Source organism: Peromyscus leucopus, chromosome X, assembly GCF_004664715.2.
Source record: "Peromyscus leucopus breed LL Stock chromosome X, UCI_PerLeu_2.1, whole genome shotgun sequence".
NCBI classification, from domain to species: Eukaryota; Metazoa; Chordata; class Mammalia; order Rodentia; family Cricetidae; genus Peromyscus; species Peromyscus leucopus.
In genome coordinates this window covers 36,385,971-36,674,328 of record NC_051083.1, presented here as the reverse complement: position 1 = coordinate 36,674,328, position 288,358 = coordinate 36,385,971, and the positions used below count along the sequence as shown (strand labels likewise).

Below are 288,358 nucleotides of genomic sequence, written 5' to 3'. Positions count from 1 at the left end.
GATATCTACAGAATATTCTATCCTAACACAAAAGAATATACCTTCTTCTCAGCACCCCATGGAACCTTCTCAAAAATTGACCACATGCTTGGACACAAAACAAATCTCAACAGATACAAAAAAATTGGAATAACCTCCTGTATCTTATCAGACCACCATGCCTTAAAGTTAGACCTCAACAACAACAAAAATTATAGAAAACCCACAAACTCATGGAAACTGAATAATGCCCACCTGAAACATCAATGGGTCAAGGAAGAAATAAAGAAAGAAATTAAAGATTTCCTAGAATTCGATGAAAATGAAAGTACAACATACCCAAACTTATGGGACACTATGAAAGCAGTGCTAAGAGGAAAATTCATAGCTCTAAATGCACACGTGAAGAAGATGGAGCAATCCCATACCAATGAATTAACAGCACAACTGAAAGCTCTAGAACAAAAAGAAACAAACTCACCCAGGAGAAATAGACGCCAGGAAATAATCAAATTGAGGGCTGAAATCAATGAAATAGAAAACAAGAGAACAATACAAAAAATCAATGAAACAAAGAGTTGGTTCTTTGAAAAAATCAACAAGATAGACAAACCCCTAGCCAAATTAACCAAAAGGCAAAGAGAGAGCACCCAAATTCACAAAATCAGAAATGAAAAGGGAGACATAACAACAGACAACGAGGAAATCCAGAGAATCATCAGATCATACTTCAAAAACCTATACTCCACAAAAATGGGAAACCAGGAAGAAATGGACAATTTTCTGGATAAATACCACATACCAAAATTAAATCAAGACCAGATAAACCATTTAAATAGACCAATAACCCCTAAAGAAATAGAAACAGTCATCAAAAGTCTCCCAACCAAAAAAAACGCCCAGGACCAGATGGTTTCAGTGTAGAATTCTACCAGACTTTCAAAGAAGAACTAATACCAATCCTCTTCAAAGTGTTCTACACAATAGAAACAGAAGGAACACTACCAAACTCTTTTTATGAGGCTACAATTACCCTGATACCCAAACCACACAAAGATGCAACAAAGAAAGAGAACTACAGACCACTCTCCCTCATGAACATTGATGTAAAAATACTCAACAAAATATTGGCAAACCGAATCCAAGAATACATCAAAACAATCATCCATCACGACCAAGTAGGATTCATCCCAGGGATGCAAGGATGGTTCAACATACGAAAATCAGTCAATGTAATACACCATATAAACAAACTGAAAGAAAAAAAACCACATGATCATCTCCTTAGATGCTGAAAAAGCCTTTGACAAAATCCAACACCCCTTCATGATAAAGGTCTTAGAAAGATCAGGAATACAAGGAACATTTCTAAACATAATAAGAGCAATTTATAGCAAGCCAACAGCAAACATCAAATTAAATGGAGAGAAACTCAAAGCGATACCACTAAATTTAGGAACAAGACAAGGCTGTCCACTCTCCCCATATTTATTCAATATAGTACTAGAAGTTATAACTAGAGCAATAAGACAACAAAAAGAGATCAAAGGGATACAAATTGGCAAGGAAGAAGTCAAACTTTCACTATTTGCAGATGATATGATAGTATACATAAGTGACCCCAAAAACTCTACCAGGGAACTCCTACAGCTGATAAACTCCTTCAGTAAAGTGGCAGGATACAAGATCAACTCAAAAAAATCAGTAGCCCTCCTATACACAAATGATAAAAGGGCTGAGAAAGAAGTCAGAGAAACATCACCCTTTACAATAGCCACAAATAATATAAAATACCTTGGGATAACACTAACTAAACAAGTGAAGGACCTTTTTGATAAGAACTTCAAATCTCTAAAGAAAGAAATTGAAGAAGATATCAGAAAATGGAAGGATCTCCCATGCTCATGGATAGGTAGGATTAACATAGTAAAAATTGCAATCTTACCAAAAGCAATCTACAGATTCAATGCAATCCCCATCAAAATCCCAACACAATTCTTCACAGACTTGGAAAGAAAAATACTCAAGTTTATATGGAAAAACAAAAGACCCAGGATAGCTAAAACAATCCTATACGATAAAGCAACCCTTGGAGGCATCACCATCCCTGACCTCAAACTCTACTATAGAGCTATAGTAATAAAAACAGCATGGTACTGGTATAAAAACCGACATATGGACCAATGGAATCGAATTGAAGACCCTGACATTAATCCATGCACATATGAACACCTGGTTTTTGACAAAGGAGCCAAAACTATACAATGGAAAAAAGAAAGTATCTTCAACAAATGGTGCTGGCATAACTGGATGTCAATATGTAAAAGATTACAAATAGATCCATATCTGTCACCATGCACAAAACTCAAGTCCAAGTGGATCAAAGACCTAAACATAAATCCAGTTACACTAAACTTAATAGAAAAGTAAATAGGAAGCACTCTTGAACACATTGGCACCGGAGACCATTTCCTAAATAAAACACCAACAGCACAGTCCCTGAGCACAACAATCAATAAATGGGACCTCTCGAAACTGAGAAGCTTTTGCAGGGCAAAAGACACAGTCAATAAGACAAAAAGACAGCCAACAGAATGGGAAAAGATCTTCACCATCCCCACATCTGACAGAGGATTGATCTCCACAATATATAAAAAACTCAAGAAACTAGACATCAAAGTACTGAACAGTCCAATTAAAAAATGGGCTAAAGAACTAAACAGAGAATTCACAAAACAAGAACTACAAATGGCTGAAAGACATTTAAAGAAATGCTCAACATCCTTAATCATCAGAGAAATGCTAATCAAAATGACTCTGAGATACCACCTTACACCTGTCAGAATGGCTATGATCAAAAACACCAATGACAGCCAATGTTGGAGAGGATGTGGAGCAAAGGGAACACTCCTCCACTGTTGGTGGGAATGTAAACTTGTACAACCACTGTGGAAATCAGTATGGCGTTTTCTCAGAAAATTAGGAATCGAACTACCTCAAGACCCAGCCATCCCACTCTTGGGCATATACCCAAGGAATGCTGATTCATACCATAAAGATACATGCTCAACTATGTTCATAGCAGCACTATTTGTAATAGCCAGAACCTGGAAACAACCTAGATGCCCATCAACGGAAGAATGGATGAAAAAAATGTGGTACTTATACACAATGGAGTACTACTCAGCAGAGAAAAACAATGAAAGCATGAAATTTGCAGGCAAATGGATGGAACTAGAAAAAATCATCCTGAGTGTGGTAACCCAAACCCAGAAAGATAGTCATGGTATGTACTCACTCATAGGTGGATTCTAGACATAAAATAAAGAACAATCAGACCACAACCCATAGAACCATAGAGGCTATATATATAGCATGGAGGTCCCTAGGACGACTGTGGCTTATAATAAATTTCAGTTTTACTCAATTATTGAAAAAAAATAGCCAAATGAATGGAAACACATGACCTATGAACCAAAGGTTCAGGGGCCCCCAGCTGGATCAGGCCCTCTGAATAGGTGAGACAGTTGATTGGCTTGATCAGTTTGGGAGGCAACTAGGCAGTGGGACCAGGTCCTATGCTCATTGCATGAGTTGGCTGTTTGAATCCTGGAGCTTATGCAGGGACACTTGGCTCAGTCTGGGAGGAAGGGACTGGACCTGTCTTGACTGAGTCTACCAGGTTGATCGCAGTCCTCGGGGGAGGACTTGTCCTGGAGGAGGTGGGAATGGGGGGTTGACTGGGGGTAAGGGGAGGGGGTGGGAGGGGGAGAATAAGGGAACTCATGGCTGATATGTAGAACTGAATGGTATTGTAAAATAATATATATATGTATATGTATATATATATAAATGAATCAAGAAAATACAGGTCAGCAAATAGGTACACAAAAAATGTACCATATATAATCAGGGAAATAGAAATGAAAGCAACAATAAGATACCACTACATACTCAATAGAGCAACCAAAATCTAGAACACTAACAATCCAAAGTGCTGACAAGGATGTGAAGCAACAGAAATTTTCACTCATTTTTGATGGGCCTCTAAAAATATAGAGCCAAAATTAGAAACTTGCTATATAGATAGGCAATTGTAGTTCCTGGTATTTACCCAAAGGAATTGGAAACATGGTTACAAAAACAAATGTAAACAAATTAGTGGTAGCAGCTTTAGTCACAATTGCCAAACCCTGTAAGCAACCAAAATATTCTTCAGTAGTCAGGTGGGTAAATAAACTGTCATACCTCCATACAATGGAATATTACTCAGAACCAAAAGAAATGCACTACCAAGCTAAAAAAATAGGGAGGAATTATAAATGTGCATTAATAAGTGAAGTCAGTGCAAAAAGGATACATACTATACAATTCCAACTTTGGAATACTCATAAAAGACAAAACTATGGAGGTAGTAAAAACATCAGGGGTGGTGGGAAGGTGAGGAAGGATTAGTGAGAGAAACACACACACACACACACACACATATTGGTTTTTCAAAACAGGGTTTCCTCTACGAAACAGCCCTGGATGTCCTGGAACTCTCTTTATAGACCAGGCTGGCCTCAAACTCACTGAGATCTGCTTGCCTCTGCCTCCCAAGTGCTGAATTAAAGGCCTGGGCTGGAACACCAGTTTTTTAGGATTGTAAAAAATATTTTGCATGATGCTCTAAAGATGAATATATCATATATTTATCTAAAACCATAGAATATACATCTAGAGTTGGCTCTAATATAAATTATGGATTTGCGGTCCTTAAAAAAGATTCATACAATATTAAAGAAAGATTCATTCATATAATTGATGGTTTATAAGTATGCCATGTTTTGCTGATTAAGTATGATGGTTTATAAGTATCCTGCTCTTGACATATACATATATTAATATCATATTCATATACACATAAAGTGAAATATCTGTGTAGTTCCCTGCCCTCAAAAACCTTAATAGCTTTTACATTTCTCAAATATATATCTGCATGTGTTATTGTGTATCTATACAGACTTTCTCATAAATTTCCATTTTTAACAAAACAGATGAGATACTATTTACATTATGTTATCTTCTTCAACTGCATAATATGTCCTGGATATCTTTTCATTTGTAGACATAGAGAAGCATAACATTCCAATCTATGATTGTTATTATGGCCTTTTAAACATCTAATAAAACTGTATGGTTGCTTGAATAATTTCAAGTTTTATATTTCTAACATACAAATGGTTTATCACCACATTTATTAGAAATTCAAAGTTAAAATACAATAATTACAGGATGAGTTTTATAGTTTCTAAAACAACAATTTCTGAAATGTCAGGACTCTTAATTCAACAAATTTCAAGAATGTTAAGGTCTTGCTGATGGAGAGTACCAAGAGTGAAAAACTAGAGGTTACCATTACTACCAACAGAAATGGAATAAGCTTGTTTCAGTGAAGCACCCCCAATTCATCAACAATCACGTCTTGTTCTTGCATGTCTGTGCTTTAAAATTTTCCCTAGGCAAGAAGTTAAATCACATAAAGCACATTCCTGCATTTTATTTTCTGTTAAAATTCTAGGTGTGTGGCTTCTGTTTCCACCAGTCTTTTGGGTCATGTTTTCTTTTGTTTCTCTTCTCTCCCAGGGAACCATCTGGAATTGGATTCATGACTATTCGAACTCTTACTTTTGTAAGATCAAATTCCTTGCTTTTCAAAATCTTGAAAGGTTTTGGAAACCATATACAGCTAAAGCTCTTCTTACTTTTGCTGATTAAATCCTAAGCTTAGTTTAGTCTCAAATAAATTGTAGCCATCATTATGGGTATTTTAGTCGTCAATTGCCTGACAAATCCTACCAAGATGTAGCAGTTCAAGACAAAGCTTTTCTTTCCTTACAGTTTTTTGTGGATAGAGAATTTAGGAAAGGCTGAGCACACAAGCTCCTCTGTGACCCATGTGATAGTAACACAGGGACAGGGAGAATTGAGGGTGTGGATTAGTAAGCTAAGGCCTATGCATCCAGGAGGCTCTGGGTACATCCTTAACACGAAAAACAATCAAAACCTTCAAGAGAGGAAGGCCAAAAATGAGCTTCTAAAGTACTTTCAATCACATTTGGATGCTGTGGGATGGTCTGTATGTTAAATTGCTCTGATTGGTCAATAAATAAAACACTGATTGGCCAGTGGCCAGGCAGGAAGTATAGGTGGGACTAACAGAGAGAAGAATTGAGAGAACAGGAAGGCAGAGGGAGACACTGCCAGCCACCACCATGTCAAACAGCATGTGAAGATGCCGGTAAGCCACGAGCCACATGGCAAGGTATAGATTTATGGAAATGGGTTAATTTAAGCTATAAGAACAGTTAGCAAGAAGCCTGCCATGGCCATACAGTTTAAAGCAATATAAGTCTCTGTGTTTACTTGGTTGGGTCTGAGCAGCTGTGGGACTGGCAGGTGACAGAGATTTGTCCTGACTGTGGGCAAGGCAGGAAAACTCTAGCTACATTTGGAAGCTTCAGTTTCCCATGTAGCCTATGCTTCTCTCAGTGTGGGGTATATAGGTAAATAGGTTTCTTCTCTGGCAGCTCAGAGACCTACAGGAACATTCCTAGGGACAGGATATGGAACATGCCCCTCACTTGGGCATAGAGTTCACCTCTTGATAGGAAAACTATAAAGCAGATATAATCCATTCTATCTCATAAATAGTTGCTGCCCTTTAAAGTTATGCTTAAAAATAAAATGTCTTCATCACATTTATTTGGATTGCAAGAAGGTTTTATTAATTTGTACATGTCTATACAATAAAGAGCAGGAAGGAACACAGTCTTGTGAATATACCTCAACACCCAGCACTGTGCATCCCTTCAGTGTCTCAAAATGAAATCTTAGCATGATATTCAAACATTCAAGACAGGGAAGAAATAATAACTGTGAAAGCTAAAACAGCATAACATATCAACTAACTTTAAGAAATTAACATTCTTTAAGAAATTAAGTTTAAGAAAACCTGAATAGCAATTGTCCAATTAGAGATTGAAGGTAGAAAAGGTTAATGTTTTGTTCTAATACTCAGTCAAGCTTCAAAGCTAAGACAGTCTTTTGGCTTCTGCAACAAGCTTCCAAGGCCATCGTGGCTGCTGAAATTCAGCTGTTAGATGAGAGAAGTAGCAGAGTAGAGGATCTTCCTAGAACCTTCTAAGGATTAGGCCCAGATTTAGTGTAAGGCAGTTTCAGGTATACTCATTCCATTGACCAGTAAGCCCTACTAGATACCAAGATATCTGTGAAATGTAGCCATTAGCTGGAAAGACACTATCTGATAGCACTACTACATCATGAGAGGAAATCACAAATAGTTGAACAACTAAAATGTCTACCATGGTCCTCAGTACAATTTAGATTTTACAATGTAGTACAATGTCTTCCACCCCCATCACTGAGCCAGAAACCAAAATTAATGAATGGATGAAGGAAAAAAGAAAGGAACAAAGGAACAAAAAGACAAAAAGAAAGAAGAAGAGAAAGAAGTTTAAACCTTCTTTTCAAAAAGAAATAAGCCAGGGTGTCTGATTACTACAAGCTATCCTTTCTGTTATGCCTGTCTGTGCCATGACATTTGAATCCCAAATTTCAAATCCTGAACTTAATTCTCAGTAGCTACTTAGTCATTAAATGACTAAAGTGAATTCCTCCAAGCTGCTTTAGCATGAGCCAGAATCAGCCAGAATCCTTACTGGGAAGGCCAGTAATACAAGTCTTGGGTGACATTAAAGGTAAAGTGAGGAAGGATGCTTTAAGCCTGAGACAGGCTGATGACTGCAGGGAATTTAGAAAAAGCCAAGAGTTTTCTTTGGGAGAAAGAGATTTTCCCAACTGGCCTTGTTGGAAGAGTTTAACACCAGTAATACAAGTATGGGTGAAACAGTATCTAGGATTCAAACTTCAGATTTACACATTTATTTGAATAAGTAGGATAAACAGAACATTTGTGTAATCCAGATATATTATTATGTATTACTGGGGAAAACCTCCATGCATATTTGTATTAATAGCTTTATTTCCATGTATTCTAGGAGATCCTGGGTAGTCTCCAATATATAAGTCTTGAGTTATATATCTATATTTCTCTTGGAGTTATATGCAAATATATGTACACCATTAGGTCTGGGGAGGCCAGAGATTCTGCTAAACATTGTATAAGTCAACCCTCTACAAGGAAGAATGAGCCTGTCTGAAATGGCCAGTTGAGAAACCTTGCATTAGATACACTTTCTCACTATGACAGTTGAAAAGTTATAGAATGGTAGGCCCCCTATGGGAGGAGAATTCTTGACTTTCTTTTTTACCCCAAAGGTCTCCTAAGTAACATTCAGGATTCCATAGTTTCCCAGACATCACACTAAGATAGAACCTTTCTCTCCATCCATATTCCTTATGATTCAGGGCTCTTCGAGCCTGGGAAGAAGGCAAGGGCTGGGCGCGAATGTGTCCACACCTGCCACTACCCTGTAGTACCAAGAATTCTGCTCTCATAGGGGCCCTACCACTTATAACTTCCAAATAGCCAGCTTCTCAAATCCTAGTCAAATTGTGATGTACAAGAAACCATGGCAACACTGGCCATTCTGCAGTTAAATGACTTAGGGCAGCCTTTCAGTGGTTATGGTGATGAGATCACTATAGTCACACATGGCTTTCTCTCATCCCAAATGAACTTTCTCTCCAGTCTTATAGATTCTACATCTTTATCCCCAGGAGAGGTATTTTCTGCATCCACAGTGGCCCACTGAACAATAGAAATTCCTTTCATTTAATATACCAAGGGGACATTTGTTGTCAACACCCCTGTGGTAAAGGACTTCAAATAAATTCCACAATGTCATGCTATATATAAAAAAGAAATTTATAAGGCCTGGGTATTGAGAGAAAAGAGGGCATACATGTCCCAGGGTCTCATCAGCTACATGAAGAGGCATCCCAGTACCAAGCCAGGGGAGTTTCATCTAAGAAAACATACTCTTTGCCTTTTACTCTCGGATTTAGAACAAATGTGATTATGAGTGACTATACATTTCTGGGCACCAAGATATTGTGATTCCAGTACTATAAGGGCATAAGCAGAGCCTAGGAAACAGCAGCTGGCTGTATTATAGAGCCCAATAACAACTAAGCTTAGGTACAATGCTCCCACTGGGAGAAATGGTATTGACTAGATTGAGTCAATCATCTTATTGGAAAAGGTAATAACTTGTTCAAAGTGTCTCTCATTTCTGAGAAATATATTTATTTCATACATTCTACACCCTGTTTTCTTAGTTGTACTGTTGAGAAACATATAAGTTGTTCTTTGTTTTGTTTTTGGTTTCGTTTTGTTTGATGGCTCTTTAGTTATTTTCATTATTTAGGGAATGTTATAGCCAATTTGCTTTTTAACATATTAGGTAACATGATTGGATTTATGTCTCCAAAAATGATTTTATAAAGAGGGATAAAGAACAGATGAGCAAGCATAAGCCGGATAACCAGTGAGAGCAAAAGGGAGTGCTTGTCCAGCCAGATCATTTACTAGACCATCCTGATGGAACTACCTGGGTCATTATTGTGCTATCTAGTCCCCTGCCTCTAGAACCATTGTCAAACACTAACGTGTTAGCAATGTCTCAATGCATAATTTCAGCAAGCAGTTCTAGTCTTACTGCTAGGAACTCCCTCATGTTAAGGTGTACCATTCATATCTCCTGCTTAAAGAATTTTCCTTTCTCTACACACACACACACACACACACACACACACACACACACACACACACACATCAGATAAAACCTTCAGCTAACTATACTGATGCCTGAATGGAATGTAACCATTAAGGGAACATATTTTTTTAGGAAACTAGCCATATGACAATCCAGCCCCTCAAAAATAATTTAAAGTCTAAATAATTAGAAGAGAAATTTATCATTTCAGGGAAGTAACTGTTTGGTTTTTGTTGCTAAAATACAGGCTAGAGGGAATAGAAAGGGCTAATGCTGACTTTTCATATTGTGCAGGAAATCAAGGAGGATACACTGACAAGGAAAACATTGCCTCTGTCCACATTTGCTCTCTGGCCACTACTGTGTCCATTAATTTTCTGCCCAGTCGACAGCATCCATCCTAATGTTTGTCTTGCCACTTCTATTTTTCCAAATCACTTACAGCAATCTCCTAAAAAAAGGAAAAAACAAATGCCCAGAAAGAAAACACAACCAAAGCTTCATTGATCTGGACAGACATGTGCCATCATCAACTCTGACAGCAGCCTTAGACAAGGCACAGCCCAAATGCTTCCTCTCCTATCCTAAGACCTTCAAGACACAGAGAGCAGGAGAGGGAGAGGGAAAGAGGAAGAGTAAGGGGCACAGGGAGGGAAGGAGAGGATAGTAATAAGAATGAATGAAATCATAATGCATATTGGGGAGGGTTTTTTTTCCAAATGAAAGATGCAGTAAAAAAAAAAAAATGCCGTTGTGTTTGAATACAATTGATTTCCAGTGTGTTTATAGCACAGATGAAATAAAGATGAAGAACTGTAGGTAAACAAAACTGCATATGTCATTTAGTCCTGAAGGATGCTGCACCCAAACAGTACATGGAGAGAATCAGTAATCACGTTTTCTTTCAGCCTGTGGTTAACAAATCAGATAGATACACAGGGCTCTCTAGGTATAATGGTGTGCTAAAAATAACCTCCTTGCCTCTTTATGTAACCCAGAGGCAATCTCATTCAGTTCCTAAATTTAGAGCCCTCAGCAAAGGCCAGTCTGGTGGGGAAGTGGCTGATGGTGCCAGTTAGCAGAATGACGCATAGCTCTCAGCTAATAAAAATTAAATTTATCTCTCCCTGGAATAATGTATGAAGGAATACAGGTATAGAAAGCATTTTAAGAGCCCCAAATAAGATAAAATGAGCTTCCCTATTGTAATCAGGGCAAGAAAGGATGAAAGGGGACCACTTAGACTCAAATTATCTTGTAATAGAAACAAAAATTATATTCTATTTATCTGGTAATCTTATGAGGTGGAAATCTGAAAGCATCAACAAAGCCACAGCAGGCACACTGTTCCTATGTGTCTATAAAGAATTGAAGACGGGAGTGACAATTTCTGAAACCAAAACACGATTTACTGGCTTTGAAGTTTTCCATTAAACAGACACATGCTTTCCTCCTCTGACCCACTCTGCTTCCCAGCTCCTATACCAGCTCTCACAACAAGTTTATAGACAAAATTTCATGTGCAGACACCCACTACACAATTATCCCTCCCTCATAACTCACCAGGATGACTAAACAATAAAGCTGTCTTTGTTTTTTGTCTCTAATCAAATTATTATTTGCTCTGATAATATTCCCATTCATCCAGCATACATAGTACCAAAATAATGAGCAGAATTGTTTTTCAGTAATATCTTACAATATGAATTGCTTACAATAGTGGTTGAAGTGTTACACTTTCCAGAAATTTCTTTTGAATTCTGAGAGTTTTGTGAACAGGATGAAAATTGTTTATTTGTGAATGGGAACCAGGAAAAAACCTATAGCTTACTGCAAATCCTCTGTCATCTACTTCAGGAGAATTCCCTTAAGTATTTTGAGCCCTTACCTGTAAAATGGGACTGGCAATAATAATATCAGAGCAAACAAAGTACAGCATATTTGAAGTGAAATACTATTTACTAAAGTACTTCAGAAATTATATGCTATAAATTGTTTGATATTTTAATCCCTAAAAATTAGGTGGGATATAATATTTATCAATGTAAACTCTTTTCAAGAAATCAAATATATTTAGGAAATTTTTATTAGAAAAAGGACTCTGAGTACTCCTACACTTAAAAAGTAAATAAAAACATCTATTTGCTATTTGGAAATGTTCCATTATCTTTACCACATGAACAAACCACTAGAATCACTGAGAAATCCCAGATTAGGTAAGTATGTTGTCTATTTCTAAAACCATTTCCCACCGGGCACCAATAAAATGGACAAGGACCCCAGAGAAAATTGTTTAATAATCACATATTTTTATTTTCTAAGAAAAGTCAGTCCTCATTTCAAATAGCCTGTCTTATTGTCACTAGATGCTAGTTACTCTATGGTAAATTTTAGTACATAAGGCATATTGACCAACGATGACACTGCAGATATTCAATGGCTGGCTCATTCTAACATACTCTAATTAAAAACAGCATATCCTCCCATGAGTAGGTTTTAAAAATATACATTTGAAATCACAATGCACTTCTTTTATCTGGAGTTCATCAGGGAGGTAATTTCCATCTTGCTAATTATGTTTTCTTTGGGGCAGAACACTTAATGTGAGGCCTACTCTGTTAAATTGTTCAAGTGCATAATACAATATGGCTAACTATAATCACTACAATATACAGCAGAGCTCTAGAACTTAGCTAGCATGATGGAAGCATAATACCTGCTAAGAAACAACTTCCCATTTACCTTCCCCCAGATCCCTAGTAAAGTAACTACAACTCTACTCTTTGTTTCTGTGACATGAACTATTTTAGATGCTTTATATAAACAGAATCAGGAAATGGGAGCTCATAGTCCTTAATTCATATATTTGTATGAAAACAAGTCTGGAAATACATCCACAAAGGAAGAAAACACTAATCAAATATACAACTTGAGCTTTTATTTATGCACCCATTACCAGAGCTAATTATTTATTCTAATATGAGCATTTTTATAACTAGGGCCTGCAGGTAAATATGCTAGAAAAAAGGGAATTGGATAGTAACAACTAAAACTGATACTTTCCTTGCATTATAACAAGTGTCAATCTATACTACTCTAAGGACAACACAAATATCAATATACCAAATCTTCCTAGCATCCCTCTGAGTAAAAACTGTTGTTCCCATTTTACAGATAGAAAATTGCAGCACTGAAAAGTTAAGATCAAATTTTCTAAAGCTTGTTGGTCTCTGTACAGCAGATGAGAAAAATCAAACAGGCTCTGAATCCACACTACATAGCCTGGACCCTGAATTTTCTTTTTTTCTCACAGGGAGGATATCCACAAACTGCTACTCTTAGCTTAAGCCTATATCCAGAATTGTCCCAGATACTTATTTGTTTTTTTTTCTATTAAGGATAAATATAATTTATAGAAGATCTTCCTGGATGGCCACACTAACCAATGACAGAGTGTTCAGTTACAACACAAAATGATGCTCCCCCAAGCCACTAAGACCGTCTTTGTCTGAAAATAAAACATACCAAGGGTTACTCTACTCAAGTCCCACAAAACATATCAAAGAATGTTCTACTCAAGACCCACACACCAGCTCATTTTTTCTACCTGTGGTCCCTCTCTTTTGTGGTGTTTCTGATCCCCAAGCAAATAAAGCAAGAATTTTCAGTGTGGTGAATGTGAGTCTACCACCATTCCATAGCTGATGAGGAACTCACTACCATTAAGCTTTCCTAAACTTGACAAATATTTTTTTCTTTCTCCACAGCACATAAAATTTCTAAGGAATAGCCAGTGTGACTAATGTGCTAAAAATACTAGACAGCAAAACTAATCTGGGACCCGCTTCTGTCTCATCTCTGTCACTAGCTAGGGCTTGGAAGTGATGGCTCATTTAGCATCAGAACTCCTGCATCACCATCTCTAACCTATGCTTTTTGGGGAAGAAGAATTTAAAAGCCTTTTATATCAAATTCTACACCTCTGAAAACATAACCTTGACTAAAACAAATAACCAAATAGTGGAAATAGGTACATAAGAGAAAATATGACTTTCCCTTTTGTTTCCTTCTACAATACTGCCCAAGAACAACACTCTTCCCCCAATATCTTCTTGTCCTGAAGGTAAATGGAATCCTAAAATTCAATCACAAAGTTCACTGTAATCATCTAGTTTCAGGTGGGCCTGACAATGTACTAAATAACATTTGGGAATGCTTCCTTGCAGGAGTCCATTCAGTGAGCCACGTCAGGTAGACTTGGGAACATTAAAGCTTAAAAGGAGTTTATTTGTTTTGATTTTTATTTTTGTTCTGTTTTTGAGTTTGAGAAAAAGAGAGAGACAGAAAGAAAGAGAGCAATAACATGAAGGTGGATAGGTAGGGAAGTGGGGAGGAGTTTGAGGAAGGGAAAGAATAGATCAAAACATATTGATTAAAAATATTTTTAAAGCTGGTTGGTGGCAGTGCACGCCTTTAATCCCAATACTCAGGAGGCAGAGTCAGGCAGATCTCTGTGAGTTCGAGGCCAACCAGGTCTACAGAGCGAGATCCAGGACAGGCACCAAAACTACAAAGAGAAAACCTGTCTCAAAAAATCAAAAAAAAAAAACTTAAATCAAAACAAAAACATAAAGAACAACTTCTTGTCCCCAAACAGAAAAACAAGTATTGTGGAGATCCAACCACAGAAATATCAGAAAGTGGTACTGTGGTATCTAGATTCAGAGTAAATAATATATGAGAAAGTATTTGGAAATATCACACAATGAATATGGTTAAAATATTCTGGTATATGCGTACCTGTCAAGATAATTCAACTTTGTAGAAATTAGTTCTGAAATTACAGGAAAAGTCTCTAGGCAATCAAATTAGATGGCATCATATGCACACATAATGCATAGAAAGGAGGGTCAGATCCTGACCATTCAGAATTTGTATATTCTAATTTTACCTGCTATTCCAGTACCCCTTTTCTATTCTCAAAAAGAAAAAGTTTCAATCAGCAATGAAGTGGAGTTAACTGGCAGAAGCAGGCACACTGACAGAAGTATACACACAAACTTTAAAGGGAAAACTCAAGTAGGAGTCAAAGACAGATATGATAATGGCAAACCATTTCCAGAACCAACATTCTTTGAGTACATCAGTGGAATCTGAAAACTCAGCAGAGCCCATTGCTTCTCATGATGACCCTAAATCATCCGAAACATTTTGACTACATTCAAGGTTCATAAGTGAAAGAATTTAAAAGGAAAGAAATACATTATTACAGATTCCCATCAAATAATTAAAATAAGCAAAATGTTAATCTGTCTCTAAAATGCAAAGTTTCTTTAACCAGATCAAATAATTTCCTTATAACACGTGCCCACATACTTACTGGTTCTTATCCTTAAGAGTGCTTGCAATGCCTAATCTAAAAGCTTAAAGCAATGCCGTGCAAATTAAGACATTTTTGAGAAAATACAAGAAAGGGTTTAGGAATTGCTTTCTAGGTCACAAATGAGAAAGGAATGGGAAAGACATTTACAGTTGGAACAAATTATCATTTTAGATACAAAATCCCTGAAGTGGTGATAACATTATCTAAGCTTTGAAATCCAAATCAGACGCCTTATCACATGTGAAGAGATGATATCTCCATATCTCTGAAATTTAAATCTCTGAACTGCTTTGCTTTTGATTTCTAGAGATTGTAGCATCTGCATCTAGGTTTTCAAAAGATGCTTAAAAGTCTCTGGGAAAATGTAATCACCTATAAAATCGAATTCCACCGTGTTTCAATGCAGTGGAATCCTGTGTGGGGTACCTGCTGTTTTACAAGCACCTTTAAAAGTGAGTGATGGCAGCCAGGAGATTTTGTGGGTACAGGACCTGCCTGAACAAATCTTCCTTCACACTTCAAGCTGGACATGAAGTACCAAGCAATGTGGTGCATTTTTCTGCCACCAGAACTAAGAAGTTCAAAACACACACACACACACACACACACACACACACACACACACACACACACACACACACTTTAGCTGAGCTCACAGCAAAGATGCTCCTTATTTTCGCTAGAGATGCAGAATACTGATTTAAACACTAAGAGACAGAATTGAGATTTCTTTTGCTTGCCTTTGTATAGAAATACTTTACATCCGATAGGAGATAGAAACATTACCTATATGTCTAAATGTACTTCTTCCCTCCCTTCCTTCCTTTTTCCTTTTACTTTCTTTCTTTCTTTCTTCTCAAACATCTGTATTTTCTGTACAGAGGTGGCTGTACACCCCAGTTTCCCTCACAACTATACTGAATTACAAGTTGGAATAAGGCAATGGAAATTCCCCTTACAGAAATCCCTACTGTCAAACAGCATCTCGTCCTGAGTCATTTGCTCCTCTAACTGTCTAGAAAATGGCCTCTTCCAGTGAATTAAATGGCATCTCAAGTTGCTTGAGAAATCTAATGCACCTCCTTCTACCACGCAGTCTGTTCTCTTTTCATATGTAGCATTAGGCCCATTATCCTTAATTCCACACCCACACAGGCTGCTACCTAGGCAACAGCAACCCCAGATAACATTTTGGTCAAACCAAAATTTTATCCATCTTTGTGAGTCAAATGGGTGGCTAGTATAATCAAATGTATTAAAATTGACTCTCTCAAAACAGTTATAAATGGAAATTTATAAAAATAGCTAGAACCTCAGTATTCACAAGGTAGGCTTTGTATGTGTGGGGAGGTGTTTCATCAGCTGTCAAACCATAATGAGGTCTCTATAAGCCAGTTTTGTCTACCCTCACAATTCAAGCAGCAACTGAAAGGTGCCAACAGTTCCAGGGGATTTTTCTGTTGTTTAGAAGAAATGTCAGTTTGGGGTCTCCCAGAAACAGATACTAAGTTAAGGATCTGGACATAGTTTTTTTTGGTAAGTGATCCTGGGCAGATTTCTAAGAGGAGAGGATGAAAAAAAGTGAGACAAGATGGGATTAGGGGAGGGCGATAACAATGTATTAATGAGCTATTTACTTCTATGAAAAACTGGAGTGCAATCCCACCAGATACCCTCTGAAAACAATACAAATCACATTCAAAATTGCCTGGCTGGTGGTAGGGAAAAGTCATTTATCTTCCTATTCCTTTCTTGAAGGTTGAGGGTCATTCTTACACCTTAAATGTCAGACATTTGTGGCCTGACTCACAAAGAAGTGAGAGAGAAGGAGGGAGAGATAGAGACAGAGAAAGAGAAAGCCCTGCCCCAACAGAGAAATACAAGAACCCTGCTATCATCTACTGGAACCATCTGCAGTGACCTCCAGAGCCTGCACTGCAGTACTGAAGGCAATGAGAAACATAATGAAATTCCCAACCAATTTCAACACTGATCAATAAAATTTGCAAGAGTTTTCAACATGCAGCCAAAAGGACATGGTTTGAAATGGGGTGAATGGGGAAAAAAGTACAAGTTTTATTCAGAGCCTATACTGAGTACATTGGCTTTTTTTCACAGCTCATGAAAAATATAATGTATTCTCTGAAGGTGACATTTTTACAATGACATGTATATACTCTAAGTCTTTACAGAGCACAAAAGAAGGTGCTATGTTGGGAGCAAAAAGAAGCTACTGCATCAACAAAAAAAAAAGTCAAAAGAAAGCTCAACTTACCAGACTCATATTCAAGAAAGGCAAAAGCCAAGTCCGCTTTGCCCCCTTTAAATGATCTCTGATATCTGGATGCTAAATGGTTGCCCAAAAAAAGCAACAGTCAAGAAGAGAGGCAATGTACCAAGGGTTGAAAGTGGATGAGTCTAAGGCTTGTAAGTATCTGACTCCAGCAGCAACATCTGACCTAACAGAACTGTAGACAAGCTCCTCACTCACCTTCTCTACTCTTACATGGTTGGCCTACATAGTGGAGAGATCCTGGAGAATGGGACAATGGGAATGGAAGACAGCCCTATGGTCAACCGTAGATTGTATAGGGCAGAAACACAGTCAGAGGACCCTGAGGCTGATACAAGGGAAGATAGATTGAGAAAACTATAAATGACAACCTGACTAAAACACAGAGTTCTGAGCAAGTCTGGTCTCGCTTTCAGCAAGTTTTCTAACTTCTCTGAGCCTCAGTTTCTACATCTATAAAATGGGGATGATATTAGCACCTACCTCAGAGTCTTTCCAACTTAAATGAAATGATATTTATGTTTTCAAGACCCTGCCCAGCACACTAAGCAGCAGCTTTGGAAGACTCAAGGGATTAGGCCTCACCCAGGTCTGAAGACAGACACTAGAGTGGGTGTGGAGAATGAAATGTTGAAAACCAATATCTTAGAGGGAGAGCAAGGAGGTAGAATAAGGAACCAAACACATTGTAATCTCTAGAAATTATGTTCAAGACTTTCTAATAATGATGTAAAGTGTTATATCATGATTACCTACATAAGTCTGAGCTCTATGCTAGACTCTGAACTCCTTCATGAACCCATTCCTGTTGAAACTCAACATATGTGTCAGACACTGTTCTAGGCACTAAAGTAGAGCATGTAATACACTATGCTGCCCTCATAGGGATTACATTATGGTGAAGGGAATCAGGCAGAATGATACAGACAAGGGTAATTCAAAAAAAGTGGTCAGGAAAAGCTGAGGGAAATTATTAAGCAGAAAAAAATTAAAAGAGGGTTTAAAAGAGACAGGGAAGCATGGGAAGTGCACCACAGAGGCTGAGGGTGGAAGCCACCCAGGCCTTTGAAGTTTGCCCCACGTGAGTGCCAAATATTGGGATTAAATCATTAGCAATTCACAGCATCAGCTTAATGATCAAAGGAGTTTATTTGGGGGTAAACTTACAACCATGGGAGATTTATTGTAGGGTTCGGGAAAGCTGAGCTATGTCCCACACTGAATAGCTGGGTCTAAGATCTCAGCATCCAAACCATGAGGTAACTAAGAGAAAGCTGCATATGCGCATCTCAGGTCTTAAGGGTCCCTGAGGGGCCACACTGTGGTGATATTGTGTTCCCCAAAATATCGTGTACCTTAATAAACTTATCTGGGGTCAGAGAACAGAAAAGCCACTAGTTAGGCAGTGATAGCACACACCTTTAATCCTAGCATTCCAGAGACAGAAATCCATCTGGATCTCTGTGAGTTCAAGGCCACATTGGAAAAAGCCAAGCATGGTGACACATGCCTTTAATCCCAGAAAGCCAGCCTTTAATCCCAGAGAGTGGTGGTAGAAAGCAGAAATATATATAAGGCGTGAGGACCAGAAACTAGAAGCATTTTGGCTGGTTAAGCATGTGGCTGGTTAAGCTTCAGGCTTTCCAGCAGCATTTCAGCTGAGAGCCATTGGGATGAGGACTCAGAGGCCTCCAGTCTGAGGAAACAAGACCAGCTGAGAAGTTGACCAGGTGAGGTTAGCTGTGGCTTGTTCTGTCTCTCTGATCTACCAGCATGGACCCCAATAACTCGCCTCGGGTTTGATTTTATTAATAAGAACTTTTAAGATTCCTGCTACACCACACCCCAGGGGCATGTACCTCAAGGTCATAGGCAGGTGTAACTCTTACTAGGGGCGGTGCTTCAGGGCATGGCTCAAACAGCCATCCACTATAAGAGTGTTGGGGATGATCTGAGGAGGCTTTGTTAATGGTGATATTTGAATAGAGAGCACATGAAAGTGGAAGACTACATAGCTGTCCGGAAAGGAGCATCTTTTATATCCGGATCATTGAAGAGTGACGGGAAGAATGTGAGGGCCAGTGGGACTGGAGGACCGGGAGGTAAGCAAAGAGGGAAGGCATATTAGGCAAACCCCAGGACACGACACATTCACCTGGCAAAGTTTGCAAAGGACAAATTCCAGGCTGCAACACTAAGAATCTACATCTGAGGATGGGACCCAGACAGAAGGAATGTTTAAGTTAAAGATTTCCTCAGATGATGGATAGGGAGCACAATATGAGAACCACTGACCTTGCTTTTGTAAGGCCATTTAGGAATAGTCAAAGCTTTGACTGGGAGATGAGAAGTCACAGAAGGTTTTGAACAGAGAAGGGCCATGATTTGCAGCTTCTAACGCTCTTTGACTGCTATCTGCCGAATGGGCTAGCTGAGAGAGAGGAGTGACACAGCACAGGCAGTTAGGAGGCAAAACACTGTCATTGGTTTTCTGTAGCCTCGGCACTGAGCACATTTGCAGCTATAAAATTAATATCCCAGAGACACCCCCTCTGCCTGCAACCTCCAGATCTATGAATGGGTTAGCACTGTGCTTCTTCAGAGATTTGTGCTGTAAAATGCAGGATGTCCAGTGAAATTGAAACTATAGATTGAAATCTCAGCACTCTCAGCATTGCTGGACAGACCTAAACTAAAAATGGTTTTACTCTAATTCATGTATACTTTCTTTTATTTGTTTGTATATTTTAACTGGACCCTGCCTTTGTTCTCTGTATCTGGCAGTGCTGCCTCCAAGGCTTATCCAGAGGAGGGTTTGTTCTAATTATCAGGGGCAGAAAGGAAGTACTGTTCTTCCGGATTCTCTATTGTCTTCATCCTATGTTATATTTAAGGGCCCAGTGCCTACCCAGCGTGATAAACACTGATGTGTCCTTTTCGTTGTCTCACCCACTAGAAAGGGAAGAGAAGAACAGGAATTCTCTTACCATCACTGTGTTACCCACATTACTGGAACAGCATATAGTTTGTGCCCAGCAAATATCTGTGGCAGGAAAGAAGGAAGAAAGAAAAAGAATCAATATTGCATGGAAAGAAAATGAGAAAAAAGTGATGACAAGACAGATGCTTTTTGGAGGAGGAAAAGGAGTTTAGAAAGCTCAATTCAAAGGATTTTTTTATCTACCCTCAGGGCATAGGAGTGGAGGTTATACTCGGAAAACTGTAGGAGATGGAGTTGGGAAGAAATTTCAATGAGAAGGAAGAACCTTTAAAAAGGTCAGAGCGGTAAACAGGGAATGGAAGTAAACAGTAGAGAGAAAATGGTCAACAAGCATGATTTGTAAGAAGGATCACTTGAATGAACTTGTAATTATCTCCAAGGAAGCTCAGCTTCTAGGAATGGCCGACAGTTTGGGTTAGGGGCTAGCTTTGAAAGTGCCAAAGAACCTAGGAACCCAGAAAATTTATCCCTAATTCAAGATAACCAAAGCTTCGGGTTTTATTAGAAGATAAGAGGATCATGGAGGAAAGTATTAGATTTATCCCTTAAGAACAAGCTGAAAACTGAATCTTGGTGCAGAAGGCTCTAAAGTAAAAATATTTCAGTCAGAGAAAAGATTGGGAGTTTGAGTCAATGGAAAGGGTGAAGTGATAAGAGCAGTTATTTCTCCCATCTCTGAGGCAAATCTAGAGTTTGGATCCCACCACTGCCATTTAATAACTGTGTAATTCTGTGCCTCAGTTCCCACATCTGTAAAAGAGGATAAATAACTGTATTTAGCATGTGAATTGTGTTAAGGTAACTAAATAAGTTACTGTGTGTATAGAATTACACCAGTGCATATTGGGTAGTTGCAAGGGGAACACTCCTCTACTGCTGGTGGGAATGTAAACTTGTACAGCCACTTTGGAAACCAATATGGCACTTTCTTAGAAAATTGGGAATCAACCTCCCTCAAGACTCAGCTATACCACTCTTGGGCATATACCCAAGGAATACTCAATCATACCACAAGGACACATGCTCTACTATATTCATAGCAGCATTATTTTTAATAAGCAGAACCTGAAAACAACCTAGATGCTCTTCAACTGAAGAATGGATAAATAAAATGTGGTATATATACACAGTGGAATACTACTCAGCAGAGAAAAACAATGACATCATGAGGTTTGCAGGAAAATGGATGGAACTAGAAAATATCATCCTGAGTGAGATAACCCAGACTCAGAAAGACAAACATGGTATGTACTCACTCATAAGTGGATACTAGAGGCAAAGCAAAGGATAACCAGACTGAAAGTCACAATTCCAGGGAGGCTACCTAGTAAAGAGAACCCTAAGAAAGACATAGGGATCACCCAATGACAGAGAAATAGATGAGATCTACATGAGCAAACTTGGGGTGGGGGGTAATGGAGGGCAAGGGTCGGGGGAAAGACAGCTTAGGAGAATGGGCGGTAGCAGCTGGCTCAGGAGCAGAGTGGGAGAACAGGGAGGGAGATACCATGATGAATATAGACCCCAGGGGAATAGGAAGAAGCAGAGTGCTAGAGAGGTCCCCAGAAATTCACAAAGATACCTCTACTGTAGACTACTGGCAATGGTCAAGAGAGTGCCTGGCTGACCTGCTCTGGTGATTGGATGACCGAATACCCTAACTGTCATGGTAGAACTCTCATCCAATGACTGATGGAAGCGGATGCAGAGATCCACAACCAAGCCCCAGGTGGAGCTCCAGGAGTCCAATTGGCAAGAGAGATGAGGGATTATATGAGCAAGAGATATTGAGACCATGATTGGAAAAACACAGGACAAATAGCCAAACTAGTGGAAACACATGAACTGTGAACCAATAGCTGAGGAGCCCCATAGAACTGGGCCAGGCCCTCTGGATAAGTGAGAAAGTTGATTAGCTTGAACTATTTAGGAGGCCCCCAGGCAGTGGAGCCAGGACCTGTCCTTGGTGCTTGGGCTGACTTTTTTGAACCTGGGGCCTATGCTGTGACATTTGCTCAACCTTGGTGTAGGGAGGAGGGAACTGGACCTGCCTGGGCTGAGTCTACCAGGCTGGTCTGACTCCCCAGGGGAGACATTGCCTTGAAGAAGGTGGGAATGGAGGGTGGATTGGGGGGAGGGCTGGGGGGTGGGAGGAGGGAGGACAGGGGAATCTGTGGCTGATATGTGAAATTAAGTTAATTATAAAATAAAAATATTAAATAAAAAAAGAAAATGGTTATGAGAGAGGAAGCCCAAAATAAAACAAAAAATCAAATACATCAGATAGGTTTCCCCATAAGAAACAGACAGTAACAATTCCAATGAAAAAGTAGAAGTGAAACAAACATATAGAAAACAAAAATCTTGTTAAAAACAGAACTGATTAATACCTATTTTTAGAATACCAGCAATTCTATTTTTAAAGATAAAATTTTAAATAACATTGTTCATAAAACACCAGATATCCACTATTCATGATAAGTTTTTGTTTTGTGTTTGTTTTGACACAAAGTATTCAGGCTAGCCTACAATTTCTTATAATCTTTTGCATGTATATTAGTGCATGTGTTTATATTCATGGGTATGGTTGTAGATACACATATGTCGTGGTGTACGTGTGGTGGTCAGAAAACAACCTTAGGTGCCAGCCATAACCTTCTGCTTTGTTTGAGACAGGGTCTCTTCTGCTATTCAGTGATATATACACCTGGATAGCTGGTTTGTGAGCTTTTAGAGATTCTCCTGTATCTGTCTCTCATCTTGCCTTAGGAGTACTTGGATTACAGATTTGCAGTGCTATGTCTGTCTTTACATGGATTCTGTGAATCTGAACATAGGTCCTCACACTAGCTCAGCAAGTACCTAAACCACTTCTCCATCTCCCCGGACCCTAGCATAGAACTTTCTTGTTTTGGTTTTTCAAGACAGGTTTTCTCTGTGTAGCTTTCGCTGTCCTGGAACTCACTCTGTAGACCAGGCTGGTCTCAAACTCACATGCCTGCCTCTGTCTCCTGAGTACTGGGATTAAAGGCATGTGCCACCACTGTCTTGCAGCATAGAACTCTTAATCCTCTTTTCTCAGATTCCTAAGTGCTAGAATTATAAACTTTTTCTCTCAAACCTTCTAAGGTTCTATAATTACAGATGAGCTACCAGAAAATAATGGCTTTAAGTCTTTGTATTGGCTGTGTATATCCTAGTAATTTGTTAAATATTTCTTAGATAAACATATAAAATAAGCAAATGTGGTGGTATTGTGTTCCCCAAAATATTGTGTACTCTAATAAATTTATCTGGGGTCAGAGAACAGACAGCTACTAGATACAAAGGCTAGAAAATGGTGGCACTCACACCTTTAATCCTAGCATTCCAGAGATAGAAATCCCTCTGGATCTCTGTGAGTTCAAGGCCACATTGGAAATAGCCAAGCATGGTGACACACGCCTTTAATCCCAGAAAGCAAGCCTTTTAATCCCAGGGAGTGGTGGTAGAAAGTAGAAAGATATATAAGGCGTGAGGACCAGAAACTAGAGGCATTTGGCTGTTTAAGCATTTGGCTGGTAAAGATTTTGGCTGGTTAAGCATTCAGGCTTTTGAGCAGTAATTCAGCTGAGACCCATTCCGGATGAGGACTCAGAGGCCTCAGTCTGAGGAGACAAGACCAGCTGAGGATCTGGCGAGGTGAGATAGCTGTGGGTTGTTCTGTCTCTCTGATCTACCAGCATGGACCCTAATAACTCCCTCGGGTTTGATTTTATTAATAAGAACTTTTAAGATTCCTGCTACAAGCAAATATCAAGGATACTTATAGCCTTTACAATTTATCATTTATTAAATTTAGTTTATTTTTAATGAGGTGTATATGTATGCATCTTGCTTGAGTATGCGCACAGGAGTACAGGTGCTCATAGAGGCCAAAAGTGGGCATCAGATCCCCTGGAGCTGGAGTTACAGGTATTTATGAGCCACCAGATCTGGATGCTGGGGACAGATCTAGTATGGTGGTTTAAAAGAAAATGGCCAGACAAGGGAGTGGCACTATTAGGATATGTAGCCTTGTTGGAGTAAGTGTGGTCTTGTTGGAGGAAGTATGTCACTGTAGAGGCAGGCTTTGAGGTCTCATATATGCTCAAGCCACACCCAGTGAATCAGACCACTTCCTGTTGCCTATAAGTCAAGGACTCTCAGCTACTTCTCCAGAACTACATCTGCCTGCACACCACCATGTCACACCATGATGATAATAGACTGAACCTCTGAAAATGTAAGCCACCTTAATCAAATATTTTTCCTTTATAAGAGTTGCTGTGGTCATGATGGTTCCTCACAGCAATGGAAACACTAAGACATCTAGGGTCATCTGCAAGAGCAGTACATGCTTAACTGTTATCAACCACCATAAATTCTACTCATGCAACAATAGGATAAGAATATGATCTTGTTGCTAAGAAGCAGAGAAGCAATCATAGCTTCAAGTTTTTAGGGACCCATTGAAAAGGTGCAGAGATCTGAATCTTCTACTTAACAAGTTTTCCTCCCACACCATTTGCTGAATTCTGATGCTGCACAGGACAGGAAGCTAAAAAGAAATCCTATGTATAGCAGAGGGATAAATTTGACTAGATTTCCATGGTGAGCAGTTTGCAAGTTTAGAATGGACCAGAGTAGAGGAGTTCCACAGAATATCCCAGATTCTCACCTGCAACCCTTGGAGAACCATTTTTAGAAGCATTTAAGAAAACAATATGTAGGTAGATGCTTAAGAAAACACAACCTATGACCTAACCTTAAGTGTATTTCTCCAGTTAAATTGGTAGTCATCATTCTTTACCCAACTTGAAGAGTAAAAGATGAAACCTCTGAAGAAAAATGGAATTACCTAGACTCTCTGAAACTTTTCACATACAATACCTGAAATCAAATACTACCAGACATAAAAAGCCCATTTGTGTGTGTTTCTTATTTGCTGTGTTGTTTGTTTTTGTTTGTTTAATTGCTTCTCTTTTAAAGATAGAGAGAATGATAAATGTGATAAATAAAAAGCAACAACCCATACATTCAAGAAGCTTAGTATACTCTAAGAAGACAAAAGACATAGAAAATCAAAGCTATGCACATAATAGTGAAACTTGTGAAATCAAAGACAAAAAGAAAAGCTTTAAAATCATACATTGAAAAATACATGAAGGTCATATATTAAGACTTTTAGTTAACTACTCTAAGGAAGTGAAAGAACCCAGAAGGTAATGAAATGACACTTCTAAAGTGCCAAAAGAAAAGAACTGCCAACTTCAAAGGCAATACAAAGTAAAATATTCATCAAAAATGTAGGTGAAATAAATATGTCTGCTGGCAAAAACTGAAAAAAAAATCATCACCAGCAGACCTGCCATTCAAGAAACACTAAAAATAAATTATCTTAAAAGAGGGAAATAGTTTCAGAGAGAAATGTAGAAATATGAGACAGAATTTTTTAAAAAGGGTTATCTCTAAATGAGTTCTGAAGATATTTATAAAGCAATAAAATATTTTCTTAAGTTTAATATATATATATATATATATATATATTATATAATTAGATTGCATAATAATATCCCAAAAGACAAAAAGGAAGAAAATAAGTTTAACTCTTCTATAATCCTAGCATTGTCAATAAAGTAGACAAAATAAGACATGTATTAAAATAAGCCAGGTGGTGGTGGCGGCGGCGGCGCACGCCTTTAATCACAGCACTCAGGAGGCAAAGGCAAGTGGATCTCTGTGATTTTGAGACCAGCCTGGTCTACAGAGTGAATTACAGAGCAGACAGGACTGTTCTACAGAGAAACCCTGTCCCAAAAAAGCAACAAAAATAAATAAATAGATAGATAGATAGATAGATAGATAGATAGATAGATAGATAAATGAAATATACTGTAGAACCTACAGTACAATAATCAGTGAATAAATAGTAAAAAATGTGCAACTAGATAGCTAATTGAGAGAAGAAATTCTATAATAGAAAATTTAAAATGTTGCCCAAAAGAATGTAAGAGAGGGGGGAAAGCCTACAAAAATAGGAAGATAATTAGAAATATACCATATAGTAATATAGAAAGAATATAAACTCAAATATATCAATAATGGCATCAAATGTAATTTGTCATAGTAGATTGAAAGATCAAATCCCTAATATATGTTGACAACAAAATAAATGCATATAAAGTTTGGGATTAAAATTATGTATAAAATACATAGCATGCAAACTAACAAAAAGGAAGTATTAGTATACTCAGATCAGATAAAGTATATATTAAGGTAAAACAATGTTTGATATTAAGAGAGATGTTTTACAACAATAATAGGGTTAATATACAGGAATGGTATTAAAGAAGCCAACAGCACAGCTTTAAAATATGTCAAGCAATCATTTACAGAACTAGAAGGAGAAATAGACAAAGGTATAATATTAAGAGAGTTACACTTAATTGGCCTATCGTAAAGTAGAAAATTAAACTTTTGTAAGTAATATTTTACTTGAAAATTTTCCAAGTTCATTGGTTTTCATTTACTGAATATATTGACTGCACATACTTTATCTTTTTAAGGCTGTATGTCAAGTGTTTTTCAACCAACAAATTAAATAGAACTGTAATTATCATTGCTATGATAAACAGCAAAAAATAAAGTATAATCAACTTAAATGGTGGGATGAGGTAAGAAAATAAATTAAATCATTTCTTAAAATAAGCAATTAATAGTTTCTTCCTGATGAAATAGTACATTTAGAAATATCACATGAAAATTGCAATCATAAAGCAAAACACAAAACAAGTATGTGAACATGTCTAATTATCAGACCATGCACCAAAAACAATAGAAAAACTTTAAAGATATGTAAACCAAACTAGTCAATTATAACTCAAAATAAGATTAGTAGACTTCTGCCAACAACAAATTATTAGGTAATTTTGATAGACTCTTCCTACAAGAACCACTAGGAAAAGATGCCAAAAACATTTTTCTTAGATTTCGAAATAGGGTCTCACTATGTTACCCATGCTGGCCTCAAATTCACAACAATTTGTAGATGGATTTTTCTTTGGGGTGCCAGCTCACAAAAAAATGACACAGAGACTTAGTATTAATTATGAAACCTCAGCCTACAGTTTAGGCTTGTCCCATTAGCTCTTATAACTTAAATTAACACATATCTTTTAATGAGTGTTCTTTTATGTGGCTCAGTTACTTTCACTCTGTATTACCCATACTGTTTCCTCTGCATCTTCTTGCATCTCTGTCCTTCTTCTGTCTAGCGTTGTCTATGCTTGGAAATCCTGCTTAGCTATTGACCATTCAGCTTTTTATTAAACCAATCAGAGTGACATATTTTCACAGTGCACAAAAATATTATTCCACAACATTTCCTCCTTTTGTCTAAATAAAAAGGAATGGTTTTAACTCTAGCACAGTAAAACTCTACACAATAAGAACAATTATCAGGTAAGAATTACATTCGCAATGTCCAGTTCTTTTACATTTGGCAAATTTATAGAAAATACTCCATTATCTATGCTATCTTAGTCCAAAGTTTTATACCTAACCATTTTTTGTCATAACTTGTATTATCATCCTAAACATATCTTTTTAGAACTTAAAACATCAGATTAAACAACTTAAGCTTTTAGGTATTTCAACCATATGAACTTTATATCTCTTACATAAGTTTCTTTTCTGAATTTGGTAACAAGAAAAACTGTAAAACTATAACTATCTAATCTTCAGTCTCCATCAGAGATCCAAGAAGGATAAAAGATTACTTGAGTAAACAGGAAATGCAAAAAAAGCAACTTGCAAAACTAAGAAACAACAGAGATGTCTGGCTGCCTGGACAGTCACCCCAAGGCTCCTCTGTAATGTTGAGGTATCCGTCTTTGGCCTACAGGCCTAGAATATTTGACAGACTTTTCTGTAAAGCAGGAACTTTGAAGGACTGTACTACCCTGTCTTGGCAAAGTTCAGCAGTTGCTTTCCTTTGTATTCTGCTTGTCCAGTTTGGACAGCACAGTGTCAGCAATTGAGGTAAGGTCAGTTTCTTTGACTAGTGACTAGCTTTTGCCACAAAGAAAGCAAACTCCATATGGAATTTCTTCAGTGCTCGTCATCTTTTCTGAAGTAAATTTATGCTGCTAGGAGCAGATACGTCTCACTGTCATGAAAAGCCCTATGTTAACAAAACATTTTAAATGCCACATTCTGTAGGTCTTTGAAGTATCTGAAGACCATTTATCTATCTAAAATGTAGCTGGAAGTTTTCCTGTGTCCTGCAGCCACTTGGTTCCAAATAAACACACAGAGGCTTGTATCAATTGCAAACTGTTTGGTCTGTAGCTCAGGCTTCTTGCTAGATACCTCTTTCATCTTAAATTAACCCATTTCTAGTGATCTACGTATTGCCACATGGTCATTGCATTACTTGTCTGCTGGCATATTGCTCCTTGGGCGACAGGCTGGCATCTGCCCTCACTCTGCCGTCTTCTCCCTGTATCTCTCTTGGATTTCCCACCTGGTTATATCCTGTGTTACCATATGTCAAAAAAGCTTCTTTAGTAATCAATAGTAGCAACACATATTCCCAGCATACAAAAAGACCATCCCACAGCACTAAAATATATCTTTTTAACTTTGAAAACATGCCTAATATGACTATAATATGAGTATTATAGATGACTACTAACCTGCATTTCTTAATTATATATTACAATTTTAAATGAGCTGCAGAAGCACAATACCCCAAACAAGAGTAGAAACATACATTCAGTATAACAAAAATAACTAAATTTGCATCAATATGCCAAAATCCGTACCAACGTAAAATATTTGAGACTAGTTGTTGTTCAAAAGTAGACTCAACAATCACCCTTTTATTCCCTCATTTCTATGCTAGATCTCCCCTTTTTCCTTTTAGAAAGAGATACTTGAATCTAATCTCCTTTGTTTAGCTTTCTTCCTGACCATGACAAATAACAACTTGTAACCACCCTCCTAAATGATGACAAACATCCATAACCTACCAAATAACCAAAACCATCAACCCAACCTCTTGGGAATGTGAGTTGCGTTCTCTAGACAGCTTCCTGTTGTCTGGAGGCACTGGCATCTTTAGGGGACCCTGAGAAAATTGGGATAATGGTCAAGTCCTGGGAGAGTTAGCTGTATCATTTGTTGTCCAGTCTCTGTGTAATGGGAAAGTACAAGACTTATCTGAAGTCCTGGCTGGAGTAGTCTATGGGGCTTGATCATTTGAGTCAGCAGCCTTGAAGCCATTCTGGATGCAGAACTCGGAGAAAACTGTAACACAGGCACTCTGAGAGGCTGGATTACCTGGGCCACCTGTTTTCATTGGTGTCTTGACCCCTTGCTCTGAAAACACACAGACTTTTAAGGGTAACATCCATATCTGCATTAACACAACTATGGAATGTGCAGTGTATACAAGTCAGTAAAAGATGATCTTTTTGTTCTATGTTTAAGCAGGTAAAAGGCGTCTGCCAACTTTATAAGTTTGTTTGAACTGCATAAACAAACTGTAATATAAAACTCTAATAATGCCATGAGAAAGGATGGCATGTAATAATAAGTCATGAGGGCTCTGTAGCCAATATGATTTATCTTGTCTCATCTTATCTATGAGCTGTTCCCAGGCAGAGGGATCAGATTACATATCATCTGTCCTATAGTCTTTCTTGGCTTCCTCTTCTATATTTGTAACCAAGATACTCAGGAGGTCTCTCCCAGTCAAATCTGATCTCTATTAACCTGGAAGGAATCTACAGCCTTTCATTTCCTGTGGATACAAAGCATAACCTCTTCTCTAATGTAATACAGTTTTTGATTTACATTTTAAAGTTAAGGCATTCCTAAAGTATACAGGTTGGTTTAATTTGACAGTCCCTTCCACAATCCAGTGTCTCTCAGCATCTGTTGTATATGCTAATACATTCAAAAATTCAAAATTGATAAAGCATCATGTAAGGTCTAAACTCCCTGTGTTATAATATTTTCCATCCTTACATGGCTTATTCTTTCTTCTGTTGCTTTACTTCTCTTTTTAAAGACTTCATTTTATTTTATTATTTTCACCTATTTATTTTTTATGACTGTTTATTCTTTTTCTTTTTTGTTAAGCCTACACACATTGGTAAACATGTTGTTACCTATTTAGAGGTTTTTTTTTTTACCTGAACCTGCTTTACTGTGTATCTATAACCTTTTCTGAACAAACTTAAACTGCCGTGCAGCTTAGCTCATGGCGCACTGGCAACTCAAGCTCACAGTCAATGGCCAGGAGATGCATCTCTGCATCATGGCCTTCATGAGAGACTGCAGAACTAAGAAGCTGCATTTGGCTCTGTTTTTGTGTGTTTGGAAGCTTTTTACAGCTTTTTCAGGTCTTATGTGGAAATATTTGCCCACATGCAAGATGCCATTTGTAGACAGATTTTCCTTTGAGCCACCAGCTCACAAAAAATGACACAGAGACTTATTATTCATTATGAAAATCTGGCCTATAGATTAGGCTCATCCCACGAGCTCATAACTTAAATTGGCTCATATTTTTTAATCTACATTCTTTTATATGGCTCAATTACCTTTACTCTGTATTACCCATACTCCTTCCTCTGCATCTCCTCATGTCATCACCCTTCTTCCCAGCATTCTCTGTGTCTGGAAATCCTGCCTAGCTATTGGCCATTCAGCTTTTTACTAAACCAATCAGAGTGACACATCTTCACAGTATACAAAAAAAAAAAAAATTATTCTACAACATCATTCCTTCTGTCTCAAGCTTCCAGAAGTGCTAAAATCATAGGAGGATGTCACCATGCTTTGCTTGATAAAATAATTTTTAGTCTATTTAAAGGGTTTATAATATTGACACTGGAATATTCCTATATACTATGAGAATATATGCCATTGTGATTGGTTTAATAAAGAAGCTGGCTGGTCAATAGCTGAACAGGATAAGGTTAGGTGGGAGAGTCAAACTGACAATGCTGGAAGGAAGAAGGGTGGAGTCAGAGAGTTGCAAGCAGATGCACAGAGAAGCAAGATGGCCATGCTGTACTGAGAAAAGGTACCAAACTACATGACAAAGCATAGATAAAAAATATGAGTTAATTTAAAATATAAGAGTTAGCTAGTAACAAGCCTGAGATATTGACCAAACATTTATAATTAATATTAAACTTCTGTGTGGTTACTTGGGAGTGGCCTGTGGGACAGAAACTTCCACCAATATGACAAGATAAAGATGTATTACCCAAGCAAAATTCAGGTGAAAATGAATGTCCTCAGAAATGAATCCTGTGTTTAGAATCTATATTCCAAGGAGTGACTGATGGTCCCAATGGGAGCATCTGAGAAGCTAAGTAGTAATTCATTAAACTTAGTGAAAGTAAATGAACAGATGGTGATATAGAGCATCTATGGAATGCAGGATGGGGTTAAAATAATACCAGTTAACCTTCTTCACTGTGGTGTGGATACTGTGATTAGCACGAATGAGCATATGGGCTTTTACAGGGACTGGGGGTCATCTTCTACATCTTCTAATCCATTCAACCTCTGAAACTGAACAGACATAATTCAGACTGTTAGTGACTCTACACATCTGGCAGATGCAAGGGGGGATCCCTCTACAGAGGCAAATAGCATTATCTTGGTTCTAGGATTGCTTCTACCAACATTTTCCCAAGTATGTTATCTAATATACATGCAGAAGCAGGCAAGACAGAGACAAAAGAACATGAATTAAGATGAGCAGGGATAAACAAGAGAAAGAGAATAACAAAGAAAGATACTGAAGTTAAAACAAACAATTTGAAGTAAAAATTATGCCACATTTGGAGAATTGTTGAAGCCAAGTATAAACTCTATAAAAGAGTCAAGGTTCTTCTCTATGCATCAAAAGTGTATGTGTCAAGTCCAAAATTAAGTGGATAATCCCACAGCATTGGTATGTGAAATTATCAATTCATTTATTTAATAGGAATATACTGAAATATTTTTTCTGTGTGAGCTACAGTTAAACTGGAAAGGAGATAGAAAGATAAATTGGACATTGGAACTTTGCTATCAAGGAGTATATGACTTATAGCCACATTCATCACACAAATTATTCTAGTCAAAAAATCTCTAACTGAAAATGCCTCAAGATTTTTTCTATGTTGTCTTCTAAATGGTGAAGAGAAGGAGTAAGTTGTGATGCTAAAATTATATGTTCCTAAATCAGTTCTGGAGGAGAGTTGCTAAAGATAGATGGATGAGAAAGAGACCATTATTACTATAGATGAGACTCAAGACAGTGCTATTTTCTTCCAAGAGAGGATTCTCATGCATGTGGTGAGGACAATATGTGGTCACGTTAATCTTGAATGCCAAGAGAAGAGCCACAATCATTCATACCCCAGAGTGCAATGGCTTTAGTGTAAGTATTTTGATCACCCAGTACATCAGGTCAGCCCCATTCTTCAACCCACATAAAAAGCATTAGCAACATGGCCCTAACTATATTAAAGCTGTATTGATTTGGGGGCTGTGAAAGCAATGTATTTCTTTTCAATTTCTTTAAAACAGGAAGTGGCTGGGGGACATGCTCAAATAAAATAACCTAGTTTCAATACTGAGAGGATGGTTGAATTAAAGCATAAGTTACTTAATGTACAACATAAATATCCTTCTTAGCATTTGGAGCTTGGAAATTAACAGTTTTTTCTCAGAATTATGAACTTCTCTTAGATACATTCACGAACAAAAAGACAGAAGAAAACCTGTCCTACATATCCTTGTTATTTGTCCCAAATATACTACTGGCATGTTGTTTCCAAAGGAGCAGAAGGGGCTAGGGATGTGGCTCAGAGGCATGGCACTTGCCTAGCATGCATGAAAACTTGCATTAAATTTAATGAAAAGGAATAAAAGTGCCTAGAAAGAGTGAGTCTAATCCCACAGCCTCTCACTGGGCCCGGGGTAAGTATGCATGTCTCATTCATCTACAGTTATTGGCCTATAGTCAAACACTGAAGGATTCTGCTCAGCTTTGGGAAGTCGCCACCAATGAACTAGTCCAAAGTTCTCATGGCATATCTTGTGGTCACCAAGTACCACCAAGATGTATGACACACTGAGATAACACCTATACCAGACTACAGTGAATTATGATTAGTCTACATTAGCCAACCACCAGCAATTCTAGGTAATGCAAGCTGGAGTCAAACTGTATACTAGAGTTATTTCAGAACTCCAAGACATACCTAGGTATAGGGATGTTAGTATATGCCCAGTTTAGGTTTCATCAGCCTGGGATTAAATTCTAAGGTGAAGTCCTAGGTTTATGATTCAATCCTACTCACATTCAGTAGGAACTGTGTACCATGTTATGTTGCCTGGTATTATAGTAGTGTTGATAAAGGCAGACCCTTGTCCACATAGACTGATGTTTACCTAAATTTATCTCCTAGTCTTACAACCACAGGGACCTATAGAACTTTGGGGCACATTGAGGCCTATGCCACAGTTGTCAGTAAGGCAACTGAAATTTGAGTCTGTTGTCTTGGAGTTCAGGTCTTTGCCTGGTACAGGAGTTGACCTATAACTCTGGTTGCAACCCTTGGTCTTACGCTGCAAGCTATATCTGTGGTCCCATGTGTTGAGAAACAGGTGGTGGAGAGAGCCAGGCTGCCGAAGCTGATAGTAAGCTCGGTTGCACCTCATTCTTCTAGCCACAGGAGCATACATTGTATATCAGGAGGGGTGGGAGCTCTCCAGGCTCACTTCAAGGATATGATACAGAGTGAAACCTGAGTCTACTCTACACTGCACAAGGCTCAGCCTAATTCTAGGGTCATTCAGGAGCTTTCTGAGTCTTGGCTTGTGTCTGGGGTTTCCAAGATATACTGAATGCTTGGTCTCACCACAATGGGCCTAGCACTGGGATTTGAGACCAAGCCTTGTGTTAGATTTCCTGTACTGTTCTTGGGGTGGGGATTATGTACCCCACTCTATCACTGAAGTTGGAAGTGTGGTGGTACAGGCAGTTTCTCATTTTTACCATGCCTGAGGAAATTTCAGATTCTTAGTCTAGTCATGGGCATTGGTCTAGCAGGAGGGACTTCTGGCTTTGCTCAGTTCTGGGTTTTACCTTGACAGACACAGCCCTGGATTTCTCAGGCCTGAGTTTACTCCTTTTTCCCTTCCTCAATAGGAAAATGCCTCTCTCTGCCTTGAGATGCTTTGAGATGGGGAAGGAGTGACGCAGATAATAATTTCATTCCTGCCTTCTTCTATGCCATCTTTTTGTTTTGTTTAATCAAGTGGTAACAAGGACTGAACTTGAGGTAACATCACTTAGACTTTTGGTGGGTTGTTATATGGCTATTACAGATACATTATACTACCAGACTGAAACCATAAGGCCAATGGCTCCTAAACTTCTTCAAGTAATAGTAATCTGGATTATCATGTTTGTCTCTAATCACACATAGAAAATACAGACAAAATTGAGTCACAAGAAGAAGGAGAAGGAGGAAGAGGAGAAGTAAAAGGAGAAGGAAGAGAAGGAGGAGGAGGAGAAGAGGAAGAGGAAGGAATGCTAATAGAAGGTCTGGTTGTGATTACTGAAAAAAGGAAAGAGGTTAATGGGAGTGGGAGTCAGACAAAAAAGGGCTGAGTATGATCAAAATAAATTATACATATACATAAAATATCTTCATTATGGATTTGTATAATGAATATATGTTTAAAACATTTTCAAAGTTATTCCCAGGATCATAACAAATAGTGTATTATCTCAATATGACATATATAGTTAAGAATTGGGGATCTTATAATAACTTTGCCAAGTATTCTCTCAAAATTATCTTCCTTTGATTAAAATTGCAATACTTACTCTCTTCAACATTCTTAAACTGACAGGAAATTTTGTTCTGGCTAATTTCAATGGAAAAATGTGCTATTTACCCAGTCTTTCCATTTTGATAGAACAAAATGACTAGAAATGTCAGATGCTTGTGCCTAATAAAGGTTGCCCTCCTTTAAAATATCTGAAGAAAATTTTCAGTTCAGCTTTAAAAAGACTTCTTAAAATTCAGTATTGAACTTATTAGTACAGAAGAAACTCAACTTGATTAATACTTAAGAATATTATATAAATAGTTCTATAAATAAAGAACATGCATAGCCCCAGAAAGATTCAAAAGGGTTCTAGTAAACAGATAAAACCATCACTAAGGGATAAGGAAGAAAGTGTTCAGGATGTAATTCATTCTGTCTCATCATGCTATTGGAGTACTATCCACAAATACATTTCTATATTGACCAATGGAGGTTCAAAATGACCCTGCTTGACTGGTCTTTCCCTTCCATCAAAGACGATGCATTTTGCATTTGAAAAGTATTATAAGCTTCTAAGTGGTAATTTTATCAAATGTATTCCTGTTGCTCTATTTCCATCCCTATTTGTGGCCATACAGATTTTTATGAATGAAGGGCATGAATTGGATAACTTCTGCAATATGAAAGGATTAAAAGCTCTGCAATGTCTTGTGCTAAATCCCATAAAGGCAAGATGGGGCTGCAGAGGTTATGTAGATCTATCTTGAGGCATGAAAAGAAGTATTTGCTTAATGACAGTTGTTGCAAGAATTTCTCCATCACTCAGACTTACCTATTTGAATGTTCCCACCCTATTTGAATTTCTCACACTCACATAGATCCCCAAAGGCAACAACTGAGGCTGACCTATAAAGATATGGCTGATGAAATGTTCCTGTCTCTTACACTGCCTTTAAATGATTCACTACAGTGAACACCCTCTCTTGAAGTGAAAAGACCCAAGTGTCTCATATGGATAAAATTCTAGATGCCAGGGCTAGACACATAATGGGATACAGGTTGCTCTGAATTCAGAAGCATAGTACTAGAACTCCTTAAGAGAACTCATTCATGGGTGAAGATTGAAGAATGTATACACAAGTCAGAAGGACCACTAATCTACACTATAGCTCACTCAGACAAATGAAAGCAAGGTTGCTAATCAGCGGACTTTAAAAACTAAAGATATCAGTTTACATTATCCAGACGGGTCTGATGATATACAGTCCTGAAGTGGGAAGGAGGGGAACAGGAGAATCAGAACCAAAGAGAAGGCATCATGAGAATAATTAAACCAGCTGTTGCTAGCTTTTAAGTTTGAGAAAGAATCCCATAACCAAAGAATGACAGCCACTTCTAAACACTGTAAAAAAAAAAAAAGTACAGAAACAGTTTTTTCTTAGAGTCTCTAGAAGGAACGCAGCCTTGCCTTCTTATTTTTTGTATTGCTTTTCTATTTTCTTTAAATTTAATTGCAATTCCTTAATTTTGCTCCATGATACTTCACTGCAGACTTCTAACCTTTAAACCTGTAAGAAAATTGTTTGTTATGTAAAGTTCCTAATTTGTAGTAATTTGCTTCATTAGCAAATTAATAGAATAATTGGAATGTTTTGGAGTACTTCATGATTTCTTTTATGTTGACAGTGTATTTATGCAAAGTTGGCATGTAGGACAATGTTCACATAACATCTATTCATCTTCTTCCATATCATGCCCAGACATGCCACCATGGCTAGCTAGTCTCTCATATTCCAAGACGCCCCCAGCACAGATGCCTGGGAACCATCAAGATCAAGAATTTGAATTTCTTTAAAAAAAATTCTCAGAAGATGCTGGTGCTGCTGGTTATGGGAGACCACATTTCCAGTCATCCTGGTGTAGTAGAAGAGAAAGGCATATAAACAAATAAGATACTTTGTACAAAATATACTATAATTCTTTAACTACAGAAAATATCCAGTATGACATACTACACAAAGAATGCAGCCATCAGTACAGAAGTATGAAAATAATTCAGTGGGTTAGGAAAGGATTTGAAAAAAAAGTTTAAACAGAAAGGGGGATAGATAAGTCAAGAGCTATATCTAGCAGAGGACTACATGTTGGAAAGACAAAGAGGAAACCACCTTTTTTCTAGGACACAGAAAATATACAACTCAAAGAAATGGTAATTACAGGGAAATGAAGCCAGAGAGAGACAGACACAGAGATATAGAGCACAAAGAGTCTTTCTGCTCTAAGTACATCAGTGTGACAGTGTTCCAAATGCTGGAGCTACCTGCTGATATCTATACACAGACATGTATATCCAAGGGCACAAATAGCAGCTGCATTGGACAAGCGAGGCTGGTAATGAGAGCAGAAGCAGAAAGGGTAGGAAAGAGACTCCTCCAGAGACATCATCAATGACTGCTCTATACAGCAAAAAAGAAATGACCTGGCTAGCTTATCTATGAGAGAAGCATTCAAGAATACCAATTAAACCTTTATAAGGTTGGTTAAAACTTAGGTATAGTAGTGAGGGATGACTATAGAGAAGGAAAGGGTGACTGCCACGATTTGAACTAACACATTTGATTAGCTAGTGGAACCATTCACCAGGAGTAAAGGCCCTATAAGAGAGGCCTTCTCTGGGAGAAGTGATGGTTTTCCAGAATCCTGTACAATAAAAGAACCTCTGGAGGCATCACGATCCCTGACCTCAAGCTCTACTATAAAGCTACAGTAATAAAAAAAAAAAAAAAAACAGCTTGGTACTGGCATAAAAACCAACATGTGGACGAATGGAATCGAATTTAAGACCTTGACATTAATCTGCACACCTATGAACATATAATTTTTGACAAAGAAGCCAAAACTGTACCATGGAAAAAAGAAAGCATCTTCAACAAATTGTGCTGGCATAACTGGATGTCAACATGCAGAAGATTGCAAATAGATCCATATCTGTCACCATGCACAAAACTCAAGTCCAAGTGGATCAAAGACCTCAACACAAATCCAGTTACTCTGAACCTGATAGAAGAGAAAGTAGGAAGTGGTCTTGAACACATTGGCATAGGAGATCACTTCCTAAATATAACACCAGTAGCACAGACACTGAGAGAAACAATCAATCAATGGGACCTCTTGAAACTGAGAAGCTTTTGTAGAGCAAAGGATATGGTCAACAAGGCAAAGCAACAGCCTACAGAATGGGAAAAGGTCTTCACCAATCCCACATCTGACAGAGTGCTGATATCCAGAATATATAAAGAACTCAAGAAATTATACATCAAAACGCCCAACAGTCCAATTAAGAAATGGGCTATAGAACTAAACAGAGAATTTTCAACAGAGGAAGCTCAAATGGCTGAAAGACATTTAAGGAATTGCTCAACATCCCTAATCATCAGGGAAATGCAAATCAAAAAGACTCTGAGATACCATCTTACACCTGTCAGAATGGCTAAGATCAAAAACACTGAAGACAGCTTATGCTGGAGAGGATGTGGAGCTAGGAAAACTCTCCTCCACTGCTGGTGGGAATGCAAACTTGTACAACCACTTTGGAAATCAATATGGCACTTTCTTAGAAAATTGGGAATCAATCTGCCCCAAGATCCAGCTATATGACTCTTAGGCATATACCCAAGGAATGCTCAATCATACCACAAGGGCACTTGCTCAACTATGTTCATATAAGCATTGTTTGTAATAGCCAGAACCTATAAACAACCTAGATGCCCTTCAACTGAAGAATGGGTAAATAAAATATGGTACATATACACAATGGAATACTACTCAGCAGAGAAAAACAATGACATCATGAGGTTTGCAGGCAAATGGATGGATCTAGAAAAAATCATCCTGAGTGAGGTAACCCAGACTCAGAAAGACAAACATGGTATGCACTCACTCATAGGAGGATACTAGATGTAAAGCAGGGATGGCTGGACTGCTACTCATAACTCCAGGGAGGCTACCTGGAAAATGGGACCACAAGAAAGATGCAGGGATCGCCCAATGACAGAGAGATGGGTGAGATCTACATGAACAACCTGGACGTGAGTGGGGGTAATGAAGGGCAAGGGTGGAAAATAGTAGATCTTTACAGTTATCATCTGACCATCTTCCCTTACACATAACCCAGTCACCTTAAGAAAATATTGTGAATCAAATGTCTAAATGCAAGCAAACATCATCCAATGTGATATCTTGGTGACAGACATACTGGCTTATATAGAGCTAAGGACTAATAGCTAGATCTTATGTGATTGAAAAACAACCAAGAAGGATATTAAAGAATAAATAGAAGAAATGCTTCAGGACATCAATTTAGAAAGTTGTTTCATAATGTCTTCTACATATGACATGGCTATTGTGCCCATGAACTCACTGCAGCTATGATTACTTGCACAAGACCTGCACAAGTTTGAAGCCTGTCAACATTCTACCATGAATGAAGGGGGATTTCATGAAGCCCTACCCTTCCCTGAGAAGATACTGACAGTTAGGGGTTGCTGGGAAATAGGAGTGGGGGGCATCATTTAGTTTAATGGTTTAGCCACTGGTAAAATGCCCATTTTCCAGTAAATAATGAAAATCACTCAGTCACCAAAAAAAAAAAAAAAAAAGCCATGAAGATAGCATGGGGACTTGTTAAGAAGAAGAAAGAGTCCAGTGAGAGGGAGAGGGGATGGGAGAGGGTAATGGTAGGTGGAAAATGGCAAAATATATCATATACATATAGGGAATTGTTAAATAACTTTTAAAAGCTGTTACCAATTGTTGGAGCCCATGAAAGGATGAGGTTAAAAGATTTTTGTCTTCCAAGACAGTCAATGCTCACTTGACCCTCCTTAGATCAAAAGATAAAGAACATTCACTATAGTGACTATGGCTCAATTGGCTCCTGAAAAATAGACCCATGAGTCACAAAGCATTGACTTTAATAGCTCAACTATGCACAAATGATCCCCACAAATATAGGTGGTCCAAACATAGCAATTCAGAAGAGAATATGAATTGATACTTTATAAGCTGCTAGTGATACCATGACTGTAGATAGCACCAACCACATAGGTAATGTCTGCTTAAGCTGAATCCTTTGTAATTTATTCAAGGTTGCTATGCAGCATATTGAAGGTTAAAGGTCTCGATTTCATTATTAGTGAAAAATCTGAGAAATAAATATGTAAAGATGGCAAAACCTGAAGAAAATTTGAGTATTTTAAACCCTTTTGAGGATGAAGTCTCCTCAAATGTCTAAACATTATTTATTTGTAGTTCAACAATTCATATTAGAAGAAACTTTAATCACACCGGGGGACAGTATGTGATTTTTCTGAGGAAAGTGAAAGTTTAAAAAATGGCTTTTATCAAGCAGTTAGTTATTGCTGCATACAGCATCATGCTAAAATGCAGCCTTAAAACCCTCAATGTTTATATTATTGCTGTCAGAACTCATGCAATGAGTTTTCAGTCAACTTTGGGTTGAGTGGATAGTTATTCTAATCTTAACTGAGCACTACTACCTGCCTTGTTCTTGTTAGACTATAGGTCAGTGCTGAATAGGGTGGGGAGAGCTCTCCTTGGTGTGTTGTCTCTCTTTCAGCAAGGTAGACCAAATTTGTTGTCAGGATGGCAAGATTCTCACTGATTGGTATGATATACATTTCTAGGCTGGGACAATTCTAACACATTCTGTTGGCTAAAAGCAAAGCACTCAACCAGGTCACATTCAAGAGAGTGAGAAAATAGACCTCTGCACCTTAAGAACAGGATTGTGAAAGGATGAAAAATTGAGGTCAACTTTGCAATCAGTCTGTCACATGCATAATGCAAACATTACATCTACATCAAATATTAGCGGGGGGGGGGCGCGGGGAAGGTAACACAACTGAGTAATGGTCAACTAAGTAAATGGACCATCTACTCTCTATTATACGTGATATGTACCAAGAAATTGCCTAGTTTTATCAACAGAGGAAAAAAAAATGTTTTGCACCCACACCTCATTGCAGTCAAATAGGAACTCCATTAATATCACACTTTTACCTGTCTGACCTTGAAAGATGCTTAAAATATGTTTGAGCTCTTCCTATAACAGATGAAATACATCTATCTACTATTTTGTCAAAGAAAAATATGTATTGTTTCACTCAGCATAACACTGTTGGAAGTGTTACAGGATGTGGCAAATTCTGACACTTTTCAAGGTGATTCAGAAACTAAAACTTTGCCAAGAAAAATCTAATACTTGAGACTTTTTTTCCAAGTTATCCAGTTAATGGCCAAATTATTTCTCTTCTTTTGTTTTTGTAGATACAATCCAAGCAAACTGTATTTTCCCACCTGGGACTCCAGAGCCATTTGAAAATCAGGAGTGGAGGGAGTGAGAATCGGGAAGATGGCCCAGTGGGTAAGCATTTGTTGCAGAAACTTTAAAACCTAACTCTGGACCCCAGAGCCTGTGTGGAGCCAGGCATCAACAATGCCATCTGTACTTCTAGTGCTCATCCAGCAAAGTGGGAGGCAGAGGCAGGAGAATCCTTGGAAGTTTGCAAGCCATTTGGCCTGGCATATGCAGTATGACAAGACACCCTGTTCCACAAAAAAAAAGTGGAAGGTGAGGCCCAACACCTGAGGCTATCTCCTCCGAACTCCACATATAAGCTATGGAACAAGCTCACACTGTGGCACTGAAATACATGAACACAGACGTAAGTAAATCCAAACACATGCACAATTTCAAGCACAAAAATAGTAGTAGTTAGGAAATTCTGGCATTACTGGGAGACAGAGACACAGTCTCAGTAAAGGACCTGTCCCTCTGCTGGCTCTTTCAGTTTTTCTGCCCCACATCTGAAATGATCCCCAAGCCTTAGGTGCAAGAATTTTATATTGCAGATGTAACATGGTACAAACTGAGCAGGCTGTATTTGTGTATTTAGGGATATATATGTATATAGAGACATATATGTCTGTGTATATATGCATATAACAACAATTAGTGAAAAACAAGGCCATGAGTTTGAAAAAGAGCAATGAAGGGTATATGGGAGGGTTTAGATGGAGGAAAGGGAGGAGGAAATGACGTAATCATATTACATTCCTAAAAGTAAAATTATTTAAAAAATAAATAGGAAATACATAAATTATCCACACACACCCCGCCACCAAAACATAATAGTTGACTCCAAGAAATACTCAAATTTTAACATAAGCAGGAACACTGACCAATAAGAACATAGCCTGGCCTTGGCTTTTGCTGTACTGCAGTTTGTTTGTTTCCTTTATTTTATTTTTCTTTTTAAAGAAAATTTGTATTCATTTTACATACCAACCACAGATTCCTCCTCTCTTCCCTCCTCCTGCTTCTACCCCCCAGCCTTACCCCTCCAACTCACCCCCCATTCCCTCCTCTAAAAAGGCAAGGCCTCCCATGGGGAGTCAACAGAGCCTGGTACATTCAGTTGAGGCAGGTCCAAGCCCCTTCCTATGCATCAAGGCTGTGCAAGGCGTCCCACCATAGGCACAGGACTCCAAAAAGGCCGCTCATGCACCAGGGGTTTTTAACAGAAGGGAGGTGCTTTAATGAAACCACTTAACAGGCTAGATGTGTTTCCTCTGAAGCATTAGGAGCACTGATATTGTCTGGAAGAAATCTAAGGTACCGAGTAGAAGCTAAGTAATTTCTCTGCGCACTGAGGACATGGGAGCTGGCAATACCTATGCTATTAAGACCCAGAGTTTCTAAAGGACAAGGTGTGCTTCCTGTAGGACAGATAGTGCCCCTCACTAAAGGAAGCAACATCAGTCATCTCACTTAGTTCTTGTTTGAGAGGGCCACCTGGAGGGATGAACTGCTCAGCAGAGAGCAGCTGTAGTTACTGCCACCCACCTTCTCCAGGCTCAGAAAGAAATAAAGGATTAATTGGAAGAGTGATGCATTTATCTTCATCAAGGAAACTGTACAGAGACTCAGATCAATGGGAGCAATTTTTACCAACCACAAAAGTGCTGATGAAAGAATCAATTCTTAAAATCTTCAGTCAGGTCCAGAAGTTCTAACCCAGTTTCATATAGTGCTAATCAAGTAAAAATTTTATTTACTACTCCTTTCTTCCTCTGATTCCTTGCACTTGAACTCTGAAGAGCCAATACCTCCATTTCATTAAATAATTGTGAAGAAATCAAAACCAAGTAAAACAAGAGGTTGGCCCCAACATTCTCTTTAACCACTTCCACTAGCCACACATAGTTAGGGAAGCAGAGAAAGGCATTATTCCTAAATAAATCCCATATTCTGAGCATCACACAGGATGGAACATTTTAATTAACTGTTTGGAGGACTTTCTAGTTATATCAGAATATGGAGAAAAGCTATGAGATGCCCACAGTTTTCACCTCAAGCAGAATGAAGTGTCTTAAATGGAGAAGAAAACAGCAGGAAACAAAATTGGCTTAAAATTACATAGCACTCTTCATTCTATCTAATGGACCAATACAAAGACACCTTTCATGGAGGAACAAAAATAAGACAGCAAGTAATGACATAGTAACAGGCAATAATAAAGCATAAAGAGAAACAAAGCTAGGGGTGAGATAAGGTGGTGTTTTATACACTGTAGCCAGAGACAGCAGCATTTGAACAGACATATGGAACAGCAGATCCAGTTTTAGAAGGGTTGGTGGGAAGACAGCCAAAGCAGAAAACCAGGAAGTGCAAAAGGGCTGAGTCAGGAATGAGCTTGGCAGTCCAAATATGCATACAAACATACATACATACATACATACATACATACATACATACATACATTCATCTGTGTGTGTACATATACATGCATTTATACATATATTAAAAGCATATGGCTAAAATCAAGGGGCTGGGAAGTGAATGTAGGTCATGAGTTTGGAAATTCATCAGGAATCTAATCATACATAAACAGTCACGAAAAAGAAATTGAGTTTGAAATACAATTCAGAATTTAAGGGCTAATTTCTATTCTAAAATAATTTCCTTGGTTATTACTGCATAAAGAAAGTGGGCCACCCAGAATGGAAGCTGACTCAATTGGTGAGGCACTTGCTTCCAGGTCACCTAAAGGTGCTTACAAAAGGGGTAACCATTCCAAACACAACTAATTTTGAGTCTTATGAGAAGAAGGCAGATTCTGCAAGGGTTCCTTCAGGACAGGTTCAGGAACCACCACCTTATATTATATCCTGAACATCCTATAATCACACAGAGAATTTATGTACAACCTGAGACTTACACTCTCTGTGAAATGTATATGCTTCTGTCTACTCTGCTTTAACACATTTCACCACCATTAACAGCAGTCATTACATGACTTAACAGCTCAGACTTTTCATTGGTTCTAACTTGGGCTCAATTTTATTATTTATATCAAGTCATATCCCTTTTCCTGATTCTCAACTTTTGTATTATTTACATATTCAGCTCCTTGTTTTAAAGAATTAAGCTGTGGGGACTGGAGAGATGGGTGAGTGGTAAAGAGTACTTAGTGTTCTTGCAGACATCCTGGGTTTGGTTCTCAGCTCCCATGTCAGTGTCTCACAGCCTCCTGTGATGCCAGTTCTAGAAGATCAGATACCCTATTCTGGCCTCCATGGGAACTAACACCCATGTGCATGTACTCTACATACAAATATAGCTAATAAAACCTAAAAACAAAATAAGTTTTCAAGGAATTAAACTGTGGCCCCAGTAGTCTTTAACACAATGCACCATACATACATGTAATTTGGACTTATATCCATTACAGCTTCCAATTCTTCTCTGGTATAAGGCAAGAATTAACATTATTTCTTTTTAAAAATACTAATAGTAATTCTATTTTTCAACTCATTATAGTTATAGATAGTAACTGGATGAATTCCTACCTGATATCATTGAAATACATATCTGGAGACTGTACCCCCTCCCCTGGGCTCCATATGCCGGCCTACTATTTTGGAAGAAGACTTTGGCTTTACCATAGGCCAGGCAAGATTTAGGGATTCCATCCCTGGCAGCTTTACAAGGAGGCCAGTCTGGTCCTTGAGACCCCAGCACCCCTTTCCCTGGATTCCATACTCTAACCCATAGCCCTGGCAGCTTCACTGGGGGCCAGGCTGGTCCTAGTGACCCCAGGACTCCCTTCCCTGGACTCCATACCATGCCCATATCCCTGGCAGCTTTATTGAAGGCCAGGCTGGTCCTAGGAAACCCAGATAAGACACCACCCACTGCTAGCTAACACTCCCTAAAGTCCGCCTAACAATATCAGATTGCATCCCCTCCCCTGGGCTCCATATTTTGGCCTACAACTTCAGAAGAAGACTTTAGCTTCACCAGAGGCCAGGCCAAATCTAGGGACCCAAGGCTCCCAAAACCCCAAGACTTGCAAGTCACCAGAAGAATCCTTATCTACTGGAGCCAGAAAACCAGAGGGAAACAGAAACAATGGAACAAAACACCCACCCAACATAGACAAATGCAGGAATCAATGCCTAGATCTATAATCATCACAAATCCAAGTGCAGAAAGGGCAATATGGCACCACCAGAACCCAGCTATCCTACAAGAGCAAGATCCGAGCATTCAACATAGCTGAAGCAAAAGAAAATGACCTTAAAAAATGACTTTATAAAGATGACAGAGATCCTTAAAGAGGAAATGAAAAAAAAATCCCTTAAAGAAATTGAGGAAAACACAAACAAAAAAAAGTGGAGGAAATCAATAAATCCCTTAATGAATACCAAGAAAGCCAAGAAAAAAATAAACAGGTGAAGGAAACAGTTCAAGATCTGAAAATGGAAATAGACCCCAACTTGGATTAATAGAACTAGTTGAGAGGGTGCCTGATCTGAACTGGCTTGCCCCAGTGATCAGATCGGTAAATACCCTAAATGTCATCACAGAGCTTTTCTCCAATGACTGATGGAAGCAGATGCAGAGATCCACAGCCAAACACCAGGCAGAGCTCCAGGAGTCAGCCAAAGAGAGAGAAGAGGGATTCTATGGCAAGTGCATCAGGATTATGATGGGGAAACCTGCAGAGACAACCAAACCAAACTAGAGGGAACTCATGAAAGTTGGATCAATGGCTATGGAGCCTGCATAGGACTGGACTAGGCCCTCCGCATGGTGAGACAGTTGTGTAGCTTGATCTGCTTGGAGGGCCCCCTGGCAGTAGGATCAGAATCCATCCCTGGTGCATGAACAAGCTTTTTTGAGCCCACTACCTATGATGGGACACCTCATCAAGGCTTGTGGCAGGGGGATTAAAGGCTCAATTCCTGGAATTAAAGGCATGAGTCACCATGCCTGGCTGTTTCCAGTGTGGCTTTAAACTCACAGAGAACCAGACAGATCTCTGCCTCCCAAGTGATAGGATTAAAGGTGTGAGTGCCACCATTTTCTGGCCTCTATATCTAGTGGATATAGTTCTGTTCTCTGACACCATATAAGTTTATTAGGGTGCACAATATTTTGGGGAACACAATATCACCACATTTCCCCTTTTTTGTCTAAAATTAAAAAAGCTTATAACTACTACAAGAAAATTATATCCAATAAATATATACAATATACACAGTCAAGAATTACATTAATGATGTCTAGTCCATTAACATTTGACAGATTCAGACGGAAAAACTCCATTAGTATATAACAATGTCAAGTCTATTAACATTTGACAAATTCAGATAAAAATTTTCATTACTTATCCTATTTAAAACAAGTAGTTCCTTTTTAAAAGTAGATTCAATAATCTCCCTTTTTATCTTATCTCTCTTTTTATCCATATTCTCTTTTTTCTTTTCATAATATATTCAATAATCTACCTTTAGTAATTTTTATATCTTCCACTTTTTCTTTTTAGAATAGATTCAATGATCTACTCATTTATCCTATTATTTCTTTATCTTTTTTCTCAGAGTAGATTCAATGATCTACCTCATATCTATATTCTCTTTTTCCTTTTTTTTCAAACAAAAACTCTGAATCTAATCTCCTTGTTCAGCTTTTTTTCCTGACCATTAACAATTAACAACTTGTAACCAACCATTATAAACAAGGACAATTATCCATAAGCCATTGAATGACCAAAAAAAACCCACCCCACCTTTTGGGAATATGGGTGTCATTTTCTTAAAATTACTTCCTGCTTTCTAGGGGAGAACATATCTTTAGGGAATCCTGAAAAGAAAAATTTGGGGTTAATTGTCAAGTCCTGAGAGAGTTAGCTCTATCATTTGTCCAGTCTCTACATAACGGGAATGTGTGGGGCTTGTCTCAAGTCCCTGTTTGAGTAGTTGTGAATTTGGACCATCTCAGCTAGCCATCTTGAAATTGTCCTGAATAGTTTGTAGTCCAAAGTCGATCTTTCTGTAGTGTTAATCAGCTTAATGGCTTTACCATATTCCATGTGGAATAATCTTTGTTGGGTCCCGTCATCCTTTTAAGATTTCAAAGTTACTGTTAGGCATTTTCATGGTTCCATGCAGATTTTTTTTGGTGCCTCATCTGTGGTTTGGAGCAATCACAGTCTGATAAATGTCTGTCTCTCAGAACCATGAATGTTCTTCCCTAGAAAAGAAAATCTTCACAGCAATTTCTGCCCACCGTTTGTCTTGCCAAACTTTTCTAAACTGACCTTTTGCTGATGCTTTCTTGTAACACGATGGTCCTGACAATTGTTCTTTGAACAAGCAGCACTAAACCCTTTGTCCCAGGTAGCAGCATCACCACAGTCACCAACACAATGAGAAGAAGACAGCAACTCAGAGTAACAGTGGCTGCCTCCATGGTCCCACCATCACCATTTGTGGCTGGACCCCAGCCCCTGGCCACAGCTTCTTTTTAGCAAGCTTCCCAGGCTGGCCTCAAACTTGTGATCTTCCTACCTCTCCCTCCTTCAGCAAATCCTACCAGTGTACTCTACCACAACCAGCTAAGGGTAGCTCAGGTCTGAACTGGGGCCTTTCAGGCCACAGGCAAGCAGCTTTTTCATGAAGTTGTACCACAAATATTGGGTGCCAGATGTGACATGAATCTTAAAGGGTCTTATTAATAAAAACAAACCAAGGGCCAGGTATTAGGGTGAATACTGGAAGATCAGAGAGACATAACAGGCCACAGCTAACCTTACCTTGCCAATCCCTCAGCTGGTCTTGTTTCCTCAGACTGGAAGCCTCTAAGACCTTATCCGAATGAATCCCAACTGAACTGCTGCTAAAAGCCTAAAACTTAACTAGTTCTAGTTCCTGGTCCTCACACCTTATATACCTTTCTGTTTTCTGCCATCACTTCCTGAGATTACAGGTTCACTTCCTGGGATTAAAGGCATGAGTCACCATGCCTGGATGTTTCCAGTGTGGCTTTAAACTCACAGAGATCCAGACAGATCTCTGCCTCTGGAATGCTAGGATTAAAGGCGTGTGTGCTCCCATTTTCTGGCCCCTATATCTAGTGGCTGTTCTGTTCTCTGACCCCAGATAAATTTATTAGGGTATACAATATTTTGGGGAACATAATATCACCACAGGGAAGGGGTTGGACTTGCCTACTGGATGTGCCTCCTCATGGGAGGCCTTGGCTTCCTGTGGGGGGTGGGGGTGTGGTTGGGAGGGGGAGACTGGAGGAGTGAGAGGAGGGAAGAGGGAGATTTTTTATTGGTGTGTAAAATGAATGAAAAATTTTTCTTAATAAAAAAAGAAAACATGAACTGAGGGAATTCTGGAAATGGAAAATCTGGGTGAGTGAACCAGAACTGTAGATGTAAGCATCACCGACAGAATAAAAGAGATGAAAGGGAGAATCTCAGGTGTTGAAGACTCAACAGAGGAAATAGATTCATTGGTCAAAGAAAATGTTAAACCTAAAAAATTCCTAACACAAAACATCCAGGAAATTTGAAGACCAAAGCTAAGAATAATAGGGATAGAAGGAGAAGAAGCCCAGCTCAAAGGCCTAGAAAATATATTCAACAAAATCATAGAAGAAAAATTTCCTAACCTAAAGAAGGGCATGCCTATAAAGATACAAGAAGGTTACAGAACACCAGATAGACTGGAGCAGAAAAAAGTCCCCATACCACAAAATAATCAAAATACTAAACATATAAAGAATATTAAGAGCTACAAAGGAAAAAAGTCAAGTAACATATAAAGGCAGACCTATCAGAATTACACCTGACTTCTCAATGGAGACTCTGAAAGCCAGAAAGTTCGAGAGAGATGTTTCACAGACACTAAGAGGCCATGGATGCCAGCCCAGACTACTATAACCAGAAAAACTTTAAACCACCATAGATGGAGAAAACAAGATATTCCGTGACAAAACCAGATTTAAACAATATCTAGCTATAAATCCAGCCTCACATAAGATACTAGAAGGAAAAATCCAATCCAAGGAAGTTAGCTACATCACAAAAACACAGGCAATAGATAATCCCACACGAGCAAAACCCAAAGAAGGGAAACACACACACACACACACACACACACACACACACACACACACACACACACACATACACATAAAACCAATAACAACAAATAACAGGAATTAACAATCACTGGTCATTAATATCTCTTAATATCAATGGACTCAAAAGATGTACCTTAGGCAAAGATACATCTTTACAATGTCAACAAATTTCCCACAACAGACAATGGTCTTGATAATGATATTCCATGTGCTAGTTCAAGAGGTTACGGAGGAGAAGAATTTTGGTATGTTGCCTAGAGATTGCCCTTGTCCAAAGATTCTGCCTGAGGCTAAAGTAAAGAGATTGGGATTAATTCCACTGGCAGAGGAAATCTCAAAACAGCCTAATATTAATTCTGTTGTGTGGTTATTAGTGCTAACTCTGATGAAGATTTATAATGAAAAGGAGAAAGCCAGCTGAGCAAGGAAAAATATCTGGGGTAAAAAGAGGATCAGTAAGTGGAATGGAGATAAATTCTGTGCTAAAAACAAATGAACAAATGAAATAAGGGGACTGGTGACCTCGGGGCAAGATCCCACATAGCTAAGGTTCCAACTTCCTTTTTAGGAATTAAATTAAAGAAAAGCTTAGAGCCAGGTGTGGTGAGGCACACCTTTAATCCCAGCATTGGAAAAGCAAGAGGTTGAGAATCTCTGAGTCTGAGGCTAGTCTGATCTAGAGATCCAGTTTTAGGAGAGCCAAGTTTAGGCAGTGAAGGACAGAAAGCTGATGAAGATGTAATTGAATGAGGGGGCAATGTTCAAGAACCAGTAAACAGCAGAACTTGGCAGGTTTGACCATGTGGTTCTGGCTTTAGAGTTAAGAATAGAAGAAATGGGTTATGGAATATTGCCCCTGAGATTAAGGAAAGCTGCTGAGGCCAATCCTGTGTCAAAGGTGTCCTGAATGCAGGCCTAGTGAAGTCATTGTGTGAAGCTATGAAGGCAAAGCCTGGATTGCCTTGGAGACCACAAGATGTTAGAGATGCCAGAACCATGGGACACTTGGGCAAGGAAAGCTGCTAACAGAGAGTGGATCCAGCCCAAGAGAAAGAAGTGTGTTGCAGTCAATAAAGCTGAAAAATTAGATATCTGAAGAGTGTTTTGACATCAGACATGAAGATGCAGAGTTTGGAGTTTGCCCAGCTGGTTTTTGGTCTTTCTTTAGTCCAGTATTTCCTCGCTATGCTACCTATGTTTTGGAATGGTGATGTATATGCCATTATATGCTGAAAGTATGTGATCTGCTTTTTGATTTTGATTTTATAAGGGATTACACTTAAGAGATTGTGTAAATCCCTAAAGAGACTTTGAACTTTGGACTTTTAAACATTGTTGAGACTGTGAGAGACTATGGGGACTTTTAAAGTCAGACTAGATGCATTTTTGCATTATGATATTGTTACAAGTTTATGGGGGCCAGGAAATAGAATGTGATAGTTTGAATGTAATTGGCTCCCATAATCTCATAGGGAGTGTCATAATTATGTGATGTAGCTTTGTTGGAGTGGGTATGGCCTTGTTAGAGAAGTATGTCACTATGGGGGTGAGCTTTGAAGTTTCCTATGCTCAGGATACCATCCAGTGTCTCAATCAACTTCCAATTGCCTACAAGATGTAGGACTCACAGCTACTACTTCAGCACCACATCTGCCTGTATGCTGCCATGCAATCCATGATGATAATGGACTGAAGCTCTGAAAATATAAGTGAGCCACCTCAATTAAATGCTTTCTTTATAAGAGTTGCAGTGCAAGCCAGGCGGTGGTGGCGCATGCCTTTAATCCCAGCACTCGGGAGGCAGAGGCAGGTGGATCTCTGTGAGTTCGAGGCCAGCCTGGTCTCCAAAGTGAGTTCCAGGAAAGGCGCAAAGCTACACAGAGAAACCCTGTCTCGGAAAAAAAAAAAATTGCAGTGCAGTGGTCATGGTCTCTTCACAGCAATAGAAACCCTGAGACAACCACTACCAAAAACAAAATAACAGGAATTAACAATCACTTGTGCCGGGCTTTTTCTTTTGGGCCACCAACCAGCTCCAAATCATGACACAGAGACTTAATATTAGTTATGATTGTTTACCCTTATCTTATGCTTATTTCTTGTTAGTTCTTATCACTTAACCTGTTTCTCTTCATCTACATTTTGCCTCGGGGCTATTTACCTTTTCCCTCTGTATGTCCTACTTTGTGTCTGCTGGCTGGTAGCTGCTTGGCTGGCCCCGCACATCTCCCTTTCATTCTCTCTCATCTCTCCCCCTTCTTCTCTTTTCTCGTTTTTCTCTCTTGAGCCTAGATTTCTCCTCCTACTTATTCTCTCTGCCTACCAGCCCCATCTATCCTTTCTCTGCCAGCTATTGGCCATTCAACTCTTTATTAGACCAATCAGGTACCTTAGTTAGGCAAGGTGAAACAAATGCAACAGATCTTTATATAATTAAACACACATCCTTACATTGTTAAACAAATGCAACATAAACAAATGTCACACACCTTTACACAGTTAAATATTCTACAGCATAAACAAATGCAATACATCTTTGCCCAGTTAAAATAATACTCCACAATAATCACTGGTCATTACTGTCTCTCAATATCAGTGGACTCAATTCACTAATAAAAAGACACAGGCTAAGAGAATGAATATGGAAACAGGATCCATCCTTCTTCTGCATATAAGAAACACACATCAACATCAAAGATAGTTATTACCTCAGAGTAAAGTGTTGGAAAAAGTTTTTCCAGTCAAGCAAATATAAGAAGCAAGCTGGTGTAGCTATCTTATTATATAATAAAATAGCTTTAAACCAAAATTAATCAAAAGAGGTGAAGAAGAATATTTCATACCCATCAAAGGAAAAATCCACCAAAATGATGACTCAATTCCAAACATCTACGTCTCAAATGCAAGGGTACCCACATTTATAAAAGAAACATTACTAGACCAGGCGGTGGTGGTGTACGCCTTTAATCCCAGCACTTGGGAGGCAGAAGCAGGCAGATCTTTGTGAGTTCGAGGCCAGCCTGGTCTACTATGGTGGTATTTTATTTGTACTGAAATGTGATTTTAATTGTATGTTAATAAATAAAGTTGCCCGGGGGTCAGAACTATTAGAGAAATAGCAAAAGCTGGGCATTGGTGGTGCATGCCTTTAATCCCAGCACTTGGTAGGCAGAGCTAGGTAGATCTCTGTGTCTTCAAGGATACAGCCAGCATTGGAGACACACGCCTATAATCTCAATACCATAGAAGACCTGGAGGACTGTACAACAGACAGTGACGAGGCAGTCGTGTGGTTGGTTTTACAACCAATGAAAAGGCAGAACAGAAAGTCTATATAATGACAAACAGACAGGAAGTAGCTCTCTTTCGGAGAGGTCTCTTGGCTTAAGAGGCTAACTGCAGCAAGCGGGTAAGGCTCTTAGCTCTGATCTCTTGGCTTTCTTCTTTGCATTGGTTCTGTGTTTCTTATTTAATAAGATGGTTGGTTACATCTACAGTCTACAGAGTAAAATCTAGGAAAGGCGCAAAGCTACACAGAGAAACCCTCTCTCAAAAAACCAAAAAAAAAAAAAAAAAAGAAAGAAACATTACTAATGCTTAAATCACACATCAAACCCCACACATCAATAGTGGGACACTTTAATACCCCACTATCACCAACTAACAACATGTCCAGACATAAACTAAACAGAGAAATAATGGAATCAACATACTTCATAAATCAAATGGACCTAACAGATATATATCTATAGAACATTTCAATCAGATACAAAAGAATATACCTTCTTTTCAGCACCTCATGGAACCTTCTCCAAAATTAACCATATACTCATTCACAAAGCAAGTCTCAATTGATACAAAAAATTGGAATAACTCCCTGTATCTTATCAGATCACCATGGATTAAAGATGGAGTTCAACAACAGAAACTACAGAAAGCCTACAAACTCATGGAAACTTAACAACTCTCAACTGAATTGCCACTGGATCAAGGAAGAAAGAAAGAAGTTAAAGACTTCCTAGAATTCTGTGAAAATGAAAGCACTTATGGGACACAATGGAAGTAGTGTTAAGAAAAAAAAATCATAGCATCAAATCCTTCCATAAAGATTTTGGAGAAATCTCAAACTAGTGACATAATAGCACACCTGAAAGCTCTAGAACAAAAGGAAGCAAACACACCCAAGAGAAGTAGATAGCAGGAAATATTCAAACTGAGGATTTGAAATCAATAAAATAGAATCAAAGAGAACGATACAAAGAATCAATGAAACAGAGTTGGTTCTTTGAGAACATCAATAAGATAGACATACCCTTAACCAAACTAACTAAAAGACAGAGTGAGAATACCCAAATTAATGAAATCAGCAATTAAAAGGGAGACTTTACAGCTGACAATGAGGAAATCCAGAGAATCATCAGGTCATACTTCAAAAACCTGTACTCCACAAAATTGGAAAATCTAAAAGAAATGGACAAATTTATGGATAGATACCACATACCAAAATTAAATCAAGATCAGATAAACAATTTAAGTAGATTCATATCTCCTAAGGAAATAGAAGCAGTCATTAAAGTCTCCCAACCAAAAAAAGCCCAGGGCCAGATTGCTTTAGCAAAGAATTCTACTAGAACTTCAAAGAAGAGCTAATACTAATAATCCTCAAATTATTTCACAAAATAGAAACAGAAGGAACATTGACAAATTCTTTTTATGAGGCCACAGTCACCCTGATACCCAAAACACACAAAGACTCAACAAAAAAGATAATTACAGACCAATTTTCCCCATGAACATTGATGCAAAAATATTCAATAAAATACTCACAAACTGAATCTAAGAACAATGTCAAAAATATCATTTACCACAACCAAGTAGGCTTCATCTTAGAGATGCAGAGATGGTTCAATATATGAAAATCTGTCAATGTAACCCACCATATAAATAAACTGAAAGAAAAAACATGCATAATCTCACTAAATGCTGAAAAGGCCTTTGACAAAGTGAACACCCCTTCATGATAAAAGTCTTGGAGAGATCAGGGATACAAGGAACATACCTAAATATAATAAAAGCAATAGATAGCAAACTGATATCAAATTAAATGGATAGAAACTCAAAGCAACTCCACTAAAATCAGAAACAAGTCAAGGCTTTCCACTCTCTCTGTAACTATTTACTATAATACTTGAACTTCTAGCTAGAGCAATAAAACAAATAAAAGAGATCAAGGGGATACAAATCAGAAAGAAGTCAAATGTTCACTATTGGCAGATGAAATGATAGTAAACATAAATGATCCCAAAAATTCTAGCAGGTAAGTCCTATAGCTGATAACTACCTTCAGTAATGTGGCTAGATACAAAATTAACTAAAAAAAATCAGTAGCCCTCTTATATACAAATGATAAATAGGCTGAGAAAAGGGAACAACACCTCTCACAACAGTCACAAATCATATAAAATATCTTAGGGTAACTCTAACTAAGCAAGTGAAAGAACTGTATGACAAGAACTTCAAGTCTTTGAAGAAAGAAATTGAAGAAGATATCAGAAGATGGAAAGATCTCCCATGCTCATGGATCAGTAGGATTAACATAGCAAAAATGACCATCTTACCAAAAGCAGTCTGCAGATTCAATGCAATTCCCATTAAAATCCAACACAATTCTTTACAGACCTTGAAAGAACAATATTCAACTTCATATGGAAAAACAATAAACCCAGGATAGCTAAAACAATCCTGTACAATAAAAGAACTTCCAGAGGTATCACTATTCCTGATTTAAGCTCTACTACAGAGATAGAGTAATAAAAACAGCATGGCACGGGCATGAAAACAGACAGGTCCTCAATGGAATCTAATCAAAGACCCAGAAGTAAATCCACACACCTATGCAGGCCTAATTTTTTACCAAAAAAAGGCAAAATTATACAAGGGGAAAAAAGAAAGTATCTTCAACTGTAGTTGAAGTTTTCCTGTGTCCCACCTGGCCCATGGTCAGGACAAAGCTCTCTCACACACCAGTCCTGCAGCCACTTGGACCAAAGTAAACACACAGAGGCTTATATTAATTAAGACTGTATGGCCTAATGGCTCATGCTTCTTGCTAGCTAGATGTTACATTTTAAATTAACTCATTTCTATAAATCTGTGCCACATGGCTCATGGCTTACCAGTATCTTTACATCTTGCTTCTTATGGCAGCAGCATCTGGCAGTGTCTCCTGAATCAGCCTTCCACCCTAGAATTCTCCTCTCTGTTTGTTCCACCTATATTTCCTGCCTGGCTACTGGCCAATCAGCACTTTATTTATTAATGAATCAGAGCAACACATTCACAGCATATAGAGTGATATCCACAGCATTCAACAAATGGTGCTGGAATAACCTGGATGTCAGCATGTAGAAGAATGCAAATAGGTCCATATCTATCACCCTGCACAAAACTCAAGTCCAAGTGGATCAAAGATCTCAACATAAACCCAGCTACACTGAACCTGATAGACGAGAATGCAGGAAATAGCCTTGAGTTTTTGGCACAGGAGACCATTTCCTAAATATAACACCAGTAGCACAGACAATAAGACTGATGATTAATAAATGGGACCTAATGAAACTGAAAAGTTTCTGTAAGGGAAAAGACACTGTCAATAAGACAAAACAGCAGCCTATTGAATGGTAAAAGATCTTCACCAACTCCACATCTGACAGGGGGATGATTTCCAAAATATATAAAGAACTCAAGAAACTAGACATCAAAAAAACAAATAATTCAATTTAAAAAGGGATATAGATCTAAACAGAGAATTCTTAACAGAAGAATTTCACATGGTTGAGAAACACTAAATATTCAACATCCTTAGCCATCAGAGAAATGCAATGACTCTGAGATTCTATGTTACATCTGTCAGAATGGCTAAGATCAAAAAAACACAAGTGACAACCTATGCTGGAGAGGATGTGAAACAATGGGAACACTCCTCCACTGCTGATGGGAATGCAAACTTGTACAGCCTCTTTGGAAATCAATATGGCAGTTTCTCAGAAAATTTGCAATCAATATGCCTCAAGACCCAGTTATACTACTCTTGGGCATATATCCAAAGGATGCTCAATCATACCACAAGGATACTTGTTCAACTACGTTCATAGCAGCATTATTTATAACAGCCAGAACTTGGAAACAACTTAGATTTCCCTCAACCAATGAAGAAAATATGGTACATTTATACAATGGAGGATTACTTGGCTGTTAAAATCAATGACATCATGAAATTTGCAGGCAAATGGATGGAACTAGATAAAATCATCCTTAGAGAGACAACCCAGACCCAGAAAGATAAACATGGTATATACTCCCTTATAAGTGGATATTAGCTGTAAAGTAAAGAATAACCATGCTATAATCCATAGACCAAGAGAGGTTGGGTAACAAAGAGGGATCAATGGGGGATGTTTGGATCTCTCTGGAAAGGAGAAATAGAAGAGACCTTGTGTGTGGACTGGGGGCAGATGGGGATGGCAACATGAAGGATTGATGTAAGATGAATTGCTAAATGGTCTTACTAAAAAAAAAAAAACCTGGAGCCAGATATTGGGGTGAAAACTGAGAGATCAGAGGAATAGGACAAGCCACAGCCAACCTCACCTTATCAACTCCTCAGCCTCCAGTGAGAACTACTTCCGGTATATTCACACTTATATACCTTTCTGTGCCCCGCTATCTTATTTCCTTTCTCTGCCCAGCTTCATCACTTCTTCTTTCTGCCCAGCTCTATCACTTCTTGTCTGTCTGTACAGACCTCCAGACCTCTATGATTAACTAGCACTGGGATTAAAGGTGTATGCCACCATGCCTGAGTCTGTTCCCAGTGTGGCCTTGAACTCACAGAGATCTGCATAGATCTCTTACCTCCCCAATGCTAGGATTAAGGGCATGTGCTACCACTGCCTGGCCCCTATGTTTAACATAATGGCTGGCGTTTACTCTGATCCCCAGATAAGCTTTATTGGGGTGCCCAAATAAAATATCACCACAGATCAACTTGGCAGGTAGAGGGAGTGGGAGAGTACTGAAAAAGATGACTGGAAAGGGGAGCATTTTGGGGTCAGGTAGAAATCTGATGCAAGGGAAACTCCCATGAATCTACAAGGATGACTCCAGCTAAGACTACTAGCAATAGCAGATATGTAGCCCGAACTGGCCATCTCCTATGACCACGCAAGACTTCCAATGGAGGAATTAGAACACCAACCCAGCTACATAGCCTTTGACCTACAGTCTGCCCTGCCTATGGGATATGCTGGGGTAAGGGTGTTGCCAATATTGTGGGAGTGGCCAAAAAATGACTGAGACTCATGCCTCAACAGTGAGCCCACCGATGGCACTGCCTGGAGTGCCAGGACACAGAGGCTGGATGGCCCAGGGACCTAGGATAGAACCAAACACAAATGGAAAAAAATATCAATGTAATGATCCCTAAAGATATTCTGCTATACTCACAGATTGGTGCCTACCCCAATTTTCATCAGAGAGGCTTCATTGGCAACTGATGGAAACAGATGCAGACTTATAGCCAAACATTAGGTGGGCCTTGGGGATTCCTGTGGAAGAGAGGGAGGAAGGATTGTAGGAGCCAGAGGGGTCAAGGACATCACAAGAAAACCCGCAGAAACAACTTACCTGGGCTCATAGGAGATCACAGAGATGGAATCAAAAACCAGGGGTCCTTCATAAGACTGACCTCGGCCCTCTACATATATGTGACAGTTGTGTAGCTTGTGGGACTCCTAGCAGTGAGAGCAGGGTCTGTCCCTAATACTTTGGCTGGCTTTTGGGAACCTATTCCTCATACTGGATTGCCTTACCCCTCTTTAATACAAGGTGATGTGCTTAGTCTTACCACAACTTGATATGCCATGCTGATATCCATGGGAGGCCTGTCCCCTTCTGAACAGAAACAGAGAAGGAGTGGATTGGGGTGCGCAGAGGGGAGGCCAGGGAGGGAATGAGAGGAGATGAGGGAGGGGAAACTGTGGTCGGGATATAAAGTAAACAAAAAATTAATTTAAATAAATAAATACATATCAGTATCCTATCATACACTCATCTGATCTGCTTTCTCAGATACTATGCATCTCTTAAAGCTAGTAGAATATAAGCATTTTGAGTCATCTTTATTTGAACATGTGAAATTTCCCTATAGTAGGGACATTTTTGTCCAATCCATCACTTAAGTGGTTTCATACAACATTCAATGATAGTAATTTTTTAATGAGATAGCTCAGGAGGCAAAGGCACTTCTTACCAAGTCTGATGGCCTGAGTTCAATCCCTGTGACACACATGGTTGAGGAATAGAAACAACACCTCCAAGTTTTTCTCTGACCTCTACATGCACACTATTGCATTGACATGTGCACACTTGCACATATTAAATAAATTAATAGGTCTAAAAATGGTGAAAAGGTGATGGGTAAGAATGTGAATTTGAGCCAGGCAGTAGTGATGCATGCCTTTAATCCCAGCACTCGGGAGGCAGAGCCAGGTGGATCTTTGTGAGTTCAAGGCCAGCCTGGGCTACCGAGTGAGTTCCAGGAAAGGCACAAAGCTACACAGAGAAACCCTGTCTCAGAAAAAAAGAATGTGAATTTGTCTATCTTCTTATTACATGAAACAAAGAATGTCATTGTAGTATAACAGCAATATCTCCTAAACAGTGCCAAAGGAAGATATCATGTGTTCATCAGTTTAATAACTACAGTATGATAGGAACATTTACCACCATCATCTTATCCTACCACACTCTATTTTTTCTGATAACAAGGCTTTCTCACTAGAAATGTTGCATTAACAGTAGAAACTTAAATTGCTAGGTGTGGAAAATCAATTACTTAATATCTACAAGTTATTTTGAGCTGTTTAAAATAATAAACAGACAGGTCAAGGTTAAAATGGCCATTTGTATTTTCTTCTAACTTGAGTTCCAAGTTCATAGACATGTTCTCATCTATGAGCCAAGAGTAGAATTTAATTTGGCTGAAGCTGACAATAAAGTGACAAATTAGCAATCAGTTCATTCTTTACAAACAGAAATATGTTCTAAATTTATATACTGGGAACTAGCAAATGATATCTAGATCTTAATATTTCATATTTATATTACAAACCATTCAGTGGAAGGCACAAGTCCTTGAGGATTTATTAAGTACTTATTATCCCAAGAGAATTAATTATTGCATGTGAATTTGCATAAAGTATAAGGGCTCATCTCAGTTTTATAAAAATAAGTCCCCTATCATTGAAAAGATGATTCTAAAGGTACTTCTAATCCAGTGAAACTCATAGTTTAGGCATTATTTTTCTCTTCATTAATAAAATGTCATTTGGTAACCCTTAAGTTAACTTCACATTAAATGTTCCATGTTTATATTGTTTCATCAATAAGACAAACAGAAAACTTCTTAATTCTACACTAGAAGAAAAAAAAACCCTTTATCATACAACAATAGAGCATAATCAAGTATATATTTATGACTGTATGACTGCTCCTTCATTAATATTTTATGCAAATTCCTCCATGACATTCAAATTGCCCCCTAGATACCAATAAAAACATATAAGAACAGGATCAAACTGTACTGTGAAAAGAAAAATTATAACAAAGTCTTTTCAGCCCTAAATATTTAGCTTAAGACAATGAGCAGAGTAGGACACATTTCATCCAAATATCACCAAGTAACAGTACTATAGAAAAAAAATGTTACTTAAAAGTAATAAATGAGTTGTGTTATATGATTCCAGCCATTCTCTTAAAAGGCATCAACCAACATGTAAGAGCATTTCCACAAGCCTGAAGCCTACAGAATCAATTACTCTGGGCATATCTTTCCAAGTGATTTAGCAATTCCTTTTAACATTACAAACATAAATCTATCATAGTACAAGAACTCCAATGTATTTTAGTGTTTCTGGAGCTGACTAAAAATGAAAAGGCATCCAAGGGAAATGCATTATATACTTATTATAGCTCAAAAATTTGGTTCCTAACATGTGAAATAATTCTCTACCATTTAGCTATCTGCCTTCCAGTACATTCTAGTAGATTTTAACTTCTATGATCTTATTGTACTTTGGGAAATTATAGGTAAAACACAGTTTGAAGAAAACCAGCATGTGATTATGCTTAAATTCACATTAAATTGGCATTTTTACTACTACATTCAAATAACATCCTTTAATTGGAACTAACAAAATGTATTCCCCTTTAAAAATAAATTAATATGATGTGAATTGTTTTGTAAAGCAACAGCTTTGTAGAAATGTTTCACCAGTCTTATTAAATATTTGTTATTGCTCTGTATTAATAAAAGAGAGAATTTTCTGAGAAAAATATAGTACTTTTGAAGATGGAACGATGTAAATTTATTTTTTTTTAAAAATTTTACCCCAGAAGAACACCTGTGAGTCAATGTACCACAACAGTGGAACAGTTGTTAAAACAGAACTCTGTTCAAATGAATCATTTATCCATATTACATCATAGATATTGAAAGAAATCCCTAAGTTAATGCTTAAAATTATTTTAAGGCAGATGTGTTTTATAGCTGTGTCTTCAAGAAATGCCTTTCCATCCCACAAACAATCAAAGTATAATTCATTAAAAGGTTGACTTTATAGAGTTTTCCTTTTTCATCAGCTCTTCAGTTCAAAACTATCACCATTGTTGACATGAACCTTAAGTCTCTTTTAGATGAACATGCCTTTTGCATCACTAACCTGTACAGCCAATAAAGATAGAACCCCATGTATACTCAATTCTCAACACAGGATTTCTAAAGCCTAGTCATACCTTACCTCCATGTTCTTCATATGAATAGCACTGTTCCAACAAAACCAGGTTTATATAGAATTCTTCACCCAAAGAGTTTAATGAGCAATAGACATTTGTCACAGAAATTAACTAGTAGGCCATCCCTTTCCCAAACTTTGATCTTTGTCTTACACTCCTCCCAAAGACATCCAAGAGTTCATTGCCCACCCCCCAATGGTTTATGTACATTGTAGTCATATCATCTTTCATTATGTTCTTTATAAACAGGCATCTCATTCATACTTATTGGAGTTTTAGTGTTGTTTTTCCAGCCTTTCTCAGAAATGAGCTTTGAACAATTCATTTGTCAATTCCTAAGCCACTCAACAGTCCCGAACTATGAGCACATGGCAGCCATTATAATGTCAGTAGTATAGTTAGTGGTGCGCATATGCTATATATTCATGCTCCCAGGACACAGAAGTAAAATAAGGTCACTCCAGTGTTGTGGCTTTACCCTCTAACAGAGTTTCAACTCTTCTCACCTGCCCTAACCCACAACTATAGGAAGAAGTCAGGACAGAGAACGTGAAAGTATAAAATTTACTAAGGCTTCTTTTCAGTGCTAAAAAGGGAAATCAGTCATTAACTGCAGAAAAAGACAGATGTGGAACTGCAAATAAGCTCCCTGAAAGCACAGCAGAATGTGACTTTCTAAGAGTGACTTATTTTTACACTATCACAGATACGTAAATGGCCTTAAATCTTTCACTGGAATGAGATAGCATAGTGTGTATATCTATGTATATACATATAGTATATAACACAATTTTTATATATATGTATATATATAATCTTTAAGGTTTTATAATTTCATGATACAATGAATTTCAAATCACCTCTGTCTGCAGAAAAAGGGAATTGTACTAATTATCTAAAAATTAGTGAATGTAGTAACTATACTGAACTAGACATTTGCTGTTCTTGCTTAAAGAATGATTAGGGTGTTGGAGGAAGGGAAGCCATAACCAGAATATATTGTATGAAAAAAATCCATTAGAAAGGAAAACAAAGAATAGTTTGGGGCAGTAAGATGGCTCACTGGGTAAAGACACTTATGACCAAGCCTAACAACCTGAGTTTGATCCCAGGAACCCACATGGTAGAAGGAGATAAACCGACTCCTGCAGGTTGTCATCTGATGTCCACATGTGTGCTCCCTACACACACAAAATAAAATCAAAAACTGAATTAGAAGCATTTATGTCATATCTCAAAGCCTGCCTTGCCTGCAAGTAGAAACTGACTTTCAAAAATAGTAACACATCATGTTGTTCTGGCTCCTGCTGTCTCTATACATAAGAGAATATCTCCTGAATATGCTAATTTACACTCTTGTCTGTCATCTATCATGCTTCCCAGGAAAGGAAGAAGAGATGGGGGGAAGGGAGGAAGGCAGGGAGCTGCCAACACATTGACCAATCAGAGCAAACTCTTAGATTTCCAGAGATAGGGGTGGACCTTAATAGAGTTTAAATTTTGTCTCAGAAGGAGAATAGCAAGGTAAGATGTTAGGAACTATGATAGGTGATCTTATGCCACATCTTGATGAGGCTGCCATCTAATTTTGATCATGTAGATTTTGTGATATGATATCTATAGACTGGTGAGCAAAAAGAGGTGAAAATATTGACGTGAATTTCAATAAGGAATGCTATTCTTGTTAAATAAACTCTTAATTGGCTTGAGCTTTATTTTCAGGAAAAGGTATTTCCTGAAACAAGTAGCTAAATTTATTCTCACAATTGGTTAACATAGAAACAGAAAATTATTCCCAGTCTCATTATTGTTTTACATGGTGACAAGGAATTATATTGGTTTCAATACTCAATTACCATGTTGAAGTGATCATTTTCCTTTATTCTGACTCTGGCTTACTAAATTGATTCTGGGCTATGCTAATGGTAAAACACAACATTCAGAGAACAAGATATCAGTGCTCATCAATGCCCAAGTACTGCTGTGCTAGCAAGGCCATGATGACCCCTGAAAATATTACTGCATCCAAGAAGATAAATGGGTTTTTGTGACTTCTTTTGTTCCACTTTATTATATGACCTACAAAGTATTCCACAGTTACATTCCTCAGGATCTTAAAGATATTTTTCTGAAATTGGTCTTTTAATTTTTACTTACTCTTGATTATTGTTCTCTTTTCAAGGACTTGGGTTCTGGTGGCACATGGTGACTGATTTAAATTTAATTAAACAATGCCATTTTCTGAAACCCTCCCCCACTTCTTAAAACATTTCAGTAATCAAGCACTGCTACTCTTTCTTTGGGTTTCATTAGTCCACTGGTGGCACCTCCATCTCACATGCAAAACATTCCCTATGGGTATATCTCAAGATGCCAGCAGCACACCTAATATATCTACACACTGAAACACACACATTTTACTCTCAAACCATACCTCTCAATAAGTGTTGAACGTTTGGGTCATTTGGAATTTCACTGACTTACAAAAGCTATATTTTAATTAAGAGATTAGCTATACATTATTATGGGACACTGTGTTGTTTCAGTACATATGTGCATTGATAACTCAAGTTACTTAGGTTGCTCATGACACAAAAGTTTGTAATTTCTTCATGATGATACTCTTCTATGATCTAATTATTTTGTATATTGAATTATAAGACACAGTATTTATTATTAAGTATAATCACTGTGTAATAGAATTCCAGAACATGTTCTTGCTTTCTGGCTGTGACTTTATAAGCATTAAGCAAGTGCTTCCCTTTCTCCTTCTCTCCCTGCCCTCTGGTAATCACTATTCTGTATTCTATTTCTATGAGCTTGGAATACTTTATTTTTAATTTTCATATATCATGCTTTGATCATATTCTTCCCCTTCTCCCAACTCCTTTGAGATAACCACTCACTAACTCCCCACACCACTTTATGTTCTTTCTTCTCTCAAACAAAACAAAGCAATTAAAAACCAAAAAATAAGAAAAAATGGAGTCTGTTTTGTTTCTATTTCAAATTATTTTGTAAGAATATTATACGTCGCAAGTCCTCCGAGAGACTTCGCCCCGGGTACCCGTGTATCTAATAAACCCTCTTGCTTTTGCATCTGATCGGTGGTTTCGGTGTGTTCCTTGGGTTTGGGGTCTCTCCTGAAGGAAGATCTCCGCTGGGGGTTCTTTCATTTGGTGGCCCGTACGGGGACTGAGACCCCTCCCTGGGACCACCGACCCACCGTCAGGAGCCCTACCCTAGAGGCGCACCTCCAAGCCCTCCAATTGGTGCAAAAAACGGTGTGGAAACCCCTGCCTACCGGGAGCAACTGAACCGCCCGGTGGTGCCTCATCCATTCAAGATTGGGGACTCTGTCTGGGTCCGATGCCATCAATCCAGGAACCTAGAGCCGAGGTAAAAAAAAGACCATACACCATCCTGTTAACTGCTCCCACCGCACTCAAGGTTGACGGGATAGCGGCTTGGGTCCACGCATCGCATGTAAAGGCTGCCAAGGAACCCGACGAAGCTGAGGGCACCGAGACATCTAGTTCAACGCTCTCCAAACCCACTAAAGATAAGACTCACCCGGGGGCCCCCTTAATCCCCCTCATAGTCCTCCTGACATTAGGAGGGGCATCACCAGAGAGCCTGTTTCCCTGACGCTGGCCCTGTTACTGGGAGGAATTACCATGGGCGGAATAGCTGCCGGGGTAGATACAGGGACCGCAGCCCTTATGGAGACCGGCCAATTCAGACAGCTCCAAGTAGCCATGCTCAACAGAGATGGTTTAAAGGATGGTTCCAAAGGTCACCATGGTTTACTACCCTTGTCTCCACCATTATGGGCTCCCTAATCATCCTCCTGCTCGTTTTATTGTTCGGGCCATGTATCCTCAATAGATTGGTGCAATTCATCAAGGATAGGGTTTCTGTTGTCCAGGCCTTGATCCTAACCCAGCAATATCAGAGGCTCAGACAGTCAGAGATGGAGCTGACCCCTTATTCTCCATCCTAAAATGAAAGATTCCATTTGGTACAAAAGAAAATGGGGGAATGAAAGACCCCCGCTCCATTATGAGGACATGGGGCGTTGGGCCGATGAAATGTCCCCCCCAATAACTTAGCCTAAGAAACGCCATTCTGAAGGAATCAGAAAAACAGGAGTTCACAGCCGTAGCCAGCCACCCGGCCTTGAGAGAGATAACTATGGCCAGCCATCCGGCCTTGGGAGAGAGAGATAACTGTGGTCGGCGGCCTTGGGAGAAAGACAGTTGAGTCAAATCAGGATATTTTATGGCTGGCCCCCTGGCCTTGAGGAATAAGCAGCTGGCCTGGGCAAGGCCAAATCAGCCACACACATACGACCCCAAGTTCACCCTGGCCTTCTTTGAAACAACCAATAGGGACCCTGTAACTATGCTTCTTGCTTCTGTAACCGCGCCTCTGCCCTGGAATCCCATAAAAAGTCCCCTTTGCCCTAGGAAGGCGCGCAAGTCCTCCGAGAGACTTCGCCCCGGGTACCCGTGTATCTAATAAACCCTCTTGCTTTTGCATCTGAAAAAAAAAAAAAGAATATTATACATGAGGCTTCTTATTTAGCATATATTAATTATATATGAAAATGGATTTCACTATAACATTTCACAAACACGCACATATTGTATTCACCCCAATATCCTCTCTTTATATATGGTATATGTGTTTTCACACATGTACAGGTGTAGTTACATGTTAGGCTATGTGTATGTGAATACTTGAAGCTGAGAGCAGGTACCCCTTGATTATTTTCCACTTTAGTTTATTGAGCCGGGTTTTCTCACTGAACCTGGAGCTCAGTACTCCTAGTCAGTCCAGCTAGCCAGCTTGCTCCCTCCACCGAGGGATGTTATTTCTGCCTCCTAAGTACTAGATTATAGAAAGCCACCATGCCTGCCCAGATTTAACAAGGGTTCTAGAGATCTGAACTCTGATCTTCATTCATTCATGGCAAGCACTAAATTATTATTCATTGAGGCATCTCCCAATTCTTCCATTAGTTTCTCTTGTCTCTTTCATACTACCACTACCACTGATTCCCTTCCACTTCCTGACATGCTTCCCTATTACATTCTTATCTCTCTCTCTTTCTATGGGGGGGTGGCACCCAATGTGAGCCCCCAGCTCAGGCCTAAGCTGCACGCAGCTGGAGTCTCCACATGGGCTGGAGTCTCTTTGGCTTCTCTCCTGGTGGGTTGTGGGCTTTCTCAGGATCCCCATAAAATTGCCAGCACCCCAAATCAGCAAGAAGTAGTATGAAAAGCTATGCCCAAATTCCTAAAATATTGTTTATAAATGTTTATTTTTATTTAAAGGGGGTTAATTATAAATACAATCTCTTTCTAAAGAAGAAAACAGGATATAGAGATGATAGGATAAAAGGGTAGATTATTGAATCTACCTTTAAAGAGCAACAACTTCTTTGAAATGTTTTACACTGCTATGGATTTTGGTTTATTGATACAAATTTAAAGTTAATTTTGTTATACTGTATATATATTTCTACTCTTATTTAAGGTACTATGTTTATACAACTCATTTAAATTGCAATGTATGATTAAGAAATACAGATTAATAATTAGTCTTCTATAACAGTTAAATTTAGAGTCGTGTTAGTTACATTGTTTTAGATATACCAAGTTATATTTCAGTTAGGTAGGTAATCTTCAAACACTTCAAAGACCTATAGAATATGGCAATTAAAATGTTTTAAGAATAGCAAGACAGTTGTGTAGCTTGATCTGCTTAAGGGGGCACCTGGCAATAGGATCAGAATCCATTCTTGGCACATGAGCTGGCTTTTTGGAGCCTACTACTTATGGTGGGACACCATGCATAGCCTTGAGGCAGGAGAGGGGCTTGGACCTGCCTCTACTGAATATACCAGGCTCTGCTGACTCCCTATGGGAGGCCTTACCTTCTTGTAGGAGGAAATGGGGGTGGGCTGGGGGGAGGCTGGATGCATGGGAAGAGGGGGATGTGTGATTGGTATATAAAAATGAATAAATATTTTTCTTAATAAAAAAATTTAAATGTTTTAAGAACTTAGACTTTTCTGGACAGTGAAAACATGTCTCCTCCTGGCAGCACCATTACTTCAAAGAAGATGATAGGCATTGAAGAAACTCAGTATGGAGTTTGCTTTCTTTGTGGCAAAAGTTAGCCACTGGGCAAAAAATATGCCCTTGCCTGGACTACTTGACAGGATGTTGTGTAAACTGGACATGCAGGACCCATAGGAAAATGACTACTGAATTCTGCCAAAACAAGGTGAGATGGTCCTTCAGGTTCCTGCTTCACAGAAGAGACTGCCAGATATTCTGCAGGACATGCAGACAAGTGACTGAGAAACTCTAGGCCTATTGGCTGAAGATGGATACCCCAACATTGCAGAGGAACTTTGGGTGACTGTCCAGGAAGCCAGACATCTCTGTCATTCTAGATTTTTGGAAGTTGCTTACAATGCTCTTCCTGTTTACTTAGGTAATACATCTTTCTGGGATCTTTGATGTAGTTAAAGACTAGATAGTTATAATTATGGTTTTCCTTGGTTATGATAAAAGATAAATTAGATATGAAACTTTAGACTCACAAACATAGGCTAGATGACAAAATATTTTCTTTAATTTTGCCAAATACAAACAGACTAGATATTGTGACTGTAATTCTTGCTTAATAACTGTTTGTTATATAGAATTTGACTATATTAAAGCTAAAACCTTCCTTTTTGATTAGAAAGAAAAGGAGGCATGCTGGGGGTTGTCTTACTGTATGCTGTGAATATATGTTGCTCTCATTGGCTAATAAATAAGCTGCTTTGACCTATGGCAAGGCAGCTTAGAGGCAGGAGGGAAATCCAAGAAGAAAGACAGGAAATAGAAAGGTGACTGAAAGAGATGCCAGACTGCCATCCTAGGAGCAACATGTAATGAGATGCAGGTAAAGCCACAGAACACTTGGTGATACATAGATTAATAGTTAAGGGTTAAGTTATAAGAGCTAGCTAGCAAGAAGCCTGCCATAGGCCATATAGTTTGTAATTAATATAATCCTCTGAATGATTATTTTATAAGCTGCTGAGGGACTCAGGGCCCGGTCAGGACCTCAGAGGCCAGGCAGAACTGGAGAAACCTTCCAGCTACAGGGGAGAGGGGTGGGTATATGTATCCCAACTAGCTTAATCAGGGTTGCTTACAGAAAGATGAGGGGGGCGTTACTTATAGGAACATAGGCAATTTACCAGTGGCTATACCACTAAAGAATCTGTCTCTCCTTCCCTCAGCTACCATTAACTGCCTATAGACCCTTAAGGAAGGGCGAGTGTTCCTTTCCCTCCACCACCTTAGCAACATTAACTGCCTATAAATTATCAAGGAGGGCCAGAGCCTTATGAGCCTCTCCCCCATCCATGATGAAATGTTGAAGGGCCCAGTCTTGTGAAGGACTTTTGTAGGTAATCACAGTTACTTAAAGTTCAAGAGTGCAACGGCAACGTCATGTCCAGGAGACAATGTTCCATGTCACTCCACCCCTTCCTTGATTTCTGCGTTCTTTCCATCACCACTCCCCCATGATATTCTATGAACCTTGGGAGGCTTTTTTTTTTTTTTTTTTTTTTTTTTTTTTTTTTTTTTTTTTTTTTTTTTGGTTTTTCAAGACAGGGTTTCTCTGTGTAGCTTTGCGCCTTTCCTGGAACTCACTTGGTAGCCCAGGCTGGCCTCGAACTCACAGAGATCTGCCTGTCTCTGCCTCCCAAGTGCTGGGATTAAAGGCGTGCGCCACCACCGCCCAGCCGGCTTTTTGGTTTTTGAGACATGGTTTTGTAGCATCAGGGCTGACCTCAAATCTGTAAGATCTTAAACTCCTGATCTCCCTGTCTCTACCTCCCAAGTGTTAGAATTCTAAACTGCATCATTATCATCCCTGGCTGATGAATTGTTGAAGCTAGAACCCAATGTCTAGTACAGGCTAGCAAGCATTTTACCAAATGAGCTACAACTTCATCCCAACTTTTTAATGGAAATACCTTTGTTACAGATAAATGATACAAGATCCTAGTTCAGAAATCCCACCCCGAGGAAATGCCCTCGCTAGGCACAATGAAGATCTCTGGCATTTCCTTGTTTATAGTGGAGAAATCTAACCTGAAAGCCCTTAGTAATTATTATTTGGTGAAGTTGTTGATAAAATAAGAGGCATTGACTTTACATTTATCTTCAGATTTAAGAAGCTGCCTTGCTACACTTAAAAAGCTGCCTTTACAATTAATCTTTATTTGGTGCCTTTAAACAAAACAAGACAAAAAAAATTAAATGGGTTTCCAATCAGCCACCTCCATTAAGGCACCATGACTCTATACTTCAATCCCACTGCTCTTAAAAGTTGCAAGAGCAAGCATTCAGTTGTAAAAGGGGAGATTCAGTATCTGTCTGGCTATAACAGTGATTGGATAGAAAAAGGTTTTGGATTGGAGATTTAAAGAGATGAGCCTTTTGAAATTGCTTAGATTTATGGATGTCTGTTAGAATGTGGCTGCCTCTTAAAAGAACAAAATCTAAATGAAACTGATAATGAAGAGATACATATTGCACAATGAAGGAGTATCAACATGCACAATTAATAGCAGGAAACAGGCTGAAGCATCTCTCTTTAAGCCATGTGCCATCTGGCCCAGAAGCAGTCACTCTACCAGACTGACACCAAAGGTCAGCAGGAGCGAGAGCCGTATGTCCCGCTGCCAGGCTCCTGGATTTTATTTCTCATTTAAGAGAATCTGATCTGTCATTCCTCTGGCTCCTGTGGGCTTTAAATTCACATAATCAACATATCACTGCCAGAGACTCAGTAATAGCTGAGGCAGTTTAAAGGTGAGTGGAGAATAATCATACTCCCATGCCAGATGCCTTCAGTTCTGCAAAGAAATAAAATGTCCATCTCTCACTCTGAAAGTAAGGCAAATTGGCCTGTGTGAAGGAGATCCAGCCTCTCTTCTCAAATGAGCTAGTAGCTAGATTTCACTTCCTGGGAGGGCTGGCCCTTCACAGAAGTTTAGATCAGTTGTTTTCCAAATGTGGCTCCTAGGTCTCTGGGGGTTCACAAGGCTCTTCCTAAGGGGTCTAAACATAACAACTATTTTCATGATAACACCTCTATTTTCCTGTTTCATTGTTTGGCATTTGCAGGGTGATCCAAACATGAAGGTGGATAGAAACACTGAGTCTGAGCCAAAGCAACAATAGCAAGTTATACAGATAGAAGCTACACTGAAAAAAGGGAGTGCCAGTTTTGTTTAAGAAAATTCTCGACGAAGCTCTAAAAATTGTTAATTTCATTATTTCTGAATTACCCTTAATTACACCTTCTGCTCATATTTTTTGTGACATTAGAAAACATGTTGAATTACACGTTTCACTACATGTTGAATCATAATGATCATTTTTAAGGAAAGACATCTATGCTACCACTTTAGGTGGAAGGTAGGTTGTCTGTCTTTTTCATGGACATTACTTTAATATGAAGGAATTGACAAACTATGGCCAATCAAAATTGAGTATTTGGTCAATATTTGTCAAAAATGAACTAACTAATCCAGTTACTTCAAAGAACAACAGTAGTTGTTGCCGATGTTAAAACTGAACTTTTTCAATGAAAATTGGAATTTTGATAGCATTGTATCTGCAGTCATGAGTATGACAGCTTCCAAGCACTAAAGATTTATCTAATGAGATGAGTGGTGATTAATAATGAGCTCAATTCTTTTGAAGTTGTAAAATGAAATGTGCTAACATTCGGAAGATCTCTAAAATGCAAACAACCAACATTTTCAAAATATCCAATTGCTTCATGTTAGAAAACAGGAATGACTAAATTATCCATTTTAGGCCAAAAATAGTAACACAGAATGAAAATTCTGTTTTTATATTTTATATTTTATATTTTAAAGTCCATATTGAAATTTACCTTATTAAATCTTGGTTTAGAGTTTCAAAGAATATCCATAGTTATCCAAAAGCCTATTCAAATGCCTTTCTCTTTTTTCAATAATTAATCAATATAAATTTGGGGTTTTTTCCTATAGTTTACCAAAATTAAATACTATAAAACATTGAATTCAGAAGCAGTTATGAGAGTCCAGCCATCCATCTTCTATTAAACATTAAAAAGATTAGAAAAAAAATAAAATAAAACAAGATGTCCCTGGAACTACAGGCATATAATTCCAAATATCACAGAGGTTGAGGCAGGAGGGCCACAAGTTCAAGGTATGCTGAGGTTATAAAGTAAATTCAAGGCCAGCCAGAGCAACTAAGTGAGATCCTATCTCAAAGTATCTGATGATATAGCTAAGTGGTAGAGTACTTGCCTAACATGAGTAAGACCCAAGATTCAATACTAAGTACCACAGAAACATAATAAAATAAAATAGAAGCTGGTGAAAAAGGGTCAGTGGGTCCCTGGCATCCACATGGTAGGACAGAACCGACTCCTACAGATTATCTTCTCACCTCCACACACATACCATACATGTTTGCGTGCGTGCGCGCGCACACACACACACACACACACTTGTGTATATGCTATAACTCTTGGCAACTTTGTACAAAATGTTTTATATAGTGTACTAATAGATAACAATGCTTTTTATTTTAAAATCAGTTTTTGTTTCCTGATGGACATAGTACACAAAAACAATTTCATTGGGTTTCTCCATAATATTTAAGAAGCTAAGAAGAAGGACTCCTGTGAGGAAAATATTTAAGATCTACTAATCTACCACAATAACCACAATAGTATGGTACTGGCACCAAAACAGACATGAAAATTGGGCATGGCTGTGAACAAAGCAAAAGAAATAGCTTACAATGTGAGAAAAGCTTTACCATCCTACAGGGAACTAATATTCAGAACATACAAAGAACGAAAAGAAAAGAAAAAAAGCTTTGGGCTAGAGGGATATCTGAGCAGTTAAGAGCACCTACAAATCTTTTTTTTTTTTTTGCTATTAAAATAATTGTTTGGTTAATAAAAAATTCATTTATGATATTGTTCATGTTGTTAAAAATATTAAAGTGCTTCAGTCAGACAAACCATTTGGAATTTTTTTATTTTTATTATTAAGAAATTTTACATAGCAACCACAAATCCCCCTTTCCTCCCTCCTCCTGCCTCCCAGCCTTCAACCCACCACCCCCCCTTCCCACCTCCTCCAAGGCAAGGTCTCCCGTAGGGAGTCAGCAGAGCCTGGTACATTCAGTAGAGACAGGTCCAATCCCCTCCCCCTGCCTCAAGGCAGTGCGAGGTGTCCCACCATAAGTAATGGGCTCCACAAAGCCAGCTCACACACCAGGAATAGATCCTGATCCTACTGCCAGGGGGCCCCTTAGGCAGATCAAGCTACACAACTGTCTCGCTTATGCAGAGAGCTTAGTCAGTCCCATGGGGGCTCCACAGCTGTTGGTCCACAGTTCATGAGTTCCCACTAGTTTGGCTGGCCATCACTGTATGTTTTCCCATCATGATCTCGATGTCCCTTGCTCATAGAATCCCTCCTCTCTCTCACAGATTGGATTCCTGGAGCTCAGCCTGGTGTCCAGCCATGGATCTCTGCATCTGCTTCCATCAGTTACTGGATGAAGGCTCTATGATGACAGTTAGGGTATTCATTAATCTGATTACCAGAGTAGGCCAGTTAAGGTACCCTCTCAACTATTGTTAGTAGTCTAAGGTGGGATCATCCTTGTGGATTCCTGGGAACTTCCCTAGCATCCTGTTTCTTCCTAGTCCCATGATGTCAATGAAACACTAGCAGAAATACATTAGAAGTCTCAAGGAAACTGAGATACAGTCAGGAAAGGCATTTTTGGGTCAAAGTTTGGAGGACTGGATGGATTAATAAGAACTATACATCTTTCCTAAAGGCAATTCAAAACCGTTGAGTAAAGAAATAAAAGAGAGCAACAGAGAGTAGATGTAGAGTAGATTGGTAAACTGGGACAGGAATTAAAAAGTTCTATTAAGAAGCAATTCACAATCCAAGACTGAAATTGTTCAAGTCTGACTAGAGAAAATAGAAGCCAAAAGGAATGAGCATAAGGGAGACATTGAAGAGTCACAGTTTGGTAATCAAGGCAATGGAGAAGCAGGAGAGAAGATTCCAAGTCTAAAAGGCTCACATGGTACAAATGCACAGAAATCACTTGGCCTGGGTGGGGTACATATACTTACTCTACATCCTCCTAAGTTTGGTGCTGGAAGGAAGGAGGCCTGAGTTTCCTGCCATAGAAGAATTTTGTCTCTACTGGACAAGGTAGAGCAGAATACTGGCCTTTGTGGTGGTATTGTGTTCCCCAAAATATTGTGTACTCTAATAAACTTATCTGGGCTCAGAGACAGAACAGCCACTAGATACAAAGGCTAGAAAATGGTGGCACTCACACCTTTAATCCTAGCATTCCAGAGATAGAAATCCCTCTGGATCTCTGTGAGTTCAAGGCCACATTGGAAATAGCCAAGCATGGTGACACTTTAATCCCAGAAAGCCAGCCTTTAATCCCAGGGAGTGGTGGTAGAAAACAAAAAGATATATAAGGCGTGAGGACCAGAAACTAGAACATTTTGGCTGGTTAAGCATTCAGGCTTTTGAGCAGTAATTCAGCTGAGACCCATTCTGGATGAGGACTCAGAGGCCTCCAGTCTGAGGAGACAAGACCAGCTGAAGAATTGGCAAGGTGAGATAGCTGTGGCTTGTTCTGTCTCTCTGATCTACCAGCATTGACCCCGATAACTGGCCTCGGGTTTGATTTTATTAATAAGAACTTTTAAGAATCCTGCTACAGGCCTTCCCACTGGCCAGTTCTTCAACTGTTCGCAAGATGTCTGCTCCTTCTTATCACAGTGCAGTAAGACCTGAGTTTCTTTACAAGATGGTAGCTGCTCACTACCAAGCCCACATCCAGCCTTCTCCCATCACTAAGCACTTCTGCTCCCTTCTCTCCAGGACTTTCCAGTGGCAAGATGTTTGGATGTGGCTTTTATTTTTAAGGTTGCTACCTTGCATGGTAGAACTCAACTTTCTGACCTGGTACTTCATTGTTCTCAGCCTTACTCCACACCTGCTTCCAATCTCCCCGTTGCTTTTCCAGATTTGCTTAACTCTAACTTGTCCCATTTGGAGAGAAGGAACAGATACGGCCTTTATATAGTATGACGTCCAATTCTGAAAAACGGTTAGCCATAATTAAAAGGAAAAGAAGGGTCAATGAGAGGGAGGGGCTAGGGAAATCAATCAATAGCAAAGTGTCAAGGAAGCATGTGGCTGACTAGCGTTTCCCACATAACTCCTGGGCATGGTGGTGCACTTATAATCCCAATGCTAGGGAAGCAGAGACAAATGGATACCTGGGTTTGCTGGCCACAGAGCCTAGCCGAAACTGTGAGTGCTGGGTGCCAATGAAAGACCCTGGCTCAAAAACAAAATGGACAACTCCTGAGGAACAACAGCAAAGGTTATTCTCCAGCATGCATTCATATTTGTGTGCGAGCAAGCACACATACACACACGTGGGGGAGGGATGTAGAGGGAGACAAGAAGGAGAAGTTGATAGCACTAAAGATGAAAATATTCAGCATGGAGAACAGGAGGGAGGGAGTCATGATGGTGATGAGATAATTGTCTTCAGGTACAGAAAGGACTCTGCTAGAAAGAAGTCTGGTTGTCCTATCTGTCCAAAGGCAGACCAAGGGCTTAGCTGCAGCATGGGAGATTTACATAAGATCAAAGAACTTCTTGAACAAATGTGGAAATGAGTTTCAGAGGTGTTTTGTGTAATTACCTTTTCCGGAGATGGCTAAAAATAGTGTAGCTTCTCAACAGCCGGAAGGCCAGGAGGTGTTCTGTGGACAAGCAGGAGGTAAGCTTTGCTTGTCACCCATCCCAAGTCCCCACCTTCTTCTTTTAAACATCCTTAAATCCCCATGGAAGAGCTCTTAACCCTTTTCAACAGCAAGGCTTCTTGGACAATTTCATATATATAATCAGATAATAATGCCATTGTCCCAGTGGCCACCACCACACTTATAGTAATATAATTTCAAAAGCCAAAGAAGCAATTTCTGACAAAATGTTATCCTAGGCAGAGTCAAAATTGTTTCTTTAACTGAAGGGTTGCATGGCTGCTTTTTAATTAGGATGGATTAATGCAGGGTTCCCGTCTATAGGAACCTAAATTGAAAGGAAGGAAAAGCAATGAGGTAATTTGAGGGGGGAAATAGCCTCTTTGTCCTCTCCTTTCTAAATATAACTCTGAAAAAGAAGGAAATTTGAATAAAAATTTCTCATTCATTGTATATCCTAATAATTTCTGTATCTAAAATCTCAAAGATGTCACATAGCTTTCCAGAGTGTATAGGCACATATATCACATGCATGTGTATATGTTTCTGTATGTATATAATCATACACATGCACAGATTATATATGACAGTACATATATGCACATCCCTTTTTTCAGTTACCACAATGTCATTAACAGAAGACTAGTCAGGTAAATTACCTATGTCTTCCCTCTGTCCTCTGCTTCATTTGGCAAAAGCAAGAAGCTTGCACATTAGTGCATAAGATGACCTTCATAATCCTCCACTGTAAAATGTGTCCTTAGATTTTCATTCTAAGAAGCAAGAGGAAACAACTGGAAAGTTTCAGGGTTTTTTTTTTATTTTTGTCACAGCACCATCCCTTGATTATACAATTGTAGTAAGACATTAAAGACGGAAAGATGGAAAGAAAACAATGTTTTTCATCATCAAAATGAAGATCCCTATCATCTTTTACTAGAAAAAAAATGACCATGTCCATATATCAATTCCAGAGCCATCAATTACCAACTCTTGCTAGAACAATTCTGTCTTAATGATTCTCACATGTGTCCTCACTTGTCTCTCTCAAAACTGTCAGTATATCCTATCTCCTAAGCATTACTGCAACAGCCTCCTATCTGAACCCAAAGCCTTTAGCATCATCTCTCCCCAAATGTTCTCGCACTACCATCAGCTGAGTGATGATTAAACAGAAACCAAATCATATCAACAATTAAATTCAAATTACTCAGTTGTTCGCAGATGCCTACAAGAACGAAGCAAGGTTCAGCACTGTGATACTCGATAGCTAGTTAGAAATGAGCAGATTCATAGATCACTGAAGCTTGGCCTTTCCTCCCTAATCAGTTTTGGGCCCCACCTCCTGGGTCAAGGATAACACATTAATTTAAGAAGGGGAAGTATCTCACTTGCCCCTTCTTACAACTTGAAATTCCATGTGAAAGAAGGGAAGAGGCATCCTAGTTGCTCCTGCTTAAGATTTAAAATACCACACAAAAGAGAGGAAGGTAGAGCTACTAGGGAAAGCCGGAAGCCAGGGCAATGGCTAAGCTGGTAAAAGAGCCAGCTTGACCAGTGCAATAACCTGGAGTACACATGCCAGGTAAAGTGACATTCATCTGCCATCCTAGCACTCCTGAATCAAGATGAGACGTGAGAGAATTGGCCAGAAGCTAGCCTAAGGTATGCAGAAACAAGGAAAACCCTGCTACAACAAGGTGGAAAAGGAGAACCAACTCCCAAAAGCTATCCTATGATCTCTACCTACACACACACACACACACACACACACACACACACACACACACACACACACACACCAATTTTTAAAGATTTAGTTTTATTCTATATGTATGAGTGTGTTTGCCTGGATAAACGTATGTAGATCACATGTATGTCTGGTGCCTGTAAAGGGCAAAAGGCATCACATGCCCTGACACTGAAGTTACAGATGGTTGTGAGCCACCATGTGGATGTTGGAAACCGAACCCCAGTCCTATGCAAGACTGGCAAATACTCTTAACTGCCAAGTCCCCTAGTTAACCTCATAATTTTAAAAAGATAAAGCTAGTTCCTCCTGGTAAATGTGACTGTTTTTAGAATTCATTTTCTTTTTATTATTTTCTTTTAAACCTGCTTTTTTACATGATTTTGATCAGAAGAACAGTTGTATCTTTGGCCCTGGGTACAGACATGAGACTCTAACTGAAAAGATCCTAAGATTATTATCTAACCACAGGAGGCTTTCTGGTTAAGAACAAAGCCATATTATTGTCTCCTTCCTTAAGAGTTCGTCCAAATGAGCCTGCCCAGTGCTCAAAGAAGAAAGTACCCCTCAGGAAAGCTATCTGTTGTAGAGACCTTGGAAAACCAGGACGAAGCCTAACTAAACATGTAGGCCAGCACAGGGATCTCTCTGAAAGTACCCTACCCTGGAGAGTGTTTTCCACCTTTACAATAAATGGCCCTTTGGGTCATTACCCACTCTCAGCCTTTGAGAGCATCTCACTTCATTCTTTAATAGGCCAGACTGACTTCTACACTGCACTCATCTGAAGTCATTTCACAGGAATTACAAAGACCAGGGAACTGAGAGACCAGAGTGCAACTCCAGCAACAATGCCACTTCAGGACCATTCCCGTCAGGCCTCTGCCCGAGTCTCTTCCTTATCAATAACAGCTCCTCAGCCACTCTTCAAACTCGCAGTTCAAATGCCTAGTCTAGTTATTTTGGGTTTTGTTGTTTTCTCAGCTATACTTCTGGGCTTTCTGCAAGGCCGGACTGTCTGCCCACACTGTCAGATCTCTACTTGCTTTCCCTGCTGTCTACAATGCATGCCAGAGAACTCTGCTCTAGGGATTCAAGAGGCTGAGTATTGGAGTACTTGTTTAATATAAAGTCCTGGGGTTCCATCCCAGCAGCACAAAAACAAACAAAACATTAAGGTTCCGTCTCATGCTTTACAAGAAGGCCAGGACCTCACACCAAGTCAATAAAGACCTCAAAAGAGAGGAGACATATTTTTTTTAATATTTATTTTTTTTATTTTACAATACTATTCAGTTCTACATAATAGCCACAGATTCACTTGTTCTCTCCCTTCCCACCCCCCTCCCCTTCCCCGGCAGTGGTACCAGGTCCTGGGCTTGTTGCATGAGTTAGCTGTTTGAAACCTGGGACTTATGCAGGGACGCTTTGCTCAATCTGGGAGGAGGGGACTGGGCCTGCCTGGACTGAGTCTATCAGGTTGATCCCAGTCCTCGGGGGAGACCTTGATCTGGAGGAGGTGGGAATGAGGAGACATATTTTTGAAAGAACTCAATACTCGGTATTTCCTTTTTAAATATCCAAGTAGTTATTATTTAGAACAAAAATCAGAAATTACTTAGAGTTTGTGTTTCTGTTCATTTTAAAACATTTATTGGTAAAATATACTATAGAGCAACCATTTCTTCCTGGCTTGACATGACAACCACCATCATGAAACAGAGTTGTTGTGTTAATCTATAGAACTTTATCATTCAATCACGGCACCAAAATAAACAGAAGAGTACAGTGGATGGCTAAGCCAATGGTAAAGGTAATGAGACTATTAAGATCCCCTAGTAAAAGGGGTGGGGCCCGAGACTCCAGTCATCATTCTCTCATGCCCAGCTGCCCATAGTCTTGCTATATAGGAGGTGGAACGCAGGAAATTTTTCAATGATGCTGATTTCCTTGAGTCAGATACCCTGGAGGTGGGACTTCCAGGAGGATAATTGCCTTGAAGTTTTCCATGCTCTTGTGAGTAGCCATGAGAAACTCATTGCTTCACCAATGTGTACATGAATGGAATCCTTTCTTTGGTCTATCAGTGCCCTTTTTGCTTAGGGTAAGAAGATACATTTCTTTACAGCACCCCAGGAAATGTCACGCAGTACATATTCTTATATGTCATTGGGATCATAAAGTATGTTCTGTTGTTTTGTTTGTGTTTGTGAGAAACATAGTGCTGTAAGCAGCTGTAATTTGTTCATTCTTACATATTTCTTACTTATTGCTTACTCTGATACTGCATTTGGAAACTTCCCAATTTTAGAATCTTAACAAAAGGTACTTCTAAGTTTTTGACAATCGGAGTTGTGCATTTCCTTCGGGTATATACTAGGTTGAACAATATAAATTTTCCATATTCAACCTTTTTTGTCTACTAAAATGACAACCTAATACCTTGGAATGGAGCGACTGGATCATAGGATACATATATATTCAGCTTTGGGAGATAGTGCCAAATATATTGCTGGGTTCTCTTTCTGGTCTCCTCATAAGCTCTGTCAAATGAATCCAAACAAAATACAGAGTATAGTGTTGAAGATAGATTTTATTATATAACAGCATGTGGCATTTTCAAGAGTTAAATTAGGCAGTGATCAAAGGCATCATTGTAAAGGGAAAAACACTCTCATGGGGTGAGAATAAACAATGGCCAGAGAAATCATTGTGCTGACATACATTACACTATTTTTCTCAAAGGCCTGAGAACAGACAGATTTCTCATTTAAGTGACTGACAGGTCCATTTGGATTGTGTGTGTGTGTGTGTGTGTGTGTGTGTGTGTGTGTGTGTGTGAGAGAGAGAGAGAGAGAGAGAGAGAGAAAGAGAGAGAGAATGAATGAATGAATGAATGAATGAATGAACTCTCGAAGGCCAGAAGAGGGCATCAGACACCCTGGAGCTGGAGCTGGAGTTACAGGTAGTTGTGAGCCACCCAACATGGGCAGTGGGAACCATATTTGGGTCCTCTGTAAGAACAGCAAACCTTCTTAACCACTGAGCTATTTATCCAGCCACTGGATTCATCCTTAAGGAAGGAGAAAATTGTATGTCTTTGTTTTTGACCAGAAAGTCTCCTGCTATATAGCAATTTTATAATCTTCTTTGGCAGTACAGAAAGTCATATCTCAATCCAGAACCAGAAATACAACTCAGATCTCATTGTTTTGACCAAAAATCATATCACAGAATAGATTTTCACTTTCACAATTTGTGTTACCAGGAACACAGGAGGAAGGGCTCAAAGCTGATTTTGAGGGAGGGGCCAATCCTCAATGACCTTCGAGCCTGATCATTTAAGTACTCACCTAACAAAACGGTTTACCAAGTTACTATACCAGTTGTAGTTCCACCTTTAATAGATGAGAGTTGGGTTGTCTAAGTCACTTTTTATTGCTGTCCTTCTGGAAAGGAAGGTGAGTATAACCAAATCACACGGTGGCCATCATTTGTACTTCCTTAAAGGCTAGTGAACCGAGTACATTTCACATCTTCATAATTTACATATCTTCTATAGAGAATCTTAAGTCATCTGCCCAGCTTTCTATTGGTTCACTGCCTCATTCATTTTTACTACTATTTTGATTTCACAGCTGAAGGCATTAAAATTCTTTCATTGCTTAGCTCTATAAATATTTTGATTCAGTCCTATCCCCAAAGAACACTGTGTTTGACTCTATTCAATTAAATATTACGGTACTGAAGTTTTATTTATATATCATCTCTGGATTATGAAGTAATTTTGGGGTTGTTAAATAATTGAGAACTAGAAAAATAAATTTATCATTGCACTCATAACTCCAGTTTAATATCCACAAGTGATCAATAAATATTTGTCCGTTTTACTAGAATACATGTTACATTATATTCTTCCTAAATTTGTGTGAACCCTTTTGTATTCATTTGTATGAAGCTTATTCCAGCTTTGTTAAGTGGTGTGAAGCAGAACACTCTGCTCCTGCCCCACTACATTACAAAGGAATAAGAGTAGTCACAAATGTACAAAGGCAAAGACCAGACAGAGGTAGAACTTTTCTCTGACTACAAGTGAATATAAAGTATAAGCAAGAAATGTAACTTACAAGGAAAAAACCCTTAAGATTCTTTTTGTAGCTTAATACTGTAATGGGCAAAGGACATTGATATAGAATTTACACCAGAGGGGTAAGAACTAATAAAGCTAATTAGTAAAATTAACCTGCCACATTCTTATACATGTACTAGAGGCAAATGTTAGTAAAAATGAAACCGATGATCTTTAAGGTGGTATAACTATGGTGCCTTCTGTTGTTCTTAATTGCATTTTACAGAGATGTTGCTGATTTATGCATCTGAATCCCCATGATATTTTCACTTGCCTGTAGAAAGGATCTATTATTTCTGGTTTAGTCTATTATAAGACAGGTTTCTTCATACACACAATTGTTTTTATTTTCAGTATTCTCTCTCTCTCTCTCTCTGTGTGTGTGTGTGTGTGTGTGTGTGCGTGTGTGTGTGCTGTGGTGTGTGTATGTGTATGTGTCTTGCTGGGTATGGAACCTTGGACCTTCCACATGATAGACCATTTGGTTACAACTTCAGCCCAATACACTTTTCCCGGGATGCTATTTTTAGTACATTATAGAATAGGCATGCCTCCTTTGATCAGGTAACTTAATTCTTAAATATTTATTCTAAGAAAAGAAGAAGAAAGAGGGGATCCTATACATTAAGATATTTATCTCTATATTATGGTAGTGGAAAAATGAAATCAAGAATTTCTAACAATAAAAAATTCATTGTAACCTGAGCATGGTGGCACAAGCCTTGAATACCAGAACTGGAAAGGCCAAGGCAGGCAGATCTCTGTGAGTTCAAGGCCAGCCTAGTCTACATAGTACGTTCCAGGCCAACCAAGGCTACATAGTAATACTCTGTTTCAAAAATAAAAAAATAATTAAGTATATATTTTATACAAATTCATAAGAGTATTATGTTTCCATTATAAATAGAAAATTATTATGTACATAGAGGTACAGACGAATGATAATAATTGTGTAAAATTATATTGTACTCTGGATAAATTTGTCCAACATAGTCATGCATAGATGGGCAGAATATCATTGAAAAAGTAAATATGAAAATCCTGGAAATTTTATAGTGGCAAGATTATGAAGGAAATTCTTTAACATTGTTCTTGTTCATTGAGTTATTTCCTCCCCCTCCTTGTATACAGCCAGCATCATTTCTTACGAGGATGATGACAACCACCTCACACCTAGTCTTTAGACTTCTTCCATGGTTTATCCACACTCAGTCCTCATCACAGTTAGAATCATCCTGAAAATAATGATCAACATTGTCACTTCTTGCTCAAAACTGTCCAATGGCTTTCCCATCTCATATGGAATAGAAGGAAGCATTCTTGCACTAGTCTGAAGGACTGTGAATGAGCTGCACACTCACTTCCCTCCTAACATCATCTCATGTTTCACTTTTCTGGGTCCTCTGTTCCACCCTTTGTAGACTTGCTCCAATGCAAATGACATAGGGCCATTTCTACTCCCACATCTTTATATTGAATCCTTCCTCCACTTGAAAGCTCTTCTCTGAAAGGATGTCTTTGCTCAAATAGCTTCCTATCCATTCTATTTACATTTCTAATACCCCAACCTCCATATATTCTAACTCTCTTGCCCCGTCTCCTATGATAGTTATGAATATCTATTAAATCATGTTTACTTGTTTCAGGCTCTACAAGGGTAAGGCCTTTTAACTGTTTTGTCTCTCACAATGTCCTCAGCAGCACCTAAATATTGTGAGGAACCTAGAAATGATCAATATTTATTTTTTTAGTGAAAAAATAAATTGACTCAACATATTTTCAAGGAACTTTAACATCTTAGATAGTGTTCGAAGTGCTAGAAATAACAGTAGCAAACAAGACAAACTACCCACTTCATGAAACTTACAAAACAGTGGAGGAACACAAACAATAGGAAGGAAGAGAGGGGAGGGAAGATAGGAGACAAGGGATAAAGGGCAAACAGTCAAGAGGAAGAAGAGGAAGGGAGAAGGAGAAAGGAACATTACCAGTTGTGGTTAGATCCAGGAACGTACAAACCAAGTAAAGTGACAGACTTTATACCTACAGGCCTTGGAATGAACAGAGTGACATTAAAAGAAAATTTCAGGCAAAGCAGCAAAATCTGAGGCTAAGAAGACAGAAGGCTTCATAATGTAGAGAGGCAGAAAGAGGCCCAATGGAGTTCGAAGAGAGCCAATGGAGAAGTGATGGCTGAAGAGGAGAGCCAGGCTAAAGGCTTCTAGGTCATGCAAAATTGAGTTTTATCGTAAATTGAATGAAAAGAACACTGAAGAGTTTTCAGGTAAAGACATGACAATACCATTATAACAATTTTGTTTGTGAAGTCCTGGATCAATCAAAATGAAATAGAGCCACTAGCACCATGACTCATTCGTTGTGAGCTGCCATTAAATGATGGCTATTTCCCCTTATTCTTAATAAACATACCTTCATACACATCACCAGTGCTCCAGGTTGAAGGGACTGATTTTATTATTACTATGGTTTGTGGAATAATTTTAATATGCTGAATGCCTTAAAATGTTTTTCAATCCAATGATTGCAATAAAGTAGACAAGCTGAGTGTTCATTTTTAAAGAACTATTTGTGCCTAAAAAGATTGTTGATTGATTTCCTCCCAGCAAGCTCTGTGCATTAACTCAAACTCAATCTGGACTGGAGTCTGTGTATGCACACAAATGAGAGTTGAAATGTGAATCTCTGAGAACTGAGCTTGCCCCTTGTTGATAAGTAAAAATTTCCTCCAGAGCATTCATGACAAATCTACTCTAGCATTCCTCTACATGTACTCCATGCAGCTGTGGAAGGTGGACAGATTCATACCTTTCATCTAAAGTGAATTCTCCACAGGCTATTATATGTCTTCAGGAGAATTGACAAAAAGTTCATTCATGTATTTATTAAAATAACCAAAAAAGTTAGCATCTATATATAATACAATATTCATCAATTTAAAAGAATCGTTAAACTCTAAGAGATGGTGTTGGGTAAAAGGGTAAAAGCAACCATTCAGGATAGATGTTTCCTTTAGAATCATTTTTTTCAAAAAATGTAAACTTACAGTGAAAAGATTGTGTGTGTGTGTGTGTGTGTGTGAGAGAGAGAGAGAGAGAGAGAGAGAGAGAGAGAGAGAGAGAGAGAGAGAGAGAGAGAGAGATTTTTAAAAGAAAATGTAGGCCCCACATGGACAAATAATGAAGCCCATACTAGGAGAAAACTGATAGACCTGGAAAACACCAGAAGGCCTTAGAATTTGGAAACTTTAGTTAACAGTCACTATCAGAATGCTTGATAGGGTTAAAAACAAGGTTATGGCCTAATAGCCCCTCAAATACCCTCAAGCAGCATTGCAAAGGTTTTGTTCTCAGGATAAATGACCTGGAGACAGTGTGAACGTGTGGGAGCAGGTCGGAGGTAATCATAGGCTGGATGTGGGGAAGTCTAGGAACTGCACTGATGGTGAAGGAACACAGCCCATTGAGCACGTGGCTCTGGCAGCCTTGCCCTTCTCCCCATTCCCTCTGCTGAACCATTAGATTACATTCCTGAAGCTAGCCACCAAGGTCCGTTCCCTTATCTGTCCACTTCCTCCTCCTGAAGCTGACTATCAAGGTCCAGCTATCAAACTATTAAAGTTGAGCAATCAAACGCTCCCTTTAGTTCACCTAATTAGCATGCCCAGTTAAAATTAAACACCTCATTCTAACACGGGGTTTCCCCTTGTACCTTTGTAAACTGACATTGACCAATGTGCCACATCTGTCTCCTCTCTATCCAGAAGCAGTCCTTTGTCCCCCTCCAACAAATACCTCTTTTCCCCTCTCCTTTGTTGCCTTCCCCTTCTCCCTCATCCCCTACCCCCTGTCTTTGTCTTTTAAATAAATCTCCACTGTGCTGAGAACTTGGTCTGGTGGGTCCATACTTTTCCTGTCTTTGAGGTAATACCCCAACTGGGAAATCCAGGTTGTTTGTTCAGGGAAGCAATTGGACTAAAATGAATTCAAACCCAGAACTGCTCCTTGCCAGCTAAAGGCAGATGAGCATGTGAGCATGTCACTAACCTCACCAGGTATTTCCTTACCTGTAAAATGGGGGGTGTTAATGGGTAACTAAGTTGTTGTAATTATTACATAAGATAATATAATTAAGGCACTTAGTTTAAATCCAACATGTGGTACATTCTCAATAAACAGTAGCAGGTAATATCAGTGTGGAGCACCTTCTAAATTTCTTTCTGAAGGACTCAAGGTGAAAACTACCATCAAATATAAATTCCTATAAACTGACTCCATTATTTTCTAACAATACTATAGAAGCATAACCTATAATCTTTAGTAAGTCACACTATCATATTTGTGAACATCCCCCAATGTCCAATACAATATTAGAGAATAGGCTCTGGAATCAGACAAAATTGACTGTTTTTGGCTCCTCCAATTGCTAATATAGTCTTAGCAAGTCCCAGAAGTATCCTTCATCTGTGCAGTGAGAATATTAACTATCGACATGATTGGTGTGAAGATTGGCTATAATGGAGGTCCTAGCAGAGTACCTTAGATATAACGTGAGTCAACAAACAGAAGCTACTTTCATTATGATTACTAGGTTAAAAAATCATTAACAAATGCCTATTGAAAATGTGCTCAATTTGGGAATAAGTATGCTCTGGGATGGTTTTGTTATATATCAGATGCCATGGGGATTTGATAATTGTCTCTTATCTATGTCATGATTCCATTTGCCTCCAAAACAGTTTGGACATTAACAAAATACACTTTCTAAATGATATGCTATGCTTTTCTTTTTCTCGGGATATTTGCTGATACTTTAGTCAAATTTCACTGTACATGTTATGCAATATTTTAGATAACTTTAATTATGAATTCTTTTTTCAGTGTTTCATATAGCTTAAGCCAGTGGTTCTCAACCTTCCTAATGCTATGTCCCTTTAATACAGTTCCTCATGTTTTGGTGACCCCCAACCATAAAATTATTTTCATTGCTACTTCATAACTGTAATTTTGCTACTGCTATGAATCATAATGTAAATATATGTGTTTTCTGATGGTCTTAGGAACCGCTGTGAAATGGTCATTTGACACCCTCCAAAAAGGGTCATGACGCACAGGTTGAGAACCTCTGGTGTAAGTTGTCCTTAAACTCACTATGCAGCCAAGGATAATGCTGAACTTCTGATCCCTGTCTGTATCTCCTGGGTGAGTACTGGAATTACAGGCATTCACTACCACACCCAGCTTATGCACTACTGGGGACTGAACCCAGGACTTCATGCATGCTAGCAAGCATTCTACCAATTGACCCACAGCTCGGGCCACCAAATTGAGGATTTTTACCTGACTGTTTGGTTCTTTCTCTGTGAAAACAGAATCTCAATTCAGAATTGAGTAGAAATCAACATTCTTGGCCTATACATGATCACCTTCCTTTCTAGGACACACATTCAGGGGCAGAATCACAAAACCAAAATAGGCTGAGTAGCATTTTTCATCTCATAATAGATAAATGAAAATTAATTTTGCATAAGTTTTCTTAAAATACTAGAAAATACTGTACTCTTCCAGCAATATTTTCATAGTATATTTTCCTTTCTCAATGGGATATCCTCTAAAAGCTTAGAACATAGCTGTAAATCTATGGCTTAGCCAGATTCTTATATTCAGTTACCTTCTTAATTGATCCAATTAAGAAAACAAAGTACATGTTCAAATTAGACATGTATCTAAACCATTTAGGAATGATTAAAATTATAGATCAGGCTTTCTTTCTCTGATCAGAAGTTATTGTAATGCTTCTGTGGTGCTCAGTTCCCAGTTCACTTTGGTATGTTAGTAAAACACAGCATTGTCAGATCACAGGGAGTATCTCATTTTCCTTTTCATATCTCCAATTCTAAAGGGGATTAAATTATCCAATTAAGCTGTTAATTAAAAAGACTCCTACAGAATAACCTGCAGGCTACCAATAGCATTTTCAATTTTCATTGTGCTGTATTCAAAAGCAATTTTCTAAATTCAGAAGAGTTCAAAGGTACTGCCCTAGATATCACTTCTGAAGGTACCTGATAGCAGCTGAGAGCCCAACCCACTTCCTCCTCTTTCTGGGCACATGGGTGACTATGTGATACATCCACCCCAAAGATTGGCTTCAGCCACATGACTGAGTTTTATCCAATGGAATAGAAACAGAAGTAATGTACCATTCCCCAGGACCAGAACAAATCTTCAATTTAATATTTTCCATGGCCATTTCCTTCCTATCAGCCTCTTGCTTATGAGCATGTATTGAATCATGTCTTGAATATTGTACAATCACAGTATTGAAGGAACCTGGGTTGTCAAATCACCAACTGGGGAAGAGAAGATCAATGGTCATTAATCTCCATTATATATGTGATGAAAACAAAATAAACTGAAGTTGAGCTAAGCCTTTAAGATTGTCTGTTGCTATAACTAGTGTGGCCTTAATCACTAAAGAAATCAGGTAAATTGGAAAGGCATGAAAAAATATCTTAAACCTAACTAAACTCATCAGACTCCTTCAGATTTTGATGAGGTCTACTTAGATATGTACCTGAAAATCTATGCAAATTCAGGACCTGGGTCTCTTGAAATCTAAGTTACATAAAACATGGTAAAGGAGATTCTGTGCCTCTTGCCTCGGTTTGCCCGTACAGTCATGCCCACAACCTAGAGATCATTCTGGGATAAACTATCATTTATAGTCATCTTTCCTTCCTTCAAACCATGGTCTTACATTCTCCCCACACCTCTCTCTCTCTCTCTCTCTCTCTCTCTCTCTCTCTCTCTCTCTCTCTCTCTGTCTCTCTCTCTCTCTCTGTCTCTCTCTGTCTCTCTCTCTCTCTCTCTCTCTCTCTCTCTCTCTCTCTGTCTCTTTCTCTCTCTCTGTTTCTCTGTCTCTCTCTGTCTCTCTCTGTGTGTGTGTGTGTGTGTGTGTGGTCTGTCTGTCTCTTTCTCTCTCTGTCTCTCTGTGTCTGTCTGTCTGTCTGTCTGTCTCTCTCTCTCTGTGTGTGTGTGTGTGTGTGTGTGTGTGTGTGTGTGTGTGTGTGATTTTGTGGATCAGTTCACAAATTAGAAACTTAGAAACTTAAGTGAACTCCCCAATAGGGGGCCCACCAGACTACAACCTGTCACTTATTACCCACAGAATCTGGAGCATCTCACTTCTCCATCCTATGCATGATGTCATGACACAGTAGATTGACTTAGGACCCTGTAGACCAGAACTTGACCATATACATGCTAGGAATTTATTTAAGATAATTAATAGGAGGCCGGGCAGTGGTGGCACAAACCTTTAATTCCAGCACTCGGGAGGCAGAGGCAGGCAGATCTCTGTGAGTTTGAGGCCAGCCTGGTCTACAGAGTGAGATTCAGGACAGGCACAAAAAACTACACAGAGAAACCCTGTCTCAAAAAAAAAGATAATTAATGAGAAACTCTATTTGTATTCTCGGCCAAATCCCAATAGGTTCCACTGAACTGTTTGATATACCTATAGATTTGTTTGGATTCAGGAAAAGTGGTCAACCTTTCAAATTCCTGTACCATTGTCTCAGGGTCACCAGGAAAAATTACAGTTCACTGAAAGTGGATTGGACAAAGAAGTCCCAAGTGCAGGAAGGTATGTATCTAGAGAGTCATAGCCAACTAGAAACAAAAGTACACAGAAGGTAAGTTATGCCTTCTTGTCAAAGGAATTTGCTAGCATCTTGACAGAGGGTGGACTGATAAAGTCTACCATAGGAGAGTTGAATAATTTTTACCTGTGTCCCAAACCATACCCCAGGGTACTTACATATCATCAGATGCTATTCAGCAGTACAATTATAACCATTTACAATATCCATATCCCCTGTTAAACCAGACAGCCCATTGAAGCCAGAGATTGTATATTATCCACCTGAATATAGCTGGCTCAGTGATTTCAATAGAATAGATGCTCAGTTACCATGTGCCGAATGAATGGCTACAAATTGCCTGTATTATTAAAGCACAGTGACAGCACATAGAGATTCTTTGCTTTGATAGCAATGGTCTTGTGCATTGTTACTTTTGTGTGACCAGCACTACCTCAGAGGTCTCTCTTTTCCCTCAGCAGGAATATTATTTGAAAGGAAATAAACTATATCTGCTGACTTATATCCTAGAAGGAATGTAATGACCATCTCTCATTGTCTACAGAGAAAGTCACTACATTCAAGTCCTACATTGCCAAAGCAAGAAATTTAGATAGTTGCAGTGGTTTGTATAGTTTTCTAGCAATTATCTTTTAAAGCACACCTTAATACATAAGCACATACATTATAGGTTGTAATCATTTGCAAAAAAGAGGGCAACAGAAAACCTTTCACCAATGTTTTATTGTCCTTGAAATGATGATTCTCATTGTTTTACAACGGAAAAAAATCACAACCACTAGTCTGTCTGCTAGTGACCACATAGATTTGTTCTTTAAATGCACAATCTGAAAACATCTTTTTTCAAAAAAAATAGGGTAGTGCCACTGCTGATAAGGATGTTACTCTATGAAATAATCATGTATTCTTCCATGATTTAAGATGCAACTGAGACATTATGTTCAAAATATCAAAGGTGGTGGCTACCAAATACTAAGCAATTTTAGAAATACTGGTTGAATAAACATATTAAGAAAGATAATAATCTAAGAGATGCAAGTTAATCCAAAGGTCAGAAGCCCATAGCACAAAGACTATCTGTCCAGGCTGTGAAATATTTGACAAGCAATTTTAAGCCTTCCCATTTCTCTGGCATGAGCACCATCTGTCTGGCAAGCCATAGTTCTTAGTTTCTTCTTAGCGATGCTCCAGGGCTAAATAAGAGAAAATTGATGGGCTATGCTTTAAGCTCCATTGAGGTAAGGCACTAAATAAGCTTGAGGATAATTTACGAATTCTGAGCTTGCATCTATCAGTCATGTCCCAATCCATCTCATAAACTGGGGGGGGGGGCGGTGTTGGAGGCCTGTGCCGAGCACTTGGTGAAAAGCTCAGCAAGCTTTGGGCAATGGCAGTATGGCCAAACACCACAGCTTTCAATATACAGAATCCTTGACTCACACAAGAGAATATCCCACACATAAAAAAGAAAACTTCCTTCCTTCAAATGCTCAGTTAATAGTCAACTTGCAGAACAGCTGCTCTATGACTCAGAGCAGAGTGTTGTTGCAGCCCTTGCCTGAGAGCCAATATTTCATTTCCTTTTGATTTACCATAATTATTTTTAAGCCTTTGTGGCTCCCCTCTGGTGGACATGTTTAACAAGGAGAACCAAATTCTGTCTTGTTTTCCTTAGGCCAGCTCTCCTGCTTTCTTTCCATCCCTCCAGGTATGTCTGACCTTCTTGCTACCACTTAATTGGTGTCTATTTCTTTAAGAAATCAGTCTCACAAAGAAGAACAATACTGTAATTTGGAGGGTTAAACAGAAACATTTGGAAAGCTAATTCTTGTAGAAAATGTGTGTGGCTACTAGAAGTGATTCTGTATCTCTTGATAAACTAAGATACACCAAGTTACTTAGTCCTGCCATCCAGAAATTGGGAGAGCTCCAACTAATCACTAGCCTGTTGTCCTTAATCAACAAATGTCAATACCATTTCAAAAGTATTAATTCTATAGCTTTATCAAACACTCTCTCTGACCTGCAGGAATGTGTTTCTTTGGAATTTTTAAAAAGGAAATCTAGAAGGAATGCACTATTTATATAATCATGACAAACTTCAGCTATTCTTAAGTGTCCAAGTATAGGAATAAAATGAGGATTATCAAATCAGAATGCTTACACCAGAGAAAAAGCACATATACTTCTAACACCTGAAATAATACTGCTTGTTTTTAGAAATACAAATCAAGGTCACATTAAACCATGGTTAAGAGGAGGAAAAGGCTGCTGCCCTTCAGAAGTGTATCCATTCAGAGAGGAGGAAGTCAAGGGGAAAATCACTCTCCTCGGACTAATGCAGTGTAATTGTTTTCCTCGTGATGGTGCCCTTCCATTTTTTTCCCTTCGGAAGTTCCCATGGTTACAAAAGGACGTGGCTCCCACTTACATTTTTTTGCCAAAGAATGACAAGTCACAAGGATACAAAATGACCTCCTGTGGTTCATCTGAATTTGTCATTTTGCTTTTGAAATATTTCCGTTGGCCCACTTAACCCAGCACCCCATGTACAATGAATAATGCGATGGGGGCAGGGAAATGCCTATACTAAATAAAAATAAACATAAACAAGAAAACAAAGTAGCCACTGGAATGCCATTACAATTTTATCCTACACACACTCTTAAATGTGATAACAGTTTTATCCTACATACATATACACTGTTAATTAATTAACACTAAAAATGCTGATTAAAACAATAATGCTCTAAGGATCAAAATACAGTACTGCTTTTTTTTTTTAAATAAACCCTTCGTAAGACTTAAAAAATAAATTTGTGTTCCTTAGATCGAGGCAGGATTTTTTAAATTGGATTCTTTCTAAAAGTTTCTGAAAGGGATTTTCTTTTACAGAGATGGAACATTAAGTGGGCTGAGATGGAAGAGCATTTACTCCCTCCTCAGTGTGGTGTTTATATAGTTGTACTAAAAGGAATGAAAGCCATATGTTCCTGACATGGAAACAGAACATTCTTTTCTCAATGTCTGCTCAGTTCAGAGTTAGGAGATACACCTGAGCATGCCAAAACAAAACAGGAACTGCTCCATGACTGGTATCCACCAAATAGATGGAGCTTCATAGGGACAAGACCAACATCTGGAGAGTTCATTTCCTAGAACCTTTGTTGTTATGTGGCTAGTTTTGTTGTTATTTTTTTAATACTGCTGGCAGTTAAAGATCCATCCCTTCCCCCTATTTTATAAACCCCAAATATTTTGCCTAACAGACTATGTGCCATCTTTATTGATGCTGACTTAAATGGTTAGTTACATTGGATATAAGTTCTGAGATACAATTTTCCAAAACTGAAGGGAAAAACTTTATCAGAAATTATAAAATAGAGATCCAACAAATTTCTAATTTAACTACCTTTAGAAATAAGAAATACTACATATTGATTGCACACCACAGAGCATACATCTTCATCACTGAGGGTGACAATTTTCATAGACTGATCCTTTCTATGGATACACTCTACTCAGGTCCCCTGCAAAGCTATAGATTGAAATTCTATGTACCACCTAGCTGTGGCTAACCAAAACAGATAATAAGGATGCCAGTTTAACCAAGTAGCTTTGACATTTGTTTTCATTGGTTTGGCTTTCTAATGAAATATATTTGGTTCAGTTTTTAAATTCTTTTATAAGCCCACGGACTTTGAACAGATACTGTTTAGATCCAAGCAAGTCATCTACCGAAATAATGAAAATGCATTAAAAATAAAAGTCCTCAGTGAAATAAAGGCAGAAAGCAGTGTGTGCTGAGTACATCAGAGCCACCTCTACTGGCACTCCTCAGCTCTGTCAGGACAGTAGAAACCAGCACTCCAGCTACCAGAGTCGACAGGAATTCACGCCTCTGTTCATGGTGGAATTCTTTGGACAGTTAAAAGCTTTCTGAAATTCTTCAAAGTTGCTAATGGCACCATTGACCCTGAAAATAAGAGATGACAAAAGTACATTGTCACTCAACTCATACACATCCACAGATTCTGGATAAAACAGTCCATTGCTACAAAAGGACATTTGCACACATTTAATCTGTTTACAAGGAAGACAACTAAAGCTCAGATAATTAAGAAAAGAAATTAATGTCATCGAGAATGAAAACCAACATTTCCCCAAAGCCTGGCCAGGAGTCATAGTACTCTTCCAAGTCTTCAAATTCCTACACAACTGTATCATCTCCAAGACTTCTTTTTTCTAATTTCAAAAAAATTACTTTTGGCAAGTGTTAACGATAGAATATAATTGATAGTAAGTATACTCTGTAAATTATTAGCAAAAAAAACCCCAACATTTCAGGCAACTAGTTAGTAAAATGAAATTAATTTCTAAATCTTGTATAGCTGGCACAAAGGGCAAAAATCATAAATATAGAAAGCACTATTCTTTTTTCAGATGTGTCTGTTACTACTATTCAGGGATCAAGGAAAGGTATCTCAAGCACTCGAAAAACTACTGTATCGTTTAGTACCACAACACTACCTGTGTTTGAACTTGATATGAATGAAATGTCCACTGCATACAACTTTGTTTTTGGCTCTTTCTCTCTCAGTACAATATTATAAAAGCCATCCCTCTTGGTGCATTTCCAATTAGTTTTTAACAATGCATTCAATGTACCAAAATACTTTCTCTAAATTCTTACTAATTTGGAGATTCACATCTACCTACTATCTGGTTAAGAATCAACCAATAGAATCTGTTACAGATGAGTCATTCTGCCCTGGGTTTTAGCTCCAGAATCTGGTACATGCACAAGTTCCTGACTGAAATGGAGACTGCAGAATCCTACGCAACACTTTGATTGTAACTATCTTTTGGAAGCGGTATTTTCATTGTGTGATTTTTCTCTATACTCAGAATCTATACTTACTGCAGATATCAGTAAGAAGTCAGGCAAAAACCTCCCCCTCATCAATTTCTTATTCAACTGAACATTTAAAGGATTTACTAAAATTTAACTCAGCATTCTATTTTTTCCCTAATGACTTTGTTAGCTCTGGGCATTTGAATGAATGCAATAGCCTGTATCCAGCAAATCCCCATAATATCTTGAGTTTCGTTGGAGTGTATAAGTAGGGATGCATATATCATGGTGTGATTCACCTTAGGCAAGTGTTAAAGATAGAATACAGCTGATAATAAGTAAGTATACTCTATAAATTATTAGCAAAACTCCAACATTTCAGGCAACTAGTTAGTAAGATGAAATTAGTTTCTAAAACTTATCTGTTGAGTAATTAATCTACTGTGTGGTTTCATCTGCTGCATTTTTCAGTGGGAGCACATTTTAGTCCATTAGAAATTGTCAGCCTTCATGACAGTTCAGCCCAGTGGGGGAGAATTTCCAGCACAGTGATTAGATTTTTATGCTAGTGGGTAATTTATAGTCAATTTTGAAGCATTTCTAAAGCAAGGTTTTAGGAATAAAATTTTAAAATATAGAGGATATCCTAGATGACTTTCTTATGATATGCTAATGGTTCATTTAAATATTAAACATAAAGATATCCAGGTATAATATGTTCTAAGCAAAGAATAACTATAAATTACCATGACTTCTTAGATTTCTCTGTATAATTAACTGTCCTCTACTTCAGGAAATTTCTCTCAAGCTACAGAACCTAGTCCAGGATAAGTAATATCAACCTTAATTTTGTTTTTACTTAATATTTTATACATTCTGAAATTACAGTTGTTAATCTTTTTCCCTTCGTGTATAAGCAATTGTTTCAAAGGGTGATACAAGATGAAAACCAAACTGCAATGTCTCTGACTCTAGATATGAATTATAATTGCTGAAGATTAATATATTTGCTAAAGACTAATATATATATATATATATATCATATATTATATATATATATATTCCTTTGTGTTGCGAAAGGGGCATATTTGTTTCTGTTTGTAAATTTACAGTGTAGGGGGAAAACAAGAGCTATCACATAGAATACTTTTAAAGAGAAAACAGACCAGAGTAAATCATAATTCTAGAAGCTTATAAGCAGAATTGTTCATCAGATCATATCCTCTTCTAAGATCATAAAATCCATTTTGAATTTACTTTTTGCCCAGACCTCCCTGCTAAAATAGATGGTTAGGCAAATCCAATATTCCTGTTAATGAGCAGTGATCTGATATACTAAGGGCATCTATGGATTATTGTCTTCCAAAAGCATAAAATATGTATGAATATTTCACTGCATGTATGTGTACCATGTGCATGCTTGGAGGCCTTGGAGACTGGAAAAAGAACTCAGATCCCCTGGTATTTGAGTTCCTGGTTGTTATGAGCCATCATGTAGGTGCTAGAAACTGAACTTGAACCTGAATCTTCTACAAGAGTAGCAATGCTCTTAGCCACCAAATCAATTCTCTGGCCCTGCACAATTCTAATTCTATATCTGAAACTTAATATTAAAACTGATTTGGATTGCAATTACTTTTGAAGCCTCACCATGATTAAACCTCATTATGAAACCTCACTTGATGTAACACTAAGCAGAAATGTAGTTGAAAAGACACTAAGAAGATAGGCTTACTACTAATGAAACAAGAGATGCTTAGTTCCTGTTTGGTTAGATTCTGTTGTCTACAAAATGGAGATTATATATTTCATTGTGTAGACTTTTGCTCATATCTCCCATCTGGCAGCACACTGGTATGGTTGGGGGCACAGAATGTGGAGATGCATAGTTAAAACCTGCTGTCACCCATTTACTCGTTTACCGAAATTGTGGAGGACTGTGAGCACCAATCTGGACTTGTTCTCTGGCAGCTTCTGGTCTGTACGAATTGCACCTCACCTAAAAATAAAGACACCCTTGTAAATATGCTTCTACTCCAATTATGTATTTCCTATTTTATTAACTTATCCAACTTGAACTAAAGAATAATTTTGGAATTGGATAGCAAGCAGTTTTAGTGGATCAGATAAAACTTTGAGCAACAGTAACATCTATTATTCAAACCCCGAACAAAAGGTTTTATCAGTGTGAATTACATAATGTCAGTAAATTAGGAAGGTTTCTAGGCAAATTACTTAAATTAAGAGAATCACGTGTACCCAGGAAGTGACCAATGTATTCAGCTTATTAATTTAATTTTTTAAATAACCTTTATTAAATTTAATCATATACATTTCAATGAATAAACTAAGTGAACCATACCAGGGTTTAGCATAATCATGAGGTATACTGAATATAGATGCATCCTGGTCTGGGCTCTGGAGAATACTTGTCTCTATATCCTTTGAAGTTAGACAGGACTATCTGACTTGTTCTGACTAGTAAATATTAGAAGTTATATATTCCATTTCCTAATAAAAATTTAAGAAAACTTATTATCAATTTTAATAGTCTTAGGACCAATTTAAGTTGTTACATTAAGAGTCTATTGGAGTTGAATAGAGGCTTCAATCTGTAATGTGTCTGGTATAAGCATGAAGACCTGCATTCAGATTCATAAAACCTATGTAAAAACCTGGGCATGATGGCATGTGCCTGTAACCACAGATCTGAGAGTGTGGAATGAGGGCGGTGGTAGAGAAAGGTGGAATTCAGTGGCCAAACAACATAGCCAAATTGATGTACTTTGGGTTCAGTGAAAGACCATGTATCAAAAAATAAAGGTGAAAAGCAATCAAAGAAATACACTCAACATCAACTTCTGACTTCCATACACACATGCATACCTACACACTAGTAAGTACACACCACACACACACACACACACACACACACACACACACACACACACATACACACACACTCACACAGCAAATAAAAAGGTCAATGCAGATTTCCTCTTATTTCTTTTATACTGTTTGGTTCCATGAAAGCACATGTCAAGATGAAATACTCCAAAACCCAATTCCTTGAGTAAAAACTATGGGCAGAGCCCCAATGATGACACACACTAGACATGGAGCAAGAACAAGAAATATGCTTTCACTATGTTGTTTCTTTCTGAGGTATAACCTACTTAATACTGGTTTAAATACATCTTGAAACATGATATAATCTTGAACTATGAATACTTCTAGGATAGATGAATATATAGGAAAGCATTTGGATGGAAAGGGGAATTTAAAAATGATTAAGGGATGGGAAAGACATTCAGCTTGATTGAGCATCAATGAGTGACCAGGGGAGAGAAAGGCTTATGTCAGATTTCTGAAGTACTGATTGGCAGGCCTAAGTGTTACAACTATGTTTAAACATTGTCCTTGAACAGAAAAATAAAACAATATTTTTGAAGGATTTATCTGGCAGAATAAATATATAGGAAAAGGAAGAATATAGGAAAAGGAAGAAATTAGAGATTAGTTAGAAAAAGGCTGTTAACATCTACTAAATAAGTAGAAATGGACATTGGAAGAACCAGAAGTATAAAAATGCATGAAAAAAGCATGAGAAACAAATTAGCAAGTGATAGCAACTACAGGCACAGAGAGGGCAGGAAAGCTAATGGCCTACTGCTATTTTGATAATGACAAATCATCTCTCCCTATATTTATGAATGTGTTTTTAAAGATGTTCTTGGAATGAAATTCCTTAATTTCCTCAGAAGCTAGCCCGTGTGAGCTTACTTTTCACATTCGATTTTACCTCATCTCTTAGGTTATTTTTTCTTATATACTTTGCTTACATTATTATATAGTATTGACTATGTTTCATAATCATTTATGAGATTCCTGAAAACACATTATGGTTGTTACTGTTCTCTAGTGCCTTTCCAGGATAGAAAATAACATGTTCCACATAAAAAGACTTCCTTCAATATACAAAAGAGTGAAAATCTCTTCATTCTGTAAGAAGAGGGGCTTGAAGAGAAATTTCTCAATGGTGATTTAAAAAAAAATAGGATTACTCTTTTAGCCCCAAATTTCTTCAGTTTGACAAAAATATTGTATTTGAAGACATCAGAAACATTTTAATCACAGCATCTCTCTCCATTAGCTTATTTCATTTACAAACTGTTATTATGGACTATACTATAAGTAGTAAGAACAGATGGACCCTTGTATTTAGTCCTCTAGATCAGAGCTGAGCAAAATTCTTCTGGAAAAAACAGATAATAAGTGCTTGAACATTTGAAAACCATAAGGTCCCTGTTTCAACTATTCAACTCGGCCATTTTACACAAAGTAACCTCAGACAATGTGTAAGTGACAGAGTGTAGCCTTTTTCCAATCAAAACATAATTTATTATCTATAAATAAAAACAAACCATGGGCCTTTATTTGGTCCTGTTTGTCCATTCTAACAAGGAAACACTATTTTGAGGGTGTGTTTTTTGGTACTATTTCTGTAGCAGACCCAGTACTGACACAAGATTAAGTGGTGGCTTTGGTCAAAGTCATACCAGTGAACTTTTCTTCCAAACCTTTGATTGAGGGCATATATTTTCATCTTTTTGCCCTTTCCTCAGTTTACTCACATGAGCATAACTCAAGAAGAAGAGCTGGTTGTTGGTGAATGTGATGCCTGGTAGGAGAGGCTCTTCAACTCCCTGTCTTCTGTCATTTATCCATTTCCTGTAAGCCTAGTGATGGAAGCAGAACAGGTGAAAATCATCAATGACAATTCTTCTCTCTTCATACTCAACACAAAAGCATGAAATACATATCCCTGTCATGTGTAAAATGCACTGTGTTGGGTTTCCTTTATGAAAACAAACACCTGGAAATGCAACCCAGTGCCATTTTGCCTACTAGTGAAACAGGTGCATCTGATAAAGCACTTTATACCTCACGGTGCTACCCAAGCATGGTGGTACCTGTCTGTCATCCCAGCATTTGGGAGGCTGTGGCAGGAACATTGCCATGAGTTTGAGGTCAGCCTGGACTACAGAGTGAGACTATGTCTGGGAAAACAAAAGCAAAACAACAAATGGGAACCTTATACTCTATGCATAACAAAGCTACTGGGCCACAGTGATCAGATACTAAGTAACTCTTTAAAAGGTGTTCTTTCCATTCCAAGGAGAGACAAACAAATTTAACACCATATACAACTGCTTTAGTAATTAACTGGAGTGGGATTAACATATTACTCTTAAAATTTTATCAACAAGAAAACATATCATCATTTTATAGTATCATTTAGTAAAATAAAACTTGTTTTAAGTAGAATATAGAAAAGATAACACTTTAGAACCATAACCTGGTCTTTAAAAGAAATGTATTCAGTTTTATGCAAATCTGTCCATGTTATCATTATGTTTATTTCCTAACTACACACTGAGAGATGGTATAAACACTCTTATGGACTTTCACTGGCCCAATGTGTGAGAATGAGTAGCCTCCAGAATAAGTTAGAAGTGTGAGGCTTAATAATAAAATGATAAGGAAGAAGAGAGAGAAAGCTTTACTTCAAGAAAATTCACATGAACTTAGCCCCAAGGAGAGTCCTGTGGCATCCGTTAATATGATTCTGAGTGTATTATCGGTAAACTAAATTTTAAATATACAATTCTTAATAACCATTATTATTTAGGATGACTCAATACTACAAAAGAAAAAGAAAATGCAACTCTAGTTATCTATTAGAGTATAGCAGAGTCCATGTAGAAACACAAATGTATTTTAGAGAATCCAAAATGTCATATTCCTCAACACCATGTTGGTACTATACACTGAAGTGCACCCATGCATGCTTCCACAATGCAGTTTTTAAAGCCCAGTAAAGGTAATGGTGAGTACCCTAAAAGCTTCTCGTAGACCTCCATTATCAGCAATATTTTCTCCCAGGGTCCTCTTCCCTTTCACCTAAGAGAAAGAAAAATAGAAAGTGTTCCACAGTCAACTAGAATTCAGCAAAAGGCGTGTATATATTATAAGATGCAAACATGTCATGTTTTAAGGAGAAAATTACATTTCCAGAAGTAGACGTGATGTGCTGTGAGACGGTAAACGAGCCCCAGCAAGGGGCTCCTGAATGGAGACATTCCTATCTCACGACTCTCTGCATCACTTTCTCACCCACCTCTTTATTCTCATCAATCAAGCCAGCGCCAAGAAAATGTTAACATTATTCTCAGTGGCTCTAGTTTAATAGAAAAAATAGAAATGTCAATATCCAGGTGAATTTCTCTGACTAACTCACATAATTTGAGACTTTTTCTCACTGTCCCTATGACTCTAAAAATTTGCCATCCACACAGGAACAAAATTTCAGCACCAACCATTATCATTTTACCTTCAGCTATTTCTATGAAACATTAAAATGAAAGTTGTTCTCTTGGGGGAACAAAAAATCAAGTAGAAAGGGTACAGACTACAAGGTCAAGGTTTGAAATATGTATGACACCCAGCCAAGCATGGGGAGACATTCTTCTCAACTGTTTCTTAAAACCATAAATGAGCTAGGATAGAAAGTCTAAGTTTATACATCCCACAAGCCAAAGACAACACAGTCTGTTTCCTTTCTTGCTACAAGGACAGTTCAGTATTTACTATCTAGCTTAAGGGTTCACCAACCCCTGTATAGTAGGCAGAATATTGGCTTCTTAAAGACATCTACATCAAAATCCCCAGACATTTAGGAATAAGTTACCCTACAATGACAAAACTGACTTTTAAGATGTGATTAAGTCAAGGATATTGAAAGAGAGAGAGAGGCTGACTTACTGCCTTATCCTGGTTTGTCCAGATAAGCTCAATGTAATTATAAAAGGAAAAGGAAGACAAGAGAGTGCCAGAGTAGTACACTGGACATTGTTGGCTTTGAAGGAGGAAGGGGTCATGAGCCAAGAAATGTAAGACAGCCTCAAAAACTTTGAAAATGCAGAAGACAGACTCTTCCCCAGTACCTTCTACAAAGAAGACATCTATGCTGACGTTTTCTTTTAGGCCACTGAGATTTGTGTCACACTTCTGATCTATAGAATCTTATGAGAATAAATCTGTATTGTTTTAAGCAACTAAGTTCATAGCAATTTGCTCCATCAGCAACAGGATATTAATATACAACTCACAAGCCGTGGATCCTACCAATGACTTCCTTTTTAAGTTAGCTCAACTACTGATGTATCAGGTGATGCTAACAAATAAAAATACATCTTAAGGAAACAAGATTCAGTGTTATCACCAAGAACCCCCAACATCCATTGCTTTAGTCTCCCAAAGTTACCATTCTGACTGTCTACATTCTTTTTCTACATTCCAATGAGGTAAGGACCATTGTCAATACCTTTGTTTAACAAAGAAGAATCTGAATCTCAAAGCAGTTCATGGATTTAGGGGTTTTTTGTTGTTGTTGTTGTTGTTGCTTTTTTAGTTCTTTTAGTTTAGAATTTAGTTTTTTTAGTTTTTAGTTTTTTTTAGTTTTAGTTTTTTATATTTTGAACTAAAATATAATACATCATAAGCCTTTCCTCCTTCTAGCCCTTCCCCCCCACACACACACACCCCTTTTGCTTTCCTTCAAATTCATGGACTCTGTTTCTCTAATTGCTATTATAACCTGCTCAGATCATACAAAGTTACTTGTATAAATAAAAATTTCAGGACCATCCAGTAGTTCCCCTTCTCTACCAAGACTCTGCAGCCATTTCATCCAGTGACTGACTAATGTGCTAGGAGAGCTGCCCAACCCCTTGCCCCTGAGCTGAATAACTTCTGGGATGCTATTTATTCTCCAGAACCCTATTTAGTATCAAGAGTAAAGCTCAGCTTCCCTCAGAGCCAATGGCAGGTTTCTCATAAAATGACTTTCTCAATGACTCACTCACCTAAGGAAACCCTTCTTGGGTTTTGCTTATAATGATGTTGTTCTAAGACAGAATAATTAAGAAAAAATGCTCACATTCGTCAGGTATTCAAGCCCAAGTAGATCTCTTTTTCTGGAGCTTTCGTTGTACGGCACATGCCTCAATTTTTCTTATGTATGTTTATATATACTCATGCTTGAATACCTCTTCTTATTTTTTTTCTCTAAACTTTACATCTAAATTATAGCTTCTGGAGTAGCCCATCCCTTTTAACTCCTCACACTCTGAGCCATCTCAATAGAGCACATGAGACCAGGTCTGACCTCTCCAGGCACACTAGATGCTAACATTCTGCATCTGTGGTGACCCAACTAAGTTCTTCCCTTGTCACTGCAAAGAACGATTCAGGCACAGAGGGACTGACTCTTACAAATAAAATTTGGAAAATAAAGCCTGACCACTTATGTCCACAAAAGAAACGCGTGCGCGTGCGCGCGCGTGCGCGCGCGCACACACACACACACACACACACACACACAGCCCTTCTATGGGAATGAGACTGAAGCTGTTCTCTGATGGTTGAATGAATTTGTACTGAGGCGAATATGCTCTTATGATCATTGTCCTAGTGGCAAAGATACATGTTTTCAAAATTACATCTCAGTATCTGACACTTTGGGATGAAGAACAAAACTAAATATATGTATTTGAATATATTCATATATATGAGTAAACAAAATAAGAGAATGAGAGTATGTTATAGACACATGTTAGTATGACTCTGGAGTCATACAGTTCTAAACTCTAACCTAGACTCTACAGCAAGTGAACTCTCATATTAAACTCCACAGAAAAATCAATTTCACATTCATGAAGATTGAAATGTAAAATAGAACAATTAAAAAAAACTTTCCTGGGAAAAATGAAGAGGCTCCTGTGATGGTTTGAATGTGCTCATATATTTGAACACTTGGTCCCCAGCTGATGGAACTGTTTGGGAGGGATTAGGAGGTATGACCTTGTTGTAGGTGTGTCATTGGGGGATGGGCTTTGGACTTTCAAAAGCCTGTTCAGTTTGTTTGAATCACTCTCTCTCACTCTCTTGCTCTCTTGCCCCCTTGCTCTCTCACTTTCTCTCTCTCTGACTAGTGGCTGTTGTCTCAACATGTAAGCTCTCAACTACTACTCTAGCACCAACCCTATCTACCTGCTGCCATACTCCCCGCCATGATAGTCATGAGCTCTAATACTCTGAAACCATAAGGCCCAAATGAAATGATGTCTTTTGCCTTGGTTGTAGTCTTTTACCATAGCAAGAGAGAAAGGTAGCTAAGACAGCTTCCTTCCTCTCTAATCTGAGTAGAGGAGACATCTTCATGGGCCAAAACAGAAAGACAAAGGGGAATTGAAGAGACATACGGTATCCTGGAATTTTAAAAATGTTTGGATTTTATGTGTCAAAGATACCACAGAAACAAATCTTAAAGGATAAGTAACACAGAAAAAAATATTAAAAGAGAAGTAATACACTTGAGGGAGATACATATAATATAACAGAAGTTTCGCATCCCTGCTATGTTAAAAGGCTCTTATAAGTTAACAAAAAAAGTAGAGTTCCATGGATATATATTCTTTAATCTATCCCTTTCAGAAATGTGAAATTTTATTCTGGTGGTAATAGGAATGTGTCCTACAAGGAAAAAATAATATATACATAATAAGGTATTTATTGCATCGGCATTTCTAACTGAAAATTGTACCCCTGGGTAAAAGGTTAGTTGACTAGGTTATGGTATATTCACACCAGGAATTCTTAGGCCACCACCAAAATCAATTAACTAAAGCTATGTGTGTGTCTATCTTTACCTGAACGCAGGAGAAAAGTGTATCAGGGTTCCTAATGCTGACCTTAGGCAGGGAAGATCAGAGAAAAAAGGAGAAGTGATGAAGACAAAGGCAAAAAGGAAAGGAACCAAATCTCACGTCCTCAAAGCATGTATCCATTTGCATTTTGTCTTCATGGAGGAAAACTATATACATTCATATGAAACAAACATTTCAAAAGTACATTTCTTTTGTTCAAACATCTTTAACTAAAAACTCGAATCAATTCTCAGACCTTTTGGTTCAAAATAATGAGATGTTATCTCTGTTAATTCAACCTAACAATGGTGGGTTGTTTTTTTGTTTGTTTGTTTGTTTGTTCTTCTTTTTTACAATATGACATGTATGAGATTTTTAAGAATGCTAATGTTTATCTGTGCTGGGGAATTTGTGATGTCACTAATGTGTAGGCCTGTGAGTCTCCAAATTCAAGTCTGTTACAACTACCTGAAGGCATGTGACAGACTCCCAGTATACCAGACTCCACCCCTAGAGATTCAGTAGGTCTGGGCAGGAGTCAAGAATTTGCATTTTTAACAAGTTCCCAGGGAATGCAGATGTTGTGAATCCCAGAAGCATGCTTGAAGAACAAATGGTCTAAAGCAAGCTAATGCCCAAATGAGGAAAAATGGCCCACAAGGTGCCCCCCACCACCGCCAACCACAGCTGTACTCACATTTAAGCCAGCTTTCTTCCAATAATAGCTGCTATACTGGTTAATCATGCACTTTGTTTTTTCCTTAAACTTTTCTTCTGAGTCTGCAGACCACCAAGGATCAAGGTTTCCATTTTTATCATATTTCCGACCTGGCGAAAAGGAAAGTTACAAGAAATCTGTGTTACTTTACAGAAGCTGAAATCGTCATCTTTCCTTTCCTTCACCTTAACATACTTTCCAAACCAGTCCTGACAGTACTGGATGCTGTCTCTGAGATCAGCTCCCATGTCATCTCCAATGTCATGGATTAATTGTAGAAAGCAGGGAAGGGAGGCAAAGAATTGAGGGAGTTCTTTCCTTGAAATGAACAAAGGGCATTTTCCAAATGAGATTCATCAATTTAACGCGTGCACCAGTCTCATCCAATCCTGGATTCCTTGTTTTCATCTCCTCTGACCTGAAACATTCTCTGGCAAGAAAAATTAGTTTCCTTCATTCAAAAATCAGAGGGAACTGGAGTAGCACTACCAGTGAAATTCCAAATAATCCATAGGAACAGCCAGTGAGTCATCCAAACCATAGGACCACAGAACCTGACTCAGCCCTATAGCAACCTGCCTCCTCTAAGTTGCCAGGAGCGAAGAGACACATAAACCCTCTGCTATGCATCATTTCACAGTCATCAGTGTGGATAGAAGACCCATCTGTCCTGCTTGGATGAGGAATGTTGCTCTAAAAAGAGAACTTGGAACTGGAATGGAAATCTCCAGAATGTAACTGGGGGAGGGGAAAGGTTAGCTTTTCTTGCTGCATGGTCTCTCATTCTTCAACTTCTCTACACCCTTCAAAACAACAATTTGAGTATAACTATTCTATTTTCAAGGTTATTACTAGAATCAAATGCATGGTTTTAATTTAATTACACAGAAAGTCCCCTACACAAGAATCTCCAAAGAAAGAACTTGTAAGAAAGGGCTTACATGGGAAGCCCCTTCGCAAAAGCATTCACTGGATCAACCCAAAGCTCTCCTGCAAGGTTGCTTGCTACTAACACTACCCCCAGGAATGGAGTCACTGTCCTATACCCACTAACACATGAGTCATCAGTTACTGGTCATATACTCATTTGTACAATACACTGTGTTACACATTGTTGACAGGATGAAATTGCCACATTAGATTCTATCCTGTGGGAGAGACCTCAGAAGAAAGGCCCAGAACCAATAAGCACCACATGCCTTTGTTTCTTAGTTAAGAATCTTCTCTGAGGTAAACTAAATACCCAATGGCAAAAAGGATGTACATTTTAACAGGTAGTGGGAGACCAGAGGAGCAGGAGATGAAGAGACAGGAAGGCTTTAAGGAAGGGCTGGTGAGATGTAAGGAGAATTATCCAGAAGAAAACGAATTCTTCTTATCCCAGAATAGTCATCCAGGAAAGGATGTTGGGGACAATACAGGAACCACAGAAAGAGGTTCCTGTCTATTAATACTGCATGGGGCCTGCTAGGTTCTTAAGGCTGTCTACAAATCATTGTGTTGGTCTGGATACTATTTCAGAGAAAAGGAGGGAAGGAGGGAGAGAGAGAAAGAGAGAGACAGAGAGACAGAGAGAGAGATTGTCCAACAGTACTCTGTAAGTAAAAAGAACAAAATAATAATTTAAAATAAGAACTCTTGGCCCAGTAAAATGTCTCAGTGGGTAAAGTCACTTACACCAAGCCTGGTAACTTGATTTCAATACTCTGGACACACATAGGAAAGACAGAATCAATTCTGCAACACACACACACACACACACACACACACACACACACACACAGAAATAAAAGTCATAAACTTAAAAATGATGACTCTCAAAGGAGAAAGTTTTAGTTGTTTGTTATTATCTTGCCTTTCCCTTTTGCTTAAATGCCATCAGGATACAGAGCATATTTGTATGTTATTAATTTTGAATATATGCCAATAGAAAGAAAAATAAAAAAGCAGCACTTGAAATTATACAAAGCAATCAGGCAGCCGAGTTCCCAAGGCTAACTTCTTAATTAAGCAGCACATACAATCATCTCAGGGGCAGAGCTCACACCTCCAGGGAAAACAACAGAAGATGGTAAGGAGGGAAACAGCAGCGAATGGGGAAAGCTACAGTGTAATTCCTGCAGCCACTGTAGAAGCTCCAGAAATCCTGTTCCAAATGCAAAGGTGATTTCACAGAAACTACAGCCTTTCTTTTTTCATTTTACCCTGATCACCAACTGAAATAGTTGTTTATTGCAAGCTATCACAGCAAAACATGAGAAAAGGAGAAAAGTTTTCAATCAGCAATCATATTGCTTGGGATAATCTTCAGTCTATGATAATGCCACTATGAGAAGATAATAACAATTAACACCATCCCATCAACATTATTATAAAAGAAGCAGCTTGTAAAATGAACTAGTACTTACCATTATTATCAAATCCATGTGTAAATTCATGTCCAACAATTACTCCTATAGCACCATAACTCAAGGATCTATGTCATAAATAGACAATTTGAAAAAAATTACAGGCATGAATCTGAGAGCATGACCCTTTAATTTTTTAGTGAAAAGCCAAGATAATAAACTATTTTCTAGTAACAGTAGTAATAAAAGTATCAAATAATCTTACCCATAAAAGTATAAAACAATTTCTCTAAACATACCCCTCTAATTAAAACAAAGTATAAATTCTAACATTGTCACTATGACCTTGTATAAGCCTTAGTGTCCCACTCTGTGAAATGAGGGATTTGAAAGACAAAATTTCTGAAGTCCTTTCCAGCTTTAACACATCTGTGGCCCTATATTTGTAGCAGTGATATTTTGTGTTTATGAACACCTAAAACAGAGCTTGAAAACAATAAATATACTATTTTTATCTGAAAAATGTGCTGCAAAGTCACTATAACCATAGAAATCAAATTGTTTTCTAAATGTAGTCATAAAAAAGGAATAGAGCAGAGATTAAAAGGAACCATTGTGTTTGGAAGTTAGTCACGTTCCTCTGTTTCTGTGGCAGACAAGCTGACAGCTGAATTGCAAAGACTGTGAAGCCTTAATCAGATTTGGGAAAAGTGTTATATTATTTCTCTTCACTTCTGAAGAAGCAAGTGGTAGATTATCTATAAGGATGGCCACCAACAACTCCACCTACCTTTATCTGGACTGGCCTCTAGACTTGTGACCAAAAGAATATAGTGTAAGGGTTGAGAGAGGCTCCTGGAACTAGACCTTAAGACACCTTGCAGTTTCGACCTTCAGCCTTTCCACAAGGTAGCAATAATGTAAAGAATTTGACTGCCTGGTTAAAGGGAAAGGGGCCTGGTAAAGCAATGGAGAAGCTCCAAAATGTAAGGGACTCTGAAGGCAAAGGAAAGGCCCTACTGGCCCCACACATTAGAGGAGCAGGGTGGGGAGGGAAGGCATTCTAAATAGTACAGCCCAGTGGAGCAGCCCCAGACCAAATCATAGAATTTTGAGCCGGTATATGGCTATTTCTTAGTACTTTATTATACAGCATAGATAACTGGAGTGATGCACAAACACAAAAGTTGAGGAAATCAATGAGCTTTCCAAATGCATGTGTCTAGGAATTTCTCTCTAGCACAATCTCCATGAAGACCAAGCCCTCCCTTATTCATTTACCACTAAATTCTCTGTTTCTAGTACAATAATGAGAAAATTAACAGCAATTTAATTCATAATTAATTAGCCTTTCCATGACATGTAAGGGACATGTTTTATATGGAAATTATTTAAGTCAGCCAACCTATAGGTAAGAATTATAGACAATTTAAACTCTTTATTGTAAGATTTGTAATTATGCTAAAAATATTTCACAGTTGGTTCCTGACATACAACATCAAAGTCATCCAGCAAACAGACAGGACCAAAACTGGAAAGAACAGGATTTTTTGAAGCAACATGTTATTACAGGACGTAATGATCCTTAACATGCTAATTGTTTGTCTCAACTGTACCCAAGGAAGTGCTGGAAGATTTAATTTTTCCCCTTGGTGGCAATTCTTTCCTTTGTTATTTCTTTCCTGCAATGTAATTTGCATTTGAAAAAAATGTTTCCTACTGTTTTTCCATCATTGCAAACCTTCATTAAAGAAGTAAGAGTAAAATTACACATTTCAATCATAGAGCTATCATAGCCTATGTGGAACAAACTTGTAATTTCACACGGAGCTAATTTTTACTGTGTGACCTGCAACATTTCGATTTCCCAGATTTCTCAGTCCTCCACACCCCTCAGTCAATGCTATTGACTGGATAAATTTAAGAGATGGAGAATGGAAACATATAGAAAGTACTCTTCAATAAATATCCCTTAAGAAGGACTGCCCCAAAAAGTTTATTTGCAAGGTTAACAGGGAATTCAGAAAATGATTGAATCATTTTAAGTCTCAATTCTCAGTTACAGAAACACATCCCTTAGACAAGAGAAAAGAAAAAGTAATTTTGTATGACTAAACCTTATGATGATAATGTTTTATAATATTACATAGATGCCTTCTATATTTTTATTTAACTTAAAAGTTTTTTTTTCCATTTTTACATACCAATCACAGTTCCCCCTCCCTGCCCTCCTGCTCACTCCCCAACTTCCCCTCACCCTACCCTCCTCATCCACTCCTCAGAGAGGGTAAGGCCTCCCATGGGGAATCAACAAAGTCTGGCATATCAAACTGAGGCAGGACCAAGCCCCTCCCCCCTGAATCAAGGCTGAGCAAGGCATTCCATCATAGCAAATGGGCTCCAAAAAGCCAGTTCATGCACTAGGGATAAATCCTAGTCCCAGTGCTGGGGCCCCACAAACAGACCTAACCACACAACTGTCACCCACATTCAGAGGGCCTAGTTTGGTTCCATGCAGGCTTCCCAATTGTCATTCCAGAGTCAGTGAGCTCACACGAGCTCAGGTCAGCTGTCTCTGTGGGTTTCCCCGTCATGATCTTGACCCATTTGTTCATATAATTCCCCCCTCCCTCTCTTCGACTGGACTCCAGGAGCTCCGCCCAGTGCTTAGCTGTGGATCTCTGCCTCTGCTTCCATCAGTCACTGAATGAAGGTTCTATGATGACAATTAGGGTAGACATCGATCTGATTACAGGGGAAGGTCAGTTCAGGGACCCTCTCTACTCATAAGTGGATATTAGATGTAAAGCAAAGGAAAACCAGGCTACAATCCACAAACCCAGAGAAGCTAGGTAACAAGTAGGACCCTAAGAGAGACATGTATGGATCCTCCTAGGAAGGGGAAATAGATAAGATCTCCTGAGTAAATAGGCAGCATTGTGGGGAGGGGAAGGAGATTAGGGGAAGTGACAAAAGAACATGAAGGAAAGGGACAGGGATGGTTAAATTGGGGGAGGGAGAACAAGGAAAGAGATATCTTGACAGAGGGAGCCATTATGGGGTTAGGGAAAAACCTGGTGCTAGGGAAATTCCCAGGAAACCACAAGGACAATCCCAGCTAAGTCTTCTATTTTTTAAATGGAAATTGTTTAAATTAGCATACTATAAAAAAAATTAACTCATGTGCCTCTTAGAATACAACTGGCAGAAATTGGAAGACTTCCTGCCTTAAAAATAGAGCCCTCTGGCCAGGCAGATGTGACACACATCTTTATTCCCAGCATTTGGGAGGCAGAGGCAGATGGATCTGAGTTCAAGGCCACCCTGGTCTACAAAATGAGTTCCAGGACAGCCAGGGCTACACAGAGGAACCCTGTCTCAAAAAGCAAACATACACAAAAAAAATAGAGTGCTCCAGAAGGAGAAGGTAACAGTGTTACTTGACTACCTGTTCAGTTTCTCTTATTATCTGAGGGCTTTAACACATGCATGAAATTTGCTGTCAATTATAAACAGTCTGGACTCACTATGACCTCAGGCTGTTATCAAGTATGGGCTACCCTATTCCTGCATCTGAAAATCATAAAAAGGCTCTGAGATGAAAGGAGTTGTAAAATCCTGTTCAATTTTCCTAACAGCTACTTGGGAGTCAGAGAGAACAGGATAAAAAGTTAGAGGCTGGCCTGGACAACTTAGTAACATTGTATCTCCAAAACATTTTTAAGGTGGGGCATAGGAACACACACCTAGAATCCTGACACTGCATTTGAGAGACTGATTGGAGTGTGAGACCAGCCTGGGCTATATGTTGAGCCTGTTTTAAAAATCCCAAACCAACCAACCAAACAGTAAAACATTCAAAAAGAAGTAAGACATCTGCTTGCATCTTTCCAATGATTAGGAGTTCACTTCTCTAATGTGATCTATTACCTCTTACGGTAGTTCCAAATAAAAGATTTCTTCTACATGCTTATCTAAAGTTCTTTAACTGTGCTTTCAACCTATTGGTCCAGTACGGTCACTAGCTGAACACTTGCTGACATCCCTAGACACAGAAAAGCATTCTGCCACTTAATTTTCCTTCCAAAAGACAAAACACAGAATGTCTGCAATCCTGTCAGGGAAAGGCAAGATGATCACAAGCTCAAGGCCAGCCTTACTTACATAGAAACTGCTAGACCAGCAACTTTGAGGCCTCAAAAAAGAAAAAAAAAAACCTGCAAACTCCAACCCCAAATATTGCCAAGTTCTGTCAAGTTCTTTTTTTTTTAACTATTTATTTTACTTTATCTGTACATTGCCAAGTTCTGTCAAGTTCTGTTTTTCATGATTTATTTTATCTGTATGACTTTTTTTCCTGCTTGTATGTCTGTGTACTATGTCTGTACCTGGTACCCACAAGGGTCATTGTAAGCCACCACGTAGATGCTGAGAATTGAACCCAGATCCTCTGGAAGAGCAACCAGTGTACTTAACAGCTAAGCCATGTTGTGAGCTCTCTTCCAAGTTCTTATTTTTCAGTCATGAACTAGAGAACAGTATTTCCTCAAAACATAGAAAGCAGAGTCATCAAGCCTTCGGGTTAAACATATCCAAATAAATTTCTTAGAGAATTTGAGAAATGAAGATAATGAGAGGGAAGAGAAGATGACAATTTCATGGAACACTTTTGGATTGTGTTTTTCACATTTACATTCCGGCTTCTTGCCTTTGGAAATGATTTGGCCTGTTTCTGGCCTCACAACTAGATCCAACACTCACAGGAAGGCTACAATGAGCAGCCTGAGCAAAAAGATACCTATTCCTTTAGCTCTAGTAGCTATCCATCAATTAAGAGAAAATAGACGAGAAGCCAGCTCACTGAACTGTAATTTCTACCATTTCTATATTCCCAGTGCAAAGTAGGCAAATGATGCTTAACAGGTATTCACTGAAGTGATATTAATAGAAAGTGGGTGGCTCACTCAAGTATCAACTATGGCTCAAGCTGAGGTAGTACTAGCAGACACTAACAAGAATTCTTAAGTTTCTGATTCGTACATTTCTATAAAAATCCCCTGCCCATGGACCAAATAAACAAATCATTGAATCAATGACTTCCAAACATAACCAGACTATTTCCAAGTGTTCAGTTATAGTTAAATAACAATAGAAAACTCAGTTAAAATATCTATGATAAGCAGAATCAAAGAATGCCAGGATTTTTTTCAGTTTGAAGAGACCTTAGAAAAATTACTTAAACTTTTATTTTTTCTGAACTTAGTGTATACATTTCTAATCCTAATCATGGGGGAAAAACAGAATCCAAATGCCCAAATAGTGTGGAAAGCTATTCAGTTAAGGATCAGGGGTTACTAATGGATTTGGTCAGATACAAACCTAATATTTTGTATTTTCACTGACAATAGTATTCCCCTGCAGTCAACTCTATTGATGCCTGCCTATGTCCCCTCAGCATACAGCATATCTCAGTGCACTGATCTCATTGCTTCTAAGTGCCAACTTAAAACTAGTTGCTTAAGGAGTTTCTCCAGCCACCAGAAATTCCTTCACATAGGGTGGGCACTGCCAGGGAATCCCCATGGGTGCACCTCTAATCCACTGATGGAATGTGACCTAGAGGACAAATAACCCATTCCCCTTATCTTGAAGCATGTTCTATGGTTCCCCGGCAAGACTGATTTCCAGTTGCCCATTATGGTGTGTTAGCTTTGTAACACATATGTGGCAAGCAGAATAATGACTTCCCCAAAGTGTCCTGATGCTAATTCCTGGAACCTGTGAATGTGTTATGTTACATGACAAAGGAGAATTAAGGCTGCTAACCAGATGACCTTAAAACCTGGAATTATCTGGGTGGGTCCAATGTAACCACAAGGGTCTTTAAGAATAGAAGAGGCAAAAAATGATGTCAAAGGAGATGCCATTTTGACATTTTTAAGATGAGGAAACAAGGCCATGGACAAAGGAAAGTAGGCCCCCTCTAAAAGTCAGAAAGATAAGGAAATAATTTATTCCCTAAAACTTCCAAAAGGAATGCATCTTGAGTTTAGCCTAGTGACAGCTAGTTTGGATTACACAATGACAGTTTCTATGCTTGTATAGTTGTAGTGGTAATTCACTTTTCCAGCCATAGAAGATTCAGAGGACACAACATATCATTTTCCTTCCCTCGCAGTTTCACCTCCCCATCTTCTGCTAGGGTTTCCTGGCACCACATTCCAAAAGAACTACTTACACCCTTATGACAGGGGCAGCTTCTGAGGAAGCCCAATCAAAGCACAACCATTATATTTCTCTGATTTTTATATGTATAAAATATTATGTCATTTAGCCTACATAATCATATGAAAGTTCTCATATATCAAAATGTAAATACAAGTGACTCAAATCCTAAAATGAAGACCAAATTTTCCATGCCACAGCCACCTAAAGGCATATAAAAAAGTAGTTGTATTGTTGACAATGAATATTATGAGAAACTCCACTATATAGAGAAAGTATGAATGACAGGCATCTACAATCTATCTGTAAACAACTGTCCCTAAGTCCAGACCTGTCCATTTTGACCTATGGTACAGCTATGCTGGTTATATTTCTAATGACACATTTAATTACCTCACTTCTTCAGAAACTTCAGCATTTTCTCTTCTAAATTATTCACTAGACATCCAGAGCCCTCCAATATCAAACTAAAATCTTTTCTATATGACTTCTCTTTGTATACTTCTTGACCAGCCAAGTTAGATTCTGTCATTCATAATGCACCTTTCTTCAGTTTCTTCACCCAGAAAGGTTTTAGCCCATTTCCTTCTATCCCAATTATCTTTCAAGTGATTAAATGCATGAAAAATAAAATCCTGTGTAGAAAATTGACTTTCCCATCTAGTCAAATAGTCTAGTAACAAGGATTAGAAAACAAATACCGAATGAAAACTAATAAGACCTCCAATGTTTTCTTTCTGCTGATAACCACTGACTTGGAATTGACTGTTTAAGAGACTGCTATGAGTCTCAGAAAAACTTTCAACTTTAAGGGATGTAGAACTCTCAGCTACCTCTTCAGCACCATGTCTACCTGAATGTCCCTATGCTTCCTGCCATGACACTAATGGACTCTGAACTGCAAGCCAGCCTCAATTAAATGGTTTCCTTTCTAAGAATTGCCATGACATGATGTCTATTCACTTGGAACTTTAAGACAGACTATATATTCTGTCACTGGCCAAAGTGACAAGTTCTTCTTTGCTAACTTGTCAAGGACTGGTTTCCTTTCTAATTTACTCACCGAGGGTATTCTGTTCCCCAAAAGAAAGGCTTCTGCAGCTCACCAGCTGGAAATCCTGAGAGAATGGCAAGCAAACAAAAAACATGTTAAGGATATGGAGAAGATGATTCAATATCCAGACTCTGGTTCCAGCTACAGCCCAAAGCTCATCCAAACTGTATTCATACATCCAAGAGATCTATTTAAAGGTGATATTAATTCACCTGAGTTTGAAATACTTATTTCAAACATGGAATCATTTCAAGGATAATTTATACAGATATGCTATTTGTAAACTCCAGCCTACTGTGAAATTGGCCCCTTCATATACAGCACACCCACAGGCTGCAGGATAGCCAACAGGTTCCCGGATGTTCATAGGTTTCAGTTACCCACTATTGCAGCCACACATGCCAGACATGAAGAATGGTAACACATTAGATGTGACAGTCTACTGTCATTGACTTGCACATCTTTGTAATTGAAGCTTTGAACTTGGGTTTTATCTTCGGGTTCAAAGGAGGTCATGAAGCATGTGTATGAAAAGAGTAGATGTACATGATGTGCACATCAGCTGTTCCTAGGTAACCTTTGCATACCAGTGTTTATCCTGCCCCAGGAGTACAGGATTTCAATTGTTTCACACATGGGGAGTCTAGCAAGATACAGCATAGTTTCATGTTACTCTAAATTCAACAGTTCTAGACTTGGAGGCCATGCTTTCCCTGCTAACTAGAATTTGCTTAGATTACCAAAAGAAGTTAATAACATTCTAAGAAATGGAATGATTAGAGTTCTCCATCTTATTTTCTCTTATTACTTCCCTGAATTGCCCAACCTTTCAAACTGAAATTGGTAACACAGAAGGAAAGGGAAATGTATCATTTCTTTACCTTTTAGCCTCTCCTTATTCATCACTAAGGCAAAGGTGAAAAATGTTGGTAGATAAATGATTAAGAATAAAAGGCTGGGTTGGGGATTTAGCTCAGTGGTAGAGCACTTGCCTAGCAAGCACAAGGCCCCGGGTTCGGTCCTCAGCTCCAGACAAAAAAAAATAAAGAATAAAAGGCTGAAAATACAGCTTAATGGTAGAGCATTGCATAGCATTGGGGGATCAGCACTAACACCACCAAAAACGAAGTAGTAAACTCAGTAGTAGTAGTAGTAGTAGTAGTAGTAGTAGTAGTAGTAGTAGTAGCAGTAGCATAACAATAGCAGAATTAGTTCTGTGCAGTATTCCTACCTTGCTAATGAAAAAATATGCCATGTATGTGCTACAAAAAACAAAATGTGTCATTTTAGAAATTCCTTACACAAGTTAAAAGTGAGCCTCTTCACATGTAAGACTTTCACTGTAGCATACAAAGATGAAAGGTAAAATTCATGCTAATGACATACAATTTTAGTTTTCTTAATAAGAGCAGTAACTGGCAAAAAAAAAAAAACCCACTGTTGATGAGTCAAAGAGAGGATGACGCTTTACATTTTAGCCCTTGTGGTGGCATTTGTTCTGCTTCCTGCACAAGAGCCCTTACATCTTCATTTTACACTGAGCCCTACAAATTAGTTAGCTGGCCTTGGATATAGATGGATGCAAGAAACACTTGGCTTTGCCCTTCCAAGTCACCACTAAATTGTGCACTCTGAGCTGATCCTTGGAGTTGTACTTAACAGTCATTACAGCTGGGAATTCAAAGGAGAGAGAGAGGATGGGAGAGGGAGAAAAAGAGAGAGGGAAAGAGACCTTCTGCAATGTCCTTGTCTGCTTGAGAGCAGCTGCTCTAGGCCCCATGAGACTGAATGTTCTTTTATGAATTAAAATGCTCCTCTGCTCTCTGCTCAGCTTTCTAGCTCCCCTCCATGCCAGGACACTTCGAGGGGAAATGAAGGCAGGAAAGCAAGTCTTGAATTTAGAGATGAAGTACTCATTTCATAAAACTCTTATATTCTGTGTCTTTTATTAATAATATCAGACTTTGAGATTTCAAGGTACATAAACCTAATTGCAAACAGAGATGGAGCCGGTTAATGCTTCTCTCTTCCTGCTGCGTTCAAATAAAGAAAAACACATCAGATATGTTTGAATTTCAAGGGGCAATGTTACTTTAATCTTCATAATTTCTACATTTCCTTAAACATTTTTGGCATCTTTACATTGATAGTCCATTCTCTCTCTCTCTCTCTTTTTTTTTTTGGTTATTTGATTTTAGTAAGCCATTCTGATATAGATATATATGCAAATATATATTACATATAAATGCAAATCACAGTGTTTATGTGAAAATTCCATTTCACACAATAAATCACCCCAAAGCAATGATATTTTTCTAATAAGAACAATGATCATAAGCCAATGTGATTTAATTATTCAGTCATGATGGCTTCCCTGCCTGATAATGTGCCCAGCTGGAAGCAGTTATGTCCACTGCCAACCTTGTCACAGAAAAACATCTGACACCTGCATAAGCCTCCACTGCTACAGCTTTGGTTCTTTAGGGGCCCCAGTCTCCAGTTCTGAAGCCATCACATCACCCTGATATGCTATATCTTCTCAGCTTGTCAGGGCCTTGAAACCCAATAGTGATAAACTGAAGAATCTGATACCCTTAGGCATGCTTTGCTGAAGTGAATGGATTAACAGTGTAAGCTGCATTTTTGGAGATGTCAACTATCAAGAGTGATAGATGGAAATCCCAACGGGGTCAATTCAATATCTTATCTCATAAAGTGGATAAGTTGTATTAGCAAAGGTGGAAGTGAGAAATAAATAAATGGAAAGGGAATTCTTTCTCTCTCTCTTTTTAATAGGTGTCTGTTCTGTTTTCTCAGAAACTCATTTTATTTCAGTGTTTCCCCATTGCAGAACCACTTATCACCTATTCCAGACTTTTAAAGGTCCCTTTTTTCAATCAGTATATTTATGGGAAGCATTCCTCATTCTGTGTGTGGGGGGGGGTGAGGAAGAGGGATTTAACTATTGGGTTAACTAAAATTAATGATTTTTTAAGAAGTATGGTAGGAGAGTAAGTTGTTACAAGCATTTTTTTTTTTTTTTGGTTTTTCGAGACAGGGTTTCTCTGTGTGGCTTTGCGCCTTTCCTGGAGCTCACTTGGTAGCCCAGGCTGGCCTCGAACTCACAGAGATCCACCTGGCTCTGCCTCCCGAGTGCTGGGATTAAAGGCGTGCGCCACCAACGCCCGGCTTATTACAAGCATTTTTTAAAGGACTAAATATCTTTTTGATGTTTTGAGAACTCTAAGAGATAATAAACTAAGTAGAAACATGACATAAGGTACAGTGCATGAAATTTCTGTGTAATATATGTAATGGATAGATATATGCACACATGTATGCTTTCAATTCTACTCTAACAGACTGTGTTCTATTATATAAAAGAAAAGACAATTTTCTTCCAACACAACAGACACAGTGGGGAAATTCTGTGACAAAGCTCCAGTTTGCATTTTTGCTTATGCACACCTCCATCCATGAGCAAAGCAGAAACCACCTGTACTCAGCCACATAGGAGTACACAAGGTGCTCCTATCCATACCCATCACATTTTGTGCTTTACAAGTCAAACCTTTCAGCTTCAGATAATTCTCCTCCTCCCACTACACAGTAACTTCTAAGAGGCAGCTCCCCAAACACCAAATGCAAACACCAGTTACTTCCAAGAGAAAGTGACATTTTTATTATAGAATTTGTATATTTGTCCATTTAACACATAAAAACTATGCTATCTTTTGATTAGACACCCACTGATTGTTTGAAATGTGTCACTGATAAGTTTTTTTCATATTTATTTTTATTTTTAGTCATGTGTGTGGCGGGGTAGGTATGTTCATATGTGCTCGAGTGCCCTTAGAGGCCAGAGACATTGGTTTTGCCTGGAGCTGGAGTTTCAGGTAGTTGTTGAGCAACTCAATGTGGATGCTGTCAACTGAACTTGGGTCTTCTACAAGAGCAAGATGTCCTCTTAACCACTTAGCCATCTCTCCAGCCCCAAATCATAAATTGTTGATTGTTGTATGTCCCATCCTCACTTCCCTGTAATTTTGTATAGTGCAGTAGTGTTTACAAATGCACGTCATGGTATAGCCGGGATGGACTCACATATGGCAGTTGGTCTCAACTGTTATCACGTAGAAGAATCAGATCTTGTTTAACTACAGTTTGCTAAGCATCACTTTCTGGGTCTCTCTAGTTATTAGTTAGTTTGGAATAGGGCTTCAAATGTCATCTCCAACACTGTGTCGTAGTCTAGGCACTACACTTTGAGAACCACTGCCCAAGTGCTTGTCCAAGCACATTCTGGAGTTCACTGCCATACTTTGTATATTTAAGACCATAATAAAGACTGCTATGTAGCAAATGAAAAAGAAAAAGGCCAGTCTTAAAATTTTAGCATGGAAAAATATCCATAAGCTGCTGTTGGAATAAAACCAGGTATAGACATAAATATATAAATAGTATTTTAATGGCTATCCTGTTGATATATATATATATATTATATATATATATATATATATATATATTCAAAGTGTCTGTCAAATGCAAATTGATTGTAGTAATCATCTTTTGGAGAAAATTGGGATTCTAGGTGAACATGAATGGTTTATATTTTGATTAATTGAAGTTAATCAACTTTTGTCATCAAAAGTTAGCTGTTTTAGAATTGTGTGTTTAACCAAAAGTTCTTCTAAAAGCTATCCAAACACAGTTAGCTAAAATTACATAGTGTTGTTTTGTTCTTGTACTGTTAACACTAACAAATTCTATTGCTATTTCCAGCAAAAATAAGGCTTGTAGTTACAGAATTTCAATGATTCCAACTGTAACAGAATAAAATATTGGCACCTCTATGCTATAATCACCTCATTGTTTATTGTAATAATTTCTCTTTCTCTAATTTGCACCTGGGAAAGCCACAGGGACCTGTTTCTAGTTTTCCACCCAGGTCAACATTTCATTTTGACTGAGTGTTCTCATTCTAACTTTCCTATCAGTGAATACTGACTAACTTCATTGGAGCTCAGCCAAATGCTGACCATAAAATGCAAACTGCTCCTGTTGCTACCATCACTGCCAAAGAACTGCTCGCATTTAGTGGATGATAAGCGCAAATTCAACTATCTGACTTTTTTTTGGACGGGGGGCTTTGAGACAGGGTTTCTCTTTCTAGCTTTGAGCCTTTCCTGGAATTCACTCTGGCCAGGCTGGCCTTGAACTCACAGAGATCCACCTGGCTCTGCCTCCCAAGTGCTGGGATTGAAGGTGTGCACCACCACCGCCCGGCCACAACTATCTGACTTCTACAGTCATCAAATCATGGCCTGAATGTAGCTACAGTTTTTCAGGAGAAATTAAATGTCTCAATGTTTCAGAGCTTCAGTATCTATTTTTTTTATTGTAAAATCACACTAATTCGAGTTTTCTAAGTATACACACATATAAAGAAAAAAATAAAATTAATCAATCATCCCATCACTCAGACATTAAGAAAGCAAATGAATATACTCAGGACTAACAAATTCACACTGTATAGAGATATGCCAAACAGGAATGATTTTCCCTCATCTCCACCCATTTCTGCCCAACCTTGACCTATCTTTCTCCCACTATCTGCAGACCTTATTTCAGGTATTTGTTCAAATATCATCTTGCCCCCTGGGGTTATCTTCTATGATTTCTTCTTTGTAATTCCCTATAATTCTCAGCTGCTCTCCATTTTAATAGATAACCAATCTTGTCAGGGAATTGCAAGTTCTATAATAAAAGGGTTTTTTGATTCTTTTGTTTTTTAAGATTATGACATAATTACACCATTTCTTCCTTCCTTTCCCCTCTTCAAACCTTCTCATATACCCTCATTGTGCTTTTTCAAATTCATGGCCCAATAGGGGAATGCTTCATCTTGTTCAGCTTTGCTATGTTTCATTGCAATACCCGCAGAGCTAGAGCACTTGGCAAGTATCTGTCTGCCGAGTGAACGGGATCTGTACCTTATGACCCTCAAAAAGGTGACGGAGCTTAAAGCATTACCTGTAGTTATGATTATATTTTGTGACCAAAAATCTAATAGTACATGATGTATTTAAGTTCTACCAGTACATTACTTCTTGAATCTTCCATCCTCGGTGCCAGGTCTGGAATACGCTCCATTATTCAAGTTTGCCTTTCATTTTCTTTCTAGATGAGAGTTGGGCTGGCTCTTGCTATGCTTTGAAGCCAACGCATAGTCCATCAAAACGTAGTATGAAGGCTCGGTAGAAGGCTCAGCGGATAAAATGCTTTCCATGAAGACTTAAGTTGGGCATCCCCAGCACCCATGTAAAATGCAAGGTGTGATAACATGTGCCTGTCATCCCAGTGCAGTAAGGCAGAAACAAGAGGATCTCTAGGACTCTATGGCCAGCCAGTCTAGCCAATCATTGAGAGACACTGTTTTGTCTCTCAAGGGGGAAAACAATCAGTGAAGACACTAGACATCAACCTAGCCACAGGGGCTGGAGAGATGGCTCAGCCGTTAAAAGCACTAGTTGTTCTTCCAGAGGTCCAAGTTAAATTCCCAGCAACACAAGGTGGCTTACAACCATTTGTAATGAGATCTGGCGCCCTCTTCTGGCATGTAGGCAGAACACTGCCTACATAATACATAATAGATAAACAAATTTTTAAAAAAATTTAAAAAGTAATCCTAAAAAAAAAACTTAGCCACAACATCCAAAAATGAACACACATGTGAACATGAACACAATATGCAAATATAAACAAACTGAGAAGTCCTGCCTACTTTTAAGTAATTTCTACCACACTGTTTCCCCTGGGTCCTCCATATCTTCCCACCAAAGGATTAAAATGAAGTATACTGCCCTTTCTAATGTTTGTGGCACACATTGAAGAGGGAAAATTAGACAAAACCAGACAAAAACTCTTGACCTGTGAGTAATGACCTATACTAATATCTTTTCTCTATACTCTTTGTTGTTTCCCTTTAACTACATAACCTTAAGAGTACAATTTAAGGTAATCATCATATAGCAAATATTCTGGAAACACTGGTCTCCAAAGGTTTCTCTTATTCAGAAGTTTTACTTTTGCATATTGATTCAAATGCAATTGCTTTTTAAGACATCCTTGAGTAGAACTCACACATCTTTTCTTTTTGTTTCTGTATTTAATCATACTTGTCAAAAATAGAGGAGGCCTCAGACTTCCATTGCCAGTGTTCAAAGCCCAGCACACTCAACCCCTTCTTCCCTTCTTCCTGTCAAATTTACCAAAATTTATTAACACAAAGCAAGATGCCTCAAGCTTATCTAAATCTAAAACCATTTTACTCAGTATCCCTACTGACTCTGGTGAAAGGATTAGCATTATTAAATTATTTAGTTAGGATTCTTCCAGATACCTCTAAGGTAGAAATAGCACTGGCAGATGCAAAGTTCGGTCCCCCACAAAAGGGAATAGGGAAAATTCAAAAGGAGAGTCCAAATGAGCTTCAGAATATGTAGACTGGAGTACAATGTCAGGCACTGAATGAAATGTTTGCATACATGCTGTAACTGCTTTCTATAGAGATACACTTGCAGTTCTCCAATGATTAGGTATATGAGTCTTTGAGTTCTTATCAAAATGTGGTTGTCAGTAATATTTGTTGTTAAAGGACTGATGATGTCCATATGATGTTCTATTGCATTATTACTTTTTCAATTAATAGGATATTTGGGTTTTGCATGGAGTTGTTGATGAATTAATAAGGCTTTGATCTAGTGCATATTATGACAGTTATTTTTAAAAGGCTTAGGTGCTAGTCTCATATGACAAGATGAATGCATATAGAAATCCACACTTTAAAGTTATTGCTTATCTATCATCAGTGAGTAAGTCATGCTTCGTGTTCAGTTTTATTTGTAGTTGAATTTTCCTTATACATTTAGTTATTTCATTTGTCCTGTGAAATAGCTTCTAGCTCTATAACTCACTAAGTGAATATAGCTCATGATCTTAAATTCAGAATTATCAGTATACTTAAATACATCATAAAAGCTATCACAAGCATTGGGTTTGGTCATGATGATGGAACTACTGGCCACTAATATTTACTGAGTCTCTGTGATAATCCAAGCCACATGAGTAAGTTCTGAATGTACAAACATCATACATCATCAAAGTACATACAGTATAGAAAATAAAAGTGAATGTTACTGAACAATCATATCTTTCAAGACCTAAAGAGAAAGGTGAACCTATTCTATCCTTTCTAAAGTACACGGAAAAGAAATACAGCATTCACAGAAGATGTGCAGAGGAATTTGGAGGAGGGGATTATTTATATAAGCATCTATAGTAATGAGTAGAAGACATGGCTGATAAAAATCAATTGACCTTTGAGGCAGGAAATGTTAGGAAACTTGTTCTCAAAATGTGGAATGCAAACCAACAACATCAGCATCCTCTGGGCACTTGTTAGAGGTGGAATCACTGAACCTCTACCCTAGATCTGCTGAATCAAAAACACTTGGAGTGGACTTCTGAGTTTCAACCAACCATTTGTCTTATTGAGCCCCACCAGTTTATATCAGAATAACTAATCTTAACCCCAACTGCAAATCAGAATTCTGACCAATGCGACTGACCAAATCTACTGAGGTACAATATCTATGATGTTGTCCACTTGTAACTTGGCCATGAAAACAGTAAAGAATTGATCATGTTTAAGGTAACTGATCCATAATTCAGCCCTCCTGGTTTATTCCTCTCACTCCACCTCTGATATCACACATTTGTGACATGGTATTTTTACTTGAACTTCCTTCAGACTATAGTTTCCAAGATTAACTTTTATATGACCTAAAAATATGATTGTACTAAAGGACCAATATACATTTAATTGTAAATGACTTGAAAAGTCCAGGATGAATGCTAAAAGAGAATGAGTATTATATCCTAGTCAGGATTACTTCTTGCTATTGGATAACCTAGATAGAATTCTTATAGAAATCGGGGGTGGGGGGAGTCGCATCAGTTGCGACATGAAAAACGCCACAATTACAAAGCACTTTTGGCTATGTCTTTTTTTTGTGTTATTATAAAAGGATTTCATTGTCATTACTGCTAAGATTAATAGTGGCTTTTTATTCAAGTTGGCATCTTGCAATAGTTTGGTGAATGCCAACCTTCCCATTTCCAGAAAGTATCACGTTCTAACAGCTGTGACTCCTGTCAAGCGATTCAGCAAGATGTCTTAGCCATCTGCTGGCTTCCTGCAGGTAACCTCCTGCCACCATATCTATCATCCTAGAGCGGACAAGCAGAAAGCAGATTCTGAAATCTGCCCCCCATCTTGCAGTCTTCTTTGATGACCATTCTATTCTATGTCTGCCATATCACCTTTATTCCACAACAAACACCATCTCTCCCCTTAACCAGAGTTAGCACCCATCGCCATTTGTCCAGGACTAAAGAAATGCTTGGAATACAGTAGTTTTCAGCATTAAAACTGGAATGGGCCCAGGCAAATGAGGAGAAATTAAAAGCACTGCTTTCACCCACTATGTCTGACCTATTTTGTATTGGCAGTATTTTTATGGCTCAATTGTTCTTGACATTTGGCATCTTTCAAAGTCATTTGGTTATTAAAATCTTACTAAGATCCAAGGTGCTGGAACAAACCACCAGATTTTATTATTTAGTTAAAGGGTCCAAACAATGTCCACTTGTCACAAGTAGTGGTGATGTTGCTGGTCCCCACTAAACACACTTTGAGTAGTCCAACTTTCTGAAACAGAGAAAATACTAATCCCTGCCTCTGCCCCATATGAAGCTCTACCTGGTCCTTTCATATAAACAAATGCTGCCTTAGGCAGGAAACAATGAAACTAGCATCAATGATGCTCAGCCTAGTCCTGGGAATATATTAGGTAAATATATGTTAATGAATGACTGTGTGTCCCACTAAAGCCATATCTGTTTATTTGATGATTTCATCAATGAAGATATGACTATAATTCCCCCATATAAGTTATACCAAAACAAAGCAAAAACTCAGAGTTTCTTTGTTCGTCTCTTCCAATATCATCCTTTAAGATGCAAACTCATCAATACGTATGTCTGTTGATGGTAAAGGCATAAAGTGAAAAAAGAATACAGGGCTGGGGATATAGCTTAGTGTTAGTGGTCTTCCTTGGCTGTATGAGGCCCTAGATTGAAGCTGCAGCATTGCAAAACAAACACACCTCTTTGGTGGTTAAGATTCTGTTTTCAATTCTATAACCTTCTTTAGGGTACATTCCTAGAAGTAGAAGAGTTGCTGTGTTAAATGATATTTAAGTTGCATCCTACAAAAGTTAAAGACAATTGACTTTTTAAAGAGAGGACATATGAGATTGGGAACATCAAGACAGATTAGTGAGACTGATCCTAACTTCCTGTCTACCATTGTCCACCTTCTAACTCACAGTCAAGTAGCTCTCAGCCCTCAGCCAGTGCCCCTGCTCACCCCTTCACTCAAATCAGATTGACCCTAACAATCACTCCATACTTTCCATTACCAACCCTGAAGCAAGGCTGCCCAGTCCACTACAACAAAAACAGCATTCACAAAGACCTCACAGACGGCAGACTGAGGCCCTGAAGCCGCTTAGTCTCACCCAGTAATGGGCTTCTAGGAGACTGTGAGCTTAGCAATGGAGGATACTTTTGTTTACTCGTGAGGACTTCACAGAACATTGTTCTTAGTTGTCATCTCCCGGGTCAGGCCTCTAAGACAGAGATAATCTTAAAACACTTACAGCAGGTGCTTGTTAAGCATACCATCTGTCAATTTTGCAAACTGTTGCAAGTTTGTTCATGACTTAACTTCATCTGTCTCAACAAACTTTCTAAATCTTACTGTAAATTTTCGTGAAATGATCACCTTCTGGGGAACACACTTTAGTATTCCTTATAAGGCATTTTATGGCATCTGTCTGTCAAATAATCTACCTTCAATCCACCTTATTCTAAGGGGACAAGATAATAGTGGACTTAAAAAGGAGCTTTCAGTGTGCTCTATGCTTAGAGGTGGCAAGAGCAAAGTGCATTCATTGTCCCAACCCTTCAATGGGCATGGAATCAATAGGACATGGACTTCATCTAACCTTCTGAAACGCAACTACCTTCTGGCTGACTTCACATCCTATAGTCTTGCCTTATCAAAAGAGAAAGAAGCCCTCACTAGTGGAATTTGTGAAAGCATACATAATGATTATTTGAAGATATCTTGGTATACATTCACATGTGTAGCTCATATACTTCTCACATTTCTTACCCAGCGTTAAACAGTACAGTGTAAAGATTAAAAGAATACAATCAATAAATTGGGCTACACTCCCTTACCTGCTGTGATGCTTAATCTTGACTATCAACTTTATTGGATCTGGAATCAACTAAGAGACATACTTCTGTATAGATAAGCTATTCACTACTTTGGATTCAGTGAGGAGGGAGAAGACCCTCCCACAGAGTGGGTAGCGCTCTCCAGCAGCAGTGCAGTTTAAGATGGTCCAAAGGAAAAGATGTTGCTTTTTACCTGTCCAGCTTCATTCCTTGCTGGTGAGAGCACCCACTTCTTTGTTGTTGCTACCAACCTTTGCTAACATCAAAGCCAAGCTTCTTCAGCCTTCCAACATGAACGGAAGACCAGCAACTCTCTAGGAACCCTCCAGGATTTCAGTGCCATATTGAGATCACTGAAGCATCTAGCCTCATGAACTGAGCAGTTACTGGGTCAGTTATCCTGACTAATACACCTGCAGTTCACTAGTGCTGCAGTCTTTAGTAAGGTATTTCACCCCTCTGACCTCCAGTTTCCTCTTCTTTAGCATAGTTTATGTAGCTATTGCAAAGATTAGATATAATAGACATTATATAAGTAGTAGGCACATTAATAGTTTCCCAGCATAGAAGAGTGCACAGTGCAATCACTGTAGCCACTTGATATGAGGAATGGAAGTGGTTGAAAATGGTATTATGTATTATCTATCATTTTTCAGTTACTAGAGAACGCTCTCATGAGATTAAACTTGCCCATTCCATAACTCCCTCTTAGCAAGGTCAGTGCCCAAGGTTAAGTCCTTTCCATCTTTTTCTAGGGCCATGTTCAAAACTCCTAGCTTGTTCAGGTAGCCTGCCTTTTCCCTCTTTAAAGGGGAGCTATTATCTTTAAGACTAAAACTAAGAAAATTGATTTTATTTTTGTTTAACTTCCTAAAGAAAAGTACACCAATTCCCCTTTCTTCAACATGATCTGTAAGTCCATTATCAACTTCTTCCACAAATTAGATTATGACCTTTGCTTTCTAAAGCACCCAGGCAGCCTCTGCTCCAGCATATGTGAGTATTCTCATAGTCCATTCCTGCACCTTTTACAGCGCAGCATGTTCCCCCTACAGTTGTCACTCCCTCCTACATGCCATATCATTTCTTCTCTGCCCAGAGAACTTTACTTTCCTTCAAAAGTCTTTTCAATCATCGTTTTCACCAATAATCCAATCATGGCTCACCAAGATTAAATTACTCCTCTGCAGTGGCTCCCAGAATGCATTGAAGAAGTCACTATGATGGCCTCTAAAGGACTAGGTAGCAAGTCTCTCACCCAACTTATCAGAAGCAAGCATTAGTATCTTGCTATGATTTATCTACTACGAGTCAAATTTTCTTCTAAGCATTTAATATATATTATTTCATATTCACAATTCCATAGGATAATTATATCCTCTCAGTTTTATAAAAAAATTAAACTATGGATTAAAGATGTTGAGAAACTTGGCCAAGACTGCAAGTTACTAGTGACAAAGTCAAGATTAAAAATCAAACTGTCCCACTTAAGAACATACAGTATCAACTACCACTATCATATAGTGCCCGGAAATGTTATAATTCTATATATAACAAATCATATCCAAATATATTTTCTTAAAACCATAAACACTATCTCACAGTTTCTCTGAGCCAGGAATTCAGAAACAGCTTTTGGGGGGATGTTCTGTCTTAAGGTCTCTTGGGAGACCACAGTCAAAATGTTTGACTTGGTTGTACTCACCTGAATTCTTGGACTGAAGGATCAGCATGGTGTTAGAAATGGACAAAAGGCCTATGGAGACTCACCTGTGGGCCTCTCCCCAAACTGCTTGAGTACCCTCATGATGTGGTGATTGGCTTCTCCCAGAGTGATAATCCAAGAGAGCAAGGGACAAGTCACAATGTCTTTTATGTCCCAACGTCAGAACTCAGACCCTATTATATATATAAAATCCCATTGGGTACAAAGCTAAGCTTTAACTTACTATGGGAAGGGGCTTCAGAGAGCTGTGGATACTGAGAAATGAAGATTATTCCAATTTCCTAAAATGTTAAGTGGAAACATACTCTAGATCAGGGCTTCTTAGGCTTTTCTACTCACAGCCCCTCTGCCACCAAGAAATTTTTATTTGACTTTTAGCATATGTATATGTGTATATATCTCTGTATATAAAATAGGTATTTCCTGAAAATAAATGATAAAGAAATTTATTATAATACAACTCTTTGGTATATACATATTTTACCATGTTTTAAAGATGAAAAATCTGCAGGTTAATGAGATGGATATTTTTATTTATTTTGACATAAGTGAATCTTGGGTGAATATTTAATGCTGTGGGATATAAAATAATCATCAGCATTTTCAGAGTTTTCCATTGTTTTTAAAGATTTATTTATTTTATGTGTATGTTTATGCACCATATGCATGCAGGTGCCTATGGAGGACTGAAGAGGCTTGGATACCATGCAATTGGAGTTAAAATACTTAACAGAAAAATCAAGTGCTTGTGAGCCACCAGATTTGAATGTTGAGAAGTGAACCTGGGTCCTCTGCAAGTGCACCAAGTACTTTTAACTGCTGAGCCATCTCTCCAGTCCCAATACACATACAGATTGTGTGTGTGTGTGTGTGTGTGTGTGTGTGTGTGTGTGTGTGTGTGTATTCATCAGTGCTGAGACCGCCACTTTGTATAAATATATATCACAAATTATTGGATTATATTCAGGGCCATTTAAAAAAATTGTTAGAAATTCTACCTTAATCCTAAGCCAAATTTCATTTGCTGATTTTCTACTCAAGTGACTCATTCACATAGAACTGGGTGTATTGCATGCATGTATTTATGTGTGTGTGTGCACATGTGTTGAAGCACATGTGGAAGCCAGAGTTTGACATTGGAGGTCTTCATGGATTGCTCTCCACTTTATTTTTTGAAACTGATTTTCTCACTGAACCTGGGGCTCATCAAGTAGTCTAGGCTAGCTGGAAAGTTAAGATTTAGGGGGTCTATCCATTTCCATCAACCATCCCATAAGTGGGATTATAGACATGTGTCACCATGCCCAAGTTTTACATGGGTATTAGAGATATAAAATGAGGTCCTAATGCTTGCAGAGGAGGCACTTTTCTGATTGCCCCATCTTTCCAACCACTCAAAGAGCAATTTTTAAAATCTTCGGGTAGTAGCCAGACACATTATCCACTGCATCACTGGCTCAGTGCTTCAAGGAGCAGAGTTTTAAATCAGACTTATAGAACACAGAACAATCCAAAGATATACTAACTTGATATATGCTGAAAAATGCCAACAGAAAAATAGTAAAAAAATGTTTTCTTTTCATAATTAAACTGTTCTGTTCTGTAATAGCAATGCATCATAGGCAAGAGCTATCAAAAATATCTTGGGCTTATTATACATTTGATTTGGAATTAATTTTCTGTCAATGTTCAGAAATACACTATTCCATGGTCTTTCAACATGTTCAAATATACAAGCAAGTGATAAGTTGTGTTCTAGATAATGAGATATTGGTATTAATCACTGATGTGTCTCTAATAGCTCCAAAATTATGGAACACTGTTCCAAAATTCTAGATGTTTCCTCATGTCTCCAAATGGAGCGTCAACTGGATTCAAATTCCATTAAATCCCAGTAGAAGCCATAGGTGAATATCTAACTTAGCTTCCATTCTATGGTTTTAGGCTGATGCAACAAAGAGTGAAGAAATACTCATAGTTTGAAATAGTTATGTCCTTAACAGGAAACCAAGCCTATGTTTGATTTCAGGATTAACTCTATGGTTTGGCATCAGGATAAACCCAGCCTCCAGACAAAGGCTTATTATCTTTTTTAGCACAATATCTGTAATTAAACTAGGGCAACCAAATCTCTTAGATATAACAGCAAAGATAATAAATTTGTTGGGTTTAGCTCTCAGGCTATGCTCGTCTGCAAGCCAAGATTGTATTTGCTTAAAATAATTGTTTAATATGATGTCAGTTATACAAATATAAAAACAAAATACTGGAATGAAGCATATTACAAATTCACAGTGACATGAACACATATGACAAACTTTATTCCAAAGACCAATCTGTATTACTAGAAATAAAAATTGGATATGAGCTTCTCATTCTTCCAGCCACTACTATCACCTGACTAGATCCAAAGAACCATAGAAGCAGGGTCAGATTTGCTTTGGTAGCTCCTAGGAGGCAATCCTCTCATAGACTTTACTACAACTAGAGCCCATGGGTTGATCCAGTCTCCTATCTGTTCCATAAATAAAGTCTGACTGAAGCCCATCCATGCTCACTTGGCTTATGGATTATCTGTAACTACAGTTGGAGAGTTCAAAAGTTGAAGCTGTGTGGCAAATCTGAAAAATCTGTGGTCTGGAAATTTACAGAAAATGTTTTCCTGATGTGTACCTCTGAAGACTTGGCCCTAGGCAACCTATTAGAAGGCTAAGATATCTATGTCTACTATATGATAACTCAAAAAAGGGAAATGCATTGCTATTTACATTAAGGCATTTGCTTACACAGAGTAAAGGCAAAATATTTTGTGTATGGTGCTGGGAATGGAACTCAGAGCCTCACATATGCTAGGGAGTAAGCACCTTGACACTGAGCTACATTCACAGCCCAGACAAGACACAAGCAGTAACATATATCCCCCATAAAATGCTCAGATTAAGACAAAGACTATTTACCACACTTTCTCTCAGTCAATACCCCCAATAAAGGTTGCTACTCTTTTAACTTCTATCATACAGGTGAATTCTCCTCTCCTGACTTGTATACACATGAAGTAAAATAGTACCTTGTACCTTGCTTCTTTAATTCATCATTATGACAGTAACAAACACATAGCACACATATCACAGCATTTTCTTTTCCACTGCCATATAAGTAACATTCAGTTGCACAACTAAAGTACAATGCATTAACCTATTCTTCTGTTAGTGAACATGAGGGTCTATCCAAGGGCTGCCTGACATACCAGTTTGAGAAATACAAGTTTTGACGTTGGCCATGTGTTGGCAGTTTACAAATCTATTTTCTGAAACACTCCTGAACACTCTATGGGTTGTCCATCATGCAGCAAACAGGATAGTAAAGGCCAGAAAGGCTAGCTCCATCATGCCACATAATTATAGCCATGGCACTCAAGCTCTTCTACTGAGGCTTTTACTTTGTCCTTTTAAAAAGCGGGATGATAAGTTTTGCAGTTGTCAAAGTTAGGAAAGCACAGGCTGAGGTGCTAATGATCTCACTTCCTTGTTCTCCTCTTTAACTAAACTACCAATTTAAATGTAATTAAGACTGGTGACAGCTCTTTACTACAATGCCCAATACAACAGATTTAAATCACTAAGACTTCACACTACACTCTATGTCTTAAGACATGGATACTTAGCTTGACAAGGGCTGGAAATAAGATTTAACTGCTCTGCAAAAATAACTGAACATCAAAAGATGGCCCCAACCTCAAAGCATGGATTGGGGAAGAATAACAAGTCTATAGGTTTTTCTATTTTCTACTCAAGTCTTTACTGCATGTAGCAGCAGACTTAGTGGCATAAATCAGAAAATGATAATGAGGCATGAAGGAAAATCTCATAAATCACGTTACTAAGTATAGTTACATTGTAGATGTGGAACCCAATTAAACAGATGGCCACATGCTGTCAGAATTAGCCCCTAATCAATAAAGATGTTCATTTTAGAAAATCACCTCAATTTTTCACTTCTTCAGTGAAGCACAGAGGAGGCAGTTGGGAGGGGCTGGGGGAGTCCCAGGAAAGCCAGTGGGAAAATGTGTAAGAAGAAATTCCACCTGTCTTAATTTGTAGTCCAGAAAATCAGAAATGAAAGAGGGTGGGGGAAGTAACCCAAAGGATTCCTTGTCATCTTGCCTGGTAATGTAATTTACAATGAGAGCAGGCACTGGTCATTAGGAAAATAGAAACAGCTTGAATCTCTTAATTAAAATACTGCTTCAAATTGTTCATTTTAAAACCCCTCTGCCCATGAGCTTTCTGGAACCCATTGGGTTACCCTGAAATGGCTACTTCCTCAAGAAACTTCTGATGGGGTCAGTCCTTCCCAGCCAAGACGAAGGCATAGCAGTGGGAAACCCTGGAGACAGAACTATTATTAGATGCACTACATTCCCCAAAGGAACAGTGAGCCTTTAGTGACATTTGAGAGAAATGGAAACACCAATGAAGAGACAATCTCATCACCCTTTTCTTGCATAAAAGCTGACCTATTACAGTCACTAGACTGGTAACAATTAAGTCTGCAAATACCAAGAGTTGATGAAAGTGGGGAACAAAAGGAATACTGTTGGAATTTAGAACACCCACTTTAAAAGCATCTGGCAATATCTGGCTGAGAACTTGCAGACTCTCCCTGCAAGGAGTTCTACCCCAAGAAATATCACCCTGACTGACTTCATAAGACAATGCACAAGAATATCAGAGAATCACCAATTCTAAGAGTGAATATCTGCAAGGGTAGAGGATAGAGACGTGCTCAGCAGCAGAAAAGATAATCTGAGTGTACATATGGTCAGAAAATTGAATATTATACAACAATGTATGGGGAAATGGGAAAAGCTACTGCCACAAACTCCATACATATGCATTAAAGAGAATGGGGCTAGTGAGAAGGCTCAGTGGTTAAGAGCACTGGCTGCTCTTCCAGAAGATCCAGGTTAGACTCCCAGCACCCAAATGGCAGCTAACAACTATCTGTAACTCTAATACTAGAGGATCTGATGCCCTTTTCTGGCCTTTGCAGATGCCAGCCAAACATATGGGGCACAGACCCACATGCAGTCAAACACCTATTTAATATACTGACTGAAAAACCACAACTTCTGAAAATTGTCTATCGTATGATAAATTTTTATCATGTTGAAAACAGTATCATTTGGGGATACCTACATAAATTGTTAACATTTTAGTTTTTAGACGATAAACATGGCCCAGAACAGTGGTATATGCTTTTATCCCAGTACTGAGTCCTAAGATGTCATCATGGAGAGGAGGACATAAGAAAAAAAAAATACAAAAAGAGTTTGACCTGGAGCAATCAGCTCTCCCCACAAGAGGTCACACGACCAACCTGAATTTGATGTCTTTCCTTTTCCTGAATGACTTTTACTACAAACAGCAAGTTCCAAGGCAGCCCAAGTTACATGGTGAGACCCGCCTCCCAAGGAAAATAAACATAAAAAGCAGCCGGGCGGTAGTGGCGCACACCTTTAATCCCAGCACTCGGGAGGCAGAGGCAGGCGGATCTCTGTGAGTTCGAGGCCAGCCTGGACTACCAAGTGAGTCCCAGGAAAGGCGCAAAGCTACACAGAGAAACCCTGTCTCAAAAAAAAAAAAACCAAAAAAAAAAAAAAAAAACCATAAAAAGCAACATGTTGGTTAGCTCTGTGGTGATGAAGACAGTAGTTCAGGAGGGCAGACTGGCAGCTTGGATGACACTGGTAAGGTCTCATCTCTTCCCAGAGTAGCCCTTTAACTGGCACATAATGATTTTCCATCCTTCTAGACACTTTCTAACTTAAGATGGGCCAGCACGCTACACAGATTTGTTTGAATGCCACAACTATTTCATAATAAAAGATGTCCTGTTAAACTTTAATGTCACTTCAGAACCCCGAAGACAGACTTGGAGGAAGTCCTTTGACCTCACTGTCCCTCTTTCCAATGTGGCCACATTAAATAAGTCTTTCTCTGCTTACCACTAGTAATCTGGCTCTTTTAGTTGACTTATTGTGGATTAGTGGCTGAATCTGGCTTAGGGAACAGGCTGTGAAACCCCAAGTTCATTGATAACATGGTAATCACAAAGGGACAAAAGATACATTTGGGGGTGTCTGCCGCCCACAGCAAGCTGACCCCAAAAGGAGAGGAAAGAAGAAAGATCCCAGCCATGGCTGGAGTCATTTTACTCTGAGGACATTTTCCCATCTTTCCACTTCAGCGGGCATCAGCTGTCCTTTACTTCTACTTGGTCAAGCAGAAAAATGAGTATTTGGACATTGTTTTAGATTCTCAAAGAAGTTTCACCCTTGTAGCTATGAGGAAGGTGGGAGGAGAGAGAGAGGGAGAGAGAGAGAGAGAGAGAGAGAGAGAGAGAGAGAGAGAGAGAGAGAGAGAGAGAGAGAGAGAGAACAGCTGAAGTACAGCTCTGAAAAAGGAACTTAAAGAACATATTTGAGATGCTTGGACATTATTACATTATTAACAGGTCATTCAGAATAGACTTCAGGATTCTTCCAGAGCTGTTCTGCCAGATGAACAACATTTATCCTTTAAGCTCAACTCACTTTTCTGAAGTCTTCCTGAGCAGGATGGCCTAGTTTGTTCCCCTCGAAGACATGACACCTGTGCCACCCGTGCCTCTGCTTTCCCAATCATATCAAGAGACCAGAACCCTCCAAACTGATATAGAGATTACTTCAAAGTGAAAACATGAGCTTCAGAAAAAAAAAACTGTGCCCAAGCTTCCCTCGTCTGCTAATAAAAAGCAGGATACCACAAAAACACCTTTGGCAATATAACATTAAGGTTACACCAGAACAACCAGAAAAAATGATTGGGTCAATCAGCCACATCAGAAGCCCTTACTTCTCTGCCCCTTCTATAGTGGGCATACAAACTTTACCACAAACTCATCTGGGGACATGTGCTTGTGTAATACAACTTTCTTCTATTAAAATAAACAATCTGAATCAGTGAAATGGCTCAGTAGATAAAGGCGCTTGCCACCAAGCCTCATAACCTGAGTTCAAGCCCCACAACCCACAAGGTAGAAGGAGGGAACTGACTCCTGGAAGTTGTCCACTTACATCCGTACATATTCCATGGCATTGTGCCCCACATACACATAAATAAGAAATAGTAATAAACTAATAAAATGAATAATCTAATCAGCATTATATTGCTCAACAGATATTTTATAAATAATGCATTTTGATAAATGCTATAGATTTTAATTGTAATTGATATCTCAATATCTTAAGTCTCTGTGTAACATATGCAGCTTGGTACTCAACTTGGAACTTTGGACCTTAAGGAAGCAACAGTATTTTCAGCATAATGAATATTTACATACTAAGAAGTGACACTCAAAATATTTAACAACTTCTTTGGTTATATTAATTAATGTAGAAATCAAAAATTAACACCATCTGCTTGGTTTCCTTCTGTTCATAACGCTCAAGACAGTCCCACAAATTACCATTTCCAAAGGAGCCACAGGAGGGTGACAATAGCAGTAAGCATAATCCTCCAACTGCATCTCAGGCCAGAGTCCTATAAGGTCCAGGTCCAACTTGGATGACCTACGGGCTGACTGGCCATGGGATAAGCCTGATACCTCACTGAGAAGAGATCTTTGAGTCACTACCAAAATTAAATGGGGGCATGGACCATGCAGTTCATTTGAGGAAATTTCTAGGGGAAAAAGTGTCAATGCCCTGCGAGAAGTGTATGTGTCTCCTGTGTTTGAGGAACAGAAAGGAAGCCGGTGTGACTAGATAGAGAAAGAGATGGAAGTGGAGTTAGTAAAGGTAGAGAAACTACAAATGCTGGACTGGGAATGTAACTCAGTTAGCAGAATGCTTGCCTAGCATGCACTATGCTCTGGGTTCCAGCCCTAGGACCTCATAAGCTTTCTATGATAACATACATGCAACCACAGCATTTGGGAAGTAGAAGCAGAAGCATAAGAAGTTCAAGGTCAATCCTCAGCTACATAGGTAACTTGAGGCTAGCCTGGGATACATGAGACCTTATCAAGGAAAAAAAGTCAGGTTTCTAGGTCATTGAAAGTAATAATTCTTAAGCTCAGTAAGATAAGACGATTTGAAGACAGGGGTGACATAATATAACCAACCATGAACAGAACAGTCCAGAGGAGGTGAGAACAGAAGCAAGAAGGCCAGTGAGATGGCTCTTCTTATCATCCAGCTAGGAAACAGTGATCACAAGAGTAAGGATGGTAAATCTTATAAATTTCATCCTGTGTTCACCAATGTAGAAATGCTATTGAAACCACAATATTACATGTCATCACTAGAAGAGTGAGAAAAGATGGAGAATGGAGATGAAGATGTCATCATCATGGAGAGGTAGAGGACATAAGAAAAAAACAAAAAGAGTTTGACCTGGAGCAATCAGCTCTCCCCACAAGAGGTCACACGACCAACCTGAATTTGATGTCTTTCCTTTTCCTGAATGACTTTTACTACAAATGGATATGACTATAAACAACATATAGGATTATTCTATGTGATTTTCAACTTTATTAATGAGGTATCATACTCTGCATATTTTCTCAAGTTACTGATTTGCTGTACAACCTAATTAGTGAGATTCATCTGTTAACAGGTGTCATAGCAGGCCATTTAACTTTCACTGTTGTATGCTATTCCTTTGCATGAATGTACTACATGGGTTTATTTCTGTGCACAAGGACACATAAGCTATTTCCCTTTCCTATTACCATCAATGACCCTGCCTCAAACATTCTCACATGGGCTTTCTTTTGCCTTGCTTTGTGTTCTATGGGGAAGGTTTCTCAAACATTATCATTCAGTAGAAACAATTACAATTTAGAAATTTTACTAAAACTAGATTCTGAGCCTCACATCCTAAGTTTTTGTATAAGCTAGAGTCTGAGAAGTTGCATTTCTGACAAGTTCCCCTGAGGTGTTTTTGTTCATGGTCCAAAAATGACACTAAGAATCAAAATACTGGAATAGATCAGGCATGCAGATGATGGTCACAGATGTGCAAGCACCTCTCTGGCTTTTTTACACATTGTCAACTTGCCTTGCAATGTGGGTGGCCTAATTTATGTTTCCATCGGTGGCAGGATCTTTAATACCAATTCTGGATGCTGTCAGATTTTTAATTTTGGCCATAATGAACTTTAATAACTTTAAAAATGAATCATATAATTTGTTCTAGTTTTAGTTGCAATGCTGTGATAAGACACTCCTGCCAAAAGCAACTTTTGGGGGAAGGGGGCATGTTTGGTTTCCAATTCCAGACCCAGGCCATGATCCATCATTGAGGGAAAGCAAGACAGGAATTTGAAGGTAGGTCTGCTTGCATTCCACACAGGATGACCTCTGAAGTACAAAAGAAACCACACAAGGTTCTGCTTGCTAGCTGACTTGAAGGAAGGCTTACTAGCAGGCTTGAAGACTGCTTACTTTCTTATGGTGTTCAGGACCTCCTGCCTAGCAATGGTGCTTCCCACAGAGGGATGCCACACACACACATGTACAAATATGTGTGTGTGTGTGTGTGTGTGTGTGTGTGTGTGTGTGTGTGTGTGTTCATAATCAAGGCAATCACCTGCAGGCCAATCTGATCTAGTCAATTCCTCAACAGAGGCTATCATCTCAGAGGACTCTAAGTTCTGTCAAATTGTCACTTAGAGCTAACCAGGACAGCATATCCAACATACCCAACAGAATAAAACACCCTAAAGACAGTACATCCTAGAGTTAATCAGAATACACTCAAGCTTCTGTATTCCATAAAAATTGCTCCTAGTTAACTGCCATTTTCCCCATCAAAGCAAGGATGCTGTGGACAAGATCATCAAAACAGTTATGAAAGGAAAAAGAATGTGTTCCTTTTAATGAAAAACTTCACTGTGGTTCTGTTTATTATAGTTTGAAAAGCCAATGGTGATATAAAAATTTTATGGACTAATAAGGAGAAAAGAAGTGAAAGATTGTTACAATGAAAACACAGAAGAAATTGAAGAAAACACTAGGAGATGGAAAGGTGTTCAAGGATTGGAAGAATTAATATTGTGAAGATGGTCAACCTACCAAAAGCAAACTACAGTAATCAATGCAATCCTCATCAAGAATCTGGTACTCACGTATCTGGTTGGTCGATGCACTGTAAAAGGCATTGACTGTTGTTGGATTTGTAAACCACCTGCAGAAAGAAAGACAAATGCCACAGGTAGGCATCACTATCCAGATAGGAAAACAGTAACCATATAACAACACAGATATTGATGCAAGGGAAAATCATTGCCTCATTTATAGCTCCTACTCTGTTGAATGAACAAATATTATCAGAAAGCAAGCACAGTTTGGTGTAGCTGAAAGTTTTCCTGTGTCCTGCCTGGCCCGTGGACAGGACAAATCTCTCTCACCCACTGGTCCTGCAGCCGCTCAGACCCAAACAAACACACACAGGCTAATATTATTTTTAAACTATGGTCATGGTAGGCTTCATATTATCTAGTTCTTATATCTCAAATTAACCCATTTCTATAAATCTATACTTTGCCACATGGACCATTTTGCCTTGCAAAGTTCAGTGGTCACCTTCCTGTGGGTCCTGCATGTCCAGTCAATATAACATTTTGTCAAGTAGTCCAGGCAAGAACAGCTATTTTGCCAAGAAGAAGATAAACTCCATATAGAGTGTCTTTGATGCCCATCCTCCTCTCTGAAGTAATTTGGTGCTGCCAGGAGCAGACATGACTCACTGTCCAGAAAGTCTAAATTTTTAAAACATTTTAAATGCCATATTCTGTAGGTCTTTGAAGTGTTTGAAGATTACCTACCTAATTGAATTATATCTATGTTTACCTAGAAAACTTAACATGACTATAATTTTGACTATCATAGAAGACTAATATTAATCTGTATTTCTTAATTATCCATTACAATTTAAATGAGCTGCATAAACCTAATACCTTAAACAAGAGTAAAAATATACACAGTTTAACAAAATTAACTTTAAATTTGTATCAATAAACTAAAATCCATAGCAATGTAAAACATTTAAGCAAGTTGTTGCTCTTTAAAAGTAGGCTCAACAATCTATGGAAGACAGGGCAGGGGAGAAGCTGCTAGCCATTGCCAGAAGAAGCAAGATATAAAGGTACTGGTAAGCCACAAGCCATGTGGCAAAGTATAGATTTATAAAAATGGGTTAATTTGAGATATAAGAACTAGATAACAAGAATCCTGCCATGGCCATAGTTTAAAAATAATATTAGCCTATGTGTGTTTATTTGGGTCCAAGTGGCTGCAGGACCAGTGGGTGAGAGAGGTCATGGGCCCGGTGGGACACAGGAAAACTTTCAGCTACAGTTTGGCAAGAATATATTAGCAGGACTGGAGATATGGCCCAGTGGTTAAACACATTGACTGCTCTTCCAGAGGACCCAGGTTCAATTCCCAGTACCCACATGGAAGTTAACAAATGTCTGTAAAGGTAGATCTAGGGAATCTATGGTGCACAGACATTCATCTAGGCAAAGCACCTATACCCATAAAATAAATCTTTTTTTTTAAAGGAATACTAGCATGTCTGGCTTTTCACTAACAACAAAAACAATAAATAAATGAAAAACTCAATATGAGTACATCTGAAAACCCTTTAACAGGAAGTTTACAAACAAGTGCTCCCTCTGAAAAATGGAAACATACAGCAGCAAGTTGTTCTGTTCAGATGACCCATAGGACAGCTATCTTTCTGGCCTATATCACTCCTGGCCTGTCTATGAAACAATTTTATATTGGTAATAATAAGAGATCATTTAAACATAAATGGATAATATACCACCATGCTACTAGAGGTTCTACCTGCTCCCGTGAAGTGTACTGATTTAAGTTGCAAATGCCTCAACTATTTCTATAACCAGCTGAGTTTTGTTGGATCAGTCACCAATCTTTCTGGGGTTTGGTTCCAGCTGTGAAGTGAAGGTACTGGACTGGTAGGATGCTTAAGTAGATAAAGTGCTTGCCCTGTAATCCTGATGGCCTGAGTCTTATTCTTAGAACCATGGCAGAAGAAGAAAATTCACTCCTGAAAGTTGTCCTCTAACATTCACATAGGTATCATGGCATGTGCATACCTGTAGTTACAGACCCATCCTATACATGCACACACACATGCATGAACATAGTTATAATAGTAATAACAATAACAAATTAAAGTGAAAGGTATTGTATTAAATGTTAGGATCCCTTATATCTATGAACCATCTGTTTTTATATTAAATACATAGGTTACATAGATCAGAATGTAGCATTTTTTCTGTAAAAAAATTAGATTGTAAACACTTCAGGTTTTACAGATGAAGAAACAAAACTGAAGATAGCATACAGATATGAAATACTAAACTTTCCACAAATAATGTTTAATAAAATTAAAATACAGTTATCAATAAGTATCATCTTTATTCATAAAAACAACAGAATTCTTTTGAGGTGGGATATTATTTTAATTAACTGTGGTTCAACTTATGGATTATCAACATCAGAGAAATTTTAAACGTTTATCTCTAAAAGTCATTCTTGGTTCATGGGCTATGTGAAATAGCCAGCTGGTATCTAGCCCAGTCACTGCCTTTTATAATTAAATTTGGTCAATTTCTTTTAAGCTAAATTGCCTAAAAATAAACTTGTACAGGACTAAGTGTTTAGCCTAGTGGTACAAGACATACTTAGCATCCATGAGGTTCTGGGTTCAAACCCTAGCATGAAAAAAGAAACGTATAAATCCCTTTTCAAAACAAACATTATCTTCTATGTCTAATAGAAAAACACCAGGGCAATAAATTAGTGTATATCAGGTTAATATAAAACTGGTAGGAACCCAATTCTTGATTCTTATTGGTCTTCTCATACCATTTTACTTATGAAATGACTATGACTATGTCATCCTATCATTGTGATTATTAGCTAGCAGTCACTAAGCACTTTGCTGTGTTCTAACTTCATTATTAGCCCATCTACCTATGAGGACAATGAAATTTAGAAGCATTGCATACTTGTGCAAAGTCTGGTCTTTCTGATTTCAAAGTAGTTCTATTAGGCCTTGCATTATTATAGAGATAGTAGCAGAAATCAAGAGAGTACCGTGTCTTTTGTCAAATTGACTTAAGATAAGTGGTTCCATTAGACCCTGGTGTTTATTCAAAAAAGTTGCTGACTGACATACTTTCTTGAGGAAACAAGCAGAGGACAAAGTATCTTTGTTAATCCCAACTTTCTATCTATAGTGAATCAAATTATTGTTACATCCTAATCCCTTCGATCCTGCCATTACATAGCAAAAAGAACTTTGCAGGTGTAATTAAGGTTAAGGATCTGAAAATAGGGAGTTTATCCTGGATTATCTAAGTAAGATTATCTAATCCCACGAGACCTTAAGGGCAGGCAACCTTTTTCAGCTAGAATCAAATAGATGCAACAGACTGACTGGAGGTCAGACAAGATAGTTGCAGACTGAAATTCAGGTAGATTGGAAGGGTGAAAAGGATTTTACACACTGCTACTGGCTCTTTAATGAAGAAGTCATATTCAAAGAAGTCAGATCCTCAGGCCTGCAACTACAGGAAGTGGATTCCACCATTATATATATATATATATATATATATATATATATATATATATATATATATGTTCAAATTATTAGAGCGAGAACCATACATTGACATGTTCCTAATGGCTGATAGACAAATGCACACACCAAAAAAAAAGAAAAAAGAAAGAAAGAAACAATGACTGGCTGAGGATAATTTCAGTGAGACTTCTAAAGCATCAGCAAGAGTTGATAAAACATCCTATCTTGCATATATGCCCTTTTCATTCTTAACCCCTATCCAACCCTCAGAATTGCTATTTATTTTATTATTTGGCCCATTTGGAGCCTTAATTGTCCCTGGAGCTGATATTAAGTATCTGCACTAGCAGGTCCTATCAGTTGTTGATGCTTTTATTTCTTCTGTTTATTCAGGGACCATGTCAATCCAGCTGTGAAACATTTCTACATCTCCTTTATTATATCCAAGTTTGTTATATATTTAGTTTTACTATTCTCTGATGCAAAATTTCAATAGCTGTTTACAAAATAGTTTGTTCTTCTTCCATTAAGATATGATATCTAAATTCCTCTTTATTATGGACTAATCTTGCTGACTCTTTGCTAAAGAATAAGAAATAATGGAGCTGGTAGAGTGATTGCCTAGCATTCAGGAAGCACTGTGTACCATCCCTAGCACTGCATAGGCTTGATATGATGGCATACACTTATAACCTGAGCACTCAGAAGGTGGAGGCCAGGGGATAATTCCCAGCTACATATCAAGTTTGATGTCAGCCTATGACATGAGACCCTATCTCCAAAAATAAATAAATAAATAATGTTTTGTAAAAATAAAATAAAATGGCACTTGGTGACTTCCAAGGGTAACACACTGATGCACAAAATAGTCTTTCTTCTTTCTTTCCTCCCTCTCTCAAGAATCCAGCTATTCAACTTTATTCACCAACCAACATTCTGTTAAGAAGTTCCACACAGAAAGGGGCCACACATAGGTGTTCTAGTCAGTAAGCACCAATGTGTAGAAATCTAAGAGAGAAGACCCAGCCACTATCTTACTAAAACCACATGAAAGAGCGATAACTACAGAGCTAAGACTAATGGCCACACCTAGAATCAGAACATGTAAAAATTAAATGAGAAGTGTTGCTTTGAGCATCTAATTTGGTGGGGGTGGGGGGTGAGTTGTTATGCAACAACAAATAAGTAGAATGTGGAAAAACTGACTTGCTGCAGATTAAGTCCTACCTAACAGATTGAATTTTCCCAGTTTTATTTGCCAATATGATAGATTTAAAAAATTATTAAGTTAGAATTCCTTAAAGTCAAGCATATAAACACTAATTCTTTTAATTGCTCACACTTGTCAAAGCTAGCCATCTCTTAATTGGTGGGGCCTGAAGGCATTCCAGTTTGTAGCCTTATCTCCTAGGATGATTTATGAGCTAAGACCTTCATCCAAATGGCATGTTCTGAGCAGAAGATCATTAAATCTATTGTTAAATATACATCTATTTTAATAAACAAAAATTCTAGCCAGGTGCCTTAGATTCTTCTTTACTGTCTTTACTTCTTTACTGTACAGGAGAGGTGCTCCTGTAGTCTGTATTTGTGGAAGAACTTAATATATAATGTAGAGGAGATAAGTGTAATGTAAACTTAAAATCTCAAAACATATGGGACAGAGACATAGTTAAAAGGAATATAATAGCAAAATGTAATAACCTGAGAGAAACACACTGATACTCTGATTTCCTTTGAGTGCCTAAAATAGAAAAAAAAACAGGCTAAAATTTTGCATTTTATTTATCAACTCTTAAGGGTAGTCTACGTAATATGAAATGAAAAAAAAAACACTGAATCTATGTTACTTTCTTACCAATATTCTGCAGATAATAGTCACATTCAGTGTTATACATAATGCTTTTGCAAACAAAATTTGGGGGCAACATTGCAATTTGTGTAGAAGTTTAATGTGGTTTTTGCAAAGATTTTTTTTCCAAGAGTTAGAGAAGAGAACCAAGACATGTTTTGTCACAGTAGAATGAGAGTGAGTTAATAAGGAAGCTGGCTTAGAATCATTTCTGTCAAAGAAGAGGATCCTGAGGGAAAGAAATTACTTTTGACCCAAGCCAAGCAGTAAAGCAAATCCTCTATTTTTTAAGCAAACTGATGAAGTGACAATTCTGAGAACCAATCCCTAAATATGTACCTCAGGGATGACCACCCAATTAATTTTGTTCTTGCTGACATTTCCCATTGCCTTAGAAACTTCTTAATGCATATTAGTGAAGCTAAAATGGATTCCATACGAAAAAAAGATGATAAAGGGTATTTATCTCCCAGCCCCACAAAGAAGCAAAATGTTATTTCAGGGCTTTTTGGAATGATAATCATGATGTGCTGTTCAAAGTAAACTGGTACAGAGGAGCTACTCCAGCATCCTCCTCAGTTGATTAACTCATGAATTTTCAGTCCTAAAAGATGTCAATTAAAGCTCATGGGTTTCATGAAGCTAAAATCCCCTACAATGTCTGAAAGGGACCAAACAGACATTTCCTTTTAAAGAAAAACTGACAGTCACATCACTTTGCTATGGAAACAGGGCCTTAAACTTCTTAATATTCTTTTCTCTGAAATAGACACATACTTTGATGAAGTAAGAATTACAAGTATTACACTGATTTTCATTCTTAAATAATGTTTCCCAAACATGGATCAATTTAATACCTTTGTGAAGGAAGTACAGACAGCACTGTGTATCTACAAGTTGGGGGGAAATGCATCTGTATTTCACACACACACACACACACACACACACACACACACACACACACTCTTATTATTCCCTAAATTATACAGTGTACCAACAGTTTACAGTGTGTTAGTATGATAGTTTGAATGAGATACCCCCCCATACGTCTCAGGTATTTGAATATGTGGTTTTCAATTGATGGCTATTTGAGGAGGATAGGAGATGTGGTCTTGCTGGAGGAAGTATGTCACTAGGGGCCAGCTTTCAGGTTTCATAAGACTTTTACCATTTCAAGTTAGTTCTCACTGCTTCCCATTTGCAGTTTAAGATATGAGCTTTTGATTTCTGCTTCACCCAATAGACCTACTACTGGCAACCAGGCTGTTCTGTCATGATAAACTATTCTTATTCCTCTGTAACCATAAGCCCCAAATAAACTCTTCCTTCTATAAGTAGCCTTGGTCAAAGTGTTTTAGCGTGGCAATAGAAAAGCAACTAAGACAATTAGATATTATACATGAAGATGATTCAACTTACATAGGTCGATGTACAGATTATATTCAAAGACTGCACCATTTTGTATGAAGCACTTGAGCATCCTCACATTTTGATATCTTCCAGATATCCCAGAACCCACTGTCTCATGAATATAGAGGAATACATGTTATCTATTTTCCATTGAAGTGTGGGGGGAACTACACAAATTAGTGTCACCTAGAATTTTCCCAAGGCATGAATAAAATGTTAAGAATAGCTAAGACCATCAGAATCTGACAGCCCATTGGTATTTTAGGATAATATTAAAGATGGCCCATTTAGGAATTTTTCCACTGGCAACCTAAGCCTTGCTACATTACCAAATAAATAACATTTTGAAATTGAAAAATAAAGCTGGCAGCATCTCCAATACAGAGATGGCTCAGTTAGCAAAGCACTTGCTTTGTAAGTATGAGTATTTAAGTTTGGATCGCTAGTACCTATGTAAAAAGCCAGAAATGGTGGCACATATCTATAATCCCAGTAGTGGGGGAGACAGGAGGATATCAGAGCTGGCCAGCTATTCTAGCTGCATCAATGAGCCGCAGGTTCAATAGAATACTCTGTCACTGAATGAATGAATGAATGAATGAATGAATGAATAAATAAATAAATAAATAAATAAAGTGGAAAGTTATGGATGAAGATAACCAACATTTACTTCCTGACTCCATACACACAGATTCACCTGCAAACACGTGCATAACACACACACACACACACACACACACACACACACACGCACGCACGCACGCACGCACGCACACACACACACATACATGCACACACGCATATTCACACAGTAAGGATTTTTCAAGTTTGAACTAGAGGTCCCTTTTGCACAGCATTCATCCTCTCCACCCAACCAGCTTTCCCACATCCTTCCCTAGCAATAAGATATCACTATCTTAATACCTGCCAAAAAAAAGAGACTTCAAACTAAAACCAATTCAAAGAGATAAAAAGAGACAGTTCACTCTAACTAAGGGGAACAGTTAACCAAGAAAACATTACTATCCTAAATATATATGCACCAAACTCAGGGGCGTACAATTTCATTTAAAAAATTCTACTACTGGAATTAAAGACACAGATAAACATCAATCCATTAATAGTAGGTGATTTCAATACCCCACTTTGTCCAATAGGCAGGTCATCTGGAGAAAAACAGAGAAACATCAGAACTAATCGGTATCATATATCAAAGTAAGTATAGTCTTTACCCCTCCTTCAGTAAGAAAACTTCTCTTTGCAAAAGATAGAGAGCATTACAGAAAATCACAATGATTCAAAATGCAGAGTTGTGGAGTCCAATCATAATGGATACACCTATGAAATGCTTCCTACACCTGAAGCTCAGGGAATATTGCAGAAGAGGGGGCAGAAACATTATGGGAACCAGGGGATTGGGGAGTTTGCTGTAAAATTGTGCCTCCTGGTAATACCAGAAGATAAAGTCTCACCAACATGACTGCCTAAACATAACCTGAACAAGGACAACAACAAACGTGCCAAGGTGAATGGAGAAAAGACCATGAGGCCTCAACCGTTCACAATTAACTATAGGCAACTAAGGAATGCCAGTAATTTTAGGTAGAAATAGTCTTTCCCAGAGGAGAGCACACCAATTGGTTATTCAGTACCAAATGGTCAGCCCTGAAAACACACATGCAAGTAACATATAGAGTGAGCATGTTATATTTAAGAATATATGTATATTCATATACATATATTTATGTAACAACAATTAGTGAAAAAAGCGACCATGAATTTAGAGAGAGCAAAGAAAGGTATATGGGAGGACATGGAGTAGGGAAATGATGTAATTAAATTACAATTACAAAAATAAAAAAATATTTTTTAAAAGTCTGAACTGTTGTGAATTAGGTTTAAAAGGGCAGGATGACCTGCCTAGATCTATGACTATGCTACTACATGAAGATGGTCCTAGAGATATTGAAAATCCTTTGCTGAAGTTATCAGCTTTGAGTCATCAGATTTTACAGCCCTAAATCTAGAATGTCTATGAATAATTCAGATTGAAAATGGAATGGGATAGACAAGCTGAAAAATAGCATGATAAGAGCTGAGAACCAAGGACAGCAGAGCAGATGGCTATAGATTATCATCTGCCATTAGCAAGAAGTTGTAAAGCCATCTGTCTTTTTCCTTTGTATTTTTGACTAAAATCAGGACTACATAGAGGACTGTGTAAGCTTTAGGCCTTTTCCTTAAAGTTAACAACTTATAAGACAATTGTACAAGTGTGTTCCATGGAAGTTTGACAGGCAGAGTCAAGACTGAGCATATAAGAGCATCAAAAGTGGAAGGTGATATTCAGAGCTTGAGGGAAGAGAGGATTCAAGAGTCTAGTGTTTCTAGAATCCAGAAGAAAGTAAGGTGTTGAAAGGGTAGTAACAAAGAGCCCAAGATGGCATAAAAAAAGAGCCCAGCAAAGTCATGGAAACTAGAATATTAGACAAATTTTAAAAGTTAGTCCACCAAATCAGCTTTTGGGGGATAATAGCATGATAAAGCTGAAAACTCCTTTCCATGAGGATCAAACATAAAACTGGACAAAATAGTCAGCAAGCATGCATTTTAGGTCTCTGACAATTGGCCAAAAATGAGCAATAAACTGAAAAACATTCTGTCTTAAGAAACTGCTAGAATTGGGGAATATATAGAGCAGAACTTGGTGGGCATCTTACTGGGACTGCTCACTTTGTCCAGGAAAGAGCTAGCCGAAAATGTAGCTCTGTCAGCTAAAGCATGGCAAGCTTGATAGAAAACAAAGAAGGAAAATCCAGTCCGAAATTTCAAAGGGAGATCCTGAAACTGAAAAGGGCACCACAATAACAACACTAGGTCTGGTACAAGGAAGACCACAGAAAGCCCACTGGAAACAAAAAAACAAGAAAGCTAGAGAGGTACCTGAATTTGAAGGCACTCAAATTACTCAAATGCCAGAGCACTAGGTCTGCCCTACCTCTTGGCTGAGCACAAGCTTGTATACACTGGGATAATCTAATGAGGTGAACCTAAAAAATAAAATAAAGGACTGAAAACTGAACACAGGAATCCACAGCCATATGCATCCAGAGATACATTCTGCAATGTAAATCCAGGAAAATTTTCAGAAAAGTAAATTAGCATCCAGACTGCTACATTATATTATTTAAAATGTCCTTTTTCAACAACAAAAATATATACTACAAGAAAGAAAAAAGGAAAGGGGTTGAATCAATAGAAAATTACTCTGAGTTAATTCCGATAATAGATTTAGGAAGGATTTGAAAATGGCCATTATAATGTGGTTCAAAAAATTAAGGTATATTCAAGGAATTAATAGTAATATGGTAACAATGACTACAAATAACAAATAGAAACCATTTTTAAAAATAAATTCTGTCATTGGAGCTATAAAAATAGAAATTATCTGATCTACAGAACATTTTTAAAGCATTGAAAAAAGTGAACCATAGCAAAATCTTTGTGAAATAGGGATATAGTATCTATATACCTCTCAGAACTGACATTATGAGTAATCAATTAATAATTGTAAAGCACATACTGAGGAGATGGTCAATGTGTAAGAGCACTTCCTATTAAAGATACATGACCTGAATTCAGATCCCTAGCACCTACATGAAAGCCAAGGATGGCCACACATGCCAGCAACCCACCCTTGGGGAGGAGGAAACAAGTGGATCCCAGAAGCTTATTGGCTCACCAGCCTAGCTGAAAAAAATAATGGTAGATTCAATGAAAGACATGTCTCAAAAACTAAGGTGGGTATTGGTAGAGGAAAATATGTGATGTCCTCCTCTGGTCTTCTTGGGAATGTGCGTAAATACAAATCTCTCTCTCTCTCTCTCTCTCTCTCTCTCTCTCTCTCTCTCTCTCTCTCTCTCTCTCTCACACACACACACACACACACACACACACACACGTATATATCATGCAAATACACACATAAATTTAAAAGCACCTCTTAGCATATTGTAAATATACAATAATTGTTAGCTGCTATCAGCATCATCAACACTGTCAAGATCAACAATATTTTCTTTTCTAAGAGAAGATGCAGTGGCTAGTTCAACATGGGTTTTAAAGTATTTCAGGGTATTTTCCTATCTGCTCATAGAAAAAAGATAAATCATAACTTTTAATAGATCACAATGATACAGCTTTCAGTTCTCTGACATGGACTATCTCAGTGATTATCTTTTAGTTTAGTTTCTCAACCTTCCCAATGCTGTAACCGTTTAATACAGTTTCTCATGTTGTGGTGACCCCCAGCTATAACATTATTTCCTTGCTACTTCATAACTGTAATTTTGCTACTGTTATGAATCATGATGGAAATATCTGATATGCAGGATAGCTGATATGTGACCCCTGTGAGAGAGCCATTAGACCCTTGGGGGTTGTGACTCAAAGGTTGAGAACCACTCTTCCAGTTGCTTCTATTCTACATATCTAATCATACTAAAGTATTCATTCTTTAAACTCTCCAAATGTTTCTACCTGCATATGAAAATTCAGAGAAATGTACATACAAATATTATCTATCTATGTATTTATAACTACAGCTAGAAATAGCTTCAATGTTTGCATCCTAATGAGAATTCATCTGATATGTGTTGATGCTAAGATTGGGAGTTCTGTAATAGATGGAAGATCTGTACCACATAATATTAGAAAAGAGAACTGGAAGTCCATGACATGGGTTTTGCTATAACAAAATAACTGCAAGCTGGCTACTCTGAGTTGAGGAGAATTACAGAGTTTAATCTAAAGAGATTCCACTTCCCACCAATGTATTTATCGATTTCATTTTTTCAAAACACTCACTCTGTTTTGGGAACAGCTTTTCTTAGCCAGAAGAAATCAGACTGTGCTAAATACTTGCGGGTTTGCAGTACATTGCCAAAGTAGTCCGATTCTGAAAATTTGATCTGCATAAAAACAAACCACATCATTATTGTTAGAAATGCAGATAAGAGTTTTTAAAATAGACTTCAGCCCATCAAGGAGCAACCAGAAGAGAAGCTATGGGCCTCACAATATCACTCAGCCATACATAACTCAGGATTCACAAAGCCATGAAATTTAATCTCAGTAATTTTCTTTTAACATAAAAAGCTCAAAAATCAATATGGTCATTTCTGGATCACAGAGAAGAAAACAAGAGAAGCTTCAGTTGTTTACTGTGTTCCGTTTACTTTATAATTGAAAATCCCACTTTAACCTTTGCTAAACATACCATCTTAGATCTGAAATTTCTTGGCTCATGAGTTCTTGATCCTTTCTAAAATGTGTGCTTTATTTACTTATCACATAAGAGTCTTCTAATAACATTCTGAGTATTCAGCTGAAACCTCATTTAGCTTATAGATGATGATTTAGTCAAATGCTAAAAATCCAATTTACTGTAATTGGCATTTGTTCATAAAGGGAAAAACGGAAGCAATTCAGAAACCTATTTTCTACCCTACATACGATGGAGTCACCTAAATAATTTAATTATTAACAAGATTTATCTATTAACACAAAGAATGGCTCTAATTGCTAAAAAACAAAATTACAGAGGCAAATCACAGATGATAGACTGCATGGAACTACAGGAAATTGAGGACTCAACAATGTTGTCTGCTAAGATAATGGGTTATTTAGTTCTTTTTTTCCTGGAAAGAGAGTAATAAACAATTTCAATTGTAGCGCATTCTATCCAAAGCTAGCATTACTTCACCTATATATTATAGTGACATTTATATTACAGTAAAAGCAATAATTTGTAGTGATCTTGAAAGCTTTGTTTCTAAAATCTCTTACTGACATAAGAAGTTGAAAAGTAACTGTCATTAATAAGAAAAACATATGTGAGTAAGTAAACAACCAAGAATAAATTCTTGTTTTTTAAGTGTTCACTATTTTTTACTGGGCTATAATAATTGCACAAAAGAGTAGGATTCACTGGCATTATCTTACATGTATACAAGGTATTTTGATCATATTTTCCCACCATATTATCTACACTTATTTCTCTCCCCTCCTCACTGGCCCTTTTCCTACTCCATGATAACCCCCACTTCTCTTATGTTTTTTCTTCCCACAAATAAAAAAGAAGTATGTCAGGTTTGTCTTTCCAAAACCTTAACATGATGTTCTCTGGGTCATTTTACTTATGCATTGCCATTCTAACAAACACCTATTGTGCAGTGCTAAGGATTTCAGAAAAAGGGTGGATTTCAGAAAAAGAACATTGATGTGCAAATGTGTATTTTTAATTTCTTTTCAAAAATTTCATACAAGCATATAATGTACCTTGGTCATATCTATCCCCTACTCTCTCCCTTCAGCTCACCCAACCACTTTGACATATTTGCCATCTTCCTCCCAACTACATTTATCCTTTTTTTAACCCACTAAGTTCAATAAATGCTGCCCATATGTATATGTGTGGTCATCCATTGGAAGTCTCATTTTTTTTTTTTTTTTTTTTTTTTGGTTTTTTCGAGACAGGGTTTCTCTGCGTAGTTTTGCGCCTTTCCTGGAGCTCACTTGGTAGCCCAGGCTGGCCTCGAACTCACAGTGATCCGCCTGGCTCTGCCTCCCAAGTGCTGGGATTAAAGGCGTGCGCCACCACCGCCCGGCTTGGAAGTCTCATTTTTAACTGGACTGAATGCTGACTAAGCACCAGCACAACTCCAATTCTTTAAAAAGACTGAAAAGAAAACATTCTAAAGTAACTCAATATTTTTTAAAAAAACCTTAGCTAATTTAAAACCCAAAAGTAATTCCTTAGTAGCTATTACTCTTTTGATAACTTCAAACCATATTCTTTATTACTTTTTGTGTGTAGGTGTGTGTGCCTGGGAGTATGCACGTATATGTGTGCACCACATGCATGCAGGTCCCACAAATGCAGTAGAGAGCATCAGATCTCTTGGAACTGGAGTAATAGGTAGTTATGGTTCACCCAGTGTGGGTGTTGGGAACCAAACCAAGGTCCTCTGCAAGAACAGCAAGTGCTCTTAACTGCTGAGTCAAAACCATAGTTTTTTTAAAGAAAAAAAAAACAGCCAGTGAATGTGTATGAAACACAACCATTGCATTATAAATATAAATGTGCATATTCAATATGATGGTCATAGCTTTAATAGGAAACATGGTTGTTGGCCAATCAATGTCTAGCTCACATTTAACTGATGCCAAACATAAAGTGAGTATTGTGTCTCAGAATGAAATAAGTCATAGTGAGTCATGTTAACAATATTCCCAGAGGGAGAGGGATAAAACAGCTGAAGATACACTGAGAACAATAGGAATGAAAATATGGATTCCTTGCAACAGTGTCATTCTGCTTGGCCAAAAAATTTGAAGGCAGTGATTTCAAATTGTCCCTTCTTAAAACAACGTGAGCAGGGGAGAACAAGGCTTATAAATGAAGCACAGCATGATAGAAAGCAATACAGAAATCTAAGAAATCTAAATGAATACTATATGTGCACGAATGTGAAATATTCTCAAAAACAAGGTAAATAATGCCAGTTGTATGTATGAGAGAATATAAAGTTTTCATGGAAAATATCAGGAGGTGGGAAGGTTGTGGGAGGCGTTGGGGAAATTAAATATATTGTGTCATGATCAAAATATATTCTATGGAAATTAGGACTCGAACTACCTCAAGACCCAGCAATCCCACTCTTGGGCATATACCCAAGGAATGCTGATTCATACCATAAAGATACATGCTCAGCTATGTTCATAGCAGCACTATTTGTAATAGCCGGAACCTGGAAACAACATAGATGCCCATCAACTGAAGAATGGATGAAAAAAATGTGGTAGAGAGTGGATCATCATTGATATTGTCATCTGATAGTCAGAAACTACAGGGTGTAGATAAAGCTATACAGTCTAAAAAATTTGGCTCCTCATTTAGTGTTATTTCCTTTGGTCCTAATAGGAAAACAAAATGATTCAACAATGAAAGATAACAACAGAGGAGGAGAAGATAAGAATTGGTACTTGTAAGGAAGCAGTAAGTGAGTCATAATACACCTTTCTCAGTGCAATACTATATAGCTGTTAAAACAATGTTAATAAATATTTATGGGAGACTGTGACAACAGAGAATGTTAACTGTAAAGGAAAGTATAAAACTATGTGTTAACATAAATGATAGCTATAGAGAAATGAAAAGAAACAACATGCTCTAACAGAAGTATTATATTTAAGTACCAATATTGTGGGTACCTTTTGTTCCTTTCCTCTGTCTCCAAAATGTTCTGCCCTCTGATACTTTGATAATTTAAAATTTTTCAAAAATCATATTTGTGAGAAAAACTTGAAGTCCAACAACCTTTGAGAAAGTTTTGCTTGTTGTACAGACAGAAGAAAAAATGAATGTGAACATATACTCTAAAACTTTTTAAAGCTCTACAAGAGACAGGGTCAAAAACCTGTTGTCCTTTCAATTACTAAAAGAAATCTAGGTCAAGTTGATAATGGCTTTCAATCAATTCCATTTTGACCTTTCAACTAAGTGACCTTTGTGTACCTAGTTGCGGTTCTCATGTCATTTTCTTGGAACAGCTGTCCAGATTATAAAACTCATGGGTCCTAGATTTCTCTTCTTGGAAATGCTACCCTAGATGCAAAGTACCAATTGCCACAGATTAACAGAAGAATAAAGTTATCACTGCCTTCTTCTCCTCTACTCGACTTAGGTGAAGGTTGCACAAAACAGACAGAACAAGAAAATGTGTTCAGTTTCTTTGTAAAATAAGTACAACTATGTTTATATGATACTGCATATTCCAACAGAAGTAGAAATCTCCCATTTTACTCAAATCTATTTAAGGATGCTCAGAGATATGCTCAAATATCTATAAGATTTTATGTTAGGTATCCAAAGAAATTTCTGAATGCTTAATGGAATCCACAATTTGAATTTCTATTTTCCCTTATTTAAACAATAGAACAATATACAAGATAGATGTGTTTAAATGAATTGGATGAGAGGTGAGAGAGAGGGGGGAGAGGAGAGGAAGAAGAGGGAGGAGAGGGAGGAGAGAATTTGAATATTTATACACATATATACAAGGTGTGGTTCAAAATGTTCAACCATCCACACATATAATATACCATGGAATTCCTCACAATGTAATGTAGCCATGTAATGGTGACCAAGAGCCTCAATCAGCACACCATAACCACATGCCCTACCTCTATGCTAGGGTTGGAGAGCAGTACTCAGTCTGCTCTGGCCAGTAGAACACTCCATATGGAAGCTACTATGTGAGAGATAAGGTGGCCTGGTCAGAAGTTTGAGGGTACTGAGGTACTCCATGTTCTATGCCTACTCTCAGTTCTCTAATGCCATAGTAGCTAGGAGTTACTTGAGATAACCAAAGACAACATTCTTTATTTTTACCAAATGATGAATAATTATCATATTTTAATGGAGCATTCCATCCAAAAGATCATCACACTGTTGCAGTGGTACTCTTATCACTCAGATACAAAAAGGAAGAGGGGAGGGGAGGGGAGGGGAGAGGAGGGGAGGGGAGGAGGGAGGGGAGGGAGGGAGAGGAGAGGAGAGGAGAGGAGAGGAGAGGAGAGGAGAGGAGAGGAGAGGAGAGGAGAGGAGAGGAGAGGAGAGGAGAGGAGAGGAGAGGAGAGGAGAGGAGAGGAGAGGAGAGACCCTAGATAGAGCAGACAAAAGTCTAGAGTTCTTAATTTCTGGTTTACTTTCCAGTCTATTTCCGTTAAGCATCAATGAAGTAGAATGTATACTTTATAGGGCTAATTTGAACATTGATTGACACTCACTTCCCCTCTTAGCCTAACCAAGTTTTCTACATACTGATATCATTTCAAATGATTGGTAGTTCACTTATTACTGCTTTTAACAAAGACTACGGAAAAACTGTTATTCAGAAATTCATTGCATAGTATCTCAATTGACCATGTCATTCTCAGAGGGAAATAATATTCTTAGATTCTTTTTCACATTTGCCTCTCAATTCTTTTCATTTCTTCTTATCTCCATATGAGCTCAACTATAGTTTGTACCCTTTCTCCCGGACCTCCATCTGACCCATCTCCTAAACGCTCTCCTCTTCCTTTTTGTGCCTGATGAATTATATCATTACCTGGGTCAAACTGAGCAAGCTGCTTTTCATTTCCAACAATCTCTTACACTCAGAGCTTGCACTAGCGTAAATTGCACAGAGGCTCTCTAGTAGTCCTTATCTACATGTTTATTAAAACTGAAAACAGCCCCATTGTGTGCCCATGATATTTCCATCATTTTTCTATTAACCTCAGTGGCATGATTTACAATCGCATCATCCCTTAGCCTCCTTTCTAGTTGGGCTTTATTCAGTTTTCTCTATCAGTTTTTTTTTAACACAAATGGATTTTTACTTTGTGTATTTTGATTTTGTTCACATTGGCTTTTTAAACTGTTTGAAATGCCTGAGTATAATTTCAATCCATGTTGCAATAAGTCAGATGAAAAACATTTCTTCACAAGAGTGCTTTAAAAGATTGGTACCCAGTGGCTGCAATTGAGCCCCTGGAGAAATGTATCCTGTTTGGTATCTGGTTTATTTTCACAAAAGATATTGCATTAGGTGAAGCCTTAAATCTGGGACTCTCGATTTGGACAGCAGCAGACTGCCAACAAAACCTGATCAACTAAGTATTTCAAGCAAGCTCTGAATGCTACCTGATTGGATTAAGGCTTGGGACAGTTCCATCTATATAGCCTTTTAAATCAATTTGAGGGACCTGGATACTGCATGCATTAATTCATCATGACTTTGACTTTTCCAGACCAGAAAAAAAACACCACTATCATAAGTGCAAATTGAAGATGTCATAGCTAATGCTTATGTTTGTGTTTATGTACCAGTGCAAGTTTTGAACATGTTATTTGATCCTTATGACAACCCTGTATGGGAGAGATTACTATCATCCGTTTTGCAGGTAATGAAATTAAGGCACAGAAAAGATATATAATCTGCCTCAGGTCTCACAGTAGTAAGAGAAAACATGATAACTTCACTCTAAGCATTTCTGGGTTCATTCTTATAACCATTACTCTCCCATATCCTGACATGGGATACTTATCAACCACACATAATTATCTAAGTAAGTAACCAGGATCTCCTTCTAGAGTAATTTGTACTCTAAAGATGCTATTCTTAGTAGCAACAGTTCTTATTTGACCCACAGGACTACCTTTTCAAAATGTTATGCATGTGAGTGTTTAGCCTACATGTATGTATATGAATCATGTGTGTGCTCATGCCAAAAGAAGCCATAAGAGGATGTCATATCCCATGGAATTGAGTTACAGATTTTTGTGAGCCACCACATGGGTATGCGAATGGAACCCAATCCTCTGAAAGAGCAGCCAGTGCTCTTAATCACTGAGCCATCTTTCCAACCCCCATAAGATTACTTTTCATAGGGATCCTACTATGTGCCAGATATTGGGTCAGGTAGGTGCTTTTAAATGCATACAATCACATCTTCTCAAATCCCTCCCCTCAAAGCGCAGGGAACCCCATAAAAGAGGAGCAAGAAAAAATAAAAGATGGGGCAAAGGACACCAGGAGGACAAGGACCTTTAAATCAACATAATCAATGAAGAGGCACTAGCCCACTCATGTGGCTCTGGCAGGCCTTGCCCTTCTCAGCCATTCCCTCTGCTGAACCATTAGATTACATTCCTGAAGCTAGCCACCAAGGTCCGTTCCCTTATCTGTCCACTTCCTCCTCCTGAAGCTGACTACTAAGGTCCAGTTATCAGAAGCCCCTTTTAGCTCACCTAATTAACATGCCCAATTAAAATTAAACACCTCATCCTAACACGTGGTTTCCCCCTTTACCTTTATAAACTGCTATTTGCCTATGTGCCATGTCTGTCCCCTCTCTATCCAGAGGCAGTCTTTGTCCCTCTTGTCCTCTTCCCCTTCTCCCTCATCCCCTATATCCTTTACCACAGCATGCTAACCCATTCTAACACAGGTATCCTCTTCTTCTCCTCTTAAAAATTACACCTGCAAGGTCTCTTGCTGCTGTTTTCCTGCCTGAGTCAGAAAGCAACCACTTTAACTTTTCTTCCCTGCTTAATACAAGATTTCTCTGTTAAAATAGGTGTTTGGGTGTGGTTTGTACCTAATCCGGGGTCTGGGAGGAAGCCCCCACTGTTTGGGGGCCTCTTTCAATCAAAGCTCATATGAACTCACAGAGACTGATGAAACATTCACAGGGCCCGGCCCACACAGGTCTGCACCAGGCCCCATGTGCTTATATTAAGGCTTCCAGTTTAGTGTTTTTATGGGATTCCTGAGTGTGTGGATGAGAGGCTCTCTGATTCTTGTGTCTTCTCTTGGGCTCTTTTATTTCTGTTGGTTTATCTTGTCCAACTCTGATGTAATAGTTTTTGTTTTATCTTATTTTTTAAAAAATAAAGGAATGAATGAATGAAAACCTACCAACTAGAGTAAACTACTGAACTGTCATTTACACCTGCTAGAAGAGGGAAAATCAGATTTCTCTAATGGAGTGACACTGGGTATATCAATCACTCCAGGGCAGGTCTTATGCTCAAGAGTAGTTGACCAACATATAATGGACACCACAGGGCTTTCGTGTGTGTGTGTGTGTGTGTGTGTGTGTGTGTGTGTGTGTGTGTGTGTGTGTGTGTGTGTGCTTTTATTTGGTTACAGTTTGATGGGTTTGGGTTTGGTTTTTGGCTTTTTTTTCTTTTCGTGTGCTGCTTTATTTTGTTTTCTTGGTTTTTAGAGGGCATTGCTGTATTGGGTTCCTGTTTGTTTTTTGAGAAAGAACTTAAAGTTGAGTGGGAGGGAGAGGATATTGAAAGATTTAGGGGAGGGGAAAATATTATCAAAATATATTTAAACTTAAAAAATTGTTTTAAATAATAAAAGATATATTTTAAAAATCACATACATTAAAAAAAAAACAATACCCAAATAGCCAAAGGGAACTTAAATAAAGTCTGCACAAGATCAAATGATTAACATTCCCTCCCTACTGCTTTGCTTCCCACCCTGCCCCCCACACCTCCCAGCAAGTCTCCCAAATTGACTCCTCTGTTCTTCCAGCACAGCTTCCTGATCAGATGTCCCTGAGATCCCCTTCTCTGACTGAAGCCAGTGCTTTCTGATCCCAGACTCCAGCCCTGTATCCAGTACTCTATGTGACTGAAAAGATCACCCAAATTATTTCACTCTTCACATCCTTTTCTCCAAGATGCTCATAAATGCATTTACTTCACAGGATCGGTGAAGACAGGGATAACAACATCATCTACATTATTGTGCAAAGTGTTTTCATATTTAATTATAATAATAAAATGTTCAGAATCATTAAAACAGTATAGAAGATAAAACTGTCTGAAAAGTAAGATGCTAGAAAGTATAACTACTTTCTTCCAGAGCAATATCATCAGTTTTGAGGAGGCCATATTCTGAAGCCAAATGTAGAAAGATTCTCCTCCCCTACCCCCACCCCATGGTAGTACAACGTTTTTATTACCTAGAAAATAATTTAGGATCATGAACACCCAAAAAAAATATTGCATCAGACTGTTTCAATGTGTTCTATTGTGGTGGTTTGAAAGAAAATGGCCCCCAAAGGGAGTGGCACTATTAGAAGGTGTGTCCTTGTTTGGAGTAGGTGTAGTTTTATTGGAGGAAGTATGTCACTGTGGTGGTAGGATTTGAGGTCTCATTTCTCAAGCTTCACTCAGTGTGACAGCCAGTCAACTTCCCATTGCCTGCAAGATGTAATATCTAATACCAGGTCTGCCTGCACACTGAAATGTTCCACACCACGATGGACTGAACCTCTGAACTATAACTGAGTCACCCTCAATTAAATGTTTTCTTTAGAAGAGTTGCGACGCTCCTGGTGTCTCTTCACAGCAATAAAATCCCTAAGACATCATATATTCAATTCACTGAGATCTTTCAAAAGTTCTCAAAATATTTGTATATTTCAAGGATTTTTTTTTAAGAGAAGTAACCCTTTATTTCCATGTTTCTCAAATTAAGCTGGGTAAGTATTTTTTAACTTCCACACTTACTCCTATTTTTGACATCCCTAAATGGTATGACATACTTGTCCCTTTAATGCTATTTTAACTATTGATATCTAATGGATACAAACAGAATGTGAGGTGACTTTCTTCCAGATTAACTCTGAGATATGATAAATACTATTTCCATCTGAGGTTAAAGTTAATATGAACCTCTAGGCAGTAGGGCACACGCCTTTGATCCCAGCACTCAGGAGGCAGAGCCAGGCGGGTCTACAGAGTGAGATCCAGAACAGTCACCAAAGCTACACAGAGAAACCCTGTCTCGAAAAACAAACAAACAAACAAACAAAAGTTAATATCAACCTTTTTCAAAAGCATCAAATCACTCCTGGGCACATAGGAAAAAAAATGTGAGTAGAAATAGTGTTCAATTTAATCAGCAAAAGTAACACCTTCTCGATGAATGAAGTATAGAAAGTTTGAAATTTAGGCTTTATCTCACATGTAAAGGGTCTTATGAAATTCTGATAGTCAGTCACAAAGCTAGTACTATTTACAGATAGGCCACATGTCAAATCACAGTTTCAGCAAAGAGCTATACCTATGAGCCACGTTGGGCACCATTTGTAGCTGAAGTTTTCTCCAGTCCTGCCCAGACCCACGGACCCCACAATCACTTATAAAATAATAACTCAGAAGCTCATATTTATTAAACTATTCAACCATTAGCTCAGGCCTACCACTGTCTAGCTCTTACACTTAAACTCAGCCCATTTTTATTAATCTATACCTTGCCACATGGCTCATGGCTTACCAGTAACTTACATCTTGCTACTCATCATGGCAGCTGGCAGCATCTCCTGTCTTCAGCCTTCCACTTCCCAGACTTCTCCTCTCTCTTTGTCCCACCTATACTTCCTGCCAGGCTACTGGCCAATTAGTGTTTTATTTATCAATCAATCATCCACAGCAAGCCATAGTTATTAAAAGCATTTCAAGACTACTTTTGAAAAAAAGTTCAGTGCTTGAGCTGGAGAGATGGCTCAGGGGTTAAGAGCACTGGCTGCTCTTCTAGAGAACCTGCATTTGATTCCCAACACCCACATGGGGCAGCTTATAACCATCTGTAACTCCAATTCTAGGGGATGCAGACAAACATACAGACAAAACACCCATACACATAAAATTCATGTATATTTTAAAAAAAAGAATGTTCAGTGAATTGTGAAAGTAGAGATTTTCTGTGAAGAAGAAAAAAATGTCTTCTGAACTATTTATGGGAAAGGAAATAACAGTAGTCATGATTAGAAAGGGCTGTAATGAAAAATATGTATCTCAAAACACTAGAATAAAAAAGAATTATTACCATTCCTCATCAGTGACTTACTGCCAATATACAGTTCAATGCATAATAAATTATAGAGTCATACATATATGCACTTAATTTGCCAAAACAGTCATAAAGTTTAATGAAGTTAACTCTCAGCAGACAGATTTATGTCTATCCATTTAATATAAATGAAGAAAATAAAAAATATTTAACAACAAACATGATGCATTCACCATTAGAACATGTCCACTAATTGTAAAATACTCAATTTGCTGAATTATTTCCATTTGCTTTACGATGTCCACTCAGCTTTCTGACACTTCCTGTATTTGGAATCTACACTAAATCTTGAGATAGGCCTGGCAAACTCAGGCCCATATATAGCCAAGGAATTAATCAAAAGTTGGTACTTTCTGGCACTACCAAGTTTAATTGCTTGGACTTGGGTTAGTTAATAGGCATAAGGCCAGTAAAACCTGCCAAAAATACAGTAAATTTAGTACTTACTGCCTTGAGGTCTTCATTAACATGAGTATCATTCATTATAAACTCTGGATAGCCAACTTTTGCCAAAACAGCTCTTGCCTATAAAAAGAAAAATGAGAAATATGATGTCAGAGTTTCCTCACTTAAATCATTAATAATCATTGAATGTAGGTCTTCAGTTTCCATCTGAAAACTCCATTGACTAAATGTCTGCTATATGCAAGCCACTGTAAATGATAAAACAAAAAAAAAAGACTTACCACCTGTCTTCAATGTGCTACAAATGTAGTGAACATACAAACAATAACAGACTGTGAGCATAGCTGATAGATGTGAAAGTATGAGATATATTTTAAAGTCTAAATGACTCAATAGTAAGAAAAAAAGTTCTTACAAGAACCTGATATATATATATATATATATATATATATATATATATATATACACACAGCAGGTGTGTAAAAGGGAATATTTCAACATCACTAATCATAAGGGAAATGCAAATTAAAACCATAATAAAATCTTATCTGCCATGTGGTAAGCTGGCTATTATAAAGAAGGGTTGGTGCGGATCTGAAGAACCAGAGAATACTTACCTGCCACTGTGGAAAATAGACTGCTAAAAACTAAAACCAGAATTACTGTTAAATTCAGCAATTCTTCTACTGGGTGAAGCCATAGATAATAGGTACCACCACCACCACCATCCCCAAAAATGAAATCAGTATATCGAAGAGCCATCTGGACTCCCATGCTCATTGCAGCACTATGCGCAGTAGCCAAGAAACAGAGATGACCTCCTAATTGATGTGTGTGAATACAGTGTAGTATACATAAACACATACAACAATAGGATAATATTCAGGTACAAAAGGGTAATAAAATCAGAGATCATTGTGGTAACTGAAATAAACTAGACACAGAAAGACAAGTACTACTGAAAAAATAAAGGAGCATGTGGTAAAGCAGACCTGTGAAATGACCTGAACACTCACAAGCTCATGTTTGTAGACAAAATCCAAACCCACACTGATCCACATGGTCAATTGAGTGTGTAGATTTTAAATGTTTCACCACAAAAAAGGATAAATATATAAGTTAATATATATGCCAATTAATTTCTATTAGCCATTCTACAATGTATATCTATGTCAAAATATCCTGGTGTGCTACATGAATATGTAAAAAAGTTATCCTACAACAAATTAGTATGAAAAACAAGTATATAGGAAATTCGTGCCATGCTAACAAGCCTTTTTCGTTGTCGTTATTCATATAAGTAAGGGTTAAATATTTCCAAGAGGAGTAAAAAGAGATGAGTCATGCATCAGGATGATTATCCATGTGAGTGATGACCAGAACACCAGAAAGATTGGAGGCAGGGGGTCCAGAATAATTTAAGATGTGTCACATCATAGTCATCCACTTGATAGACACAGGTACTAATGATTACTTTCTTTGTTTTGCAGCATGCAGGGAATAGATAAAGGGAAAATCAGTGTGAGTGCTGGTCTGGAGCAACAACTGGCAAACTGTGGCCTAAGGACCAATTTCAGGCCTCTTCTTCTACCTGTTTTCATAACTAAAATTATGCTGGAACACAGCCACACTCATTCATTTACCTATTATCTATAACTGCCTCTGTGCTACAACTTTTGAGCTGAGTCACTGAAACAAAAACTCTGGGGCCCACAAAGTCTCCAATATTTTATCTGTGCCTTTGGAAGAAAGTTCGCCAGCCCTTGCTCTAGAGAAATTTGCAGCTCCATGTGTAACCCTCTCCCACTATGTCCCCAGATTCTGGATTTCATAAAATAAATGCAACTCACAATGGTGTTGCAAGTACATTCCCTAGGCTCCACCCACACTCCCCGGGATGCCTTTTAACACTTGTATATAGATAGCCCTCTCCAAATTCTTTTTTTACAACTGTTTTTAATTGAAATAGAGGTATATCATTTTTCCCTCCCTTTCTTCCCTCCAGCCCCTTTCTGCAGTCCTCCCTTGAGCTCCTCCCATTCTCACAAGGTCCCTCCCAATCTCAAGTTGACAACTTGTTTTTCATTGTCATCATCATCATTGTTGTTGTTGTTACACACACACACACACACACACACACACACACACACACACAAATCCAGATGAGTCCATTTTTGGTGGTGGTACATATGTGGTTTCAAGGTTAACCATTCTTCACTGGACAACCATTAAGGGGGGTTATCACTTGGAGGGGCAAATTCTCCTTCTCCCAGCAGTCAATAGTTGTGTATAGATCTTCGTCTAGCGGTGGGACCCTGCAAATTTTTCCCCTTCCACATTAACATGTCCGCTGATACTATCATTTTTCTGGTCTTGTTTCTGCAGCCATTTCTAGAGTCCTGTCTCCTCTAATTGCCAGCACCAGAAAAGCTGAAGGCCTATAGATAAGCACAGCTCGTTCTGGGCTGTTGATCTGCCTTCTGTCATTCTGAGCTCTTCCTCCTTACAGGTAACTCTTAGCCAATGACTGACTGTGGCAGGATCATGAAAGCCCGACATCTTCTCTTCAATTTAGGACCATCTCAGAGGTATAATTTACACTAGCAGAGTTCCTCACGGAATCAGACTACTTCCAAAATGTCTTCTGACATTGTAGCCTCCCTTCAGCTCTTCCCTGTCTTAGTCTAATTTCTCCCATTCTGCTGCTGCTTTCACTTGCAAGTATTTGCTAAACAAATCATTTGCATGCAAGTCTGTATTTCCAGGCCTACCTTCAGATGAGCAAACAAAAGACCTAGGCAGCCCCGGCCCCACTGGCTGTCTCCCAGCAAAACCAGTGACCTCCCACACTGCTCTGGCTAATGATCTTTTTTCTATAGTCCCTTCCAAATCACCTCACTCAAGAAATAAGTGGAGCGAGATAGTACGTCTCCCTTAACTTCTTTGAGATAGTATAAATATTAAATACCATCAGAAACTTCCAAGTCAAGATTTAGAATTTTAGGAGTGCTGCAGGACACAGCCCTAATAGGTTTCGCTGTTCCAGGGACTCACTTATAGCACAGATCAAATTCTGCCTTCAAAAGCCTGTGAGCTACACTTAAAGTTTAATATGATAACAAGATGTTACAACCATCCCAGGACCACAAAACAGCATCTCACATATCTATAGGCTACCTTTTTCTGAAACTACTTACTTTCCTAGTTGTAGCTAATTGCTCAGTATAATTTAGTGACTCACCACAAGTCATATGCATCATTTTAGCAAATGAAGAATTGTAGGTAGTTGTTTTCAGCACACACAACCCTAAAAATATACAAGACAAGCTGAGTCATGAACAATTGTTTTCTGAACACTGGCTTCCCCAAAGCATATCAGTGAATTATGCATTCTTTTTCCAACCTCACTCTCTGAGACCTCACTGGACTACAGAGTTTCACAGAATACATTAGCTCATGTACTTATATGTATAGCAATGAATCCTTTTTTGTTTATTTAGCATCACCGCAACTTGAAGAAAATCAGAAAAGAAATGCAAGGAATCCATATTTCCCTACCAGGGATACACAAATAAAATCAGGTAATGATTCTAATAGCAGACTGCTAACAGCTCAGTAGAATATTCTCTTTTTTTTTTCAAAAATATATATAGATATTTGTATTCTGGGTCAAATGTTCCTTCTTCTAGAGTCCGTTACTAATTCCTCACCATTCCAACCCATTCCATTTTTCTCTGAGAAGCTTCAGAACTGCATTGTTCAAAACCCCATTGACCATGACTCTAGATCAGACTGTTAACAAGAAATTCTCGTAGGGCCTTAGAGGGGGGAAGAGATGTAGATGTCATTTATTCACTGAAGCAGCAATAGTGAAGCCCATGAGCATCTGCAGCCAGTAGATACAACATGTTGCTACCAACTTCCAAGCATTTTCCTGGGTGTACAGGCAACAGTGACTACTGGCAGTCTTGGTCTTTATTTCCCAGCCCTGCAATAGTATCATACCCCTCTAATCACTCAAGTTAAGCGTTTTCCTGCTTGATACACTTAGGAGTATGTCCACTTTACTCCATACAGACTAAAGCAAATAGTGACACATCACTTTCCAACATATTCAGAATGAAAGAAATGATCCACCAATAGTTGGATGGTTTACTGAAGGGCAAGGTGTTAATATGGCACATCTGAAATCAATTATCACACTGGGTGCAACAACAAGAGGGAACAGCAAGTCACCATATAAATACTGAGGAACTAATGGGATGCATATTTAGCAGATGGCATATTAGATCCAGTGAGAAACACTTTGCAGGCTATTTGAGGTTGATAAAAAAAAAAAAACTCCAGGGTTTTCTATAACTAGTTATTTCCATCCATTATTCCATGCACACATCTGGAAAGAAGCTACATTTGACAGCTGTGGAAGAAACACAAGCAGATGATAATCTTCACTACTTCTTTGTCTGTAGACAACTATTTCTCTTCTAAAGTCAAAACTGCCTAGTGTATAATATATATTGATCTATTTATTCTACTACCATTCTCTTATTTTTTTATTGGTGGCTGGAGAGACAGTTGTGGGTGCTGGGAACTAAACTCTTATATTTTTGGTTGTGAGTCTACACTTTAATAGCTGAGCCATCTCTCAGCCAGCCATTCTCTTTATAATTATAGAGTCCAGTTCTGCTCAAGATGACAATAAAACAAACCAAAAATATATGGATTCATCTACAGGTTCCTTAACAGTTAGATTTGGCTGTAGGATAAGATCTGGGTTAACGACATATAAATGAAAATGTTTTGTGCATTTCTGAGCATCTATTTTAAAAGAGAATAGACTCAGCTGAAACATTCTTCCTGCCTTTAGTCCAGGGCTTCCCAACTTCAGCAGTATTGACATTGGGCCCAAATACCTCTTATGAGAGTTTGTCCTGTAGGCTGTTGGGTATTTAGCAGCATCATTGCCTTGAACAAACTAAATTCCTGCAGCAATCCCCACATAAGTTGTGACAACCAAAACTGTAGAGATGTCAGATACCTGTGGAGGGAGGGAGTGACAAAGTACCTTCCGTTGAGAATCTCTAGAGTGCTGATTCAAAGCCAGTGGTAGAACAGCTAGCTTTCAAGCACAGGGCAACAAACAGGAAGAAGAAATCTACATGTCAAACATGGCAGGGTAAAAAGCAGATAGCATGTGATAGCCTCAAAAATGTATGCTAAAATGTGTGACCAATACCAACCTAATATTAAGCTTGAAAATGGCTACAATAGCATGCCTGAAAGTTGCCAGCTTAGATGCTGTCCTTTCTTCCCTCCATAACATGAGAAAAATAAACTGTTTGAAGCATTACATGCCATGTTTTCCATTATCATTAGTGGAATATAATACCTGCACACTTCTCTTTTCATCAGATATAGCTTGAGAAAGAGAAAAGTAGTCTCTCAAGGTGCTGTCAATATGGCATTATATATAATACCTCCTTTGGATCCCTTGGTCCAAAGAACACAATGAGTATATGCCTGTATATATTAGTTGTAGACTACACAGAGAACATGGAAATATGTCTTCTTCCAAGGACTCAGCATGTTGGAGAATCTCTCAGGGGAGTGTAAGGTATCCCTGAACCAAACACCTGAAATCTCCTGTAAAGCAATGTTGCTCTTTTTAATCATAGGATTCAAGGAGCCATACTTGTGGTGAAAGAGAAAACAATGAGAGAAAAGGGTATTAGAAGAAAAGCTGCGGCCTATGAACTTCCTGAACCATGCCAGAAGATTTCCCTAGCAAAGCCAAAGTCTGTACATTTGCCTGGAGAAACCAGGCTTTTCAGTCCTACCTCCAAGCCAAAAGGTTCTTTTAAGGGTTGCTATAAGCATACCTTTGAAAAGAGAGATAAGGCATACTATAAAATCTAATTCTAGAAAAAAAAAAAAAAGTAAGGTAAGGTTTCCTCTCCCCAGAAAACCAAATGTCACAGCTTTTCTTTCATTTGGGGATCTTTTATACAGACATGCTAACTTATGTATGGGTGTGGCGTAGGAGGAGACATGAAACAAAAGTGTACAGGTGAAAGAAGGGGATGAGGGAGGTAGAGGGCTGTGGGAGGAACATGCTCAAAGCACAACTGGGCTAAAGTGTCCTTATGAAATCTGGTACCAAGCACAATGAATTCATACCAACGAAAAATGAGTGGAGAGATGGCTCAGCAGTTAAGAGCACTGACTGCTCTTCCAGAGGACCTGGGTTCAATCCCCAGCACCCACATGGCGGCTCAGAACTATAACTCCAGGTCCAGAGGGTCTGACACTGTCCCACAGACACACATGCAGATGAAACACCAATGCACATAAAATAAAAATAAATAAATTATTAAACAATAAATAAAAATGAAGGTTGTCATTGGCATTCGCCATCTTGGCTCCCACATTCTCACTCTTTCTCTTTCCATTACTCCCAAGAACTGTCAGGCCCTGTGTGTTCATACCAGTTGTTCTCCTCACACACCCACACTAGCCTTTCTTTAGCAATATACTGGGCTCCAGAGTCATCTCACCCTCCCCTCTTCATCCATCAAAACTATTATTTCTTCAAAACACTAGCCCATTAGCTATTACTGGGGCTTCAAAGCAATTTATAATAAAATGTGAGTGACTAATAGCAATCTAATACATTCACCCTGAGAAACAGCTATATTTAAAAGAGTAGCTTATTAGCCAAATGGACAAACCCAATCTTAAGGGAGGTTTTGTTAGTGGAGAGAACTTTCTTGCTATTAAGAATCAAATTAAATCTACAGCCTATTCAACTTAATCACCATTGTATTCCAAAATGGAATGCAATGTCAAGCACAGAACACGTGACCAATGTTCAATAAATAGTGATTCATATTATGAGTAATTTAGCTACAAAATTCACTGTGACCAATCAGAAAATATAAAATGTTATATTTTATATTGAACTTTTAAACAGGAAAGCTCTAACATTTGATCAAGAACACTGGTCAATGCTCCTCATATCAAGGCATATTTCCATATTAACTAACTTTACCACTGGAGGAAATCATTAAGGAGCTTTGTGAGAGACTAGAGAGCCTTCTAGAAAATGAAGTGAAATATGAATCCATTGCAATTCATTCCTGGTGACAAACAAAACCATAATTTAATTTTCATATATGGTAATTGTCCCACCTCCATAACTTGACTTTTCATGGTTTCCATTATATGCAATCAACTGGTATCCAAAATATTAGTGGAAAACACCAGAAACAAGAAACTCATAAGTTTTAAAGATGATGTTCTTAGTGGCATGATTTTAAAAACCTTGCATGTCATAATTGCAATGTATGTTAAACCTGGCATACATTGTCACATCAGCTATACAAAACATCCCTTTGCCCATTCTTCATTCCTTACACTGGTTTTGTTGGGTTATTTTATCACAGTAATGAGCCTCACTAACACATTGTGTGTGTTTGTATGTGTGCGTGTGTGTGCGTGCGTGTGTGTGCGTGCGTGTGTGTGTGTGTGTGTGTGTGTGTGTGTGTGTGCACATCTTAGCTACTAAGTTTGGTTTTGCTCTTTGCTATGACTACCATGTACATACACCAAGTCTTAATTGCTTGGGATTTTGTTCCCTGCACTAAAATCTTAGGACTACTGCTCTAAAATTTACAAGTACTTTCTATGGAGACAACAGGGAGTTCATAAAGGGAAAATTATTACTTTAAGGCAGAGAAAATGGCTATCACAAATGAACTCAGAAAACCAATGAACATGGAAAATGTAATACACAACATGATTTAAAACTCTCAAGTCAACCCTGCCTCCCCAGAATTTTCCACAAGGTACAACTACAACTTGATAATGCTGGAGGAAAGAACATAAGCAAATATAATCCTGCTCTATCTGGCTGAGAGCTCTGCAATAGCATATAATTTTGACACACATGACCAAACTGATTTAAAGACTGGTCAGGTTGACTGCCTTGCTCCTGAATTTGCAAAGCCACTTAGCATTAAGCTGATCTACAGAAAGCAAGATGGCAAGCTCATTTGTTCTAATCCCTACAGACTCAGCTATGGAGGAAAGTCACGTACATTCTCAAATGTCTTGCATGTCTTACTTCAAAAGGATCACTTTAATCACTTAATTAAACAGCTTTGGTTTTAGTCTGCATGGTTAAGTCTCCACATATTTTTTTTGTCTTTTCTATTAATTTAACTAACATAAGAAAAAAATGGAACAACTGCTCCCAGCCCTTTCACAAACAATTTCTAAAGCAACTTTCTTAAACTTGCAGTAGCTTTGAAAGCTTCAGTCAGGCTTAACCATGCCAAGACCTCATTTTCTCTGTTAAGTTCTGTAATAACTATTAAACATCAATCAAAATTCTGAGCTGTAAACACCCGGAAGTTTAGGAAACTGTGCAAGAATTATACTATCCCTCAAAACAAAGGCAGTTTCTACGATGTCAGATGGATGATTGGCTCAAACACATATCTTGGCTGGAAATCTTACCCTGAGCAGAACTAACAGTATTGATGAAAATTAGCCTGGGGAACAGCTTTAATATCCTTTTGGGGCTATCAGGATCCCACAAATAATAACAATGCAGTAATCTAACAAATCAAATTTTATCCTCTTGATAAGGATGACACTGATTTATTATGAGTCTTCAAAGACTGTAATTCTGAGAATTGCTTTTGGGTGTGGTTCACAAGCTAATGCATCATGCCAGAGTGAAGGAGAACCAAACGTCACGAATCAGAGGTCTTTTCAACTACAAGCCATAGTTCTAGGTCTGCGTGAACTAGAAGACAGGAGTAGTCAGATTTCAAGTTATCCATTCTTAATCCTGCATGGGTAATGCCTCATACAGTTGATACCCATTGTCTACTACTTTCTAATATGAATACGTTCTATGAAGGCAAGTTCCAAATTGCAAATGAGTACTAGGACTAAAACTATGAACTCCATGTTATCTTGGAAGTGAGTATTTTCTCCAACTTGAAAAAAACAAACTTCTCAGGTACAAATAAATCAGAATTTAGCCAAACTGCCACTCAATACTTCCATAGTATCTCTCTGTGATATTCTGGCCACATATGTGAATCCTGTACCCTCAACAGAGTTAAAGATAGTAACATCTGTTTTTTTTAGTGAATTGTTGTAACCCACATCACCCAAGTAATTAATTCACAAAGGAACACACATCACCTCCTCCTGAGAGTTGGGGCAATATTACTTTAAAGAGAGAGCCAACACTCATTTATTTCTTTTAAAATTGAACAAAACAGTTGCCACAAATTATAGATTTTGAATCCATGTTTTTGTTCATTTTAAATTCATTCATGGAGTTTTATAACTAGACCAGCCATGATACCTATTCACATGAATATCCTAAATCTTAATGAAGACAACCCTCACTTGTCCAGACAGAGCCAAAATAGTATGAACCAAGGGCCAAGGAAATCCTATATAATAGGTTTTACACAAGCCAAAGTTAATTATGTGTCCCTCTGTCTCATGCACAGGGTTCTGCATCAGGGGTCAGCAAACTGTAGTCTGCAGGCCTAAACCAGTCTATCACTTGGTTTTGTGAAGATGGGGTTTTGTTAAACTATGCTACTGTGGAAAGGGATTATTTTGAGCTGAAGGCATCTAGGAATCAAGGGAAGCAATAAGAAGCTTTCTGCGTTCCCCTTATCTACCTAAAAGCAGAGCTTTCCAAAACAATTTGACTGTCACAAATCCTCCCTCCCTTTAAGAAAGGCAGCTTCCTGTTGCCAAGGAGAAGGGAGATCCCCCATCTTCTGACATGAAAAGTTGATACCAGGATGACAGCATGCAACAGAACTTACCTTCTATTAGCTTCTGCCATATATTTCTTAGTCATCTTCCATTTGTTAACCCACTCTCCTCTCATTCTTGTGCGTATGTATGTATACAAATATACATGCAAACACACACACAAACATACACACATGGGGGTTGGAGGGATGACTCAGCCTAAGACCTTGTACATGGCAGCAGATGTTGTACAGATGACCTACACTTTTAGCCCTTCCTTTCTCATTCTTAACATATGAAAGCTCCAAATTCTAATCATTTTGCTAGACTACACTGCCTGGCAGCTATTTTGCTTATCCATATTCTACTTAGTATTACAGCCAGTAGAATTCAAAACTACACACACACACACACACACACACACACACACACACACACACACACACCAAATGCTAAACCAAAGGGGATAGAAGAGGCAAAGTTTTTTCTCCCTGGCAACAGCCCACTCTTCTACATATGGCCTGTGGCCACTTGCAAGCTACATAAGTAAGTTGAGTAGGTGTTACAGAGACCATATGGTCTACACAAATTTCAAACGTATACTATTTGGCTCTTTACAGAAAAAGTTTTGCCAACCCTTCTTCCACATAAAAGGTTACTAAAATTCTAAAACCTAGTAGTAAAGATAGCAATATGAGATGTGTAAATTTATTTTTTCAGAGCTTCAAAGTGATTTGATAATAATTATTTCAGTAATTATATAATTTACTAGAATAATTATTCATGGTTTATTGAGGTAAACATCTAGGCTTTAAAACACAGACAATGTACAAATATTAAGCAAAAATGGGAATAAATGTCATGGAGAAACATCCATGCATTTGGGGGAAGAAGGAAAAAAACTAAACGATTAAAAAGCATTTTCAAATGTCAAGATCCAAAGAGCTTAGAAATGCACCTGCAATACCTAGGCCCTAACACTGAACATAGCTCCAAGAAATTTAATCAGCTACTTAATCCTGCTCCAATCATTAAATTACCTATTTAAACAGGAGGCAAGTTGGAGATTAACTTAAATAAACACATCCCCTTCTCTCATTAGCAGTTCAATGGAATGAAAATTGGCTCCATTCTTTCTGGTAAGGTTTAGCTCTGATGGGAGTAATGCTTTACTGTCTGAAAAATTCCTGGGGCCATCTAGATGTCTCTGTAGGTTAAGGTACTTCACTTGTCACTCAAGTATGACTGCCTGAGGTCAATCCCCAGAAGCCACATTGGAAGGAGAAAGCCAACACCTGAACATGGGCCCTCTGTGACAGTGCACATTCACACTCATACAAACACATGAAAATAGTAAAAACCTTTTAGACAATCTTTCTGATAAGGCAGGAGGAGAGCAAATGAAATAATTTTGGTGAATTATTAAATTAGACCAGTATAGATTGCTTTGATGGTGCATAGCTATGATCCCACTATTCAGGAAATTGAAGCAGGAGGATCTCAATTTTGAGATCAGTCCCTGCAGCAAAAGCCTGTCTCATAACATAAAGCAAATAAGATAAGAATGAAATACCATGCAGCTTTTTAAAAAATATTGTTGAGATTATAATAAAATGACATCGTTTCCTCCCTGCCTTTTCCTCCCTCCAAACTCTCCCATGTACCCCACCTTACCCTCTTTCAAACTCATGGACGTGTGTGTGTGTGTGTGTGTGTGTGTGTGTGTGTGTGTGTGTGTGTGTGTGTACTATAATATATATTCTTAAGTGCATATGTAGAACTTTTTAAAAATAAAGGGATGACTTAATTTTCTTTAATGATGTGGTCCTTGGTAGACCGAGCACACACCAGAGCAGGCACAAAACCTAACTAGCTGGGCAACACAAACTGGACTCAATGAGGAAAGAAGAAGAAGAGGAAAGAGGAGGAAGAAGGAGAAGAAGGAAGAAGTAATCTAGATAGTGGGTGAGCAGGAATGGGATGTTGGAGACGGTGACAAGGAGACCAGTTGGGAGTGTGAAAATGTTCAAAAGACATTGTATGAAATTCTCAAAGAATTAATAAAACATTGCTAAAATATCATTTAAAAGTAAATTAATGGATATCATCAAGCCAATGTCCATGCATTGCTTATTCTTTCACAATGGCACATCCTTTTGGGCTTTTGAAAGGTTGATCTTTGGGCAAGCAGTATCAGCATCACTCAGGAGTTTCCTAAAAATACAAATTCAGAGACCCACACTAGAAGCAGCAAGTCAGAACATCCCACAAATTTACATTATAATGAATGCCACCACAGCACAGTATTTCTGTACCTTGGCACTGTTATCATTGTAGGTTGTTTGTGAGAGCCACCATGTTTATTTAATAATCTTAGTTGCATCCCTGGCATCTTACTACTACATCCTTATAGTACTCCCCCAGTAGGTTATGAGTAAAATTATCTTCAGGCATTAGCAAAAGTCCACTGAAGCTGTAATAGCTCCCAGAGTTGAAGGAGGAGATGCTAGTGTATAGTTAATTTTAACAAGCTGTCTACTCTAGACTCCAATACTTGCCAAGGCTTCGGGGCTGCTGCTCAGAATCCCTGACTCTGCATTATCCATTCATAAGAAGTAGACCCATCTGCCCCTTTAGTATTCTGGAGGGAATTCCCTAGTAGTCACCACTGTTATGCTCTTATGAGTACTTTATAGAGAAAGTGCTACCATATTTCCCCTCACCAGTTTTTTTAATATACCTCAGACATTTGCAACACAACCCATTCTCTGGACAACACCACTTAGATCCTAGAATGATAAAGGACAAATAATCAACAATCAAAAACTTAGTACAAATAGGTCTCAGAGATGTTTCAACTAAAAATTCTAACAACTTTTCTCTAAGTAACTTGGTAAAATCCATTTTAAGTTCTTTCAGGCATCTAAAAAGCCACACTAATACAATTACAGTTCACTGAAAAATTATCATGCAATCTAGTTTGAAAGCTAAAATCAGTCATAGTGGGGTAATATTCCATTTAATTATAAAGATTAATTCAACCTTCATTTATTTGTGCATGTGTTTGGTTTTTCCATTTTTCACAGAACACCCAAGATTCCAATGCCATCTGGTAGAATTGCTGCTCAGTGTCGGCAGCATCTATTAGAGTCGCAGATTTCATCTCAAAGTAAAATTGATGGACAAAGGGAAAGTGAAAAAGGAGGGTGGAGGTATTCCACAACCCGATGGGACTATATCCCTCTCTCTCCTTATACTCCCTCCTATGTTCCCTACACAAACTGTCCTTAATCACAAGTTGTCATATCATCTCTTTTGAAACAGGCAAGCATTGAAGCAATATTGCAAGAAATAGTGAGAATTATATAAATTATGTCCACTGTGGTTTTCAAAATATATTTTATGCCTTCCTTAAAGGCTATCTTTAGACATATGGTAAGACTTACCACTTTTTTTCATAATTTCATTCAGTTCAATACTTATATCTTGCTGGGTGAGCACCTAAGACAAAACAAACCTTGCAAGCCTGGAAACACCTGATTTGTTTTTTAGTGAGTGACAATAGGTACAAAGTAGACAAATATGAAGGAAAAGAATCAGATTTCTCTAACACACATACACAACTGTGTTAGTGATCGAAAGAATTTCTAGTAAGACTCACCTAGGCACCTTTCCAGGAAGTAAGATTAAGCACCATTCTGGTCACTGTCTTCATAGACTAATTTTTACTGCTCTTGAATGTCCCCAAAGGTCTAGATTTTTTTGTATTTGACTTTGTTCACTAAACAGTAGTCTATAGAATTCATTTATGTAATGCATTGCAAGAACAGAGATGATTTAATTAAGCTATATACTGAGGAAGTTCATGATTGAGTGGCCACATGTGGAGAATGGGAAATGAAATTGAATAGAAGAATATGAAAGAATATGGAGGACAGGGTGGAGTGCAGTGATAAGGGAAGGTTGTGAAAATGTCATCTTCAAAGAAATCTCAGAGCCAAACAGAAATAATAGAAGTAACATGTTATTATTTTTTAAAGTTTTGTCCATTTGTGTGTATGTGTGTACACGCATGTGTTTATGATACAGATGTGCAGGTGCCTGCAGAGGCCAGAAGAGGATGTCAGATGCTTTGCATCTGGAGTTACAGGTAGTTGTGAGCCACTTAGTGTGTGTATTGGGAACTAAATGCAGGTCCTGTGGAAGAGCAGCAAGCACTCTTAAATACTGACCATCTCCCTAGCCACAGTTTTGTTATTTTCATATTTTCTTCCCTGGTGCCCTACTATGGTGGTTTGAATAAGATGATTCCCATAGGTTCATATTTGAATACTTGGTCTTCCTTGGTGGAACTGCTTGAGAAAAAATGAGAGGTCACCAGAGACAGGCTTTGAAGTTTCAAAAGACCCAGTGTGGAAGGCAGGCACAGTGCATGCCCCCTTCTTCTGCTTCCGGCTTTCCTACTTTCAGATCAAGATGTGACTTCCCTTGGCTATTCCTACCACCAAGGCTTTGCTCAGCCATTATGGACTCTAACCCTCTGAAACTGCAAGCCCAATTAAACTCTTTTATAAGTTGCCTTGGTCACAGTGTTTCATCTTAGCAATAGAAAAGAAACCAATACACCTACCATGTACCAGACATTATGCTGAGTTAACCTTCATCATTGAATCTAAATCTTATCTATGATCCACAAGGCAGTGGCATATCATCTTCATGTCACAGCTGATAAACCAACATGCATACAAGGGAAAATACACCCCAATCACAGAGAGACCAACGTAGCTTCTCAACCAAATTGATTTAGCTTTTATCTGACTTCAAAGTTCATGTTTCTTCTTATATACACTATGCTTAAGGAATTGAGAACAATTTCCTGTTATATAAATGTTATTAATTTGTATAAACCCAAATGAAGTGAATAACATATAAGGCCCAGACAATCTCGGCATCAGTATCCATATTCAGCATGCCGAGGCAAATATGTTCAGCTATAAGACTGGTAAAATGCATGAAAAGAGAGTTTTAAGTAAACTTACTAAATTCTTCATCTCTCTTCCCTAATAATTACACTATTGAACTTTTGGTTCTGAACATGAGTACATCACATTTAAAAAAAAAAAAATTGCTAGCATAGTAAGACTTGGCCAAGAAAGATAGTCAAAACAAAAAGACGATGAAGTAACAGAAGAGCAAAGAGGTAAAAATCAGAAAGACACTCTATTTCCAGTCAACATAACACATTAAACTGAATTTGAACAGCAGAACCAATCTACCACAAGATCCAGCTATACCACTCTTAGGCATATATCCAAAGGATGCTCAATCATACCACAAGGACACTTGCTCAACTATGTTCATAGAAGCTTTACTTGTAATAGCCAGAACCAGGAAACAACCTAGATGTCCCTCAACCAAGGAATGGATAAAGAAAATGTGGTACATTTACACAATGGAGCATTATTCAGCAGTAAAAAACAACGATATCATGAAATTTGAAGACGAATTAGAAAAAAAAACATCCTGAGTGGGGTAACCCAGCCTGAGAAAGACAAACATGGTATGTACTCACTCATAAGTGGATATTAGCTGTAAAACAAAGGATAACTATGCTACAATCCACAGACCCAGAGAGACTAGGTAATAAGGAGGCTCATGAGATGCTGGCATCTCACTGGGAAGGGGAAATAGAAGAGATTTCATGAGAAAACTGAGGGTGGGTGGGGATGGAACATGAGAGATCGGGTTGGGGGGCACAGAGGAGGAGAGAACTGAAAGAGACTACTAGAAAGGGGGCATTTCCGGGTCAGGTAAAAACCTGATGCAAGGGAATTTCCCAGGAATCTACAAGGAGAACTCCATCTAAAACTTCTAGTAATAGCAGACATGTACCCTGAACTGGCCATCTCTCGTGACCAGATGGTGCCTAGACCAACTGCCATCAAAGAAGCTTCATCCAGTAACTGATGGAAACAGATGCAAACTGATAGCCAAATGTTAGATGGAGTTTGGGGACCCCTGCAGAAGAGGAGGAGAAAAGATAGTAGGAGCCCTCTGGATCAAGGAATTCACAAGAAAACTCACAGGATCAACTAACCTGGGCTCATAGGGATTCACAGAGACTGAACTGACAACCAGGGAGCCTATATGGGACTGGCCTAGACACTCCGCATTTATATTACAGTTGTCTAGCTTGGTTCCCTTGTGGGTCTCCTAACAGAAGGCACAGGGGCTGCACTGGCTCTTTTTGTGGGTTTTGGGACCCTATTCCTCATGCTGAGTTGCCTTGCCCAGCCTTAGTACATGGAGAGGTGCCCAATTTTACTGTAACTTCATATGCCATGTTTTGTTGCTACTCATGGGAAACCTGCCTTTTCCTAAACAGAAAGGGAGGAGGAGTGGATTGGGGGATGGGAAGGAACAGAGGGGAGTGGGAAGAGGGGATTGGGAGGAGGGGAAACTGCAGCCAAGATGTAAAATAAATAAAGAAAAAAACAAATAACAAACAAACAAAGGCCAAAAGTGGAATCATGCCTCTCTTTTAGAATCCCAGCACTGCCATAAAGATAAATGAGTGTAAATGTCAGTTTAGAACCAACAAATCTCAAAACCATGAGATGGACCATGGCTCCTCTTAGCTTGTGTTCTTGATTCCAAACACTGGTCTCCTCTAAACTCTGACAAATGGTTCCCACTTATCTGCTTATATGACTACACCATCAGCTTGGTGTGGTGACACACACCTTTAATCCTAACACTCCACAGACAGAGAAAGATAGATCTCTGTACAAAGACAGATCTCTGTAGCAGGCTTTCTTTTGGGGCCACCAACTAGCTTCCAAATCATGACACAGAGACTTCTTATTAGTTATGAGTGCTAGTCCTTATCTTATGCTTGTCCCACTAGCTCTTACAACTTAATTTAACCTGTTTCTCTTCATCTACGTTTTACCTTGAGGCTTTTTACCTTTCTTTCCTTCTGTATATCCTACTTTTCCTGCTTCTTCCATGTCTAGCTGGCTGGCTGCTTGCTGCCTGGCTGGCTGACCCTGGGCATCTCCCTGTCTTTCCCCCTTGTGCTCACCTCCCTCTCTTCTCTCAGGCCTAGATTCCTCCTCCTATTTATTCTCTCTGCCTGCCAGCCCTGCCTATCCCTCTACTGCCTAGCTATTGGCTGCTCAGCTTTTTATTAGACCGATCAGGTGCCTTAGGCAGGCAAGGTAAAATGGCAACTTATCTTTACATAATTAAATAAATGCAGCATAAACAAATGTAACATACCTTTACAGAGTTAAAGTAATATTCTGGAACATAAACAAATGTAACACATCTTTACATAGTTAAAGTAATATTCCACAACAAGGCCAGCTTGGTCTACACAGTGAGTTTCCAGACAGCAAAGGATGTATAGTGAGACTCCATTTCAAGACAGAAAGATGGAGGGGAGAGAGAAAATATATATTACCAGCCACATTTCATTCTATGCTACCATCATAACCATATCTAGGATATGACATGGTTAAATGTGAATTACATGGAACTGTGTATCTGGCCACTCTCTACCTCTCCAATAGCCAGGCTTCCGTCAGCCTCAGACTTCCCTCCAGACCAAGAAACTACATCTGTAGACCAGCCCTGCCTCTGTCCTTCAAACCTAGTGATTTATCCTGAGATACTTGTATGCTACATTTTAAAATAAGTTTCCAGTTCTGCTTTGATTCATCCCTGCAAAGTCAGTTGAGATGGAGAAATCAAAAAGGCCATTTACACTAAAGGCAAAATAACAAGCTGCGACCAAGGGACACATGGGCTGTTTGTAAACAGCAGCATAAATGTCATCATCAATTATTCATCACTCAACAAAACTACTGAGTAACCTCTTGCAAACTCACTTAATTCTTACATGAGATTTAACCAACAAGAAAAGGAAGAGCAAGTTTTGGGTTAAAAACATGAGACAAGAAGGCTCAAGAGCAAATTGGTAAGCTATGTCCTACAGGTCAAATTCAGCCTGCTGCCTAGTTCTGTAAATCAACTTTTACTGGCATGCATCCATTTGTCCACATATCACCTACAGTTACTTTAATGCTATCCAACAGATCTGAGTAGCTGTTGCGGAGACTACAATGCTTGCAAAGCTCAAGATGTTTGTTTGTTGCTTAAGTTGTTTTTGTCCAGTACTGTTGGGCTCAGTCTGAGGTGGCAAGGGACTCCTCCTCATCCTCAGGCCATGGGCAACACACATTTTTCTTGTTTTCTTTAGATCCAAGAGAAGAAACTCAAATCAGCAACCAATGGCTAGGGAGGGCTAAAGAAAGAGAAAAATAAGAGAATTTCTCCTTTCTCAGATTTCCTTCTATTTCAAATGAACTGTCTCTACTGAGCTTATTTTTTCATGTGAATTATTTTTACTGGAATTCAGAAATGACTTAGAACAACTCATAGGACCTCATTAGAACATGCTCACATGAGCTATACAAATCACTTTGCCAAACCTTAACTTTCATTTTCCAAAGCCTGGAAGAACAAACCAAATTGTTCTTCAAACTTGGAAATTAGCTTTATAACCTAACATCGGAAGTGAATAAAGGATCTAGTCTGTGGCCCTAAAGGACACAACCTCACCCTGTCCTTGGCTCTACTCTGCTCAGGACAGGTTTATTGTGCTCATTAGCTCTAATCCTTACAAATCATAGCCAGGAGGCTCTCACTCACTTGCTCTATAATTGCCAGTGCCAGGAACACAGGACTACACCAAAGGCAGCAGGCATATTCCTCTTCTCTCTAGTTTAGCAAGAACACAGTGCAGCATGACTGTTTTCCATGCTGACAGGCTTTGTGAATAAAATACAAAGCCCCCAGTCAGTGATGGGGTGTACATGCTGAAAGTTAACTTTCTTTGCTAAGGACCTAAAATGGAAAGCTGGATAAATAAGTTGCTTACTAAGATGAAGTCAACCACTAAGAACTTTTCTATTCCTGAATCCTAAAACCAGAAGAACTTTCTTATTTTATGGATGGTCATGGGGCCAGAGGATGCCTTCTTTGCTCATCACAATTCATCAATAATTAGGTTTACTCCAATACTCCAACAGTGGATATATATATATATTGGTCTTGAGCAAAAGAATTAATAATATTAATAATAATATTAATAATAATAATAATAAATTCTTGATGAAAATTACCAAAACAAACAAGAAAATAAGAGAGGAATTCCAGGTGAAGTAATCCAAGCACAGAAAGACAAGAATTCTATAATCTTCCTTATATACAGACTAACAAAATTGACCTTCTAGAAACACAGAGTAGAAAGATTGCTGCTCTCGGGGTCTTGTCTGGTGTCTTACATCATCAGCGGGCGACTATGTACTGCCTTAAAAAGCTGGACATGGACCCCCATGTTCTTTCTCTGCACCTCTCTTCCTGTGTTTCCTCTCTCTGTCCCTGCTCTGCTCCCTCCACCAGGCCTGGCTTCTCCCTCCTATCCCTTCTTCTTTCTAATAAAGCCCATTCTAATTCTGGTTAAAATAAAAATAAAAATAAAAAGATTGCTATTTAAAGCTGAGGAGGAGGTGGAAAAACAGATTTTGATCAGAGGGTCCAAAGAATCTAATATGCTAGAGGAGTAGCTGGTGCACTGTATGGTGATGGTAATTAACAGATATTTCTGTTAAAAGAATAAATTGTTAAAAGAATAGGTTTGGGGATGAAGGTAAATATAGAAGAAGGAAAGAAGAAGATAAAGGGGACTAACAGAGTATAAGTAAACTGATTAGGGAAATAGGAAAAGGGAGGCCTCTTTGGGGGGGTGAGGAAGGTAAATACAGAAAAAGGATGGTAAAAATAATGAGGATATCTTAAAAAGTCATAAGGAGTCATACTATTAACTATTTATCATTTTTAAAAGACCTATATAATATATCCTCACTAATATAGTATATAAAATATATAATATATTTATACACAGATATAGTTCAAATGAACTTTTCTCATTTGAGCTGACAATGCTCCCTCCAAGAGCCAAAGACCACCTAACAAAACCCCCAATACCAGACATAGTAACCCCTCTTTTGAGTTGTTTGTCAGGGCTGTCCAAGAGAATCCCAAAACATACATCCTATTGCTATTACCCTTGGTTGCCCTCCAGAGGTAGAAGGTAAGTCTCTATTGCTGAAGACACCATGCACTTCAGACTCAGGGCCCAGAGGCTCCTGAGATAGAACTGACAAGAATGCCTCCTCCCAGAGAGCTAGCTTTTATTGTACCAGAAGGCAACATGCAAGCTTCCAAAGGTTGAAGGCAATCAGCAGTCCTACCCATCTATGACACCTATGAACCACAACAAAGACTACAACCCCCCCCCCCTCATTGGATTTAAGACCTGCTCAACCCTTTGTCCAGTGACTGATGGAGGCAGATACAGAAATCCACAGCCAGGCACCAGGCTGAGCTGCGGGAATCCAATTGATGAGAGAGAAGAGAGATACTGCAGGTGAGGGACGTAGTAGAAGCCCATGAACTGTGGACTGGTGGCTGTGGAGCCCTCATGGGACTGGACTAGGCCCTCTGGATATGGAAGATGGTTGTTTGGCTTGAACGGTTTGGGGGGCACCCAGGCAGGGGAATCAGGATCTGTCCCTGGTCTATGAGCAGGCTTCTGGAACCCGGTGCCTGTGGTGTGACACCTTGCACAGCCTTGGTGCAGTGGGAAGGGGCTTGGACCTGCCTAGGCTCAGTATGCTGGGCTCTGCTGACTCCCCATAGGAGACCTTGATTTGGGGGATGTGGGGATGTGGGGTGGCTTGGGAAAGAGGGCTGGGGGTGGGAGAAAAGAGGAGGGAGGAGGGGGGAACTGTGGATAGTATGTGGAGTGAGTAGAAAATTTCTTAATAAAGAAAAATGAAAGAAAAAAATAAAACCATAAAAATAAATTAAAAATTAATTATTATTTTTTTTTTAAAAAAAAGAGACCTGCTCAACAAGACAAAAGCCATGCCTGGTACTGGAAACCTAGCCAACTACCCAGGACTATTAAGCCATGGTTACTGTAGGAGAAACCATAACGGCCATATTACTAAAGCAGCATAATACCTAACAATCTAAACATTCCTTATACCCACAGATAAGTGTAGTCGCCATCCCTAATCAAGGAAATATCTCTTTGCAACAAATGGAAACCATTACACAAAACCAGAACCAATTAAAATTCATAGCTGTGGATCACAGTCCCAATTAATATATCTATAAAACATTTCCTGCACCTAAAGCTTGTGGAATATTGCCAGGTGGTGGTGGGCAAGCCTTTAATCCCAGAACTCAGGAGGCAGAGGCAGGCAGATCTCTGTGAGTTTGAGGCCAGCCTGGTCTCCAAAGCAAGTTCCAGGAAAGGCACAAAGCTACACAGAGAAACCCTGTCTGGGAAAAAAAAAAAGAGAGAAAAAAAAAGCTTATGGAATATTGTGGGAGAGACAATGGAAAGATTGTAAGAGGCAAAGGATAAGGGAGTTTGCTGTGAGATCATGTCTCCTAGTAATGTCAGAAGCTGTACTCATAAAGTCTCACCAACATGACTGTCTAAACAGGAGCTGAACAAAGATGACACCGATATCCATGCCAAAGTGAGCAGGTGAAGAAAGCCCATGAGACTTTAACCCTATACAAAAACTACAAGCAACTGAGGAATGTTGAGAGCAGGAGAAATAGTCTTCTGGGAAAAGCACACCAACTGGTTATCTAGTACCAAATGGGCAGCTCTGAAAATATACATACAAGTAACATTATACAGACTGAGATAGATAGATAGATGGATGGATGGATGGATGGATGAATGGATGGATGGGTGGGTGGATGGATAGATGATAGGTAGGTAGATAGATAGATAGATAGATAGATAGATAGATAGATAGATAGATATGTACGTGCATGTAACAGCAATAAATGAAAATGTAGGGCATGAATTTGAAAAAAAGGCAAGGAAGGTATATGGGAGGAGAATATATATTTGGAGGGAGGAGAGAGAGAGAAGGGAAATAGCATAATTAAATTATAATCTCAAAAATAAAAGAAAATATGGTTATAAAAATAGATATTTAGTGTTCTCAGCTTGACAATATAAGGTAGTGGGATGATGTATATGGTAATTAACTTGATTGAGTCTTTATATAATGTATACATAAATCACATTATACCCCATAAATATGTATATAATTATTTTTCAATTACAAGTAAATAAAACATTTAAAAAATTTGTAATGACATTCACTGAGATGCTGCCAAAGGGAGATGGTAAACTTAGTTCATAATTCTCTAACATAATTAAGAAAAACTGAACATAAAGAGATGGAAAGAATGAAGAATGCAAATCAATCTTTCCAGGGACAGTACTAACAACTCCTGTCCTTCCTGTGTGGTCCTGCTCCTCCTCACACCAAGAGATAGAGTCTTCTTAACTTCTTTTGACCAAGAGGATATATCACAAGAAATAGTCTGAGACTTCTGAGCTCAGACATTAAGAGGACTCACAGCATATTCGTCCTGCTCCCTTAGCTATTCTGTGGATAAAGACATAAGGAACAATGAGACGTGTGTGAAGTCGTCCCAATTGGCTTCCATCTGCAACTCTCATCTGACTTCAGCTACATGAAAGACTCCAGGTAAGACCAATAGAAGAACCACCCAGCCAACAAATAGACTTGAAAGAGTTAATACAATACCTGTTCTTAGTCATTAGGTTTTGACATGGTTTGTCATGCAGCAAACAATAGTCAAAACACAAACAACTGCAATAGTTGAATTGTTCCATATTAATGAATGCTCTATTCCCTTTCATCATGGACTAACCCATAACCAAAATGTCAACTTTTCAAAATAGGGAATTAATCCATCTACAAATATGCTTCTTACAAAAAAGGTAATATCATCCATTTGAAACATTAAGAATGATAATATTTAAAGTCAATATGAAATCTATTTTGGCAAAATTGTCATTGCCTCTGTCTGAACAGTTTGATTACATCATTTCTTCCTAGCACGGCTTTCTGTGACCTTCTGGATTCTAAATCTTAACTTGTGGCCTAAGTCCCTTCAGTCATTCTTCTTTTGCTATCAGGCTGTTTCTCCCTTTCATATGTGAGTTTCTGTCAGAAATGGATTTGCTGTCACACCCTCAGTCTGCCTTTACCCAGCTATGCTGAAGTCTAGAAAATGACAACTCAGAAGACAGGTTAAATACAATTTCTCTCTCTTCACCCATTTTCCACTATCTGCCTGCCTGGCCCTTGGGTTATTAATGGAACTGACATTCCTGTACAACTGACTGAGCAGGACCAGCAGCCAGATAACAAGAAAGCAACTGACAGCGGTAGGCACAGCCCTAGAGATAGCAGATAAGCAGACGGCATGGCTATTAGTTTCATCCTGGGCTAAAAGGAAGGAACACCACAAAGTCTACACGGAAAACTCAAAGTGCTTCTAATGATTATTTTCCCATGAAATTAAAACCCAAAACGCCAAAACTGATTCTTTTTAGTAAACCCATCCAAACTCAACATGTATTTTTAAATCTTCACATCCTCAATTTGAATCTGGGCCAAAAAAAAAAAAGTTTTAAAACATCAAGTCTCCCCTGCCTATATGATGAATAAAAAAAGTAATACAATGCTACATAGTTCTCAAAAAGTAGCCCTCTGCTTTGAACCTCTAAAATTATACCTAAGGCAATTGTAGCATTTCTCAACTCTTTCAAAGTTCAAAAACCAATTAGTTTCCTCAATCCAAAATAATCTCCAACATACACTGAACACTAAACACTTTCACAGTACACATTTAAACTGTTGGCGCTTACTTATCTATTGTTAAATTTTTTTAAAGTATTTATTACTCCATGTTTCATCTGTTAATAGTACCATTGCTCTACATATCTCAACACTTCAGATAAGTTCACTATCATTTCGTTGTTGCTGTTTTCCCTGTGCTGGTGATGAAACCCAGAGTCTTGTGCAAGTTGGGCAAGTACTCTTCTACAGAGACACACCCCAAGACTGACACTGGCATTCTTTTTTTTAAAATCTATGACAAGATCACATACTAATTAATACTTATTTATATTCTTGTGTGCATGTGTTTTTGTGGGTGGGTGTATAAATGTAGTGATATTTATTTGTGCTGAAATGTGGTGATATTTTATTTGTGCTTTGATAAATAAAGCTTGACTGGAGATGGGGGGGGCAGCCATTTTAAGTGAACAAAGTCAGCCCATGTCCTTAATCTGATCACTTGGCAGGCAGGGTCTTTGTGTGTTCAAGGCCATACTAGGGAACAAAGCCAAGCGCAGTGGCATACACGTTTAATCCCAGTACCAACCATAGAGACCTGGAGGTCTGTACAGACAGGCAGTGCCAAGGAAGTGAGGTAGATGAGCTAAGAGCCAATGGGAGGGCAGAAAAGTAAAGCATATAAAGGCACAGGTAGACAGGAAGTATCTCGCATTTGGAAGCTATAGAGCTGGTGAGGTAAGGTTGGCTGGTGGCTCTCCCTATTTCCCTGATCTCTAAAGCTTTCACCACTATATTTGGCTCTATGTTTTTTACTTAATAAGACCATTTAGAAATTTGTCTACATATATGTATATGGGAGAGGTGTATATGCACGTGTGAGTATATATGCCTGTGTGTGTACACCTGTGGAAGCCAGAGGAAGATGTTGGGAGTCATCTTCTACTGCTTTCTGCCATACTACCTTGACAGGGTCTTTCAATAAATCAGAAGCTTCATGTGGCAGCTTGGCTAGTTAGCCAGCTAGTTATCTGGCTCTGACTGTCTCTACCCCACATGCTGGGGTTACAGGCATATGCAGCCATGCCTATAGTCATACAGCTTTTAGATGGGTGCATGAGATCTAAAATCTGTTTCATGCACGTACAAGTTCTGTTGTCCAGTGAGCTACCTCCTCAGCTCCTTATTTATATTCTTTCTTAAAATAGGTATTTATTTTTATTTTATATATGTGAACATTTGCATGCCTAATGCTTACAGATGTCAGAAGAAGGTGTCAGAAACCCTGGAATAAGAGTTAGAGACAACTGTAAGCTGCCATAAGGGTGCTGAGAATTGACCCTGGCTTTTCTGCAAAAGCAACAAATGCTCTTAACCTCTGAGCCATCTCTCCAGTCTCCTTATTCATATTCTTAACAATCGATATTATGAATGTAATATTGCAAAAAGAAAGAAGGAAAATGCAACAATATGTGAGTTTTCGAAATCCATTGACTGTGTGCCCATTGACATGATAGTGTCTCTTTACAAAAAGATAATCCAAGTCACCTTCTATTGAATTATTTTGCAAATTTCCTCATTATTGGAGTTCTGTACTTCCAGTTAGAACAAAAATTTCACCACCATCCCCAGGAAAAAAAAAAAACAACATATTGCTCATTAGTAAAGAATTGATTAAGACACTGATTTAATAGAAGTCAGACATTAAGGAGGATATCTTGTCATGCCAGGAAACAAAAGACACAGTCTAAAACATTTGTGGTCATATCAAAATTCCCTAAAGGAAGAATCACAAGTTGGCTCAAATGAAATAATGTGAACTTCAAAAGGAATTATAATAAATTTAAACATATCAAATGCATTTTTAAAAATCCTGTGTTTATAACAACGCTGGGGGGAAAGTGCTTTGATACCCCTGGAGGTTTCCAGGGCACGACTTGTAAAAATTAATAATAGGAAAAACAGACCTTCATGCAGCTTTTCCTGTATAAACTAATCAGGCAAATCAAGTGATTAACAAAGGGAAAAAACCTTTTTATAGAAATATTCTAACTAATCACTGCAGAATGACAGAATTTGAAAATCACCATTTGCTAAGCTTAGCAGAATCTCATATCTAGCATGTTATCAATGCTCACTAAAAACAACTGTCAGTAATTTTTCAATAGCAGCTATCCATTTGTTGCTCTACATAAGTTTGAAAAGCAGTGATGCCTTGAGCTGGGGTACGGTTCAGTTGGTTATGTGCTTGCTGAGCAAGCATGAGGACCTAAGTGTACATCCCCAGAACTCACACAACAGCCAAGCATGGCGATACATGCCTATAATCCCAGAGCTAGGGGTGGGTAAAAACAAAAAGGAACAAGGGGCTCACTGGCCAGCCACTCTAGCCAAATTGATGAGTTCCAAGTTCAATGAAACACCAAGTTTAAAAAAAATAAGGTGGTAAACTATTGAGGAAAGTACCCTACATTGACCTCTGGTCTCCATATGCAGAGACACAATAAACAAAGAAAGAAAGAAACAAATAAATAAATGTGGTGTCTTTATCTCCTAGAGCCCTTGTTTAAAATAGTAACACTCAAAGAAAAAGAGCCTATCAATTTGACAGTGGGGGGAGACGTGAAAGGGGTTACAGGGAGATGCTGGAAGGAGGAAAGGGAAGGAAGAAAATGATGGAATTACGTCTTAGTTAGATGTATAAAACAGATCCCTCCAGGTGATTCTAATGACAAAGTCAAGAAAGAGCATCACTGTAAGAGGAGCAGGGTTGATAAGAAAATTAAAATGAAAGGATAAGGCTGACAGTCTCCAAACCTACGGATTGTCCTTGAGATAGACATTCAGACAACATGGCATCTATGCTTCTTGAAGAAAGCATCCAGTGCTGTCCAAGTCTTCCTGTCAAAAGAAATTGAACTTCAATCTAATCAAAGCTCAACATTTACCTCCAATTTACAGAAAATCCAAAGCACAGAATATCCCAGAAGAAACCAAGATTATTAAAAATTCTGCTAAGAAATCTAATTTCTTTAGTAAGTAAATTAATTTCATTTGTAAGGGTGAGGATAGACAGTGCTCTTAACATTTTTAAAGTTTTAAAAGATGTACCTATTAGTTACATTATTGAGTACACTGGATACTGATTTGTACTGTTTGTTTAAAAACTGGTCAAACATTTTTATGATAATTACAGAAAATTGCAAACAGACAAATCACTAATTAATGAGGAATTATTAGTGGTGGAACTACTGCTATTGCATATAATAATGGAATTGTGGTTAGTTTTCCAAACCTCTGTATCTATTGGAAATACAGTAAAATATTTTGAAATATTGAAATACAGTAAAAATGTCTATATCACCATGGATAGAATTAGTTTTAAAATGTATAATCATAAACATAGATGAGGGTAGGGTCTAGTTGAAGTTAGAGTAGCAAAATATTACTAACTGTTGAGTCTAAGTTGCAAGGACATATGAGTTTTCTATGAACATTTTTGTGTAGTATTTAAATGTCCATTAAAACAGCATGTTTATAAAGGATGAAAAACATATAAACATTTCTCTTTTCCTTGAATTTCCATTTTGGCACTGGAATGATAGATTAGAAAGTCAAGGAAGGTACTAAATAGAGGGTAACTGGGTAACAGCAAAACATTGCTCAATGTCTCACGAATTCTCACAGGAAAAGGCAGAAAATACAGATGATAGCTCTAGGGGTTAGGCAGAAGCATTAACAGCTGAACTGAAAATCTATTGGTTAAAGTACTGAATAGCTCCTAACATAAAACCTGCCCGAGTATTTCAACAAGACTTTTTTTTTTTTCAGTACTGGTTATAGAACCCATGGTCTCATACATGCTAGGCGAGCATTCTATCACTAAGCTATATTATTACCCCTTATTTAATTTGGGACAGAGTCTTAAGTATATATCCCAGGGTGGACTTGAACTTGCCATATTCCTAAGCAGCTATGATTACACACATAAGGCAGTAGACCTGGCCTCAAGCAGATTTTTGTTCAGTAGATGAACCTAGAAGGGAGTACTTAAGCATGATCATATCCATTGTAACCCAGAAAATCAATATAACCAAAAGTGCATATTTAGCAAATTATCAACAATATAGAAATAGAACTTGTAGTTGATACACTGAGTGATAAACTTGCGATTTTTAAAGACCATATTCTAAAGAACTAATTCTGGGAACTGGGAATGGTTGTACATGCCTGGGATCCCAGCACTTTGGAGAAAAGAAGATCAAGAATTCAAGGGCAGCCTTGGCTACATAGCAAGTTGATGTCCAGCCTTCTGTACAAACCAGAAAAAGAAAATTAATTCTAAGATTAAAGCAATGCAAAACATGTTTATTATCACAAAATGGTAGATACTCAACTATAATCTACTTCAGAGACATTTTAACTCATATACAAATATTAACAGAATACAGACTTCCATATGATACTCTTTGGTAAAGATTACATCATACTAGGAAAAATACAATATAATTGTTAGGAGAAAAATGAATTAAATATACATATACAACCTTGTTCAAGAATGTCTTTTAAAGTCTACATATATAGGAGAAATAAAAGAAATTAGCAATGGTTAGTTATGCTTGGGTAATGACAAAGCAATGATTTTTCTTTATTGTTCTGTACTTCACTTCCAGTATTTTCTTTAATAAAAATAAATTTTCATAAAATATAATAAATATGAAGAGCTGGGAATTATTTTTAAAGCTAGAGCTATAAACAAAACAACGAAATAGATTTTATTAAAAATAAAATGTGAAATTCTGTGAGAAGGGTTTTTTTAATGCCAAGAAGCAACAGAGCTTAACAACAGTTCCTGTGAGATTATTTTTTTAAAGACCAAGAAATTAACTGACTGTAAATTTGCTATAAGCCAACACTGACATGCATGGCTGAAAGGAAAAGATAGCCATAATATCAACTTCAGCTTCCTTAATATAATTTGTATGCAAAACAAAGGCGGCAATAATATCCCCATTGTGCTGGATGAGTTGGACTCTATATAGAATTATTGTGCTCAGCCTTGAACTTGAGCTTAAAAAAAAGTGTTGAAAACTGGAGCATAGCCAGCAGCACAAGGCATCAAAAACACAATATGGAGCACTGGTCTGCACACTCTGGCTACATTAGAATCACCTAAAGGAATAGATAGCTGCACTGTAGAGTCCTGCATCCCTTCTCAGAGGTTCATTCCACAGATTTGATGGAGGCTATGAATCTTCATTTCTAGCTAGTCTAGATAATACCAGTGTTGCTAGTCTGAAGACCATGCTTAGAGATACACTTCTGTTACGTTAAAGGGGGACTGTAAAACCAAACTTCCAAGAATGGAGACCCAACTTTTCCAACAACCAGCCCAGTGACCACGGACAGGTATGCTTCATCTGTATAAAAAAATAATTGTACCTTCCTTGTGGTGGTAGTATGATACCAATGTGGTATTTATAAAACATTTTGAACCTACAGGTTGGCATATAATAATGCTGTCAATTTTATGTGAGGAATACAATATTTGTTTTATCTACATAACAAAACATTGCTGAATCTTTATAAATTAGGAGAGTTTCTGTGTAGAAAACCTCATCTTCATAGTTCCTAAAAACTGATGTGGAATCAAGGGACAGGGGGGCCAACAAGGAGCCTTCAGATCTCTATCTAGAACATTCAGCAGAGAGAGCATTATAGGATAGGTGGCCTGGGTGGGTTTTGAGTGTCCCAACTCACTGACATACTTAACTGTGAGAGGTGGTAAAAAGAGGGGCCTACAAGGTGTAAACAACTCCATAAACTTCATTCAGTTCTATTAACTCAGCTGTGGTAGAAGGAAATTGCCACTTGTGATCACCCAGAGTCCTATCAGCATTGGCATCATCTGAGGCTTCATCAGAAATGCTGATTCCCAGCATTACCTTACACCCATTGAATGAGATTCTCTGGGGGTAGGGCGGCATCTTGTTCCAGTGAGCATTCCTGGTGGTGCTGATGCACATTCAAGTACAAGAGGTTAAATGACTTAGGTTTGTGCAACCTCTGATACAATATTGTTATCTGTGATATTCAATTGAGAACCACACAATTATATCTCTCTCTCAGTTCTCCCTCCCTCCCCCTCCTCTCATAATGTTTTAAGTAAATTTATGATTCTTTTTTGTTTGTTGGCCTACATTCATAGTTACCCTTGACCATGGGTTGGCCATGCCTGAAAGTACCCCCAAACAGCATTCCCATGAGGCTCTGGATTATAATCACTCCCGTAAGCTATCATAAAGAATATATCAAACTCCTACTTACACTGCATATATAGATACATATCTAAATACATATGCATACATACATTTAACACTAAGATACTAGTGAAGGGAGTTGAGAGATGACTGAGCAATTAAGAGCACTTGCTGCTCTTGCAGAAGACCTGGGTTCAGTTTCCAGCATCCACATAGCAGCTTACAAGCATCATAACATCAGTTCCAGGGGATGTGGAACTCTGAAGGCACTAAGCAAGCAAATGGTACACATGCATTCATGCATGCAAACATTCATACACATAAAATTACAATTGCTTCCTTTGGGCTTTCATAGTTTTGTTTGTTGAGAGAGAGAGAAAATATGAAGTTGGGTAGATATGGAGGTAAACAAGATTTGGGAGGAATTGGAGGAAGGGAAAGAATATGATCAAATATATTGCATGAAAAATGTAATAAAAATAAATAAACCTTTAAAACTCAAATAATAGATTTGTTTAAAATCATAAAACCTAAAACCCAGAGTAAATCAACTATCTCCTTTAGAATAGCAAGTTCTTCAATAACTAACCTCTGAGGTAGTTATTGTTTACAGACGTGAAAACTGAGGAGAGAATAGGAGAGATTAAACCATCTCTAAAAACTCATAAGGGGTCAATATTGGCTTAGAATACAGGCAGCATTCCATACACCTAACCTCCATACTGTCCTTCCCGTGGATATCAGTGAGGCAAAGAGATATAAGGAAGACAAACACTGCCTTGGCCTGCATGTCTGTGAGACAGTGACTGGAAGATACATGGACAGGGGTGGAGAGACCGTGTTTGCAAACTCATCATGGTGAGTACTAGAAACCAGAGAAGAGCAGGAAACCAGAACAAGGACATGGTTTGCATGCTCTTTGTCCCTGATGAGTACTGGGAGTAGATGCAGGAAGCAGGGTGACTGTATTCTTGAGCATTCTGCAAATACACTGGAACCTATAATAAGGAGGGGCATGAGATACTCTGGTAAAAGCCTTTCCTCTCCTCTCCAAACCTATCCAAAGGAGACCATGTGGTGCAGCTGGAGTAAAGTCACCAAGGTTGAAGAGATGCTGGGAGCACTTGTTTCAAGTAACAAGTTGCGTGGAGCTCAGAAGAAGCCTCGCCCAAGGACTAACAAGGTCATGAGCACTAATTGGGTCTGGGGATACACAGAGGAAGAGAGGGAGGGGGCAGGGTGAGCAACGTGAGGGACAGAATGTCTCAGTTCCTTAAAGCTTGCCCTCCTAGGCTCCCAGGGCCACTTTACAACTCTCCATATTAAATAGCCTTCCTCTACTAGCACAACATCTGTAACACCACTGTGTCATCTTAGGTATATGAAGGAATCTGCAAAAGAGGGACTATAGCTGATCACCCCCTTCCCAAATCTGCAGGCCCCAGCCCAGTACTTGGCACATTCAAAATGTGCTGCAAATGCTTGTGGGATTCAGTTTCCTGAAAGAATTCAGGCATCCAGAATCAATGAAATGCGCTATTACCTTAAAAGAAAAGGAGGCATGAGAAGAGGACTTAACCCAGAGGCCGTCCTCCTTAGTGGTCTCCTTATGATAGAGCCAGAGACTGGGATTAAAGCACACTGTGACTGTGTTTGAATGGGGGGGGGATAAAAGAAACTCCAGGAGGGCTCTTCAGAAGTAACAGAGGAAAAGAAGGCAGGCAGCAAAGGACATTTTTGCCAGGAAGCTCAAGCCTACTGGGAAAGCCCCCAGGAACTTGTATAGAACCTGTGAGAGCCAGGAGGGAGCAGGGGCAGGTACTGGCTACCTTCCATCAATTGTTGGCTCAGGGCCAGTGAGAAGGGAGGGGATGGTCTCCTGAATGCTGTGCTACTCACAGTAGGCTCTGGTGGGACAAGAGAGCCCTTGGGCAGAATTAGGGGACCTGCAGTTAGATGTCAGATAGGTATGCAGTGAAGTAGTAAAGACAAAGGGAGTGTTTCCCAAACTTTACAAGCATCAGAATCCCCTGAGCTCACCCCACCCCTAATCCTCTTAAGGTGGATATGTAAAAATGTGCCTGGTTAACAAGCTCCTAGGTGCCTCAGATCTGAAAGCACAGTTCCAGAACCACGGGCTTAGAGGGGAGCAGCCAGGGTCCTAACAGGTCAGGACAGATTGCATGCTGTGCAAACTGCAATGTCTGGGATTGGCAGAGTTTAGTAACAAAGGCAAAGGGGTGAGGTACACTCTGCTTTGCTCTCTGCAATGGAAATCTTCCTACCTCACTCAAAGCTTGTGCGTGGGAGGCGCATGCTTGAGGAGTTGGGAACACACAGCCAACATCTCTGCACCTGCTGTGGCCAAGGCCACCGCTACCCTCTCACGCCACCCTCAGGACACTGCCTCCCCACGTGTTCTGTGCTGGTATTTCTTTCTTTGGGCATGGTCTGGCAAGCTTGGACCCCAGGTTCAAAGAGTACAAGAAAACAGTTCAGAGGTGATGCAGCACTGAGCTCCATAATTAATTCAGCTGGGGAACAAGCCTGAGCCGCTCTCAGGAAGCTGCTCCTGACTCAGAACTGGCCAGGGAGGCCAAAGGCAGCCTGAATCCCTTCCAGCCTAGCCTCAGAACCATTACAGTGACCTTGAGGGACTCCTCTTCAGCTCTGAACAAGGTAAATCCTGCAGAAGACACCCAAATCATTCAATTATCACGACATGCCTATTCAGAGGCTGTATTAACCTGAAAAACAGCAGGCCTCCTTGTCCTCTGCTGAAAAAGAAAAAGAGGCTATGAATTTGAAAGAGATTGGGAGGGTTTGGGGGGAGAAAGGAGGAGGAGAAAAAGATGCAATTATATTATAATCTCAAAGAAATAAAAGAAAAAATTTAAAGAGCACATGCTTGCAGGGAACACAGAAACCTAAATAAAAATTGGTACTTATTTCCCAATATTAAATTTCCACTTGAAATCAACACAGTGAGTTTCAAAAGACAAAAGTACCTATGACCTTTCTCCAGAGAGGAGCAGAAAAAGGCAGGGAAACAGAGATAACAAATTTACCCTTCAAGGAAGCAGAGGCACCCTCGTTATCTTTTACAGTGATCACCCCTAGCAAAGAGGACAAAGCCCACCCACACACTTCCATTTTGAGACAGGGTCGCTGCCACAAAAGCCAAGAGGTTAGGCCCTCAGACCACTGCAAGTATCTGAGTTTTCCCCCACACACACACACACACACACTCAGTTTGAGAGGTTGGTCGCGAAGGAAAGCTGAGGTCAACACCTCTTAGGAGGTACTTTAATTAGCTGCAGGCCTGAGCTCCATGGTGAGACAAAGAAAAGCTTTAGGCCCCTCACAAATCAGAACCTTTTTTTTTTTTCAGCTTTCCCAATGGGTAAGCCAAGTGACTCAGCATCAGCCCAGTGTGGGCACTATTATTGATGAGAAATCTTCCGCCTGGGTGATATACTGCATACAACACATGCCCAAAGAACAGTGCCAAGTCATACCAGGAAGAAAAGGCGAATTATTCACCTCCACTTTAGATGCAGCAAATCCTCTCTTAATGCAGGGGGCTACTCCGTATCAGAAAGACAAAGCTCAGAGATGGGCAGAGATTTCTATGTAAGACTCAAGGAATTGTTAGGCAGAGTCTCTTCTTTCTTGTTGACTATTAAAAAGGCAATCAAGTTGAGGAAAGCAGAAGGAAAGGGGGGGAGGTGGAGAGAAAAAATATATTATTTCAAAAACAGCCCCAGAGTGAAAAGCAGCACAAAAGCCTGCAGCTTCTGCCTTCTTAGTTAGTACTATGAGCTCCACCTAGAGGTCATTTCTAGAATCGCGAGTTAATTCAAGTTTCGAAAAGAAAAATGTACATTTTCTCCGGTTCAGGGCTAGTACTGACTGGGAAAACTCCTGGATATCCTTGGACAACACCCCGTTTCTTGTCTCGAATTACTGGAACTTCTCTAAACCTTGAGATGCAAGAACTCCCCGGGGAACCTAATGAGATCCAGAAGGACAATTGCCTTTGATGTCTGTTCCCGTCAGGCTGCTACTGGAGTTTCTGGCAGATTGAACTCAGCTCAAAGAAAGCAGAGTGTTCAAAGAATACTTATAGAAAGGGGAAAGTGACAGTTCTGGTTGAAATAAAATGAAAGACGGCAAGAAACCTGAAGGGCCAACAGGATCGTGTCTAATATTAGAAGGACTGAGAATAGTTTCCTTTAAGGACTCATGGACCACTTGCTTAGAAGACCCAGCTACAAGGCAGTCTTTTCCTAATTGGACACCAACAAGTACTGTGAAGTGAGCTTAATTTCTTTTTCTGAAAGTCTGACTATAAGCTCCCAAATATTCATAACTCGCTCATTCATATGGTTTCTCGCTCTCACTCTTGCTCTCCGCCTCCCTCCTTTCTTCCCTCCCTCCCTACTTCCATCTCTCTCCCTCTCTCTTCACACCAGTCTATTGTGTGAAAATTGATACTTTAGGATTCCATGCTACAACAAAGGGCACCTAATACACTGATCATCCCAACTGCCCAGTACAAGATACATCCTGCCCCACACATCACAAGCTAGCTCTGCAAATCAACCCAGCCTTCAAGAAACAACAATGTGTTGATGCCAAAAGTTTCACCTACCATATGGAGAGTGCCCCCCCCACACACACACACACTCACACACAGCCTCTGTGTTCCTGCCTCCTTCAGCCTGTGCCGTACATGACCCAAAACAGCTTTGACAGATCTTGGAGGGAGGGAAGAAAAAAAATTACCCTTTGTGTTCTTCCATTTCAACAAGGGGACTTGGTATTTACAGCATTCCTACAATGAGAATCTCCTTGTTTCTTGACCATAAGGCAAAAATGCTGGTGCTAATGATGACTCAAAGCAGTGGACCTAATGATAATAGTCAGAGGTGGGTGGCTAAAATCACAAATGCACAGACCTCCAACTTAATACACTAAAGCAGGCATTGCTAATGAGGTGCCCAGCACAATTGTGCGTGTCTGTGTCCCACTGACAACTGCTCTCATCAGGAAGGTTTCTAAACACCCTCTAAAAAGAAGAAATGTTCCCAATTTCAGAGCCTCTCAGCTACAGAGTGGCATCTGTAGGGAGTCCAGCAAGTGTACGCTCTGGCCCTGCCCATTTGAGTTCCAGCTCCAGAATATCTCCAATTCAAGACGGACCCCTTTATTATTTGTAGACAACATAGCTTGTTCAGAATTTCCCTGTTTATTCCTTTATCTTGTTGTACAGCATCAGAGAATTTTACCAAGTTTCACAAGTACCCACTTGTGACAGGAACTATTTTTTTCTATTATTCCACAATGGTCTATCACTCATATACAGCTGATATGCATGGTCTTTGGACCATTTGTGGAACATAATGGGCTAGGAGGTACATGTGCTTTACTACAGGAAAAGACTTGCCTCAGGACATTTGCACACATCATGCACAAATGGAGAAGACACATGGACAATATGGGGTTTTCTTCTTTGCAACTTGAGGGCCCTTCTGCCAGCTGCTTCCCATGGCTCCCCACTGCTCTACATTCTGCCATATCCGATGATGGTTTATAGCAAAATTCGCTAGGCAGTAAGCCATGTGGCTCTTACAGACAGCAATTAAGAGCGAAGGAAAGGCTGAATTACACGGCATTTGAAAATGCAGTTAGAGAAAGAACAAGTCAGATCTCATTTTCTGTTACCTCCTGGTGATGAAATCTATGTGTTCATCCAAAGTACACACCTACCTCTAGGGTCATTTGAAGCCAACAGCTCAGTCAATAAAAAAAAAATCAACTGCACAGTCAATGTCAAGCATGAAAATCCATTAAACAGAAAGTCAGGGTGTTTTTTTTTTTCTTCCATCAAAGGAAATCCTTACCTTTTCTTGAGCTTTTCTTTTTGTCCCTGCATCCATCCATTCGTTTTCTTTCTCCAGCATGTCAATAAAGGCCCAGCGAACACCCTCAATCAATTCTTCCATCTATTAAAAAAAAAAAAAAAAAAAAAAAAAAAAAAAAAAAAAAAAGCAGCGTCAAAGCCAGAAACTTCAGACAAGGTTCCATTCACCTAAATCAGGTTGCAAGAAAACTACTTCAAGGTTCAAAATCTGGACGGGGGGGAGGGAGGTTCAGTTCAATTCCATGCTCTGACATTTTTCAGGGAGAAGCATCTGTGAACAGATTTTACAGGGAGGTGGTGAAAAACCCACTAGCTATCACTAGCCAATCACTTGCCTATATGTAGCTACAAAAGAGGTCTGTCCTCATCAAGGTAATAATCAATTCCAATAATTTAATAAGAGTTGGGGAATGTAGCTCAGTGGTAAAGTGCATGCCTACAAGTGCAAAGCCCTGGGTTCTATCCCCAATACCACACACACATGCACACACGTGTATACACATACACACACACATACACACACACACACACACACACACACACACACACACACACACACACACATACACAGTTTTATCAGAACCTGAGAGTGTCAAGCAAAACCACAGACTGTGTATGGCATTACCAAGAAAGCAAGCAACAATTGAAAGAGGTATTGTTAAAAGAGAATCATACAGGGAGATAGAGCACTCAAAAGGACATTATGCCAACATAAATCAGATTTATGTTAAGACCCCAAATCTCCCTAAATTCAGTGCCAGTCGTGAAACCAAATGCCTAGTCAATGTCTATTACCTTCCTACTTCTCCCTCTCCTTCCTTGCAGGCCAGCAAAGTCTTATTTCAGATGTACAATGATGGGGACAAGACAGCATCTATAGAAAGGAAGTTTTCTGAAAGGCCTTTTCTTAAGCATTTAAAGAATGAGATCGTATCCATGTTGAGGACACTTTTGCTTTGATGACAGCCTCTGCTGGTCCATAGCAGGGGTGAGAAAACTGGGGAAGAGAGTCACTGACAAAGGGGTGCAAGGAGACCCCACCATGTATGTATGCCTCATAATCCCATTCGCCTGCAGAAATGCCTTGGCTTCCTTGACGGGGTAGTCAATAAAGAACAAACCCTGTAGTCTGATCCCAGACTATATTTATTATATAGGGATTATATTTATTGTTGATATTATGGACCTCTAAATCAATTGTTAATGTTCTTTATAACCATCCCCTTTGTTCTATAAGGAATTGTCAGCATAAAACTCACTCAAAATAATGTCTCTCTATTTAATAAGTTTTCAGCTTTGTTTTCAGTTCAATAACAGTTGTAAGGGAACCAGAGCTGTAAATCAGTGGCTGGGTTCCATCATATGTAAATCAGAACAAACAGCAGATGGGGAAGGGGGGCTTCACAGCTATTTCTTCCCAACTTAGTGAAAACACAAAAAGAAAGAGAGAGCTCAAGTCAGGATCCAGGCGTGACAAGAACATGAGATGACAGGAGGACAAAGTCTCTTTAACATCATTAAGTCTGAGTTCTCAACTTGGTGAGCATATTGGAATCTTGGGGGAGCTTTAAAAGTCCTGACAAAAAGTGATTTAAAAAAAGAAAAGAAGGAAGGAAGGAAGGAAGGAAGGAAGGAAGGAAGGAAGGAAGGAAGGAAGGAAGGAAGGAAGGAAGGAAGGAAGGAAGAAGCTTGGAGCTCACATATCAGGACACTGGTGTCGTTGGTCATAAGGTTCAGCCTTGGCAGTGGGAGTTTTGAGAGCTCTCCAGGTGAGTCCTATGTACATAAAAGGTTGAACTCCATGAGCATTTCAGGAAGCCACTTATTTATATGAACAAAGAAATTAGAAGTCAATGGTCTACATAAATTCATATAGCTAGTGAAGGCCAGAGCCAGGCCTGGACCACAAAACCTAAATGACAACTGCGAGTACAGAGTTTCTAGAAGCCTCAAATGTTTTCCCCCACGAATCAGAGGAACATGCCAAGGAAGGAGCAGTTAACTAACAGTCAGATGCAGAAGTAAGCATTCCTAACAGGAGGCCTGACAGGAGGGGTACAGAAATGACATGGAGCTTCCCAGAGACTACATCTTTTGCTTATGCAGTACTTAGCACCCTTAAAACTTGATAAACTTCATCAAGTTAGCACATTACCTGCATGGAGAAAGAACAAAGCTGTCTTCCCAAATCAGAGGGGGAGACCAGAGATGGAAAGAAGTGAGTAGAGTTGACATATTTGGTGATCAAAGAAATGGAACCAGATGATTAATGCATGTGGAGAGGAGAAGATCAGGGAGATGGGTAATTCCCAATCTATAGGCAGGGACAATTCAGTGGATACTGCTGGCATTCTCTAAGATGAAAATATGGGAGAAAAAGAGAGCTGGACCATGGTGTGATTAGGAGAGCATGGACATTGAGACAGCCAATCTGTAAAACCCAGTAAAGGAGCTATGAAGAAAGGAGGTGGAGATAGGGATAACCAAGTGGTCTGAGACTTGGGACTGTGCAATATTTGCTGATGATGATTTTGTTGATATTGCTGCTGCTTGGTGTGTGAGCTCTCTGTGTTCTAATACCAGTGGACACACTGGAAAGGAAAAGACTTAAACTATGGCAAAGGCCATAAAAGGTCTCTGAAAGGACAGAGGGGAAGATGAGATCCAAAGACTGTATGGAAAGATTCTTCTTACACATAAGGCAGGATTACAAGAGGAAGAAAGGCAGAAATGTCATAAGAATATCAAGATTAGAGGGCATATGATCATATATTTTCTCTTTGAAATTGGATTGAGATGTACAAAAAGAGTTTCTCTTAAAAGAATAGTCTGCTCCTTCATACATGGCCATACACATCCTGGCATCATGAGCACACTGTGAGGAAAAGGGCCTTTGTGTATCAAGCAGAAGAAAAGAATAAAAGGTTTCCTCCCAGTACTCTGGCCAGCATGTAGCATCAACAGGAAGTAGCTAACAAGTAAGCAAAAAACTGACCATCCCTAAGGAAATATTTGTTTTGAATAAGATGCAGGAAAACTAATATTTCATTATATTTTAATCAATCAAATGAAACAAAATAAACCACTGCCCAAGCCAAAAAGATCTTTGGCAGTTAGTTTTTGTCGTTTATTTGTAGATGTAACCAACCGTCTTATTAAATAAGAAACACAGAACCAATGTAAAAGAGAAAGCCAAGAGGTCAGAGCTCAGAGATAAAATCTCACCCTTCCTTCTGCAGTGGTCCTAGCTCTCCGAAAAAAACCTATTTCCTGTGTGTATGTCTTTTCATAGTCTTTTGTTCTGCCTTCTCATTGGTTGTAAACCCAAACACGTGACTGGCTCATCACTGTCTGTATGTACAGCCCCCCAGGTCTTAAAGGCATATGTCTCCAATGCTGGCTGTATCCCTGAACACACAGAGATCTGCCTAGCTCTTCTACCAAGTGCTGGGATTAAAGGCGTGTGCCACCACCGCCACACTCTTGCTATGGCTCTAATAGCTCTGACCCCCGGGCAACTTTATTTATTAACATACAATCAAAATCACATTTCAGTACAATTAGAATACTACCACATTTATTTGTTTGTTTTAGATTCCTACAATGAGTCTTGAGGCCATTTTAACCCTATTGTCTTCAGTGGCATTTTAATAAAGTATACACTTTTTATTAAAACCAGGCTAAGCAGCTTGGTTTCAAAGGAGCTGCCTTGTCCATTTCTGGGCATTATAACAGCTATCAAGTGCATCAAAGGCTTAAGAATAGAATTTTCCATAGGTTTTCAAAGCTCTTTGTCTGTAACCTGCTGATTGGCATTCCAAGTGGAAATACACTGAGGCAAACTGATTTCAGCTTATTGTCTGAATGAAGAATGACAAATAGTTTACTCATATGTAGAATTCCTTCTCCCCCTCCCACCTCTGTCTTCTGTAAATCAATACTTTAATAACTCACTCTCTTTGTGCCTTTCATCTATGTCAAAATGTAAGTAAATCACTGCACTTCTTGCCACACTTGGTCCTTCTTTGCCCTTGAGAGCAACTTCTCTCTCTCTCTCTCTCTCTCTCTCTCTCTCTCTCTCTCTCTCTCTCTCTCTCTCTCTCTCTCTCTCTCTCCTTTATGGATTTATTCTATAATATTTTCTGTGAAATGGTACTGAACTACCCTAACAGACTTCCAGAACAAGAGAAATATTCAAAGATGATTAATGTCATTGGTTAGCATGTCAATGCAAGTAAGATAATGATTTTAGCATACTGGAACCAGGAAAATAAATCGTAGAACGCTTTTGATGTTTATCTTTGGACGAGTCTACAGAGTCACACAATAACATTGCCTTCAGTCAAATTGTCCTCTCCAAGACAGCAAAAGCCTGACATAATTTTTAAGTAAGTAGGAAAGAGAAATAATATTTTTTCACCAAACCTTGACCTAATAGCCCAAGAGCCATCATATAGCATTAATGGAAATCACTTAAAGATGGAGTCAGCAGGTTAAGTTATCCACACAAAATGTTTATTTAGAGTCAAAGACCAAAATGTAACATACAAGAATGAACTAAAATATTACTGTGATAAAATCTGTCACATTTGGGTCAAGGGCCTTCCAGGTAAAGCAACATTTTGGGAATCATCTATCTGTTTCAGATTTTCTGAATCAACACTGAAAGTACAATTCATTTGGCTGGTCTATGGCAGTGGTCGGTTCTCTTCCTCGACCATGTCTGTTTCAAAGTTACCTCTTCTGCTCACTCTTTGAACCCCATAATTTGGGTCATAATATCCTATATTGGACCATAGAAAATTGCACATATATCTATATCCATGTTATTTTTCTATCATGAGCTTTAAAAAAGTGACTTTCAATCATGTCCTTCCCACTCCCCTTACTCTCTCTTCTAATATTTCCTCCACACACACAGGCATGAGAAATTTTCCTTTCATATAAATAGGTAGTGACAGTGCATACTGATTCATTTAAGCACATGCCAACAGTGTTTTGTGGTCAGGGGATTCAGTTTACCCCATGAATTGCTATAGTTCCCTTCCAGTCTTTGCTTCTGGCTATAGAGAAATCCTACAAAACTAATTCAAATTCTTACTCACATCCATGAATCCCATCCTGATGTTTTAATCCCTTCTTGGAGTTCCTCTCAGGCTTATAATCAGAACAATATGAGTATATATGATGTATGATTGTGACTGTTTCCCATTTATATTTCTTTAGTCTCCCTAACAAGATATAGGAATGTTGAGAACAAGAACCATGACTTAGATCAAATTAGATTATAGATATGTAAGAAAGCCAATAGGTATCCTGAAAAATTAAATTTTCTGTAACTTTCATGATTTTGTATATTGTATATAATTTTTACATGATGATTTTCTATTTCACATTCATAACTAATACTGACATTGAGCAGATGCTCAGTAAAGACAAATTCATCACTTCATGCTTTTTAAACTCTCCACTGGAAGTTTTAACTAGAGAAACTAGGTAAGAACAAAAATAGAAGGTATACAAGCAGGAAAGGAAGAAATAAAAGCATCCCTCTTTATAGATTATATGATCCTATATGCAGAAAAACCTAAAACTCCATCAAATGACTCATAAAATGATAAATCCAGTAATGTTACAAGATACAAAATAAATGCATAAAACAACTAGCACATTATATCCCAATAACATTGATGAGAAAAAAATTGTAAAAGCAAATCCATTCACAATAGCTAAGAATTAAAATATGTAGGACTAGCTAGCACAGGAAGCAAAAGAGCTCTACAGTGAAAAGTATAGAGCCATGATTAAGAAAAGAGGGGGACCCAAAATTAGGAAGGACCTCCCATTTTCAAGAGAGGAATAATTAATATTATTAAAATGTCCATGTTACTCAAAATGATTTACAGATTCAAAGCAATTCCTGGGGAAATATCAATAAAAGTTTTTATGGAACTACAAAAAGACATCCTGAAATTGCTACAGAAGCACAGAAGACCCTAAATAACCCAAACAATCTTGGGCAAATAAAAGCAAAGCTGAAGGCATCACAATATCTAGTTTTGAGACATACTACAAGGCATAAGCAAAACAGCATGGTATTGGCATGAGAACAGACACCCAAGCCAGAACAGAACAAGGATGCCAGAAATAAACCCATGCAACTACAGCCAACTGATTCTCAACAAAAGGCCAAAAACATACATTTTCCTCATCAATAAAATAGTCTCAGGAAAACTAGATATTCATATGTATAATATTGAATTATATCTCTGTCTCTCACCTTGGACTAAAATGAACTGAGAAACTACTAGAAGGAAACAGAGAAAACTGTCCCAAACATTGGTGTAGACCATGAAATGTTTTCAATATGATCCCCAGAGGACAGGAAACAAAAGCAAAAATACAGGATTGGAATTCATCAAACTAGAAAGCTCTGTGCCACAAAGGGAGCAAAACAAAGAACCAACCTAGGAAATAGAAGAAAATATCTGAACTCATAATCTGATGAAGTATTAATACCTTAACCATATAGAGTACAAAAAAGAAATAGCAAAACAAACCTTAAGGAATCCAATTTTAAAATGGGCAAATGATCTGAATAGCTATGTCTCGAAAGAAGAAATACAAGTGGCCAAGCAGTATATGAAAGAAAATGCAGTGTTATTAGCCATTGGAAAAGTGAGAATCACAGCCACAGTGTCATCTCATCCTGGCTATGATGGCTGTCATTTTTAAATAACAAATGCTGGTGATGAAGTGGCATGCCACATGTGGACATAAAAATGTAAGACTGTAAGTCACCTTAAAAGTAGAAGAGTAATTATTAGAGGCTAGAGAATGGAGGGAATAGAACATAAGAAGCTAGATTCGATTTCGATTGGTGTGCCTTGTATACACATACAAAACCATCATAGTAAGTAGTTTTGTTAAAATGAAAAAAATACTTCTAGCATATGAGTATATGAGAGTAAGGAACTGAAAGTGAACCAAATGTTTTTCATGTATGCAAATCTATAATACTCATCTGGTATAAGAGAAAATATAAAGCTCTCTCATATATAGTATGTGATTTCCCAAATATAACCAAGAGATTTAATATGAGACTTTAAAAGCGGGAAAGCTACATGGCATCTCTTTTCACACAAAGTCAGTTTTTAAAACAGACCTATTCAAACTGAGTGATTCAAAACTGAATCCATCAGTGAATAACAAATCCATCTTTACATTAATGGGAAGGTCATAGTAAATATCTCTGGAATGGCTATAGCCTGCAACCAAATGCAAACTTCACCGAAAAACAGGTAATTTGGTGAGTTAGCCTCGTCTACTCTTAAATTGCAGGCATCAACACTACATTTGAAAAATGGATAAGAATGGTGATATGTGTGTATGTATATATATATATATATATATATTACATATATGTGTGTGTGCATGTATGTGTGTATGTATACAAATACACACACACACACATACACACATATATATCCATACCATTGATGTAGAATAGAGTCAGATTCCTCTACTTCAAACCACTTGATTAATGAAAGGGAAGAACAGACATCATTATTAATGTTTGTAGTTAACTAACAAATGGGCTATATTCTCAGGAAAGGGCAACTGTCATTTTACTAGAAATACAGACATCAGACATTAAGTGAATTCATAAATATTACATATTCATTGATTCATTAGGCTATAAATATTTATATAAATGAGTTTGAATTAGCTTCTGATAAAATATAATAATGGTACTGAAATAAGTAATGGATGGATGTACAATGGAGGTGGAACAAATGGTTAAGTCAAAAAGAAAAAAGTCTAGGGACGGAAACTGCTGTGGTTTCTGGCAGCCGAATGAGCCAATAAATCACATCAGATTGTCAGGATTAGCAAACTTGCATAGCCATTAAACATGTTGGCAAAAGAAAAAAGAATATCCAATTATTTTGGCCCAAGCTATGCTATAAAGCATGTTAGTCTGGTGGCACAAGAGTTTAGTGTGTGCTTTCATCAAGGCTACACATCTGTAAGACTGGGCTAGGAACAGTAAGAATATCTTTTTCACCAAATATGAATATACAAGATGTTTCCTATTTTATAATTTATCATGTCCTGTTGGCCACTTTGCCACTTTCAGAGGGAATGAATCAGAAACCAGAATAATGTCTACAAGTTAACCATGTCATCATAATGGCTCGGCTCTTGGCCTTAGCTGTGGTAACGACACCCTTTCCCCCAGCAAGTAACTGTGTTTGACCATTCCCAATGTTCAGATCTGATTCAAGGCACAAATACTTTCTTGCAATAAATGAATCTCCAGTACCAGGCTTTTGCATTGTATAGGTCTGATCCAATTTTCTTGCCCAGATGGTGACCAATTAAATGTGGCAAACGCATCACTGTCCATTGCTATCCCAAGACGTAGACAACAAATGTGAAAAGTGGGCCAGACATGTCATAATCATGGCAGCACATTCAAGGCCAAAGCCAAGAGTAGTGTCCACACTTATTTCAAAAGAATTCCCAATGAGCTATCTAAATTACTTCTTTTGCTGGATGTCATTTTACCAAAGATTGCATAAGTGAGTTGTCAACACTGGGGTCTGAGGATATTTACTGCAACAAGATTCAGCCCACAGAGAGTTGTGAAACCTGGATCTGTTATAAAAACTATATTTGGCTCCTTGAATAGTTTCTTGAGATTCTCCTATGAGCCAAACTAATGTTAAATGACAGAGCAGCTTCTGGGATGTGGCCAATCCAATAACATTAAAAAGGTATGGAGAGATTCCTTTTTAAAGGAATTAAAAACATTCCAGGCATGAAGAGATGGCCCTGCAGTTAAGAGTGCTTGTTGCTCTTGCAGAGGATCACAGTTCAATTCCCAGTACCTATGTAGGGCAGCTAACAAACACTTGTAACTCCAACTGTAGGGGATCTGACACCCTTTCCTGACCTCCACAGGCACCCACATGCATATGCATGTACTAAACCACAAACACACACATACACCTAAATAAAAATAAGTCTTTTTTTTAAAGAAACAGAGCTTTATTCCAACTGAAAACTCCTACGCAAATATCCATTGAAGCCTACCAATGACAAGATGAATGTACTATCTTCACTCTAAAATAGATTAGAAAGAGGAAGTCTGCACGCAGAAGGTGCCACAGCCTGTGTCAAAACCTTCATATTATAAACTCTACCTTTCCTGTTAATGTGAGGCATGGCCCCCAGAAGAAGTGTGAGCTAACATTTCCTGGCTACTTACTGTGTATCATGGATTGTGCTGAGCCACTATAAGGATTATCTCATTGAATCCTCACCCCAACCCAAAAAGGCAGGTACTAGTTTGTCTTTTTCTGTGATAGTCTGAAATCACAGCTTTAGTCTGCACCCATTCCTTTACCCACAGCCTATGCTATGTGGCTTTAGATCACTTTACTAAAAATCCCAGCTCTGTAATCTGGCCCTGCCTTGTGATCTTGGTCAACAGAATGTAGACATAGCATTTGTATTAGCTACTTGTCTGATTGCTGTGATTTAAAAAAAAAAAAAAACAGGAGGAAGGATTTGGCTTATACTTTGAGAGTATAGTCTATCATGGTGAAGAGGACATAGCTGCAAGAATGTGGCAAAGCTGGTCACATTGCTTCCACAGTCAGGAAACAGAGAACAGTGAATGTTCACTTTTTATGCAGCCAGGGATCCCAGCCCATGGAATGGTGCTGCCCATTCTTAAGTTGGGTCTTTCCTCTTCAACTAAACCTGTCTGAAAATGCCCTCATAAATATTCTCAGAGGTGTGTTTCTATGGTGATTCTAAATCTAGTCAAGTTGACAATGAAGAGTAAGTATCCCAATATTTATGCCCGTTCTGAGTCTGAGCCTCAGGAGACCCCACATGTTTCTGCTTGCTTGCTTGCACCTCTGCCATCATCATGGGAGTATGTCCAGGCTAGCCAGATGATGGAAGTAAGACACATGGAACAGGGCCTAGTTGTCCCAGTCACTTCTGCCAAAACTAATTGTGACGGGCCAACCCCCAGACATTTGAGTAAGCACAGCCAAAAATCAGCAGATCTGTAGAGGAGACCACCACTGACTCCAGATGCATCAGCAGTAATTGCTTATTGCTGAATGCCAGTTTGGTTGTGAGTGACTGTTACACTGCATTCCTCTAACAGCAGATTCTTGTGGAGAATTTATAAATATGAAAATGAGTTCCAAGAGGTTAACTAATTTTCCCAAATTGGTATAAGTAGATACTGCTTTTGAGATACCAATGCAACTTTGCAGAAAATTAGATGTGATTTCTATGCAAGGTTATTCTAAAACTCAAATAATTTCATTTTTCCTAATTCAGACAGGTCTGTAGCAGAGTTTCTCTGGAAAATGACCCTGTAGATAGCTGGTATATTTACTAGATGCACTAAGCAAGGATACCAGGAGTCAGTTTCTTTCTATGTACAACTTGTGCACAAAATAACTTTTTTTCTGGATAATGATCTTCCTGAGAGCAACTCTTATCAGTATCTGCATATATAGAGAACAAAGAACCACTAAGTATAAGGACAGTGCTGTGATGCATGACACTGACTTTCAGGTGACTTCTGCCATTAACATAAGAGTTACGTCTCATTTACTCAACTACTGAGAGAAATGGTGAACGAGGGAATTGGAAAACTTAAAGAATATTAATGGCAGCACATCAATTCAATTATCTTGGCTCACTGATGAGGTGAGCTCCTAGTATATGGAGGTTTCAAGTTCAAACTCTACCCCTGCAATTGGACCCGTGTGGGTATTTAAGTCTTTAACACCAGCTGAAGCAGTATGAGGTAGGAGGAGAATTCCTTTCTTAGGATCAGAATTATACCAGAACTGCTCACATAGCAGCTCGGACAAATAGAAGACACTGTAGTCATCTGTAGGCTTTACTAAGACATAAAGTTGGAGGTGGGGGAAACCTTATAGAGTACAAAAAGAAGTAAGAACTGTTCTAAGCAATAAATAAAATTAACATTCTTCATCTAATAAAGTCTAAATTTGAAGTAGAATAAAAGATTTACCCTACTTTAATTAGATTAACTTTCTGTGTATAGAATGTTTTTGTATCTAATGAGTCCAGTGACTTTAGTTTTCATCTGAGAGCTGATAAAAATTCTCCCTTTGACCAAACTTTAGTCAGTGTCCTCTGAGCCCTCTTTTCAACTGAATCTTGACATTGCTCTTCTCCCTATTCCTAACCCCATCCTATGCTCACTGTGTTGCCAACTTTGAACAAAATTTCTGCTCAATAGACTTAGAAAGCTTTTTCATTTTTCAATGTCTTATCACTTTCAATATCAGATCAAATTCTTCATTTGCTGTGCTTAATATTTGATTACCTTAGCCTACCTGTTGTAAGAATAAGTTTGCTTAAGCAAGAATTTCCTGCTTGCCATGTTTCCTCCAGTAGTTTGCCATGCAATGGCTCTCTCATTCTGCTTATTGGCTATAAATCTCTTGGTTTGTGTGCTGACACATGGTAGAGTGTAAGTTCTTTTTCCTATTGCAAGAGAGTTGATAGCTATTGTGGTAGTCCTGAAAAAAGTCTTTTGTTTTTGTGGGGCTGCACAGACTGAGACAGCAGTTAAAGAGTGCTTACTGCTCTTGCAGATAACACAGCTTTGGTTCTCAACACCCACATGGTAGCTCATAACTGCCTGTAACTCCAGTCCTAGAGGATCTAATACTCTCTCTTCTAGCCCCCACAGGCTCCTATACACAGAAACTCAAGTACACTCACACCTATAAACATAAATAAAAAATATTTTTTAAAAAAGAAAAAAATGAAGGCCTTACTGATCTAACAAGCATCAAAAACTGTTGTTTCTTTCCTTTAATGGGATCTATTGTATAATAAAAACACAGAAAATGTGAGGAGACAGCAAAAAAGACCTAGTGGTGGAGCTGAGATACATAATATAGGTTATGTTGTTTGAGTACACAGTGTGTACAATGAAATAATGAAAGATAAGATTTAAAAAAAAAAAAAAAAAAACAAACAACAAAACTCAGCTCAGCCAAAATGTACAGATGGGAATTCCAACTTTACTGAATTTTCTAGGAACTAGAGTTAAAGCAAAAAAAAAATTCAACACAGTAAACATATTGTTCTTTAATATATATGTCCACATCTCTGCTTAGTAACATTAATTTAAAAACCTTTTTTGAAAAGTACAGTCTTTGGTCACCACTCCCAATATCAGAGATCACTATTTAAAATTGTGTATGTAGAAAACATTGGAAATTGAGCTTGGAATGTAGACTGAGCCAAACACATGCCTAGAGTGTTATTTTACATCAAAGCTCTGATGGCCCTCTTGTTCTTTGTTGTCTGCCTGTTTCTTTGGAGAATCATATGGAACCCCAAAACGGAATATGACTGGTTGGATTTGAATTAAGTTTCACTGCCTTTTTCTTTAAAATGTTGAAATGCTAGAAACAAAACCTCTTCTGTTTCCTGTCTCTGAAAAGCTAAGAAATAGAAAGTAAGTGCCTTTTGCTTTATCTATGCTCCTAACAAGTTTGAATTAATTACAGAAAAAGTCACTGTGAAGTCTCCAAGTTCCTCATTTCGGTCACAAAATTGGTGATGACCTGGGTGTTTTTCAGAGAGAAGCTGGGGAATGTGCTCTAGCCTGGCTCTTAAGAGGCCCCCAAAGCCCTGTGTGGCAAAGGTTGGCCCTCAAGATGGTGCCATCCAAACATGGTAGAGCCTTTGAGGTATGAGACCTAGTCGGAGATATTTAAATCACTGGGTCCCAGGACCCTCCTCTTCCTCCATTTCACTCCCTGTCTATGAGGTAAGTATTGTGTTATACCACATGCATCTGCAATGATAGACTGTACTGTCACAGATCAAAAAGCAGGAGGGCCACCTGATCATAAAGTAGAAGCACCACAGCCATCAGCAAGTTCCTTCTTATAACTTTTGTCTTTTATAAGCTAATTGTCTCAGAAATTTATTATAGTTAACATAAACTGATTCACAACAGAACATGGGCTTAAGCCAGATTAGTTGGACTGAGATCTAACCTAAGCAATTTTCATGCTATATGACCTCAGAAAACTTATGGATACTCTTCAAGCCTCAGTTTTGTCAATCTGGAAAGTGGAAGCACTAATAGCAATCACAATGTCAATATAAATGATTACACATCTGGAATGTGCTTAGAAAAAAGTACTGGGCACATAGTTGAACCCCAGTTAATGCTGCTAATAATGCTACTAATAATGCTACTAATGATAATCTTCATCACTAGATTTAATTATATCGTGACTATAGCATCAGACCTCATGACAATCATTTCCATCCCGTACTTTCCTATGGATCTTCATCTGACCTCAATGAACATGAATCTAATAAATTTCCCTGTGTGTTTAAGATATGAATTACAGACTAGGGAGATGGCTCAGTTGTCAAAGTATCCATTGTGCAAGTATGAGGACCTGCGTTCACATTCTCAAAACCCATGCTAAAAGCAGGATTGCCTAAAATTCCAGCTCTAGGCGGGTGTGACTTGCTGGCCAGGGAGTTTTACCAAATCAGTGAGGCTCTATGTACTGTGAGGGATCCTTTCTCAGAAAAGTAAAGCAGAACACGAAAAAGGAAAATACCCGATGTCAACCTCTGCCTCCACGTGCACATTGAAATGACAATCTTTTACATAGATTAGGTGAAGGTAAACAACTGAAGTTAATTTCACCTGCTCATGTTATGTTAAATTTTTATTGAACTCGGGTCTTAAGGCTTACACAAACAGATCTTTATCCATTGAGCCATCTCACCAGCCCATTACTTTTTGTTTGTTTGTTTGTTTGTTTTTTGTTTTTTTGAGACAGGGTTTCTCTGTGTAGTTTTAGGTCCTGTCCTGGATCTCATTCTGTAGACCAGACTGGCCTTGAACTCACAGAGATCTACCTGGCTCTGCCTCCCCAAGTGCTGGGGATAAAAGGCTTGTGCCACCACCACGTGGCAGCCCATTACTTTTTTAACACAATCCCTAGAATATTTAAACTTATATATGTGGCTTATATCCTAGCTCTGTTGGATAGTGCTACTTCAGACCACAATGACAACAAATGTCTCCTTTCCCTCGCTCCACTGGCCAGTCCCTTAGTTATAATATAAGCAAGGCTTGCAGCTAACAGCTCTGTCCCACTCTCTGAACAGCAGGAGATTATTCACTCTCACCTCTTTAGATGTCTCTGCATTGAAAGACTCTCTTTTTTCTATATCCTGTTTGTCCCATGCCTAACTAAATTGGCTAAAATCCCTGTGAGCTCTGTGAGTGAAGGAATAGGGGCTGGTGGTAGTGTGCCTGCATGTACCCAGCTATCCTCACACTTCGAACACTAGAAGGAAACCGTAGTGTGTAATTATCCACCACTACCACCCACAGAGGGAAAAAAAAGACACTAGTAGATCAGTGGGTTGGAAGGACAGACAACTATGGCAGCAGAAGGGGATGGGGAGGCAGTCGCTTTTCTTCTGCAAATCAAACCTTGAAATGAATCGCTTGCTCCCTCTCAGCCACCATAGAAAACAGGAATATCAGAGGCAATCAACCAGAGGCCATTAGGCCAACTCCATCATGGAGAAGTGCAAGAAACATTGAAGAACAGGGGTCTCTCAGAAAAAAAAATACTATTTTTTAGGGAAAATTAGTTTAAGGAGTAGGACAGGACACAAGACCAGAAGCCCTCACACAGGATCTGACACAATCTCAATCACTGAGATTTTCAGGGACTGAATACTGAAGTATTATTCATACTATTACTATTTGAGTAAACAAAGTATTGCTGCCCAAGTTAACTGGCCTGGCCTGACCTGCTCCAGTGAATCACTGGGGTTTCTGTTTTGAGTAATAATTGTTTTCTAGAGAGTGAACTGAGGTACTTGTCACTCAAAGTGTGGTACCTGGAACAGCAGCAGCATGAACACAGAACTTACTAGAAATTGGGACCCTAGACTGAACCAAGTTAAAGAGAACCTTCGCTAAAATGCAGTGAGTTTGCCATCTTGCAATGGGATTCAGCATTTTAACAAGGCCATATGATTTGTTCACATGCTAAAGTTTGAGAAGTACCTGAAGTTTTTAACCTCCTGATTTTCATTTGCTTTAACAAACTCTTCTTGGTAAATAAACAATGATAATTTTTCAGTCTAAATTAGACTTTCTGGAATCTGCCCCAATGTGGCTCTTTCTTTCTTTCCTTCTTTCTTTCTTTTTTTTTTTTTTTTTTGACTGTAGCTAATAATACAGATTTCTCTTTTAACAAGTGCATCAGTTTTTCCAGGTGGTACTTGGATGGGATCCCTGAAACAAGGCTATAAAAAGCCAGACGTTTTTTCTTTTAGAAGTTTCCAACTTAAGTATCCCCTGAGGCAAATGGTTTGGGAATAAGGGTGGTAAATAATTTTATGTTAAAAAAATGAATATTTGTATGATTAACATACTACCCTCGTGTATATTGAAATAAATGGAGAAAGTGCCAAAATCAACTTATTTTAGAATGTCATACCCTGAGACATGAAAAGAGGGTATGTGCACCAAAACTCAGAAAATAAATTTACTATGTCTAATATTAGTTAAAATATATCTGTCAAACCTCTTCCACTATATAGATTCTTTTACTCATTTGGTGTACTTATATCCTCCTGGTATTTTAGTGTTATCACTGTGATTATTTGATAAAGTTCACATTTGTTTACTCTGGCCAAAGAGCAACCGAAAACATTTAAGGATACTGAGCATTTTAAAACAAAGCATTTGTTTCTTGGTGGACCTATTTGAAAGAGACCTGTTTATTTAAAAAATTGGGTCTCAAACTTGACATAAATTCCCCAAAGATAGTAAAACGAAATTAACAAAGGAGAATTATTTAAATCAGTGGTAGTTAAAAGTAAACTCTAGTATAGGATACATAATACCACTATTTGGTACTATTATCACTATATAACATCAACCATTTGAACCACCATGGCTTAATAGACTCAATGTCTTTGCCTTTAAACTCAATGGTTCTAAACTACCTGTATCCAATATGTTTATTTGTTTATATTGGATTGATAATACAGTACTTTATCTGCCATTGGTAAAATGTAATTCGTACAAAGAAAATTCACACTAAAGTGTCTAAATCCAAACGTATAACTAAAAAACACTCTTAATAGCAAAAGCAGCAATAAGTAACCTAACTAAAAATGAACAAAAGAGCTGAATGGGCATTTTCCAAAGACATGCAAATACCCAAGAGGTGTATGAAAATGTCCTACATGTCACTTCTCAGGGAAATCAAAATCAAAACACAGTGAAATCACTCATCATGCCTGTTAAGAGGACTACTGTGAAAGTCAAAAGAGCCAAGTGCATAAAAACAAAACTGTACACTGCTGCTTGGAATAAGAATTGGCACTGCCATCAAGGTAAGCAGTATAGAAGATCTTCAGAAAGTTCAAAATAAGACTACCATAACAATCCAGCCATTCTACTACTGGTTATATTTCCAAAGGAAATAAAAAGCATTTTGTTCAAACACAGCTCAATCCCATGTTCACCGCAACATTTTTCCTAGTAACAAAGACTAGAACCAACCTAGATCATCATCAATGAGCAAATAGGTAGAAAATGTGTGTGTGTGTGTGTGTGTGTGTGTGTGTGTCTGTGTGTCTGTGTGTGTGTGTGTGTGTGTGTTACGATGTGTATTACTTAACCACGAAACAAGGAAATGCTATCTTTTTCCAATAACATAGATAAACTTGAAGGACATGATGCTAAGTGAAATAAGCCAGACACAGAAGGGCAGAAAAGATTTATAGGTGGAATAAAAAAAAGCAACTCCTAAATAAAGAGAATATAACAGTAGTTGACAGTGGCAGAGAATGGGGGATGGGAAAATTTGGTGATGTTGGTAAAATGGTACAAACTTTCATATAAGAATATGTAAGATGTGTAATTGCCAATGATCTTGTGCAGAGCATGATGGCTTTAGTTACTAACAATGTGTTGCATGCTTCAAATTTGTTAAGAGTACATATTAAGTGTCTGTATGTGGTATACCGATTTCCTTCGAAGTTTATTAAGATGTGAGAAGTTCTTTTTTAAGGGGGGTTTTTAAGACTGGAAATTTTAAAGGAAGGTTCCTTAGAACTCAAAAAGTAAACAACTCAGAAACCTAGAGAAGTTCTTGAAACTGACTAGGTATAGTAGGCCCCTCCCTCCCTAAGCTCACATAATCGGTAAGGATTGCTGAGGAGACAGAGGCCAGGTCTGAAAGACAGAGAACTGCCAAGCTGCGTGGAAGTGGCACAGACCAGCTGGCTGCCCCAAAGATACTCGGAGCTGTTGAGCTGCATGCATCTCATGCAGTGAGCGCTGGGACTCCAGTCTTTGTGAGCAGCCGCCCATGATGGCGTGGGCTTTCAGTCATCCCTGCTTCTATAAGTAACCCTTCATTCATACACCTATAAGTAAGCCCAGTGAAACTCGAGTAGTTCATTAAGCTGGACTTCAGTGGTGTCATTGCTTTGGTCTGTTGTCAGTTCCCTCCCTGGGGTGAGTAAACACTTGTTCATGGCTCCCCAGAAACAGTGTCACACAATGCCATCCCACAGACAAACACAAAACAGTCAATGTGGTGATGAGTGTGCTGACTTCATTGTGGTAATCACTTTACAGTGTGTACCAAACCATAACATTATATATATATATATATTCAATCTTTATATGTCAAATAAGCCTCAGTAAGGCTTAAAGAAAAAAAATATATCCTCTCCTTTAAGGCAGCTGAAACAGATGGAGGAGAACATGTAACCATGCTGATAAATATCTTTAAATTCATGACCTTGAACCTCACCTAGACTTAGATTTTTTACCCTGTGCTAAGCAGCCATAACAAATGTCCCCAGTCACACTGGCCCACTCCTTTGGACAGGCATTGCATACATTTCCTATCTTCCACCCTTCAATATCTGCTCACCATCTCACATTTGCTGAACTGTATCCCCATTTCCCTGAAAAACGCAAAGAAGCAGAAGAGAAGCCCCGTGGATCTCTGCACCCTGGGAGGTGGACTATAGACTGGACCATCACAACTGCCGGGTCTGCCTCGATGACCACCATTCCATTTGTTTGTCTTTAGCATCGAGGAAGCTCCACTCACCATCTCCTTCTTATCTTCCTGGAAGTGAACATTCACAAACATTTTCCCCACAACATAAGGGAGGGCACTTTCGATAAAGTTAACACATTTGTCCCACTGAGGCAGCAGAGTCGTGGTCCCCTGGATTACCTGCGGAAAATAATCAATACAATTTGAGCTTTGTTCAAATGGTATCTGGTGCTGGGGGCAGGGGAGTCAAGCCATCTGAACAAAGCAGTCTACAAAAATACTTCCCACCCCATCTCATACAAATGCCAAATAGGAAAGGCCAAGGTGAAATAAGATGGAGAAAATAAAACTCTATTTGTCCCTAGTTTCTAGCGACAACTAAATGAAAATGTTTTGGCAGTGGAAAAACAATGCATTTTACCTTTGTTCTAGTTTTCTTCATTAAGCAAAAACATATGGGCAATGGCATAGCTTTTGTGCAGCAAGTCACGACAGAAAGAAATGCAGTTCAAGCATCTAGACAGTACTTAGTATCTATTGAGGATTGCAGTTCTACCAGGGAAGGTTTAGAATTGTAGGTAAACACAGTTCTTGTTAGCAGACCAGCAGACCATATCTCTCCATGAACAACCTGGGGAGCCCATTTACACAGTGTCATAGCAGAGTAAAATACAGATGTAAATGCTTTTTCCCATCTGCCGTGTTATACCATTATAAGAAAACTTCCATAAACAAGTAAGGGACTTCAGAAGCAGGATTTGAAAGTGCCAAGGTTTACTCTTGGGGATGAAAGCACAGAAATAAATGCTCTGCAAGTTTTCTCTGAAGACTGGAGTGTGCAGGCAGACAGGTAGGGATGGGGAGGAGGCCCTGAGAGTAGTGGCCTGGAATACCCCACACACAATTTTAGAGCCAGGTTTTTAGAATAGGGCAAAAGGGATTAAAGCTTAAATTCATCTCCCCTTCTTTTGCTTTCTGGGAACACGACCCTTCTCAGAGGTAAGGGATGAAGCTATTTTTAAAACCTCCAGAGAAAGTAATCCTACAACCTCCTTTGGCAATTCAATATTATATTTAGCACTTCATGTTCAAAAAACATCCCCTTATACCTAACCTCAAATTTTCACACACCACTTCTTACACCTTGCTCTCTCATTCTCTTCACAGTGGGGGTGGAGAGCAGCTGGGTACCATCTTTTATGTGATCCATAGGAGTTAAAAATACACACACAGCAAAAATACCTACTTGTTTTCTATCTTAACTATTTGATATGGCCTAAATATAAGTAATTATTTCATGCTTATCTAGCCTCTATAAAGTAACTTTTTATATTCTAGTGACTATAAAGGGTCAAAAGTTGCCCCAAATAACCCTATCACTCTCCAAGTATAATAGTCCACTATAAATTTCTGTATTTGTCAGTTTCTCTAAGAATTAAAATGTATGTTGAATGAAATGAGCTTATAAGATTTGACATTCATTTTTATTTAAATTGATAGAAAAATAAAATACTTTTTAGAGCCACAATATCCTTAAGTCCTCTAAGCCATACCAGAATTAGTCATATGTCTTAAAAATGCAGATGAAAGTAACATCTGTCTGTGAGAGTTGGGAGGCAACAGAGGTGGGTGAGAAACAAAGACTCAAGGGCCAGGTAAGTGAGGACAAGAAAATGGATTCAGGCACTTAAGGATATCACAGGAAGAAATTGAAATGGGTCTAGCAGAATTAGGATAGATTTAAGATTGAATATCTAAGTACAGTTAAAGATGCAATTCTAACACCAAATGAAAAATGAAGCTGGAACATTCTCTCTATATATAATTAGAACAAGGAGAAACCTTGAAAACCATAGTTACAGTGAAAGATTGTCAGACTGTATCCATCCAGTCTAATTGAATTTGTATATCCTTTGATGAACATCTCCTCTTTCCCAGCCTCCCTCCTCCAATTTCTAGTAACCGCCTTCCTGCTCACTGATTTTTATCAACTATTTCATATTCCACATATATTTGAGATTATGCAACATTTGTCATGCTGTGTAAAGTGATCATAGTTAATGATAATTGCATATTTCAATTTTGATAAAATAGAGCTTTGAGGTTCTAGACACAGAAGTGAAGATATATTGCTGAGATGATGTATATATTCATTATCTTGACTGGATTTTTCTATAATGCATTTGTAGATCAAAACATCACACTGACCCCCACAAATATACACAATTATCACAAGTGTTTGCCAGTGAAAATGTAAAGAAATTAAATGAAATTTGAACTACTTTTAAAGTGATGTATCATTAAGAAACATCAAAACCATAATTTCAGCTAAAAGCACTAAAAAAAGTAGAAATGAGATGTTAAGGAGGGATGTTTGAAGAAGATTTGATCGCCCAGAGTACAGCTCTAAATATTATTATACAGCCACAATGTAGAGCTTGAGGTACTTTTTACAGGACATAGGTATATCTGAATGAAATGAAATAATGCAAAAAAAAAAAGTTTAAAGGAGAGTTTAGGCTGCAAGCTCCCTGTATCCCACCCTTAAAGATTTTTTTTTACTGGAATGGTTAACATTTGGACTGTTCCAGAATGTATGAAACATTTTGATATCTATTAACTTACCCTTGAGAATTCCAGCCATCTATATTGAAAGCGCCTGCTTAGGTTTGGAATTCTGGAATAAACCATTCTCCATACCAAATAGTTGGCAATGGTTCTATTAAAGGAGAAAAATGAACATTTAATATATTTTAGGTCATATCTGATTCCCTGAAAAACACCTTTGGAGAGCTGTTGGCAAGGATAATACAAGGTTAATGAGCACCACCAAAATCAGCTTGAAGATTCCAGCCCCAAGGTATAGGCCTCCCCCCAGCCTCCTGTGCCTGCAAATAGGAATACCTTCAAATTACTAATGACTTGATCTAATGCCTGTGTATTATTGGCCTTTCAGAAACTAAAATCAAAATATTTATTAATAACAATCATCTAAATTTTTACTTTGTTTCTATAAGCTCTAAGTATGTGAACCTACGCAAGTCATCTAAGCCTTCTTGATTCTTTGCTTGTGAAACAATGAGGATGTTCTCTGCTTCACAATGTGATTGCAAGGTTAAAATAACAAATAATTAACAGAGTAAACTCCTAAGTCTCTGTTGACTTCGAAACATATGAAGAATCTCATATGGTTCTGTAATGCCCTGATGCATAGTTTCAAGACTCTGTTCTATTTTAAGTGTTGCCATATTCTATAAGAAAAGAATCCCTGACCTCAGAAAGATGTATGGTCTGAGTTCATTTCTAACTCACCAATGATGATAGATACTTAATGACCATTCCCTCTTAGCTGTGCCATTACCATGGTGACTAATAACACTCATTCCTAAGATGGCTCCTGGGTCATGCAGAAATGTGAACAGCAGTGAGACATGATGATAGTAACCAATTCAACAAGAACAATTCACATGTTCATTTGCATGATACTCTGCCACAGTAGATATGTTCTCCAATGAGCAAAATAGTTTTTGAATATATACAAGTATAGAGATGTTTGTTTTAATTTATATAGACATACAGATTAATATACCAGGAACATTTTTGAGACAGGTAGCCCACGTTGACATCGAGCTCATGATCCTTATGCCTATATCTCTTAAGTGTACTGGGATAACAAGCGTGTGCCACCATGCTTGAAGATTTGTGTATTTTTATTTTATGTGCTTAAGTGTTTTGTATGTGTGTTAGTACACCACATACGTGCAGTGTCTGCAGAAGCCAGAGAAGGTTACAGTCCCCTGTAACAGGAGACTTACCAATGGTTGTGAGTCACCATGTGGGTGCTGATAACTGAACCCAGGCCCTCTGCAAGAGTAGCAAGTGCTCTTAACCATTGAGTCATCTCTCCATCCCCTCAAAGAATTATTTTTAATATATATAGAAATTGAAATTTTTAAAGATAAAATATTTAGGGTCATGAATTTATTTTTCAAACATCATGTCATTCGTACTTTAAGACATATTATCCACATAAAATTATGTTAGTATGACCAGGTATGTAAATATGTGTTTCATATAGTCTTCTTGACTATTTCAGAAAGTTTTGGCATACCCTTGTCAGATCTGACTCAGTCAATATTGTTTTTCCCTTCTGGCTAACTAAAATGGCATGGTAGTATAGAAAAGGGACACTGCCAATTTCTTGTTATTAGTTTGTACTTCCATTACTAATAGTCACTTCAATTCCTGTTTCTCTAAAGGAGGGATTAGGGAGGGAGGGAGGGCTGAGGGAGAGAGTATGAGGAGAGATGACTGGAATAGGTGGCATTTAGGGGGCAATGTGGAAACCCAGGGCAGTGGAGACCTCCTGGAACCTATGAGGGTGACCCTAGAGAGGTCTCCTAGTAATGGAGGATATGGAGCCATCTTCTATAGCCAGACTAGGCTTCCAGTGGTGGAACTGGGACTTCAATCCAGCCTCAAAACCTGTGACCCACAACCTGTCCTGACTTTAAGATGCCTGGGGGAAATGGTGGCTCAGAGCTTGTGGGAGTGGCCAACCAATGACTGGTCTAACTTGAGGCCCAAGCCACAAGAGAGAGCCCATGCCTGACACTGCCTGCATGACCAGAAACCAGAAGCCAGATATTCAGAGACCTAAGATAGACCCAAATACAATTGACAAAAAGTCAATGAAATGATTCTTAAAGATATGTGTATTCATCTAAAAGCTTTACTATACTCATAGATTGATGCCTAGCCCAATCATCATCAGATGGGAGCAGGTGCAGAAACCCACAAACATTAGGTGGAACTTGGGGAACCCTGCAGAAGACAGGGAGGAAGACTTTTAAGAGTCAGAGGGATCAAGGACACCAGGAAAATACAGCCCACAAAATAAACTAGGCAGTGCTCATAGGGACTAAGAGACTGTAGCAGCAATTATGGAGCCTGTGTGGGTCTGTGTTAGGCCTTCTGTATATATGCTGTGGCTGTTTAGCTTGGGGGTTTTGTTATATTCCTACTAGGGAGAGGGGGTGTCTCTGACTCTTTTGCCTGCTAACAGGACCCTTTTCCTCCTACTGTGTTGCTATGAAGGTTTATGCCTAGTCTTATTGCATCTTGTTACACCATGTCCAGTTGATATCACTGGGAGGCCTGTTTTTTTCTGAAGGGAAATGGAGTAGCAGCAGCAGTGGATCTGGGGGAGAAGAGAGGTGGAGAAGTACTGGAAGGAGGGTAAGGAGAGGTGGGAGAGGAGGCTGCAGTCAGGATGTATCACATGTGAGAAGAATAAAGAAAAATTAAGATAAAAAAAGAATTTTTAAGTATTTCAGAATTACTTTTAATGTACAAATGAAAACAAACTAACAATAGTAAACAGTGTGTCCCCTAAGCTATGGGCCTGTGGTCATCAATATAGTAGAATTCTATTAATCATAATTATTTTTTAAATTAGAAAATGAAAATACAGACATTCTAAAATTTTCTTCTTGCACCTGAGACCATGCTAGAGTATGCACATATCTCCTCAGAGTCCAACATCCAAACAACTTAAGTCTTGCCCTCAGCTATGTTCTGTTTTGGTAACTAAAAGAAACACGGCATCTTAGGCCTTTCCTTTTTGCCTACATATCCCTACTTCTCAACAAACCAAGAAATTCTCACCAAGCATTTACTGTTGATTCTGCACCTACAGTCAGTGTGATGGTTAACACTGTCCATTTGACAGGCTCTAGAGTCACTTGAGAAACAAGCCTCTAGGCAAGCCTGGGAGAGATTGTCTAGATTGAGTTAACTGAAGTTGGAAGACCCATCCTGAACGCCTGCCTATTCTATGGGCAGGAGTGGCGGCTCCAATAAAAAGAGGAAAGCTAGCAGAGAACACACATTTACTTCTCTCAGCTTCATGGCTGCAGATGCAATGTGAGCAACTGCCTCCAGCACTAGCCACCATGATGACTTCTCCATTATGATAGATTGCACCTGCAAATTGTGAGATGAAATAAGTCCTTCTCTCCTGCTTTTATGGAGTATTTGGTCACACCAACATGGAAAGAAACTGATACAGTGGAGAATGAAATATTTTAGCTTATTAGTATTTTTTTCTTAATTGTACAGATATACTGCAGTATATAAGAGATGCCTCTTTCATGGACTCAACACATCATAAGTACCTAGGTATGAACTAATAGTTCTAGTTACTGGAGAGATGGAGAGGTGAGAAAAGATATTGACTTTGAGATAGTGAAGCTTTTAGATGAATACACAGATAGCTGAAGCTTAGAATCATTTAGTGAAATCCTCATCACACAGTCAGTGGGTTTCAAACAAGTAGACTCAGCTGGAGAGTTTTGATAAGTGAAGATGCGCAGGCCACCCCTTGTCAATTTAATCACCAGCTCTAGAGTAAGATCTAACACAAATATTATCTTTAAGTCCTGCCCCCACCAAGGCATATGTATAGTCCACTGTAATAAGCCATGGAGGCTAGGCCAGGGCCAGGTATGTCTAAAGCCTGTGTGCTTTCCCACACACCACACAGTGATATATGAAAGCTACTAATTCAACAACAGTTTCCTGATCAATCACAAAAATGTGAAAACACAGCCGGGCAGTGGTGGCGCATGCCTTTAATCCCAGCACTCGGGAGGCAGAGGCTGTGAGTTTGAGGCCAGCCTGGTCTCCAAAGCGAGTTCCAGGAAAGGCGCAAAGCTACACAGAGAAACCCTGTCTCGAAAAACCAAAAAAAAAAAAAAAAAAAAAAAAGTGAAAACACTTCACCAGAGGTGCTTTGCAGAAATCTATGGAGATTTAAAAAAAATGAATAGTGGGGTCTTTATAGCTATGACCTTACTAAGACAATAGCATAACAGGGTCTCTGAGAGGTAGAAGATGGGATGCTGGCTGGGAAGCTCACCTGGCGAGACAATGACACTGATGAGTTGTTGCAATGTGTTATAAAACTCCTGACAAAACACTACGGAGTATAGCTTAGGAGTGATAATATCACCACACCCAGGACAGAGACAACCATAATGACTGAATCACTACCACCTAATGATCAGACACGTCAAAAAAATTAGACTCAGCCACAGCCATTATATCCATTATATCCTTCTTTTGGTCCAAAAAGCATTTTTCACAATATAGTAATTTCCCCTAATGGTAATAAATAAAGAAAAGAAAATCATCCCAGCAAAGAACCCACCACTAGGACAGAAATACGAAATTTTTCCCCAAAGCCTCTGGCTCAGAAGATTGGCTATTTAAGAAGTTTTCGCTACTCTCCCTCATGTACTCAACTATCAGAAGTTTATATGTAGATTGTATTTAAGAGATAAGATACCTTCTGTGATAGAACAGTGCTGTGGAGTGGCTATTATTATCCCCATTTACAGGCGGAGAAAGAAAAGTTCAAAAGTCAAGAGACTTTCAAAGAAGTTCTCAGTCTTTCCATCTGAATTTGCATTTACTCTTCCCTTCTCATACCTACTATTTGAAGTGAGCCAGAAAGGTTCTCAAGAACCAACGAGGTCTAAAATCCTTTAGACTGTCCAGAAAAATGCCTCAGGGGGTAGTTCTCAAAGTAGTCTTTGGACCAACAGGTTAGACATCACTGGAAAACTAGGTATAAAAACCCTGATTCCCTACCCTAGATCTATCACTGCATTAATAACTATAGTGATGGGCCCCCAGAAATGTGTATGTTAACAAGTCCTACACACTGATTCTGATATATGGCATGGCTGAAAACAGTCTAATAAAATCCCATTTTCTAAACATTCTGAATACATGGCTCAACTAGGACTTTCTAAACCCTAGATCAATCCTTAAATTTTAATGTCAATATATGAATGTCTGTATCTCTGGAGATCTTAATCGATTACAGCTCTTGATTTAGTACATTGGGGACAAAGCCTAAGATTCTCCATTTTAGACAAGCTCTCAGGTCATGATTACACTGCTTATCTGTGGACTGACCACACTTTGAAGAGCTAAGTGATCTTGGGAACAGATGAGCATAATGCGAAAACCACATAACTGGACACTTTCTGAGTGAGCCTCTAGGAACTTCTGTCTAACAAAGATCATCTAAATGTACATTCTGTTTGATTTACATGAAAATAAAACTGAAGGCAAAAAAGATCACAAAAGCTTAGCAAAATTCCCAAGGGAAAAAAGTAATTCTCTCCACTACCACCTTTTTTTGTGTTCTCCTTTGTGTTTCTTTGATGGACTGTCTTTCTGTATGCTGTGAATATGTGTTGCTCTGATTGGTTGATAAATAAAGCTATTTGGCCAATAGTGAGGCAGAATAAGGTTAGGCGGGACATTCTAACTAGAGAGAGGGAAAGGAGAAAAAAAAGAGAGCAGAGGAGATGCTACCAGCCACCGCCATGAGAAACAGATAAAAAGGTACCGGTAAGCCACAAGCCACGTGGCAAAGTATATATTTATAGAAGTTGGTTAATTTAAAATATAAGAGCTAACTAGTGAGAAGCCTGCCATGGCCATAGTTTAAAAATAATATTACCCTCTCTGTGTTTATTTGGGTCTGAGTGGCTGAGGGACCACGGGGTCGCGAGAGCCGGATGGGACTAGAGAATACTGCCAGCTACACTCTCTCTCTCTCTCTCTCTCTCTCTCTCTCTCTCTCTCTCTCTCTCTCTCTCTCTCTCTCTCTCTCTCTCTCTCTCCCTTCTCACTGTTCCCTCTCTGCCACCATCCCATCCTCTTCCTCTCTCACTCTCATTCAAATTGTATTTTATAGCTGTGCCTTCTCTTTGTCTCCAGTTCCATCACTAATCTCCTCCCACTAATCAGCCAACATAAGGTAATCTCACAGTGCTCCAACTTATTAGACCTCAGATCTAGTCTAAGGTAATACTACTCCTCTCATTGTCTCATAGTCCTAGGGATGATGGTAGCTTCTTGATGTTCATAAGAATGTGAATTGGCATTTTGCATCTCATTTTGCTTTTCATTTTTTCCCCATCATCTCTGCAGCCACTTCTGTACATATTTGCTCGTTTGAAATACCACTATGGACTAAATGTGTATCCCTGTAGATTTATATGTTGAAACTGTTACACCAATGCATTGGCATCTGGTTATGGGGCCTTTGGAATTTCATTGGATTTAGATAAGATCATAAAGGCAGAACATTTAGGTCAAGATTGGTGTCATTATAAGAAATCCCAGAGAACTTTCTGTTTTTCTGTTTTTCTAAATTGGAGCAATTCTGGGGCAGCCTCAAATCAGAGAATCAGTAGGGAAAGATACAGCAGACAAAAAGAGGAGAAGTCTACAATGTCCTTTGCCTTGTGACATGCTGGTAATATTTGCCAACAACCATCCAAGAAAAAAAAATATTTGCAACATTTGTTAATTTTGATAGTTTATACAATTCCTATCACAGTTTATTTTAAACTATAGGTGCATAATCACTTAACATGGAGTCAGGAAGAGATGGAAGTAACTTGAAGGATGCAGCCCCTCCTTACCTACTCACATTTTCTCCACTTGGAACATGACCTCTTTTTCTATGGCAACCTCTAGCTTATGCCTCCAATATTACACCCTGACCATTTGCTCCCTTGAACTACAAGAGCCAATGCAGTCTCTGTATCTCCACCTCTCAAGGGGGAGTCTCATTGCTCCAGTATTTTTATATATATATACTATCTACCAAGAGTCAATAGTTGGAGATGTGGTTCAATGCTGGAATTCTTGATTAGCACTTGCAAAACATTAGGTTCAATATGCAGTACAATAAAAAAAAACATCCTGTATTACTGTCATCACACTCAATCATTTAGGAGGAACATCCCCATTCTACCAGGTGAACAGTAGGCTTGATCTAAGGGTTGAAGCATCAGTCAAGAAATGATCAGTTGATACCAACCAAAGGCACTTTGGAACATTAAAAATAACAGGAGAATTCCCAATACTAGCAATATCTAAGCAATCAGAGATATGCTACTACATGTTGGACATCTCTAACCTACAAATACAAAAATCCAAAGTGTCCCCAAATCTGAAACTTTTTGCATATTAACATAAGACTACAAGTGAAAATTTATATATGACATCATGTGACAGGACACAAAATGCAGGCATACCAAATCTATCTTATGATGGAATGACCTTCAGTCTAAGTTTAGGTGTACACAAACACAAATGCTGAGTTGTGTGTCTACACTGAGATCCCTTCTAATCATGTATTCAGAAAAAAAAATCCAAGCTCTAATCCACATCTGGTACCAAGCATTTTAGATGTGGAATGTTCAACATATATCTCTAAAACCACCCAAAAAATTTTTTAAAGTACCTATTTTGCATACAGGGGCATATATGGAACAAAACGATGGAATAGCAAAACAAATGTGAACCAATTCAAAATATCATCTCTGCTTTTTAATTGTGAGTCACTGGACAAACTGTCTTCTATGTAAAAAAAAAAAAGGGGGGGGCACTTAGAGAACTTTTCTGAGATGAAAGATTTTTTTTTTTTTTTTTTTTTTTGGTTTTTCAAGACAGGGTTTCTCCATGTAGTTTTTGGTGCCTGTCCTGGACCTCACTCTGTAGACCGGGCTGGCCTCGAACTCACAGAGATTCATCCACCTGGCTCTGCCTCCCCAGTGCTGGGATTAAAGGCGTGCACCACCACTGCCTGGCAAAAGTTCATTTTTAATCTTGATGTTAGTCAATGTCAGAATGACCTGTGTGTGGTTTCCAGCAGCAAATTCTCAGGACAGAGGCAGTACAGAAACACCAAATAGAAGGGTTGATGTGAAGAGGGTGGAAGTAATAAGCTAAAGCCTTCCCTATCCATCCTGAGCTCTAAATAGCCTGTCAGCTTCTAGTCTCTAACTTTGAAAGCAGTATCTGTATTCACATTAGTTCCACCACCCTAGGTGAACACAACATGGCCTTTTCCCTCTCTTCTCTACATGGAGAACTATTTCATATCCTTTGGGATTCTGATCACAGGTCATGGTGGTGGTAAAGCATATGGTTAATGTCTAGAAACTTTAAAGAACTGCTTAATATGTGAGAGGCACTATGCTGGATTTGAAAACTACAAAAGCAATTTCACAAAATGCCTGCCTTCCAGTAGTGTTCACTGTGTTGTAGCGAGATGGGGGGAGCTGTAAAAAAAGAGGAATCATTTCATGAAGATGCTATAAACTCTTGGATAAAAGTGTGTCTGGAGAAAATCTCACTCCTTCTCCTCCAGACGCACAGATAGACTCCGTTTTCTAGGCTCTCTCACAGCTAGATGTGTCACAGGACTAGGTCATGTCCTATGGAATGTTGGTAGAATTGACTCAGCCCATTTGAAGGCCTTTCAACAAACACTCATACAGTCCTTCACCACCAGCTGAGTGGAGAGAGTACCACAATCCTAGAGGAAGAGCAAGCTACAAGACAGAATGATCCTGTCATATCTGAGAGGACCAGAGGGCAATGAGAGTTTATAGACATTTTTTACAGCACCTGGCATATACAGTAACTATGGAGACACAAGAAGACCTTTCCTTTCAGATTACAAAAGTGAGGACCAAATAAGATCAGCAGGGAATATAGTCCAGTAGTACTTTTTTTGGCTTAGCACCATGCAAGGACCTGAGAAAAAAAGGATAAGAAGGGGAGTGGAGGGAAGGAGGAGGGGGGTGGAAGAGAGACAAAGATAAAATGGGGACAGAGGCAAGAAAGAAGACAGATACAAAAAACATTTTAAATATGCATCAGCAATGTGAAACCTTACTGTGAAATGCAAAGTGCTGGCAATCTTTTCAAGATACATATAATATCTTAAAAATCTCCTAAGTGTACATGGGACTCCCATTGTTTTTTGATGACTTGGTTGTTGAAAACTGTTTAAAATATCTAAGTATTACATTGATGCTTAAGTGAAATTTTAGATGGACATGGTTGCAGGAGTCTTCTATCTAAACGCTCTTCTACAGTTGTCCTTTGTGTTCACATTTGGGTAAGTTATCAATTTAGCATGAACTAGATGAAAATCTCCCTCCGGTTTTTCCTACTGCCTGTTGCTACATAAAGTCCCACAGTTATAAAATATAATCACCACCAGGGTTTTATGGCCCTGGTTATAAATTAAGCTTTGGGAAAAATCAAATTAATACAATTTCCAAAAGTCCCTACTATTTTAGAATGAAGTTCAGAGTCACCAGAAGAAACTGACTCCCTAGCAGCTAAACAATGACTACACAGTGTGGCAGACACGTTTTGGTGGTAATCAGCATGTGAATCTAAAATGTGCTCAGCAACTCAGTGGCATATAGAGAAAGAAGAGTACTTGGGTTTCATTTCCTAGTACATGTTGAGCAACCCCAATCAAGTAACCTGAAAACCAAAAGGCTTCAAAATCTACAACTTTTTTAAGCAGTAATTTTACAACATACATAGAAAAGTCCAGACATAACCTCCTATGAAGTGTCTCAGTCAAAATATGTACATGCTACAAATATTGTATAAAATTATCCTAAGTCTACATGCACATGTTATGCATGAAATATAATGGATTTTATATTTAGACTTGGATCCCATTCCCAAGATAGCTTATTAAGTATATGACCACTTCTGGGCCCAAGTTCTTTGGATAAGGGATGCTTAACATCTATTTTAGAGCTAGGAAATGTTTATAAAGTAGTTTTATAATATAGTGATTCTCCCATTTTCCCCAACCCCGAAAAAGAAAATCATAAAACTATCCTGGGATGCCTGTTTAAAATTCAGACTCCTGGGGCTAGAAAGATGTTTCAGTTGTTAAGAACACTAGGTGCTCTTGTAGAGGGCCCAAGTTCAGTTCCCAGTACCCATGTATCAGCTCACAACTGTCTATAAATCTAGTTCCATGAAGATCCAATGCCTGCCTCTGACCTCCACAGGTACCAAGCACCTACATGGTACACATTTATATATACATGCAGACAAAACACTCATAATACAAAAATAAATCAGTCTTTTACAAAAATAAAATAAAATGTCGAATCCTGACCCCCTGCAGACCTACTACACCAGACTCTGTGAAGGAGGTGGGGTTTGGTATTTGTATTTTAACAAGGGCCTAAGGAGATATAGCAGGTGTCATTTGCCCTGTATAGTAAGTACATTGGACTAAAAAGGCTTACCATTACATATGCTTACCCCCTGCCAAAGTCAATTTTCACCTAGCAAATTTCTAAAGGACACTACTTCTCTCTAAATGGTGAATTTATTGTTGTTTTTTCCTGTATATTTTCAATGAACATAGATGATACCTTAAACAGCTGTAGCTTTTTGTAGAAATCTAGATGCTTCTATGGAGTAGAAGTAGACATTAGATACTATATTTTATTCCTAGGACCTCTGTAGGTACCTTTAAAAAGAAACTTAATACCTGACAACATGAACAGAACCTGACTAATAAAATATTTTTTTATTATTATTATTATTTTACAACACCATTCAGTTCAACATAATAGCAACAGATTCTTTTTTTTTTTGTTTTTTATCATAGCACAGCAATTAGTTTTAGTGAATTGTTTTTATAAACTTGTTTACCTTTCATTTTCTGTGTCAAATCTAAATGGCTTAATGGACATAAACTTGAGCATTTTTAGGACTTTTTTTTCATTGTAGTCCTATGCTAGCAAAGCTGCAAACCGTAAACATGCTTTAAAATAAGTTGTTTTATCCATTCAATTTTCCTACAGCTCTCAAAGTAGCCTTGTCTTTTCAACACAGGTAATTTGGTCTGTTGCCAGAAAACTACTTGATGACTAAAAAATAAACCAGAAAGAAAAAATGCAGCAGAAGACAAAGAATGGACTGGGGGCGAAAGTGTTCATATAGAAATCTCAGGAAATAACTTCATTACTAACTAGTTCCAAAAACTAATAAACAATTTAGGTTCCCAGAGAAAACTGTATGGATAAATAAGAAATTGGGGTAAATAAGGGGCATAAAACATTGCGCATTTGTTGTTGTCTCAGCAGACAATGATGGGGGCCAATTTATCACAAAGGGCACTGTAATTTTCCCTATGACTGTCTTGCTGTAACTTTCTTTAAAAGCAATTTTCAAAGCACATGAAAAATGGAGGCCCTTCTAATTTACAGAGAAAACAAAAGCCACAGTAAAATGCATGTGAAAGTTCTTACTTCTTCCTCTCAGAGCCTAGTATCCTAAACAAATCTTTAAAGTATTGTGGGACGCGGACCACCACATTCTCCGAGGGGCCGATGTCTTTCAAGTGTGGGTAGAGTCTGGTATCAATGACCTTCTTGATATAGCCCAGCCAGTCAAACTGAGAATAGAGAAAACAAATGAAACCTATGTTAAGGTAGCAAGTAAGAGGAAAGGCATTCAAAGAGTAGGCTGAGCATAATCCATTCCATCCAAATCATTAAGGATGAAACTGCTCATCGTTTGCTTCCCCAGAAACCAAAGTCAGATCATTGCCACTCAGACCTATGGCTTTCATCAAAAATGGAGCCTGTCTGTGTTCTGTACCACAAATTTCTGGAATAATAGACATTCCCTCAGCTACTCCAGCGTTTCTTTGCCCTCCATCTTCTATCTTGTTCCCTCAGCCCCACCTCACTCCAAGACCTTCTCTTCTGTTAGCCTAGTTCACTCCTCTAATCCCCTGGTCTCCCTCCCTCAATACTCTCCCTCGAAGTCTCACGTTCCCTTCTTCTTCCCCTAAACTCAGACACAGATGCCTTAGCACACTATTGGTCTTCTCCTCTGTGCAACCTCTCTTATTCCAAAAGGGAAAAAAGCCACAACAAAATAACTCACCTCCATTCTATAGAGCATCATTGAAAACCAGTTACTCACTTGCGTAGCACCCCCTTCCCTACCTCGTACCCCACAGCAGGGACGGTCACATGACAGAATTAAAAGCAAGCCATCTGGGAATATTCTGAAAAGGGGCTTTTCTGTTTATCCTGGTAAAATAAGTAAGTCAGAAAAGACCGTGGGTCCTTCCCCTTCTCTTTGCCTTAATGTGGAAGAGCTACAATGGTCACTTTATAACCATGTTATCAAAATGAAGTAAAAAAGGCTGAGGAGACTAAAATGTAGAGATAACGCCTATACAATGTTAAACAGCTGAACCAACACCAACTAATGCCCATGGCTATGTTGTAAGAAAATGGCCTTATTGTTTTAAGCCACTATCAGAAAGCTCTTAGTCTTCCCTACAACTGAAGAAATCCCACTGCACACACAACGATAATTTATGTGATAGTTGAAAAGAAAGATAATCAAAATGATGAATAGTAAGATTCAAGATTTACAAGGCTAACTTTTATACACAGATGAAATCAAATCCCTTGTAAATACTAGGGAACACATTTTTTGGAGAGTTTTCACCAACCTGGGGAATCATAGCACTCAGTTCTGAGATATTCATTTTGTTATACATAGCTTCACTGGTTCGGTTTTCATGTGGAATCATTATCTGTCAAAAAGAGATTTGGGTTATTTTTTCAAATGAATCATTTATTATTGCATGACTGCTTTTCACATGTGCCAAAACATCTGTATATTATTATCAACTTTTCCAAGGCTTTGGTGTGATGCCCAGCTGTGGGGAGAGAATTAAAAAAAAAAAGCAGCATTTTAGACAGGATTAAAAAAATAAAAAGAAACTTAGATATCCTCTTCAGTGGGAAATATTGTCCCCAGTACAAAAAGAAGTTCCCAGAATGCCCTTCTCCTCTACCATGTGGATGGGCCAAGTCCATCACTGGCTCAATTTTGACAACCAAGCTGAAGTTGCACGATTAAGATCAACATTCCATGTTTACCTGTCAATGAACTCAGCTCATTCACCTCTAGGGGACAATGGTCAATGACAGAAAGGAAGCTATGTACATATCACTGGTGCCTGCGATCATTTTTTTGACCTTAGATTTCCCACTGCTGGAGGTATGAATTTGGTTACCACCTAGGAAAATTTCACAAGCTTCTAGCCTCTGCCATATTTAATCTGAGAACTGCAACAATGACTCTTCCTCAAGAGTCATTTTAATCACTTCCACTGACCAACCATAGTTCCCTTGCCCACATTATCACTTTGCATTTCTTTCTACTCCCTTACATCCATTAGCCATGTCCACCTCACCTACAACTCTCCTACCCTCACACCTCCTGCCCATTATCACCATCTCCGTGGCTAGGACTGATTGAAGACTTTGCCTAAGGTTTATGTTCCCTAACAAGGCTTTGCAATTGAACTCTACTTTGCTTTAATCACCAGGGCAACTTCATGGACAAGTCCTCTCTCTTCTCATTCAGTCTCTCAGACAGAGATAGTGTAGATGCATATTTTGCAGCAATCTTTACTTATTTGGATTTGATGAGGCATTTTTCCTCCTCAGCCTCAGAAACTGTGTATCTTGGTAATTTGGATGTGACAAGTCACCTGAAGACTAAGGGAATGAAAGAAACATTCCTACCAGACAAAACTTCATGCACCACAGATATTTCGAGATAAAATCACAGGATCTGAATAGCAGGCAACTGCTCCTCTCTTCTAAGTCCTTCAGTGTCTTAGTGTCTCCCTCCCCACTCTCCACTGGAGAGGTAACATGCCCCTTACAGTTGCCTTGCTGTTTGAGAACCCTAAATCATTGCCTCAGAGGATTTCTACATGTCTCTCCCACCCTCCTCCTTTCTCAACTCAGAGTCCAAGCTCCAGGTCGAAACCCTTTGGCCTCAAAGCTGTTTTCAGCTCTCTAGCAGCTGCTCCCCTGCACACAATGGACTTGTCACTTCATTTACCCTCTCAACAATTCTGTCTTGCCTCAGCCCAGCTGCTTTTAGATTTCTTTTTGGTCTAACTCCCTGGCTCAAGGCAAGGCCTTCCATGCTATTTATCACACCTTCAGTTCAAATTAGTACTCTGGGCCTCCTATTTTCTTGGGAAGGGAATCCAAACAGCATGTAGACATGGCTTATAGGCACATCTGAAACAATCTTCACAACATTTAAGGAACACACAGTACTAAACTTTAAAGTGAAGTTGGGTTTCATTAAGAATGTGTTTTAATACAGAGGGAAGTAGAAAGACACAGAAAGAAAATCTTAAGGATAGTATTAGATGCCCTAGAGTAAACACAGGCTTGACGAAAGAGTTTTCAAGAATGAACCAGAAGGACACACATATGCCACAGTGCATGTATGTAAGTCAGAGGATAACTTTGGGCATTGATCCTCATCTACTTGGTTTGAGGCAGGGTCTCTTTTTTTTAATCTGTTATTGCACTGTGTATACCAGGCTAGCTGTTTCACGAGATTCCCAGAATTCTCTTGTTTTCACTTCCCATCTCAAAGGAGAAACACTACAGTAAGTGCTTTACCTACTGAGTCATCAACCTAGCCCCTATAAAGAAACTTCCTGCTGTGAGTAGGAATGTGGAGAAAGATACACGTGAACATCCTAATTCCTCAACCCTACCCTTCGCCCCAACTCCACATCTCAACATACCATCACCAGTTTACAAAATACAAAACCTCAGAATTTTTAGCAGCTTCCATAAAAAAATCACCAAGGTCTCCCACAAGCAAATGTTACCATATTTCTTCTCTGTGGACATGAGAACATTTAGGGATTTTGCACATTAGTTCTTCTAGAAAGCAGTCATTCTATAAACAAAGCCATTTAGGATTTACCATTCTCCAACAAATTGGTTCCCCTACCTCTTTTTGTCTCTAACATGAGCCAGAAAGAATTTAAGGTGATTTATTCAGAATATAGTATATGACATAGTGACAGCCAATCAATTATTAGAGGAGAGAGAGAGAGAGAGAGAGAGAGAGAGAGAGAGAGAGAGAGAGAGAGAGAGAGAGAGAGAGAGAACGAGAACAACGTAAGGCCAGGCACCACACCTTTAATCTCAGCACTCCAGGAGGCAGAGGCAGGTAGATATCTGTGCATTCCAAGCTATCCTTGGAATTCCAGGACAGCTGGAGTTACACAGTAAGATTTTGTCTTGAAAAAGAAAAAAGAAAGGAATGTAAAAGTAAAGAATGGTAGACACAAAATAGCACCAGAAAGGCAGCTTTAAAGTTTAAAGTGTGCCCTATACAATTTCTGCATTAAATTTCATATCCAATATTGATAAAAAAACTTCTCTGAGATCAAATTTTATCAATCACACCGAGTAGGAATAATACAAAAAAAGCAGGTCTGGTTAAAAAATTACCTTCCAGGATTTGGGGTGACATACTTAGCATGTGTGAAACTCTGCATTCAACACCCAGCAAAAGAGAGAGAGAGAGAGAGAGAGAGAGAGAGAGAGAGAGAGAGAGAGAGAGAGAAGGAAGCAAGGAAGGAAGTCAGCCAGCCAGCCAGCCAACTTTCAATTAAATCAGTATTTATTGAATATCTGTCTTCTATTTGAGCCATATAAGAATTTCCCTGAGAAAACAGGTTTCCTTGCTAGCATTCTTTAATCACAGTAGAGTAGCACATAGATATTGATTAGGCTCAAACTAGAGAAGTGGAAGGAATGTGGAGCTCTTAATTTCTGTAGTGATTCTTTTTACTTCCCGAAGAGGATGCAACTACTACCTTGGACCCAGAGGGCATTGACACAGAAGGTTAACCTTTGGCCACAATTTATATTTTCATTCAGCATGTATTTTTTACAAAAAAAAAAAAAGAAAAAAAAAGGAAAGGGCATGGCAAAAGAAAAGGTTTGCAACTAAGACTTACCTCAGCTATCTTAATTTCCAGTCTAAGCACTGACTTCATGTCATGTTCAGCTCGAGAGCTATTAGCTCCTAAAAGCACAGCAGTGTCCACCATGAACTTATAAAGGGCATCCCGATACTGTAAGAGATAAAGAAGCAAGTGGCCATGACAACAGCCTGCTGGGAAGTATGTTTTAGAGATACGGAAGAGCAGAAACAGTAGGTGGAAATAAATTTTCTTCATTTTCACTCTGTACTCAGAGTATGATACCAGCATTATGCAATGCCAGCCACCTACCTGCCACTTTTAGAGGAAAAATATGAGTGATGAGTGTTCACAGGTACTATTTCTGTGACAGATAGAGTTGCTCAGGCATCAAACATCAAGCAAAATAGTTTTCTAGTAACTGGTGATATTATGGATAAAAGAAACATCTCCAAATGAGTCCAGAATAGAAAGGTAAAGGTCAGGTGTCTCCTTCCCAGGCAAGTGATGCTTTAATAGAGTAATGGGAAAGAACTGTGTCTAAAAGCAGAGGACCTGATCCATGAACACTAATGCGAAGTGTGATTTATTCCCATCCAGTTCCATTTACCCAGCTTCACACTAAGAAATAAAAGATGATTATAGTGATTGGAGTCCTGTGTCTTTTCAGTTTCAGTTTCCATAGAGTTGTCCTCCCTGGCTCAGGGGGAGAGAGGGAGAAATGATGATGAGAAACCTAGCAACTACCAAATACAAGATTTCATCTCTAAGGTACACCATGACCCTGAAAGCTATTCTTAACTGTGTGACTCACCTTAAGACCTATATGTTTCTTGGTAGATAGCCAGCTTTTTAATAAATGAAATTCAGTCAGCAAGCCTGGCTAATAGTCTTAATTGGAAAGAATGTTTTGCCCTTCCCAGGTCTACTAAAAAAGTGTTCAAGTAGTTCAGTACATGTGTGAGGTGGCTGATGAAAAACATGATGGAGGAAGGCAGATAAATGAAAAACTAAATAATGCTTGAGACTGTTTTTCAATGTGTGCTCTGGTGATAAAAAAAAAAAACATGAAATAGCTGTAACATGAGGCAAGCAAAAATGTTTCTTAATAAAGCCACTGCATACATGAAAGCTGAAGAACTGGGGGATTGCAGCCCAGAAAATTTGGAGACATACCATTTGAGAGACATAGGGTTTGGGAACAGTAAGAGATAGGTCCTTCTCTTGAAGGAAGAACAAAAACAGGTAAATAAGGGAGAGACAGGTTGAAAGCAGGCAATGAAGAGGCCTTGAGCTTCTTCAAAGTAATTTAGACGCTATATTGAGAGAGAGAGAGATACTCTTATATTTTTGGTTGTGAGCCTAGCCTTTAACATCTGAGCCATCTCTCCAGCCCATAATTTAGTCTCTATCTTGAGAGCAAGATATACTGGGAATAGTAGTGTGGGAACAGAACTTGCCAAGTGGTGCTAAAGAGCTATTGAAGTGTGAAGGTGGTCACAATTAAATATGAATGGCTGTAGTTAAGGCCAGAGTGGACAGCAACATGATCTAGGGCAGTAGGGATAGAAAGGAGGGACCAGGTGGTTGGAGGAAGAATTGCTTGTAAAGATGGTGTCACTTGGACTTGGTTAACTACTTATAAGGAGAAGAGATGATTTCAAGTCTGGTTGCTGACATCACAGCAGAAGCAAAGGTTCCCTAGTCTAGCAAATGTTGACTCAAGAAGAAAAATTTGGAAACCCCCTTTGATGAGTGTCCTCTGCCTGAGATGATGCCTAAGATGCCTAAGATCTTGGCTACTCTGCAGAGCCTTCCACATATAGAGACTATCAGCACAGACCCAGGAGACCTGGGTGTGAGGCTTGTTTGGAGGGGTAACAAAATTTCCAGAGTGAATTCAAGTTGTCAAAATGAACTAGTCCTATCCAATGTCCAGGAAACTCCACTGTTTCCAAGCTAAGTCTAGAATTATAACCTGATCCATCCTTTCTGCTTCTCATTACCCATCATTAACCCAGAGCACATGCTAAAAATAGAGTCCCAGATCCCATCTTGTCAGCTAATTCAGAATCACCATGGCTTGATCTATATAAGAAATTTCCAGGGTGATTTTTTAAGCCAATACAGTTTTGAGTATCCTTCAGTTTGGAAAATGATACTGAATGATTTGCTCTTCTGAGGACTGACTACAAACTCATATCTTGGTTATTTCATTTGAATAATGGTATCTCCTCATCTAAGTAACGAGGGCACCAAACAGGGAACTTATACAACCTTAATGTTCCTACCTCTACAATACAGGAAGTAGAACTGTGTATTGAGAACCAGTGGCTCTCAACTCTCCTAATGCTGTGACCCTTTAATACAGTCCCTCATGCTGTGGTGGTGACCCCAACCATAACATTATTTCCTTGCTAATTCATCACTATAATTTTGCTACTGTTATTAATTGTAATGTAAATATCTGATATGCAAAATATCTGATTTGCAATCCCCAAGAGAGTCATGACCCACAAGTTGAGAACCACTGGCCAAAACAAAAGATCTCTGCTTACTACACTGGGAATGTGCTCAGTGAAATTATGATGATAATTTCCAGGAAAGAAGCAGATATCTTATAGAAACTGATGAACCAAACAGCAGCCAGACAAGACATGTAGTTGAACATAAATAAAACTTACAGATTTGGCTTCAGTACTGTTATCAAGGAAGTCTTCCCTCACAGCCAGAGAGAGTGTTGCTTGGTCCAACTGTTAAAACAAAAGCAGAAAAAAAAAAACAAACAAAAAAGAAAGCATGTTATTGACATTTTAAATTGTTGTGCACCATATTAACAAGAGTCACGGGCTCATTGGCAGCCCAGCCATATTTTGAATTTGTGTCACCATGACAAAAATCACTTCACCCCATTCAGAACTACACGCAAATAGGCACTTTGAGAGACCTAACGTATAAGAGATGTGCCCCCACTTTTCTGATTTATGCTTTCTATCTTTGAGGTTTTGCCAACACTGAACAGTGCAAGGCTACTTGAGTTGGAATAGACATTAGAGATTATCTGACAAAAGCCAGAGAATTTATGATTTTTCCCAAGCTCACATGGCTGAACAGAGCTCATAGTAAAATCCCCTCCTGTTTCCAGATCCACTACCCACACCACTGTAGTGCTTTGCAAAGGCTCATCTGGTTGGAGCTGATGCATTAAACTTTCTACATCCCCACCTCAAAAATAATGTATCTTTTTACTCAAAAAGAATCAACTGACTGACATTTTGGAGAAATCTTTGTGACTTTTAGAACCTTCTCTGCAAAGTTAAGAAAAAGTTATAGAAACACAAATAACTTTAATCTCAAGTATTTTATCCCCCTTTTATACATAAAATTTATATAAAAGTATAGTTTTCCATGAAAACCCCTTTCATATGTAGCAAAGTCTATAAAAGGCCAAATTATAATGGTGTTATAAAATTTAAGGAAATACTGGGGGGTTTTGTTTGTTTGTTTGTTTGTTTTAGTAAAATGCTTTCAAACCATCCCTGCGCCTGTGTGTATTGCTAATTGGCCTAAAACAACCAAGTCACAAGCCATTCTGGCTTCATCCTCCCGTAATTCCCAATCTGCCATTGTTTCTTCCAAAAATGAAGTAAGCCAGAATCACAAAACAAAATATTTTGATTAAGATGCTTTGGCTTTCAATTAAATTTGGATCACTCAGCGACTCTTGTGAGCTCCAGTCTTAGAGGAAAGGAAACTATATAGATAATATCAAGAAAGTCAAAGGTTCTTCTCATGAAATGAAATTAAACCCACAGATGGTAAAAGTCTGGATAATTCAAGTGAGGTTACCAGACCTTTTATAAACTTTCAGATTGTTATGGTTTCTAGGGAACATTTTAACTACACCAACAGATTGAATAAGGTCAGTCAACTAAATCTTATTAGAAACACACAAACTCCTGAGGCAAAGTCTTTCCTGAGAAACCCACACAAGTACATGGTATTGTTCTAGCTTTTAAAGTCCTTGCATTTATGATATGAATGCTTCAATTTCAAAAGAAAAGAAAATGTTCATTCCAGCACTTGAGAAGTATGTGGACTGATAGATAGTTCAGACCAGTCTGAGCTGCAGAGTGAGTTACAGGATAGTCCAGGCTATATTTTTTTTTTTAAAAAAGTATGGTTTTAGAAAACCACATACATTGAATTCAAGATGTGATTTTTGTCCAATTATAATTGGCATGCCAATTACAACAAAGTGTTTTGGGGAGAAAGTAATAATACAAAAAGAAACATTTGAAAATTATGATCTAGGAATGGAAAAACAAAGCATTAGAGAAACTTCATTTCTAAGAGAATTTTTCTGGTTGATATCATGAAGTTTGATTAGTGCCAAAAAATGTAGGCCATGGAATAGCAATGACTTGAAGTTGTCTTATACTAGGACAACCTTGACCTTCCAAACAGTCTTTCAAGGTCACACATGCCACTTTTCATTGTTCCTGAAATTCTTACTCTTCCTATCCCTAGACTTAAGATGAGCATGAGCACAGGTAGCAAGGTGATGTTTTAGAATATGCCTATCTGTTATTTCTTACCATTTTATCTCCCATTGAAATCCACAGCAAATCTCTACCATCTTGCTACAGAGGAGCTTTTCCAAAGACCAATGTGTGGGCCAATCTGCATATCTTGAGGATGGAGGCATATCTGCCTCCTAAAAGGAGTACATTTTTCTATACTCAGAGGCACCATATGCTCTACTAACAGTAAAGTGTGTACATGTTCAAGGTCAAAGTTTAAGCTGTTTCTTACACAACCAAATCACAGATCAAACAGGTATGTCAACTACTCAAATTGAAGAGAGACCCAATCCCCTCCTCCCTTCACCCAGGCTGAGCAAAGTGTCCCAGCATAGGCCCCAGGCTCCAAAAAGCCAGCTCATGCACTAAGGACAGGTCCCGGTCCCACTGCCTGGGGGCATCCCAAACAGTTCAAGTTAATCAACTGTCTCATTTATCCAGAGGGGCTGATCCAGTTGGGGGCTCCTCAGCTATTGGTTCATAGTTCATGTGTTTCCACTAATTTGGCTATTTGTCCCTGTGCTTTTTCCAATCATGGTCTCAATATCTCTTGCTCATACTATGCCTCCTCTATTGTTCAAATGGTCCTGACTAGTTGATGGGCCATGTTTCAAGAGAAAAAGTCTCTTGTCATATGCCACTGTGGACCAGTATCTACCATAGAAACTCACAAAATTCAAGTGATCTAAACCAAATAGCAACAATGTCAAGTAAATGATAATTTCATCTTCCTTATCCACAGATAAAATGAGACTAAAGAGAGACAAAATAATAGACACAGTATGATGAGTAACTCTCAAAGCTGAACTGAGAGCCTCAGTGTCCTCAACAACAGAGCCAACCCTTGTTACCACACACCTGTTTTTCAAACTATGTCCCACAAAGTCTAAATGGATTCAGGACTCCAAGTGTACATTCACTTACATTTTATATTTAAAAATTAAAATTTTTACATGCAATTTATTAATTAGTGTGTGTGTATACACATGCACCCATGTGTCATGTGTACATGTGGAAGTCAGAGGACATCTAGCATGTGGGTTCCAGGGATCGAATCCATCACATCGCCAGGCCTGTCAGAAAATGTTTTACCTGCTGAACCATTTCATGCCCCCCCTAGAAATTGAAAACTAGCAAAACAGCCAATGCATACACACAAGTTCTAGAACTCTGGTAGCCATCAATATACAAATTTTGTTGTTTCATATAGATCTCAGAACAAAATTGTTCCTGCTCTCTCTAGACACATACTTAAAACTGTTTCATGACTATGAAAACTGTAGCTCTGTGTTGATCAGGGAGGAGGTTAATTCAGATGTGTGAACATTCACTCATGTAATTTGGTACAAACAGAATAGAACTAAAGCCAATGTGAGCTGCACTCAAATGCCAAGCAGTGCTTAAACACTTCAGTTTGGAACAAGCTGCCATCTTGGCAAAAGAAAGCAATAATAAGTATACAAGTGCCTTCTTACGTTTGGGAAGCATTCTATTATTGACAGTGTTTCTAGGACCAGTGTAACTGAATATTAAGTGTGCAAGGCAAGCTGTTATCATGTTCCTCTGTTTCCCTTATTTTTCTATACACTGACATTAAAAGTAGACACTGAACTAGTTTTAAGGGGTTTGATTTTTGTTTTATGGTTTTGGTGCAATGTCTTTGGTGATGGTGTATTACTTCTGACTGGTATCAAGAGGCATACAATATCTAATTTTCCCATTTTTAGCAAGGCTACTATTGATAGTTGAGTTCTAGAGATATCATTCCATGAGTTTCCCAAACATTCATCTGGCCATTTTAGTAACAATTGATGATAATTTCCTAAATCAATTGGCTCTTCAAAGATTTAAGTAGTAGTAATCTAACCCTTTTATTTATCCTGATTTATTTTTATTTTTAACTAGGTATATGTAGGATGGAGAGATATCTCAGTGTTTAAGAGCACATAGTATTTGTTCTTGCAGAAGACCTGAATTCAGTTCCCAGGATCCATGTTGGATGGCTCAAAACCACCTACAACTCCAGCTCCAGGGAATCTAAGGCCTCTGGCCTCCAAGGGCATCTGCACTCACATCATCATCATCATCACCATCATCTCTCTCTTTCTTTATATCTCTCTCACACATACATAACTAAAATAGAAAGGATAAATATTTTAACTATAACCATGTTTATGTAAATGTGTATGTGTGTAAGCAGGCACCTGAGGGTACAAATACCCACAGAAACCAAAGAAGGCATCTAAACCTGGAGTACAGGCAGTTATGAACCACCTGACATTGGTACTGCGAAACAAACTCAGGTCTTCTACAAGAGAAGTATGTTCTCTTAACTACTGAGCATCTCTTGAGTTCCTCTCCTGGATTTTCAAGCTGTGCTTCTCCTATAAGGGAGAACTTTGTCTCATTGGCTATTTGTTTATCCTGAAATCAATCAAATCCAGATTGTGGAGAAAATATATAGGAGAAATAATCCGGTTTCTTTGGCAAATAAGTATGGTTTAAAAAGAACAAAGAAAAAGTGGTGACTGTTAAAGATTAAATCAGATTTAGAAAGTGCACATGTGATTGATTCTTAATTTTATCCTCAATCAAAATGCAGCTGTTTCTGGTTGGGGTTAAAGGATATATTTGAGGGGCTGAACGTATAGCTTGATGGTAGAACACTTGTTTGGCATGTATGAGGCCCTGGATTCTACCTTCAGCAGTATAAAAAAAAAATGTTTAGTATAATTAGGAAAGTTGAAAACTAGCTGTATTATTAGATGTTAAGTATGGAATTATGATTACATTTTGGTTGCAGTAAGAGTCTTTCACATTAGCTCAGGCAATGAAATATTCACAGTGAGAAGATACATTTTAGATGTGCTATAAAATACTCCAGCCTCCAAAAAGGGGAGGTTTAAACTATGTAAAAGTAGCACAAAGTTGAGGCTATTGAAATTGGGTTCATAAACACATAGATGTTTATTGTTCATTTTTATTTTAGTTGGTAGTTTTCTTCATGATAAAATATGAAAGAAATAGGTCACCTATTTGTCTAGCTCCAGAAATTGGTGAAAAATGAAATAGTTACCATTTTCAATGATGCATCATTGTGTGAATCAAAATCATCTACCACTTCTCAGAGGGTGTAAATTACATTTGAATGACAATCTCTTTCTTACTTTAAAACACCATCGAAAGTATTTGGAAGAATATCATAATAGTTCTGTAATTGAGAATAATAGTCTTAAAATCTGGCTTTAAAAAATTGAGTGCTCTATCCACATAGAACAGGGGCTGATTGGACTGCAATCGTCATTGTGTCTCACATAATAGCATTACAAGATGGCTCAATACCATGTCGCTACTTCATCATCCAACACAGACACACAGCTGTCTCTGGAACTAAAACTTTCCTTGTGCGTGAGAATTCTTTCAACAACCAAAGATTTTTCTTGACACCTATCACTGTCTACACTTAGAGGTCAGGAATCTACAGCCTTCAGGCCAGCTCGTCACATAGTTATACCCATTCATCATCTAAACCTGCTTTCCCAGGTACAATGCCAAAGCTCAATAGTTGAAATAGAGACCAGATGGCTGGCAAAACTTCAAATCTGTACCATCTGTCCCTTTATAGAAAACACATTGCCCACCTCTTACTTAACTCCAAAAAGAAACACCATGGTTTTGATTTTTGGAGAGGTGGCTTATGTTGGATGAGGAAATACACTACATGGTTTTATAGTCCTATAGTTTTTATATTGATATATCCTTAAAATTTCTGCTTTGATGAAGGACAGATTAGGACATAAATCAATGTTCAATAGCTTCATTATTATTCTTCTATGGAAGAAGAAAAAACACAGCAGGGTGAATGCATGAAATGACTTGGGATATATTATTTGAATTCCTACAACCCTCCTTCATTGATGAATCTTTTGTGGTCTGTATCTTTCTGACAACCTCCTAATTTCACCAATGCGATCCACCTCAGGGCACATCCAACTGCTCCCTGCCTTTATGCTCATTCTCCCAGCAGAAAATGTGCTTAGGATAAATTCTGCTTTACCTTTTGAAAGGAAGGAGGACAGATTCAGATTGAACTTGACAATGGGGATGTAGGCGTGCACTCAAGTTGTTCCTGAAAGGGGAACAAGGAATCTGGCATGTGTTGTCCCTTCTGTCAGAGAAACGAGGAGGTGAGGCAAAGAGCAGAGTTCAGAAAGTCTTCTATCATCACAGAAGACCCAGAGACCTCGCCCAGCTAGAATTTACATGCTCAGAGAAGCCATCTAAGAGTGAGAGCATGGATCACCTGAAAGCCACTCACGGGGTTCCTGAAAGGAGACAGTTTGCTGCTAATCTACATTCGGCAAATCTTGGAGCAGGCCATAATTCTAGAACCTAAAGCTCAGCTGAATTTTTACCTCATCATTTCATTAAGCCAGCATGAATTTCTTTCTTTAGGAAAGCACCCACACTGGGTATCTGAGCACAGTTGGCAGAGTGGTTTCCTAGCATTCACAAGGTGGAGTCTCCAGCACTGCATAAAGATGGTATGGTAATACATACCTGCAATCTCAGCACTCAGGAGGTAGAGGCAGGGGGCAGGAGTTCAAAGTCAGCCTGGGTCAAAGTCAAAGCAAGTTTGAGGCCAGCCTAGGATACTTGAGGCTCTGTATATAAACAGGAAAAAAAAGACATCCTAAAGCGCTAATCTTAAAATGAACAAACAGCCCTGGCTATACCTTCAAGATATGTTCATTGGACGCCTTGTCGTCAGGGGACACATACAAACGAATGAACACAGAATTGCTGTATTGACCGCGGAATGTTGCAAGCGTTTGCAGTAGACTGAATTTTCTCTCTGACCAAACCCCTTCAGGACCAATATTAGCTTCAAGCACAGGCCAGCGGAAAGGTGAATGCCGCAAGATGTGGAGCAGTGGTTTGGCGTCTGCTTTTTCAATTGCTTCTGAAAGGAAATGGATATAAAGGGCAAGTTAGAATTGTAAACTAGAAGCCAGGTGTGATGGTCCATGCCTCTAAGTCCTAAACTTGGAAAGAAGAGGCAGGAGGATCAGAAATTCTAGGTCACCTCAAAGGTGCAGTGACTTCTCAAAGCCAACCTGGGCTCCATGAGACCTTGACACAAAACAACGAAAATGAATTGCAAAGTAGATCACCAAGTTAGCATGCAAATTTATCTTCTCAAGAGAAAATTCCCATAAAGCCCTCCACTTGAAACTTCAGCTGTTAAAGAGAGGGTAAGAGAAGTAGAATGAGTTGTGAATAACTATATGAGCAAAACTAACTATAACACTCTTTAGTGAACTTGCTGGATGTTCTCTATAATGAAGACAGGCTTACTGCATAGACCCAAGCCAGTGAATGAAATTAAGCCAGTGGTACTTATTACTGGCACTAAGGAATAACCCTAAATTAACAATATGATTCAGTTAAGACAAGGATGCCCCCAGTGAACGGGTGTTTCCAGCATATTCCCCCAAATCCTAAATCAACTAACACACTCTCTGGAAACACTTGCTTCAACTCTGGAATAGCTTTGGTCACGTTGAAGCCTTTGTCTCCCAACAAGAATGCCAGTTAGGAGCCTGGCATGCCTGGAAATCTAAATGTCACTAATTCCAGTGGTTTCTATGGAACATAATTCTCCTAAGTATATGCCTTCTCGGGCTTTTTCCTGAGACAGAACTGGCCTGAATATGGATTCCAATTTTTATACTAGATACAATGGGATTTTCCCTGCTGCCTTATTCAAATTTCTTACATAGGAACTGATATCCAAATAATCCACTCACAGAAATAAGATTATTTTCTTGGGGCTGAAAAAAATAGTTCAGTTGTTAAGAGCATATGTTGTTCTTGCAGAAGACATGAGTTCAGTTCTCCACACTCATGTTGGGCAGTACACAACAGCATGAAACTACAGCTACAACCTTACCTGACCTCCACCTGGACTCATGCACTCATGTGCACATATCCATACACATATACACATAATTATAAACATAAAATAATAAGAGCAAAATGTCTTTAAAAGATTATTTTTCCACTACAACAGCCACAGATTAACTAAGAAAGACTCATCAAAATCCAGTCTTTGAGAATTTTTATTGCCTAAATAACACCTTTAAGCATTAACAGAATTTCAGTTCTCTCTTCCTTAAAAATACCTTTAACCACTAATAGAATTCTGAAGTATAAGGATCATAAATATTTATTTTCTTTATTACTCACTCTCATTCATGCAGGATGAATAAAGGATTTTGGCTTTCTGTACAGCTTCAGTGTCCCGCCTTCGACTGACTGATTTCTCCAGAAGTGCTAGGAAGGTGAAAATAGGATTCATTAGTATCCTCCTACATAGGATGTCAAATTGAAGGTCAGCCTCCAGAAAATTAAATGCAAAGACAGACAATTCTGGAAAATACAAGGTATGAAAACAGCAGGGGCGATTCCAAGGTGCTTGAGATCCAAATAAAAACAATTAAACATTATTTTATCCACAGTTCTTCTAACTCAAAAGAAACCAAAGTTCAACTTCCATCTGAGGCTAGGCTTTCTGCAGGGGTTAATTTCTTCTGCCACCTCCACAAAAGGAAGCAGTCTTCATTTATTAAAGAACCAAAACTCATTCAGTCTGTTGTTTCTGTACCAAGCAATATTCTCAATGGATGTCATTTCATCTGGGTCAAGTTCCTTACAATTTTCTTCATAACTCAGCCTCTCAGGGAGGTCATCTGGAAAAAAATTTCCCATTACAAGTTTTATTCAGTGTTGCATAAACATGCCATGTACATGAAAAAAGTTGTTGCAACAGGAAATAAAGAACTGAGGTTGGAAAGCCTACTCAAATTGTCTGAAAGCATGCCTATTCATACATGCAAAGTCCTGGATATGTAAGTGAGGCCATTTACAAAAAAAACTATTTACCAGACCTTCTTGGAAAATTATTTTCTGAGCCAGGCGGCGGTGGCGCACGCCTTTAATCCCAGCACTTGGGAGGCAGAGGCAGGTGGATCTCTGTGAGTTCGAGGCCAGCCTGGACTACAGAGTGAGTTCCAGGAAAGGCTCCAAAACTACACAGAGAAACCTTGTCTCAAAAAAAAAAAAGGAAAATCATTTTCTATTTATAAAACCATTAATAAGATTGTTTGAAAGTAAAAAAAAAATGGTTGTTGTCACTCTTCTTTCAAATAAGGACTCAGTGAAAACAAACTTCATTTAAGGGAGGGAGAGAGGGGAGGAGGAAGGGAAGGGTTTGAATTGACTTGAGAGTATCCATTGACCATCATGAAGCCATGTTGCCAGATCCGTATGGTGACCATAGCCCCTTTGGCACTGCCTACTTCCACTATGTAAAACTGCTGCTGACAGGGAACACACTCGACAGCCTCCAAAATCAGTGGGAAAGCTGTTCCTGTATCTCCCCAAAGAGCTTCAAGGCACAATGCACAATACTAATCAATTTGATCAAAAACCACACATTCCCAGAAGACCTGACTTCCAAACGACAATTTCCACATTTCAAAAGCTGCAATCCAAAGATCTTGTCTAGGTTTCTCTTTTGCTTTGTTTTGTTTAAGATTTGTTTCATTTTTTTCCATGTGTCTATGTGTGTCTTTGTGTGTATGTATGTACTTGTTTACAAGTGCCAACAAAGGCCAAAATAGGGTGCTAGACTCCCTGGAGCTAGAATTATAGGTAGTTGTGAGCAGCCCAATGTGAATGCTGTGAACTGAGCTTGGGTCCTCTGCAAGAGCACCAAGCATTCCTCACTGCTGAACAGTCAGTATCTCCAGGCCTACCTGGCTTTTGTTTTTATGAGCACCTGTACATAAACCAAGCCCATGACAGTAGATAGATTCTAGCAAACTAAACTCTGGTTGAATGTGAACATTTTCAATTACTTGTTTGGTGCATCTTGTGTATCATCACAGCAAGAAAAGTTGGATAACTTGCTCCAGAAATAAAGGTTCGTTTTTGTGTTTTTTTCCTTTTTCAACAAACAAAGTTCTCAAACCACATCCATACATACTTCCACTCAAGCCATCTCACATGTCTTTCTGCCACATTGCTTATGCAGGTTAGTCATTAGACTACTGGAAAGACCCATTCAGAAGTAAATAATCCAAATTTCATTTCGGGTTCTGTCTTAGGGTTTTCACTGCTATGACAAGATACCATGACCATTGCAACTCTTATAAAGAAAACATTTAATTGGGGTGGCTTGATTACAGTTTCAGAAGTTCAGTCCTATCATCATGATGGGGAGCATAGCAGCATGCAGGCAGACTTGGTGCTAGAGGAATAGCTGAAGAGTCCTACGTCTTGTAGGCAACAGGAAGTAGACTAAACACTGGGCTAGGTGATATCTTGAGCATAGGAAACCTCAAAGCCTGCTCCCACAGTGATACATTTTTTCCAACAAGGCCACACCTCCTAATAGTGCCACTTTCTTTGGGGGCCACTTCCTTTCAAACTGCCACAGGTTCTGATGATGTTCCAGTGTTATAATCATGCTGCAGGCTACAAACATGAGGGCCTGAAGGAACAAGAAACAAGCCACAGGAGCAAAAAGAAGCACTGGTCTCTAATATTTACTGGTGTGTGTTTCCAATGCATACTGTAGATCACAGGAAGAAGAGGACACACATATGTTGAACAGATCAATGTTAAAATCCTAACCATGCACAAATATAAGTAATTTACATTGGATAAAATTCTGGTTTCTGTATGAGAATTTGGATTTTCAAACAGATTTAGCTAATGGCAGGTTCTTTGTCACATCCTTTCCCTTCTGCTCTCCGCTTTCTCTATCAAAGCAGGCAGAAAAGCATTGCTATGCAGATAGTGATGTGGCAATCAGCTCCCAGCACCATTTTCTTTATCTCTGCATGTGAATTAGTAAGAAGAGGAATAATATCAAGCCTAGAGAGTCATTAATAAGCAGAAAATAATACCTGCCTATCACAAGCAATTATTCAAGTTATTAAAATGTCTGTAAAATGTGGAAAGGGCTCAGAGGTCACCCATGCAGGACTTTCCCAGCATGACCAGTGTTGTTTAGTGGAAGATTTTCAATCCTTCCTCTTCTTTCTTATAGAAAAAGAAAATACCAATTCATAAAATCTTATAACAGCCTACCTCAAACTTGAAAATTGGCTAGAGAAATTGTTCTCTTCAGAGTATCTTAAAACTGTATATAGTAAGCCGGGTGATGGTGGTGCATGGGCTTTTAATCCTGGCACTCAGGAGGCAGAGTCAGGTGGATCTCTGTGAGTTCGAGGCCAGCCTGGTCTACAGAGTGAGTTTCAGAACAGCCAGGGCTACATAGTGAGACCTTATCTCAAAAAACAAAACAAAACAACAACAAAAACTTCATATGGTAGGTAGTCTTCTCCTCACTAAGCTCAAATAAAACTGGTTTTAAAAAATAAGGCAGCTAAGTATGGTAGCTCAGACTTGTCACCCCAGCTCTAGGGAGGCTAAGGCAGGAGGATTCCTATGAGTTTCAAGTCAGTTTGGAGTAAAGAGTGAGATGTGCCCCAGAAAAAGATAAAAAGAAAGAAAGAAAACCATATCAGGATGGTGGGCTTCCAAATCATACAGACAGGAGCTAAAGTTTCAGTTCCTCCTAGCTACAATGGAAGCAAGTTATCTAATCTCTCTCCAAGTTTTGGCTTTTTCATCTGCAAATTTGGGTGATAACTATACACCCCAGGGTTTGATGATGATTTTCAAACTGTAATGCACTGAGAATTTCTAGCTCAGAGCCTAGGCACATGATAAAGTCAGTGGTGGCTAGACCATGGATGTGGCTCAGTTGGTAGGACACTTGCCTGGCACGGAAGAAGTCCTAGGACTGATACCAGCACTGAATAGATTGGGCACGGTGGCACATGTCTGTTATTCCAGCACTCAGAAGGAAGATGGAAACTTCAAGGTCATCCACAGGTACATAGCAAACAATCTGAGATACATGAGGGCCTAGCTCTCAAAAAAAAAAGCAAAACAAACAAACAAAAAAGTGGTAGCTTATTCTGGGTGACAGACCAAGTTAACCATATACAAAATTGGATCATGATCAACCTTCCTAATGTTTCCTCAATAACTGTTTCTACTTTTCTCCTGTTTCAGGTATGGGTGGCTATCAAGACTTTCCCTCTCTATGCATTGGATTCTTGCCCGAAGGATCACTGCTCTAGTCACTTTGCAGATCTCTACAGGTCTATACATTTCCTCTGCTTCCATAACATAGGAAATACTAGATGATGATACCTGTCTTGTAGTCAGTAGTAATCTCAAAGCTGCTTTGCTTATATTCTTCATCCTGGACAGCAAGGCATTTTTTCTAAATACAAACATTTTCAATCAAATTATAATATGTATTCAATAGAAAAATGTCCAGATCATAATCTGAAAGAATTCTACAAAGTATATATATATATATATATATATATATATATATATATATATATGTATGTATGTCCTTATGAGTCTCTGGATTTCCTCATTGTTATAATGTCCACCTTTTCATCTCTAATTTTATTAATTTGAATCTTCTCTCTGTGTCTTTTAATCTCACTAAAAGTTTCCTTATTTATTTCATGGGGCATTGTATATGTTTCTTGTGGAATTTTTTTTCTTGTTTGTGTTTTTGTTAATTTGTTAAAGACTGAGAAAGAAAGGCCACAAAGTTGGATGGGTGAGGAGGTAGGGTGGATCAGGGAGGAACTGGGGAAGGAAAATCATAACCAGAATATATTGTATGAAATTTTTTTTCAATTTAAAAAAACTGCAAAACAGAGAAAAGTTATAAAAGTAAAAAGCTGGCATTGACAATGGTTATTCTCCATTAGATTGACTACTATTTTAAGCAAGGACTGGTCACATCAAGTCTGAAGACCCAAGGCCTAGAGCTTGGCACACAAAGCTAGTGCTTAGCAAATACTGTCTGAGTTGAATTTCTGATAAGAAAAGACAGAATTTTACATCAAATGCACAAGAAGTGTGAAAAGCCAAACTAACTACTTTTATAATTTCTTTTTATCATGAGCAATTTCCTGGCCATGCTAGCACTATAATCAATCTCTGGTTTTGTTCACACTCCAGTCTGCATCATCTAAGACTTCACTCACCTGTTTCTGTGGATACTAGTTTAATTTTACCCTTTATCTCAGATTAATCACCCGTTTTCAGTGTTCTGCTTTTCAGTACTGGGAGGAAAATGCTTCATGTTCTTTTTAACTTGGCAGTCCAGAGAACATCAACCCCATTCCCTTGATTTACTACTCCTCCTCAAATGGCATTTATTGAGCATTGTAGAACTAAGAAGAAATTTTCAAAGGATGACGACATTTCTGAGGACATCACAGTACCGTTGGGAACCAGAAGTTAACAACAGCCACAGACAGTTAAGGTCAGACAATTCAAGTTTGCAACATTTAGAAACTGCCCAATGAATAGTCCTAAAATTTCCATGTGTGCATGCAAAGGTTCAGGTACATGAATAAGAATGTACCAAGAACCTTGGTACTGATCCGACATCATGGAGAGCTTTCCAGGGCACCTCCTTTCTGTTCTTTCTCCAGCTCCTATGAGATGTCTGAGATGTCCCTGTGCTCCATGTCCTCACTCTGAAAGGAATCCTTGGGCTGTTAAGAGACCAGTGAATGCTCGAGCTATTTGCTTAATTTGCTTAATTTGCTCTTGAAAACTTGCATATCAACTTTGCTAGGATAAATTCTGAAATTTCATTTAGATTATGCCAACACTTCTCCTTTGGAAATCCAAGGGAATACCTTCTTAATTCTAGTGAGAGAATGAACATGAAAATTTAAAACTTTGCAACACCAAAATCTGTAGTGGAAATTTCCACACCTAAATAATGAACGGAATGTTCTCTAGACTATAATTATATATATAAATAACATGGCCTGATTTCTCTTTGGGTAATACTTAAAGGACTTCAAACCAAGTCTGCTTTCTAGACTCCTTGGCTTATTTACTGTACTGATTTTTTTTTCATCTTTCTAATTCACCACAGCAAAGAGCATGGGTATTAAAGCTTTATACAGTTAAACACAGAGACTCTAAATAAGCTCCTAAAGTTCAATATTATTCCCTTTAAAAAATAAAACTCAAGTTAACCAAGTCATGGTCCATGGATCCTCCAGCCCTCATATTTTTACACAAATGGCATGACACTCGGCTTTAGAGTTCCTTAGCCCTGCAGCCAGTCAAGCATGGGATTAACTGAGTCTGCTTGACTTACTGAAAAGACAATAAGAACCAATATTTCTCATTCTTCTAGAAAACTCCTACCTACATATAGGGAGAGAAACTGTCAGAATGATTTCCTATGTTCATTTTTTATGATCATCTTAAAAGTAATAATTGTTGGTTAGCCTCAGCTTAAGTGAAAGGGGCAAGGATGATTTTAGGAGGATTAAAAACTTCTAACTCATTAATCTAAGTCATAGGTTACCAAATAACACAAAATACCCCTTTTAACACAAAGGACCTCTTTGTCCAGAAAAAAAAATCAATTTTATAAAACTGCCAGATACTACAAAACTCTGATGGAAAGTAATTATTTTATTATGTTCACTTATAAGTGAATTAATTTATAAGGATTACACTTATCAAGGTTATGATTAAAATAATTTAAAATTTAGCATTGCTCTTAATAGCACAGTATTACAATGGATCTGCCAATATAATATTTAAACTCAGGAAAATAACTCCCCTATTTCAATAATTCAATGTAAAGCCTGCTCCGAAATTGAAGCCATTAAAATCCACCTTCAGTTTCACCTACAATAAAAATTCTAGTTATCTTTTTTCCCTGCCTTCTATTTCAACCTTCTTAGGCAAAGGCTACGCATGGTTACATACGCCTTGCAGTAGTCCTTCCTGAGTAGTCCTGAAATAGCCAAGGACCCAATAATGGTACTGTTGACTAGTAAGCATCTGTGCTGTGTCCAGTATATTGTTCTTGAGCAGAGTTAAGCTCCCAATCATCCCTAAGAGATGTATCATTAATCCTACTCTGAAGGTTGAAAAAGTAAAAATAAAAAACTCTTAAGAAGTTATCCAAGGAGATTCAGCTACTGAAAATCAGAATTTGGACCTAGACCCAATTCTGGAATTCTTGTTCAGTTGACCATCAGATACTCAGCAAAATTCCACAAGTCGCTTTCCTTGTGAGGTAAGTATGCCTTCCAATGCTGGACCAGAAACACCAGTGCCCTTGTAGAGCTTCCCAACAGATCCTTCAACCATACCAGTTATATACAGTCTTGCTTTTATAATGGAGAGACGACTTTGTGCTCAGCCTCTCTTTTGCTCTGTAATTCTATTTTGTGACCAGAAATATAGATAGGTTCCTGGGACACCCAGTCAGAGATGAAAGAATTGGAGAGCTTGGAGAAGAACCAAGTTAGCATGTGTTCAAGGCTTCTCTTCGTATCATTTTCTAATCCAAGCCATCGGTATCCAAACTTGAGTGGGCATCACCATTAGGAGAGATTAAAGCACAGATAGCTGGGTCCTTTCAGAGTATCCAATTTAGTAGGTCTTGGGTGGAGTCTGTGATTTTATACTTACTTTTTGTTGTTGTTTTTTTATTTTGGTTGGTTGGTTGGTTTTTTTGTTATTGTTTTGTTTTGTTTTGTTTTTTGTTTGTTTGTTTGGTTGGTTGGTTGGTTGGTTTCTCAAGACAAGGTTTCTCTGTGTAACAGTCCTGGCTGTTCTGGTACTTGCTCTGTAGAGCAGGCTGGCCTCAAACTCAAGAGATCTCCCTGCTTCTGCCTCCTGAGTGCTGGGATTAAAGGCATGTGTCACCACCTCCTGGACGTTTTACACTTCTAATGAACTCCAAGGTATTACTGATGTTGCAGGTCCAGAGAATACACTTTGAAAACCACTACTTTAAACCACCAGCACTTATCAGTCAGTAATTGCTGGTATCTAGAATCCTATCCCACTCAAGATCAAGTAAGGTGGTCTTAGTTTTCCTTTGTTCAGTCTACAACTCCATTTCTTTATTGTTTTTGTTTGCTGTATGTGTGTGTACATGTATATACATGCTCATGTGTGTGCAAATGGACATGTGTGTATATGCAAAGGGAGGTCAGAGCATAATCTCCACTATCACTCCTTTGACATCATCCATCTTTTTTGTGTGTATGTATCTATTTGTGTGAATGTGTCTATGCGTATGAATGCCATGATGTATATGTGGAGGTGAGACGGCGACCTTGAGTATTGATCTTTGCCTTCCACTTTGCTGTTCTCCAATGTTTATCCCAGTCCACCTGGCCCATGGACTTCTAAAGATTCTCCTGTCTCTACCTTCCATCTTACCAAAATCACAGAAATGCCCTACTGCATCTGCCCAGCTTTTCCATGGTATCTTGCCATTACAAAGCACCATGGCCAAAGCAACTTATAGAAGAGTTTATTAGGGCTTACAGTTTCAGAGGTTGAGTCCATGATCATCACACCAGAGAGCTTGGCAGCAGGCAAGCTAAGAGTTTAGATCTTAAGTCACAACCATGAAGAAGTGAGAGAGCTAACTGGAAAGATATGGGCTTTTGAAACTTCAAAGCCCACCCTAGTGACACACCTCTAAAAAAAAAAAACTCTGAATCCTTCCAAACAGTTCTACCAACTGAGGACCAAGTGTTCAAATATATGAGTTCATGAGGGCCATTCTCATTCAACCCACCATACACAGGCTCTGGGGATCTGAACTCAGGTCCTTACATTTGCATGGCAAGTACTTTCCCAAGACCACCCATCCCTTTTTTTGAGACAGTGTCTCTCACTGGCCTACTGATAAAATAGTAGGCTACGGAAGCTGGTAGCTTATGATATTAACCGACAAATAAAAATTGTTTAGAAGTTCATTAAAAGCCAAGTAAATTAGGCTGGCTAGCCAACAGGCCCAGGAATCTGCTTGTCTGACTTCCTAGTAATAGGATTGCAGGCATTACTCCACGAAAGCTTGCTTTTTTAGATGGATTCTGGGGACAGAATTCAAGGCAAGAATGTTACCAACTGAGCTGCCAAGCCCTCTTTTTTTCTCTTCTGCTTTTGTCGTCTGCAGGTGTGTGAGGGAGTATTGCTTATTTGTTTTTGAGGCAGGACCTCTACTTTCAAATTCCCTATGTAACCAAGAAGGACATTGAACTTCTGATCCTTCTGCTTCCTGTCTCCACCTCCTAGTTACATAGGATTATATGTGTGTACTATCTTACCAGATCTTAAACAGTGCTGAGGATCAAGCTCAGGCCTTTGTGCATACCAGACAAGGATTCTACCAACTGAGCTACACCCCAAGCCCTACACTAAATGGTTTGTTTCGTCTCAGGAAGTGTCTGCTTACATTTTGGTTTTAGTTCCTAAGATTTGCCCTTCCCAGATTTAGAAACATCCTTTCTAAAAAGTAAAGTGCACTAGAGGTTCAAGGTGAGGGTTGATTTACTGGTTTGGGTGGGGGTGATCTATGCTGTACCAGGAAGATTTCCAAATTAGAAAAAAATGACATATGATATCTGTTTTCAATTCTAGCTTGTATAACACTCTATAGAGGAAAAGAGGAAAATAAATAAATATGGTATCTCCCAAATCCTAAGAAGTCTGAGCTCCAGACTTTGTGATTTCTCTCTCATCTATGAAAGCAGCATCAAAATACTGTAAACATGGGTTTAAAAAACCACATCTCAACTAACCCCTGCTTTGACTTCCATCTAACATAAGGAGGTGAGAGGTGGACAGGTTCTATTTCTGGCTTTTCAAACCATAATGTGTGGTCTAGTGAGACTAACTCTTGAAAATTGGGTTGCTGACAGTGGAGGATTAGAGGTTATACTCCCTTGTTTCTCTGTCCAGACTCTTCTCCATGCAAAGAGAAGAAACAACAGGCCCATTAGCATCACCAGAGAACTCCAAAGGTAAAAGGACTGAAAGCATGTGTGCTAACTACTGTGCCCACCAGATGCTATGATGGCTCCCCTGTCAGATGTTGCCCCTGACTGAGGGCACTTGGGCATATCCTATGGTCACAGGGACCAGAGGCAATGAAGGTAAGGCAATGACCCTTCCTGCTACTTAAGGAAAAAGGAGAAAAAGATAATCAATATGCTTCAGAGTTTCCTGCAACTAAATCTGCCTTCATTTGGATGGGCACGATGGGGTCTGATGAACTGATGTCCAATACATCAGCCTCCCCCTCCAAGCTATTCTCCACAGGCAGCCAGTATGCTTCGGCAGAACACATCACTCATCAGGTCCCTCGACATGACATTTACAAATGGCTTCCCATTGCCTTAGGATAAAGTCTAAGATCTTTACACAGCCTACAAGGCCAGCATGCTCTGGCCCCTGCACTCCTCTTCTGTTTTGTCTTTTGGCCCTCTTCCCTTCCAAGTCAGAGCTCTAAGCACACTGAGCTTCTTGCATTTCCTCAAAGGCACCAGCTGGACAGAGCCTCCACTCCTGCAGCTCTTTCCGCCTGGGTTAAAATCGGAGACATGTGAAATGGTAGACCCATAATCTGTGGGGGACAAATTATATGGCTGGATTGGTTTGGGCAAGTCACATAATTTCCTTGACCTTCACTTCATCGGATGTAGGGCAAAGACAAAAATAAGCGATGATGGCTGCCGACATCCCAGAATTAGACTAAAGACTGATGGCAAAATGATTCTCTGAAGGAACAAACAGTATAAAAATGCTGGGGCTATAGGGAAATGAATTATTATGAATTTAGAACGGACCAGCAGGTAGTAGAAGCAGTTCAATTTGGATCTTAATCTAAACAGCCCCTATAGGAAGTCTCTGCAGTTGGTAATATAGACAAAATTGCAACTATGTTTCTCTGCCACAAATGTCTGTTCCTGTACCTATCATAACTATTCATTAAAGAAGTCTCATTTATTCTTAAAGTCATATTTGTTATTTTTATTTCTGTGTATGTGTGTGAAGCTATGTGAATTTATATGCACCATGTGCCTGCAGGCAGCCAGAGGGAATCAGATCCCCTGGAACTGGAGTTACAGAAGGTTGTGAGCTGCCTGATACAGATGCTGGGAACTGAACTCGGGTCCTCTGTAAAAACAATATATACTCTTAACTGTGGACTCATTTCTCAGGCCCATTTCATCTAATTTTATTTTTCAAAGATCTATGGATCTTTTGAAAGTGCCCCCCACTATGCAGACATCAACACCAATGAGGCTTTGCAAACTTATTTGTGACAAGTTATTCTCCAACTAATATACAATTAATTTTCCTCTTATGAGAAGTGTCTTTTTACAATGTCCTACTACATATCAAAGTAAACAGTCCATCATTACTAATTCATTAAGCATCCACATAGATGCTATTAATCATGATGAACTAACGTAGTATTAATGGGTAGGTTGTAAATCTGCAATTGCATATGGATTTCCTAATAAATTCAAGTTTCCCATGTTTTTTGAGAAGGAATCAAAAGAAAATGAAATGAAAGAAAAAATCTTTCAGAAAGAAATTAAGGGAAGGAAATTTCTCTCCTTGTACCAGAAGAGAAAATTTCTTGTTTTCCTTTTTATCCTCTTAAAAAAAAATCTTTGTATTTACACAGTACAATGGTATTTGAAACATGCAGGTTTTCATTTAAATGATATGAAGGAAGAAAAGATTCAAACACCCACACACCCTGAAGAGATCCTGAATTTTTCCATGACAGGCTGTTTCATTTGATGTACTAAAGCCCAACTAGCTACTCAATACACCACTACTCATACTAGCAGAGTGGGCAGCATCCACGACTTGCCAGCACTGTTCACTTTCAGGCTCCTTCTCAGATCGATTGAATCAGGTACCGTGCTGGGCCGTGTAGGTCTGTAATCCCAGCTAATTGTAAGTTCAAGGACAGAATGGACTACAGATCCAGTTCAAGTTCAGCTAGACAACTTAGTGAAACTCTACCTTATAGTGGGACAGTGCTTGCCTAGCATGCATGAATCGCTGGGTTCAATCCCCACTACTGCAAAAATCAAAAGTGTGTAACTCATATATCATATTTCGTCAATTCCAAAATGAACACTTTTTCCCATAGTATCATCTCTGAAGCTGGACTTTGTTTTCAAATAAGCTACGACAGCTTATTTGAAACATAGCTATCATTGCATGACTAGGCACAATCGTGATGACAGTTACTAGTCAAGTCAATACTTGAAATGAGCTGGGTGCAGAGACAGGAAGCTGTCATTTAGTAGGTCCTCAGAAAGATTTCAGAACAACTTGACAATGAAATGAAAGCTGACTGCATATACTAGAAGACCAAGTTGGTGGAAAATTCCTGAGATAACTGACTGGGGATGATTTAAAAAAAAAAATATGTTGAATCACTACTGCTCTTCATGAGCAAGATGGTGTTTTGTAGCAAAACAAAGATAATGATTCAAAATCTAAAAGACATTGTAAACAAGTTTTAGTAATGCCTGAATCAATGTGGTTTTTTTGTTTTGTTTTTTTGGGGGGTATTTTGGGTTTTTAGTTTTTTTTTTTTTTGCAATCTCCTTTTTAATGGATATAAAAGAAGAATGTGTGATAAAAATTAACCTCTAGGTAACTCTAAGAGAATGTCCATGAACACAAAATAGAAATCTCAAAGGGTAAGAACACATTGAATTATAGTCTTTACCTTGGCACATAATAAATAGTGGTACATGTTACAGTTGCCAATACTTTTGATTCAATGAAGTATGGTGTTAATTTTGTGATGACTATGGAAGACCACAGTGTTTGTGCATTCAGTGGCTTAATTTTAAGTCAAATAAATAGAACATAACAATATAGCACATAGCTAAAATGTTAGCACTTCAGAAGAACCAGTATTTTAATTCTGGGAGATAACAAATACATCAAGAATACAAAAGTTGTGTTTGGATTTAAATAAAGATACCAATATAAAAAAATAAAAAGGTATTCCATATGACTCCAAAGGCATTTTAAGGACAATTGAACTGCCTCCTTCTCATGAGATAAGAGGCTTTAATTCCTGAATATCAGGTTTCACATCCAGGTCTGTGGGACAGAAATACAAACTTGGCCAAGTGTGGATCTGGGTGTAAGGCTGCTGGCAAGAACAGCTTTATGAAAATTCTGAGACACAGTGAGCTGTGCAGCCTTCAGACCTCAGCAGGAACCACAATTGCCTCTTTTCCTCACCCAGAACCTCCCACTCATTCCCCGTGAGATATGTTTCATTCTGGCGATGGCTTGGCTTGCAGCTTTCAACGCCCCCTTCTCACCTGCCAACTTCTTCTCCACAGCTCAGAGGTTCCAGAATGAAAGCAACACCTTTGACCTCAATTAGCAGAGCAGAATTTTACATCTTAATATACTTTCACTGGTGTGTATCCAATGCAAAGTGAAGCTTAGAGTAGGGATGGGGTGGGTAATGCCTTTTCTTAAATTATTCCAGGGACTTGGGCAAAATGTAGGGAAATGTAAATTGAGAGACATTAGTAAATGTGCAGGACTGTTTCTCAGCATTCTTCAATGTCAACTAGCAAAGCATACCAATAGACTAGTCACTTTGGGTTGTTCTCATATCACAAAACTCACAGAACCATCTCCAACATAGTTTAAATGGTTTAACAAATGGAAATAAGGGTATTATTAAATGATACCATCTCTATGAAGTTCCTGGCCCTGGTAGGCCTTTCTCTGTGCAATGTATTAATTGTCACATTAGAAAGATGCCTGACCTATCTCCACCTTCAGTCACAAATGAAAACGTCTCATACTCCAGCTATTCAGAGAGTCCACAAACACAAGTAGAAAATTTTCAACTTGCTTCCACCATGCACTTTTGAGCAGACAACCATCATTTTACTAGTTCTCATGCCTCCCTCTTAACCTAGACAAGAGGAAGACTGTAGAAATAACAGATTGCCCTTCTAATCTAAAGCAAAGGAAATCTGAGTTCTCTGCTTCTGCCATAAAGTCTAGATGCACTCAGAAATTCTCACCAACAATCCCACATTTCATTCCATTATGACCCCAGTTTCTGGCAATGAACAGCAGGAACGCATGGCTGCTTAGAGGACTTTCAGGAATTATAACCATCCAAGATCATGTGAGCATGCCTTCCAGCTGTTACCACCAAGTCAGCCAGGGGTTTTCTACACCTGCCAAATAGTCTTCCTGTTTCAGGAAGTGGTATTTCAAAAATATGCAAACTCTTCAGTGCAACTGTAAAGAATAATTCAGTGGTATACACTAACCATGGAAAACAGGAGCTGGGTGTGGGCAGGTGAAGAGGTGGCATTGTGGCTATGCCCAGCTTTCTTTCTCAGGATACACATATCCTGTGTCATAAGCCATGCCAAAGAACGTGTATTTAGTTGAAAGAACCTAAATTTAGTCAATGATCTCCTAGAGTAAAGTGTTTCCTTCCTCCTCCGATATTCAAGTTCGCAGGAAACTTTTCATAATGTGTTAGAATACTTACACAACCAAAAGCCCCCTTGTCTGCCCTCCCACTCGTTTTTTCCATCTGAGGCTGTTGTTCCACTCCTCAGAAACCTCAGCACTCTGTCTCAAGTCAAAAATCTAAAGAGAGAGAGAGAGAGAGAGAGAGAGAGAGAGAGAGAGAGAGAGAGAGAGAGAGAGAGAGAGGAAAGGAAGGAAGGAAGGAAGGAAGGAAGGAAGGAAGGAAGGAAGGAAGGAAGGAAGGAAGGAAGGAAGGAAGGAAGGAAGGAAGGAAGAAAGAAAGAAAGAGAGAGAGAGAAAGGAAATGATTCCAACATTTTCATTCTCCCATCTCACTCCTGCCATCTCTTCCCTACCTATCTTTTCCTTCCAACAATGTCATAAGTCTTATCTTTGGAATCTGGCTACAAGCACCTCCAGATGTTTAATCACCTCACCCATGACATCAAGCTCAGCCAATGGTCCACATCTTCAAAATGGACAAGCTAGTTCTCCCTTATATAATGTACTGTTTTACTTAGGAATGTACATCCTACTTAGTGCACTGCTTTCTCTGTCATCAGTACAAATCATAAATATTTTGAACTACATCATGACAAAAGCTTTACCATCTAGAGCTGGGAGTTTACCTTTAATTCCTAGATTCAACACGTGGCAGCAGATAGTAAGTTCAACTGAAAATATAATTCTTCCTTTGCCTGGGCAACTCATCAGTTCAAGAGTTGCTATTGGCACAAACCTCTGAACACAAATGTCCAGTTTCATCAAACATCCTCAGAAACACACATTAACTGCCTGTAATGTGCTCATTATCAAGAGAGTCTAGACAGTGGCCTACTGAAAGCTTTGTAAACATAGGTTCACAGAAGAAACTAGATATTCCAAAACACAGCTAAGAAAACCCTTTAGGCTTTATAATGTGAATCACTGTATACAGCTAGCAGTAACTTCATTAACTCATTAAATGACAAGACCTAACCCATGCTCTAACAATTGATATGATTTGAAATGGTGATACAAGCAGATACCATCATCTGTCAACATGCAATATCTAGAATAACTTAAGAAAATAACCACAAATGAAAGTCACAAACTCTGCCATGTTCTAGCAGAGTTGAGTGTAAGTATATATTCACTTTTTCTCATTCAAGTCCTTGAATTATGTCAGTGGTCTTCTTGGAGGCCTGTGGAACTGAGTTAAGGATTCCTTAGAGATGAAGGGAGAAAAAGAGAGAAGGGAAAATTAATGGGAAAAAAAATTAAACACCATCCAGAGAGGATCTAGAACATGTAAGGCAAGTATTCTACCAATAACATACATGACCTTGCCAACATGGGACCTTTAAAAAAAAAGGTGATTAGGCCACAAGGGTTCTGCTGTCCTAAGTCAATTAATGGTGTCTGGCATTATGACTCCTCTTTCCCTCTGATTTATGTGCTTGCTTGCCCACTTCCCGTGTCATGACACAGTATGAAGGCTATCACCAGAGGCTAACAGCAGGCTCCATCAACCTGGAGAAACAGGTGATAAATAAACTTCCACTGTATACATATTACCATATCTGTGGTATACTCTTATAGCATCACAAAGCAGGCTAAGACATACTCGAATCTGGCATGTATCCTCTCAGGCTTGCCTCTCTTGGGATCAGTTCCTTCATGCTGAGAATTTAAAGAAATTGTAGACCATAGTATTCCCTTTCAATAGTGCTAAAATTTGAGAATCATGAAAGCTACTTTTATGTTTTCAGTGTTCACTATGTGTTAAGAGTTTTTAAAAATTGTTCTTTTAATACTTATGGAATAAGTATTAAACAATACTTAACAATAATCATAGATTCCATTTACTTAATCCTATGCAAAAGAATTTCATGCATCTTATTGAATTCACTAACAGGATCATCAGATATGTAATTAAGGTTCAGAGAGAAGCAGCTTTCCTGAAGGTCATGTGGTTTACAAGTGGCAGTCTCAGTTCCTTTCAGAGCCCAGAGCTGAGTCTCACACTACCAGTTCTTAATTTACTCACCAGTAGCTTGCATAAGATTATACTACAAAGGAATCTTGGAAGGAACCAGGTCTGTCTAACAGTCCATGTCCCTCCCTGTCATGCCTGCCCAAGGCCAAGAAATTAAATGGAAAGTTATAGACAATTTCTCTTCTTCTCCTATCATAAACAAACTCCAGTTTGCTGGACTCTTCTGGGCCTGTGTGCAAGGCCCCACGAACAGAAGAGAAGTAAAAGAAAAATTCCACTTGTCCTCACTCAGCCATCCATGACTACCAATGCATCCAGCTGCACACAAAAGGAACATTTCTTCTGTCCTTTCAACAAATGCTTACTGAACACCTCTCTATTCTGTTATATACTATGTCATGCTTCTTTCTAAGTCTGTTGGGCTGTAAGATTATTTTAATGGCAATCAGATTTTTTGTTTATTTTTGTGACTGTAATTTAATTATTTTATACTTTCCTATTTACAACATCCACAAGAGATGTGTTAGCATAGAAAATAAAGAAGTACAGAGATTATTGTGCCCCCTTAAGTTATCCTCATGGAAAGTTTAATCTTCACACAATAAAATATTCAGAATAGAGAGAACAAAGAATGGTCCCTTAATGACATGGTTCAGTTGTTAAATCAACTCTTACGTGGAGTCTAAAAATCACTGCACTTTTTGGTCACATGAGCGAGCATATTTTCTTCTAAAGCCAGTTAGAGTTTCTGATATTTGTAACTGAAAGCAACTCATGCCAATGAATATTCAGTAGTCTTGAGTACATTAATTAGTCAGTGCAATTATTCCACACCAAGAGTCATCTACAATAGCCATACTTTCAGTTCTGAATGTATGAGTTTACTAAGTATACAGTAAAAAAAAAAGAAAGAAAAGAATAAATAGAAAGTAGAAGATATATAAAAGTACTAAATAGGCAATAAAATATCATCAAATCAGGCATCTTGAAAACATCCAGCAGTAACAACTGGATTAGCCTAATTGAAAGAACAAACAAAAATAACATCATCAAATCAGCCGGTTACAATATCCAGCAAAAGTGACTAGGGAAAGTATACTGAGACAGTTGTGCTAGAGTGCCTGATTGAGAGATTTCCAGACAAAGTAGGGCATTCTCTCCATAAGTTAGTTCTACTTTTCATTCTATCACAGGCATTTATCAATGTATGTGTATTGCTACAACCAAAGTACTACACAGTTCAATCTATTTGAAGTCCATGTATTTTCCCAAAATTAAATATCAAACCTTTCAGAATAAATGTAGTGAATGGAGCTTCTTCTCTTGACCATGTTCAATGTGTTTATATGAACTACTAATGGCAGAAGAGCTATGTTAAAGCTACAGGGGAATAATAGATCACACCCAAACTGAACACTCAGAGCAAGTAAAGAAATGGTTTCCCTCCTTGCTGTTCTCAAGAATAAAATGTTTTAGTATGCTTAGTTGTTTGTTGTTTTTCTTTATTCCTATTATAGGGCTAAGGGCCCAGCTTGCCCATGACACAGAGTAAGACAAAGGCATACACTGGAGATAGAAAGAGATACATAAGGAGAAAAGCACAGGGGCAAACTGCCACAATTAGTAGAACACCAGCTTTTACAACCAATAGCCATCCTATGGCCTCTTTAGGTCATTTTCCTGCTTAGAAAACAATGTATCCTAGAGATGCATTCACATTTTCTGCAGTCATCAGAAAGAAATTAATTTCTGTATCTCACGCAACTCTAAAATTTTTTAGAAAAGTTTTCCCCCAACATGCTATATACAAAAACTGTAAATGATGCATGAAGAAGAAAAATAAAAGACAAAAGTAACTTTTCAAGTAAAATTAACTCATTTCACATTTCAAGAGTACTCGATGCAGCACCATTTGTACATGTAAGACAGGGACATGAATAACCAGGCAGTCTGTGGTCTAAAACAATTGGAATCTTCTCTGAATATATACCCAATTTATACAGGAGACTCATTTAAAATAATTAGGGCTGCGTTTTCATTAGGAAAACTGCCAAGACAGTTCACCCTGGACTATGCAGTGAGGTCCAGTCTGACCTAGGCTACAGAGTGAGACATTGCCTCAAAAAAGAAAGAAAGGAAGGAAAAGAGAAACAAAGAAAGAGAACAGAAAGTCTGTGGTGGAATAATCCTTCTGTACATTGTGAATATATATTACTCTCATTGATTAATAAAGAACTGACTGGCTGGTAACCAGGCAGGAATTATAGGTGGGACAACCAAACAGAATTCTGGGAGGAAGAAGGGTGGAGTCAGAGGAGTTGCCAGGAGACACAGAGAGAGCAAGACATGCTGGAGGACAGGTAAAGCCACAAGCCATGTGGTAATACATAGAATAATAGAAATGGCTAACTTAACTTGTAAGCGCTAGTTAGTAATAAGTCTGAGGTACAATACATAGATTAATAGAAATGGGTTAATTTAAGTAATAAGATCCAGTTAGTAATGAGCCTGAGCTATCAGCCAAGCATTTATAATTTATATTAAGTTTCTGTGGTTATTTGGGAGCACCTTCTTGGACACAGAAAAACTCTACCTACAAAAGCCCATACAATAGATGGTTTATTCTTAATACTTTCCCATCCTATCCCCACTTTCACCAGTCTGATGTCATTTCAACAAACTAATGAAGTCAAGGGTCAAGTTGATATATCATTATTCTATGCACATGGCCTAAGGAAAATGATACATTTCACCACCATGTCTTCAACAATCTGAATCTTCTCAGTAGGAGGCTTAACTGAAGCTCTCCAGTTTCTATTACCTATAAAAGATTATTTGGCTAGGATCATTCATGAAAAAGGCAAGATTATAAAGGCCATAGGTACTTACAAATAAATAATTGGCCTACACTACAGTCTCGCAATCATTGTTATCTGAACATGCACATGTAGTCTCAATTTCATCTTGTTGCTCTGCTACAGTTGTGTTTGAAAATAATACACTGTTTCTTCACAAGATATTGGCCAAGATAGCTAAACCATAATAAAGATTATCTGGCCTAACCTTGAGTCATCTGTCTTCTGCCTGACACAAGTGATCCAGCTCATTCATCGCCTCATATTTTAGAGGCACTCGTTAGCTCCATTTCTGTCTGCTCAGGCATAAACAATACATGGAATTCCGTCTTTACAGTCACATGAAAACATACTGGCAAGAGTTATAATAAAGAAATTTTAGGCAACCACATCACCACATTCAGTCTTTCCCTCCCCACAAAACAATCTTGCTTCTTGGAGACAGCAAGAAATAAACTTATTTTCTAAGTAGAAATCTGAGACATATATTTCATTTAAGGGAAAAATTCACAAAGCCAAGTTGCTGCCTTCAATAGAGGGCAATTTTTCATCAGCTAGGTCTGTCAGATCCATTTTATTTCACAAATTGGACAGCCGAATCTTTGTGTTCTCTATCAGCCATAAGAAAATGGTATTCTTTTGGCTGGTGATATTGGGCTTTATTTTTGGACATTGTTTTTATCAAAGATGAGGAAAAACACCTTGACAGTAGTCAACATTTTCAAAATCACATGATATTTATAAAGGATAAGGCCAGCACAAAACATTTGGTAGATATTATTTCATGAACCTTAAACTACCTTTTAAATAAATCAGAGATGCAAAACATAAATATTTGTTGAGGGCTTGCCAAAAGCTGAAGTTGAATAATTTCTATCAATCATCTTCAGTCCATACTAAATCCTCGATGCTGGTGGGTTTGTACCATTTTAAAGATGAGAAAACTGAGCTAAAGAGAGATTGGTATTGTCCCAAGGTGACACAGAGGGTAAATGAAAGGAAGCCAGGATGCAAATCCTACCCTTTAGGCTTAAAAACCTCATATTCTGAATGGCTTACAATGAAGAACACAAGTCCCATGATCACTTTATACATTTGCCAATTACAGTACTTGTCACTGGAGGATTTTAATTGACTTTTCCAGAACTTAGAAATATATAAGAAGCCTGCTACTTGTTTTACAAGGCAAACACAATCTTTGTAACTGAATTAGACAAAACTACCATACTAGTGATTAAGAGCACTTGCTATTCTTTTTTTTTTTTTGGGGGGGGGGTCCAACACAGGGTTTCTCTGTGTAGCTTTGCGCCTTTCCTGGAACTCACTCTGTAGCTCAGGTGGGCCTCGAACTCACAGAGATCCACCTGCCTCTGCCTCCCAAGTGCTGGGATTAAAGGCATGCGCCACCACCACCCGGGTGCACTTGCTACTCTTGCAGAAGACCAGGGGTCGATTCACCGCACCCACAAGGTGCCTCACCAGCATCCTTAATGGGAGATCTAGGAAATCAATTGCCCTCTTCTGACTTCTGCAGACACCAGGAAACCATGTGGTGCACATACATGCATTCAGGCAAAACACCCATATACATAAAATAAAAGAAAGAAATTTTCAACTATCTTACAGAGAAATAAGTATTAGTCTAAGAATTCACTGCTCAAGGTTTATTTATGGTTCCACAGCACAGGAATCGCATCTGTCACGTTAGAGGAAACCCCTGATGTTCTTCAAAACTCTCATTCATAATTTATCAAGACTAAATTTAAGCCTCCCAGTTAAAAAAAATGTAAGCTTATGTGATTTACATCTATTTGTGAAAATATAATTTCCTCATAATTAAAATAGGTTTCTAATTATTTTGCCAATAGTTTCACATTATACAAATATACAAAATGGTGCATATTTAATACCCATGCACTTAAAATCTTGGAACAATAGAGATGGGAAAGAAATATAATTGTTCTCAGGTCCTCAAAATTCTTTGTGTTACTGAATGCAAGTTACACAACATACTTCACAGTTATCAACAAGAGGAAAAATATTATTTTTATCTTCTAAAAATAATTACCTTATGTAGTTTTAATAAGGTAATTCCTACTTCTCTCCTTAAATAACTTGCTCCAATAGCTTAATACAAAAATTAGACTCAATGCAAACACAATCTTGTCCAGCAACAGACGTTTCCAACTTTTGGCAGGGGTACATAAGCACACGTGCAAGTGTGTGTGCTCACATGTGAGTATGTGTGTGTGAGCTCATCATTGCCCAGGGGTCATGGGAGAAAAGCAAGTGCCCTGAAAGCTAACTTGGAAGATAACAGGAACAATATGACAATCATGGGTCATCCAGAGTTCTCAAAACTAATGTCAAAAGATGATGAGGTGTGAAGTACATTCTGTAAGCCATGAAAGTCTAGAAGACAGTAAGAAAGAAAAGAGCTTTACCTTGAACACAGTAGACAAATACATTTCTTCATATAGCATACTGTCATTAAGTACCTCTGTGCTCTCAAATTCTATTGAGTGCTATTTAACATCCTGCAATAGAAGTTACCATTGCCTTATCAAGCAAAAAACTAACAACCCACAATGGGCTTGTGTTAAGAGAATCAAGGAAACTGAAATTCAGAAAACTTTCTATCTTCTACTAAAACAAATTTTTGGAAATGAATTTAGTATAGTTTTAAAATTCAAATACTGAATATTACTCTGGAAAGAGTACCACCAAACTCTAGTAAAAACTTACCCTTCAACTTGAGATCAACATTGTGTCTCAGCCAAGGATAAACCCCATAGCTTGGCATATCTTCAGGAATTGGGTTATTGTTTATCCAGCCATCACAAGCGAACCGGAAGAAATTTTCACAAGGATCCACAGAAAGATTTATTTTGCTCATGATGGCAGCAGCTATTTAAAAAGAAAATCATAGGATTAATGACAAGCACTGGATTCTGTGCAGTTCTTTTACAAATTAAACAAAAACTCTCATATCAACCAGTTTCCAAAGCCTGACTTCAACAATCCTCCTCAAATGTCTCTCTGGATGAACTTCACCATATAAAAGGACTGTCTTCAAAGTGTACAGGAGGAAGTTGGGTAAAATTACTGGTCCTAGTTTTGTCAGACTGTCCCTAATACCTTTGGGGTATGGAACTAGAATATAGGTGGATCAATCGGTGGCCTTTCTTCCATTCTACAGATTCTCTTGCAATCTAAGCTGGCTATGCTTCCTCTGGAACAGTAAAGTCCATTTGCCCAGTTTCAAGTGGATTCTCTGGGCTCTGTCATTTTCTTGATCAACAGAAGTGGTAGGAATGGCTTCTTGTGATTTTTCCAAGCTAAGTATCTAAGAAGTCGTGTACCCTCTCCACTGAATCCCTTCAAATGGAGCCTAGGGACTATCCTCTGAAGATATCTTCCTGGAAAATAAGAAGCCATGGGAAGAAAATATAATTTCATACTCAAATCCTGGCTGCCCTCAACCTCAAAGCCATTCTCCTGCGTCAGCCTCCCAACTCCTTGGATTACAGGTATGAGGCACTACACTTGGCTACATCTATGAGCTTTAAAAAAAATATTACAAAATGAAACAAGAGTAGGTTCCAATATTCCTAATACTCATCTTTAACCATCTTCCAGCTGCAACACAATTGCTGGCTGCAAAGATGTACGCCAAGTGGTTTTTAAAAGACTGCCAATATTTTAATGACATTGGAAGGATGACACTCTGAACAATTTTCATACCTTAATTAATGCCAGAATACATTTCTACTTGAAATAATAGAAAATCCAATGAGTTTTCAGCTAAATAAGAATGAATGAATATCTCACCCCAGTACAATCTACATAAATTTAGAGATGTATGTTTGGTTATGTGGGCAGTTCCTCTGGGTTAAAAAATAAGCTTAGATGTTTCTCTACTTATCTTTCTTATGAAAAAGGCAAACCACTATTTGGAGTCATTGAAATGAATAGACAAACACCCTAATTTTTGATTTCATTTTTGTGTTTTTGGACAGGGTTTCACTATTTAATCCTAGCTGGCCTAGAACTTGATGTGTAAACCAGGCTGGTCTCTAACTCACCAAGATTCTCCTGTCTCTACCTCCTCAGTGCTAGGATTATAGACATGACTCACCATAGACTTCTTTTTTTTTTTTTTTTTTTTTTTTTTGGTTTTTCGAGACAGGGTTTCTCTGTGTAGCTTTGCGCCTTTCCTGGAACTCACTTGGTAGCCCAGGCTGGCCTCGAACTCACAGAGATCCACCTGCCTCTGCCTCCCGAGTGCTGGGATTAAAGGCGTGCGCCACCACCGCCCGGCTAGACTTCTAATCCTCACCATTTTCAACCACTATCTTCAAAATAAACAAGTGGGGGGAAAAACTTGATTCAAAAGTATGATAAAGTTCAAGTTAAACTTTTTTCTTTTTTCTCTTCAGAACTACTTCCATTGTCTACCTTCACTTTTGCTTACTGCTACTATTTGATCATTACTTTTTAATATTCCAAAGTGCTAGGGCACGCAAAAATCTTACTTCTGGCTTCTAGCTGTAGTCATTCTGTGCAGCCACAGATGGAAGCTGCTATGTAACACCTCCGGGACGTGGATCACACAAGTCTCAGTCCCACACAATATTTACAGTCACATGGGGAGCTCTCGCACGCACTTTGACTCACATAAGCTCACTGCTTTCTGGCTTCCTTCCCAAGCTCCCCCTGCCCCCAACTCTTAAATGCCTCTTCTCCATCTCCTTGGGTTTTCTCACAGGTACTGAGGGAAACTGCAAGCTCAGCTCTGACCTCGGCCCTGATAGAAAAGTGAAAGAATACATCACTCACACTGACTTTGGAAAGCAGCCCGTGAAGCGAGAAAACTCTTCCCGCTGCCTTGCAATTCATCATTCACTATTCACAGTTAGGAGCAGGGCTGCCCTTTCTGTGGGGAACTGGGACTTCAAATTGCAAGGGACCATAGTTGTCAAGACACCAAAACCCCATTCTTCTACTAGCTCCATGGAGAAAATTGAGAATCTTGTTTTAATAAAAAAAATTATGATTATGAGGGAAAGCTGTGAAAGCACAAGCTGCCTCACTCTCAAGTGTTGCCCATGAGGTTACTTGTTGGCCAGGCTCCCACTGGTCTATATGGTACAGGTAGAAGCATTCCTCCATGTGTGCCCTCAGAGGTGTTAGCTTCAATTCAGGCTCAAAGAAGAGTTTTATAAATGCTTACATATTAATATTTCTATGAAATAATCATATCACTCACATTAAACATTTCCTCTGCACCCGGAACTATATGCTAAACCTGTCTTGAGCAGTAAAGCCTGTTCACAAACTCTAGAGTGAGGCTGCTTGGGTTGGAATGACAGCAACACTATGCAATAGCTAAATAATTGTCTTAGTTAGGTTTCTATTGCTGTAGTAAAACATCATGACCAAAAGCAACTTTTGGAAGAAAGGGTTTATTTGCCTTAGAGGTTACACAGTCCATCATCAGAAAAAGCCGAGGCAGGAACTGAAGCAGAAACCACAGAGGAATGCTGCTCCCTGGCTTGTTCCTCCGGCTCTTGTTCAGCCATCTTTCTTAAACCTGCCCAGGGGTAGCTCTGCACACAATGCGTTGGGACCCTCCCACATCAATCGTTAATCAAGAAAATGCTTCCACAGACTTGCCTATAGGCCATCTGATGGAGGCACTTTCTCAACTGAGTTTGTATATACATAGATAACTAAACCAAGAATATATACATAAGCATTTTGGTAATATAATTCTATAAACACAGCAGGGCAGTGGTGGCACCTGCCTTTAATCCCAGCACTCGGGAGGCAGAGCCAGGTGGATCTCAGTGAGTCTACAGAGGGAGATCCAGGACAGGCACCAAAACTACACAGAGAAACTCTGTCTTGAAAACAACAACAAAAAAAAAATGCTATAAACAGTCATCTAAAATTGATGCTAGATTTCCAGAGCTGGCAGATTTTCAAATTTTGCAAAAGAGGGTGAGACAGTCATTTGGCTTGATCTCTTTGGGAGGCAGCTGTGCGGTGGTGCCGGGTCCTGGGCTCATTGCATGAGTTGGCTGTTTGAATCCTGGGACTTAATGCAGGGACGCTTTGCTCGGTCTGGGAGGGGGGGACTGGACCTGCCTGGACTGAGTCTATCAGGTCGATCCCGGTCCTCAGGGGAGACCTTGATCTGGAGGAGGTGGGAATGGGGGGTGGGCTGGGGGGAGGGGGAGGGGGAGGGGGGCGAGACGGGGAGAACAGGGGAATCTGTGGCTATTATGTGGAACTGAATGGTGTTGTAAAATAAAAAAAAAATTGCAAAAGAAATACAATATATATAGCCACAGGTAATCTAACAGTTCAGCAACGGCTAGATTGGTACCACTGAAGCAAACATATTAATATTCCTACAGAAAATAAGTGCATACTCTCATGAGTGGAATAAAAGTCTAAAATGGCTTCACATTAGTTACGTTTGCTCACAGAGCTAGTTTTGCCAAAGGAACTGAGATGGGGTTTGATGTTACAAATTGGGATTACATTGCTTTCAGAGACTGAAGGTTTTGATGCAAGGGTACTATTACAGTTTTTATTTTCTTTGATTTTCACAACTCACATGAAACTTCAAAAATCTAGTCCCATTTCACAGGTAATGAGACCGCAGCTCAAGATGATCATATATTTAACCCAGATCATGTATCTAGACTGTGTACATTTTAAACCCAAGCCAGCCTATCTACACTTACTCATTAGCATTAGCAAACCCATGCATCTATTGTTTTTCCATAGCCTTTCTACAGTTTTCATTGCCAAAGAGGAGTTAGTACAAGAGATCAAGGAGACAAGAAAAAAAGTGGAAAGTTGTAGAGAGGAGGCATCTCAGAAATGACTGCCACTTGCTCAGAAAAGGGACAGAAGTGGGTCAGACATTTTCCTCCACAGGCCTTTCACCACTAACTAGCACCTGTGCCCTTTCCCGCCCTAACACAAGCTCTTGCATAAAGCCAGGCTTGGCTTCAATTCTCTTGGCATGTGTATTCAACAGCTATTCCACAGATCCCAGAACATACTGAAGCTCATACTGTATTAAAGAGGGCTGAGGCCTTGGTGCTTCCACTAAAGAAACAAAAAAAAATTAGTATTTTCCTAACATCAGGAAGCCATTTACTAATGTGAAAATTAAAAACAGGACAGCAAGGCAAAACACACTAGATGGCAGAAGGTGACATCACAAAACATCACTCTGTCCATTTTACTCTGGTGTTATTATGATTTGTAATAAAATTCATGAAGTAAGTGGCCTTCCATCCCTAAAGTTGTCTAAACTAAAATTGAACACTTATGGCTTGAATGTTTTAATTTCTCACATCTGCAAGAACTCTCCCACAGCTAAAGTACCAAGTAACATGAAATGTGAAACCTGTCATCTGATTGTAGCACCTGGTCCCTCGCCTTACTCCATTAAATACTCTGTCCACTTGCTAAGACTCCAGGCCAACTGCTCAAGTTAGGAACAGGAAAGGGCATGGGAAATGCACAACATTCCAAAGGGGAAAACATCCCCTTTCCAGGGACAATGCTAAGAAGCTGAAAGGGCTGTCTAGTCACTAGACCCTCAAGTCAATCTAGTGTCATGAAAAAAGAAAGCCCTTGCACAGAGTTACTTGGCTTGGTGCAAAGGGAAGGAAGGAGGGGAGCCAGATATGGACTTTAAGCCTAGCTCTGCCCCTAACTCATGATGTGACCCTGAAAAAGTCTGCCTTGAGAAACCTACATTCTCTCATCTAAGGGCGTCAACTTCATAGAGTTCTTATCAGATTTTTAGGAAATGGCAAGTGTGAATCTTTTAGCACATTGCTTGGTTGTAAAAAAAATTACTGGTCACTCAAGAATGGGGCAAAAAATGGACTTACTATAACAATCCCAGAGTGCTGCTGCAGCCCTGTGACCAGACTCTCATTAACAAAGCTTCAGCTTTACTCACTCAATCCACTCCTCCCCGATAGGAGAGGAATGAATCTCAGAACAATCATGAGTCCTTGCAAGGCTATTTACATAGGCATCAAAATGCTTCCTTGATTTTGAGCCAACATGGTTTTTACTACCATGTCAATACTAATAAGCACAAATTGGTAGCGTAAGACAGAGGTTGACCTGTGTGTGTGTGTGTGTGTGTGTGTGTGTGTGAGAGAGAGAGAGAGAGAGAGAGAGAGAGAGAGAGAGAGAGAGAGAGAGAGAGAGAGAGAGAGAGAGAGAGACTCATTATGTAGCTCTGGCTCTCCTGGAATTAGCTATATAGATCAGGCTGGCCTTGAACTCAGTGAAGCACTTGTATCTACCTCCTGAGTCCTGAGTTAAAGGTGTGCACCACCACAACCAGCAGTTTATGAATTCTTTCACCTAAGTCTTTCCCATCTCAATTAATGTCACTGCTTAACATCTAAGCATCACCCTAAATCCCTGCCTTTTTCTACAATATATTTCAACCCCATCACTACCACAATGCCTTTAGCAAGCCTCCCAGCTCCTAGATCTGCGATCTCCATCTCATATTCAAGGCAACATCTTCTCTCACCTGGCCTGCTGGCTATAACCTCCTTTCTGAATTTTTCCCTGCATTTCTCCCCAAAGTCAACTTCTCTACAGAAAGACAGTTGTCCCTACTTTGAGATCATGCATCTCTATGCTGGCCTTGAACTCACTAGGTAACTAATCCTGGCCGGTTTCATCTCCCAAGTACTAGGACCATGGGCATGTACCACCACAGCTGGCTGCCATGAACTTAATTAAGTGTTCACATGTTTTCTCATAAAACTTTCAAGAAACTCTTGAGCATAGTATAGAAAAAGCCAAACCCATGGCATCTAGGTCATGTACAAAACCCTTCCCCCTGCACTGTGCCCTTCACCCAGAAGTCTCTACCATTCTTCAAGCCCATTCCTCTATGTGACCTTTTCCCCACAGGAAAGTCCTTGCCTCAGTCTTCACACCCCATTTCCCTTCTTTTAACTTCCCTTCTTTTAATTTAATTATTCAAGGTCCTTTTGAAGATCCTACACCCAGAACCTTCAATCTGGCCATCCTATCACGTATTAGCATATGAGTCTGTTTTGATATTTTAGTTTTCTGTTCATTTTTGTGCACTGTGTGCCTTCTATGGATTTTGATTTTGGTTTTCATTTGTTTTGTTGTTGTTTTGAGACAGGGTCGCATGTAACCTACGCTGGCCTCCAACTTACTAAGTAGCCATGGGTGGCCTTGAACTCTTGATCCTCCTGCCTCTACATTCAAAATACTGGGATTACAGCCATGTATCACCATGTTCAATTTATGTGTGCTGAGGATTGAACTCAGAGCTTCATGAATGATAGGCAACTACTCTACCAATTGAGCTACATCCCCAGACCCCTTTGTGTGTGTGTGTGTGTGTGTGTGTGTGTGTGTGTGTGTGTTTATGTGTTTTACTTTTTTTCTCCCTCTACCTATTTTATATATAAGCCTAACCATATATAAACCAAAACCTAACTCAGTCCCTGGCATGAGTAACTATTTGGTGAATTCACTCATTAATCTCTTCTCCTCCAGTCAAGAGGAAAAGCCCACATGTTTAATTGTCCTATGACTTCCTCTTTGGAAAATGCCCTAGGGTCCTGCCCCCTTGCAGAACTGGGGGTGGGAGTTGGAGACAGGGATTTGGCTTCTTCATAATCATAGGGATGCAAGCAGGATTTACTAGCTGTGTCACAACAAAGGCAACTTTAAGCATGAATCTTTGCCTTGGTGTCCTCACTGATACATGGTCTTGTCACCTCCTTGGAAGTTCAGCACGCATCACAGAACAGATATATCCAAGGGGATTCCAGCAGAAGCAGAGATTTGCACAGTGTCCCTGCTTAGAATCAAGGCCACGCCCACTAACCCAGAAGATACACAAAGTCTGCTTAAGACAAAGAGGAATCTGTCCAGGAGAGCCATAGGAGGCCCACGGTCTCTGTGTGATTTAAGAGAGGATGCCCTGCTTTGCAAGCCCTTTCCTGAGTTCCTTATCATGAGGGTTGAAATATCGTACAGCCCGGCTTTTGCAAAGAAAACAGGAAACCTAAGCTCCACTACTTCACACCAAACCTTAAAAGTAAACTCAAAATGTCTTCAAAATTGCATTTTGTATTTGGTCAACCTCAAGCAAACAGAATACTAAAAATACTACCTGTTTTTTCTTCCACTCCCCAAGGTACCAAAATTATAACTTCACACAAGGTGGAAAACAGACTTACCGGCTTCTATGCACTCTGGCTTCAGGCAGTACTCCTGTTTAGCTTGGAAGCTTAGGAGACCTTGACTCACTGGAAAAACAGACCAAAATAAATGACTGACTTGTAGCAGACCACCATCGAGTAAAATGCATTTGGGTGTATATGCAAGACATTTGCTATCAGTTCATGCTTCTCAGTATTGATTGACACGGTAGTCAAAAATCAAGTTGGCTCAAAACCAAGGAAGCACTTTGATGAATTTTTAAATAGCTTTGTTAGGACTCATGGTTGTTCTAAAATTCATTCCTATCATATGAGGGAGGTGTGGGTTGAGTGGGTAAAACTGGAGCTGTGTTGAGGATTCTGGTCACCAGGACCACAGCAGCACCTGGAAGCTTGCTAGAGTGCACATTCTTACTCCAAATCCACTGGTTCAGAAATTCTGAGGATGAAGCATAACCATCATGTGTGCTTTTGATTTGGTTGGCAGAGATTGAACCCAGAGCCTCTCACAAACTGAGCAGGCTCTGTTATGGATACACACACACATACACACATACACATACACACACACACACACACACACACACACACACACACACACACACACACAAATTCCTGTACAATTGAAAGTTTTCACCAATGTTTAATTTTCCCAACTGGCAATAACCTATGAGGAATTTCCAGTCCTTTGACATGACAATGTCTTCTACAAAGTTCATGCTTAAGAGCCATGCAATGATGTCACCAAATAAAAGCATGTTTTTAATCTCATAGTGTTTTCAGTAAGTTAAGATTTTGTGTTGGGCTACATTCATAGCTGTCTTTGGCTGCATACAGGACACAGGCACAGGTTGGACATGAGTGTTTTTGCAAAAGCACAGAAGAATGTGCTGTTTTTGAACTCCAGGTAGGATCTGGACATTAGCAAATGTGAGCCTAAAATCTAAAACCTTTTGGAATAATGTGTTTTCCTCCATAGCTGGAGAAGTTTTGAGGGAGGCATTCATTATTACTGTGCTCTGTGAGTAAAAACAAGGAATCTTTGAAGATATGGCCATGAAGAAATGGACCATGGAGGCTGAGAAGCGCAATCAAGAAGTCTAAGAGTGCTTATGTCTCTGCTTGAGATGCAGCCCTGCAGATCACCTGCCTGTGTGGCATGTCTTATTCTTTATGAAGCCACATCCTAAGAGGAGCCTGCTTTGTCTTTGTTCTTTTCTCTGCTCCCATCCTCCAAACAGCCTTTTATCTGTGTTACATTATATATTCAAGAAACCTGCCTACAGAATCACTCAGGCCTATTTTCAAAAGAAGTTTTATAACCTAAAAGGAGTGTTTTGATTTTTTCTTTTTGCAAGAAAAAAATAGGTAAAAATATATAAACACATAAAGATCAGTCTGGGACATTCCAATGTACCTTGATGGTGGAACCATGGGGAGTTCTTCTTTCTACTCAATTTTTACGTATTTACCAAATGTTCTTTAATGAGCAGGTGGTATTTTTACACTGGTAATATAAACTTTACTTTTTTTTTCGAGACAGGGTTTCTCCATGTAGTTTTGGTGCCTGTCCTGGAGCTCGTTTTGTAGGCCAGGCTGGCCTCGAACTCATAGAGATCCACCTGGCTCTGCCTCCCAAGTGCTGGAATTTAAAGGTGTGTGCCACTGCTGCCTGGTCCTGGATAATACCTTCTTCATGGTAGCTTTATTTTTAAATATTATGAAATGGCTAAAAGGTTATTCTTTCTCAAAACTTTGGAGGAAGAGGTGGAAAAATTGGAGATTCAAGGACAACCTTTGCTACTTTGCAAAACTGCCAAGCCAGCCTGAGCTACATGAGAAGCTGTCTCAAAGCCATCCAAACTAGCCTTATTTCTTTCATTAAAAAGAAATAATTATTGACACAGACATGTAAGAAATTCAAAGTAATATCAGGTCTTTTTACCTGACAGTGTATATAAGGAAGGTTTTCAATAATTAGTTGGGACACAGACAGAGACCCTATGCCTCAAAAGAGAACATTATATCCACATGGATTAAAGTCCTGAAAACAGACAAGGATCAGCAAGCCCAAATAAAGAAAATGAATGAAACAGAAATGAATGAAATAGAAATTATTTTACTATAAAACAATGAAACATTAATTTTTATTGGTTAGAAGCTTGGAAAAAAAAAGTCAAGCAGCATTTTAGCTTCTTAGTTTATAACCCCCCCCCCCCCAAGATGCAATGCAGACATCCACAGATCAAGAGTGTAAGAGTGAGGCCAGTAACATGGCTCAGTGATAGAATACTTACAATACATGCGCAATGTCCTGATTTCCACCCCCAACACCGAAAAACAAAACAGAAAGCATGAGAAAGACCACACAGCTGAGGTCATCATCACCCAAGTACCAACTGGAGCCCACAAACCAGACTGAGGCCACTTCCTGCTGCTATTTCTGTGAAAGACCTTCATATCGTTGATAGATGGGGGGAATCCGGTGAAGGATCATATTTTATGATATATGAAAAGTACATGAAATTCAAGCTTCAGTATCCAGAAAGCATATCTTCCTGGCTCCCACTTGTGCACAATTTGTCTGTGGATGCTTTAGTGATACAATGAAACATAGTCCTGCAACAAGGAATGTATGGCAGTGGAGCCAAAACTCTTTACTATCATCTGGTCTTGACAGGAAAAGCTTGCAGACCACTGCATCTGAGAAACAGATTGCAGGGAGGAAGGGGAAGGGAAGAAGAAAAGAACACTTGAAAGACATTGTTTGTGGGTCTATTGCTATACTCGATATTTTAAAGCCCCCGAGGTTCTCTGAAACCACCTCAGACCACTGGCAACCATTCTTCTGCAGACGACAAAGCCAAAGGAGTGGTAAGGTAGGATGCTAGAAATTGCAGACATATGACTGAACTAGGACAGGCAGAGCACGAATGCTGCGAAGTCAACAAGGAAGCACCTTCACAGGAAGATCCTAACTAGAAGGTTGTCACGAAGAACATTGTTTTGCAGGCATTTAGCAAGCAAGATGCAGATTACGGGTGCCTGGGGGCAAATTGTGAAGAAAGTTGGGTGGGAGCATTGTACTGAAATAGTTAACAAAAATATAAAGGTTCCTAGGTGGGCATGGTGGTACAGGTTTATAATCCCAGCACTTGGGAGGTAGAGGCAGGAATATCACAGGAAGTTGTGATATTCATAAAGTAAGTTCCAGACCAGACAGGGATACATAGTGAGAATCTGCTCATACATACATACATACATACGTACATGTATATGTGTGTGTGTGTGTGTGTGTGTGTGTGTGTGTGTGTGTTCCTGAATGTGGACCCTCAGATAGATGCCCTCTGAAACAATGTTTCCCAAACTTGCACATGCAAATGAATCCTCTGGTGTCATGTGAAAATACCGACTATGAGTCAGTAGATCTGGGGATAGAGCTCAAGCTCTCAGGTGATGCTGATGCTGCCGGTTAGAAGACCATACTGAATAGCAAAAGTAGAATGAAACCACACCCTTAGCTGGTCCTATTTATTATCAATCATCATTAGACATTCTCCAAAACATTCAAAGTGAGGGCCAGGTTACTAGACATAGTAGGAAATTATCTTTCCTAACCAGGCCTCCTCCATAATAGTAGTGCTTGATTTAGTAAAGTTTACTTTACCTAAAATCTTTAGTGCTTGTGTCAAAAAAAATCATTTTCTCAAAAGAAACAAGGATTTTCTATAACTAACCATCTTCTAGAATACTATGGTCTCCAAGTGTAATGATCCTAAGAGTAGAATTGAAAAAAGTTGCAAAACGCTATTAACATCACTGAAAGCGGCACACATTTTGACTTACACGATGACCACTTGGATTTGTAAGTCTGGGAGTATGTGTAAACCTAGCCCCTTAATCACTTCCCATGTCCTGTGTAATTCCTTGGCATGTCCATAAAATTTCTCCTCCGGTTTTAAATTTCAGGAAGTTGATCGTCTAAAGCCAACTTTGGAGAAACCTCACAACAGTTTTTAAGAGCCACAAATTCAGTCACAAGAGGAGGAGGTCTAGCTTCACCAGAAAGCAATATGCTGATCTAATTTCCTAAATCTTCAGCCATAGAAAACATGGAAAGGTGGTTTGCTCGTTTTAGCAGGGTTCTCAACCACACAAGCCTAACTCTTTTGAAAGTTAATTACTGGTTTTCTCTTGCCAAAATAAACATGGCCTCATGCATCCTGCATATGCCAAGGAATGTTTCCAGGCTTGCCGCATTTCAAAGTACACCTAGAATCTCTTAAGTATAGGGCTTGTTTCTAGGTGACCTTCAAGCCAGTGAAATACTACGAGTTATATAAGAAAAAATTTACAAAGGAAAATAGTCAGGGGTTTAGAAAGCTTATACTTTTGAGCATACCCTGTCCCTTTCTAACAGATTTCATCCTTTTCCCCCTAGGAATATGCTTTGTCTACACATTCTGAGTACATCATTCTCACAAGAGTTATTAAAGTAATTGAATCACAATGCCTTTCAAATCTTAAGAGGAAAACCTCTGCTTTCCTTCACATTCATTTTTAAATCTATTAGAAAGGTGGAGTTAATCATTTTGCATCTATCAAAATCACTGGATTTAGAAATCCATTTAAGGACTGATTTATCTTTTGTAAATTGAACTTCGTAAGTTGTTCAAACAAACATGGACAAAAGTCAAACAAAAATTCCAGTACGGTTGTTCTCTCACAAAACAAATGCAAGTACCTAACTATGAATTCATAAACACTCAATTTGTGAAATATAAGACATGATTTTCGCCCCTTGGTGCAATCGAATCCACCAGCCATTCCAAACCACTTTCTCATGCACTTTGCCTCCTGGACTATATATTTGGTACTAAAGGAAAGCCTCCTTTTTCATTGACATATCTGACTGAAACTAACGGTGCATCTCTATTTCTTAACATAAGCAAACAGCCTGCATTATGACAAGGGTTTCTAGAATAAAGAATTAGAAAGTTTCTCCATAGATGCCTAGTTCCCCTGGCCTCTGGAGTTCCACTTACCTAGAAAGAGCGCCGTGCCCAACACCAGGGTGCAACCAATGAACAGGGCCAGTGCAATTCGAATGCCTCGGTTGGTCCCCTTTCCAGTCTCCATGGTGTTCCCTGTTTCTGCTTCCATCGGAAGGGCTGCAGGGAAGACTCAGAAAGAAAATCACTTTTCGTGGTTTGGTAGCTGGTCTCAAGAGTTTGTCAGGCGTTGACATCCAAGACTCTCCTGCTCGTCTGCTAATAGACAGCTTTAAAAATTCCTGTCAGGAAACTTCCCCCTCGACACCCTTTCTCAAATAATCTTTCACAAATGAAATAAAAGAAACTCAAAATATTGGTTGCCTTGGCTCTCCCTTGACTAGACAAAACAAACAGCAGTTGCTTTATCTTGGTGCTCTCTCTCAGCAAAGTCCCTCTCAAGCGATTGTTTGGCAGGCTTTTTGCTCAAGCGTTCCGAGTATACATGTTTTACTAGGTTGCTGCACAGATGTTTTAGCTATTTAAATGTATAGTCACTTGGGGAGGGAAAAATTGTCTTTATCAAAACTGAATTCTCCACCTCCCCCTAAGCAAGATAAGTTAGGTGTCGAGGACAGTCTGCATCCAACTCAAGATCTCAATTAGTCACGTAATTCTGCCACGACAGTCATTCTCCTCGTCTGAACTGTCGTCCTCAAAAGTTACTCTTTCAGTGTGCTAGTCCCCTTTTAAAGCCTTCTAAGAGTTCCTAGGATATCCTGGAGCATTTTATTTTAGGAACTTTGTGTACGATAGCATGTGCCAAAAATCAGTCAAAGTCCACTGCAGTGCAAAGTAGCAATTAAGACAACCTACAGAGGCTCTTGGTTTGGACTAGAGCTTTTTATTTATTTTTTTTAAGGAAGAGAAAGAGTACTTTTTGTGGTGCTAAGAATTGTTCAAAAGACAGTTAAGTATATGAATTAAGCTGATTAGCAGCCACAAAAGATAAAGTAAAAGATTTTTTTTCCTCCTGTGTGTTTTGACGAGCACAGCACCCATACATTTTGCTCTCTAGTTCCTCCCAGACAGCCACTGGTTAGTTAGTATGGTTTTGTGTTTCCATAGTGTTTATTTCAGCAGCTTCCCCAAAATGAATTCAAGACTTATTTGGTTCCACTAGAAAGATTGATTAATCACAGTCTTTGATCATGATCAAATTCAAATTATGAAAAGCTGCTTTCTTCACAGGGAAGGGCAATGGACATTTCAATACCACTTAAATGATTTGGATTTATTACTTAATGATACAGATATCACTAATTTGCAACACAGTGAATTACTACTCACCTGTTCCTGTCCAGCCAAAGGTCATAAGATGGTGGAAGTGTAGGAGGAAGACTCAGGAACATCTGTAAACCAGAAAAATACAGTTTATTCACATAACTTTGGCAGTGACACAGAATTCAGCAGATGTCAATGAAGGAGGTACAACATGACTGTATGTTCATGCACCTATCTAGCTAGGCTAGGTCAGGTCTTAATCCCACAGCTTGGGATTCACCCAGGTCTAAAAATGTATTCCATAACACATCGTAACCTTACTTTCTGCTTGTTTCATGGCACCCCAAACTCAGGCAGGATTTGAGCAAGCTAACATCATAATGCTGGAGCCCTCCTGTACTCATTGGCTGTTGACATTACTTCATTGCTGATGGATTTTCCCCAAGAATGTTCTTGGTTCCATAATACATCTGAGGAATGTGAGCTTTGTGAGATCAAGGACAGTGTCTGTGGTTTCCAGTGTTATAGCCCCAGCAACAACAGTTCCTGGCCTAATAGTGAAAGAGAAGAGAAAAGCAAGGAAAATGACTCACTGCTAGTTAAAAAGCAGCTTCAGGAACCAGTCCCATCACTTCCTCATAAGGGGGCAGGGCTTCTAAAAACTCCAGTGATAATGGTACTTAAGGTGGGCTGAGCCCTTTTTGTTTTAATCTCACAGCAAACAAATGCACATGACAGCAAATTCATTTGTAACTCTAAGATGAAAGCACAGCCTCAGGTGGCACAGGACAAGACATGGAAAGATGGTGACATGGGATCACTGTGAGACACTTCTTATTAGCAGCTGACGATGCTCCCTGTACACAGGGGAGAGAAAACAGTCACCCAAGGGTGACGAGAGATCTACTTGCATCTTTCTTTCTCCCCACAATCTCCTTGAACCTCAAGGGTCCTGACTGATTTGGAATGATGACTGTGGGTTGCCAGTTGGAGTAGCCTTGACCTGCCTTAGACTGGTGAATCCCCAGAAGTGAGAAAAATTTGGGAGTTGCCCCGAAGTTCCATGCATACATCATTTGCAGAACGGACTTCATTCTTGAACAAATCAACATCTAAGTAATTAAAAAAAAGTAAGCCAAAAAACTAAACACACTTTCAGTGATAGTAATAGAAAACTTGATGCTTTCCATTCCAAACTGAGACATGTGTAGAAAAGAATGCATTAATTCATGAAAATAAGTCTATGGAAGTAAAAACACAACTCTCAAGACGTTAAAAATAGTTTACTGAATATAATGTAATGTAATGAAGGCTCCTTTTACTCACCAAAGAAATTAAAGTAACATTTGAGAGTGGGTGGAATTGATAGAGGATATTGTGTGGGTGAATCATTCCTTATAAGGTACATTCTTCATTATGTGTTATTTTCCATATTAATTTGTCAGCCGTTTGGGAAATAGTGATTATCTTGCTCTGAAAATAGAGGGCACTTAAAAACAAATTAGGACAAAAAAACACCTTAGGCCAAAATAAATAAGTTCAAGGTACAGATGAATAATGAGTACTCACAAAAGGCCAAAGAAGAGGGCTGGAAAAGGAAATACATATGAGCCTAATCTGGTCTATCCCCTGTTTTTAAAAATAAAGTTTTGCTGGAACACTTATGACAGCATTCATGCTACAAGGTCAAAGTTTTATAGTTCTGTGACAGACATTTTTGTCTGTGAGGTTTAGAATGTTTTACTCTCTGGCCCATTGCAGACGAAAATTGTTACCACTTCAAATAACATACAAGACACACCCTGACCTGCAACTCAAAATTGTTCCAATCTATGCTCTTGGAAGAGAAACTGCTGTGTCCAAAAAAAATTGACAAATGGATCTTTACCTGAAACTACAACATTGAGACTATAGAATATTATCCTGTGTGTTTGGAAATGAAAATTCATTATTCCCAGGGAAAGGAATTGTCCAAAAAGGTTACTCCTTCAGAGCTGTGAAAATGAGTTAACTGGCAAGCCCACTCTACTGGGTAAATTCATTGATAGTGTGATATACACCCACTTAATTATTTCAAATAAAAACATTCCAAGCCAGGTTGGGCCTTAAATGCGATCAATTAGTGAATCAAAAGAAGTTTCCTGAGACTTTCTCAGGTGCCTGGCCATGTGCAAAGATTTGTGAAAGAAAACCAAAAAGTCAAACTAGAAATTCAAGAATGGTCAACTGGACTTAGGCATGGAAACACTTGAAACTTTTGGCAACTTCACTACAAAACCTCCCTAGAGCACACAGGCCTAGTGAGAATGGCAGTATCCAAAGAAGCAGAAATCTGAGCAAGATTTTTCAAAAAAGACTTCCAAAAGCAGGACCCATAAGAACTAGGAGCTTGACAGCATAAAGCAGTGGTCTTCAACGTTCCTAATGCTGAAACCCTTTACTATAGTTCCTCATGTTGTGCTGACTCTCAACCATAACATCATTTTCACTTCATAACTGTAATTTTGTTACTGTTAGGAATTTAAGTATTTTTGAAGATAGAAGTTTGTCAAAGGGGCTGCAACATACAGGTTGAGAACCACTGGCATAAAGGAAGGTTTATAGATGAGCTAAGGCGTTTCTCGAGGTGGGTACTTGAACATTTCCCACTTGCCCTAAATAGAATGCACACATGAGATTGTCTTAGCCAAGCAGTTGGCAGCAGCCTATAATTCCGGTACTCAAGAAGTAGAAGCAAAAACATCAGGCATTTAAGGTCATCCTTGGCTACATAATGAGTTTGAGGCCAGCCTGGGTGGGCTAGATGAGACTGAATAAATAAATAAATAAATAAATAAATAAATAAATAAATAAATAAATAAATAAATAGAATTTCTCCTGAGATGACTGAATCCAGGGAGCTGAGCCCAGTGGCCAAACTGGCTGGGTTTATGGTTCATGTCTCTTTGTGCTAAACAGGAGTGCATCTATCTGATGATGGTTTATATGTTCAGGCGTCTTCAGTTTCAAGCTGTAAAATCTCCCATGGGCCATTAATTTCAGGGAGAAACAAGGAAATGATTCAAATCCAGAACAATACTTTCATCCAGCCACTAGAAAGAGGAGGGTGTAGGGGAGAAAGAGAGAAGCTGGACAGGAGAGCTAATTAGTGAAAGTGGCATCTAGGGGCTTTGCTAAGACCTGGTTGTTTGTTGGCTAGAAGCTTCAGAGTAGCCGGGTTCAAATTCCAGGCCTCCCACTAATGAAATACATTACTTACTTTATGCTGCTCTCTTGGAACATCTTTCCTAGGTAGATATTCTTATCTTCTTCTTACAGATAAGGAAATGGAAGTGTAGAACTATTAAGTGATTTGCTGAAGGTCACAGGACCACATTTGTCTGGAGGCCAACACGGTTTCAAATTCCCAGTTCTTGCTCTCTTCCCTATTGCCTGATAAGTCTGCTTATCAGGTAATTAGCAAAGGTAGGCCCAGCATGTCAAAATGACACTTGAGCCGAGGAGAAGGGATAAACTATGCTCCCTTTCATTCTCTTGTTTACAAGACTAATTATCAGACTTTAGTCCCTTACCAGGGACAGCAGCCATCATTTAATGTGCAGGGGGAAAGGTTTTCAGCTGGAGAACACACAGAGCAGTTCAGGAAATGGCTCCTGCTGTGTTGCTGTTACTAATTGAACATTAGGAAGGATAGATAAATCTGAACAGCTATTTATCCATGTGATGTACTTGGTCATGTTTGAGCCAAGGGGGGATTTTTATTCCTTGATTTTTTTTTGTTTTACATTTTAACCAGCTTATAAAGTATCAGGTATCCTTATGAATCTTCCTACATATTTCATGTTGGTTGATGGTATCCCGCCCCCGACTCCCTCTTCTCCCCCATCTCCCTGACACTAACCCTGCTTAAACCTTTCCATCCCCAGTGTTACCCCATCCTCTTTCATATCACAGGTATTCTACTTGATTCCTTGATTTTCTTACCACATTAGCCATACAGCTGTGTCTTTCAAGTCTCATTCGCTCTGTGCACATTATATTTTCTGTTCTGCTGTATTCTCCAGGTGCTAAAGCTGGCTGAGGAAAAGTAAGGTCATATGATGGGTAAACGACAGAGCCTAATGGCGCCTCAAATCTATCTAATATGCACTTGGGGTTTCTCTTAATAGAGTATGGTTAGACAACAGAGAGACAGCCTTTGAAGGAAGTTTATTAGTTTCCATGTGAGGGGAGCAGCACACAAAATGCTACAGAGATAGGTGGGACTGGACCAGCTTGGCTAGCTAGTACGCAGAAGAGGGGAGGGAAACCATGAGCATCAGGGAGGGGAGGTAAGTGCCGAACGGGCTTCAGAGTGGGTGGTTTGAAGAATTTCAGGAGGAAATTCAGACGGTCAACAGGAACAGTCTACAGTGCATTTGGGACCCAGCCCTTGGGTGACTGAGGACAGCAAAGCAGTGTACCCAACTGTGGTATCTTCAAAAAATGAGAAGCTAGAGATAGGAGTTTAGGATTCATTGGTTTGTCTATCAAAGGCCCAGACAAGTCTTTTATTATCTCTGGAAATTAGCTTACTGTGGAAGATATAGCCCTTCTAGGGCTCTGAACCATCCCAATATGTCAAGCACCATAAAATACAGAAACGTTTTTAAAAATATGATGGATGCAGAGCCCAACACATACCATTTCCAATGCATCTCACTACATAGTGCTTTTTTTAAAATGTAGTAACTTTTCATCCAATTAGCACTTATGTGCTGCATCCTCAGACTGAGCAAGCCCACCCTGTGTCCTCACTTAAACCACTAACCTAAAGAAGGTTGAAGATTTTGCCTTTGTATAATAAGAGCTAATAGTTCAAGGAGCACTTACTCAGATATTTATGAAAGCAAGACACTCTGAGGAATGGATGGCAAGTTGAAGAGGACTTATTAAAACACACACCACTGGATTCTAGCCTTGAGGTTTCTGATTAAGTCGGGATGGGTTGAAATTTGCATTTCTAACCACTTTCAAGTTGATGATGTTGCTGCTGGTCTTGAGACCACATTTTGAGAACCACTGGCATAGAACAGCCATTAATCTCTTTACAATGCAGTAAAATGGGCTGAAGAATCCACAAAACTAAACACAACTCTGGTGTAGTAAAACCAATGTTGACATTCAAAATGTTTAACAACCAGAGTGCATGCCACTGACCGGGTGCTATGCTTTGGGTAAGTGTCCCCCAAAGTACCATGTGTTAAAAGACTTGGCTCCCACTCCACAACACTTTGGGGAGGATGCAGAACCTTTAAGAAGTACAGCCTAGTGTGGTTTTTTCCCAAACCTTGGACTTGGGGGAGTCCCTTGAAGAGGATTTGGGATTTCAACCATTTTCTCACCCTCTTCTTGGCATCCTAGCCATGAGATAGCTTCATCACCCACTATTGCCTCACCATAGGCTTAAAGTGGCAGAGACAACTGATCATGAACTAAAGTCCTGAAACTCTGCACCAAAATAAATCATGGCTTCTTTTTAAGTTTATTGTCTGAGGTATTTCTGTTACATTTTGGAAAGCTGGTGAACATACCAAAGGACCAGGGTGAATTTCAGTGGCCCCCATTGTACCTGGCATCACTTCACAATTGCTGGATCTAGAGAGTCACAGAATGATTGGCATGGATCAGGCTCTGGGATCCAGAGATTAGTGTTTAACAAAAGCTGCAGCCAAGCTGGGAGGAACCAAATGAGCTAAAGTCCTGAGTCAAATTTCAAAGTCTTTTGATGGCTGGCTGCTGTCAGCATAAAGTGCTTGCACATGCAGTACCCTGAGCTCACTTCTGGATGATTCAATTTACATACTACATACTAGCCATTTTAAACACTTCCATGTGCTCAAATGTAGTAGATCAGGTAGAGCTTGTATCCTTTGAGAGAGAAAAAAAATTCTTTTGCCTAGAAAACTACTTCCTTGAGAAACTCAAGATAAATCTTTTTTCTTTTTTCTTTTCTTTTTTTCTTTCTTTCTTTCTCTCTCTCTCTCTCTTCTCTCTCTCTCTTTTTTTTTTTTTTTTTTTTGGTTTTTTGAGACAGGGTTTCCCTTTGTAGCTTTGCGCCTTTCCTGGAACTCACTCTGTAGACCAGGCTGGCCTCGAACTCACAGAGATCCACCTGCCTCTGCCTCCCAAGTGCTGGGATTAAAGGCATGCACCACCAACGCCCAAAAGATTCATCTTTAAAGAATCAACTCAGATTTACTTTCTTAGAGAGACCTTTCTTTGTGACCATTGTCATGGGGTAACCTATCATATCACTTAGAATGTACTATATTAGTCTCTTGGTAGAAAGTGTCCCCAATTACAGGGCTAGAGAGATGGCTCCGTAGTTAAGAGTCTGTGGATCAAGATGTAAGCTCCCAGCTACTGCCCTAGCACCATGCCTCCCTGCCCTCTGCCATGCTCCAAGCCATGATAATCATGGACTCTCACCCTCTGAAACTGGAAGACTCAAATAAACTCTTTATTCTATAAGTTGCCTTGGTCATGGTATCTTAGCACAGCTAAAGAAAAGTAACAGACCAAATGTACATTAGACTTTGGCATGCAGCCCACTCTGAATAGATTCAGTGGATGGTTTCCAGATCAAAGCCCACAAAAACTACATTTTCCACGTACCCCTGCCAGCTAAATCTCTAGTAGAATCTATCAATGGGAGTCTTTAATGGAAAACAAGAAGAATATAAAAGCCAGGTTTCATTTTTGTTTCCTGTTCCTGGATTTATCCCGGGATAAAGACAGTAAGTATGAATACCTACAATAGCAGCTGCAGCAGCAGCAGCAGCAGCAAATGTAACACATCAGAGGTGTATAACTCCAGCAGCCACAATGAGACGGCAGTATCTGGAGCCCAACTCCACGGCAGTGGCCTTAGAGATTAATGCTATGGACTTTTGGTCACATTCCCTCCCTAATTTTGCTACCTCAGCCTTAACAGTAGCAACAACATTAGCAAGTCTTTACATTGTAGGTTAACTGCATCTTCTCCTTGGCTCTCCACTACCTCCCATAACCAATTCCTCTCATTAAACATACTGTTTGAAATACCTAGAGTGGTTTCCTTATTCACAACTGAACACTGATGACTGTTGTTCCCTTTTCTTAGATTCCGTTCTGTTCCATTCCATTCCACGGTAATATACGTTGCTATGCTGCCAGGCAAAACAGCACAATGATGACATAGTGAAGGACATGGTATTTGAGTGCCAACTGGTTGCCTTTTAGTGACGTTACTGCTGTGTGACCTTAATGAAATCACCCAGTCACTCTCAGTTCCAATCTGACAAAGGTAGACAGTAATAATTTCTACTCAATAGGGTTATTATAAGATTAAGGATTAAACATAGTGGTTGAGAAAGTGATTGATATTATAATTGTAGTGCTTAATGTTTTTTATCTTATCACCCACAGATACGGTTGCAAATATTTCCCATTGTTTGTTTGTTTTTATTCAGAACTGTCTATGCATATGGGAAGTATTCAGTACAGGGATAGCAAGGTGGCAGGTAAATAACCAAGCCTGAGGACCTGAGTTCAATCCCTGAGACCCACATGGTAGAAGGAGCAAACCAACTCCAGTAAACTGTTTTTGGACTCACACACACAGAGACATGCATTTGTGTGACACACAGAAAAGTAAACAGAATTTTAAAAATTTAAATAATATTCAGTGCACACCTTGATATGGGAATGAGAAAGGGAAGAAAAGATGAAGAAGAAATGACAGGGATGAGGAATGGAGGGAAAGGATATCTTGGAGCCATAAATTTGGTGCAGAATATTTGGTTGATTTTTGTTTATCTGCCTGTTTGCTTATTTTTGAGAAATAATTTCGATCCTTAGCTCACATTGGCCTCAAACATATTGACTAAGGTGGCTTCAGATTTGCTGGAATCCTCCTGTCTCTGTATCCTGAGTGTTGGGATTATATATGCAGCACCATGCCTGGTGGAAATTATTTTTTAATGTCACCTCATCTCCTACCCCTTCTCTGGCTCTTCATTACAGACACTAGTCACCCTCCACACCCAGTTGGTAATAAGGACAACTAGATGTGAACACACGCCTGTCTGCTTCCTGCTCTATTATCCACTTGAGAGCTGGGACAATCATTTGGACATCTTGACAGTCCTGGGATCTGATAGGGAAGGTATGTAACTTTGTAGGATGAATGTACTTGAAATCCAAGGAGATTATAGAAGTCAGCCTGAAAAGGCAAAGTTCACGATAACAGACTTTTGTTTTGTTTTGTTTTGTTTTGTTTTGTTTTGTTTTTGTTGTTGTTTTTACCTAGAGCAGCTGCCATAGTCAAAGACAAGAAATAACATGTTTCTTTCAAGGTAGTAGTCACGGATTGTTGTTGTTCATATGCTTCATGGGTTACCATAATAACTTACCTTCAGAATACTTAATGATGAATGCTTTCTGATGTCCCAAGTCTGGTTTGGTTTAAATCAAACCCCTCTTCTCTATAGGTTTATTCTAATAGAATACTCAGCCAAAAAAAATGGATGGATATCAATAAAGTAAGGCAGTATCTAAAACAGGTAAAGGGAACTAATACTTCTAAATTTTAATTGTTAATTTTCCATTTTGTAATACATAAGAAAGTTTTCAACTCTAAAAGAGCTGGCTTAACACCATGTAATAGTTGCTATTATTCTTTTATATATAGCTCAACAAGTATTCACTAGCCATATATTCTGGCAAAATAGGGAATCAAATCCAATACAGTTAATTTTAAAAAAAAAAAACACACTATAATATAGCTCCTTAATCTAATCCCTACATTCTAGGTCTGATACAAAACAAACAAAAACCAAATAGCAGTCCAGTCCCATACCATTTAAGGCTGTAAATCATGCTGCTAGCTATGAAATAAAATATATTACATCCTCCTTCATTACACATATATCTCATGACCACCTTCCAGATCCCAATTCAGAATTCTCAGATTCCATGGAGTTCTGGGGAAAACATGTTGGTAAGCTGGCACTAGCCATCAGCCTACAGTTTCACTATCCACACTTACCCAGAAGCCACAGGCAGTGGAATGATAAACTGGGAAAGAGAACTTATTGGCCACTAAAAGTACAAGTTGGTTGATATGTCATTTTGATTCCTGTAGATACATTTGTACATACAGTTTTGCATTTTAGATGGGAACACATGTGTTTCCCATTAGCAATAAAGACCCTTTTCTCCATGGCAAGGGGCCTAG

The 288,358-nt window shown here is 38.6% G+C and overlaps 1 protein-coding gene across 1 annotated transcript; it reads right to left on the bottom strand.

The window, feature by feature from the left end:
• Positions 1–89,831: 89,831 nt before the first annotated feature.
• Phex (phosphate regulating endopeptidase homolog X-linked) lies at positions 89,832–281,903 on the bottom strand. The gene is made up of 23 exons (XM_037199438.1): positions 279,166–281,903; positions 277,870–277,995; positions 272,843–272,911; positions 265,305–265,466; positions 243,468–243,554; positions 241,955–242,181; positions 235,320–235,388; positions 232,672–232,788; positions 229,327–229,410; positions 228,104–228,249; positions 216,555–216,648; positions 213,981–214,109; positions 195,746–195,847; positions 160,058–160,135; positions 148,986–149,089; positions 137,367–137,425; positions 114,107–114,161; positions 106,879–106,946; positions 104,450–104,580; positions 99,881–99,946; positions 98,617–98,721; positions 95,905–95,981; positions 89,832–93,103 (listed from the first exon to the last, which is right to left on the bottom strand). The coding sequence occupies exons 1-23, from the start codon at positions 279,188–279,190 to the stop codon at positions 93,001–93,003; spliced, it is 2,283 nt and encodes a 760-aa protein (XP_037055333.1). The 5' UTR covers positions 279,191–281,903; the 3' UTR covers positions 89,832–93,000.
• Positions 281,904–288,358: the final 6,455 nt, after the last annotated feature.

What these genes read in the sequence shown, in the direction of transcription:
- Phex (XM_037199438.1), bottom strand. Translation starts at nt 279,190, where the DNA reads ATGACCTTTGGCTGGACAGGAACAG. An exon ending in CTTTGGCTGGACAGGAACAG is followed by an intron (nt 277,996 to 279,165) that starts GTGAGTAGTAAT and finishes TCTTCCCTGCAG; the next exon opens with CCCTTCCGATGGAAGCAGAA. An exon ending in GGAAGAAAGCTGGCTTAAAT is followed by an intron (nt 99,947 to 104,449) that starts GTGAGTACAGCT and finishes TCTTTCTCTTAG; the next exon opens with GTGAAAGGGAAGAGGACCCT.